Source organism: Prinia subflava, chromosome Z, assembly GCF_021018805.1.
Source record: "Prinia subflava isolate CZ2003 ecotype Zambia chromosome Z, Cam_Psub_1.2, whole genome shotgun sequence".
Lineage (NCBI taxonomy): Eukaryota > Metazoa > Chordata > Aves > Passeriformes > Cisticolidae > Prinia > Prinia subflava.
In genome coordinates, this window is record NC_086283.1 from 40,100,409 (window position 1) to 40,388,766 (window position 288,358).

The 288,358-nt window shown below is 40.6% G+C and overlaps 2 protein-coding genes and 1 long non-coding RNA gene across 6 annotated transcripts; 2 read left to right on the forward strand and 1 right to left on the reverse strand.

The window, feature by feature from the left end:
• Window positions 1-4,056: 4,056 nt before the first annotated feature.
• LOC134564058 (serine/threonine-protein kinase PAK 3-like) lies at window positions 4,057-10,286 on the reverse strand. The gene is made up of 12 exons (XM_063422657.1): window positions 10,208-10,286; window positions 9,226-9,263; window positions 8,675-8,797; window positions 7,550-7,691; window positions 7,096-7,159; window positions 6,420-6,468; window positions 5,998-6,110; window positions 5,621-5,738; window positions 5,102-5,201; window positions 4,626-4,822; window positions 4,395-4,532; window positions 4,057-4,158 (listed from the first exon to the last, which is right to left on the reverse strand). The coding sequence occupies exons 1-12, from the start codon at window positions 10,284-10,286 to the stop codon at window positions 4,057-4,059; spliced, it is 1,263 nt and encodes a 420-aa protein (XP_063278727.1).
• A 44,295-nt stretch (window positions 10,287-54,581) lies between these two features.
• Window positions 54,582-181,656, forward strand: EPB41L4A (erythrocyte membrane protein band 4.1 like 4A). Of its 4 annotated transcripts, none has more exons than XM_063421796.1 (24): window positions 54,582-55,146; window positions 55,312-55,624; window positions 104,430-104,534; window positions 111,320-111,371; window positions 112,435-112,513; window positions 116,206-116,303; window positions 118,824-118,944; window positions 123,042-123,129; window positions 125,312-125,400; window positions 125,796-125,859; window positions 135,428-135,519; window positions 136,437-136,513; window positions 138,699-138,815; window positions 151,923-152,004; window positions 156,166-156,249; window positions 158,121-158,234; window positions 160,589-160,636; window positions 163,924-164,001; window positions 168,178-168,297; window positions 173,726-173,773; window positions 174,347-174,415; window positions 175,280-175,390; window positions 176,410-176,491; window positions 177,668-181,656. In XM_063421796.1, the coding sequence occupies exons 1-24, from the start codon at window positions 54,770-54,772 to the stop codon at window positions 177,794-177,796; spliced, it is 2,637 nt and encodes an 878-aa protein (XP_063277866.1). In that variant the 5' UTR covers window positions 54,582-54,769; the 3' UTR covers window positions 177,797-181,656. The 4 variants fall into 4 exon arrangements, with proteins under 4 accessions (XP_063277866.1, XP_063277867.1, XP_063277868.1 ...); XM_063421797.1 differs by having other exon boundaries at window positions 54,583-55,146; window positions 136,437-136,514; window positions 138,703-138,815; XM_063421798.1 differs by having other exon boundaries at window positions 54,921-55,055.
• A 15,588-nt stretch (window positions 181,657-197,244) lies between these two features.
• On the forward strand, window positions 197,245-219,196 carry LOC134564215 (uncharacterized). Its single transcript, XR_010083489.1, has 6 exons — window positions 197,245-198,199; window positions 202,047-202,237; window positions 203,357-203,462; window positions 217,507-217,687; window positions 217,826-217,987; window positions 218,067-219,196. It is a non-coding gene; the product is annotated as an uncharacterized LOC134564215 (long non-coding RNA).
• Window positions 219,197-288,358: the final 69,162 nt, after the last annotated feature.

Consider the following 288,358-nt stretch of genomic DNA (forward strand, 5'->3'; position numbering starts at 1 on the left):
TTCAGTCTAATAATTGATAGAAAAATGATAGATAGCCCTGAAACAACTAACTAGGAACATTTTCCAAACAGCCCAGGTCTACCATGGAGGGATATGCAGCACTTAGTAGTGTGGACCTCAGAATATGATCCACTGGGTAGAAATCCAGGATGGAAAAAAAATGGAGCAGCACTGATGGTCAACAGCCGATTTGGGTTTGGGCTACTCAATGCCAATGCCTTGGTGGATTTGCTGATCCCAAAAGATGGAAACGTGTACCAGGAAAGAGAGAGTGTATCATCAAAGACAAGAGCTTTGAACCCAGGTAAGGATTTGTATTACCAGTTACCACTCTGGTGTCTATTGTAATAAACCCTGAAGGATCATATTCTTCACAGATTGCTCTGAACGAGAATAAGAGACTTCTTTTGATTCATTTAGTTTTGCCAGACTGTATTCCCCAGAGGCAGGCAAGCAGCATTTGCTTCTTGGTTTGTTTTTTTTTAGTGTAAGGCTGATAGAAATTACCAGCATGAAGCCTTAACAAAGACGAAGATTATTATGTCTGCTTGTGCACACAGTGTATGAAAGGATGATGCTGTAAGGCTGAGCCAAATCAGCAAGGCTGTGAATTTTTACACAACCATCAGAAGACACATAAAAACATAACAATGTCTCACAAAGATGTTTAAAAAATAAAAGTGTCTGTAATGAGTCTTAACAATTCTTCTGCTGTGTCGGGTCATATACATTGAAATTGAGGTGATCTATTGAGCTTTAGTCTGTAGCATTTCTCTTATGAAACACAGGTGTCCCAAAGGCTCACCAAAAAGTCTTATCAGCCACGTGCCAATAGCACAGTGAGCCTGAACAGACAGGTTAATTATCATTAGTCACTGAGCTGGTTAACCAATAAGGATATCTAGACTCTTTTGGTCTCTACATGTTCTCGTATGGATTTTTATCCAGAAAAAATGATCTATTTCAAAGGCCGAAAGTATATCATGTGAAATCAACAAAGGTCTGTCTGCAGAAATATTTTGCAGTGTTTTGGAGAGTCACTACTTGTTAATCTTATTATTTATGCTATTTTCCTATCAAGTTGTTTTTATGGGCTCTGTCTTTTTCACAGAATGTTGACCCACCACTGATGTGTGTGACACTTGCTCTTTATGTGTTTTTATTTCAGTCCTGTATGTTACATTGAGAAAACAAAGATCCCAGGATCCCGAATTTAGAATTATTTGCATGGAGATTTAGATTCTCATTCTCTTTGGAAGTAATGGGAACTATTACTTCCAATAGTAATAGTCTCTTCCAGTGCAGAGAAAGCTATGCAGAGTCTCTCTCTCTGTGTAGAGAATGAAGAGCAGACATTCTCTTTTTTTTTTTTTTTTTGAGCTAGCATTGACTCTTCCTTTCTCATCATTCTGAAATGGCTGTTTAACGTGTTACTTACACTTGATGACCCTGAATCAAAAGTTCTTGTGGGCAATAAAAGAACTACTTCACTTTTGACAGATTATTAAGACCAAATGAAGTAGTCATCATTGAAATTTCCACAAAAGTCTGTGAGGGTCGAGAGAACTCCATTGCATCTCTGGAGCACGTGCAGCTCGAGGCAATGACTGAGTATTCCCGCAGAGGTGATCTTCATGTCACTCTGGTTTCTCCATCAGGTACAGGAGGGAAAGACACATTTTGTTTGTGTTGCTGTAGCGTATACTGTTTACTTAATGAAAAAACGTGGTTTTCAGTGGTTAAAGAGAGCTAAATATATCACTGGACAAATTCAGTGAGGACAAAGCATCCAGGGAGCTATACAGACCCTTCTTGAACCTGAAATTACCAAGGAGTGGCCTGGGTTATTTTTGTGAAAAGAGATTTGAAAAATCATACTTCAGAAGAAGAAGGCACAGAATGTTTTCACAGAGGCAACTGGACCTACATAACCTCAGGGCTCCTGGCAGACAATGAAGTACAGATCAATAATTCTTAGCAGACTTCCTGTGATTTAGCAGTCTAATGGAAAACTCAATGTTACAAATGAGGCCAGGACTCGGATGGATTTTAAAGAAAGCCTCATCATTTATTTAAAAACAACTACCAAAGATGGGAGCCCAGGGTAAGCCCAGACTCCAGGCGACAAGCCAGAAAAAACTACAGTGTAACAACTCAATACCCTGGGTGCTCCTTTGCATATGTTGTGTCCGCTGGAGAAGGCTGGCAGAGTCCCAGTGCCCCCTTTTACCATTCGTGCTCTTCTCTGATTGGGGCGCTCAGGATCCTCTCCCTGACTGGCTGGTTATCTAGGGGTTGATTGGTTCATACCAAGAGTCATCCTGAGCCAATCATTCTGCCAGGGCGTCGAGTGATTGGTCTGTTGTTTCCACCAATCCAGGCTCGTAGGTTGAATGCTGCCTGCATCTGTTGAGGTGTTTTCCACCTTCACACTCCCAGGGTTACAGAAACATTCACTAACTTACAACCCCAAGCATATAATCTTTATAATCGTTACTTACATATTTGTAACATTCGGCTACTTATAACAAATTTAACTTACTCTTTTCAGAAACATCAGAAAAATTTTGATACTTGTAAAAGACCTGTGGCAGCAGCCACTGCTCTGCAATGCCCTGCAGATCTCCAGCCTAAAGGACACACAAAACGAGCCCTTTTGAGCAGACCAAAGGCACGCTCCCACAGATCTTTGCCCAGGCTCATGCTCCCTCTAGGATTCCTCGCAGACTTTTGGACAGCCACATCCCAACCATGAAAATGAGATGCAGTTGTTAACTTCCCTTGCAAAGTCCCAAGTTCAACCCAGAAGCCAGCTCAAAAGTGGAAAAGATGGCTGGGAGAGGGGGAAAAGTGCATGCAGCTCCTCTGGAATTTAACTCTGTTCACCCTAGAATAATGATCCTTGCTAAGCTAGGCTTAGCTTGCTTTCCTGGTGACTCGGCACAGACACGGCCTCTGCCGGTGCACAGCACAGCGTCTTTGAGGAGCTTTACGCCGGGCTCCTCACACTTGGCATGCTGAGGGTGGCATTTGAAAATGGATGTCATTGCTGACACGCCCAGCTCAACCTTGACATTCCCTTGCTGAAAATCAACAGTAGTTACACAGGAGAGTTGCCTCCATTTGAAAGCATCTCTTTTCCCCCATTTCCCCGGCAGCTGACATCAGCTAACCAACCGTAGGGCTTAGTGAAGGACGAATGACACCTTAGCATGGAGAGCCGAGTGTAGGGCCTCAGAGCCCCTTGAGCAGAGTGCTTTGGTGCCCCAAAGGCTGAAGAGGGAAGCCTTAGGAAGACGTGCCATTTCAGCCCCCTTTTACCCTTCCATGCCAAGTGCTGGCCAGGACAGGGGTACAAGCAGGGCCTGGTTCCTCCTCCTGCCCCGCCATGAGGTGCAGCTGGCACTGGGGGAAGCCGGGCCACAGACGGATAACGTCTCTGCAGGGCAGGTGGCCTGGGGTGGGGCAGCCGCCAGCGGGAGCGTGGGGCGGGGCAGGGCGGCGCTCCTCTCTGTGGAGAGAGAGCCTTGGGCCGCTGGGAAGGAGCACAAAGCCGTGAAGGGCACAGCCCGTCCAGAGCGCACAGCTTCAAAGGCATTGTGCAGCTTAGGCAGAGCGTGGCAAGGAAGGGAACCTTCCCCGCCTCTGCAGCTTTGAGAGGTTTTATTGCCAGTCCTGCTGAGACCAAGGGCTGAAACAGAGCGTCTTCCGGCTACTTCATCATCTGCGTCGTCGTCAATCCGTCCTGCGGCTGGCCTGTTCAGGCTGACAGCTCGGAGCGCATGCTTGGTCCAGTTCTGCTGAGTCACAGCTTCTTCCTACGTCTTCTTCCCTACCTCAGCTATACTCTACTCTTAGCTAAATAACGATACAACAAGGAAATTTCCTACTCTCTACAGTCCTAACTAAAAACACCTAAGCTACGAAAATCTCAAAACACTACATTTCCTATCTATGGCACAGCTCCTCATCAAGTGTGGGGGATGGCTGACTCTCTGCCTACAGACGATACATCCCCCGTTTCACTCTCCGGAGCTGTGGGGCACAAGGTCTTCCTCAGGCACAAGCCTCTCCTCTGCAGTCTTCCTGCACTTGCTTGGCTGAGATGATCAGAGCAGCCAGGCTGGAGGCAGGCTCGCCTGAGGTCACAAACGGATGCTGCCCAGAGGAAAAAGGAAAAAGAAAGGAGCCGTTACTTTCCCAGATCACATCCTCACGGCCAAATTCCTCGGCCTCCAGAAAGATGCACAAGGAGGACCGAGAGCACCAGCTGCCCCTCCGCCTTCCTGGCCCGCACCTGTCTCACCCAGGCCCATGTGGCCCACAGTTCTCTTCATCCCTTCCTGCAGGTGTCCTCAGCTCACAGGGCTTTTGGCCGCTTTGCTTTTTCTTACCTGCAGGAGTTCCTGGGCAGACCAGCGCCCGTCCTCGTCTGCCTGCAGGCAGCAGCGGAGGAAGTCGCGCAGCAGAGCCGAGTGGTGCCTGGGGTTTTGCAGTTTTGGGGGCCCGTTCCTTTCTATCAGTTCAAAAACCTACAAAAAATGCAAGAGGACACTCGACCTGCTGCTTTCCTAGCCTCAACAGCTCTCTCCGCGAGCACCCTCTCTTCTGAAGCTGCACCTTACCCTGAGACGGGGTTCCCTCTCATAAGGAGCTTCCCCTTCCACCATTTCCAGCCCCATGATCCCCAGGGACCAGATGTCCACTTTGGGGCCGTACGCTTCTCCTCTCACCACTTCCGGTGCCATCCAGCTGGGAGTGCCGACCCTGGAGCTGCACTTGCTGCGCTCAGGGCTGAGCTGAGCGCAGAGGCCAAAGTCAGCTGAGGAGAAAAACAGACCCTGTCAAAGACACCTACCACCGGCAAACCAGGCAAAAGCATCGCCCGCTCCAAGCCTGCCAAGGCCATTGTGAATCCGCCTGCGAAAGCAGCAGTGCTCTGCTTTCAGTGGCTGTAGCCAGGGAAAGAAGGCACTGGCCACTTCAGAAACGCCCTCACCATTCACACGCTGGCCAAGCAGCACTTCTGGGCAACTGGCACTCACCCAAAACATTCCCACAGCACATGCTGGGAACGCCGCGCCTGCCCGGGGATACCCACCCAGTTTCACAGAGCTGTCCATGCCCACGAGCACGTTGCCGCTTTTGACGTCTCTGTGGATGACTTGGCGGGAATGAAGGAAATGCAGTCCTTGCAGGCACTGAGCGAGAAAGGAGGGAGAGAAGGGTAAAAGTCCAGGACCCCATTTCATCCCACAAGAGAGGAAAGGGCTGACAGCCCGAGACTGACAGCGTTCTCTGGGACTTCTGAGCGCAGCACCATGGTGCTGTCGAGAGCAAGAGCCTGCTGGAAACAAGTGAAGCCAAGGGGGTGAGCGAGCGCGAGCGTCAGAGCACAGGGGGTATGTAAGAGTGCGAGAGCAGAGCCTAAGAAGTGCGGGGACAACGACAGGCAGTTCACTTCCCATGCTCGCTCTCCTTCTGCTGTCGTGACAGCAGCACCAAACCAAAGCCAGGAGCAAGAAATCTCTGCTCTTCTTACCCCCCAGTTGACAAGGACCACCCTGTGCAGACCAAGCACAGCATCCTGTGCAGGGCAAGGACAAGCAGGATCCCTCACCTCCCGACAGACAGCGCCTATCTGTCCTTCCTCCAGGTACACTGCCGTGAGAACGTCAAACAAGGTGCCGCCGTCCATGAACTCCATTGCCAGCCAGACCTCCGCATCCACCAGGTAGCTGAAAGAAGAAGACCACGGCATGGAGAGGGAGGAATGGGCACAGCTCACTCACCTGAGGGTCTGACCCAGGTTTTTGCAACTGCTCTCCAAGCAACGTATGCCAGAAGAGATTATTGCACGCCAAGTGCAACCTCCTCCCATGCACTGGCCACACGTGAAGCAATCAGAAACAGCTCCGTTTTCTGCCGCTGACCAAAGGGGTTTGTCTTTTCTGCCTTGCACTATCTACAGGAACACTGACACCAGAATACCCCAACCTGTCTAAGTAGGTCACGATGTTGGGATTCCTGTTGTCCCTCATGACCAGGATTTCATTGACAGCCACCTCCTCGGACATCTCCTCTTGCAGGCTCATTTTCTTGATGGCCACCTGAAAGGACATTGAAGACCGTTCACTGGACAAGTCGCTCCTTGCACAAGATCACAAGGAAGACGGAGCGGGTGCTTGTGCAGTGACGCAGCCCAGCTGTGCCAACTGCCCCGTCACTAGGCAGCAGAGCTTAGCAGAAGCACCGAAGCCCGTCCCAAATGCATTCTGCACGCTGAGCCTAGTCTGGGCTTCAGAGCAACAGCCTCTGCTGCAGAGATGGAGAGGCCTCCCAAAGCTCCAGCCACGGCTCACAGCAGCGGGAAAAGCGCTCCAGAGCGGCAAAACCTGCCGGCGGTGGTGGCACGTTACCTCTTGTCCTGTGCTGGCATTGAGGGCTTTGTAAACAGCTCCAAAGCTCCTAGAAAGAAACAGCAGCAGGAAAAGCCCTTTAGTCCCTGGCAGTGCAAGCAAGCCTAGGCAGGAGAGATCTCCCCAGGCTCCCCCACAGTCTTTAGAAAATGCCTGGCTGCAGCCTCTCTGCAGCCAATAGCACGTCAGCCTGCCAGCCCTCTGCCACGCAGGGTGTCCAAGAGAACGCCAAGGTGCAACGCCAAGACCAAGGGCTGCTGCAAATCTCCAAGGCACACGCTCAGTTAGTTCCTTACCAAACCTACGTGGGGCTCTGTCTGTGTGTCTGTGTGTGTCTGCGTGCGCGTGTAGCTGTAAAAAATGGAGAAGACTACCTTTGAAAACACTCTCTTTGAGAGCTGTTTTCTGGCACCTCTTGCAAGGCAAGTGGCTCTTGTAGCCATAAAGCTGCAGGGGCAGGAGATCTTGCAGGTGCTGCTCCTTGCCGCAAGCAAGACATAGCCAGTATCAGTTGCCTTTGACGATGCCTTCTGACTGCTCTTGACTGAGCAGTCCTGAGAGGTGGCAGGAGGTAAAGGCAGAGCCTGGCCATGTTTGGAACTTGCCTGACTTTCTGCTTGATATTGCACCAGCCAAAGGCCCACCGTGTTGTACAAGGGGCAGGTGTCACACTTACCCTCGTCCGAGTTCTTCCAGCAGCGTGTATTTGCTCCTTGGTTCGCCCAGACTCACAATGCTCCCTGAAAGACAGAAGCGGTGCATGGCGCTCACCTTCAAACAGAGACGCTGCTGCCCACACCACCCAAAATGCAGCCCCACTGTCGGGAGCTTGAGAGCTCCCTGGGGCCCAGTCACTCGCTAAGTGCCGGCCTTCTGCTCATCCAAGAAAATCTCTGCTTTTGTCTTTGGCACAGAAGGCAGCCCAGGCAGAGCCGAGCCAGTGCCAGCTGCCTGCAGAGGCAGCAGGAACACCCCGAGCGCTCTCTCGCTGCCTCAAAGAACAACAGCTTCTGCGGAGAGACCTAAGTGCCTCTGAGGCACTAAACCCCACAAGGAACTTCTGGCGCTGCCTACACCGACACACGCACACAACACACGGCTTTAGCAGACCAGAAATACACCACACGTACTCAGTCTCGTCAGCCTCTGCTCCTCTCTCCTCTCGGGCTGCTGGGCTGGGCTGCTGGACGGAGCGCCGGCAGCTGGGGGAGTGCCGGCTGCTTCAGGCCGTGCTGCTGAGGCGGCACCTTGAATGGCAGAGGGGGTGTCCAGCTGCGACAAGGAAGGATTGCCCGTCAGAAGGCTGGCTGCCACAGAGGCCCCGGAGGGCACATGGCAAAAGCCAGGCCTTAGGAAGACGCTGTCTGCCACGGCCAGGCCTCCTCAGCTCCCAGGTTTTGGATGTCCCCTTTTCCCTGTGCCTTTCAGGCAATGGGAAAATCCCAAAGGCTACTTTGATACCGCAGTTCATGGCCACTTCCAGGCTACATTTAATCGCCTTTGTGGCAAAAAGGTATTGAAGTTGTTGCAAAGATCCAGCAAGAGCTGGGAGCAGGGCCCCAGAGCCTTGTTGCTTTCCTCCTCCTGGCTTCTCCTGGGCAATGAAATCGTCCTGGACTTGGTGTGCAAATGTCTGACCACAAGGCCGGAGCAGGTCCCTTTGCTGCTCTGTTTCACTGATTGCCCCTCAGTATTTCAGCCTTTGGGAGCAGCCCTTGGCAGCTGCGTTGCTACCCCTCCGAGACCCATCCGCCATTTACAAGGCCCAGCTGCGCAGGATTCTCCTCACCAAACTCTGCTCTGACCACGAGGAAGTGAAGCGCAGGCTACCTTGCGCCTGTAGCTAATGAGTCCATGGGGAGGGGGAGGTCCCCTGCGGGGGCCAGCGCCTCCCAAGTATCCTGCAAGGCTGCGAACTGCGTCTTTGGACCGCTCCGTCCGCTCACCACAGGCAGCCTGCACTGACACTGGGCACCAAGGGGCTCTCACCTCTACACCGGGAAGAATTTTCTGCTGCCTCCTGTCTGATCCCAAGAGACATTCTTGGGCCCTCTCAGCATCCCAGAAAAGTGCTGCTTAAAGCTCAAAGCTCACAAGCCCTTAGCCGGGGCTCCCTGCCTTGCCTGAAGCAGCACTACGCCATGGCAGGCACACAGCCCCCAGCATCTTCAGCCGGGAGCACCAAGGCCTGGCTCATCTGAAACTTGAAGCTTGGCCCTGCAGCCAAGACAGTGCCAACCACAGGTGCCACTTACTGCCTCTGCACGTTCAGGCCGTGGAGGGACGGCAGCTGCAGGCTGGATGGCGTCTTGCTCCTCTTCAGCCTCTTCCTCAACCAGAGAGGGAGCCAGACCAGGTGCTGACCCTGCTGTTGAGCCCTGCAGACAGACAGCAGTGAGAGAGACTGGCAACAGGCACTCCTTTAGGAGCTGCTTGCTATTGAGCTGGCTAAGGGGACTAAGGGGAAACCCTCGACTGTGATACCGGTGGCGCTCTGAGTCACAACAACCCCCATGAAGACGGCTGAATTAGGTGCTACTCCATCTTGCTGTGCATTCCATCTTCCACTCGGGCTACAATCAGCAAGACACCTTTTGGGCTGCCACCCTTGGCTTTCATCTCTTGAAAGGCTCTCCATGGGAAAATCAGAAAAGAGCCCGTGCTCCCTTTGCTACTGCCGATGCCAAGAGCCACTTGGGCTGTCTTTCGGCCTCCCAGGCACGCACTCGACTGCAACAGGCCAAGCTCACAGCTTGCTGCACAATTCTTACACACCAGCAACCTCACAGGTGGCTTTGCCACTCACCAAAGGACAGGCTTGTCTCCATCCGCATGTCAGGTGACCTGCAGCGAGCAAGGGAAAAGGAACCAGATGCCCTTAGAAAAATGCCTGTGCTGGGGAGTCCCACAGGAAGAGTCAGTTCCAAGAGACAGCATTTCCCTTTCCCAACAGCCCTCCGAGAGCAATAGTCCTTTCCCACAGCAAGCAAGAGAAAAACCATACTAGGTTTTCCATACCATACAGGACACCATACTAGGCTCTGTCCACACTTGGGCCTCTTTTGCCAGGAGAGAAATGGAAAGAGAGTTGTTCTGGAAACGCCACTTGCTCTTTAACAAGCACAGCTTCTGTTTCACCCAAAAGCGCAAGCAGCTTTTTCCTCCTCTCTTTCCTGCGTTTTATCATTATTGCCAGGAATTGCATGCACTAATTTGCTGCAGACAATAGCCCAGGAAAGCTTCCCCTTGGGGCCCTTTAGCTGTGGCAGCTCTCTGCAGAAGCAGCCCAGGAACAGCTCCTGCCGTCAGCAGCAAACTCTAACTGCTTTGGAGTTTGCGCATCATCGCCAAGGGAATCGCTATCTTGGCACACCATAAAGGGCCAAGTCAGACCGCCAAAGCTTCTCACGGCACCATTTGGAGCAAAAGATGCTTTCCCCCACCCCTGGAGAGAACCACAGGAGTTTTGGAGGTACTTCTGAGGATCTCTCCTTAGAGTCTGCAACTTGCAGGTTGAAGCAGCAAGCTGAGGAAATGACAGCCTCCACCGCCAGGCACTGTCCTGTGGAGGGAACGCCACTGCAGCAGGTTCTATTACAAATACCATCCCCCATCCAGCCAATACAGACGTATTTGCAGATGTTGTTCTTGGCAGGAGCTTTACCAAAGTGCTGGCATCTTAATGGCAATTTTGTTCCCAAATCAACTGGGTCACATGGGCATGGGCATAAGGAGCAGAGTGAAACAAGAGCCAGGTGATGTTACCCCCAGGATAAACCTTTCCTTACGTGTCAGCTGGATCACGTAGTAGGCAGAATATGCCACAGAAAAAGCAGTGCAAACCGCGGCACAGACTTGCCCGATCATTTCAGCAGTGCTGTGCGGGTTTGCACACTGAACGCCACGCGAGGGAAAAAGCGAGATTCCTCTCGCGGTGCAGGCCGTCTGCTGAGAGCTCCTTGATCACAAGGATCCTCCTGCAGCCAGCCAGCGGAAGAGCTGCTCCGCAACAACGAGGCCTTGCGCGCGCCGGGACAACGTTGCGCTGGCAGCACTGTGACGTGGCAGCGCTCCCGTGACCTCACAAATAGCAGCCACTCTGGCTTTGTTGCCAAAAGCTGTGCCCGGCAACCGAATCTTCTGTACAGCTGACGCAAAAGAAAGGCCCGGGAAGTTCTCCTCGGTCATGAAGCAGCAGAAAAAATGCTGATAGTCCATACTACAGTGCTTGAGGCTTCCCAGGGTAGCTCAGAAAGCGCAGCCATCCTGCAGGGCCCGTACCCCAGTGAGAACCCTGGGAAGGAACAAGAATGTAAAGAAAGCAAAGCAAACATGACTTCCGGTGCCCAAGGCCATGACTAAAAGCAAGTGTGCTTCTTCCCGCTGGCATCTGAGTTGGTTCTCAAGAGCCTACCTTCTTCCATGACATTTACAGGACAAAAGAAGCAAAGGAACTAAATTTCCAGGAGAACTGCAGTGTGCAGTTGCTTCTTGAGCCTGTAGCTGCATGCTGACCTTTGCTCTGGCTCACTTTGGAGCCTGACCTCCCTTTGTGGCTGGGGCGTGTTGGCTTGTCTCCTAACGCAAAGCTCCTCTCTTCCCGCTTGCTGTTTCCCTGGCAAATTCACATCAGTCAACTTCCACGAGAGCTATCCACTGATTTTCGGGCTGCCACACTTTTGCTGTGTTGGAGCTGTTACGATTGAGGCCAGGACTTGGATGGATTTTAAAAAAAAAAAGCCTCTTCGTTTATTTAAAAACAACTACCAAAGATGGGAGCCCAGGGTAAGCCCAGACTCCAGGCGACAAGCCAGAAAAAACTACAGTGTAACAACTCAATACCCTGGGTGCTCCTTTGCATATGTTGTGTCCGCTGGAGAAGGCTGGCAGAGTCCCAGTGCCCCCTTTTACCATTCGTGCTCTTCTCTGATTGGGGCGCTCAGGATCCTCTCCCTGACTGGCTGGTTATCTAGGGGTTGATTGGTTCATACCAAGAGTCATCCTGAGCCAATCATTCTGCCAGGGCGTCGAGTGATTGGTCTGTTGTTTCCACCAATCCAGGCTCGTAGGTTGAATGCTGCCTGCATCTGTTGAGGTGTTTTCCACCTTCACACTCCCAGGGTTACAGAAACATTCACTAACTTACAACCCCAAGCATATAATCTTTATAATCGTTACTTACATATTTGTAACATTCGGCTACTTATAACAAATTTAACTTACTCTTTTCAGAAACATCAGAAACATTTTGTTACTTTTAACAACTGGACATCTGATTCCTTAGGTTTCATTTCATGCATCTCCCCACTGGGGTATTTAAAAAAACAAAGTGTTTTTGTTAGGCACCTTAGTACATCTGTACTAAATGAGCTAGAATACAACAAGCTGTCTCCGTAATGCTCTGAAACAACACAATAAGACAAAAAAAATTATAAACATCTAAGAGTAAAGTCTGTTTGATCAACTGGTATTAATAAGAAAAAACCTGACAAGCTTTCACATATGAATTTAAATATCAGGGTGATCTAATTTCTCTCGTTCTAGGTAGCAATCATCAAGTACAGCTGCCTCCACTGCATTATTATTTTGCTTTCATGGTTAAATTGTTTTTCATTTGTTTCTTGCTGCTTTTCTACTTTCCTACAAAACGTTAGTAGCGAATTTATGACATTCTTTTTTTATATTTATGGTGTTACCTTTAAATATATCTATAAATTGTGACAAGTCTCCTTGGGGCTTCACTGGTCCTTATTATGTAAATATTGCTCCCTTGCTTTTTCCCTTAAATGTAAAAATCCAAGAAAATTCCCTCCTGTGCAGTAAAACCTGTTTTGCTGCAGAAATGCTTGGGGAGCTGCAGCATTTTTGTAATAATAACAGTGCAAATGCTTTTTTCACCCTGTTGGAGGACCAGTAACAATAGACATCCACTCACCAAAAACAACCCCAAACCAGTGATGAAGTCATGGTAAGACTGTGGTTTCATAATACTGCATGAGCTAGTTTGCCTTCAAAACTTTCAGTTCAGAAGTTTCTTGAACAGCTCATTGGTGGGAAAGACTGGGTGTGCCTGACATCTTCTCCTTATGCTTCTTCAATGTGCACTCATTACCTTTTTGTGCCAGAGATAGAACACTGAACAAGATGCATCTTCTTGGAGTGACCTAACAGCTTGTGCACAGAGATAGACCACCAAACAAGATGGTCCTTCTTGGTGTGACCTAACAGCTTGTGCACTCCTAAGCACTGCCGTAAAAATAATTACAGGAGATACTTCTAAAGGAGCCACTGCTGAACAGTGTATTTTCTGGGTCACCTCTGCTAGGCAGTGTGCAAGCTGACAAATATGAAAAGCAGGACCAGGCAGTGCACCGACAATCAGCGTGTTGATCTTGCACCCACACAGGGACCAGCACTGTCTTACTGGCTAAGAGAGAGAGAGACAAATCTCCAAATGGCTTCAAGAACTGGGACTTCATGTCTGTCCACACATGGGGGAAAATCCAGCAGGCACCTGGATTTTAGGAATTACTGATACGGTAAGTATGCCTGTATGCTAAGTAGCTGTGTTTGGGAGCTAACAGAGGAAATGATCACTCATCACCAGAAGGATATCCAGCTGGTTTAAAGATTAAAGAAAAAAGGAAGAGTCAGGTTGTCTTGTTCTTCATGGAAATGCAAAGCACCATTCTCGTTTCACTGACACGTACCTGTCAAAAAAAATTTCATGACTGTATTTTGCAGATACACATCACCGAAATGAATCCTTAATAGAGTTTTCTGTGATTCTTGGATTGAAATTTGAAATCAAATTAACATACAGTTAACTGGAAATTCTTTTCTGCAGAAAGCAACACAGCATGGATCTAGTTTTCTCTTGGTCCATGTGCACAGTTTTCATTAACTGAAAACCTTTTGAATTAATGATTTTTAGGGGATCTCAGCAACCTATTCTGATGTATATGTTTCCCTAATTTCTTTCTGAGAGTATCTAGTGCTGAACAATCTTTAAGAATTAAAGCCAAGTCATCTAGAGATGACACAAAATAAATCAGTTTACTAATTTACACCTGGGGATATGAATTACAACAAGACACCAGAATTAAGCTGCTCAGTAGGCAACTGAAAAATAATTCCCTTCAAGGAGAGAATGATCAAGCTCACTCATCTCGTTGAAGCTGTCTGTTAATAAGCTTGTCCTTAGGGGTCAGATCTTGCCAAAAACTGAAAGCTTCTTGTTAGACGCCGAGCCTTCAGCCCTTATTGACCTCAAATTGTAAACAGGAGGGTATTGCCAAGAACTGAGCAGACGGACAAGGCACCAGGAGCAAATACTACTCTCAGCAGTGTAGTTAATGCTGCAGGCTTATAGATAACCCCATGGCTACAGCCATCCTGCTCTTTGAATGCATTTTTGTGGAACAAAGTTAATAAGAGCATTTTGTTTGTAAATTAGCTCTCATTTCAAGAGAGAGCTTCCTGAAAATTAAAATAAAGCAAGATTTTTGTCCTCAAGGCACACTCTTGCTTCACCTTGCAGGTTTTTGTGTTTTCTCTACTTGTCTCTTCCACTTTCTACTTCTGAAGTACAGCAACCTAAATTTATAAATAAACATTTGCTGCTTACTGCCACACACTGTATTTCAGATTGCTGTTGTACACCACATAATAGCAAACAATAGTGTTTCACATTTCTAATGGTCTCTTTTATAAGGAAATTCCCAAGGAAAAGTCTAGCAAACAAGTTCAAATGATGCAAAATACTGCTTCAGTAACTTCTAGCATTCAGCATTATGACAAAATTCCATTGATTTTACATGATGAATTAATAATTATGTTACATCAAAATGTGAATATTTTCAGTGATTAAGCTATTGTATTAAATCCCACATTCTAATAGACTCTGTCTCTACTACATCTGGGGCTAAGGTGCTTAGGAATCATACTCTATAGGTAGGTATTGAAAGCCTGATAATTTACTTTAGTTGCTTCTGTGTACTTTGCATTCAAGACCCTGTTTTGACCTTTTATGTCCTGAGAACCTATTCTGACGGCACGCTTGTTTTCCAGTCCAGAAGGATACAAAATAAGGGAAGGATTGTAAACTGGAAATTGATTGGTAGCATGGCATTGCTACCCAGCCTGAACACATGAAGCAGCCACACATGTATACATCCTACAATGCTGTGCAGAATGACAGAAGAGAAGTAGAGAAGATGACAGGTCTTGTAGAGGTAGAGCTATATTACATTTATTCCTTACATGTTTTTCAGTTTATAAGGGCTTTCTTTCTTCTTTCTTTCTTTCTTTCTTTCTTTCTTTCCTTCTTTCTTTCTTTTCTTTCTTTCTTTCTTTCTTTCTTTCTTTCTTTCTTTCTTTCTTTCTTTCTTTCTTTCTTTCTTTCTTTCTTTCTTTCTTTCTTTCTTTCTTTCTTTCTTTCTTTCTTTCTTTCTTTCTTTCTTTCTTTCTTTCTTTCTTTCTTTCTTTCTTTCTTTCTTTCTTTCTCTCTCTCTCTCTCTCTTTCTTTCTTTCTTTCTTTCTTTTCTTTCTTTCTTTCTTTCTTTCTTTCTTTCTTTCTTTCTTTCTTTCTTTCTTTCTTTCTTTCTTTCTTTCTTTCTTTCTTTCTTTCTTTTCTTTCTTTCTTTCTTTTCTTTCTTTCTTTCTTTCTTTCTTTCTTTCTTTCTTTCTTTCTTTCTTTCTTTCTTTTCCTAGTAAGAGGACACATATTCATTTTGTATTCATTTCATCTAACCCCTGACTAGTTTTGAGTGCATATCGAAATTTTGCACATGTCAACAACTGGTATTTTATTAGTCTCTGTTTTCAAATTGCAAAATTTAAGGGGTTTTAGGATAACAGGAAATTGCTCCTAAAGCAAGCATCTCTATGCCTAATGCAGTTGAGTGGTAGAAGGAGGGAGGAAGACACCTCTGACAGACTCAATAAATTTATGTAATTCTACTGAAAACAAGTGTCACATTTTAAAGGAACTTTGCTTGCTGGAGTGTTTCCAGTGAGTTTGGAAGGAATTTCAGGAACAAACGGTTTGACAAAAGTCAGGGACTCATTGATTCAAAAGGTTTGGCTCAGTGAATCTGTTGCTATCCACATCTTTTAGCACCCCCTGTTTACCCTATAGATAACACGGCTCTAAAAATATGACAAGGCAGAGTGACCCTGGATTTCAGGATGCGCAGGATGGCAGTAATGCACATTTTCAATGTGCTTGATTACATCAGCAGATTCAGAAAATAATCCCATTACATCAAATTGCCTCCCCATTAAGTAATGACGACATCCACAAAGCACCGATAGTTTAACCTTCCTCAGACAGGTTATGAAATGTGGGCGTGATAATGGTCTTTAAATACATTACATAAATATTCCCAGGTCTGGCAGCCATGGGTAAGACGATAAATTGGATTCAGCAGGTGCTGTAGGAGAAAATGGATGGATATGGTAAAAACTACATGAAGGTAAAATGAGTGTTCAGTTAGAAATAAAGTTCTAGGTTGAATGAGGAAGCTCTGCAGGCATATACTGGTGTTGCAACAAGTTCATGGTTCTTACCAACTGCTCTGTGAACCTATATTTGGGATTGCTCTTCCAAGATCTCCTAGATATGTGTTATGACCACCCATTATCCACACTTCACTGTCTTTTTCTCAGGTGAGATCATCTACAGAGAAGGTTGCATGGAAACAATGGCTCTGTCCTTTTCCTAAGCATACAAGGCACAATCAGAGCTGCCATCACCATTGCATATATGTTGACTTCATTTAGAGTGCTGTGTTCCGTGGCACAACCAGAACTATCCCTTAAGACTGGGACAAATACTGATATAAAATGACGTGTTGTATCCTGCCATTGTGGAATCTGAATTTATAAAAGCCTAATATTGTAGGGGGACTATTTGATACAGTTTAGTCCTTTCGATAGTTTGTTTTGCTTGATAATACTCTGCTTGTTTTCTAGATCCCTAAGTGGCTCCTGAATGGAAAAATAACATTTGCCCACACACAGATAGAGATCACCAAGCAGAGCAAACCTTAATCCAGTCAGTCCTTCATCGATCCCTGACCTTTTTTTCTGGTTTTAATCTGTATTCTAGGACCATACCACACTGGAGAGCCTGAATGAGAATCCCAAAGGCACAGAAGACACCAGCAGCAGCAGTGACAAAGCAGAAGATAAAATTCCATCAGAGGCCATGCTGCATTTACTTCAAAGTGCTTTTAGCAGACAGATGGACCAGAAACAACAGCCAAAGAAGACTGCAAATGAGAAGTTAAACATTCCATATGAACACTTCTATTGAGCCCTCAAAAAATTGAACAAGCGCTCCCAGTTGAGAGGCTCTGAAGAAAGTCTGTACAGTGACTACATTAATCTTTTTTACAGTGCCAAACCTTACAAGCATAGCGAGGATAGACTGCTGCAAGTGTTGCTTGATATCATAAATGAAGGAAATTAACTGTAGGGTATGGCACTGCGTTGGAAATATTTGTTCTCCCCACCCATAGTTTTCTTCCAAAATCTGTGTATGCTCTAGTTGTGTGATTGCTGCTTTGATTGCTTCATATTTAATACAAATATCAAGGAAGGGAAACAATGGGTGCAAAGGGATAAGGCAGGAAAATCACACTTTTTACTTTTTAGTATTATCTTTTTTCAAAACCTTTCTTCAGAGTAGATTTGCCCCCTCAGGCATGAAATGCAATAGTACTGCCCTGAAAACCCTAATATTCTATTTTAGACAATTTTCACATTACTTACTCTTCCACCCGCTTCACTTCAGCATGCAGTAGGATTCAAAACCTGAATTACCAAGCAGTTTTGAACCAAACTGCCAAAGCTATGGGGATATATTCTCATCCATGGATTTGTTGTGAATATTTCGGTCTTTGTTGCATTTGTCATTTATTCTGATTTAATACTTGCAGTTGTTACTGCTTCCGTCATAGGTGTTTTGTTCCTTCTCCAAACAATGCCCCCTTGCCCTTCTGTTTTCCCGTAAAGGAACATCTGGGATTAGGGTTGGGGTTGGATTGGGGCATCAGTGAGCACTGATGAAGTTATTCACAATTTAGACTACAGACAGAAGCACACTAATAAAAAAGAGCCCCAAGTGAGGCATCCCAGACCATGGGATGGCATCCTCTCCAGCAGAGGGGGAACTTACCCAAGTGAAGCTCCTGAATTATGAGCCTGGTCTTTCTAGGCCCTATGTGTTAAGTGAGGACAGAGTCTCACTTCAGAGCACTTGGCTTTGTTTTCACCAGTTATGAATCACCTGATGGAGTACTGATCTACACATGTCAATTATATGAGCTTTGGCCTCCAAAGACTGTAAAATTCCCAAAATATCTAGGAAGATGAGGCAAAATTGTCTGAGAGTTAAAAAAAAAGAAAAAAAATAGCCTGAGAAGGGTGAGGATGGAATGTGGAGTGGGAAGAAAAGGCTGAGGCAGAGGTGGCTGTCGGAAAGCAACTAGTGTGAGCCACTCCCTAACATTAGCAGTTTTCCACACATACCTCTTTAAACAGAGTCAAAATGATAAATTATTTTGCTTCTAACATTTAAAAAAAAAAAAAAAAAAAGGCCATGTTGGGTGCTCAGAAAAGGTAGGGGATCTAGAACAAGGAAATGAAGATTCCCAGGGGATAGTTATCTCAATGAAGTGCTAAAGAAAACCCAGAAAAATGCTGACTGCTTTTTACTTTTCTTCCTCTTCTCTACTATTGAAATGTGTTTTGCAGACTCTCTAGAAATATTTGATTAGATTCTTCACTGTCTATTCCTTAAAATTATGCAAGTGTCTCTAAGACAGGAATTTTACATTTTGATCATAATTAATCAGTTCAAATAAAAGTTTTTCAAACGTCACACTAAATTCCACAACTTAAAGGTAAACCTATTTACTGTAACTAATTAAGTCTTCTGTGGAAAAGAGGACTTCTCTAAAGACAACCTTGAAAATTGTCTTACCAAATGTAAGATTTAAAAAAACATTCTTTGTGGAGGCTTTATGCCTATCTTGGGCTTGGCCTGCCTTTTTGCTAGTTTTAAGGACTCTTTAATATTCTTCTAGTCAACAGTTGAAGGACAATATCTCCATTATTGAATGTCTCTTGTACTGAATCGTTCCCTCTCTACTAAGAAATTTGCTTAGGAAGAGAAGTCATTAAAAAAAAATCCCTGCAAGTGGTCCAGATCAGAAAGCTTTCCCTTTGCTGTCCTTTCCATGCAAAAGCTTTCTGGTAATGTGTAACTAATGAACCAGGAACCCATGAAAATTTCTAATTGCTCCTATTACAGAATGAGAGCACTTATTTTCACTAATGTTTAATTTTCAGAAGAGACTCATCTGGCAAGGTAAGGGCCACTTTTAGTCCTGTGCAATGAAGTTTAGAGGCTGGTTCCCGCAGAGAACAACAAATTTAGCCAGTCCTCATATGGGTATATTACAGTGAGGGAAGTACTAAAAACACTCCAGCAGACCTTGAAGAAATTTTCAAGTTAGAAGGGTGGGAAACAAATAACTGTCGTTTGTTGTAAGATCAGTTCCTATGCTGTAGCCAAAGTTTCAACAGAAGACAAGCTTAAAATCTCTCTTTTGAATGTTTCCAACCCAGGTTAGCTTGTACAGGAGTAAATTATTTTTATTGTTAGTCTTTCCTTGGTGCCTGTGTGGGTTTTGTGAAAAATGTAAAAGTAAAAAAAAAAAGTTTTCTCTCAGCATTTTAAATTATATTTTCATTACAGGTATTTGTAATATAGCAAAGATTTTATTGAACAGACAGAAATTTAAAAGGCATAATAAATTCTCTGGAAGAACCAGATTTTTTCTTGAGAAAGAGACAATTTCATCCAATAAATGTATTTTTAAAAAGGCATGTTACAACAGCAACTGCAACATGTATGTGATGTGATGTTAAAATTTGTCTACTAGTAGCATAATACAATGTGTTAGCAGAGCTCAGTGTGTGATCTTAACATTTATAACGAGAACAGCAAGATTAAGTCAAGGTATTGACTTAAAAGGAATGGGAAATTGAGCTTAGAATGAAAAATAATGGCTTGGGGAAATAACTAGGGGTTGGGTGGAAAAAAATGTGAAATGTACTGAAAATGCGGGCCTTCTAGGGATCTCTTCACCAGTAACACTTGTTTCCTTCTCACAACTACAGCCAAGTAAGGTTTGCTGTGAACATCATTGACAGCAGCACTGTCTGTAATTCAGATAGTTAAAAAAATTCTGCCTATTTTATACACAGATGTGTGTGTCAGAAGCACTAAAATGAAATAACGCAACAAAAAGAGCCAGGGCGTCAAGGTAAATACATGCATCTTCACTTCCTTGCATGAAAACAGTCGAAGTATTTGTTGTTTCTGCCACCACTACTCACATTTCAAGCCAGCAAGAGAAACCTTTTAACTTGTATACAGTGTAAATAGCGTAACCAACTACCTCTCAGTTACAAAATCTGCTTTGTCAAATGCCTTAAAGGATAATCAAAACACTTTCAATGTGATTTCAATGGATACTTTCCCTTAGGAGAAACACTTACAGTAAATACACACAGAAAATGGATTTCTGAGGTAGTGCTAAGACAAGAGAGAAATCTAAGCCTAAAATACAGCAAACTCCCTAGCTTCCACACAAAACAGTATTTTTTCTCTCAAGTTGATGAGGTTTTGAAATGCTGCATTTGAACTTTCTACATTCACCCACCTTGACTTATCCAAGCAGAATTTCTGGTCAGTCACATCTTGTAACTCCAAACTTGTAAATTTAGTTTTCAAATGAAAACCCTTCTCTTTCTTACTTCTCCCTCTCCTCTTTTCTCTGAAAACAAACATAAGCATTGTCAGTAAATAGAAGGCTATTTTAAGAGAGAAAAGGGGGACCTAACAAATAAAATGCTATCTCTAGTATTTAATATTGCTTTACTTTTGTGTCATAGACTAAATGAGGACATGGTCTGTTTGTGAAAAGAGCGTATTCACAGGAAGGGGTAACACCTGACTGTTGCTTTTGTTTGTGCGCACATCACACTGTTGAGGTGGCGGCCACAATTAACTCCTTGTGTGTTAGAGCAACAGGAGGGACTGCACTGTCCCTGAGAGTCTCCTTCTGCAACATTAACCCAGCCTTTGCAGTTTTCCAAACATTACAAGTCTAAGGAAAGTTGGGATCTGACTTAGTTCAGCTCTACAAGTAATTATAGATAAAAAATTGCAGAAATAAATAAATAAATAAATCGTTACTATACAACACAGAGTACAAGCACAGCCTGAACCCTTTCTGTTTGATCAAGTATTTCCTTTCAGGAAGTCCATTTTCAAAGCTCTGAGGAGCCATTCCATTCACAACAGCATTTCAGAAAAGGGAAACTCTGGAAATGTGTATTTTGATAGGAATTAATTTGCTATCTAATATTTCTAACTGCAGACTGAAAAGGTTCCAACTCCAACCCCACTAGGTACTAATAAAGCTAATTTCTGTGAATACTCTTCTATTTAATTACACAAGTACCCATTAAAAAGATCATTTCTCCTACTGCAATTTGTGAGAACAATGGAAGCAGAAAGAATGAGAAGTTTTGCTTGCAGCAATGCACTAAATGCCTACTGGAAAAAAAAATCTGGTATGTTCCAAGTTCCACTAAGATTCCAGAGAAAAAATAAATAGATAGTATATGAAAGTGGTTATCAGGAAAATGTACCTTAACAGTTACATAATTTCAGCTATTTGACTGCCTCCAATCAAATGTAGCTAAGAATATATCTCTTTCTTTCTGATGTCATACTCTTTCCCTAAAAGAAATGAATTGGTTGCTGTTGCATGGAGCGTTTTGTTTGACTATGACAGCTAGTGTTTCAAGCAATAAACAAGTACCCCTACTCCTTTCTCCAGAGCCTTCCCTGCCAATCTTCCCTAACTCAATGTGTCATTTGCTATTCTGTATTGTTTCCCCACTTTGTTACCCTCATTGGATTGAGTTCTGTACTCCCCGCCTTGGACTCCTCCCCAGACATATCCACATTGGCTGGTTGATTTGTACCTCCCCTCCATAAATCCTACTGTCAGAGGCCTGCTTGGGGTTGTTGGGGCTTTGTTCTTGTTTTGTCAGCACCTTCAGTAAACCTTCTCAGTTCACCCCAAGACCCGTCTCATCTCTGCTTCATCTCTGCGCCCCAGAAAGTGATTGCTGAGAGCATCAGAGTCCCTGGGTGGGGAGGGGAGAGTTCCCTGGGGGAAAGGTGTCGCACCCCTTGCTGCCATGTGCCTTGGGACATCAGAAGCACACACCGCAACAAGGGGCTTTGAACAGTTTAGACAGGTAAATCTCGCTGGCTTTGTAACACAACTGACAGTTGTGTATTGGGCTCTGTGAAAGCTGGATCTCGAGTCTCTAGCAAAAATATTGCAGTCAAAAATCCTTCAAGACTCTGAGCAAAGAATTGGAAGGTTTTTAGGAAGAAGTATTCATAATACCTTGAATATTTAGTTACATTTCCTTTAAAGTTAATAGACATAGTCTCCTTTAGAGAATCTATAGGTTCCAGAGGTCATTCTGAATCACACTACAGAGGAGACTATCTGTCTCCAGGTGTACACAGCAATTGTTAATCACACACTTGCTTCAGGCACAGAATTTGTGTGTCTACAGTTAGGCAATGTAAACGTTGCCCTCATCTCTTCCTCCTTCTCATTCCCAGGATGGTGCTGAGCCATACTGAGCCCACCTTTTGTAAAGCTAGGCTGAACCTTTTGCCCATGTGTTCAGACTGGGGCACCCCAGTCCACTGATGGCTACAGAAAATTTGCAGGGATCTCCCGTCGTTGTCCAAGATAGTCCTCTGCAATTGGATTGTTTTCTTTCCTCAATCGCCCAGGCTTTAGGAAAATTTATTCAGAAAATAAAAGGCATTCTTTGCTTTAGGAAGCCATTGAAGCACAGGCTATGTGTGATGTAAACCCATTAGACCTACACTTCATGTTATTTAATTGCTTAAATCACTCTCCTTTCCTGTTTAAGTGCCTATATGGGATCAAGCACCTCCCTGAGCATTTGGCTGAATCAGAAATGATTGCCCCTGCATGGTATCTCTGCACAGAAGAGGGGGATATGATGTTAAAGTTGTGCTCAGTTACTACAAATATCTCCGTGCAATCCTGTATTGAGTGTGTGAGTCATGCCTGGATTTCCTTACACTGTGCCACCAAGTCTCATGAGGTGCTTACACTGCAGTGTACTGGCTTTCAGCCTGGCATGGTGAATCACCTTCCCTCTGGGAAATGTGTACAAAACCTTCTTGATTAGGGAAACACTTGCAGAGCCCCTAAAAAGCATCATACATTTGGAGACCTTACTTCCACACAGGATAACTTCATATCCTTAATAAACATATTAGACATTCAGGTATTTCACAGCTCTGTGACCCTCCTCTTCTTTGGAAGCTCAGAGAAAGCTCTCCATTTATAAAAAGCTAGACCATGTGTCTTGCATGATAACAATTAATTTATATAAATATTATGGGGCTGTACAGATGCATCAAGATCAAAGAACAGTCAGAAGATGCTTTGTTATGAATTTTGAGTAATTCTGTAATGCTCACTCAGAATGCACTCACGTACCTGAGAAGCGAAAACAGATGAAAGTTTGACTTGGGTGTTGTTCCACAGCAGTTGAAAAGAAAGCGATGGCAGTTTGGAAACAGAGTCAGGCAAGAAGGAGTACATTTTGTACATTTTGTGCTTTTCCATTCTCTTTATTCAAGCAGCTGTGTTACAGTACCCTGGATTTAAAGGACAAATTTTAGAGATCTTTCTGCTGCTCATGCTGATGAGTCAGATGTGGTTTGCTTTGTGACAGAATTGCTTTCTTGATCTCTCATGTCTCTCTTTCCTATCTAGAAGGCTAATTATAAAATCCAAAGCCCAGCATTTTCAGCTATTCAAGGTTCATCAGCTCTGCAGTTTGTGTTGATGAACTCGGTTCTTTGAATTCACCCCTGTAATTTTATACTAGCTGAGAGCCTAAGCCATTATCCATTTTTGGGAGCAGTCATCAAGATGTACTTACCTTTAGAGATGATCAGAGTTTAATCTTCTCAGAAAAGGTAATGGCAATTTCCTCAGCTCAGCTTGTTGCACTGTTCAAAAACCCTATAGACTCTTACCAGATGCATGACCACCACACACCATTCTTGATGATGGAAAGGACTGCCTTTACAGAAACTTTTAAAGGAAGCAGAGGGAACGAGGGGCCCAACTTTCCTCACCTTTTAGTGGCATCTGAGAAGCTGAATGCCTACAGAAATATTTTTAAACCCAGCCTATACTGTACCTCCCTGGAACAAAATATCCAGGCATGGACTTCCAACTCTAATTATGCACTGAACTAGTTGAATGTTGTCATCTTGTGTTAGCTCAAAGTCAAGGCTCAGCTTCCAAATATCTTGTGTTTGCATCGGCAGTGTGTGGAATCATATGATTAGTTTAGCTATGTGTGGGAGTAGGAGTGGAAGAGGAGGAGATTTGATTTACTGCATTGCATGTAGAAATGCACCTGATGTCCAGATCACCCTGCCCCATTTTCTGTTCCTTTCCTGAGTCACAAGTGGAGCTCATCAGCTCAGGCACTTTGTTTTCATCAGGCAGTACTGCTGTCCCTCAGTAATAACCAAATTATGAAAAAGATTAACAGCCTCCTGGGATTTAGACATTTAAAGACAACAAGGATTTTGCTTCACAGAGGCTGCCCTCAACCCTCTTTGCCTTCACCTTCAGCGAAGGGCATTTTTAGTGGAATGAAATTAATGACAAAACAGTATCTCATGTATTTAATTCTCATTGCCACCACTTGCATCTACACATTGTTTGCAAGATTCGCAGGTCCTCCAACATGTGGGAATATTATGGTTCTCTTGTAGGTTCCAAAGCAGACTCCAGACAGTAGCTAACCCCACAAAAATACATCCTCAGGACCAGAAAGCTGTAAAACAGCCCAAAGCTGTTAGATTTGAAGCAGAACTACCCAACCTGAAGGCAGTGGTCACTGTCCTCTAGTATTACCAATAATATACACAAACAACCATGGACATATCCCTACACAAATCAGTGGAAAATGTACAAAGATAAGCATAGCTAACGGCTCTCTTGAGTAGCATCAATTTTCCTTTGGTGACAATGCTTCACACTGTTTTATAGACAGCAAATGGAGACCAGAGTAGCGGAGCCCTCCTGTCCAGCAGCTGTCATGGTTTTTAACTGTTTTCAGCCCACCAGTGAAAGATCATAGAATCATAGAATCATTCTGAGTTGGAAGAGGCCCATTAAGATCATTGAATCCAGGCCCTGGTTCTATGTAGGACACCCCAAGAGCCACACTATGCTCCTGAGAGTGTTGTCCAAATGCTTCCTGAACTCTGTCTTGGTGCCATGACCACTGCCTGGGGAGTCTGTTCCAGTGGCCAACTTCCTCTGGGGGAAAACCTTTTCTGATATCCAACCTAAACCTCCCCCAGAGCTCAACTTCAGGCCATTTCCTGGAGTCCTGTCACTGGTGTCAAAGAGTGAGTAGATTGCTACCTGTCCCCACACTGCCCCTTGTGAAGATGTTGAAGCTCCAATGATGTCTCCTCTCAGTCTCCTCTTCCCCAGCTGAACAGACCAAGTGCCCTCAGCCACTCCTAGGCTTCACCTCCAGGCTCTTCACCATCCTCATGATATCTTTTGAATGGCCTCTGACAGTTTAATGTCATTTTTACATTGTCATGCCAAGAACTGCACACAATATTCCAGGTGAGGCCACCCCAGAGCAAAGCAGGACAATCCATGGCCTGGTTGGCCATGCTGGGCCTGGTGCCCCCACGACAGGGATGTGCCTCCTGGCTCCAGGGCACTGCTGGCTCATACCCACTGGCCATCAACCAGGCCTCCCAAGACCATCCCAGGGGCAGAATCCAGCACCTTCCCTCATTGAACTGCACACAGGTGGTGATTGTACAGCCCTTTAATTTGTCAAGGTCTCTCTGCAGAGCGTCTCCTCTTCTGAGGCAGTCAACAGCTCCTCCTGGCTGGATGCTGTTGTCAGACTTACTTAGTGTTCCTTCCAGGTCTGCATTCAAGTCATTTCACAGAATCACAGAATCACAGAATCACAGAATCACAGAATCACAGCATCACAGAATCACAGAATCACAGCATCACAGAATCACAGAATCACAGAATTAGTCAGTTGGAAGAGACCGTCAAGATCATCGAGTCCAACCCACGCCCTAACACCTCAACTAAACTGAAGTCCTGCTCTAAAGTCCATGGCACTGAGTGCCACATCCAGTCTTTTTTTAAACACATCCAGGGATAGTGACTCCACCACTCCCCAGGCAGGCTATTCCATTACTTTATTACTCTCTCTGTGAAAAAACTTCTTCCTAATATCGAACTTATATTTTCCTTGATGCAGCTTGAGACTGTGTCCTCTCATTCTGTCAGTTGTTGCCCGGAGAATGAGACTGACCCCTACCTGGCTACAGCCACCTTTCAGGAAGTTGTACAGAGTGATAAGGTCACCTCTGAGCCTCCTTTTCTCCAGGCTAAACACCCCCAGCTCCCTCAGCCATTCCTCATAGGATTTGTGTTCTCATCCCCTCACCACCCTCATTGCCTCCTCTGGACACGCTTAAGCATCCCAACGTCCTTCCTAAACTGAGGGGCCAGAACTGGACACGGCACTCGAGGTGTGGCCTCAACAGTGCCGTGTAGTGTACAAGGGAAGAATGACCTCCCTGCTCCTGCTGGCCACACCATTCCTGATCCAGGCCAGGAGGCCATTGGCCTTCTTGGCCACCAGGGCACTCTGCTGGCTCATGTTCAGCCAGCTCTCTACCAGTACTCCCAGGTCCTTCTCTGCCTGGGCACTGTCCAGCCACACCGTCTCCAGCCTGTAGCGTTGCAGGGGGTTTTGTGGCCAAAATGCAGGACTCGGCACTTGGACTTATTAAACTTCATCCTATTGGACTCTGCCCATCCATCCAACCATTCCAGGTCTCTCTGCAGAGCCCTCCTACCTTCCAACAGATCAACACATGCTCCCAGCTTAGTGTCATCTGCAAATTTACTAGTGAAAGAGTCAATCCCCTCATCCATATCATCAATGAAGATAAAACAGGCCCCAGCACAGATCCCTGAGGGACACCACTGGTCACTGGCCCCCAGCTGGATGCAGCACCATTCACCATCACTCTCTGGGCCCAGCCATCTAGCCAGTTCCTAACCCAGCAGAGTGCTCCTGTCCAAGCTGCCAGTTTTCCCAGGAGTATGCTGTAGGAGACAGTGTCCAAGGCCTTGCTGAAGTCCAAATAGACAACATCCACAGCCTTTCCTGCATCCTGCATTTGTGAAGATGTTGAAGAGAAGCTGCCCTAATTGGAGCCTGACAAAACCCCACTAATGACAGGTCACCAGACTGATGTTACCTGATTGTCTGTAACTCTTTCTTCCCAACCCATGAGCCAATTGCTCATTTATAACATGATGTGTTTATCCAGCTGTGGGATGGACATTTTATCCAGAAGGATCCTGGGAAAGACAGTATGGAAAGCTTTGAAATCCCAAAAGATTACATCTGCTGTCTTCCCTTGATCCACAAGGGGGGTTATCTTGTAAAAGGAAATCAGGTTTTGCGAGCAGGACTTTCGCCTCATAGAGCTATGCTGCTGTGACTGTGTTGTTCTTCAGGCGTTTTTCGATACTTCCCGGATAATCTTTTCCATGATTTTACCAATCAGTGAAATGCAACCGAAAGGCCTGTTGTTTCTGGGGTCCTTCTTGCCCTTCTTGAAAATCAGGACAATGGTCACCCACTTCCAGACAGCTGGGACTTCCCCAGTTCCTAACTGTTCAAAAATCATTGAGGGAAGCTTTGGGATGACATCAGCACCTGAGGATTCTCAGACAAATCCCATCAGGCCCCACAGATGTGTAGGGATCCTGTTGGAGCAGCAGATCCCACATAAGGGTCAGCTGGGACTTAATTATTCTTGGAGCTGTGGTCTTCCAGCTCAGGCCACTGAGACTCCCATGGTCCATCCTCCATGTTGAAGACAGAGGTAAAGAATGTGTTGAAAACCTCTGCCTGCCTTGCCTGTGTCCCTGTTTGTGAGGTGACCATCTTTCATGGGGCAATGGGATGGGGCAATGTTATTTCTACATTGTCTTTTGTCATTAATAGATTGAAAAAAACCTCTTGTTACATGAACACTAGCAAGCACTTCAGCTAACCAGAAAAATAACACAAGTGGGGCAGGATCACCTTTTGTTTGCCCTGAAGAGGGGAAGGCTGAGTCATCTTTCTATACATCTCATGTTTAATAGCTTGTTTTGCCATCTATGTGACTGCTGTTCAAAAGTTTTCTGATCTGGGGTAATGCTTGGCATACCCTCAGTACTGCTGCTGACAAACAGGGTTGCCCAGAAGCCCCTCAGTCAGATTAAAAGTGAGATTAAAAGTCAGATTAAAATGTGATTTATGGGGTTTTTTTGCCTTCAGATAATACATGAATTCCCAGCACTGCTTTTCTCTGCCGGTTTTAAATCTGAGACACTCCCGGAACAAGATGAAGCTGGCTGCAGGAGGCAGCTGGCAGACAGGATTTGTAGGACGGTCCCTGCACGGAGCAGACCAGAGTTGGAGCAGAATGAAGCAAGAATAAGAGTAAAAAGTGTGCAAGAGACCTGAATGGATGAACAAGGAACTCCTGTCATTATGCAGGAGTAAGCAAGAAATGCACAGGAGATGGAAGCAGGGTCAGGCCACTTGGAATGAACATAAAGAAGTTGTCAGAATAAGAAGTAATTGGACAAGGAAAGCCAAGGCCCATCTGGAATTAAATCTAGCCAAGGATATCAGGAACACGCCAAAATTCAACAAAGGAAATGAAGGGTCCCGTACCTCGACAGGAATAAACCAGCAACCTAACAGGAATCACCAGCACAGGCCAGGGTGATCTGCTGGCAGACAGCTCTGCAGAGAAGGACCTGGAGCTCCTGGGGGACAAACAGCTGTCCCTGAGCCAGCAGAGTGTCCTGGGGACAAGGAGGCCAATGGCATCCAGGAGTACACCTGGAAGCAAATTGCCAGCAGGTCAGGGAGCGATCCTGCCCCTCTGCCCAGCCCTGCGAGGCACCTCTGGACTGCTGTACGTACGCGAAGTCGGTAACAAGATTGAATGGTCCGGGGAACCTCTCGAAGGCTCTGACAACTGCGGCCAACTCAGCAATTTGAGGTGAACCCATCACCTCCTCAACATCTGCCTCCCACTGCTGAGTTTCGGGGTCTTCCCAAGTCAAAACTTAGAGACTTCCCGGATGCGTCCATAAGAACTGTCAGGGCTTCTAGAGGTCTCTTGCTCCAGACACTTTTCAAAGCCAATGTAAAGGCTACATCTGAATTAAATAATTTGTGGGCCGGCTGATGAATTGAAATTTGGCCTGTAAAGGAATCTAGGGCGAATTGGAGTGCTTCATTTTCTTGAAGCAGGTGTTCCAACATTTCTTTTGTCATCTGGCCCCTTCAGCTGGGTATGCTGTCCCCAACAATGCTTTCCCAAAATTGGAATCTGGCCATGATCGACATCAAAGATTGTTTCTTCCAAATTCCCCTGGATCTGGCTGATGCCCCACAGTTTGCCTTCTTTGTTCCCTCAATCAACAGAGAAGCTCCTATGAGGCAGTACCACTGGAGAGTTCTTTCTCAAGGCTTGAAGAACTCTCCCACAATTTGTCAGTGGTACATGGCCAAAATACTGGCCTCTGTGCATGCCAAAGCAGGGGAAGCTGTCATCTTCATTATATGGATGATGTGCTCGTGTGTGCCCCTGATGACAACATACTTACTCAAGTCCTCAATAACATCATTGCCACCTTGACCAGTGCAGGATTTGAGATACAGCAAGAAAAGGTACAAAAGTTACCACCTTGGCAGTACTTAGGTCTTGAGATTACCAAACAAACAATCAGGACTCAAGGGTTGGTAATCAATCATAGGCCTAAGACTTTGAGACATCTCCAGCAGCTGTATGGGTCATTGAACTGGGTCAGACTCTGGCTGGGGATCACCACGGGAGATTTAGCCCTTCTCTTCAATTTATTGAAGGTGGGAGAGGAGCTGGATTCTCCAAGGGTCTTGACTTAGGAGGCTTGACAGGCATTGGAGAAGGTGCAATCGGCACTGTCAGCCCAGCAAGCCCACTGTTACCAGCTGGATCTCCCATTTAACTTTGTCATCTTGGGAAAAATGCCATACCTACATGGGCAGATTTTTCAATGGGACAAAGGTCAAGGATATTTTCTCTTGATCATAGAGTGGGTCTTCCTTGGTCACCAACTGTCCAAAAGCATCACCAGGCCACGAGAGTTAATGGCCCAGCTGATTGCAAAGGCTAGGGCTCAGATATGCGCGCTAGCGGGGTGTGATTTTACATGCATTGACTTATCCATTAAAATGTCTACCAGAAAATTGTCCAACAAATCTTTGGAGCAGTTGGTCCGAGAGAATGAAATTTTACAATTTGCTCTAGACAGCTACCCAGGAAACATCTCAATTCATTGTTCTGGTCATCAATTGCTTGGTGCAAATTTTAATCTGACCACAAAAGAGAAGCAGAGCTGGAAACCACTCAAAGCCTTAACCATTTTCACTGACGCATCCGAAAGGTCTCACAAGTCAGTGATGACTTGGAAAGACCCTCAGACTCAGCAGTGGGAGGCTGATGTTGAGATTGTTGAGGGATCCCCTCAAGATGCTGAGTTGGCCGCAGTCGCTAAGACTTTTGAGAAGTTTCCAGGCCCGATCAGTTTGGTAACTGATTCAGCGTACGTAGCAGGGGTGGTGTCTAGGGCGGAAAATTCGGTCCTGAAGGAGGTCTCGAAACCGGTAATTTTTAGCATGCTTGTGAAACTAATACACCTGGTCTCCCACCGCAAGCATCCTTATTTCATTGTGCACGTGAGGTCACACACCAACCTTCCAGGGTTTACAGCAGAAGGCAACCGGTGAGCGGATGCCCTAGCTGCCCCTGTGCAGTTGGCTGGTCAGCCAGACATTTTCCAGCAAGCAAAGCTGAGTCACCTGCTATATCATCAGAATGTGCCTGGGCTGGTCTGCCAATTTCACCTGCGGTGGGACCAAGCCATCATGGCCACATGCCCTAACTGCCAGAAACACGCTATACTGTCCCTAGGGGCTGGTGTAAATCCTAGAGAATTGAGCAGTTGTGAGGAATGGCAGACTGACACAATCCATGTCCCACAGTTTGGGAGACTCAAATATGTACATGTGTCAGTGGATACCTTCTCTGGTGCCGTCTACGCCCCAGCTCATGCAGGGGAGAAGACCCAAGATGCAGAAAGACGTGATCCAGGTCTTCTCCATGTTGGGGGTCTCCAAAGTAATTAAAACTGACAATGGACCAGTGAACGCCACCAAGGAATTTGATGAATTCTTGCAGCACTGGGGAGTTGACCATCAAAAAAGGATTCCCCACTCCCCCACCAGTTAGGTAGTGATCGAGAGGACACATGGCACCTTGAAATCCATCCTGGAGTGCCAAGGGGGAGACAGGTGGTGCAGCTTTCCCCAAGCAAGACTGTGTAGGGCACTTTTTATCCTGAACATTTTAAATTGCTCCTTTGAAAACCTAAATCCACTGGTGTTGAGGCACTTCCATCAAGGCATGAAGAAGGAGTTCCGCAAGTGGCCACCCATCCTGGTGAGGGACTCTGAGACCTGGAAGGTTCAAGGACCCTTCAAACTGGTAACTGGGGCTGAGGATATGCCTGTGTTTCCACCCCTGCAGGACTAAAATGGACTCCTCAAAAGTGGGTCAAGCCTTACACGCCAGTGAAAGACCAAATGGCACGTGACACATCAACAAAGGACATCGCAGTAGCTTCCCTCTGCCACAGACACAAGGGAGCGAGAGCCCCCGACCCTTTTCATTCCTCTAACCCTCCTTAACCCTCCTTCCTGATGGTTTTTAAGTATTAATTGTATACTCATATCTTTTGTTTTATGTTTCATTTTAAGGCATCCACCTGAGCCCAGAAAGATAAGGGCTATTGTGTCACCCTGGTTTTGAAGACTTTTCTAAGCCTTCTGTAATGTTCTTCATATCGGAGTCAGAAACTTCACCTTATCACACTTTCTACTATAAACACTGGCAATGTTTTGCTAACTGTCTTTCATTGTTTACATATTTCTAGGTGGGAGGAGAAAGGTGATTGACAGTTAGCTTGACCAACGTGGATTGAGAGGTGGAATTCCATCCTCCAATCAACGGGCACCATGGGAAATGTATATAACTGAGTTTTGTAAATAAACTCGCCCCTTTTTCCTGCTTCGCTCACCAGCATGTCCTCGTGTGGTTCTTTCCATGTCCACTGTGACACTATTGAGCTGCTCCTCATCCCGGTTTCAGTCCAGTCCCTCAGCTAATGAATTGTGCTGCAGCCTAGGAAAAACATCTGGGCAACGCTTGCCCATGCACTAAATCAAGATAAGTTGTGCTTGTCGACAGCTTCTGGGGACAACCCTCTGTCGACCTGTCTGGTGGGAATACCCTTTAAGGCCCAAGAATTCCTCTAGAGTCTTTTTCAGCTGCAGGACAAAACCAATCAGGAACCTGTGAAATTTAAAATGATTTACCAAGGCAGCTCCACCTTTAAGTTAACCCTTCCTGTCATCAACCCTCTTATTTTATGGTCTGATTGGGTTCAATCCCTACCCAGCCTCATAAAGGAACCCCAAGAGCTTGAAATTTTAGGTTCCTCCCTTGCCTCCTTTTGTGTTCATTTTAATTTTGAATCCCATTATCGTAAGTATAGATATGATTCTGCTGTTCAGTACAAAAAGAATTTTACTGCTACCTACGGGTGTCACAAACTCACTAAAACAAGCCGGCTCTCCACAGAGGATGGATACCCCTGCAAGTTGAATAAGGGTACTTTGCTTGTCTGTGGAGACTGTGCCTGGGCAGGTATCCCCTCTCACCTTCTAGGAGGTCCCTGCACCCTGGGGTGGTTGTTACTTGCCTCGCCCAACATGACCAAAATTTCTGATTTGGCCACCAAAGAGAAAATGCGAATTTGGAGAAGGAGTGCCTCAAATTTCAATGAATATTTTGATGCTGAAATTTATCATTGGGCAAAGACAAGGAGGGTTGCTATCTCTTGTGTTTTTGCCATGGGTGGCAGCGGCCAAGGCCTTAGGAGAGTTAGGCCAATTGTTGGGTAACTAGGCAAGCCAATCTTACGTCAACTGCCTTAAGTGAACTCCTAGAAGATGAAGAAATCACCAAAAAGGCAACACTCCAAAACTGTGCCGCTATAGACTTCTTAGTGCTACCACATGGGCATGTGGATGTATGAACTTTGAAGGACTTGGTTGTTTTAACCTTTCATCCAAGAGCAAGAGCGTGCATGCAACAATCAGAGGGATGAAAGAGATGGTCAATCATGTCCAGCAAGAAGTCGAGGACTGGCTGGAAAAGATTTTTAATAACTGGGGGCTTTTGGGTTGGATGTCCTCATTTATGAAAGACATTCATTGGTCTATCGTTATTATCCTTTTAATTGTGTTTGCACTTGGGATTTTCAAAAGGATTTTGGTTAAAGGGACCTTCGCCTCCTGAGACACTGTTTCCGCAGTGGAGTCCTAGTGGGAAGGGACCCAGACAGAGACCCAACTTTAGTTTTGCACGTAGCCCTTTCCCTCAACAAAACAAAAAAGGGGGAATTCTGACGGTCCATTTTTATTATTACGGTCATGTTCTGTTTAAAAAATTATGGAATAAACATCTTGAACTGCAGCTGGGGGTCAGAGCCTCTTTTGGAATCCTTTGTCCTGTCCATGAAATATTCCTCCAAAGCCCTCTAAGGTTTGGGCTAGCCTAGGAACATTGGAGGGGCTACAGGGGGATTTATTTCACTGGCCTGGTGGTCTCCACCTGTTTTCCCCTTGAAAGTTAAGGTTTTGCCTGTAGTTATCCCTGCCCCTGTGCATTGTCAATCACCCCAGACCCATTCTCCTCTTTCCAGAACCCTTCATGCCCATTTTCCCTTGAACCAGTCCCCTGTACCCCTTCACAGTAACCACACTGTCAATCAGCAGCTTCCTACTCCTCGTGGTCCAGAAGGTTCTACCAGGTTCAGTTCCCCATTGGACTGCTCATGAGGGATCCTTCCCTGATGTTCTGGTATTGGTTATTCATTACTGGGCCACTCCACTTGTCTCCTCCCCTGTCTTTCTCTGGCTGGCTTGCTGTATGTAACCTCCCCTTGTTCCTCTCCCCCTTAAAAGGAGTCAACACACACTGCTCTTGGTCTTTTCTGTCCCTGCCCCCGCTGCAGAATAACCCCTCTGCTGCATCCAGAAGACCCCTCTCGTTCTTTTGCTTGGATCCTTGGCACTTCTTTCAACCAGTTAGACCCATTGTCCTGAGGCACCGCTACCTAGAGCCAGATTCCAAGTAGTCTGAGAGTGGCCACTCTCATCTGCAACTGACCCTGTCCTGAGCTAGCCTGTGGGTGGACAGGTCCTGGAGTGAGACAGGGCAGCTTGTCCCAGCACCATGCCGTGTCTCATGAACCTCTGAGCAGCAGCCACACTTCTGGCTGCCGGTGCCTGCGTGGTGTGCCACATGGCTCTGCACAGCGCCCAAGGCAGGCTGGGCAGGTTGCAACAGCACTGGCCTGCTACATTCCCTTGGGGAATGGTTTCTCCCCCCTCAGAGACCCCTAGAGCCTGTAACCAGGTAGTTTAACCCTTCCTCCCCTTTCTGACCCTATTGGCTGTGTCCAGTTAACCCTCCCTGGGAGAAGACCAGAAAAGACCCTCTTCTTCTGCACTCGCCCTCTTTCCCCTCTGGACACTACCTGGAATAAACATCTTGAACTGCAGCTGGGGGTCAGAGCCTCTTTTGGAATCCTTTGTCCTGTCCATGAAATATTCCTCCAAAGCCCTCTAAGGTTTGGGCTAGCCTAGGAACATTGGAGGGACTACAGGGGGATTTATTTCACTGGCCTGGTGGTCTCCACTGGTCTCTTGGCAGTCTCTTTTGTTTTCTTTTCCTTTGCAGCAGGAGGGATCAGCGGCAGCAGCAGCAGGACGAGGAGGAGGTGGCTGTTCTAGCTCTTTGCTTTGTGGCAGGGCCTGGCTGGGGCTGCCTGGGCCCCGAGGAAGGAGGCTTCAGCTGTGTCAGAGCACTCTTCAGGCAGCCTCTGGCAGCTATCTGCGTGGACAATGGCACGCTGCTGCGCCCATGCAGGTAAGGCGGCCCGCACAGGGGCTGCCCATCCCTGCGTTCGGCTGCTGCCCTGCCAGTGTCCCCACATGTGTCCTCTAGCCCAGGGCCACAGGGCTTTTCAGCTGTGGCTGAGCCTTCTGCTCCCAGCCCTCAGCAGCAGGAGGCAGGGAGTCCAGGCCAGGACAGAGCTCTGTGCCATGGCAGCTCCTCACACACGTCCCTGCCCTCCTACCTCTCCTGCAGGAGCTGCTGGTTGTCCTGCACCAGCAAGGGCCCATGATGGAAGGCATCTTCTGCAAAGCTGAGAGCACCATTTGGAGAGACAGATAATACTTGTTCAGTTTAAACTTCACACTGTAAGGCAGAGAACAGAACCCTTCTTGGTATACCTGTGGTTATATTTGAGAGAGGAGGGGAAAGAAGAGCTTATAAAAAGTCTCGGGGTAGACAAATTGACAGTGTTTGGAAAACAGTAATGAAGCATAGAGGAAAAAGAAAAGTGCATAACTTGCACAAGCTATTGGAACACATTGGTGTTTCTTATCCTCCTGAATTACTTTGTTTCTTCAATTTTTGACCTCTCAGGGTATAAGCTGATATGCTGTAAACCATGAGAGTTTAAGAAGCAAAGAGCACCTCGTTGCTTTTTGCACTGTTTTGTTTGACACCACTGAGGAAAGTAGAATTATGTGAAATGTTTGTATAAAGTTAGAGACAGCACAGTTCAAGCAACAATTTTCAGACTTTTTGAATAAATATAGTCTGTGGATAATAAGTTATGACAGTATGGAGTTAACACCAACATCAGTTAGCAAACTCATGTTTCCCATATTTTGGCAGGAGAAGCAACAGTACAGCTGAAGAAAAGGGTCTGGAGTAGGCATAAATATAAATATTTTAAAAAATAGATCTCTGTGAAACACAACAAGAGAAACAAGAATTAGTATATATGGTTACATATTTATATAATTTGAGCACAGAGAGTGTGGAAAAGATCTGTAATTTAAAAAAGACTGTGGTTTACATAGGTTATGAAAATAGGTATTAAAGCAATAAAAAGAACTCAAGCTTACCTGAATGATGAATTGTTTTTCTATCCCATATAATTTAAAAATGTTTTTATACATACTTTTGTAATAAGAGATCTTAATTTACTTTACTTTAAATACTGTCATGTATTCTTAATTGTTTCTCAATACATTTATGCACATTTGGGTCCAAATAAATCCTATTAAAATACAATCTTTTAAATATATTTTTCAGAAAATATCAAAGAACAAAATTAATATGGCATCACTAACTATGGAAAACAAGATGCTGTAAGGATAGAACAGAGAATATGTAACTATTTATTGATTTAGCAAGAGTAAAAAAGAGATTTGGGAGTGTTTTGTACTTTTTTTGCCTTGTGATGAAATCTTCAAATTCACATGAAAAATATAACTGGTATAAGAGGGATTAACTTTATTTGTTGTAGTTCTATCTTTAGGTATTATGTTGCGGGTTTCTTGTTATCTAAAAACAACATTAAAAAGTGTAAGACTTCACCTACTTTAAATTTCACAAAAGCATGAAGTAGCAACATTCTGTAGTGCATACTATAAGAAAAAATTACTTTTAATTCCAGATAAAAAATGACTGGGCATCCAATCTATCAATGTGAAAAGGACTTTACACTTTTCATTCAAACAGCTGATTAAGTTGTTAGTAAATTATTCAACAGGGCCAATTAAGGAAACAGATGTTTAAAAGACAATTATATTCAGGACATCATCTACTCTTAGCATACTACATTAGCAGTAGATTAAGTGACGCCACCCAGGGTGAGTGGCCAGCTCCGAGCCCTGGCTTGCACCACAAGCTTTCACCCCCAGCCACTGAGGGACACAGGCGGTCGATCAGAGAGGGCTGTGCCAGTTCCCCACACTGTGGGTGTGTCAGGCACCGAGGACCAGGGTAAGGAGGGAAGAGGAGTCTTTAGTGTGTGTTTCAAGGAAGTTTCAAGGGGCACAGGGACCAAAGACCCACTACAATGACTGTGCCTGGACTTTAAGTGGGGGTGGTACCAGGGGAGGACAAAATACAGCAACCAGTCAGGGATAAACCAAGGAGAAGCTTGAGGAGGGGATTATAAAACTGGGATCAATGGGTGAACACAGGAGAAGGGTACAGTCCGCACGGACCAATGGGGCACCAAATAACATCAAATTTGCTACAACAAGGGCAAGGAGTAAGCACTGATGACCAAACAGGTGGGGTAACAACCAAGGGGCTGGTTCAGGGGAAGATTGACATAGGATGTTTTGGAAAGAAGGACAGGGTTAAAAACTGGGAAAGGGAGGTGACAACTCAGAGGAAAACCATTAACTTAAGGGGAAAATAGGAGCCAACCATTGAAGAAGATAATGAAGGCAGAAAATAGGCACCACCACAATTAAGAAACATTACATACCTGCAAGTAAATGGCAGTGATGATCATAAAGTAGGTATATTTTGGAATGTAGATTGCCCTAAGAAAATATATGGAAAAAGCTTTCCCTTAACATTGTCACAAAATAGAGAAAGAATAGCCTCTGAAGAAGAAAAAAGATGGATTTAAAACCAGTAAAATTTTTATTACTTAGTGGAATAAGAACATTCTAAGCAAACCAAGAAAAGGACTAATGTAAGGGAAGCTGAAAAAAATAGGAGAATATTGTACAAATCACAAAAAGCAACAAGATAAATTATTTCAGAATTTATCTAGCATACTAAAAAGGAATACATTGGCATCATCTAGTGTAAATACTGGTAAATCATCTGTAGTATGCAGGAAGTAAGCCCAAGAAAGAAATTAAAACTGTAAAAAAGAATCAGACTGTCATCTCGACTCTTCAATCAATGCAACATTAACCTTCTGATTACTGAAGCTAGGTAGTTTTGGTTAAATTAAACTTCGTAATGAGCAGAGCCAAATCAGTAAAAATAGTGGAGTAATTCCAGGAGTCTTTAGAATGCCTTCAGCTACTGAAATAGGCAATATTTAGGTATTTGATTTATAAAATCTTTACACTAAAAGGTCTGGTCACTTTAGAGAAATTTCAAACTGCAGATGTGTAGCAGTTTCATGTTCGCTAATTTTGACCTTTCCCAGCCAATTTTGATTTCCCAGCCAATGTACCAATTTGAGTAGGAGTTTGAGTGTCTTTTCTGCTGTGAGATAGGATCAGGAGAAAGAAAAAGGAAAACAGGACCAACTTAAGGTAAACAGATTTATTAACACACACTTAAAGAGAAAAGGGAAAAGAAACAAAATGTAACCTTCAGACACTCTTCCCCCTACCACAAAGTGTCCACTTTCTCACAACATAAAGAGGCAAAACCTGTGATTTTCAGTCAGTTTCACCATTTAAAAATAATCTTTCATGAGTTCTTCAGGGAGAGGAGTCTCTCTTAGTTTACCATGAAATTTTCTCCCACTGACAACTTAGAACAGTTCTCTTGTGGGTTGTAGCTGTCACAAAAACAGCCGTTCGAGGAAAACCTGTTTCTGTGAACTCCCCTCCCATCAGCAGTTTCCCAAGTTGCTTATGTGTCGTGTGAACTCAGGCATATTGGGGTGTCACCTTTTAAAGACTAACAATGCCAAAGGATTTTTCGTCTCAGGGAACAGATGTATCTTCTCACTTCTTCACTGGTGTAGAGAGCTTCTCATCTCTCTCTGTTCAAGCATCTCATGAGACCACAAGAATCACAGATTCTAATGCAATATTACTCAGTCCATCACAAACAATTTTGCTCAAAAAATTAACAAATAAACAATCATCTCCCCAAATGCATATTTTCCCCATGACTGGAAGGATAATCTACATATAGAGTTCATTACTATAGCCTGATAAGAGAAATTCAGCTTAAAAACCAAACTCCTCAAATCTCTCCTCCTAAAAAGGTTTTTTCACTCCCCCATTCACTGACTTCATGCCGTTTCCTTTATGTTTGCTCTGTCCCTTCCTACTGAAAAGGAGGATTAGAGTTTTAAAAAGTATTTAAATTTGTGTCAGGAAAGAGTTAACATTCTTTCCCGGGATTGCAGATGGTCACGGATCTCTGCTGGGCGGCAAGGCCATGGAATTTCAGACCCCCGCCGGTGGAGAAAACTCCGCCAAGAGATCGAGATCGGACCTCAGCCTGGCCAGCAGCAGCAGGTAGTAGGGGCAGGCCTCACTGGGCTGGGGCAGTCTTTGGGTTCTGGCTACTGCTGGGCCACTTGCCCGGCTGCAGTGCCGCCTGCGATCTCAGCTGCCTCATCTCTTGAGCTGGCTGGGATCCACCCGTTTTCCTCCTCTGCCCAGGAGTCACCAGAGGGGCGGGGGAGAAGGGGCTCGGCTTTCACAGTTTAGCAGGAAGATGTTTTACAGCTGCTGGAAATCAGATGCGGCCCGGGCAGGGATATATTCTCATCCCCTCCCCTGCCTCGGGAGTCACCGGGCCAGAGGGGCCTCCCATGAGGAGCCTGGGCCCTTGCAGGCCGGGCCGCCCTGGCCTCCCCCACAAGGAGAGAGCCGGGACTGCCTTCTTAACTCTAGAGAGGCTGGAAGGAAAAGAAACCGGCTTGGACACACTCAGGATTTATATAGGTATTTCTCAAAGTCGCATCTAACTTTCTCAGTGGTCAAACAATATGTCAGTATTTAAAGATGAACTCTGATAGGTGCCTGTCTCAAAAGAATTCCAAGGTCCTGACAGGGAACTGTTTCCACTTTAACTAAAAACCAAATTGTGTCAACAGTAACAAGACGTTACTTAGAAAATATAGAATTTAAATTCTGGAATGTTGGATATAATATTTTATTCAATTTGGAAACATGGGCATTTCTAAAATGAAAAGAATGATCACCATTACATACATACATTACATACATACGTTACATTTACATATAGTCACTTTTGCCAATTTCATACATAAATAGCCCTAATGAATAGTGAACTGAAATAAAAGTTCATTATGAGATGATACAACTACATATCCTAAACTATACTTCTAAAAATAAGTTTTTGTTTCCTCAGTATAAGTCACACATTGTTATCTTTAAACAACCAGTTCTTTCAGAATCAGTGATGGGCTCTGGCCTTGTTCACTGTGCAGCTGAATTTCTTAAATTGTCAATGACTTCAGCAATATCTCTTTCCATTCAGTGTACCAGACTTCTTAGGGATGATCCACGAGTCACTGTAGCCCTTGTTATAATAATTCACTCCAATTATTATCAAGAGATGATATTATTCTGATAAAGAATCACCATCTTCTCTGGCCACCAATTTAAGCCCTAAACTCAGTAGGCCTGGGCCGGTTTGAGTGGGTATTGGCTTCTTTACAGCCAGCCTTCACAGGATGGATTCTGGCACTAGGCTGCCTTCAAGGATTGTGTCTTCTGGCTATTTCTCCTCTAGAGAGTAGTCTCTTTTGATGAAGAGCAAAACTAAAATGATTCTTCATTAAAGCAAGTTCTTCTGAGCATATGAAACCAAGAGGGACATCCTGGAAATAGCTTACATGGGGGAACTTTTCTAAGTGTTGTCCCCAGTAAGCTGGACATCCCAACTAAGCAGCAATCAAACTCTGGATAAGGTTAGTAATTTCATTATAGTTGAATAGATTTTCAATATTCTTTAATCACGTATGTCTCTGCCTATGAAGAAATATACAGGATAATCCCGCAAATGCAGTTTGAATAATCTCAAAACCCAGCAGCTGGTCAGTTTTCCTAATTTCCTCGATTGACTTAAAGGTCATGCTCTTGTATAAGGCCAAATAAATGTCAAAGTGTTAATGAGTGTTCTCCATGACTGTGGTCCAATTATTAATCTTGTATGAGTCCTGTATAACGGGCATCAGGAATACCCTGTGTTAAAGAAGCTCATGAAGTTATGTGTTAAAGGGAATGCTCAGTGGCTGGAGAACCCTGGTATGTTCAAAACCTCATTCAGACTAACATGGTATCTGATTTGTTGGCTGTCTTGTGCATATTTATAAACATACAAGCAATATTCTGCCCTGATGAGTTACGTTTACCCGTGTGGGCGTATAAAAGTGTGTAGTCTCTAACATCTATGGTTTTAAAAGCAGGGCTGAATAATGTCCTGAGGAAACTTTGTGTGGCTCACAGCTGATTAAGCTGGAGTTTGACTTAGAAACATCTTTAGACCCTTTCCAAGCTTATCTTTTGATACAATCATCCTAAGATATTTGTTGATATCAGGTGAATTATCATCAGTTCTCTGGTGAGTCAGCCTCGACTGATGTCAGGTTCTCACTCACCCTCCTCATCTGGACAGAGGCAGAAAATATGATGAAAATATAATAGGTCAGGGTAAGAACAGGGACATCTTTTAACAATTAGTGTCATGGGCAAAACAGACTTGACTCGGGGCATATTGATTTAATTATTTGCCAGTTAAAAATAGAGTAGCATGATGAGAAACAAAAACAAAACCTGAAAGCCCTGGCTCAGCTGCTCTCCTTCACTTCAACACCTCTACTTCTTTCTGTCTCCAGCAGTGCAGTGATTTGAGGAATAGGGGCTGGGGTCAGTCCATAGCAGTTCTTTCATGCTTATCCTTCCTCCTCACTTTTCTGCTGCTCCAGCATGTCCCTCCTGTGGGATACAGACCTTCATGAACTGCTCCAGTGTGGGTCCTTGCTGCAGGATGCAGATCTTCACAACTGCTCCAGCTGTTCCCTTTCCGCTGTCCAAGGATGATTTTATGATGCTTGTATCCCCAATCATCCGTTCTGTTTATGCTGGATATTGTGTTCTGTACTTTTAAGACTGGTTCCAAGAGTGAAGTGGGAAGAAAGAGAAACGCCGAGTTTGCTTCCAGAAACTGCACTCACTCCTCCATATTCTGCTCTTGGACCGTTTTGTTGCAGCACAGACAAACAGCGGGACAGAGGATCTCCTTTGCGTTTATTTGGTTTTAGTTAGCTGAGGCAGAGAAGTTCCCTGGACTGTTTTTTTGTCTTTCCTGGACTGAAAAACCCAGAAGAACACTCAGATCTAACGCCTGTGGCCCACTGGGTCCCTGGACGGCATTTTCCAGTGCCAAAGGGACTGATAAGAGACTGAATGAGCCAAGCTACAACCCACAACAAGGACTTTTTGGAGTTTTGTCATCTCTTCAAATAGTGAGAGGTTTTATTGTTTCATGTTATTAAATTTTTATGCTTGTGGATACTTTGGTTGTTAAATAAATAGTTTTTTCCACTTTTCTCCAGGGAAGTCTTTTCCCGAACCAGTTAGGGGAGGGGCCGCTTGTATTTGCTATTCTGGAAGGACCCCATTTGGAGGTTTTCTCACAGATTTGCCCAAACCAGGACATCCATGGGGTCAATCCTTTAGGAACAGGATTCTTCAGTGTAGGCTCCCCACAGGGTCACAATCCGGCCACCAAACCTGCTCCAGTGTGGGCTCTGCTCCACTGGCAACAGGCCCTCTGAAAAGGGCTTTCAGTGGGCTGCAGTTTCCTTCCTGTCTGCAACAGTCTGCAACATCTGTGTGGGTTCATCCATGGGAACAGTGCTGATCTCTGCTATCCCTGTGCCCTCCACGGGCTGCAGGGGCACAGCTGCCACACCATGGTGTCCTCCAAGGTGAGTGGAGGAATCTCAGCTCTGGCACTGCAGCACCTCCTACCCCTCCTTCTGCACTGACCTTGGGGTCTGCACGGCTGTTCCTCAGATTTTTCCCAGTCCTCTCTCACCGTTATTGTGCAGCATTTTCCATGTTGTTAAATGTGTTATTACAGAGTCACCACCATCTTGGCTGAGGGATTAGCTGTGAGTCCATGTATGGGACTGATTCCTCTTACCTCCCCAGTGGCCATTCCTGCAGCACATCTTGCCAAGACCTGGACACTTGTACCTGGTACTAATTCTGCTCAACAGCATTCTAAACTTGGTTGCTCCATGTGGAGATCCAGGGGCCTGCCACCAAGGTGTTTATGCCTCAGCCTTGGAGGGACTGAGGTAAAAAAAGAGATAGAGACCCTCAAGGATAGGGTGCAAAGAGCCTCTCTCGCATGGGCCTTTGCAGTAACATGCTAATATCTTGTGGGTTCTATTATTCCATTGGTTCGCCAAGTTGCTATCAGCCCTGTTGAGCCTCGTTTACCATTTATGTACCCTTCCTAGAATGGTCCCTTCCTTCAATCCCCATTGGCTCAGTTTTGCTGCATTGCTCCACCTCTGTTTTCCTATTGATTCTCCCATTTCTTAACCACGCCTCTGCACCACTTTCCCTTATTCCTATTGGACCTTGACCCTCACATCCACCCTTTTTGTCTTGTATTTAACCCTGTGCTCTCATCTCAAATTTGTTCTCCCCCTGGGACCTCTCTGAAACTGTATTCTGTTCCCAAATAAACAGCTCTGGGATTATCCTGCAAGAGCCCGTCCCCTCGCCTTTATCATTTGTTACTCTTAGCAGTGTGCTCCAGGCTTAGAAAGTGCCAAAAAGGTCACTCTCAAGGCTGCATTGTTGCACACCGCAACAGCTCCAAGGGCAGAAGGATCACACAGAAAGGAACAAGAAGTGGGTGAATTTTTTACATTATTTCCCAAAATGGGATCCTTGTCCTGAAATGTTGTGCTGATTCCAAGCTGAGTATGCTTTCTTTGAAAGCTTCAAACTAGTAGATGAAACAATCAATTTAGAAGACCTAAGTATTTTTCTGAAAAGGTCAAAATAGTTTCAGTCAGCTGAAACTGGCCTTTTCTGCCAATCCTTACATCTTTTACAAAAAACCCTGGATCACTATGATTAGTATACAGTCAATATTGCCTTCTGGTTTTCTTTATACCTCTTTGAAGAGAGCAATATAAGTAAAAAACTTCTACTTATTTTTGTTTGATGATACAGACAGCAACAAACAGAAATACAACATTAGTTTCTAATTGGTAAACTTAGCATTACAGTCTGTACAAACACCCATCTATAAATATGCAAGGAATGGTGCAGAACTCAGCTACACCCATCAGCTGGGTTAAGAGACTTCAAGGTATAAATACACAGCCATTCAAAATGGTATTTCAGGTATGCTGTTCTGGCAATGAATTAGGATTCTAGGAATTCAGACCCTATCAAAAAAGCAACAACATGATATAAAATACATTTACAAGCAAATTAAAAATTCATTGTGGTCATTCAGTGCTAGCAACAATGGAAATTACCATACCAGGTTCCGTGAACCTGGTATTACGAATATGGAACACTGTAAGTTTGTAAAGAAAAAAGCTTTTCTGTAGATACATTAATAGAGAAGGAATTAATCTCATTAATCTTCTCTTCACAGATGGCTGTGTACAGAGCTCTTATATCCTTGGAGCACAGCTGTATCAGTCTCTGGCAATCTGTGCTATCTGTAATATGATGGGTTTGAGAATATGCATATATTAAAATAGTACTGCATTTTACATGCTGTATAAGCTGTAACATTCCTACCTTTGTGTCCTAGAAAATAAATTCATGTCCATCAATTTGTATCCAAAAAGATACAAATCAATTTGTATATAATATTTAGTGTGCTAAAAAGGGGTGTACACTTTGACTTATTCAGGATCATCTGTGAACATTTAATGTAGGACATATTGTTCTCCAAGACAATGGGATAAAAATCCCATCTTTATTTTCAAGGTATAGAAATGTACTTGGCTTCATGAGTGATTGCTTCATTTTTTATGTTCAGGTTGGGGGGGGAAAGAACCTCCAAACACTGAAAAACCCAAACCCCACATATTATATGAGCAACCTAGAGCATGCCTTACTGTTTAACCCATTTGCTTAGGAGGAGTTACAGTGAGATAGGTTACTGGTTCCCTGCTGGAAATACCAGAAGCTCACCTTTAAGAATTGTGTTTTATTGTGCAGCAAGGTAGGAAGCCAGGCCATGAGCACAGCTTGGGTTTTTGAGGAGCACAGGGGGTCTGTGGAAGCAGATGAAGGGCAGGAACATCATGGTGCTTAGACCACATTCCTGTTGCCTTCAAGGCAAAATGTTACATCTGAGGATAAGACCTGTGCAAGCAGCATTTGCACTTCAGTTCCATCAAAGTTGTTTACATTTTCATGACCTCATCTGATACTGTCTTTCTGTTCCTGCTTGGCAGGCAGAGCTCTTACAGAAGCAATTCCTGATTTTGTCCTCTGTCTCTTTTTCATTTTATATGTTCTTTTCCTCCACTTTTCCTTTTATTTCTCTCATCTCTGATGTGCCTCTTATAGTTGCTTTTATTTTCCTAGCTTTCACGTCTGTATGGTATACTTACTTTTCAGTTCTTTTCATCCCAGCCACAAACAGATGTTCTTTCTCTCCCTCCTCCTCTTTCTCCTGCACTTTTCTTGTATATTCCCGTCTTCTCCCCTATGCTGGAAATTGAGTTTTTCCTTTTTTGTTTCAGCCAGCTGAATGTTAGCATGGTCAATAATTTGAACTTAGAAGTGGGGTGGCAGTAAATTAGACTGTTGCACAGACTGATGAGGAACAGTAAGTATAGTTGTACTGTTAAAGCTTGTGTTAGACATACACTATGAGAATATGAAAGGCAGCAGGACTTAAAAAATGCTCTAAACTTATTTATCTCATCCATTTCTTTGAAAAACACTGTGTGCTGATAATTTTTATTCTGAATGCAAGGTGAATTCTGTAAATTCCTTGCTTCATTAAGGGACTTTCTGTCCCATGCAAGTCCCATTTACATTTTTTTTAATATCTCTTAAGGAGACAATCGAAGGCTAAAAGAAGATATACACAGAAACATATCAGTCAGGTGTAACTGTGCTTAGAAACTCCCAGAAAAGGGGAAAACTTTCCAGATTGTCCTATTGTTCAGCCTGACTTAATAATTCCAGAAAATATGCTTTATCAGAGTGAGTTTCTGCCTTCTGCAGCAAGAAACATCCCCCATACTGAAGGGAATCTGATAAACATGAAATCAGTTAGGCAGTTCAGTGGCCCTGATTGACTTTGAACTGCATCAATTCCTCTGCAGGCTCAGCATTGCTCAGAATCAGAGGCTTGTTGATGCTGGAGCTTGAGGGAATCCTTCTCATCTATCTGCTACCAAAAGGAAATTTAAAAGGAAGACATAGCAGGCTACATGTGACATGCTTTAGTCTGTATCTTCTCGTATTAATTGAGTTTACAAGATATATGACAACCTAGTTACTTCCTTAATCAGTTGCGGGGAGCTATTTAAATCTCTTTGCTTTTGAAATCAATATAGATAAGTGTAGTCACTGAAAAAAAGATTTATTTCTTCCAATTTCCTTCAGCATCCTGTCACCACCCTCACATCATAGCTCACAATACATGATGTTCTTCAGACAGTAACTGCGTTTTCTGCTTTCAAGGTTCAGCTGAAGAGTGCTGCTTATCCAGAAAGGGCAGTTCCTCACACAAATTGTAATAAAAAGTCTCTAGATTTTCAGATTGTCCAAAATTTGAAGTGTTTCTGCATGGTGCAGCTGATACTATTTTAGTATACATCTCACAATAGTAGAAATTGAGATTAGCTGCATGAATGACAGGTTTAAATTAGAAACTGTATAGGATTAGCATTGAAGATCTCAATTGAGAATGTGGCTGTAATATCCAAACTTCAGAAGACAGAATAAATGAAGATCTAATACCTGTAAAAAAAAAAAACCAACCAAACAAACCTGCATTTATAAAAATTAAGGTTCACAGTAAGTTTATTAAGCATAAAAGTAGTCAGCTGTTTTCTCCACCAGAACTTCCTACTGATGGCTTGTATATATAATCATTTTTTATGTGTGGGAAATGCTTCCTATATAAAATGTTTGTTTAATTAACATCTATGTCTCTCTTAACAAGATCTTGACTGGTTTTCTCCCTGATCTGGTGTGGAATTCTGGCTGGAGGGAGTCCTCTGAGCCTGTGTTTTCCTTGCCTAGGTCATTGCTCAGGTTTATTGTGTCTCTGGGTTTATTGCCATGGCATTTGTAGAGCTGTGTCTAAATAACCTCATTGGAATAGTGTTGTTAATGGTTTCGAATGGCATGGAAATAACATGACTCTCAATATGATGATAAAATGAGAGCAATCTTTATTCTTCTAATTTCTCTATTTATAGAGTTCTTCAGTACAAAATCATATGATTGGTCTTTAGAGTCTACACCCTTTTGTGAACACCTTTCACTTCCCAAGGACTGTTTTTGGGTGCCTCCTTTATTTTTCCCAGGCTGCTTTCTCAGGCCTCTGTGAAGGTAGTATGTGAATGATTTCACACAGACACTGCTGCTGCCTAATGCCTAAATTCAGACCACTGTCAGTACCACAGAACAGTATTGAGGATCTCCAAAATTTGCATCCAGAAAGTGGCAGAGAGGAAAATAAGAGGTGGTGGTTACAAACAAACGTGGTTTCTGTTGTGTTTGAACAATGTGGGGCACAGAAGGCAGCAGACTGGTTACCTGAGTCCTGTCATCTGCCAGCCAGCATGGCCAGCTGTCTTTGGGATAAAATATCCTTCACTAAGTGTATTCAGAACAACTGCTTTCTACAGGAATATCAGAGTATACCTGGTGCCTTGGAACAGGCATGGCACCAGCTCCCTGAGATGTAGGTTTTGGCTTACCATTGTGTAAGGCTTCTCGGTGAGGGCAGAGTCGGTGACAAAGTATCTCTATAAGCAAAATAGTTGTGGTAGCAGGTGGTTTATTGTGAGGACCTTGCTTGTAGCTGCTAGGCACAGCTAAAGCAGGCCAGGAGAGCAGGAAAAGAGAGGGAGGTTCTGAATACCATACAATAAATGTCTTTCCAAGTTGAATAGTCTGTGTTGGACCAACCAATCTAATACAAGATACCAATCTCGCAAGATTTACATACAGCCAATAGAACTGTCCCATTACTTAAGGCAGGCAGAAGGGGATTGTTTAATCAAGGGAGCTGGCCCTCAGCTAGGTACACTATTGTTCACTAGCTGATGGCCCTGTACCCCACACCCTAAATCTCAAAGCTTGCTTTCATTTCTATCTCGCCTGTTGATCTCATACTCCCAGAATCTAAACCATCATATTTACAAGGCCTTTCTACTTCATCCTTCCCAACACCATTGTTCATTGTCTTACCCCAGAGATGCACATCTGAAGTTATTCTAATGGGATAAAGTGTAGTAGTTGGGAGACAATCTTTCTGTGCTCAAGCATAGATCTACTTAGTTGTGCTTTATTAAGAAAAGTCACAGTTTATCCACTAGGTAGTGTTCTTTGAAAAACTCTTCTCTGCAAGCAGTTCACCTCCCAAACATCCACAGTCCTTCACAGCCTCTGATTTTTTTTCTGCAGACTGGGGATATGTGGTACTGGTTTAAATTGCAAGATCATGACTTGAAGTCGTGAAGAGCATGCTTGGTTTTGTTTCCTATTGGTAAGTTAGTTTGTTACATTTTGACATCCAATTACCTTACTATTAAAACTTAAGTAAGTTCTGCTGAGGAAGCTAAGCATAAGCAATATAAAACAGGATCATCTGGTTCTTCTTTGTGTAGGGGTAATTTGTCAAAATCTTGACAGACAGTTTGTAAAATCATGTCAGACACAAAATTAGGTTCAAGAAACAGTAGCTAAAAGGAGATTTTTTCCTTGCTTTGATAAAAGTGTGCAGATTTTTCAGTTTCTAATTTTACCTCTATAGTTTACAATAAATATCCTGAAAGCTTTATTTTATATTTTTTGGGGTGGAGGAGCTATAGTTAATGTCATGTTTTCTTATTAAAAATCAGCAAATGAGGGATGCTTATTATTTCCTTGATTGTTAACTGTGTGTCTGCAGGGTTACAACCCTCTAGGATCTTGTTAAATGTGTGAAGAAAATCAAGAATTTGTTGTCACTCAGTCCTATGTTACTTCAGAGGACCTCAAGGTATTTATTGTTATAGAATTACTAATAAATGTAATTAGCTGTTCCAGTTTACTCTGTGGCCTTCTAAGATTTGGTTTGGTTTGGTTTGTTTGTGTGGTTCTTTTATGTTATCCTTGCACTGTATATCTGAACTTTGGCCTTTCTGTAACATTTCTTGTAATTAAGTGGTCTTAACTGGCATGTCTTACTTTCAGGACTCTAACTGTATTGTATAGAGCATTTTTTATATTTCCTGTAAAAATGCTGACAAAAATGTCAACATTTTTTCAGGAAATATAAAACTGGTGACTATCTGAATAAATTTATTTTTCCATACTTGGTTTCGCCCCGCTCCCCGTGGGTGCGCGAGCCAGGGGGGCGTGCGGGTCCCTTTCCTTCCCCACGCGGTGCCGCTGAGACATGCAGCTTGGAGTGGCTTTGCCGCCTCATTCTCCCCCCTTCCCCCCAGGGCGGTGAAGGGGGGCTGCCGGCTCTCTGCTTGGAAGAGGCAGCGGCGGGGCGGTGGTGGGCTGAGCCCTGCCGAATCCCCCCGCTCGGTTGTCCCCTCCCCGTTTCCCCCCAGCAGAGGCTTTCTCCTGCCGTGTGTGGCAGCACTGAGAGGGGCGGCAGTGACTCTGCTTTCCCGCCACCGCTGCCCCCACCCACCCCTCCCAGGCGCAGCTGCCACTTTTCATTTTCCCTCCCGCTGAATTTGTGCAGGAGCCATCAAAAGGAACGGCCAGGGCAATCTTCTCCCTCCTTTTCCCCTTCCCCTGCCCTGCACGACAGGGCAAAGAGCGGCCTTTCTTGCCTTGCCATTCCCCAACCCCTGCCATGAGCGGCGGGAACTGCTCATTCACTTCCCCCCTCCTTCCCTGTGTGCCGAGCAGCGTTGTGAATAGGGCATGAGGTGGCGTTTGCCGCTTACAGACAGCTTATTATGCTGTGGGAGGTGCTTTGCTTGAAATTTAAGGTATAGGTTTTTTACAGAGAAATGGGGGCCTCGTTTGTTTGGATTCCCCCCTCCCCCGCAGAGCTGCAGCCATGCGGGGAGCCCTGGGGCCCCTGAAGCCTCCAAAGCCCCACTGATGGCAGGGCCAAAATAGCTCCGCTCCCTTTAAGGCAAGCGGACGCTTTTCCTTTTAGAGGGACAGTTGTTTTTTTGTTTGGGTTTTTCCCTCCAACCCTCCCTCAAAAAATTTCTTCTCAAGGCATCTCCAGTGAGTAGAATTATGAAACCTGGATGTTGCATTTAGGCAGTGGAGGTTGACAAGTTTGTTAACTTAAGGAGAAGATGTGCCTGTGTTTTATCATTAGCAGGTTCAGCAGTCATGTTACCCATCACCTTTGAGGACTGAAAAGGGACATTACATAGCCTTAGTGGCTGTCACATAGACTGCAAAGATGACCATGTGGTTGGAAGGTATGGAGACACCAAAATCCTGTGTCAGCAGCGTGGTCCTGTTTTCATCGATCTTCAAGTCACTCCCTGCTTCAGACTTCAAGAAGACATCCAGTGATGCCAAGGATCAACATCTTGGCTCTATGGACCTTTCCTTTTCATTTGTTTTAATTTTTAGTAGATGTTGTTTCATTTAATTTTCCTACATAGATGTAGTTGTATTTTAGTAATATTTCACATGCCTTCTGTGTATGTTTTGTAGTTAATAAGGGCTGTTGTTTCACTTTGTGGTTTTTGCCTTTGTGGTGATTGGGATCATGTAGGGCTTTTTTGGAGTCAGATATCTTTTATTGATATTTTATTAGTTTTATCATTCATATTATTCCTTTTTCTTTCTAGGTGACATCCTACAGGTACATGGGCCAAATGAGTGAACGATGGTCCAGTACTGCAGATCCTGCAATGGGTCTCTGCCCCATCACAATCACATGCTTTTGCATTAGGGAAAAAAAAAAAAAAAAAAAAAAAAAAAAAAAAAAAAAAAAAAAAAAAAAAAAAAAAAAAAAAAAAAAGTCAGCTCAGGTTGTCCAAATAATTGGAAAAATAAACCAGTTTGCTGTTGCAGGTGTGATGCAAGGACCACCATCTTTGGTAAAAGGCAGGAAAAGCCCTTGTTATCTGAAAGGATGACTTCTAGAGTGATGAATCTTGACAAATTAGACTGCCATTTTTGAGCAGACTAATGATGTTTTGGTTTTTCTGTATTAGAATTAGTAAATAGCTAGGCTTGACGCTAGTGTATGGACAGGGTTGTGAAGGGTCAACGCCAAATGCCAGAGCATTCCCTGACCATTTAAATCAGTGCCCGATGAAAGTTCTATTTAGTGATTGTTTGATTACTAATGGGACTTCTGGTGTCGTGTTTGTCTTTTTTTCTCTTGCAAGGGCCCTGCAGGAGAGGACACAGACACAGACGCCGCCCTCAGCAAAAACTAAAAGGGGGAGATGTGGGCCTGACATTGGTCTGAATTTAGGCTTCAGGCTCTGCCAGTGTCTGTGTGAAAGGCAGGCGAACAACTTTCTCATGTTAGCCTGAGAAGTCTTAAGGAGGAATTCAAACAAACCTTGGGAAGTGAGAAACCATCCGCAGGTGGTGTTTTTTCCAACATGTTTACTGGCAAAAGAAATGTTTACAAAAGGGTGTAGACTCTAATAATCAATCATGTTCTTTGTACTGAACTACTCTATAAAAGTAGAATTTAGAAGAATAAAGCTTGCTCTCATCTTTATCATCATGGAGAGTCATGTTATTATTCCCGTGCCGTCCGAAAATCAGTAACCACTCTTGAATGTGTTGTAAGTAAAGCCTTTCATTAGTGAAATGAGAAATGTCAATTCATTCACTGTCGGAGTCTAGAACATCCCTCTGGCCACCCTGGAGGGTTTGGAGACCAGACAGGGGGGTCTGGGATCTGTACAGGGGGGTCAGTTAGACCCACACAGGTCCCAGGAGGACACTGCCTCTGATCTCTGTCCATGGGAGTGAACACTCACATGCAGGAAGAATCACAAATCCTAAGAATTTGAAATAAGTAGTGGATGGTTTATTATAGAATATAAATATAGAAATTAGGATTCTTAGCATATGGGGCTGAGGAGACAAGATGGAGGAATTGGGGAGTGGCCCCTGTCTTCCTTGTTCTTGTTCTCATCCCCCATCTTGTGCTGAGTTGGGTTTTAGAGATTGGTTTAGAGTAGAACTGACATGTTAGTATAGGTAATAGGTATTGGTAAAATTTTGTAAATAAAGAATACGTCTCGGACAGTGGTTGGGTCAAGGGGACCGTACATAAGGTGTGGGGCTCTCTGATCCACGCAGTCTGCCGCGTGTCCTGCTCTGCGGAGACATCTTGCAGAGCTGAGAAAGAACTAAGATAAGGTACCCTGCCAGGGAAGTGCCTGGCAGAGTTGAAAAAGGACTGAGATAATGAAGAATAAACAACCTTGGAAATGTGCACTGGCAGACTCAACGTGTCGTCTCTACCTCTGGTGTGTAACACTTAGGGCAAAGAGAAGACTGAAAACCTTATTACCTCTGGGAACAGCAACCCAGGGGAAACTCCCAGGGAACAGCAACCCTGGGGGAACCCTTATTACCTTGGGGAACAGCAACCCCAAGGAGAATCTCAGGGAAACAATAACCTTGAGAATTCACCATTGAAACAAACTTTTGCCTCTGAATACTGTTAAATGCTGTGTGGTAAGTATTATTTTTCCAGTGTCTACTTTGCTTCTCTTTTTGGGTGGAAGAACCACAAGTAAGTAAGAGTTTCTAATGGCACTTTGAAGCTCTGGAGAACCCCTGTGACAGGGCTGAGGACAGGTGTTTCTGGGCAGGTGGACAGTGCCAAAACAGAGCAGTGCAGTTCTGCTGAGGGAGTTGTACCTTATTTCTCCTGTAAAGGCCAGAGACCCTGCTGTACAATAACTATTGAACAGTTGTCTCAGTAATAATTTTTTCTTTAATGGAAGATGCATTCAGGGTTGTACATGTAGCCCAGAGAGTGTGTGCTGTTTCTCTGTGTCCTCATTTTAATCCTCTAGCATTAGACCTCACTGCTTTTTCTCTGCCCATTGTTTGAGCAGGGAACTGAGTCCAGGAGACTTGTTTTTACATGTAAAGGAAAATGAAGAGCTTGCTTTGTGCCTCTCTTAAACATTCATTCCCTGGAAGCCCACATGGATGCAGGAATTGCATCTCTGCATATCAATGGGTAATAGTGATAGGTAAATGATACTGGTAAAACAAGTCATCATAATTCTTACTACATGATCAACTTCCTGACACCAAGTGTTTGTGAGCAAAACAGTGTAAACATTGGGAAGAAAGCAGATATGCCACCTTGTGTCCTTTGGGCAGTCTAATTGCTGGTATGTTAGGATATGGATATAGGTCACTTCATGGATAGGAGTCCTTGTAGTGTCATTGTGATGCCTTGCTTAAACAACCTCATTAACAATACTGCATTACAGCTAAACTGGAACACTTTAATGAGGGTGTACTGGATCACAGAGGCTGCAGGGAGTTCTGCTGGCTAATTCATCAAACAGGCAATAGACGAAAATGCCTTTATGCCATGGTCCTATACTTACATGCCTGAATTAAACATTTCCATAAGTGTTTGTGTGATGAGAGCTTGTGTCAACCAGCTTCCCTCTGCAGTGCTTTTCCTGTGTTTTTTTCTTGTAGAGGGAAGTAAAAAGGAGCTGTTTCCTAGTGGTGTGGAAAACAGATCTCAGGATCTTCACAAGTTGTGAGCTGGTCTTGATACTTGAAATACTGAGGCAGGACTTATGGAGCTCCAAAGGAACACTGGGCCCCATGTTTTTGCCCCCCGTTATTTTGATTTCCCCAGATTTTCAGGGCTCATACTGGTTCATAGTGTAGATCCCATCTATTCCATCCCTTCTTTCTCTGCTCCCCTGGCTGATTTTCTCATTTGGATCATTTTCTCATATGGATCAAAATAGACTAAAACGAGGGGAGAAGAACCATCTGTTCTCTAGAAAATGGTTTGCTGTCAGAGGCGCTCCAGAACTCTTTGAAAAATGTGTTAAGAAAGCCATTAGTAAATTTCCTAAATTTCTGGTGCTTTCTGGATGGCATACTCATAGGGTCCGTATTGCCCAGGAAAAATGTTAGGAACTCGAATTTTTAAACTTTGGCCAATCTTCATAAGTCTTTCTAGGTCTTTCAAAAGGCATTATTTTTATGAACGTATATAGTGGGTTTTGTCCTGATCTTCCCAGTGCTCATGGAGTACTGTTTTTGCAGCTACAGGATAGATATGGAGATCCTAACACCCCAAAGTCCAAGTTCAAACATGCAAACGAGAGCGGTATTTCTTGGGAGCAGCAAGGTTATGTTTAGGACAGGTGTTCAAAAGCAGACTAACCCACATACCTAGTAGGGTTTGTCAACATAATGTCTTTGTGCCCCTCTCTTACGCCACATGAACAAGTTAATGACCATAAGAAAAACACTTCTGCATGTTCATAAATTCACATGTGAACTTCTTCAGTAAGACACATGGATATAGATTTACATAAATTCACAGGCACTTATGGGATCAGGGTTTAACTTGTGTGATCCCTCTTCTACCTGAGAGGGAAAAATCCTTGAGTATAGGTATGTGCAGCAGCGAAAGTGCAGAGGTGGATTGTTGTGTGCTCCAGAAACTATAGAGAGAACTGCAAAGACAGTTGAAGGTTCTCTTGTGCTCTTCTTTTTCTTTGTTGGTTGGGCTTTGGTTTCAATTTTTTAAAATTTGTTTTATAAAATTTATTTGTTTTTAATACTACAGAGCCGTTGCTTTGTAAATTAAATATACCTGTAGCAAGCTCAGTATTTAACAGCATGACGGAGAATAGACTTCCGACCTAGGGCACTTTCGAAAATTCAGTCTCTGCTGGACCCTTCACTCGTGATGTCTCCTGAAGCGCTTCTTTGACAAGTACAGAGACAAAACCCTCTCCCAGACCTGACGGAGCGGAGCCGGCGCAGCCCGCAGGGGTCACTGCTGCCTCGGAGACCGGAGCCGCAGCCGTCGGGACGGGCAGCGGTGCCTGGCGGCGACGGGGACAACCGAGGGGCGTGGGCCGGGGCCGGGATCATCGCCTCCGCCCCACGGCAGAGGGCAGCGAGCGGTCGGCCCCGGACCTGGAACGCCGATGAGGTGCCGTGCGATGATGCGGAGCGGTGCCGGTGCCAGGCAGGTGCCGTCCGCCGCTCTCCGCCCCAAAGGCGCCCCGAGGGAGCCCTGCTCGGCGGCCGGCAGGAGGCGGCCGGCGCTGCCCGGTCGCTGGGTCTCTCTTCTCTCCATCCCTCCGCCCCCGACGGGGAGGAGACGAGCGCTGCCGGTGCCCCCCCGCACGGTGGCGGGCAGCGGAGGAGGAAGCCCCGCGCCGGCCGGGCACTGTCACCGCCCCGCTCCGCCCGCAGGGTCGGCGGCCGGAGGTAAGGCGCTGGCCGGGCGGGACCACCCCTACGCACCGGCTGCGGCGGCGGAGAGCGCTGCCCCGGCCCCGCTCCTGCACACAAAGGGGAGGTGCGGAATAGTGCGTGGACGGGGCGGAGGACGAGGCAGGTGGGCGGCTCGGGCTCCCCGGGGCGGCAGGGGCGGGGAAGCCGCCGTGACAGCCGGCGCGGGCGAGGGCTGTGCCGTGAGATCCTTCCTAAAGAACCACCGGTCTTTTCCCCTCCTCTCCCGCAGAGAGAGTCCGCAGCCCCGTCCAGGCTGTTCCGCGGGATGGCGGCGGGCCGCCCCGCAGGGCTGGGCGCCGCTCTCTAGCAGCCGCCAGGCTACATCCGCGCAGCCGGGGCGTGGAGCCGGGCGCAGCCCAGACCCGGCTGCGCCTCAGCCCCTCTCCGCCGCCACCTGGGGCTCTTCTCGCCTCCCCGCCCCGTCCTCGGCCATCGCAGCAGGCATGAGCTGTTTCTGCGCCGTCCCGGAGGAATTCTACTGCGAAGTTTTGCTCCTGGATGAGTCCAAGCTGACCCTGACCACTCAGCAGCAGGGCATCAAGGTAAGTACGCCGGCGGAGTTGCGGAATGCGATGCGGGAGAGCCCGCGGGGCTGCCCGGCGGCTGCTGCCTTACGACTGCGCTGCAGTAGCCGGGAAGGGAGCGGCGGCAGAAAAAAGGGGGTTCTGGAGGCGAGGGAATAACGTCGTAACTTTGCTTACGGTAGCGCGAAGGACAGAGGGATCAGGGTGACGCGCGCCGGTGGGGCAGATGTGGCTCTGGGTGGCTTCACATGGAGGTAGTGACTTAAATCGAACAGATGTCGACCACTCCGTGGCACTCGGGACGCTCGGCGCAGAGGTATTGTTCTGTACCTGCCACAGAAAAAAAAAAAAAAAAAAAAAAAGGGCTGTGTACACGGGGTGTTGCGTGCCTGTGTTTAGTCACTCCTCGCTCCCTCTGCCTTGGGCCGTGCTCGCCTTGGGACGGGCTCTCCCGGGAAAAGGCCGGCGGCAGTGGTGCAGGGCGACGCGCAGCAGCTCCTGAGCGCAGGGGTGAAGGTCCAGCCGCGTCCCCAGCCCCATGTCCCGTCTCCCGGCCTGTGCGAACAGCTCCTGCGCCTCTGCAGCATGCCCAGCGCGGATGAACTCTTCAAAGTAGTCATCTGCTAAGCGCTAATGAGCCCTGACAGAGCATGTGAAAACTGAGATTTTTCTAAAAGCCCTTAACTTGGTCCTATTTGGTTAAGCCTGATGACAGCTGATGGCATGTCACAGACACTTGAAGATCTTGTTCGAAGGGCTGGGAACATGAATTCATTAGCAATGTAAGAACGTAGTTCTAGTGTTGGATCAGAAAAAAAAAAAATAGAAAACATGATGAAAGAAATAAATTAGTCCTTCTAAAATTTATTGTTGGAAAGGGCTGACGAATTTTACCCAAGACATCCAAAGAATAAAAATCTGTATGTCTTTATGTTTTAGCTTGAATGATTGAAGCTTGGTGAAGCAACTAGGGAAAGAAGACTCTGAAGGAGAGTAGTGGGGAGAGGGAGTTTGCATTTAACGATATATATTCAGCTTTAATCAGTGGTATTACCAGATCTACATGTATTCAGAATTGCCAAGCTTTGCTGAATCAACTGCCAGCAGATAAGCTCATAAATCCATGCTTAGCACAGAGAAGTAAGCAAATCATGGTGACACTGGAATTCAGTAGCTGTGTAGGGTCTTTGAAATGTAAGTTTAGACACTTCTGAAAAACCTTAACTTTCTGTGTGCAGATGTGGGTGTGTATATCATGAATGCATACATGCTTTTGTGCAGTAAATGTGCAGTCACAGAAGCATGTTAAAAGAGTAATCTGCAAAGATAGTCCTGTGGTTAGTCTAATGAATCAAAGGTCTGAAAGTGAAGGGTTTATGCAGTGTCTAATAAAAATTAATATCCCATGGGAAAGAAAGAGTCTAAAGATGTAACTTTTTTCCAATAATGCATGACTTATAGTGTTGGGAACTGTCTAGTTTAACATGCGAATGTGGTTTCCTGCCATTCTTAGTGTGATCTGAATGTGGTATAATGCTGAATATTTCATCCCTTCCACCTGCTCCTTCTCTGTCTTGAACCTAACCACAGAGCACTCATGGAATCGGTTGCAACAGTGTGTGAATCCGACAAGAAAACTAGTAGTTCGTTAGCGTTTTGGCATAGGCACTCACACTGCTGAGTGGGAAACCTTAGAGAAGGGAGAATCTCCCTTTTTGTAGCAGCCTGTTTTCTATGTTTTCTCTTTCCATTATTTTAAGATTGAGTTTTTACACAGTGAAGCCAAACCCCAGTGCTGTATCTCCAGTAGCCTTTGAAAACCCAAAGCAGAAAACCCAAAGGAACTGCAGAGCTCTCTCCTAGCCAGTGGTTTCCACCATGGTGAACTCCCTTTACACTTGCATGAATATTTGTGCAGCTGTGCATAAAGAGCAGCTCCTGTCCAGATGAAGGGTTGCCACTGGTTTGCCTTTTGCTGAATGAATCTTCAGCTGGACCTCTGTGCCCTGGTCCACTTCACTGCTGGAGGATGGCAGAAATGGCTTTTTCAACTCACTCCTGGCTTCTGTAATTTTAAACTGCTCAGGGGACGTTCATGTTGTTATTGTTCTACAGCTTTCCAGGGATGTTATTAATACATAGTGAAACAGAACATAAAATTTTTCATGTTCTGTCATGCTTTGTCGTTTGGCACTTGAACATTGAAATACAAATGTTTTGTTTTAAATCTTTTTAAATGTACTCATGTAAATGCAGAGACTTGTATTTTTTATTATTATTTTTTGATTTTTTGTTTCTTTTAAATTGGTGTTTCAGCTTTGGCACCTAGGTATAGTTTGTAAAAGTTCCTATGTGTTTTATTTTAAAACACTTCCTTAGAACTACAGATTCTGGATGGGATCATCCTTTTGTCATCTTCACTTTTAATTGAGTTCAGAGCTACAAAGGAAACAAGCTTTTGGTACTCTTTCACAGATCTTGAATTGTTACAGGAGCAAGGTTTTTAAATGGTTATACAAACAGCTTTGTTCCCCTCTTTGTCCCCAAGCAGATGCATGTCTGTTAGAAATAAAAACCACAGCTCAGCAGCTTTTTTGCGATCTACGTACTTGCTTGATACTAGTGGATAGAATCCGGGTTGCTTTGAAAGGTGAAAGACAGTACCCTGTAGGAGTGCAAGGCAAGTTTGTTTCTTCTGGGAATTGCATGTGAAGTAGATACTTATGTCCAGAGAGTTTTACAGATGCATTGCTTAGTTTGTATAGTGGTTATTTCTGGCTTGTTATGCTTGGCAGCAACTCTACTCATCAGAACATGACATTTTTTAATTACAATTTCATTGATGCATTCTTTATACTACAGCGGGCTTCAAATTATACTTTGTACTTCACATTGAAACAATGAGCAGAGGTGACAAGACTTTGAGTGCAATTTAGGAATACTTTTCTCTGTGGACTTCAAAGAGCTTGTTCGGGAAAGGAAAGGATTTGTTTTCTTCTGGCCTCCAAGTGGGGAAGCTGAGATGGAAAGAGGTCAAGTGGCCTTTTCAAGGTTGTACAACAAGGAAACAACTTCCCTATTAGGCTGATAGCAACTGGCCATTCTGCCATGGGCCATGCTCTCTGGAGGGTTTTGTGAGGATCTCTTCCTCATAATTCCTCAAACTAATTTTTTTGCTTCTCAGGGGTTTTTTTTTGTTTGTTTGTTTGGGGTTTTGTTTTGTTTTGTGGTTTGTTGTTGCCTCTTTTTTTTTTCTTTTTTTCTTTTTGTGTGTGTGTGTGTGTGTGTGTGTTTGTTTCATTTTTTTCACCATTATCATCACTGTGTTGCTGTTCTCCCTTTCTGTCTTTGTGGTTCAAGGTTAGAGCACTAACCAGGGGAAGCTGGTTCTCCAGCACTGAGGCTTACAGGAGGCTGATAAGAGTTCAGTAATCAGGAAACGCCATCAGATATCACATAATCTAAATTTTATATTTTCTTGTAGTACATTAACAGAGGTATTCTGGAGTGTACATGCATTGAGATAATAAAGTGATCGCAGTTGTTGGTTCCAACAATTTTGGGATGGGGGAAACTATTCACCAGGTTCTGGTACAGTTTGTCTAGTCAAGGTATATGGCCTTAGATGGGGACAGCTTTTCCTCTTAAAAGGATGTTCAAGTTTCCAGTTAGGAAATGGGTTTTTGCTAAAGATATGGTAGGAATCAGCTGCCAGATTAAAAATAATCACTTTTCCAGGACTGCTACTTTGTCTTCTCTTCACACAGACTAAACAATAACTAATGCATTTTTATGGTACAGTACAAGTTGTAGTTCATCTGTTGATGTCACAAGATATGTCAGTGGCCTTTTGACATGATACCTGACTGAGGGGTTGTGGGCATTACATATTTTGGTACTGTTAAGAACTGAGCTAATTGTCCTTGTAAACAATGGTGTGCCTTATTGCACAAACTTGTTTTTGGAGGTTAAGGAAAACCTCTGTGGGCCCTTAAAAAATAATGCCTTGAAAACCTATTTCTGATCAGCTGTTCCAGAGAGAGTGTTCATTTTGTAATGTGTATGTTACAGGAATCTAAGAACCCTTTTTTCCTGAAGAAGCTAAAAATATTATGAGGCATCTGTATTTCATGTTCGCATCTCTTTGGCTGGAATAAAGATCTCAAAAAAATATTAGCTGCCTCTGCAGTGAAGAAGCTCTCTAATTAGTCTTAAGCCATCTGGTCATTGCACTTTTGAAATACTCCCTGAAATTGCTCTCTGAGCAGACATTTTATATCCTGTTTGGACTGACATGTGTGATGGGTCAACAGTAGTATTTCATTAGAAAAGAAATGATGAACAGGAAAGATTCACAAGGTCTTCTTGGGAGAAGCATATGTTCTATAATATTATTTTATTAGGTATTACCATTTAATAGTGTTAATCTGGCCACCATACCACTTGATGATTTAATGAGAATTTAGCAAAAGGATGGTTTAAAAAAACCCCAAAACCTTGCCTCAAAAAAAAACCAAAACCAAAAACAAACCCCAAACAAACAAACAAAACAACAACAGCAATGAAAAAAACAAAAAACCAAACCCGAACCCAAAAAACCATAAAACCAAAAAAAAAAAAAAAAAAAAACCACCACCAAAAAAAAGATCAAACCTGAAATAGAGAGTGACTGATACTGGGAACAGTATTAAGTAACTGGATATGTAAACAGCAAGAGTAGGTTCATCAGAATATGGTACATATTGTTAAGATACTTGTGGGATAATTGACAAAAGGTTTCAGTATGATCTATGGAAGTAGGTAAACAAACGATTTCTTAGAAAGTTTTCTGTGGATTATTCTGGTGTTGTTCCTTTGTTGTGTGTCCCCGTTCCGCACCCCCCCCCCCCCGCCCTTTTTTTTTCTCAATTTGTTTGGTTTGGCTTTTGTTTGGGTTTTTTGTTTATTTGTTTTGGTTTTGTTTTGTTTGACTTTTTTTTTCAGTCCCCAGTGAAACGAAGCAGTTCCAGACTTCATGTCTTCAAAATATAGTGTATACAGGAAATGTGGGGTGCTCTTTTGCATCAAGCTATTTTAGCTCTAGGTACAGCAAGGAGTCAGTCTGGGAAAATGATAGAGATCTATTTTTTTTTTCCAAAAATGCTTAATGAATGCATTTGATAGCAGGAAATAGAATCCCTTGAATAGAAAGATCTTATCTTGTGTTAATTATTTTGAGAGTTAGCATTAAAAGTTAAGCTGGTAGTCACTTGCTGTGAATATAGAATGTATTTTTTATGAAAGTGATTTCTGCTGGTTTATTTTTCTACATTTGACTAGGAAAGGAGAGCATCTTCTGTGAGAATTTTTAAAAATTTTCCAGTTACACTACTTCAGAAATATGAAAAATTTTTTTAAAGGTAGATTGCAGTTGCTTTCCACCTATGGTAGTTCACCACCTACAGTAATTACTAAACTGTAATATCAAAGTTCAAGCATGTTTAGTCATATTTTCCTCTGCCCTCTTTGGTATTGATTAATAAAGACTTTCAAGGCAGATTCTTTTAGATATTTAGCATATTGATTTGAAAACAATAGTTAATAAAAAGTGAATTGACTAAAAGGATATAATCTCAGTTTCATTTCAACCTTGCAATTTGTTTTCTTTATAAAGCAACAGTTTTCTGTTATGTGTATGTATTTTCCATAGCAGCAGGAAAACTACACAGACAATATCATCAAGTTCTAAGTGTGAATAAATACTCATCTTCTCCTTTAATGTTGTAGACACCATACCTCTACATTGTCTGTAGCAAAAGCAACAACAATAAAAAAATGTTAACAAAAAGAAAGGTGCTGGTGTTTCCTAAATTTCTTTTATGGGTGTAAAATGGTCATCTGATTGTACACATTGGGGACCAGATGGTTTATGTGAAATTTTGCACTATTTCAGTCTTCGAAAAATGGATGGAAATAGTGCACAATTCTAGTTTACAGAGAATGAAAGGAACAAAAAGGCTCATGAACAATTTTATTAATTGCTCTGCAAAACTACTGTTATGAATTTGAAATAGATTACTAATTTCACCAGTATCTTTACAGATGAGGCCAGTGATTTTTGAATACCCTACGGAATACCCATAAAATGAATGAACACTGAGACACTTTGTTTTCTCTAGGTGCACTTAACTAAATTAATGAAACCAGCATGACAAGAAGAAGGAAATCCATTAACTTCTTAATGAAGTTACATCTTAGTCAGCCTGAGGTTTGAGCAATAATATTGTCAGAGGTGTCTTTTCTTCTGTTTTCATTGAGCAGTAATTTCATAATATGACCAGGGCAAAGGTAAGATATGTGAGACTGCTTTTTTATTGTACAGTTTTGGATTTATGTAACATGGATTGTACCATTTCTTGCATTAAAGTATTTAGTATAGTTAAATATCATCTCTTGATATGTTGTTAATTTTATTTCATAAAAATTCTGAACTAAAATTCAGCTGCAGAATTGCAATTCTTCCCCTCTAAAAAGAAAACTGCTCACATTATCACATAATATGAGGAGAAATCTTGAAGACACTGAATTGAAAAGGTGCTTCAGAAAGAGAACATCTTTAAAAGCTTAAATTTTATGTCACTTCATGCTGTAAAAGTATCTGTTTTCAACATGGTATTGAACACATAAGAGAAAACCAGAAATTATGTACTGGTCATGTTGTATCATTACTAATATCTGTATTTTTGATTGAAAGATGAGAGATGACTTGCCAGTCCTTTTTATTTCTTTTTTTTAGATTAGTTTTCCTAAAGAGGATTTAATTTTGCAATGATAAATCAGCTACATTACTTTCACATTTTTCACAACTGAGATATTTGCAATTGAATAATCACATTTCAGTATCTGGGTACATTTTTGCATTTTAAAAATGCATACATTTTTAAAAGATGCTCCTTTTTTGATCAAATCTTGTGCTTGCTACATACCAATTTAATTGCAGAATTTAAAATGAAGGTTGTAATTTCAGTATTGATTGAACTTTTGTTCCTGCTTCTTCCATTGCATCCTGTGTTGTGGATGGTTGAACACTGTAGGCACTGAGGTCAAAAGGACATGCTTGAGGTCAACCCATGCTATTATTCAGAAGTGGAAAACCAATAGAAACATTGCAAAATGAGAGCTCTGCTCCTTTGATTTTGCTGCAGCATGAAGAGGGGAACCTGCCTGTTTTGTCAAGTGGCAAAATTGCTTTATCTGCTCTCCTTGGCTTGTAACCACAAACATTGATTTCTTTAAAGGGAAGAGACCTTTTGTGAATCGTAATTCTAGAAGTGCCTTTCCAGAGTCAGGAAAAAAAGACTTGAGAACTTCCTTTGAATTGATACACAGATCATCTGTATTGAAAGTAACAACCAAAATTTAATATACCCGCATAGCCATTTTTGATCTTTCCAAAATCTGGGCTGAATGTACCATTAACCCATGGCACTAGGGGTGTTATGCCAAAGTTTGGTTGTTAAAAGTCTCAGAGGTCTGTAAAGACTGTTTCTTAAGAAGCCTTTCTTCCTTCTTGTCCCTCATGATTTCTTTTTAATTCTGTCTTAGTGTGAGAGAAGTGCATGCAAATGGAAAACTCTTGCTCCTATCAGGTGCTTGCATTAGTTATGCTTAGTAAGAGAAATCTTTTATATTCAGTGAAATGTAACTGCTCCTGCTTACATTTAAAATAAATAATGAAATAATTACAGTAATGGGTAGTTATTAATGTGAAGGAAAGGTGGATCTAATTTATATGGGCGATGTGCTCATTTATTTGTGAATATTTACATTTTAAACTTTGCAGGGTTACAACTGGCTGTCTATAAAGCAGAGAAGACAATCTATTTTCCTGTAGTTCTCGAAGTTTTGGGTATGTGGGTAAAATCTTTTTGTGGTTGAGAGAGCCAGTTTGATAATAAATGGCTCAGCACTTGAATACTTTTCCTGTGTTCTCAGGAAAGTAAGAACTGAATGCACTGAAGAATAAATTTTCTTGTCCATGTGGGAGACAGAATGCCTTTTAGTAATGGAAAGGAAAGATCACTTCTGTATCTCAATTCCATGAAAAGAATTCAGAGGGCAGAAAATGAGAGTTTCCCCTATATAATTAGTGGTAAAATTTGGCATGACTACTAATGTGGGCAAGCACATGATTTTTTTTTTTCCAGAACTAAAGGCATTTGATCATCTTGTAGAATTGAGCCAGAAGAAAAGTTAATCCAGACAAAACCCACTGGATCTGCTTTTTGTTTTCCACATACTATATATTTCACTGAAAGTTCTGATTTATGTCTCAAAATAAGTTATTTGTAGTGTTTTGGAAAATATTTTCTATCTACAGTAATACCCATTTGTGTATTATATTGAATATCTAGTTTATTGTTAATCTTTAAATACATTCGATATGGGCAAAATTAAAGTTCATATTTTGATTCATCAGTTTCATTCAGATTCTCAGTCTCACAGTGTAAAAGAGTTGTGACAAACTTCTTTCCTGTTTGGTGGATGAATGGTGGCTGGAAGGAATGTAATGGTGTTTTGCTCTTTTCCCCCCTTAGAATACCAGAGAAAGAATTGTCTTTAAAAGAGACTGCATTGTGAACCATAAGGGAAATTTTCTTTTTATGCTGTTTGTCAGTTCCACAGTAGACTGGTGGAACAAGCAGTTCAGAATTAAAAATACAAGGAGGAATGCATAGGAGACTAATTGAGGAGTGAGTTCAGCACTGACTTGGGACTTGAAGCAAATGACTGGATGCCCCTTGTGAAAAGAGGTAATTCTACAATGCTTGTGTGACATGTAACATGGAAGCAGATTCACCACATGTCTCTCTTGGGGGTGCCTCAAACTGTCTGCAAAACTTGCTGTTTTGAAATGAGTTTTGCCTTTTTTGTCCGGCCAGCACCAGATATAGAAGAATGCTGCACCAGGCCCTGCCTCTGCTCTGATTCTGTGTTGGTGGAGTTTGCTGTGGTGTAGAAGGTGGCTGTAATTTATAAAGGGGTGTAATCTCATCACGGGCGTCGAAGGGAAAGGAAGTTACTTGTCAGAACCAAGTGAGACTGGAAGGCCACGACTGCCAGCACCTCTTCAGTATTTGTTTCTGCTGAGGAACCATCACAACCTCATTCCCTGTGGTTCCTGTGTCTGTGGGAAGTGAGAGGGAGTGCAAGGAGCTTGTTGGAGCCTGACACTTCCACTCTGTGTCACACAGAGCCTGGACCTCCCCCATAGGGGTCCTTTCAAGTCTGCTTCAAGCTGACAGGCAATCTTTTGTCTGTATGGTTAGTTTGTTTAATATATCAGAACAAAAGAAAGTTGAGTATCAGACTCTCGTAATTCTGATTGTCATACCATGACTGTAAAGGGTGGGTGATATTTATTGGGGTGCCTCAGAGGCGGCCAGGCAACAAATAATCCTGAAAGCTGTGCCTGGATCTCCCTTAAAAGCAAATTAGGACACCTCAGGAGGGATCACAGGAGAGGGGTAGCTTAAGTTTGGTAGCAGTGATCAGGAGAAAAAGTTCCCAGACAAATGAAGGAGAGATGCAAATGGACAGAATGGTTATACTTGCAAACAAACATTTTTGTATTGCCATTTGTTTTGTGGAAGAAGGGGAGAAAGCAACAACACTTCGTAGAGAAATGTTTAGAATTCACATTTGTGTGAATGTCCTGACTTGCCCTCGAATTTTTAGGTTTAATATCCATTGGCTACTTTGGGTAGGGGAGGAGGGACTGGTCTTAAAAATATTATTTTCATAATATTTTCAGGATGGAATAAAGCCCTTAAGTTAAAAAATCAAGTATTTTTCCCCTGTTTTGAAGTGATGTCAGATTCTTCAGCCATATTCTTCCCTCTATTATTTTTTACTCTCTAGAAGTCCGAACTTTTCTTTTTGTGTACAACACATAAGTTGGCTGAACACTATAGTTCTGTTTTCAGTGTGTGCATTCTTCTTCTGGAACACAGCAAACTCTAAAGCTGTGGGAAACAAAAGCTTCTGGTATCCATCAAAAGGTATCTACCTTATTTATTTTAGGTTATTTTGAGAAGTCTTTTGTTCTTCTTAACAAATACATTTCTGTTTACAAATTATAATGCCTTTAGAATCATCTCTGATTGAACCATTTTTCTCCAAAAGTGGGAGTATTCTGAAGTTCTCTCAATGCTGCAGGTTGGGATGGATGAGATTTACTAAGAAAATGTTCTTGGCCTTGAGGTTCCTTTGTCTATGTCTTCATTGTCTCAAAGGAATTTCTGCAAAAGCCAATTCTTTTTCTTGGACAACCATTTAGTAATAATGTTTTGGGTTTTTTTCCTGTGAGAGCAGTAGAGAGTTATCAAGGTATTTTCTGGATTGGAGAATACTTGAAATTGTCTACCTGGTTTCAATTCCTATGTCGATGACGTGTTTTGGAGTGCTTTGGCACCAGCTTCAACAGGAGTGTCCTGGGGTAACTTTTTGGTGCTTGTATCCCCAGTTGTCTGTTGTGTTTCTGCTGGATATTAAGTTACGCACCTTTGAGACTGGTTCCGAGAGCGAAGCTGGGGGGAGAAGAAGCTCACAATTTGTTTTCAGAAACTGCATTTGCACCCCTGGCATCCCTGCTCCTGGACTGTGCTGTCTACAAACAGACAGCGAGAGAGAGCTCTCCTTTGCTCTTTAGTTAGTTCTTAACAAGCTGAGGCAGAGAAGTTTCCTGTTTTCACTTACTTGGAACTGTTTAAACCTGTTCTGGACTGAAGAACCCAGAAAACACCCTGATCTCACACCTGCAGCCCACTGGGGCCCAGGAGGGCATTTTCCAGTGCCAGAGGGACTGATAAGAGATTGAGCGAGCCGAGCTACAACCCACGGCAAGGACTTTCTCAATTTAGCCAACTCTCTTCAGAATGATAAGAGGTTTTATTGTTTAATATTGTTTATTGATTTTGTGCTTGTGGGCACTTTGCTTGTTGAATAAACAAGTTTTTCCACTTTTCTCTCAGGAAGGTTTTTCCCAGGCCAGCTGGGGGAGGGGCCACTTGAATTTGCTTCCTAAAGGGATCCCATTTGGAGGTTTCCTCCCAAATTTGCTGTAAACCAGGACAAGGAGCCAAGCTGAACCCAATTTTTCTGTGAGCAGGTTCAATTCATAAATGAAAATTTACTGGAAAGAAAAAGTGTTATTTTTTGAATGAAAGTGACAGATGTTATTCATGTAAAATAAACATAAAAATTTCTATCTTTTTAACAGAAGCCAAATGTTTTTCTTAATCATCCTTGGCCTTTCATCAGTATTCATATCTTGAGGCTGACTGTTTAGAGCATGAAAGCCACATTTGTTGTTTTTAGAAATGAATCTTTATGGTTTCTTTTTTCCTACTTTCCTGGAAAAGAAATCTCCTACAAAAACAGATTTCGTGAACCTTCTCCTGAAATCTTTATTTAAAGGAAAACTGCAATGCAAACCATATTTGTTTATGATGTCTGCTGCTTTGTGAACAGGTGAACCAAAGTCAGAACAGATTATCAGAAATAAAAGTAGGTTTAGTTTTGATATTATGTGTGTGTCTGTAGAGAAACTGGAGGAATCTTGGTGAAATGAAGATGTTTGGGGAGAGGAATCTATAAAATGTCAAAACCAAGATAGCCTTCAGTACTGTTGTTGTTTTGAAGCTTTCTTTGTCAGGTTTGTAGTTTTGTGAAAGCTGAAAATTTTTCCTGTGGCGTGGAGAAGCTCCATAAGTACGCAGAAGTCCTGCAGGAAAGCTTGACTCCAGCTTGATGTACTTTGTTGAAAGGAAAGTTTGATTGGGAGGAAATTAAACCACTTCCATTTCCACTGAGTTAGCTGAAAATGAATCATACCCAGTGTTTTGTTGCAGGTATATTTTCTTTTTCCTGGTGCTTGATCTGTATTTGAGATCATGACAGTTTCAATTCTCTTATTATTTATTTATTTATTAATTCAATTTATGTATTTATGCTAATTTTTGGTTTTGTTCATGAGTTTTAGAAAGATCAGGGTTGAAAATTTGCAATAGGGAAACACACAGAAATATTTCTGCTGTTGTGTGTGCTATAATATGCTTATAGAATCCTCCCTTCAAGAATATTAACCCAGAACTTTTCGTAAACAAATATTGCCTCCAAAGAAACTTCAGAATTGAAAGGGTAAGTGATTTTTCCTTCAGTATTAGTTAATCCTACCGTGTATCTTACCTTAAAGAGAATTTAAACCAGACAGATTTTTTATGTGCCTCCTGTGCTAAGGCACAAACCTTCACGTGAAAAGTTACAGAAGTAGAAGTCAGTGTTCATTATCAGAGCACTCATCTCTCTCGGAAAGTTATAAATATGTGCTCTTCCCATCTCTATGCCCAGCTTGAGGTGATTATACTGTATTCATATCTAATCCACCAGTGGATTCATGCAATTCTATTGAAAGTGGCAGAATTTCTTTGCCTACAGTGGATTAAAGTTTCTTCATCTTAATATATGTTTTTTCCTATATAATCTAACCGCATAGAGCAAATGAACTTGGTAGTATTATCTATAAGACAAAGAGCATCTACCAGGATGCTGTTTATTATCTTGTTTTTCAAGTTTGCTGTGATTCATATTCCTTTTCTTGCATAAGGGAATGTAGGATAAGAAAAATCACTTGAACTGAAGAAATTGTAGTGTAATTGAATTTTGAACATTGATTTCTGAGTGTACAGAAAATGAAATGAAAGAATGTACTTAAGCAGCAAATTGCAGGAGGTAGGAGAGTATGCATTACCTTTAAGCAGCAGGTGTTTGCTATGGAGTTCACTGTGCATACAAATGTGCTTGCATTTTGAGGTTGGCTAGGAACAGTTATAGGGGAACAGAACACCTGACTGGCCTAATACAGGCTTTTCCTATTCAGTAAAGGCTTGAAAAAAGGGGGGAAATACAATAATGTAGGGAAAATCTGGGTTTTGTTTGCACTTTAATGTCTGAAGCAGAAGGGGAGAACCAGAAGTGCGATTTAAAGGAAATTGCAATAGTGGTTGTTGGAAGTATACATAAAGGAAACCTTGCACCATTTTCAGTCTGGAAGGAGGAACTGAACATTTAATTAAACAATGTCTTTGATTCAATTAGCTTATGCTCCAGCATTCTTAATACCTATAGTTTTAGGTTATTTTTCAAGTGTACAGCTGTTTCCTCCTGCATAACATCTGGGAGGGAAGTACACTGTGGTTCCAGGAGCAGAGTGAATGGACCAGAAAATTTTAAGCATCTCTAACTCAAAGCTGCAAAGTTAGCTCATCTGACAAAGGCCTAACAGGTAATTTCATAGTGAGTATTGACCTTATCAAAATCTACCCAAAATCTATTGGACCCCTTTGATCATCCCATCACCCCTGCCAGACTGTTGAGCCCCTAAACCCCAAGACTTTCTCTGCACGCAGAAATTTCTGCATGTATTTCTGGTATTTCTGACTAACTGGAACTGCCTTCATGGGGAAAATAAAGTACAATCCACCTGCAGTCTGTTCGAGTATGCATTATGATAGTGCTCATGTAACATAGGTTACTTACTTGTGGGCAAAGGAGTATGTTGGAGAAGGTTAAAACACCTTGAAACATATTTATATATATAATTATGCTAAAAGTTAGCAAAAACAGTATTTTGGTGAAATGACAGACTTACTGAACCATGTCATAACAGATGATTGGGGTTTATTTCATTGATCTACCTTATTTAGATAGAAGGCTGGCTCTGCTTAAAAGGGCACATTATTTTAAACAAGGATTTGTTCTGGTTTTCAGCTCGTGTTTCAGAGGGGAATCATGTCCTCTAATGGCACTTGTTTAAGCCAAAATAAATCGAGTTGTTGGGAGTTTAGTCATCTCACACGTGTTCTGCTACAGGAGGAGGAAAGAATACTCTCCTGTTCTAAGTTATCTCAAATTTCATTTAAGCAGTAGTATATCAACATATATAAAGTGCAGATCAAACAGAAGAAAATCATACATAACAAAATGAAGAAATTGGAAGGATCTGACCTTGGTGAGGAAGAGCCTGTCAGTTTCAGTAGGAATTATCATGTATCATATAACCATAGGCAGGATTGCAATTGTGCACAAAAACCACAGGTGTTGGAACTTATTTTCAGAACTATTCAGCTGCTTGCATAAGAGTCTTTCAAAAGTAGTTTCTAAAGGTTTTACTGGTCACTCAGGCAACTCTGAAAACCTCTCAGGACTGAATTACCAGTTACATCGAGGTACCCTTGTGTATGAGAACTTGACCCAGGAGCTGAACCTGGGAAGCAGCATCTCAACCTTATGAGCTGGCATTTTCTTACTCAATGCTAGAAACAGGAGATAGAGAATTTTATGCAGCTGAGCCTGTGGACTTAACAGTTTTAAGGAGCAGCTGCTGCTGAGACAAATGTTTGCCCCATAGCAATTCTTCACACAGAAAGATATTAACTGCATATCAAAAAGAAGGTTTAGCTGTCATAGAGTCATTTAGGTTGTGACATTGAGCTGAAAGTTCTGTGATTCAGGTTGGTGTGTTACCTTATCTGAAATTCATTTTTCCAGAGGGACTACAGTATCTATAAATATTTTACTTGTGTAAAGTTTGTGGGCCCTGCTGATCTTACAAGTTTTGGTGGAAAGGTTTGGACATGTGATCAGTCTGGTAAGTGTTCAGTCTGGTAGCTGTCCATATGCATGAATAGCAAATATTGAGTAGTTCAGCTAATTTTAGATTGCAGTAAGAGGATTTAGTTGCATTACCTTTTATTTGCTGTTGGCTAAGAGCTTTCAGTCATTGTGGTGGTGATGGTTCAGCTTTCATATCTTGAAGGGCTCTGATTTCTCTGGGACTTTCAAATCTGCAATGCTGCAGTCTGATTCTTATAGTAGATTTCACTTTGTTTTTTTGTCAATGCAAAGTCTTGAATTTCTTTCTTACTTTCATTTGACATAAATTTTCTGTTGTCATGGCTGCAGAGAGGAACTCAAAAGCATGAACCCTGCTGACTCCTAAAACCAGTAAGCCTGCATATTTCTGTGAGGAAGCTTGGAACTGAAGCAAGTGCTATGATTTTTTTTTTTTTTTTCATTGAAGGTAAAGTCATATTTCTCAATGGCCAGGATTGCTTCTGTAGAACAGCAGGGACAGGAGGGAATTAGATGAGTAGAATATATAGGCAGTGTATAGTGAATTACATTTCATAAGGGCATGGTCACAAATATGTGGCTCATTCTTTATGGGTTCTTTTCAGTGTGATCTGCTTTTGATAACCCCAACTAAGGGAGCCTCCCAGGAGCTCAGCTGCAGTCCTTTGTTACTGTTGTAGCAGAAAGCTTTCCCTGACATCTCACCAGGGTCACGTTTGTTCTCAGCTAAGCTACTTTCATGTTTTCCCAACGTCGGTGGGTCTGTGCACAGAGTACATTTGATCCTTAACCTTTTTCACATGCTGTTTTCTATAGAATGTTAGGAGTCTTGATGCTAGGGAATGCTGGAAGCTTTGACTTTGAGCAGAGGCAGATGCCCAGGCAGTTGTCTGACAGCCAGGATGGGGGACGTTACCTGAATATGGGGCATTAAGTTGTGTGCAGACCTCTTCCACCACCATCTCTCCTACTCATAGAGAGTCCTAACTTCCTTAGGACACCTAAGGAAAATGTCAGGATTTGGGTTTGTTTAGCTGTTTAGCTCATGCTCAGTGTTTCTGAGTACTCCTAGGAGCCTTCATCTTTGTTCCTGCAGTATGTTCTCACTCACTTTGCTCTTGCCTTTCTGGAATACTCCTTGTTCTGTTATTTCCTTACTGGTAGCATTGGTTTGCTGGCCAAAGGCTTGAGATGGCATCTAAATGGGCAAAGTGCAGGTCTTGTTTCTACCAGCCCTTGGAAGAACCTGGGCTTCATATCTCTGCACTTAAAAAAGTGGGATTGAGGAAATGGGTTTTGTTTGTTTGTTTTGTTATTTTGACTTTATGTTTTAGGAGTCAGGGATTAGTAATTGTAGTTTTTACAATTCATACCACAAGGAGCCACAATATTTTAGCATTCCTAATTTGTGTCTCATCTCTAAATCATGATGAGAGTAATAAAGCAAGTGAGCACTTGGGGAGGGGAAATAAGCACTGCAGTGTGAAACATATATTTTAATTAAAACTGATCTAATCAGATATAGTTCCCTCTACCAGAAACAACTTCTCATACAGTTCTTTGTTTGAAAATCGAGAGGACCCTGACAACTGCAAATGAGTTGAAGCGAAAATCTGGGATTTTATTTAAACTAAAAGAGTTGTCTTAAACCCACAAAACAGGAGTAGAGCAAAAAAAAATGCAAACAAACCTCATCCATCAGCTCTGACAACTTTCTTGCCCCTCTCCCCTTAAAAATGCCTACAGCTGTGGACAGATTTGTCTCTGCAGAATTAATTTTGAAATTTAAGTTTGCTGGCTTATGCATCTGATATTTACAATTTCCACTATACTGTTGCGTGCAGTGTCCCTTCCCATTTTTAAATGTTTATATATTTACTTCCCAGAAGTAAACCCCATGATTTTAGAAAGGTTTTAGAAAACTCATGGTTTTTAGAAGAGCCCTCTGCTTCCATGCATCCAGCAATAGGACAAGAGGACATAGGCTCAAGCTATTCCAAAGTTGGACATCGTGAGAAATTTCTTAATGGAAATGTTGTTCAAGCATTGGAATGGGCTGTCCAGGGACATGGTGGAGCCACCATACCTGGAGGTGTTCAAGAAATGACTGCACAGGGCACTAAGTGTTATGATCTAGACAGGTCAGAATTTGGACTTGATAATCTTGGAGATCTTTTCCAACCTAAAAGATCTCTGATTCCAGGAAATCTCTTGAAGTGAACTCATTGCTATTTGCATTCTGGTCTCAAGCTTTGAAGAAGTCATTTATAATGGCTTCTTATTAGATTACCTCTGACCTTTCCTATTTGAAAAATGCTCTGTATTCTTTGTGGTCATGTTGTTGTTCTGACAATGAAGCATTAGACTGAAACTGTAAATGGTATTAACCACCTTCCTTGACAACCGTTATGCAGGTAGAAAAATCCTAGAAACAGAAAAAGTATACTGAACCAATATTTTCCACTGTTGCTGAGTTCAGTTCTATGGAAGGCATGTAGAACTTTAGGGTAGTAGTTGGTGTTTGTCTTCAGTTTGACACTCCATGGTGTCAGGAACAGCCTGTTTTGAGTTACACACCTGATGCACTTTCTGGGCTGGAGGAGTGGGATAGCAGCACTGGTATTGAAGTTGAATTTTTAACTCTGGCAACTTTTTTTAAGATCCACAAATCCTGAATGCAGTAGAAATAGGAATGACACAGCAGCTTTCTATTTATGCTTCTTCCAGCCTGGAATCGTTGGTATTTGTAAGTGTGGCTGTGGAGGCAGGTTGGATAGAGATAGGCTAAGCAGATCTTTGTAATGCTTAACAAAATTAGGAGAAAAAATGTCTTTGATTAAGAGACTGTTTTTTGAAGTCTATCCTGATTACAGCTGTGTGTTTCTCCTCTCCTGACTTGTCCTAGCCCTGTGTAAGGTAGCCTGAGGTCTACTTTAATTTACTGCAGTTGGCAGTGGTCCCTGAGGAGTTCTGTGCCACCTGGCCATGGCTAGAACAGGACTCATCCGAGCCACTCCCTTTCCCCACCCTGCCAAGGTGCTGTGGGCAGGAGGGTGTGGGAGCTAGATCTCTTGGATCAAAGCCCGCCAGGTTCCTTCCAAGTAAGGAACCCCCAATGGTGAATTTGCTGAGATTTTCCTGTTTAAACAGTCTGGAGTGCAGAGGAGTAAACCTGCTGACTTCCTTCAAATAGCCCCTCATCCCCACAGGGAGAAGTTTGAATGCTGCAGTGCAATGTCCTGTAATTTGAAAGACAGGCACAAGGACCTCTGGCTGAAATCAGTGGGTTTTATCAAGGACCTTTTCTAAAGGCCCTCTCAGAACAACTCTCCAGTTTGTCAGAGATACTAATGTCTCAGCATCTTTTGCAAAAACGTTGCTTGGATGACCAAAATAGGAATATTTCAAACAAAATTTAGTTGCCTTAGTTAATTTACAAAAGCTGAGTTTATTTTTCATCTTGCTGGAGTTTTATCATCCTGTTTCACTTAACAGATTGCATGTGTATAGTAAATGCAATAAATAATTGCAGAATACAGTGTAACATGATAAATTGAGGTCATCATTCATTCAGCCTGTTAATTTTTTTCTTTTCCCACTCCTCTGCATCAGAAATACTTTATTAGTTGCTTTTAAAACTATTCTTCTTGCCTTACTCCCTTGATATATGCCATGTTTTGGGAATTGTTATTAAAAATGTTTGTGCTGAAGAGTAGGAACTGATCCCTTGTCCACAGTAGAGATGTTGTTTCTTTAAATAAAAAGGCACATCTGTGGATTATATGCTATCACCATTACATTTCTAATGTTATTTGCCTGCTTCACGCATTTATTTAACTTTGTGATTTATAGTTGGGCTCAGTATTGACTTTCATCTTTGTTGATGGCAGATTTAATGCAACCACACTTACCTTAGGGATTGGGATGTGTATTTGTTCTGGCTTAGGGCAAATTTAGGTGGAAACTTCCAAAGGATTCCATCTAGGAGGCAGATTCAAGCAGCCTTTCCCCCTACTGGTTTGGGAAAAGATTTCCTTGGAGAAAAGTGAAAAATCCCATTTATTTAACAAGCAAAGTATTCATAAGCATATAAAATGAATAATATTAAACAATGGAACCTGTTGTTGTTCTGAAGAGATTGCAGATTCAGAAAGTCCTTTCTGTGGGGTAGCTCGGCTCGCCCAGTCTCTCATCAGTCCCTCCTGTGCTGGAAAATGCCACATCTCAGGGCCTCAGCTGTGAGCTCCTGGTGTTCCTCTGGGTTTTCAGTCCAGAGCAGGCTGGTCAGCTCCAAAAGAAAAGCCACAGTCTGAGGAGCTTCTCTGCCTCAGCTAGCTAAAAACTAAATAAAAAGCTCTAAAAGGAGAGCTCTCTCCCATTGTCCATGCTGCAGACAACAGGAGAAGTAATGCAGGGGAGCAAGTGCAGTTTCTGGAAACAAACTGTGTGCTTCTTCTTTCCTCCCTTTGCTCTCAGAACCAGGCTTAAAGGCGCGGAACTTAATATCCAGCATAAACACAACTGAGGATACAATTCAGCCTCATAAAGTCACCCCACGACAGGATGTCATTGCAAGAGTTAGCAACTAAAAAAGTGTTGCTCCAATGCATTGTACCTGTTCTAAGAGCTCTGTTTTTTATTACATGGGGAATTATTCTCTGCAACCTTCTGGGATAGGCTTATTATCCATCATAGAAGATGCACCCTAAAATATGTAATATTGTTTTGACATCATGTTGTCAGACAGTATAAAAAGTATATTTTCTTGTTTTTCCCATATTAAGTCTTAATTTTACCTTCACGTTGCAGTACCCTGTTGTCAGCAAGAGCAAATTTCACTTTAAAGTTCAGCAGATTGGTTGCAAAAAAAATTCATTATCTTTGTGGTTTACAGAACCTGAGTGGGTTTGAGATTATAGTGAACTAGAGAGTATTAAATTGTGTAACTGGAAATCTAAAACCTTGACTAAATATTAATTGTGAAAATAAATTTTCAGGATTTTCAGGATTTTTGAGTATCTGGGTATGTTCTGTGCAAATCACCTGCACAGTTTGTAACTATTTGTTTTACTGAGTATTTACTTAAAAGATTATCCTTAATTAGCATAAAAAAACCACACAGTGTAAAAATGCCTTTCAAAAATTTTTATATCCTTTATATAAAAGAGTATACAGTACATAAAAATATAAATGTAATTTATGCTGGGATCTCTCTATCTATCTGTCTACTTAAAAAAGTATTTGAAAAACCTTTATCCAGGAGATTGGTGGCTGAAAAGTGCAAGTGTGCTGAAGAACTACTGAGCTGCCATTCCCAAAAGTCTTCAAGAGGGTTTTGAACCTCTTGTGAAAGAGCAGAAGGTGCTCAGAATTCTTGTGGGTTGGTTGGCAATGGGAAGAAATTTAAAGATGTTATCTATGTGATGTACAGTATCAGTCACCTTTGCTGACTGAGATGATGTAAATGTAAAGCATTGGAATTGGGTCTTTATACACACAGCTTAGTTAAATGTCTCATTTTCCACTGATTTCAAAAGGCTAAAGGTCACCTTTTATCACTTTCTCCTCTGTTGAAAATGACCCTGACGAGGGCCTGGAAAAATGTGTATATGTGTGTAGTTTTTCAAGATGTTGAAACAATTTAAAAAACAATATAAATGTTCTAGCAGAACTGGAATTGGTGGTAAAGGTTTTAAAACATTGGTGTTCAGTGGAATCTTTTAATTTTAGAGGAGATTTTGCACACACACATACCATAATGTTTACTTCATGTATAATAATTCTTGTCAAGAGAGTAATTTAACATGTACACTATTAGTAACAACACACTATTAACACAAAACCACACAATTTAATAATGAGTTCACATTTTTAGTCTATATTTTTAAATCCTAAAAGTAGTATATTTTTTCAGATTTCCTGGTATATTTCTCTGAAAACTTAAGGCTAGCATTTTCAGGTATGGTTTCCTGGTGGCACATGGCTTTGTAGATTTCCATTGGCTCTGCATTAAACTTAAGGAGTTTGAAAATGTTCCAAGAAGTTCCACCTGAACATGAGGAGGAACTGTGCAGTAACTAAGCACTAAACAGACTGCCCAGAGAGCCTGTGGAGTCTCCCTCACTGATGCTATTCCAGAACCTGGACACAACCCTGGGATGACCCAGGGCACCTTGACCAGATGACCCCATCATGGTTCCTTCCAGCCTCACCTTTTTGTGAGTCCCTGATTTCAGCTGTGCGTTGTTAATGTTGACCTGCATTTCCAGCGCTTTCTGCCTGTAATATGGGACAGCAAGATATCAGGGAAATCAGGTCAGTGGAGCAGAGTTGGTTGTCCCAGTGACACAATAGAAGAGAGTAGAAAATCTCCCTGGAAGCAAAGAGCTCATTTCATTTTAGTTTTCTGATGGATGTTTGCAGTGCATTGTCTGAGTAAGACAGGTGTATTTTTGTGTGTTGTGTATGGTGCTGTGTTCTGAGCTGAAATGAGGCCAGACTAGGAAACCTTTGGATATGGCCTGAATATTCCCAAAGTTTCCACTACTACAGCATTTAGAACTGGGTTTATTGCTGCTGTCTGGACTGTTAAGTAGTTTGTGGGCTTGTGAAGAAAATAGTAGTATTACAGGTCTGGTTCATGACAGTATTACAGTTCTGGTTTTGTGAGGCATCACTGTGGAAATAATCTGTCTTGACATGACTGTGGGGTGCCAGTCATGGTTTCATAAAGCCAGGTAGGCTTCTCACAGTGCCACAAACGAACACAGAATTAGCTAATTTTTAGAATTGAATAAACAACAAATCTCAACAGCATGTCTGGGTCTGTTTCAGAGAATTTTGGAGATTATGTGTGGTTACCAGCATGCTAGTAACTTTCTGGCAGAGCAATTAAAATTTTTACTTTATCCCTGCTTGGGCTAACTGAGACTGCCTACTGGATCTGTTTCTAGATCACTTTTCAGAAATTACTCTGCCCTGTGTTCTGTTTGTGAAATTCTAGGACATCTTTTCACCTGTGTAACAGCAGAAAGCCTTGGAGTAAGCAGGGACAGCAGAAGGTGTGGGATTATTGCCTTGTAGGTGATAAATAATATGATAGGAATATAAAGCCAGTCCAGGCTTCACCTGCCTGTGAGTGTTCTGTAATTAGCCTTACATGCAGTACCCAAGGGGAGATAAAAATTATGTCTTAAAACCAGATATGGATAAACCTGCACAATAAATTGGTGCCTGAGATGCAATGCTCTGAGCTTTCCAGCAGCACACTTTTAATTGCCTTTTGGTTCCTATTTCATCCTTGCTCTCTTTTTATCTTTTCCTTTTTATTCTGTTTTTATGAGATGTTTTGAGTGTAGGGAGTTTTTTTTGTCCACTCTCTGTGGTTGCTTGTACAGGCTTGTTAGGCAGGCTCTTTCTCACCATGTCTTGATCAGGTGATGGTTGTGCAGAACCAACAGCTCACAACTGGAGTCTCACAAGAGGGTGAGAGTGGGTGGATGGGGTGCAGGGGACATGCTCCCTGAAGGCAGATGTTAGCACTGCCCTCCCTGCTAGGCAGGAGAAGGCAGAGCTAGAGAGGATGTTTGTTTCTTTCACACAGGGTACAGTATTTGTGGTGCAAGGAAGAAAGGAGCCGTGCTCTCTGCCCTTCTACCTCTTCCTGCTCTTTGCTCTGCCTCCATTTAATGCATTTTTGGCTGTCTCCTTGCTGACTGGGGCTCCAGGGACTTCCTTCCAGTTGCTACCTACCTTCTTTCTGTTTTGCAGCAGGGAAAAAAAAAAGGCTTACGTTAAGAAAACAGACTGTCGGCTTGAATTGTTGTTGTTGTTGCTGCTCAGCTGTGTTGAAAGTAGACCTTTACTGCTGTTGTTGCTTATCAGTACATGAAGCTTTGTTGTTGTCAGTAAATGAAGTTGTACATAATGCACGACTGCTTTCAGTACAGCTAGGTATGTTTCTGTCTCAGGCACATGGCTTTGAAGCAAGAGCTCATTTTCTCTTTCACTCGGCCAGAGAGATCCAGAAGAAGAATATTCATCTGAGTACTTTCAAAATCTGGAGCTGATAGCTGTTGACAAAGCCACCCCTACTAATGAATCCAAATAGTATTTGAACAGTTAGTTTCCATCCAGTTTTAAACAAAATCTGTTCTCTTCCTGGGAGTTCTTCCTTCTCTTCACTTCTTCTTGAAAGGAAGAACTGAAGTGCAGTTTTTAAGTACCCATTATCTATTTTTGGTGTGGATCGCATCAGTTGTGACAAGTTACATATGTGGCTTGCATATGGAAGTCAAAATGTGACAATGGAGATCTCAGAGTGCTTTATGTGACTGACACAAATTACTGTGAACAAGGAATTTTTGGTTTCAGGTACTACACAGACAAATCAATGTGAGTGGAATAGACACTAAAATTTGTCAGATAGCATAAAGTCTGAGAATATCGGCTCACAAATTGCTCCTGTTTATTTCATCTTAGTAATTCAGTAATTCTTTTCATTCTTTAAAAAGCAGCATCCATAAGAACAAAAGGTAGTGCCTTTTTTGGCAGATTATGCCAATTGAAGCAAAACCTACCCATCACTTGTGAAGGAAAAGGATTTTGTTTCTGCTAATTTCAATGCAGCTTCAAATCTGGAGCAATCATTATGTAAAACTACCCATACCTGAGCTCATTTTACTGGCTTGTAGAGTTTCATAAACTTGCTGAGGCAGATACGACAGAGCAGTCTGTCTGAAAAAGCACAGCAAGAAAGCTAAGTGCTTCAAAATTGGCATTCATCTTCTTTTAGACAAATGACATTAGAATATTACCTTTATACCTGAAATGAAATTACTGCTTTCTCAAGCTCCTGTCATGTTTGTTCTATTTTATCCTTCACTTAATGAATCCCAAAGCTTCGGGATTGCTATTGACATAGTGACTGTAATTGAATACAGAAGTAATTTCTCCAACTCTTTCACATTGTATCTGCTTGTCTGAGAGAACTTTTTATCCATCAGTGTTTGAATCCAGTACTGCTTTCTTGCTGTAAACAAAAGGACTACTGAAGTGATGTATCTTCTTGGAAATAGAGAATGGTATCTGGTATTGAAGTGACAGAGGGGGAAAAAGGGGCCCAGTGTATTTACTGAGTAATCATCCCTGCTTTGTCTGATATTATTCAATCTACCTCTAAGATAAAGCCCAACAGGTGTGATATGTTTCGTGTAAAATTTAACTTTTCTCATGAGAGAACCATGGAGGTTTCTTGTAGCAATGGGGAAGAAAGTGACACAAACCCCCTTATGCATCCGAAAATCACAGTATTATAGAAACTGCCCCCCTTTTTATACCTCTAATCTATACTGCACAGAACTAGAACTTAACAGAAGAAAGGCACCATTGGCTGCTGAGCTGCAGTGCTGCTGTCCACTCATTCCATTACCCAGTCAGCTTCCTGTTCATGTGCTGTCCATGCATTTCTCCTCATAACTGCCTCTCAGCCCCCAACCAGCTCCCAACCATCTAGCCTGCAGCCGTGCCTTCCCCACAGGGCCTTCTGGTGAATATAAGCCTTAACAGCTTTAAAAAATATAACCCCACATTCCACAGTTTCTGTAGGTTTTGCTGCTGCCTGATACAGTGGGAAAATCTGAGTGCCACCAGAGGCAATACTTTAATTTTGGGGGAGTTGAGTTTTACCAGCCTGTAGTGTCTTTCCCCCCCTCTGGACAGAAAAACAAACAAACAAAAAAGCCCCAAAAATCACCCCACAAACACCAGCAGCACCACCACCAAAAAACACTCACAAAACCCCAAAACGCCCACCAAAACACCAAACAAACAAAAAAACCCCAAACAAACAAAAACCAAAACAAAAGACCAAAACTCTTCCATCACAGGAGTCTTTGGCTCAGAATTGCACTGCCCTGAGCCACCCCCTCCAACATGATAATTTGGATCCTTAGCATGCCTGTTCCTAAACAAGGATTATGGAGGGCTTCCTGACAGTGAGCCCTTCTGCCAGCAGTGCTCTGAACTGGAAAGATGAACATGTGAGTCAAGTGTCCTGACTTTGAAATGCACATTCTTCTGATATGACTGGAGACAGCCACACATCCTTCACTGCAGCTGTGATTGGCCACTACAGTGAATGTTTAATTTTGGTGATCTCCTGTCCTGACCCAGAAATGATTCTGTCTTCCTTAGCTGGTGTTAATTTAGATATATGCAGTATTGCCTCCCCAGAAATCTGTGCTCATTTTTTAAAATGCAGTGATGACAATGTAAGGTTTAAAATTAAGTGTTACTGTATCACCTGTTAGGTTGTTTATTGTGGGTTTTTTTATTGTCACTGTTAATTTTTTTTAATGTTTACTGCAAATTAGTGTAGATATCTTTTATCCATTGTGGCTTACTCTGTCTTTTGTTCTTAAAAGCTCTCTGTCAAAGGCCTTCTTTGTGTTGACACTGGGAAACACAGACCAAATCACCTTTAATCTTTCTGATATACTGAATATTTCAACATTCTTTGATCCCTCCAAAATGACAAGATTTCTAGACTTTATCAGTTTGTTTTTTAAAAATCCCCACCTGAATGAGTTTTAATTTCTTGAAGCACAGAACCAAAGAACTACTTACATTTCTTCAATTATGTGAAAAGTATTGCCCTGTTCTTACAGGGATACCTGGGACAGAAGTTCATGGGGTTGCTTTTATTCTCTCCCTGCCTTTGCTTAATAACTGCATCACTGTGATCTGAGGTTCACTTGCTTATTACTGGTGATGCCCAAATTCCATTCAGAGCTACAGCTTGTCAGGACACAAACCTTACTTCATAAAATTGGTGTATTTTCTTGCTATAGATGATCTGGCCCTTTGCAGTTGTTTGAATGCATGTTTTCAGATGGCTTGTCTTACCAAGAGGCTAAGGTTATTTTCACCAATAACTGGCTTTTCTCATTACTTGTCACTTTAGTGATTTTTGGAATGTCTACAAATTTTTTGAGGGAGGTCTTATATTGCAGGTCATTAAAAACTCTTGCAAAGCCCTCCTTTGAACTTGGAAGACAGTTCTCTACTAAAAACTGTATTTTAGGATCTATAATTCACAACATTTATTTAATTAATAGTTCATGAGTCTTTTTATAGTATTACTTTTAGATATTATTTAGTGTACATATACTTATAACTGCCAGACATCCCCAGTAAAGTGTTGCAGTTACAGCAGGCTCCAAAATTTGAGTGTATGTGTGGGAAAAACAAAACTTTGTCATAATACACATTTATTTTACACAAAGGAAACTGTTGACTTTAATTTTTTTTCCTCCTGACTGTGGTTAATTATTTTGGGTAATGAAATTTTACAGATGATATTTCTGGTGCTGGAGCTGAAATTTTATGAAATCTACAAACAGCTTTTCACCCTCCGGCCCTCTGGAATAACATCATTTCGAAACACTATCATCAGGTTCTCAAAGGCTTATTCTGTGGTCTATTTACACAATTGCATTGTGTTTACATGGCAAGATTTTTGTAGTGGAGTCTGCACAGGTGGCCTCTGTAAGGGAAACAGAGGAGGAATGGAAAGGATGGAACAGCAATGGGCAGGTGTGAATTGAGCACAACCGCTGTTACCCATCCCTCTGCACTGTTTGGGGAGTGGAGGGGATACAGGACTGAGAAATGAAGTGAAATTGAGCCTGGGAAGAAGAAATCAAAACCATTCTGAGTTTTGCTGCTGTTTCTGACCATTCTTTGTGTAATTGTCAGCAAATTAAATCACCTTTCCCCAAGCTGAATCTCTTTTGCCCGTGACAGTAACTGATGAAGCAATTTCTCTGTCCATATCTTGACCCATGAGCTTTTAATGTTGTTCTCTGCTTTTGTCAAGCTGAGGTGGGGAAGTGAGGGAGTAACTAGTGGGCATCTGGAAGACAGCCAAGTCTACTCACAATAACAATAAAGATTTGAGACAAAATGTTAGCAGGCTAGTTTCCTTGAATTAGAACAAGAATACATTATTGTAAAGGCTTATGGTAATTCTTGCCATATTTATGATGAAGGGTATTGGATAAATTGAAATATTAAGAAAATACTAAATTTTGACTACCATGACTACCATGGCAGTAGTCATGGTAGTCATGATTACTCTCCCTCCCCAGTTGTAGCACTGAGTTGATGCATTAAATTTTATTCTACCACTTAAGGTAGTTCAAAAATATTTAGCTGTATTTTTAAAAGATACTAGTTATAAGAGCTTTTTATGCTTGTTTTAGTCATCCTTTGCTTTGTTTTGTAGCTTTTAGTGCTTTTTCAAATAGAATTCATGTTAGTTTGGCTGTAGAAGGAGTAGGTTTTTGCCACTGTCAATAATTTAATTTTTTAGGGTGTTATAAGGCATTTTAGTGTTGGGTTAAAACCAACCTACTGTTATGTTTTTTACTACTGGTGCATATTAATACTATTCTTCCTGTAATGAATTTTTTTTTTTAAATGGAGAAAGGAGGAAAAAGTGCCAATATTAATGGAAGATTTTTGTTTCTTACTGCAAGCTCCTGTCAGCAGATTTTGAAACAGCATATGAGAAAGTTATGTCCATCATAAATTTCTGATAGTTTATTTCGTATGTGACCAACATGAAAGTTCCACAATTAAATTGCATGTGTTGAGATATGTTCTGCTGAATAATTGTACAAATAACTTTGAGTGAAAAAGACTACTTTTATTATTATGGTCTGGATAGAGAGGAGCAGGAGGAAGACATGTCCAGTTCTCTCCAAGGGGTTTGAGGAACATGCAGCTGTGAACACGTTTCCTGATCCACAGAGCATGTTTTATTTTTGTATTTTCTTGAGTACCATGTATGTTGTATGTTGTGATACAGGTTGGAGATTTCTGTTCAAGTGCCCTCCTAGTGTGGGTTAACAGAAGGAGATGTGGTGTTGTGACTTTGGTTTCATACACCGTGAGACTATTTTTTCTGTTGTGCTAGGTTGAAGGCCAGAAAATTAGGGATCAAATCGGCTTTTACATAACGTTTACTTATTGCTCTAAGGATCTGGTAGTTTTTAATTGAAAAATGCATTACTGGGGTTTACAATCTCCAGTGGTGGTTGTTTTGTTTGTTTTTTTTTTTTTTCTTTTTAATTTCAAAGAAATGAAATGGCCTAGGACCAGTTCACCTGTCGTTCTCAGTAGATATGGTGAGCACTGGCTGAAGTTGAACCAGATGGTGTGTACTAATAATGAGAATTTCTTTTTCTCTGCTTGCAACAAACTTTTCTGGGATGTTTCATAACTTCGCATGCCAGAGGCTAATGGCAGGCACAGATGCATGGCCATGGCCTTTTCAAGCTGGCAGCAGGTTTGCTGCAAATCCCTCAGCCTCAGGGCAGCTGTGGTACTGCAGGATCTGGGTGTGAGGACATAAGGGACTGGTGCATTCCCAAGGTGCCACTGAGATGAGACTGTGTGGACTGGATTCCAAAGAATCTGGGAGGCCTGAATGAGACAGTAGCATTGTGTTACCACATGGATGAATAACCAGACAATGTCAATAATCCTTGTTAATGTCAGTCTTCTGTATTCTTCAGCTGTGTTGGTTTGTAACACTTGGAAATAAGTTCTTGCATTTAAAATGTGTTACTCTTGTGGAACCTGCCCATGAAAAATGGTGTAGCTAACAGGTGACCTCATCCACAGCACAACTTCTTGATTGAGACCTGATTTGGTTCTGCTGTTTTATAGAGGGATTGGACCAATGCCTAATGCAACAGCTTTAAATCAAGATTTTCTGGCATATCTCTGTGGGATCCAATTATCACAATATTCCTTTCCAAAACAGAGCCTGGGGCTGCAGTACCACAGATTTGGGCTGAAATTTTGAGTTAGTTTATTTTCTTTCCAACAGCTTTATAAAGAATGAAAATGACAGACCAGTAGGATAAGTATCTTCCCTTGTGCATTATTAACAGAAATGTATTGCATGCTAATTGATTGCACCTATTTAAACCAGTGTACAGGTGTAATCTGAAGAAGCCATCAGTTATCTAGCTGCCTATACAGTGGAAGTTATGAAATAGTATTTTGCCTTGGGAAACTGTCTTACTGAGTCATGAAATTACATAAGCTCAGAATGTTTCCTTTCATTTTTCTGTATAAAACACAAAAGAAGAAGTGTTAGAAATGTTTCCTGAAAGGTATTTAAGTATAAAGTTCTAAGGAGTATGCTGGCAGGAAAGGAACTTTCTTTTTAAATGCTAAATTGATACAGTTCTAATGGTGCCTAGCCCATGATGAGCTAGGGCTCTGCTTGTTACAAGTAAAAAACATATTGCCTTTGAAACAACCAACTTTTAATGAATTTTAAAAATTTGAATAATAATTAAATTACTTGCAACTGTTGTTTTGGAGATGACCTTTGAACTATAAGATGCTATATAGTCTGCCTGAGATTTATAGCACTTTTTTCTCCCATGCTGGAAAAAAAGGAAAAGGAAAAAGATGAAATTCAAATGTAGATCCTTGGAATTTGGTATTCAATGCCACATTTTTTCAGACACTGTCTTTCTCATTTCCATATAAAAATGAAGAATGAAGTTTAATCTTTAAGAGAAACATATCGTAGCTGCAGATTTGGCTGTGACCTGCTTGAGTTACAAAGCTCTAGTAAGAAAATTGTCTGTGTCTTTCAATTATAAGTTGTGCATAAGAAATGTTTATCTCTATCAACATAATGTTTCCAAAACATAGCAGATTTGACTGCGACATAGATGGCAGAAATTATATCCATAAGTTCAGTGCTAAGTTCTGAGATACCAGCTCTGTGTAATGACAAAGCTCTGTTTTAATTTTTGCAAGTTTTTAAGCAGTAATTACTGAAGAGTGAAAGATTGATTTCCAGTTTCTGTTGGGACTGGGCTTCTTGCCTTATATAGTTGGTAAACGCAAGCAAATTGAATTTGGTATTGCCTTTCCCAGAGGAAAGTCAAAGCACTGTCCTGTTACAATAGAGGTGATTATAGCTGGCCCTGTTTAAGCTAAAATTTTCTCTTTTCAACAGTAATAATTCATAGTAGTACATAGAGCTAAGTTGCTTGAATAAAATGATGAAAGACAAAAGTAAATGTAAGAATTGCAAAGTCACTCATCTTATGTTATGATGAATGCTAACCTATCAGATTATACTGTGACTGAAATGGCTTTAAGTGGGTCACTGAGATGCTTGTGCCATTGTTTCAAAGTGGCCTGCCAGCAGCACAGTAATTTATTGAAAATAGTCTGCTTGAACTAAGAGTCTTCTGTTAATAATTACCGAAAAGAACTCATGACGTGTGCTGCTGACCTTGAGTTCCTAACAATTCTCTTTAGAAACTCCTCAGAGGTAGCATTTCTGGAAATTTTGCTATAGGTAAACAGAACTGAGTTGTGTAATTGACTTTATGTATAACTTATCTTCTGGCATGTTTACTTTTAATGTTAAGCTGACTTGATGGTTAAAACTAGACTATCTCACTGCAGCTAAGAGTTGTAGTTAATATCTAAGGGATTTTTGTAACTTCTTTTAACTCCTGCTTTCCTTTTATATAAGTATAAGCAGTATCAAAATGAACATAAAGCATTTTTGTGGGAATAGTCATTATGAGAGCATCCACTATGAAATTAATCATATGCTGTCACAATTACATAAGAATATTTTCCCGTTGTGTATTTATACCTTCAAAAATATTTTCGAAATTAAAGTGAGTAGCATTTGACTAAACAATACTCTATTGTCTTGGAACAGTAAGTGTACCATTTATAACTATTTCAGTAAAAAAGTACTGATAATACTTGTTGACTAGAGGTCTGTACAACCTCTGTTAGGAGTTGGGAGTTTATAGACTACCTCCCATTTCCCCCCTTGTTTATATAGTTGTATCAATTATATACATTTATTTTAATAATTTCTGAAAGGTTTCTTACAACATTCTTGGAAGCCAGGGATACGGACATCGCTACCCCAAACTACTATTTCAACATATTCATGTTCAAGTTGAATTTCAGACAAATGCAGATGAACTGATGCAGCATTCATTGGCTCTCTTCTGTGGGCTGTGTTGTGTGATAGAATCATTAAAGCTGGAAGGAGCCGCCTCAGGAGGTCATGTAGTTTCTCTTCTTTCCAAGTTAGAGGAGGAACTTTCCCAGGTGAGTTTTGGGTCTCTAATGGCTGAAGCTCCATAACCTGTGGCTGTGGGCAGCCTATTTCTGCACTTAGTCCCTCTCCAGTGAGCGATTTCCTTTCCTGCATCATGTGATAGTTTCATTTTCTTACTGTGCATCTATGATGAGAGTCTGGCTCTGTTGTTTCTTGCTGTAAATACATCCTCTCTTCTCTGCTGTGTGGATAAGGTCTCTGAGATACTTGTATGTCCATGTGCTGCACACTACTAGCCACCTTTGTGGCCCTCTGCAGAACTTTATCCTGGTTCATCTTTATGTAGGACTTGGATAAACTCACATTTTTGCAGAAAGGAGGCTTAATGAACATCATATAACTCAGACAACTAGAAGAGAGTGAAGAATAAACATGAATTTTCTCACCTTGGTCTGTAAACAATATTTAAAAAGTGGTACTTCATTCCTGTCTAGATATGGTGACTATAAATGAACAAGACTTTTGATGTGTAACTTCTGATTCTAATTAGCCCAGAACTTCCCCAGAATGGTAGGAGTGTGAATACACAAGATTAACTGCAACTGATCTTAGCTGCTTTGGGTCTGGCTTCTGCAAGCAGGCAAAACCAGGCATTATAATGGCTGTACAATGACTTAGAAGGAAATATTTACCCTCTTCCTGTCCATAGTGGGAATGTATTCTGCTTACTATTTTAAATAAGCATCTGTTTAAAACTACTACTAAACTACTGAAATAAACGGACTCCAAAAATTGCCTTTTCCATAAAACAGAAATCCTAAACTTCTCAGTTTGTTTGTTAGGTCTTAAATTTGGGCCTATTTTGGTAAATGTTATGCATATAAGCCCTTCTGTGAAATACAGTTTTTCTGAATAGTATCTTGCTTGTGCTGTGAATGCAGGATTAGGACACAAGATGAGTGCTGTCAAAACAGCCATATCACTAGCTAACTTGTCAAACAGTGAAGTATTTGGAGCCTACTTATGCCACTTTTTTTTTTTTTTTACAGTGGAGTTGCACACCTGTTCTCCTTTGTGACAGATTTGAGAGCAAATACTGTATGTGGGAATGTAGTAAGGCCTACAATATTCTGCTGTTTGGTGAACCAACAATGTCTTGGACTTTCAACAGCTGTGCATCTAACTTTTTCAAACATTTTCTGTAGTTTTGTCACCTGGAACAACACAGCCAACTGCTTTGTAACAGTTGTTGGAACACCAGGTGTTTACAGATCTTGTGAAATGCCCTGTGAACCCAATTGAGGCTCTTCTACTTGTATCAGCTGAAGATCCTGAAAAGCCTGGAGTTTCTAAGACTTGTTGTACTCATAAAATTAACCAGATGGAGATTTTAAATTATTTTTGAGATTGTCAAATATGCAATGCATTTATCATCTCTAGGGAAAGAACTTAAAACTGGGCTTCATGACTAGAAATGTAATTTTTTTCCCTTTGAATTTGGAAGAAGGAGCTGCACAATGAGTGTGACATTCACTAGTGTATATTTAAAGTGTAGGCTTCTTCAGGATTTTGGTAACTAACCTGTTTAGCTACTTTGATCTTGGTATTGTGTGATGATATTAGGTTTTGGAATAAAATGCTGAAGTTTCCTTGGACATATCTCAGCTGTATTGATTTCAGTGGATTTATGCAAAAGAAGTAAGAAGAGGTAGATAAATACACAAATAAGTATTTTGGTAAGTAGCATTTAGTTTCTTATAACAGAAAGGATGCATGATCGTGCTTGCAAATATGGAGGTGAAAAATTGAAAAAAAATGGATTCTTACTGGGGAATAAGTACAGAGAAGACTTTCCTATCAGAACAGGAAGAGCTTTGATAGTACTAAAAATACTTGTGGACAAAATTAAGTCAATACAAATTTGCAAACATCTCAATTCTTGAATATTAACATACTTTTACCTTCTTACATTTAGTGCTAGGTGTAGTCTAGTTTCTGTAAAAACATGTAATGATTTTCTTCTTGCTAGTTGCTAAGCCTTCCTTCAAACCAAGATTTTGACTTGTAATGATGGACTAAAGCAGAGTGATACAGAGGACATACATATATGAAGCATTACCTCAGGCTACAGTAATGAGAAACTGCCCCTTTCCTCTCCAAAAACTATTAGCCAAATAATTTGGCCTAAGTGATAACTGCCTCCCAACCCAAGATGGAAGATCCAGAATTGTTTGGGTTATTGCAGCTCTAAATGGGTTAACAGATGGGTTCCCCTCATCTTGCAAAACAGTAAAGTTATTACTGCTTCAGCCAACAACTCTGAACTGAGCAAAATGTGTTTCTTGGCAGCCTTCATGGACCATTCTCAATCTAGCTGTGCAAGTAGGGGGTGATGGTTTCTGTTACCTCGCTTTCCAGTGCCTACATTTGATTTTCATACTGTGCTGCTTCTGTGTCAAAATGTGACATCCTCACATCCATCAACTGCCTTTCTTGAGGAAACATCAGCAGCTTATTTTATGCTATGATAATATTCAGATCCTGTGTTCAGCTTTGAGTCTGTCACAACAAGAAAGTCACTGAGGTGCTGGAGCGTGTCCAGAGAACGGAAACATCTCTGGAAGCTGGGAAAGGGTCGAACACAAGTCTGATGTGAGGGGTTGTTTAGTCTGGATAAAAGGAGGCTCTGGGAAGGCATTATTGCTCTACAGCCACCTGGAAGGAGAGCATTGGTTGCCTGTCCTATGAAAATGTGATGGGACAAGAAGAGATGGCCTCAGGTAGTGCTGGGGAGTTTTATATTGGATAATAGGGAAAATTTCCTTATGGAGGGGTTTTCAAACAGTGGAACAGGTTGCCCAGGGAAGTGCTTAAGTCATGACCCTGGAAGTATCTAAAAGTTGTGGACATGTCGCACTTAGGGACATGGTTTAGTGTTACGGATTGGGCAGTGCTGGGTCAGTGGTTGGTCTCAATGGTCTCAACGGTCTTCTCAACTCTGAGTTTTCAATGATTCTCTAATGGCATCAGTGTCACCTTTCTTCTCAGTGTTCCCAGGAGAAGTTTTTGCTCTTGGGGCAGGGAGTGACAGCTAGGTAATAGTTGAGTTTATAGAAGCTGTGAGACAACTGTAGAGGATTGAACAGTTTGACTGTAAAGAAGTGAGAACTACACTCTGGCAGGAAGTGAGGGTGCATAGGACCTGGCAAACCTTCAGCGTACTTGAGTACTTTCCATATTTTCTTAGTTAGCCTGGATAATCTTTGATCTTCATGAGTGAGAGTTTGTTGCCTGTTCTGTGGTTTTACTTTTTATTAAAATTTGTATTAGAATACAGGGAAGATACTGGGGTAGCACTCATCCATGAATGACCTCAGTCATTGACTTTGGTGGAGTGTTGCATGGCAGCAGGTCCAGGCTGGACTTGGAAGTGTCAAAGCCACTGGTGTTACTCCTCCTTAATTAACTGGATGAATGCCATGTACATCATTGGCATAGTGTTGTAGTCACCCCAGGCCCAATCTAGATGTGTCATGTATTTTAACGGGATAACTCTGTCTGGGAGATGGCCAATTTCCAGTTAAAATTTCATATGTTTTGCATAACTGGATATACCAAATGCCCTTTAGCTGTGTGCTGTGGCTGGGATAACTGATCACTACTTCAGTGCAAGTCCTGCAACCTGGGGGACTTACTCATTTTCATACTGATCGGATACCTGCCTTAAATTCCCAGCAGGTTTCTGACTGAGACATCAGCAGGCTACGGCAAATCAAAATCCATTAGATTTGTGAATTTTAACTGAGACATCTGTGCTATCCTGGTTTATTGAAACCAGATGAGCTATGCTCTGAGGAGCAGTCCTATAGGCTGGCATCCACCCTCTCTTCAACAGAGGGATGGGGATGTCAAGCACCTTTAGCAGCTGGATTTGTTACAACTGGGAAGTTGTACGAGATTGTCCTTGAGAACATTTGTTATATGGGTAGTTCAGCTAGAGCTAATAGGGCAAATAAATGAATGCATTGATCCTTAGTCGTGGCTGAGACATTGTAGTACAACATGGTGGATGAGGAGCAGAGCCTGGGAGAAATAGTGCTGGGATGAATCTTTAACATGGTGGATTACTGGACCAACACCTATTAGGAAATGAAATGTTTGGTTTAGGCTTTTATGGTGGAAAAGATTTACTGCAACTTTGCACCTTTCAGTGGAAAGAAACAATCTTGCAGCTTTAGTGTCTGTCTTCCTTTTATTAGCTACCTCAGATGACGTTTCAAATCTCACCTTGGCTGGGAAGCATCAGTATTTTGGAGGATGCCCTAAATAATAAAACAGCCTCCTCCACTTCTAAACAAATATGGTTATTTAAAAATCATTTTACATACATGTTGTAACATGTACATAGAAAAAGATACATATTCTAGTATGGTTTTGGGCATTGTCTCATGTAACAATGTTGTGGTTATTGTCAGAAGAGAAGTTTTGTGAGCAGGAGTTTGTATCACCAGGAAAAAAAAAGGATGCAAAAATTAAAACCTTACATTTTACAAGGAAGGGTGCTTAGTCACAATTAATTCTGGACAATGAGACTCACTGACTTTACTACAGAACTTCAAGAAGCACTACTTCGGTATATCTCGTTTAGCAGCCCATTGACAAAGGGATGAGTATGGGCATGGTTGAGGTCCACATGAAGAGGTAGACCCTAAAAATTTACAGAAATGGTGCCAGGGGAAGTCTAGGAGCTAGTACTTTATTAAGTTCTGATGGATAGGCTGCTGGTTTTACTCTAAGCAAACGACATTATTTTATCCTCAAGCAGTCAGAACAAAACTGAAGGGTGTGAACCTCTGTCTTTAAACTAAAGGTTTTGTGGGTTTTTGTTTGTTTGGTTGGTTGCTTGTTTGTTTTGTTTTGTTTTGTTTTTACTTTTGGATTTCAGTGTGAATAGGATTTTGTCCAAATCACCCAGTAAGTGAAATTTACTGTAAACAAAAGTAATGCTGTCAAAAGTCTTGTATTCAACACAGATCAGAGACGAGTCATTTTACTTTCAAGATTTGGGCATAACCAAGTACATTTTGAGCAAGTTAAAAATTAAAGTAGTGATCTTCTATTTGAAATACATTGAAATGTAATGGTCTAGTCTGCAGAACATGTCATGACTTGTCTGCAGTGAAAGAATTGTGTTGGGCATATGCACTATTTAAAATAACTCATTTAAAACATGATCATTTGAGGTTCATCTAGTGCTCTGTGGCAAGGTACAGTTGTAACAGAACTGGAGAGTCTCTGCTGGAGACTCCTGACAATACACCAGTGGCTTGCCTGCAAGCTCCGGATTTAAACAGCAGAGATTTTACAATCGGCCTTCCATTTCATAGTTTATTTTGCTTTCATTGTGCCAATCAGTTTTTTACTCTGATTATTGGGAGGTAGCTGGGACCTGTGTGCTGTTTGAGTCCAAAGAAAGGTGATTAAGCTCTTGAGTCCAGTAGCTCCATTGTGAGGAAATTTTAGGCTGAAGGCTTAAAATCTTATTTCTAACATTAATGCAACATTCTCTGCCTTAAAAGTCAGTAATAAATCTCACATTTATTTAAATGTAAGTTAAGTTATTTTCACATAACCAGGGAAAAATCTTACCAGATTTTTTTTTGTCTTCTGGTAATAATCAACTCTTTTTTTTTTCCCTAGTGTGAAACACGTTTGTAATTTCACGTCTATAGTCAGCAAGCTGTTTTAAAAACTACTTTCCTTCTTGCTTGAGATGTGTAACTGGACTCACAGAGTATAGCAGATAGGAAAGGATAGTATGGCTGGGGCATTTCATTAACTAACCTCTTGAGTCTGATAATGGAGATGTTGCAAAGATGCCTTTTTTCAGTGGAATCACAATACTGAGACTATGAGCATTGTTATAAATGCCAATTTAATTCCAATTAATAAAATATAATTTTATTAATTAAAGAATTACAAGACAGAAATTTAGGCAAAACCGACAATCGGAAACACAGTGCCGATGCCCGGGAGTCATAGCCTCTATCCCACTATAACCCCTTCGTTCACAAATTGGCCTGTTTTGGGGTCCTTGTTTTGTACAGTTTATTTGGCCTGTGGTAGGTAGAGGATTTCCCCACAGTTCTTTGTTTTCGAGGTGTTTTTTTCAAATTCATCTCTGTTGTCCAGCCTGCTGAATGGGGTTTCCCTGCAAAAAGATGAGTGTTAATTTCTTCCCTCCATTGTATGAATGGGAGACAAAGTTCTGAATGGAAAGGTGTCCCCCTGATTGTATCTCGGTGATGGCTGGGCGTTTCACAGTTCTGCTACAGCTGGAGGACTGCTTTCGATCTTGATTTGTCCTTTATTCTGATGTCAATGGCAAGGCATTGTCCTTTTCTGCATAGCGGCCCCTGGGTGCTGCTCATCCTGAGATTAGCTGGTTTCATGCCCGAGCTGCTTGCATTTTATTTTACAGAACATATTTACATTCTACATTCACCAAAAACCACGAATTAATGTACCATATTTATTACAGCATTAAGGGGTCAACTGCTTGCATCTCTCAACTTTTGTTAATGCACAGACATATTTGTTAGTTTTGTACTAAAGGTAAAGAAAGAAGGATCTGGTTCTGCAAAATTATGTGTGCCATGTTTCTGTATAGCTCTTCATGCTATGCTTATCACTAATCTGCCTATCAGCTGGCAGTACAGAAATTAATGCAGATTTGCACATGTATATAATTGATTTATATTCTTCTTCATGGAGGTATATTGTAGAAATGCTAACTGAGGTGAGGTTTTTAAATTTTCTTTATTTTTTCATTATATGGACTATTCCTGTTAACTTACATAGGTAAGCTGCCACCAGGTATAAAAATACAACTCTCATCTATATAAGTATATGTCATACATATCATATTATACCATATATAAGATGTTCAGCTTCTTGAATGTTCCATATCAAATAATAAAAACCTTCTGCAGGAATAGGTTTCAAGTAAGGTCTAGCACTTAATTGGTTTGTAACCTCATGTTAAAAACATCTTTCCCCAACAACCTTAGTATGTTGAACATCTCTGAAAAATAAAGAGCTTGTGGTAATTTTATTGATGAATACATGAACATGCAAATTGTGTTCTCTGGTTTGTGCAGTTTTCCCATATCATATAGAGGCACTTCAAAATATTCTACCCATTTTAGTGATCCAATGAAGAGTAAGCGGTGAGAAAGTAGTGTCCTTGCCTGAATCACTGCGATTAACATCACTATTTGAGAGGTTTAATTGCTAAAAGGGAAAAAGAATAGAGGTCACAGGGAAAGAAAGTCTCACTAAAATATGCCAGTTTCCCTTAAAACCACACAGAATATTTTGTGCATTACCTTTTCATGGGAAGATGGATGTGTTATCGTTACAGTTCCTTGCCCAAGAACTTGTTCAGAATTCCTTGCCCAAGAACTTTTTAATGAAATCTCTAAGGAAATAGTTGTAAATTCAATATGAGAAGCTTGTGGGATTTTCCTGAAGGCAAGGTGCAGGGAAGAGGATTGTTATTCTACAGGATTGTTAGGTTGTTCTCTGTAGGTTTTCTACTCCTCAACTTTCAAAGTCTGCAATGAATTATTTCAAAAAGTTTTGTTCAAATCAGTTTAACTGTTTCCAAGAGTGAAACAAGGGAAAAAATGGCTGTCAAAGAAAAAGAAAATCAGGCAACTTTTGGCTGAGAAACTCTTGGACCAAGGGCTACAATTGCTGTCAGCATGGTGACCACACCAGAGATGTGTTTTTCTCAGTTTTGGGGTTTTTTAAAGATATGCTTTAAAAAAGCCCATTTAAGATGCTGAAGTCTCTCTCTCAGGAGAGATTTCTTCATACTTTATCAGTAAAGTCCTGTTAAGGATGCTATTTCACACTGCCCCTATCAGGACCCAGTGTTTCTGATGCTTGACTTCGGGCACCAAAACTGGAAACCATTTTCTTGCATTTAAGAACTATCAAATGTACCTCTGTGTCACCTGTCCCACAATAGGAGAGTGTGGAGAAATTTCCTGTCTTGATTCACGTGGCGACAAGATCAAAGTCGGCAGAGGAGAGTGAAGAAACAGATTGGAGGTGGGTCAGAGTTGTGGAGGGAGGATTCAGTGCAATCCACAGGAACCAGAGAGGATGACAGGCTGGGGGAAGCAGCAGTGTCTGTGACAAAGGGATGTGAGCATGGAGGGTGCTGTTAATGCACTGTGGAATGAGGCAACATGTGGGAAAGGGCAAGGAACTGGGAAGTGGTTCGGGAAATCACGCAGCAACTCTGGGTTACACCATGGGTAGATCTAATTAAAGAGCACAGCACTGGGAAGACAGCCAGGCAAGAGCAGCGATGCCAGGAAGGAGACAGTGATAGTCCTGTGTGAGTTGCAGAGGGAGAGGAAACAACTGGTGGTGACACTACCACATACACAAAAGAGAATGAATGGTTTGCGGGTTCTGGCGATGCTTTAAATTTAAATTACGTATGTTGCTATTTTAACACTTGTGTTTTGTGTTTATTTATGTGCAGGGGTATCGTTCTACAAAAACAAACAAACAAACAAACAAACACAACAAAAACCAACCACTAGCTTGGATTGTATTTTATCTGAATATGCAGGTCTGGAATCTGCAGGGATTCGGGAACTGATTGGCAGCTGAATGACTCAGGAATTGATTGACAGATGAATGAGGCACTCTGGCTGTGAGTGTGGGTGTGAGGGGCCAGACAGAACTAGCAGAGAGTGACAAGAACCGGGAGCTGTGATGGATACCTCCTTTTCATTCCCCTTTGCTGCTGAAGCTCTGTGAGCGTCCTTCCTTTCCCATGTAGGGGCTTTTATGTTGGGGTTTTTGTTTTTTAGTCAAGCTTGTTAAAGTTGAATGCAGCTCAGGACCAGTAAAATGGTAATATGAGCCCATGCAGTATGTGGCACTGCTTAGCATCTCTTCAGGATAGCCAGAAATTCTAGAAGGGGAAGGAGAGAATACAGGTGTATAGAGTTCCCCATTAGCGGCCATTATGGCCTAACTTACTCTGTTGTCCTGGTGCAAACATGTTGACTGCTTCTTTTGTGTGTGTGTGTGTGTGGCATTTGTTAATGAGAATATCTGGAAAACTATTTTTAGAACAAAAATACTTGGCATTAAAAATGAAGGCATTTTTAATATGTCCATCTTCGAATTTTTTTAATATTAATTTCCAGATGTTTATCATGAGAAATGTAAATGAGGATCAAGTTCCTAGTAGAATGAAATCAGTTTTCTGGGAAGCACCATAGCAATCAAATTATCAAAGACATATATATGTACATTTTTCAGGATGTGAAAAAGTATATATGTACAAATTTCTTCTATCTGTCACACTGCAGAAGTAAGTAACTTGGTGGTGTCAGTCTAAATGAAACATTGAACTTCATCAAATGGGAAATAAAACTTTTAAATATTAAAAATGATAAAGTGTTTAGGAAAAGCTTTTTGGGATGTGAGCAGCTCTGTGGTGGGGCAGGACTCTCTCAGTTTGTGATAGAAGAGGAAAGTTCCCAAGATTTGTGTGCTTTGAAAGGCTTGTTGAATATTTTTGTTTTGTACTTCCCCCTCTCTTCCCTGAGTCATCCATGCCAGAGGTAGGGAGAAAAGGTGTCTCTGTCCTTTCAAGAAATATATCCTCTCTTTGTCTCTTCCATTAGTTTTGTGTTTGAGAAGGTTCCACTGATTTTCTTGTAACTTTTTCTCTGTAATATCTCTTGACTTATAATGAGTCAGTTCAATTAACAGAATCAGATGACAAACAAAATCATGCTAGCACCATTGCTTTTGAAGAAGGAAAATATAAGAAATTATTAGAATATTTTTAACTGAGCTTGATAGAGGTTTCTAAGGTGTGAATTGACTTGAAGATGAAGATTTAAGCCCCTATGTTGTATATGCTGTAGCCCTTACTCTTGAACATGGGGATTTAGAAAGAAAGGGTTAAAACATAAATTGAGAATTTACTTGGAAATTACCATCGTAAGTTGCTGATTTCATGACCAAAACATTGATGAGACTTCGAGAAATGGAGGCTAAAGGAGGGGAAAGAAGAATGGGAGAATGACACGGGTAAAAGTCAGAGAGCAGCAGAAATTATTCCAAGAAAAGAAGAAGCAACTTGAAGGCAAAGAGGTTAACAAGGCTGAGAGCAGGCGGTAAGCAGGGCACCGAATTTGGGCTTTGCTGAGGGAGAGAAAGCATGAGAAGGTGGTTTGTTTTATGCTCGGTCTAGTGGAGCTCTGTACAAACAAGCTTCTGCAGGTATGCTCAACTCTGACAGTACAGCTGTTCATTCTGAATGAAAAAATAGCAAAATAAAGGATTGGCAGGATACACAGACCTTTTCTCCGTCGCATTCTTATTGCTCCTAATAAAGCTTCCCAAACAATCTAACACAAAAAACCATCTAACCGTTCTGCCAGCTAATAGTTTGAGCCAACTTCTTATAATGAGAATATAACTTCATTACTTCTTTGTTCAGCTGCTGAAATAATAGTAAAATCCCTGAGCAGTTTGATAGATTGAGTGTCTAGTCTTTAATTTTTAACTTTTCACTTGCTGAAAGCCTTTTAGAGTTCAACTCTTTACTGACGCTTTCCCTTGTCAGTCTTGCACATAAAGCAGTTAAGCAAAGCAAATGACATTTGAATTTTAAGTCCCTGTGCTCTAAAACTCCTGTGCATAATCAGTTTAATATGCTCCATTGTTAAAAATGACCCTATGATATTGGCTTTCTCATTTGTGCATTAGTCTTTACATACTGTTATTTATTGTAATATAGCGCAATTTATAACCCTTTAGTTGCTTGCTAATATAACCTATTTTCTCATTTTAAATATGCACCATGTAGCCCATGGAAACAGTAGTGTGATGAATATATGATGTTAATGTATACACCTTATAGCTTATAGAAATAATAGTGTGATTAATGTATTGTACTGTAGGCCTTAGCAAATTATAAATGTTAAAATAAGTCTCTGTTACCAAGAGAACTGTATAAAGCAATTAAGTTGTTCCCCGCACCTGCTAACTGGCCTCTCTAAGTGATAACTGTGACACAATCCAAAGCACTGGAGGATAATTAGAGAAGAACTTGTTAACTACTCATTATCAGGGAAGTGTGAAACATCAGGACGAAGCCACAAGAAAGAATAAAATTTATGGACCTGATCTGCAGGATATAATGCAGATAAGTCAGAGTGGAAAACCAAGACAAAGGAAAGTTTGTACAACATTAAAAACTACCAAGAATGTTTGATTAATGCATGAAACTAACAAATATGTATCTACCTTAGTAAAGTAATAGTATATGGATAACATTGTCTTAATGTACTAGTCTGTTCACCCCAGCACTGAACATTGTCCTTTTTTATTACGTTATTAAACTTTTGGAAAATATTCTAAGAGTGAACTTTCATTTTTCACATCCATGAAAATACATTCAATACCTAATTTAAAAGAGGTATTTCAGTGGATGACTATAGAAAAAGATAGGGTGGTAGAACTGATGCTTTGGTACTTCAAGTGCCTGCCTTTGGCACAAAGGCAGAAATCAAAAAATCACAAATGGGAAGAATAGAACCAAACATACAAGGACTAGATGACTAATACAAAAAAGATTATACCTATGTATTTATTCCTCAATTTATATTTTGTTTGTACATTGACAGAACTAACATGAGAAATATTGCCATAATGAAACATAAGAAATAAAAGAAGACAAAAGAAAAAAGAAATAAGGCAAACACAAACCAAGAATGCCAAAATAAGCAGCAAAAAACCAGACTTTTGAAATTGCAAGAAGTTTATATGAGAAAGGTTTGAAGAAAGACTTCAATGACTGGGAAAAAAAAGTTGCAGAAACTATGTCATGAAAATCACCTAGAAAACAGGGAATGCTTACTTTATTCAGAAGGAATAAAGTAAGTACATCATCCTTTCTCTGCCATGATAACACTTCCACCAGTCCTCTACTATGGAGCTGCCCACCTCCCAGAGTAAAGGGCCCTCTCCTGACAAGAAGGTCGACCAGGTCACAGAGCTGTGAGTGAAGAGTGAAGAGTGAAGAGCATTTTCAGAAAGTAGAAAAACAATGGTAACCTACATATTCACTATTCCCAATGAGTGGTTGTAGTCTGTATTTTTAAATTTCATTATTATTGTCACAGTTCCTTTCTTAGGTGTAGAATTATTCAAAGTACATGAGGATGATGGAAATGTTCATTGGTATTCAGTTCTTCAGAAAAGCTCTCTTCTGTGAAAACTTGAAATGCATTATTGTTGGTAGCTTAACTCATCTGTCATATGGTGAATGTAGATGCTAATGAACTGGATAATGTTATATCAGGGGATGGATTAGTGAATAGATTTTAAAATAAAATTTATATGGCTAGAATTCCTCTAAACAGAACCAGTTGCTGCTGTTTTGTAAAATATCGTTCATTGCAGAGGAGAGATCAATTTTAAAGCACTAGGAAGTATTTAATTACGTTTGCAAAATTTAGCCATCTTCCCACTACGTATTTGCTCTAATTGCCTTTTGTTGTTCTCACTGATTCCTGCTTAGAGCATTCCTTTTAACATGTGTGCAGGTCCTAATTGCATTGCTATACCATGTAAATATAAATATATTTGCTTGCATCTCCTCCCCCAAAAAGGACCCCACTGAACGAAGTAATTCCCCATAAGCCAAATATTTTTAAGTTTTGTTTCTTTAACATTTTTTTCTTTTGTGTTTCAGAGTCAAGTAAATTAGTTTATATCTATCTGTAACAGTGCCTCGAAGTACATCCAGCCAGTAGTTATAAGGGGAGACGTTTAACTGGCTGGAGCCCATGCTCCTAGGAATGTATCCCTCTCTCAAGGAGTTTGCCCCAGAGCAGAAAAATTTGTGACAGATGTAATAATTGCAAAATTGGAAAAATATGATGCATCTTCAGATATTTATAGAATATTGTTTTATGACTGGAATGCAATGGATTGACCACTAGTGAGAGCTAAACTGGTCTACAGGTATCTTAGTGTACAGCACTTAGAACTCCATGTCACCTGTTACATTCAGGCAGGTCAGACATCATGTCAAGTTCTTGGGAACAGTGATAGGGAAGTCTGTGCCTGTGTCCATAAATCCTAGGAGTTCTCACACAAAAACTCCTGAAAATATGTTGGCATTTCTGCTGCCACTGAAATAAGGGCTGAGAGGCAGGAATGGATTAGTACATTTTGGATGGTTCATTCTAATGATGTATACAGCCTGTGGTATTTCATTTGTATTTGTTAAATTCTCAGTTTCTGAAAGTATTTACTTCTGTTATATGATTGTGCTGGGGAATGTCTTACATGTATAAAGTAACACTAATGTAAATTTATCTCTGTTTGGACATGCATCCTGGAAATGAAGGTTAAGCTGCTTTGTCTGGGTGAATATTTGTAAATGTTTAGCATTTTTAATTTAAAGAGATTTCTTGACTTGAAAATGTGGTATGAAAATTGAGGTGTGGGTGGCAGACTGCCTTGGGGAAAAGGGGTCTTTACTATTCACTGTTGAAAACCAAGAAATTTGATTTCAGAGCTTCATGCCTTGCTGCTTTTGTCAGGGGAAGGTGATGAAAAATGCCTGAGCTTGAGGTAAAGAGGAAGAATAGGCCAAAAAGAAAAGTGAAAAAATGCTATTTAGAGACACCTATTTCTGCTCTGTGTCTGCTCATTCTCACGCATGATTGTGTGCCGCCTTTGTGCATAATTTTAATCTCTCCTGAGTAACCTTTACCTAGGCAAAACACTGCAATTTGGTTTCCAAGCATGCTGCATCAGGGGGGAATCTTTGATGAGCATCTCAAAAGGCAAAGGTTATGTTCAACCTAAGTTCTAAGCCCTTTTTCTGAGCAAAGGCACATGAATTCTGCATCTTCCTTAGCTTTTCATGGGTTGTAAGAGGTAGAGTGTGTGGACTGAATTATTTTCAGGAGAAATGCATCATGATGTCCGCTTGATCTACAAGAGACAATGCATTACTCTATTTTAATAAGAGACTTCACTACCTGTAACACTTTTCCTTCAACAGAGGCACTAGCACCCTACTAGGGCAGAGACTTTGCCTTTAAATTCAGTTAATATCAGTAGTAGTTCTCATGTGGCCTCCACTGCACTGTGCAACCCAAGAGAGAAAATTAAAAAATACACAACAAGAAAAACCTCACTGGAGCTAAAAAGCAGTGAGCTGTGTGAATGATAAAAATTTCTGATGTCTAAATATAGAGTAATATGAATATGTTAAAATGCAGTACTGTAAGTACTGCTTTTAAAAGAATAATTTCAATTCGATTAAGAAAACTACAGTTAAATCAGCCTTCTCCTGAATGTTCTGGCTGTCATTTTCTTTAGCCAGTATAAACCTGCCTTTTGGGTTTATGAAGCCACAGTGCTAACATGTAAAGCAAGATGTTATGACTCATTGAAACAATTCTTTGTTCTCTCTTGAATGCATTGCTGATGGTATTTTCAAATGTACTTGTGTTTACCCCTAAGAATGCAAATCTTTTGCAAGTCTGAGCTTAATGCAAGGCAGATTATGTAATTTTTGCAATGCCATATGATGTGAATGTAATCCTGTTAACATCTTTGATAATCTTGGTTTCCAGCTTTGCTGAATCTTGCTGTAAATTTATCAGGGGAAATAAGATGGCTTCTCTTAGTTTGCAAAAGTTTGAACAAATGTAGTTGTGTTTTGGAACTGAGAAGTAGCTACTGACAGATTCACCAACAAAACTTCTTTCTTGATTCAATTTGAAGATTCACATTACTTGCATGAAACCCTGAAATCATGTGGCTAAAAATGAGAACTCCAATTGAAAATGAGTCTGCAGTTATTTCACCAAGGGTCGGTGTTTTACCTGGACAGTGCTCCCTAGTGCTGGGAAAAGACGAAGTTAAGGAAGGTGAGGTTTAAAGGGTGTGAAGGAGAGGTCCTGGCTCACATCCTGGTTGTTCCCTTGCAAAGCACTTCTTTGTGTTCAGCCAGTGTGTTCACATCTCCCTTTGTAGCATCCCCTGGCTGGATGCACTTCAAGGCACTGTTACAGATAGATGTAAACTAATTTACTTGACTCTGAAGCACAAAAGAAAAAAATGTTAAAGAAACAATACTCTTGCTGAAAGATATGAAAATGATTGGCAGAAACGGCTGTGGAGACTACAACATGCAATCTGTTTTGGCTGAGGGTAACCAAAGCACTGAGCGTCTTGCTGTTGTAGAGGTGGAGAGCCCCCAGTCATTGTAAGCTGGGCGGATTTGCTCAGCCTTTCCTCACAACCACCTGTTTCTGCAGGACTTACAATTACTGATGTGTTAACTGAGCTGCGTCAAAAGAGAATAAATTACAGGCATTTACGTTTTCTTTCTGCCTTGCAGTATAAATAAAAAGTAGTTTAAAAGCCTTTTATGTCTGAAAGGAAAGAAAGGAGGCTTTAATTTTAACCAAAGCAGGTCTGAAATATGCATGTTTCTTGGGGATAACAAACCAACTTTAGGTTTCATGGAAGGAAAGCTGTCCCAAAAACTCCTTGTGCAGTCCTCAACTGGATGAAGCAGAAGACTTCCAGCCAAGAAGGGTAGTTGCATTCTAAACTGGTGCAGAGTCATGTTGAACTCCTGTAAGGCTTAAGCTTCTGTGATTATTCCCGGGATGGTATTCTGTTACTGTAAGATGCCTGAATGGGAAATTGACAGCTTCATCTTGATGGCTCAATCAGTATTTCTCAGTGCTGTTAATAAAACAAGCTGATGCAGTGAATAATGGTACTGGTCAGATAAGGAGTGGAAAGCTCATTGAAGGCAATCAGATTGAACTTCCCACAATCACAGAAGCTGAGCAAGGGTTGGGTGGGCACCTCTTGGTGTGTCCTGTGAGGTGTGGTGCAGGCAACCTTTTTTATACCTTCTGCAAGGGTTTACTGATGTCACTGTGGTTAACTGTGTCAAAAAGCATCAACTCTGAGTGGCTGATCCTTTAGTCTAAAATGTTCTCTGAATGCTTAGTGCCCAGCTGGAAGTGTTGCCTTCAGCTGTCTGCATGGATCATTTGGAGTCAGGGCTACTTGTTTATTTTGACCTTTTCTTGTGTCTGTTTCTTAAGATGCCTGTCCAGTCCCAGGTTCCCAAGACATTGTTGTACTGTTTAAATGATGATGGAAATAGTTAACAATGCTGAAGGTAATCTGTCTTTATACGACACAGAATCATAGAACATACCAGTTGGAAGGGGCTCATCAGGATCATCAAGTCTCATATATGAATGATAACAATGTCCATTTTAGTGAGATGTCTCGTCTGCTTCTTTTGAATTTAAAAATTTAAATTAATTTAAAAATAAAACTAGTAAGGACAATTACTACTTCAGTCTGAAGTCCCTACTGTCTAGTAATCAAATCTGTATTTTTAGTATTTTTTAAGGTGTATTTTGTTTTGTTCTTTTTTCTGCAGTGCTCCTGATAGTCACTCTGCAGCTTGTCTTGCCTTGTTCTCACAACCTGAGTTCAGCTTCTTTTTGATTAAACTGATGATAAAATCACTGTATTGCTCTGCTTTATCCAACTTGATAAATTGAGATTTAGTGAATTTCTGCTTACCTTAATCATGTTTCCCCTCAGATTACCCTCTGTTTTGTGGATGATCATTAAGTGTCATTGTACACACTGAGGGAATATGTAATTGTAGTTGTTTGATGTAAACAACCAGTGATGGATTTAGACAAAGAGAACCTTTCCAGTACATCTCCTGCTTTAAGCAAATATACAGTAAATCTAGTAAATAGCATGGATATGCAATTTCCACCCTAGCAGAGATAGTTACCTTGTCATGGCTTGCTTAGTGTGTGAGTGGCCACCTGAAATTGTTGTATTGTCCCTGCTCATGGCATCAGATATTAGTCATGACCAAATGCACCTGCTGAAAAACAAATAATTCTTCACCGCTGTGATGTGGTTGATACTTCACCAGCAGAACTAAATTGAAGGATTTTTAAATCAGTATTGTTTGCCATTTTAATTTTGCAATTATCTGTTCATAGGCTAAAAAGTGAAATTGCCAAACAATATCCCACAACTTCTGCTTTCTGTTTCTTTCCTCTGTGATGATTTTACTACAGTATTTATAAATCATGAAGCAGCTAAGCAAAACCTAATTATGGGTTATGTCCGTATTTTCCTGTGGAATTTAGGACTGTAATCATCAAAAGGCTTTAATTGATTTGAGGGGGGATCATTCTGTGAAATTATTGTCCATCTTCCTCATCTGTTTGTTGTTGGCTGCCAGGTGAACCAACAAATATGAGGCATTCAGGTGGAAGTGAGCCTTTTATAGAGCATTCTCAACAGTACTGTGTTCTTTGGAATATTGTCCCCAGTGTTATTGGCAAATACTGTCGTAGACACTTAATGAAGTGTTATTCAAGCAAACAATGGGATCATTTTAATTCAGGGTGTTGGACTGCTCCCCGTTCCACTATCAAAAATATTTAACAAGAAAACAAATAAAATCTAACCTTCTTTACAAAGATTAATAACAGAGAAGCTAAGAAATTATAATTTAGGTCTTAAGGGCAGTTTTGCCTCCTGATCTCCATTGTCAGAGTTTGAGTGGCAGGTCTGTTCTAAAAGGGCGACTGGGATTTGGAAAATGCTGTGTTCACCAGAACTGTGGGGGTTTTGTGTGTTTGTTTGTTTTTCTTTTGGTATTGTGTAACTACTACCTTGTCAGCTTCCTAATATTATTTTACAAAATTATTTTTTAAACATGTAAAATATTTTCATCTGTACTGCTGAAATTTTTTGTTAAAGGCACTGGGAACTGCCTCATTTTAATTTTTTTTTAGACAAAGCTAATTGAATGCATGAATGCCATTGCACATAGCTGACAAAGGCAGAGCATCATTGTGAATAGGCTCTGTAAATTCTTTCCCACAGAAGTCAACGAAAGGGTCGGTTGTCCTGGGCTACGTATTTCGTCACTTAAATTTGGTGGAAATAGATTACTTTGGACTGCGCTACTGTGACCGAAGTCATCAAACAGTGAGTAAAAGACACAGCAGATTGGATTTGCCATGTATAAAATTTACCCCGTTGTGCTGTTTGCCTGTAAAGAATTAGATTGTCATACTTCCCACTGTTTCCTGGCTAGGGTTTCCAGTAATAATTTCTTTTGTTTGCAATAAAGTCTTGGAATAGCCATTAACATCTTAGATAGGAATGGAATCAAATGCTAGATGTTGTTGAAAACTAAATTAAGAAAGTACAAATAGTAAAAAATTATTATATGAAAGTAGGATTGATATTTTTTCCTCTTTAATACAGTGCCCAGAAGCTAGTGCCTGGTGCTCTGTGCTGCTCAGCCTCACTTGGTTTTGCAGTGCCTGGGAAGCATTGTCCCTGACTGCATCACTACCTGCTTCACTTGCTGCAACACCAGCTGGACACCTGCTTCAGGGTGTGTTGGACAATGACACTTTCACTCTGCCTGAACCATCTCTGTGTCCCTGAGCCCATGTTCTCTAGAGCCGCTTTGAGAGGGACTCACCCCACATATGAGGCTTCTTCCATTGGGACGTTACCATCCTAAACACACAAGGAGATGTTTCAGCCAGGCTGAGATGTTTCAACCAAAACAGGCAGTGTCATGGAGCAGCACTGTCTGCCCTGCCAAAGGCTTGTGAAGGACTGCTGCAGGCAGAGGTGAGGAGCAGGGGGTGCTCAGCAAGAGAAAACCGTGCTATATTCACAGCATGGTCTTCATACTACGTTAGAATTATGAAGAAAATAGTGCCTGGCCTATGGTTAAATTAAGTCAAGTCATTACAGTTTTAAAGCCAGTGTTTTGCGATCATAGCACTGCATAAGACCCTGTTTCACCTATATATAGTAATAAGTTATTGAATTGGCTAAGAATTTGCCAATTTCTTCTGCTATCCAGAAGTTGATCATGTAAAGACTGAATTTAGAACAGTATTAAGCAGAAGATTGCTGATTGCTATGGGGAGCTACAGACTGCCCCGCTCCCTGTATATTAACTTCTGTGCCGTAGTCCAGAAATATATGAATTTGGTTCCTTGACAAGATTCTAACCATTTCATTCCATGAAGATGAAAGCCAGATTCAGCTATGAACTAAAGGTAGACTGTTAAAAATGGTGGTTTTGATTTTCTGAGGAATTTGAGGCGTGAATGAAGAGCAGGTAAGTATTTTTTGCTCTCAAAAGTTTTGCTCTCCTTTTTGCTGTGGTTGCAATTAAAATAAAAATGGCTGTTCCTGGGAATATTTCCAGAAGCATACACAGGGTGTATTTAGTGGTGTATATGAAAATATGAGTATAAAAGGGGATTGCACCTCTATTGTGGAAGGGACCCATAAAAGCACATTTGAGAGCACATCTTTGTGTTCTACTTTTTCTCCCATGTGGTGCTCCCATGGTGCAAATCTGATGTTAGCTTTAGGCTTTATCCTCTGGCCAGCCCAAAGTCAGGAAGCCACTGTGATCCTAGATTTTCCCATGGATTAGGAAAGTGTTTATCCCACTTCTGTCATTTGCCTGCTGCTCTTGCAACAACATTGGCCTTGTCTTGTGGATACGGGACCTCAGCTGTGTGCAAGCCTATGGAGTGCCCCTGCCCTGCCATGTAGATGCTGCCACAGTGACTGGCCAAGTGTGTGCTGCTGCCTTTGCACCTGGGCAGTTTTGTAACAAATGATTGCAAAAAGGCCCATTCATGTTGTTTGTCTGTGTAAGGATAAAAAGTTTATGCTCCTTCATCTGAAAAGTTCATAAAGAGCCAAACAGTGTTACTGTGTGTAGTCTTATGTGCTTTATGATGTGTGGCTTTATCCTGCTAGCTTGCTTGCTACTTTTAATGAAATCTTGTAAGCTCTTAAGAATAGGCAGTGTAATGGAAAGTTTTGACACAACAAACAACACCTTGTGCCTTAGCTGTAAACATATATTTAGTTGCATGCTGACTATGGCTAAAACTCTCTGGGCTGCTGTGGGAATCAGTCCTGTAATGGCTGGCAAAAAGCCTGGATCTGAATTTTGGATTGGATATTTTTTGGATCTACCACAGCAGATTTCCTAAGGGAAGAGGAAAAAAGTTACCTTGCTAATTAGTTTTAAAACCATGGTCTTGAGATAGTCTTGGGGAGAAAAGTGTTTGGGAGTTGAGCTACCTACTAATACATTGCTTGTGGTGGGGCAAGTTTTATTATTTGTTCAGGTTCTTTTGTCACACTATATTTAACTGAATGATGAATGAAGCAGTGTAGACAAAATTATGTATTTTAAGGAACACAAACCAGTCACAAAAGAAACATTTGTCTTATTAGGGGTTTGAAAGGGCTTGTTCAGTTGTTTTCCCCATTACTCTTGCATACTTTATCACTTCCCCGTGGTCTTTTAAGTGCTGTGTTGGTGAGCTACCTCTTATGTGGGTGGTATCATAATTCTTTTAGCACTACCAGTTGGACTCTAATGAGTGAACAAGGTTTCACTGTGTATATGAATGTGTATGAATGTGTAGCATTAAAATGGTCTCTTCCTGAACAGCCAACAAACTAATTAGCCTGTGAGAAAAGCTGGATGCAGCAAACAGATTGACAGAACTGAAGTGGCACTGGCAGAGGCACAAACAGTAGGATAAAGCATAAATTGGATGACCCTGTCTCTAGGGTAGTAATTTGGCCATATTACACAAATTTTGCTGTACTGACATTCCAGGCTTCCCCAAACTCTCCACAGTAAAAGGACAATATTCAAATGGAAAAATCAAGTTCTGGAAGATTACAAGTTGCTGTCAGAATAGCATTACCTATACCTACTAAGTGCTCTGAACAAGACAGGTCTCCAAAGGAGCAACAAAATGTATCTTCTTATAATCAGTTAAAATACAAATTTTAATAATGAATTAAAAAATCCATGGTATAAAACCACCCCCCAGTGAACAGATGGGTTCAGATAATGCTGTGTGTTGTCAGTAGTGTTTCCTAATCTCTTAGTGCCTCTGTTGACAAACTGCATGGTACTTCTTTTCATGTGGTATTTGAGTAACTTTCTTTGTGGTGCAAATTCTTTAAAAGAAAGACCAATTTTCTTTGAGTGTCACCAAATCCATTACTAGGCTTCATCTAACCTTCACCCGAGCCTTTTGCATTACTGCAGAGAGTGCTGGCACCCAAATTAGTGTAAGTTGACACCAGGTACTCTCCTCCATTGGTTCTCAATGTGGATAGTCAGCTGGGTCTTCCAGGAGAGGGCATTTGTGTCTTCTGCTTCATCTCCCAGGACTTTGTGCCCCTTCTGCTATTCTTAGGTGAGACACAATCACCAGAATATGTGTAGCAGAAGCTGAGAGTGGCTTAGGAGACTGTCCAGAATCACAGAATCATTAGGGTTGGAAGGGACCTCTGGAGATCACCCAGTCCAACCCCCTGACAAAGCAGAGTGACCTGGAGCAGGTGACACAGGAACACATCCAGATGAGTTTGGGATGTCTCCAGAGGGGGAAACTCCACGCTCTTCCTGGGCAGCTGTTCCAGTGCTCTGCCACCCTCTATGGAAAAAAGTTCTTACTCATATTGAGGTGGAACTCCTTGTGTTTCAGTTTATGGCCATTGCTCCTTGTCCTGTCACTGAGCACCACTGAAAGGAGTCTGCACCATCCTCCTGGCACCCACCTTGCAGATATTTATTTGTATTAATGAGATCCCCTCACAGTCTTCTCTTCTCCAAACTAAACAAGCCCAGCTCTTACCTGTCGTTATAAAAGAAATGCTCCAGACCCCTCGTCATCTCTGTGACTCTTCAGTGGACCCTGTCTAGTAGCTCCTTGTCTCTCTTGCACTAAGGAGCCAAGAACTGGATAAAGTTATCCAGATGTGGCCTCACTAGGACTGGGCAGAGGAGCAGGATTATCTCCCTCAACTTGCTGGCCATTCTGTTCCCACTACAGTCTCTCATTCCTTTAGCATTTGGGGAAAACAGTGGCCCAGGGGTGTATTTCTCCAGAGGCTGGTGAACTGGTGGTGGGAGGGCTATCCTGCCACTCTCACTGCTGGTTCCTGCTGTGCTGCAGATCCCAGGTGCTCTCCACCCAGTCCCTTTGCTACTGCCTTTATGGCTTTGCCAGAGGTGTGTAGGATAGCCAAGCTAGTTACTGGTCTGGAAGATGCCGGTGTTTCCCTGAGGTACACAAAAGGCAGAGATAGCAATTTTAATACATGGTATGTCAGGAAAAGAGGAGCGGAATTTGATCAGGGAAAGGGTACTTCTGAAGTCCAAAGGTGTTCCCTTGAGAAATGCCAAAAGAATCATGCTATAAACAAAAAACTGTACAGCAGGCTGTGATGTAAATATTCTTATTTTTTTTACCTGATAGTGCTAATCTGAGCCATTATAATCAGATTGCATCCTGATGCCCTCCTAGGGCTCTAAGAGGAGAAATATAAATACAGAAGGACATATCATGATATTTATTCATATTGCACTATGCCCCCAGACCCTGCAATGTAGGTATGTCTTTCTCCCCTGCTAAGAGGAAGCTCTGTTTGAGCACACAACCTGAGAGCACAGCAGGTAGGAGGTAACCCATGGCAATAGAGGGAATTAATGTCATACAAGGTAGAGCATATTTTATCCTCAAGATCGTAGAAAAAAAATTAAATTGCACTTAGCTTGTGTTCCGTTGAATGGATTTTTTTTCTTTTTATGGGTTTTTATACTCATCCCCAAGCGCGAAATACTAAAATATCTAGGAGGAAAGAGAACTGGTGTGTGTGTTAAGTTAGATGTTATAGCCAGTGGAAAGAAAATGGAAACTGATAAAGTTGAGTAGAAACAAGAAATTTTAGGAGAATAATAATGGAAGAAAACAACCGACACAAAGCTGATGGTCAGGTGAATTAGTGGTAGTAAGAAAAAACTTCTATAGTGCAGCAGAGATCAGTTCATTGATATGATACTAAATATAACCTATATAACTTCAGATTCTGAAAACAAAGATAGAAGCATTAAATACATATTTCTGTGTAGGAATTGCCTGAAACTTTTTATATTTCTTATATAAATAGGGACATCCTGAACTCAGCAGATTGAGGTTCTTTGCACTGAAACATTTGCAGGAAAAATCTGACAGAGCAATTTCAGTTCTTAGTGCTGTCTTAGGTTGTGGGAAAATCTTGCTAATTTCAGATTATAAGTGAAAAATGACACATTTTCTCTTCAAAGTTGTGTTTCTTCCTGTTGCAAATGTGATCAAAAACTGACGCATGTGGCAGGATAGATACAGGTTTGTAAGAATCCAGTTAAGACAGTCTAGCATTTAGTTTGAAGTTGATAGATCTTTCTGCACCAGACACTTCATTGATTGATACTACAGCAAACATTTCAACCTAGTTAATATTTTGTTTCAAGCAGGTTCATGGAATTTGACCCAAGTTTAACCTTATGCAGATACGAAAAATTAAGATTCTAGGTTTGTGGTAAAGTTCTTGCAGGCACTTAATAGGGCTAAATATGAAATACTGCATGGAGCTTGGATGGATGCTGCTTACATACCTGACGGCTTGTATTGGGAGCCAGATTTGTAAAAGTACAAAGAACAAAAGAGCCCATTTGTTCTTTATGCTGTACTTGAAAACATATATTTCTTTAAATGTAATTTCTACCTAAAATTTAAAAGGGAGTTATTTTCTTTAATAAGACTGTACCTTTTTAATCAGTCTTAGTAAATAAAAAAATATTTAATACTATATATGTTTGTAAAGAACAATTAGTAAACTACTCCCTTTAGTAACTGGATAGTTGCATTGGTTAAGTCTATTAAAAAGTGATTTTTCCCCCATTTCTTCTGTAAATGTTAAATATTTCTTTTAGATTTGCAGCATCGGTCCCTTGCAGTTAGGTGAGGAGGTGCTGGTCCTCCAACTTTCTGCAACAGTGGTGATCTGTTTGCAAGCCTGTGCAGGGAGGGCACAGGTGGGAGAGCACTGGAGAGTGTCACAGTGGCTGCCAGGAGGTGAAAAGGGTGAAGGCAGTGTGTCGGAGCTTCCTTGGCATTCACCACTCTGGGGTTTGTTGTCAGCAACTGCTGTGCAAGTACATTGGATTAATGAGACTGTTTTTTGTTCCGTTGTCTTGGCACTTCAGTGTTTCAGCTTTGCAGCGTAACTGTACCTGACGCTGTTTGTCCATCTGTACGAGCATTTAACAAGTATCTAACACACATAACTGTGTAGCTGTGCCTAGGTGTGCTCGCAGAGCCCCAGTGTTGGGGTTCTTGGATCTCTAAATATTCTTATCTTTACTGTCTGGCTTCGGCTTGAGAAATGCCTTTGCATTACCCATGAAATTCCATTCATCTCTGGCTTGTAAATAAAATGTTAGAAATCTCCCGCTCCTCCCTCACCTCTTGCATTCTTCAGGAAAATTTTGGCAGCCTTTGAAATAATAAATAGCTGCACGGTGATTTTAAGTGTGGGTTTGTGCTATGGCCACAGTGCTGAATACTCACTGGCGAAATGAGAAGGCAAATGAGATTCTTGTCTCTTCTCCACCACACTCAAGTGTTTAATCTCACCTGTGCTGATCTCAAGACCTGTGGCACTCACAGAAAAACATGTTTTCTCATGCCAGCTGATAATTATTTTTACTAGCACACCAGCAGCACTCTCTCTTCCAGGGCTGAGAATGCAGTTCCTCCTGTCAGTTCAGTATGAGGGAAGGAGAAAGAAAAGGTTAAGTGATATGAATAACCAACTGTTCTTGTTAATTTTCAAAGTTAAGTAACTAATTTCCATAATTGTTTGTCTCGCAGTACTGGCTGGACCCTGCAAAGACCCTCGCCGAACATAAAGAATTGATAAACAGTATGTATTTAATTTGAATTTAAAGGACAATGATGAAGTAACAATGTTCCATCTACACAGTCTGCACAATATCTCTATTCTAGTCACAACAGATTTATAGTTCTTAACAAGTTCTTCGCTGTATCAAAATTTCACACGTGGATTACACAAAGTATTGTTTAACAGTGTCATTATTGTCCAAAGACTTTACTGTGCTTAGATTTTGTTTTAGGCTAATAAGTGGTGTTATTCCTAACTTGTATAATTTGTTTTTTAGCAGCTGTGATGCCTCTGTCTTGCTTAGCATAGCATAACTAACTTAGATTCTCTTCTGCTTCTTAAAATAAAAGTTGTGCCTCCTACTGATAATCAATTTTATTCTATTACTGTCAATCTTCAGATATTGCACATGCTAGATCTGTTGTATTTACTACAATTAAAGAATGGTATTTAAAGATTTTTAAAGAAGATGTAGAAGTGGAGCATGCATGAAATAAATATAACTGTAAGAATTTTGCTATGGAGTTACCTGAATAACAGAAGAGTAATGTTTTTAAAAGGTGTATTAGAAGGACTTTTCCAAATATTTCTAAATCTTATTGGCATATAAATAAAGATGCTCCATAAAGATATTTGGAAATGTGGAAGGGATTAGTATTCAGCATTAGTATATATGACAGGGAATCACATTTCATGCACAATTACATTTTTCAAAAAGCTTCAGTGGAAAAAATACTTAAACATCAAAATCAAGCAGCAAAAAAATTATCTTAGAAAAATAGCAATTTGGCAATGAAAACTAAATTGAAATATTCAAAATAAACAAAAATTCAAAGTAGACGGACAAGATGTGAATGATTAAAATATTAAAAAAGAATAATAAAAATTGTTTGTATCCCCTTATGTGTTATGAGTGTTGATGCAGGGATTTGCTGTGTGAATGTAATTTTCTTTCTGAAAATTTCAAGTTTCATAAAATGTTAAGATAGGCTTATTAGTAGCTGTTTTGTAGTCACCTAGGAACAATTCATACCAATTAGCAATCCATGATCTCTCACTTTTACACCAAATCTTTTTCCTGCAGCTGGACCACCATACACTCTGTATTTTGGCATTAAATTTTATGCAGAGGATCCATGTAAACTTAAGGAAGAAATAACAAGGTACAGTATTTAATAAAAACATAGTTTGTTGATCTTAGGCTAGCAGTACTATTCAGCCAGGTGCATATTGTTGTGGTGTGCGAAGGGTTTTGTTTTTTGGTTTTTTTTTTTCTTGAACAACTGAATGTTTTTGCTTGAACATTAGTATGTAGGAAGATAATTGTGATCAACTTCACAGTGGTTGATAATGACAACTGTTAGGAAGCCCAAGAAGAAAATAAATTCTCTAGTCTATCAAAAATCAAGGGGCCTTGATGTGCATGTTTGGGAGTGGGTTTTTTGGTTTTTTGGTTTGGTTTGGCTTTTTTTCAGTAATGCATTGCGACCACTGCATTTATGCTATGCTATAACCAAGGTTAGAGTTTACTTGGATATCAGATATAAATAATAGGGAATTATTATCTTTATTTGCCATAGCTTAAATTCCAGACCTGTTTTTCAAGGGGATTTCTTTTGGTCTTAAATATATATCTGAAGGAAATGGAAAAGTTGCATGCCTCTGATTCTTTTACCTAAGCCTGTCCTCTGCAAAGTATGAGGATGCCCGAAGTAGCACATGCACACGTACATGCTTGCACACAGACACAAACACATGGTTATCTGAACTCTCTCACAGTTTTGGAGTTTTCTGTTTATTTATTAAATGTCTCGGAAAATTAATTTTAGGTTCAAAAGGAAATTTGAGAATTTGGGTAGGTAGGCATACAAAATTAGTGTGCTGGCTTGCACTAACAAATGCCAAAATACTTTTGATATCCTAAGAATGTGACACAAGAGGATTCATTAGAATGCACGCAAGGTTTTTAATCTTCCTAAATCAAAAGTTGCAGCACAGGCAGAATTTTTTTCTTACTCCAGAGTGAGAAAATTCTTTTGTTTCCATACTGGCACAACAGGAATGGAAGTCTCCAATGTAACAAGACCCAGGCTGTCCTAGGCTGGTAAAAATAATAAACACTGTGACTTGGCAGTTAAAAGAGCATAAGCTGGCAGCTTTGGGATGCCCCTGCACTGTGGAAATTTGGTGGCATTTTCTTGTACTTTCCCAGAAGAAATCCTGCTCACAGGGAGAGACAAGTGTCCCTGGGAAAGGGAACTTTGGCCACAGAACCTGTTATGATTGCCTCCCAGGAGGCAGGGTGGAGATAGGGGCTAGATTTTCACAAGTTCTTCCTTTGCCCTGTGATAAGGCCAGCCAGTGATCTGCACTGCTGATTAGGTGTGCAAATCCAGTCAAGATATGTTGGAGTGTCATTAGGAAGCCTCTGGTCATGACTTGACAGTGTTTGGTCATGCAGAACTGGACCCTTGGGTGGTACAGAGGGACAGCCTAGGAAAGTGGTATGATGGTATTGTCAGTCTTCTGTGAAACACATTGAATAGTCAACTGCCTTCCACATCTATGAGCACCTATTCCCATAGGCTCTTAAGTCTTGGAAGGAAGGCTTTTTTTTCTTTTTTTTTTCCTCATGAAAACAGCAGTAGTAGTAGTAATAACAATAACATTGTTAATAATAATAATAATAGTAATGATAATATCACCATTTCCTTAGAATAATTTGAGTTGGAAGGGACTCTTAAAGGTCCTTCCACTTAAGAGGCATTAAAGGCCCTCTTTTCCTTTATAACAATAATAATAATGTTCTGCCTAATTGTGTAATTCCAGTGATCTGTTAACTGCTTCATACTAAGCGAAGTGTTTCTTTAGAGCATGTATTTTTTACTTTAATGGGCATGAGAGCTAACTCTGTTGTTATTAGATTCTGATTACCTACACGATTACTCTTTGCAAATAATGAAAACCTGTCAGATTTGTAATTGCTTTGCAGCAGAATCTGTCTGGCTTGTTGGCAAAAGCTAACACTGTGGTGTTTGCTGGATGTGTTTGCTAGAGAAAACTTGCAATTAGGTACTCTAATATATGCATGACAAACATGACAGCACACAAGATGAGAATGCTTTAGCTATAGGGATGGACAAAAGGCCTGGTTTAGCAAAGAGCTCAGTGGCTTCAGTGAGAATTGAGATTGCTTACCTTAAGGGAGTCACTTAAGCAACTTAACAGTCCATGATGCAGATATATTTTGAAGGTTCCTATGCTACTTTATTTTGAGACTACAGAAATACAGGTACCTGCTCCAAGGATAATATATTCCTACTCTGCTTCCAGGCTCTGCTTTATAAAGGTGGAGAAATGCTAACAAGAAGTATGGGTGCGCATGAGAAATGCATTTCATTATAGAAAGATGATACGTATGTCACAGAAGATGTAAAATCCTCTTGGTCATTATAATAATTCATACAGGGAAGATTTGTCTAGGTAGGATGGCAAACATACACTAGAAGCAGGACTGAGGTATTGCTTAGAGTGAGGAAACACTGAGTGTCCGCACTTTTTGTTGCCCAGGAAATTCCCAGGAAATTCTGCAAATGCCCATTTCCTCTAAGGTAGACAACATTATACCATTTTTTAGAGGATGCAGATTCCTACTATAACATCTGTCACAGCATGAATTCTGGGTGAAATCATTAATCAGAAAGACATGGGTATCTTTATTCAGAGGCTCATCTGATAAAGTCTAGAAAATTTGGTTGGACCTTAAGTTTTCTGAGTCAGATATCATGTAACTGCAGTTTGTAAAGTTCTCTGAAATCAGTGTAGGTAAACTCTGAACTTACAGATCATTCCATGATGTTTTCATAAATTACTTGTACTAACACAGAATAAATTATTTGCAGAGCAGCTGAATGGCTCTATGTAGATAAAACTGAACTAGTGAATAATGGAAAAGCTATATGTTTGTAGGGTTAGACCTTTTTTTTTTTCTGTAAGAAATGGCTTTCATTGTATTTTTACATTTTGTAGGAAATCAGTGGAAGAAATTAACTTAGGATGATGTGAAACACTGCATAAATCTGTTGTAATAAAACCAGACAAAAGCCAAGTAGTGTTTAAAAGATTTCTTTTAAATCATTATGGAAAGTTGCCAAACTGCAGGCCCTTTATATAATGGCTTGCTATCTTGTCTGTTCCATCTGCTTTGTGCATATTGATTCATTCTAAGTGGTCTCATCTTTATCAAGTGTAGAAGCAGGTTATGACTTTAAAAATTACATTTTCATCCCTGCTATCTCTATTCCAAGCAGGAGAGCACCCTGTGCTATGACAGATACAGTTGACTGCTGACGGCACACCCATCCATCTTTTTCATGGCTCCATCAAACCTACCTGCTGCATTGTAGTTGATACGGTGTTATGCAGAGAGGAAATATTTGAGTAAGGAAGCATCAAATACCCAGTCCTCCTTTACACTGATCCAGTGATGAGGTTAAACTTTTGCCCTTTGATAGGTTTCATGTTCAATTTTTCTGATTCCTATCCCTCTTCCTCACTTCCTGACTGCTCTATGAAAGTCAAAAGATGGAAATGACATTTTAGGGAGATAATTAATTTAATTGCACCTTCACAGTATAAGCAGATTGGAAAAGCAGGGAGTGCTCCCTTTCCTGGGTTCTTTCATTGGCTTAATCTTAGTTGTTACTTCAGGGCCAATATTGGAAGTCATTCAGAGAGGAATACAGGTATTTACTGTCACATAGTTATGGTACATGGTATGTGCACAGTAAATAGGATGATTATGTAATATTAATTGGACTTGGAATAACAACTTTGTTCTATCTCTGTGTTTTAGGTATCAGTTTTTCTTGCAAGTAAAGCAAGATGTTCTTCAGGGCCGTTTGCCTTGTCCAATCAACACTGCAGCACAGCTGGGAGCATACATCATTCAGTGTAAGTTCTCCTGGCCCAATGAGAGCTTATTTCTTTCAATCCTGCGTTGTGATTAATTTTAAGTGATGACTTGAAGAGATCATTAACACTTTATGCATTCATGTACAAACAGAAGTAGTGTGACTGATTTCACTTAAAGAGCTGTAAATAAATAACCATTCTGAATGGATAATGCAATATGGAAGTTAATGTAAAGAAGAAACTTTAAGTCAGTTTGAAGACTCTCCTAAACAGTCTTTGCTTTGCTGGGGAATATGTTAAAAAGTACTCAAGACTTTATGACTTTGGATTACATGAAGAGTATGACAAAACCTTCATCAAGAGATTTACACATTTCAAAGGCTATTGGCAGCCTCATATCACAAAATCTGGGAAATAAAATATTATCTCAAAAATTACATTATGTCTGTATGAATGCATGTTTACTTAATGGGAGGACGTGATTTGACCTGAAGTGAAGAATTTTAATTTTATTTAGTATTTATCTACATTCATCTATCTATAGAGATCTTTTCAGAAGTAGATGTTATATCCTGCTTCCTTAATAGAATTAGCAATCAATTAGAAAGGAGTTGTCTGTCTACTGGAACTGTTCTTCTCTTTCCACTACAGCGCAAGATCTACATTCAAACACAATTGGTAACCAAAAATTGTGTGAAGAGCCATCCTGGGACCTCTATCTGCAATTTCTTCTGTGTTAAATTTAGATTTGTCTAAAGTGATACATATCAAGAAAACATTCTTTGTATTATTGGTGTTAAAGTATGACTCAACAACACTTAATATAACATAAAAAATACTCCTCCTTTTATATACATTTTAGAATGACAAGGCAGAATAACTTGTGTGTGAAATGGGAATGGGCATAATACAGGATTTCATGGTGGATTATATGTGCATCTGAAAAGCTAAAATTTCAGGCAGTATTTATTTGCATAGAATTATTTTTTACTTAATTTTGCCCTCTAAGAAATATGACATCATCCTCAGAAAAATTGTTTGCAATGCACATTTCACTTCACTGGTAGACATGCCTTCCCTGAAAAAATACTGCAAGGCTGAAGCAGGAAAATATGCAATGATGGTAGCATCTTCATTTTATTATGAGAAATGATTAAAAAGAGTAAATTCATGTCCTTTAGTAATTTTGTAAGCTGGTGAGAGCTGTTGTTTTGGTATAGTGTCCTGTTCCTGTAATTTGAATCTCAAATATTTTGTTGGAAAACAATGAGAAAGTTTATGGGCGAGAGAAAAGTTAAAGCATGGCCAAGGTTACATACAGTGAGTTAAAGTTAGTCCAGGTACTAGGAGGTGTGCATTTCCATGGGCTCTATAAAAAACTTCATCCTTGTATTTAGGGTTTGCAGTTGTTCCAAATATGTAAAAACACCTGAGAAAGGTCTGTTTCAGACACTGAACACATAATTTTTATGGAGATTTTCCAGTGAGACTTCTTAACATCCCTACTGAGCAGATCACTATCTTTTTCTAGCAGTGTCATTTCAACATTTTGGAAAGAAACATCAGTAATTAGATGAGTCTTTTCCTTCTTGGCTCTTGAAGCCTCCTTCTGGCTATGTTTTTGGCTTAGTGGGCATTGGATAGAAAGCTCCTGTAAAGTCTTTCTCAGAGAAACCCAGTGTACAGACATTACCCAGGGTTATAAAAAAAATTGAAATACTAACTTTTGCAGAGCTTCTTAGATAAGCGCAATGGTAGTTAAGATCAGTAGATGTGAGTTCTGGCCATATTTGTTTTATTATTATGTTACAACATATGAACAGACATGACTAATGTGAACAAATTCAGGGTTGCTTCAAAGAAAATTACATGGGCTATTCATCATATTATTTTTTAAGAAAAGTCTTTTGAAAGTTGTTTTTATTTTAGAAGTGAATTTGATATCCTGGAAATACACTGATATTTTATTGAAAAGGAAAGCTTGTGATTCTTCACAAGAAACAGTTACCATTAGAGGACCTTCCCTCTAGGAGTCTCAGGATATTTACCTTCATTCATATTCCCAGCTTATGCTAAAGTCCCAGCAATAGCATGGATCGGTTCTGCCAGTAATATTGCAGTTTATCATGAGAGAGATACTACAAAACTAGACTTTTTTTCTACACTTGTTTGGCACATACTGCCAAATACTCAATGCCATTGAATTTAAACTTTGCTGGCTTGGTCAAAATTTTTCCCGGCCTGTAGAAACAGTAGGTTTCCTGTCAAAGGTTCTAGCTCTTTCTAAATCTTTTCAAAATTTTTCCTGGCCTGTAGAAACAGTAGGTTTCCAGTCAAAGGTTCTAGCTCTTTCTAAATCTTTTAAAATGCGTGAAGACAATTTTTTCTTGGTTTTATGTGTGTGGGTGTGATAAGTTCTCTGTTCTTTTCCTTTTTTCTTTGTCTGACTGCCAATTAAACTGGCTGTCAATTAGAAAGCAGTGGCTGGGCACTGGATTATATAACGCATTTTTTGAGAAAAAGCACAGGTGACCTTTGCTTTCTCATTGTGTCCTGTAGCTGAGCTGGGGGACTACGACCCGTACAAGCACACCGCAGGTTACGTCTCCGAGTACCGCTTTGTCCCTGACCAGAAAGAAGAGCTGGAGGAGGCCATAGAGCGGATACACAAGACTCTGATGTAAGAATTCAGTTCTGTTGAGAATTTGGCAGGTAATACCGGACTCAGGGACGCTAGGTAGGTGGGGAGGAACAATCTGTGGTGCAGAATGGAGGTTTCTACACTTAAGAAAAGGACACAGGGAATCCAGTTATACCTCTCAGAAGCAGAAAAGATGTTACATGTTGAAGCTGTTCTTTTAGGAACTGAGTAGGACAATGATTGGAAATGTGAGGTGTCTCAGACCTAGGTACGGGTGTTTCAGAGCCATCAGTTTTAATAAAACATACGCCAGAAATTCCATTGCCATATTGCCATACATTGCCATATGTAGAGCCAAAATAGACATTTACTTGCTTATCTCCAAGTTAATGTTCCTGGTAAGTGTAAAGAAGCTTGTTCTAACAAATCCAAGTTAGGTGCAATTATGATACAACAATTTATGAAGATGAGAGCAGTAAGGACTCTTTCACGAGGGTGTTCATCACAGCCTTTGTCAAAGTAATGCAACGAGAATCAGTCACCCATCTTGTAGTAGATCAAAATTTCCTGATTCTCTTGCTATAAAGAAGCCACAGTCTAGATAAAAAGGTTAAGTAATTTTTGCCTGTAGCATTGTGTGTTAATGTTATATGTGTCTTGTTTAATGAGAATAGGTATTAACTCAGGGTCACAGCTGCTCTCTGAAAAGTTTTCCAGTAATTGGAGTCTATGCCAATTGCCACATTGACCTAAGCTTTCTCTTCCAGGGAAGAGAGTCTATTGTCAGTAATTATTTCTGTGTGGCTGCATGACAGCCTTATATTAACTGATGCATTTGAGAAAACTTACTACATATAGCTCTATGAAGTAAAAAAGTTTTTTTATTCCATTCCAATGAGAGGAAACTGAGTCACAGCTAGCTACTTTGGTTCAACGTCACAGAAGTGGTTTGTGAGACATGAGACTTGAGATGAATTGCTGTGAACAAAGCAGCCTTCATTTCTCTCTCTCAAGTTTCTGTAGTCCTTAGATTCAGAAGCCAGTGGTTGTGAAGGCAAGTGATCACTGTCATAACACTTACTGATCTGGAGCTCTGGTACTGTTCTGCTGCTTGGCTGCAGTTGAGTTTCAGGGATTTATTTAGCAGCATCAGAACAAAGAGGAAAGCCAAGGCATACTCTTTGCCACTTCAGCTCAACTGTTACCACCAGCACTACCAGCGTTGATTTCCACACAGGTGACCACAGTCTCTTCAGCTAAGAAATGTAAAGCTATAATGGAGGAGGGCATCCCAAATTGTCTCATCAGCCAGAGACATTTTAGACACAGGTTTGTGGTTTGGAAGAACTGTTTTATTCTTTCTGGATCCTAGCATGGAAACACAGTGGCGGTTTCATGTCGGTGGGGGATTTTTTTGGTGTTTGTTTTTTTTCTTTGTTCTTCAGCACAGCTGTGGCACTGTTGTCCCTTCTCCTGGTTATGTCAAGAAAAACTGGTTTTCTCTCAGGTTTGGGGTTTTTACACAGCACAATAGATATTTGGAGATTCAGTAAGGATGAAATTTTTTGAGAAAGTTTCTAAAGCAAGGAAGGTGAGGGAAGACGGTGGAGGGGGTTTCTCACTCTGCAGCCTGCCTACTGTGATTGTTGTCCCATCTACACACCAGCATGACAGCTCCAAGGTCAGAGCAGTGTTGAGATGACCTGACATTGTCAGGCATGTCTGCAAGATCAAGCAGTGACTTTGGGGCTCACGCATGAAGAGAGCAAACACTTGGTGCTGGAGGAGAGACAGAATCCCTCAGTGCAGACAAGAGAGCTGGTGTTGCACTCCTGACAGTGCCTGTTTCAGACTGCGGGAGATCTGCCACTGACTAGTGCTTGGCAAGTCAGCTACTGCTGTGTTTTGAATCAACATTTCATGCTGCCAGTGGGGCACAAGCAAAGCAAAAATGCCCCTCATATTTAGCTTTAAAAGTTAGTTTTAGAGGTTGTTTAGGGCTTCAAGTGGCACTCAGGTGCCCTTTGTCCATGTAAAGGGGTGTGTGTGTCTATGTGCTAGCTGCATAGCTGTCACTTTGCCAGCCCTGTCATTCCCACTGGCAAAGACTGCTTTAGTTTTGGGATGTGTGATGCTGAGGAGAGTTTGTGTTGTTACACACAATAAAAATGAAACACCCTTTGTACTAACAGGAGTTCTTTCTGTCCCTGACAGTCCTTCATCCTTTCACGTTCTGGCTTTTCCATCTGCTTTCGGGAGGACTTCTACCTCTGGCTTCCATCTGCTTCCTTCAGAAGCTCCAGGCCACATCTTTGCTTCCTTCAATATTTTTGCAAATTTGTTTTCTAAAATATGATGTATTACTGTGAAAGTACTTATAAAAATACACTCAAATACAAACATTTATTTGACATTTGAGCCTTTTGGTCCTTTCAGAGGCAGGTGGAAATAGAGGAATAAGTGCACCAGCATTTCCCTATGCCTGGTCAGTAAGGAAAGACTAACAGCAGGGTTTAAATTGGTGTTGTATTCTAGCACTAATTCAGTAATGGAGTAATCCACTTTGCTCAGGACTAGTATTCTGCCTGCTTGTGAACTCTGTGAGACAATACAGCCCCTGTAAACATTTTGCTTACATTTTCTGAGAGCTACTCACAAGACTTCAGATGAAAAATCAAGCTGCAGAGAAAATTTTTACAGCAAAAATGTATAAAAGATGTGACATATGTGACATTACTGATGTGCTGAATATCCACTGTTCTGCATGTTCTGAATACAGATAATGAATGACACATCTACTGGGATCTGAAAAAAGAGATTTCTCTTACAAGCTTCAGGTCTGCTGCTTTTCCAGGTGTCCTTGGAGAGAAGAGCACCTGGAAAACTGGTAGTGCTGCTACACAGATAAGATGAGCTGAAGCAGTCCATCTCCCACATACAAAGAAGTAATTTTAAATGCCTTTGAATACCTTTGCATTCATGTTAGCACTGCTGTTCCACGTCTTTGACCTTGGAAGTTCTTTTTTCTTTGTCAACCATAAGACAAAGTTGGGAAAACCTGGATAGTGACTTCTTGGCTAGAGAGAATGGTGACACAAGAAGCAAGAATATGCATATTGCAGGACTTTTCCAGATTTTTGGTCAAAATGTTGAATGTAGAATGCTCTACTTCACACCTTGAATTTGAAAGGTAACACATCCAGTGAAGTAGTTCCCCAAGAAACCAACAGGATGAAGCAGGATATGCATCTTTTGAGCTGATATTTTTACAAGATGTGCTGTACTTTCCCAATAACCGTCCAGTTGCTTTCGGAGAATTACTGAAAAGAAGTGAAAATTATAACATGGCTTCAACTATTTCAAGCTTGCAAAAGAGAATCTTGTTTTATATCAGTGATAGATATTAAGGAAAGAGCAAATTAAATTCTGAAGACAAGGTTTTAAATTTATTCAGTTGTTTTGTACTTTTTGAAAATAAATCCATTGTCAGTAATGTCAAATCTGTTCCTACTAGCCAGGATTTTTCCCTCACCAGTCTTCCCAGTTGTTTCCTGCCAGTGATAGTTTTCAACTGATGGACTGATAGCTAGGAAGGCATGCAGGATCTTTGAAATGGCTAATCTTATGAGAGAGACTCCAAATCTTGTTTTCAATGTAGCAGACCTGGGTACCACCAGCTGGTGTGACTTACTACAGGCAAGATTTTATGGAGAAGTAATAATTTATCTGAAGTTATGAGCCTTGCTTTCAGGAGCTTCAGTACTGCTATGAGGAAATAGTACTCCAACCACTCATACTATTCCTGCTTTATTAATAATAATGTAATTATGGGGTAAAAAAGTCATTTTGCATATTGAAGCTGAAAAATGAAATGTGTGGAGTTTGTGACAGCAAGGAAGAAGTTAGCCACTGCATTAGGCAAACTTTATATATAATAGCATATATGTCTGTGGTAGGAGACCACTAGAGATCTAATCTTACTTGGAATAAGAAGTCCAGTGTTGAAAAGACAATGACAGCCTAAAAAACTGGTAAGAATGGCTGCTTATGTGTCTAGAAAACTGTGTTTATTAATATGATCTATTTTGATATGTTGATTGGAATTGCAAGATTTTTACAAATAATTGTGTTTACAGGGGTCTAGTTCCGGCTGAGGCAGAAGTGAACTACTTAGGTGTGGCAAAATCTCTGGAAATGTATGGAGTGGATCTCCATCCTGTTTATGTAAGTGTTAACTGTTAAAAATAATTACTGCACTAATATGTGAAACAGTACTTAGATAGTTTTGTTGCCACAGGATAGCTGAAAAGGGAACACTACTCAAGAAATGCAAAGGAACACATATTTACAGGTGGTGAGGTTTCAGTTATTCATACGTATAAAAGCCTAATGATTTTCAGATTAAATGCTGGGATTGTGTTACGCCTATAAAAACCAATCAGTTATACTCTGGATAAAAACAATTCAGATAGAATAGAAGTATTTGTGCAACTGTCAGGAGACATGAGTGAGGGTTATCACCGTTGTTTTTGACAGAAGAATTTGCACATTATTTTCATTTAAATAAGAACAAGTGAGTCCTGAAACCTTTTCAATACCATTGCAAAAATTAGGGTGGAGTAGCAGTAGCATGTCTGGCTTTTTAAAGTATTTGTTGTCGAGGTTTTACTAAAGATTCAGAGTATGTTTCCATTTTTTCCCATGTTGTATCATGCAGGATTGCAACTTGTCTGTTGTCTGTTCTGTTGTCTCAGAAAACCCCTCCATTTCTTTTGTCTGTCAGCATGTATATTGGGATTGAATCCAAGTCACCACCTGGAGGTTATGTGCTCCTGGTGGAAACATCATTCTACCTTGTTTGAATTATTCTGCCTATGGCAGGTTTTTGGGGGGTTTTTTTGGGTTTTGGGGTGGAGTGGGTGTTTTGGTTTTTTTTTTGTTTGTTTGTTTTTTGTTTTGCTTTGTTTTGTTTTTTGGAGGGTTTTTTTGTTTTTAATAAAAGAAAATCAGGAGTTTAAATGGGGAGTTGCAGTATAGATAGTTCACTGAATTAGATATCAGTACTTTGCAAAATTACTTGAAAGAAAATAAAGAATTCAAGATACTAGCTGAAGATTAAATATGTATTTCTCCTGAAAAATGTGTAGCTTGCAATATAAAGTACCTTTTAATGCACCCTATGGCTTAATTGTATTCATATCCCAGGCTTTGTTCCCCTCCCACCCATGGAAAGCTGGGGAGTTACTGGAACAAGACCTAACATGAACAAACAAAATCATGTTACATTCATACAGTCTGGAATTTTTTTTGCCTCATAACTTGCTGTTGTTGTGCAATGAAATCTCTGCCTGGGTAACCTGTGAACATCACTGTTCCTACTTAAATTACAACAGCAGCAGAAGCCCTCATTTGAGACTGAAGCTGCACACATGACAATATGCAGTTATTTTCCTCTTTTGGTCATATTAAAAATTAGGTTGCCTTTAGCTGTTAATTCATCGAGGAGCACAGGCAGAGCATGTTAGGTGTGCTTGACCTTTGTCAGCCCTGTAATCACACAGGACACTTTCTCAGTGTCTCAAGTCAGTCTCTCTCACAGCTGATAATTTTGCTGTCCGTGCTCTGCTGGTTTAGAGCTTGCAGGGCTCTTCCTCATTGCTTCAAGTAGGAAGGTGAAAGAGCTTTTCCAGCTGACTTTCTTTTAACCTCATACACTAGGGTTTGCACTCTTTAAACTGTAAGCTGCTTCTAGTTTTGGTTATTGACCCTAAATAGGGGAGGTGGGAGCCTTCTACCACTTAGCAGCAGGGCTTTCACCCTTTTCTTTCCCAGTGCAGTTTGAGATTTGTATCCTGACTTACAGAATGGTTTCCTTCAGAGGACTTGATGTATGTGGCTGTTCCCTGCATGCCATTGCTCTTTCTGAACAACAGAAAAACAAGCTTGACTCTCCCAAAGGAGCTACTTCACTTGGAGGCAGCAGCAGCTGACACTTTTTTAGGAGGGGGAAGACAGCTATGTGAAAAATCACCATTTACTTTCAGCTGAAAGGTGGGATAACTGTTGCATTCATGCCTGAATAAGGAGTTCAGTTTCTGAGTTTTGGCCATTTGCCAAATAGTAAAAATTAATTCAGTAAGAAAACAAAAAAAAGGTATTCTTGTTTTTCACCATGGCATGAAATTCCCATTCTTTCCCTCACTGCCATTCTTTCTTGCCTCTTTCCCCCTAGAACTACAAATTTTCATACAGCAGTTTTCATCAGTAGTTCAAGTACGATTTTCTCTTTTGTACAGAGAGTGAAACAGTATATTCAAGTCACCAGGATGAATTTCTCACAGGATCTTACTGACACTGTGATGCTACTTGCAACTATGTAGGAATGACATAGACTTTTATTTTCTAGGGTGAAAACAAATCTGAATACTTTTTAGGATTAACACCTGTAGGAGTTGTTGTCTACAAGAATAAAAAGCAAGTAGGAAAGTATTTCTGGTACGTATTATTTAAATGTGCAGTCTGCACTAAAACAATAACAATGTTGTATGCAAGTGTGTGATTTGTGCTATCTATTTGAAAGGTTACTCATAGCAATAGAAAAAAGTATACACAGAATTCTTAATATTTCTCTGGATTATGCAGATTTTTAATTCTTTGATAATCCAGGTGTTGAAAACAGTAGATCACCTTTACCATACTCATGGTAAATGTTGCCGAAATGTTTACATATCACTAATTGCCTGCTGACATCTGGGGCATACCTGAAAAATAAATCTGACTGTGAATTTTTTTTTGGTCTTTGTATGCAAATGTATACAACTTCATATTTTATTATGCATGAAATTAAAAGCTCATGAAGTTCTGTCTGATTTTTTTTGTCAATATTACAGGCCTAGAATTACGAAAGTTCACTTCAAGGAAACACAGTTTGAACTTCGAGTCCTGGGAAAAGATGTAAGTTTTTACTTAGGCCTGAAAAGATTGAAAAAATAATTTTAGATCTAATGAAGATAGAAATTTAGTCTGTCAAAGTCTAATTGGTTTTACTGAAATTCACTGTATGAAACAAAATGTAGGTGAAGGGAACCTCACAAAGCTGTCAGGCACAAAACTGTCTGGTTTTTTCCTGTCTGGTTTAATTATAAGTTTAGTTGGCTGAATTATTTTTTGAAAATACTTTGTATGTCTTTTTGGAACATGAAAGTTTATAGTGTTATAAAGTCTGATAGTTTATAGTTTTAAATAATATTAACCTGCTGGCAAACATACCCTTCACCATTTTTATCTATGTATCTTTGTTGATCTTTCCAATGGTTGTCAGTCACATCTGTGGTTTTTCCATGAGGACATTTGTCTTGTTCCTGTTATGGACAGCATTTCTTGTGTCTTTGCAGATGTCTTGGCAAATCTTTCCTTTGTTACTCGCAAGTGGCTTATTTATATTTGGTGTGGTAATATATGGGAATTTTATTTCTGAAGGTGTGTTTGTTGAAATAGGAGAGTTATTTAAAGGCTGGAAGAAGGTCAAGAAAACTTTTCACCATGTTTCATGCAAAGAGTGAGTGATAGTTCATGTATAAACAAGTCCGAGTTTGGCTTGGAGTGAATTGCTTGGAAGTGAAGCTGTAGCTTCTGTTTGATGACACATTTCCAAAGATTTTGTTTTAACCATGTGCATTTGCAAAGGCTTAACATGCTGAGCAGAAAACCTGGAAGGTTTTGGAAAAGTTGAGACTGTAAATACTGATGGCTGGTGAACTCTTACCATTGTGATTGTAAGGCAAACATTTTGACAGAGCTTGGTAGTTTCAAGCCTTGACAGGTATTTCTAGGAAATAGTTGAAGAGAACAGTAAGTACAGGAGTGTGTACCTTCATTAAATTTGCCTTTGTAACTAATACTAATCTCAGGTATTTCTTACAGCACTTCATATCCTAAGAAGATCAGGAAAGACCACAATGGCACAAAAAAATCTTTTTTGCTTTTTTTAACAGTCTGGGGGTACTTTGAACAAAATTATGTATTAGAATAAGCAGACAGTAACCTCAGTGTCTGGATTAAATTTGTCCTAACAATTTATGTTGTTCTACACAGAGGAGGAAAATCTCATCTGTGTATTTCTATGGATGTATGTTCCAATAATCTTAAAAAAATCTAATTCACAAGTTTATTTTATTCCTCTTGTTTTTTGGAATAAATGCTATCACTTTGTCCACCCATATGACACATGAATATATTAGAGGAGAGTAAATATGCCATAAATATGTCGTCCTCCCTCCTGGAATATCACTTTACAGCCCAAAGAATCAATACTTTCCTTGTATAGATGTGGTATACCAAGTCTGGAATGTTTTGTGTGTTTCCTGTTAGTTGTAGAGGGCTCCAGAAGAGATTCAGGAGGAGCAGAAATATTGGGAACTTTCCCATGTCTTTAAATTGAATTTTGTGGAATAAAGTGAAGGAGCTACCATGTAATGGAGCAGATTATTTCTTAGTGAACCAAGTGCTTTGTGTGAGTTATGTTTTCCATACATTGTAAAAACTCTCCATAGGGTGGATTTTGATTCATGTTTCCACACACACCAGCTACCCTTATTCACACTGACTGTCACCTTTTACTGTTCATAAAGAAGAAGCTGTTGGTGCCTTTAGTACCAGAAAAGTGTTGCTCTTCCTCTGGATTCAGTTTCTTGTGAAAAAAAGTTGTGGTAACTTTTTTACAATTAAAAAAAGCAATCTCTCTTGCTTGCTGAGATTGGTCTGAATTTTTTTCAACCACACCAGAAGAGTCTGTGTATTTCCCACTCAAGGGGTGGAAATGGATGTCCTGATCTTCTTGACAGATGACTGTCTAATGTACAAGTTCATGTCTTCAGACTACCTAAATTCCATGCTGTTGCATGTCTGTGTCAGCCAAACCTATGGTTGCTCATTTTCTTGTTTACATTGCTTTGCTTTTCATAAACTTGATGTTTACTGAGCAGAAGATGTTATTGCTTAGTGTCTTATAATAAAGTAAGTTGCTTTGGCTTTTCTATTTTGTAGTGTAACCTCTTCTACTTCTTCATATCTCTTCCATGAAAATAATTCCTGTATATTTAGCTGCCTCATATTTTTTCCTGCACATCTGTTGCTATTCTGTACAAGCATGACTATCAGCATTTTGGTTCTATCTTTCACTATTTTGCTTGTATTATACGTTTCCTCCCTAAGGCCATTGCTGTTGTCCCTTCATAAACAAAGTACTGCATTTAATATTTGGTTATCCATGGACATGTGAGACTGAAGCTCTTTTTCAGTGGTGTTAATCACTGAATCAGTATTTCATTGTCCCCTGCATGAATCCAAGCTGTGAATTCTGAGTTATAAATGAGTTAGGTCTTTCCTGGCACCTCTAAGTATCAGCATGAAATTCAGAACCCTTCCCCTGCAAGGACTACACATGTTCACATTCCCTGAACATGACAAAAAATTGCCAAGAATTTTTGAAGATTAAAGAAACTTATTTCTCAGAAAACTGAGAAATCCACCTAATGCCTATGCACAGTTTCTGGCAGCATGTCTGTTGAGCAACCTTGCTGGAAACAATCCAGTAACATAGGTGGCTGCCAAAGATCTCCCCTCTCCAGCAGCAAAAGAGAGCTTGATCACAATGGATGCTCTATGTGGAAGTGAGTAGTGGAAGGAGTGCCCAGCATACCTCCTGTGTTTCCCCATGTCAGGAGCACAGCCTGCTTCCTAGATTTCTCTCTCAGCTTGGGACATGAAAGGAAACAGAGAAAAACCCACTTTATTTGACTGTGTAGGCTGGGAACGTAAATGTAATAATAGGCATCAGTGGGAGATGTGAAGCTTTTTTGCCTGTAGGTACCAAGTAGTATTGTGCTCTTCCCTGCAGCTCGGTGGTGTTTTTTGTAGCTATGCCTTTTACTTTAGTTGCTCTGTGTCTGAACATGCATGTGAATGATTTCACTCCTTGGCAGGGTTTATGCAAATCTTCTGTTCTTACTTTTCCTGTTTCACAAAACAGAAGGAATTCAATGTGCAAAACAAATCTTTGCACATTGCTTTTGCTTTACAGAAATCTTTGCTTTTGTCGTTTTTGCTGTAAGAGAAGGGTCTTTTTGAATTCTGATTTTTTTTTTAAGAGATCTTGAAATTTGGTTACAATCTCCCAATCTGTGCAGTTAAAATGATTTACACATTTTTGTGCGTTCCTCTGCAGCATTCCATATTCAAGTGAAGAGGCTGAATTCACAAGGCAAAATTGGTAATGACTCTTCAGGAGTAATACCAACCACTGATACAACTCCGAATTACATAATCCTCCCCATTTTGTGTGGCTAAAACTTGTGTAAATACAGACTTTTTTTTTCTTTTAAATAGTCCATAAAACACTGTAAATATACTTTTTAATCTGCTTTTCATAAGTGTCATAATTCTGAAAAATAATTATATTAATAAGGTGGTTCAGCTGTACCCCTTCTTTTCCTATCAAATGCTATATACTGTCTTGAGTTACAAGTTCTAGCCAGGAACTTCTAAATTGATTTTTTGTTCCTGCAATTTCTTGGGAAGACTGAACAGGATTTGAAGATATGTTACTCTCAGTCTTAAGTCGAATTTATCATATGTGTAGTTTCCAGACAAAAACAGCAGTTTGATCTTTCTTATGGTTTAAGAATTGCAAATTACTTTTTGTTTCATTTGCATTTGCACCCACTTAACTCTGAGTGATAATAGAGGGTGGAGGTGAGTAAGCACAATGATATTAATGTGTTATATTAAACAGTTTTGGTTGCTTGGAGGTTTTCTTGTCTTAATCACTTTTTGAGCCATTGTAGAAGGACTGTAAGATAGAATCAAGCATAAACCTGCATAAAATTAAATTCACTGATACTAAGGTGATACTGTCAGCTTTCTTTTTTTCTAATTCTTCCTTAGTATTTTTGAATTGCTGTAATATAAAGTTGAGATATGTGTGTTTCCATGTTGACATGCAACTGGCAGAGCTTTATCAATTTTAATTGTCAACTTGGTATAATGTTCCTAAAGACTGACCTTCAGTAAGAGTACATTGTTTCTTACACAAGCTGTGATTTGTCTGCATATGTCAATATATAAAGACAGAATACTTTCTATTGGAATTAACAGCTGATGGTACTCAGATATATGCCTAACCTGGCAAAAAATAATGTTCTGAAGCAGTAGCTTCAGAGCCAGTGTTAATAATTTTGTTACATGTGCAGGTGTAGTGTGTGTACATGCAGTGTGTCCTGTAATGGGGCAAGATCCCTCCTTACGTAAAATTAGCACTCACTGTGATTGGGAGGAGTGTGTGTGTGTGTGTGCTGGCCAGGTTTCTACTACGGTTTTGGGGTTTTCTTCTTCATTTTCTGAGCCTGCATTGCTGGGAGCCCATAAATGTCTTGTAAATTAGGGTAGCTAAATTAGGGTAGCCTTCTCTGACTCAGAGGTTCTGGAATAATTTTTGCTCTGTGGGCAGGTTCAGTGCTCCCTGGAATGGGTGTAAATCTACTGTCAGAGGCCTCTTATCCTGGGAGTAATCCATGAACTCCAAGAACAGAGGATCTTCTGGCCCCCAGAGGGAAGAGCTCTTATTTTAAGTGTGTCTTCTCTTCCAGGTGGAGCTGAGCTTGCCCCGGCTGGGAACTGAGCTAGCTGGGCACAAAGCAGCTCTGAGCTTGAAAGCTGTGTAATCAGGCTGGCATGGCAAAACAAGCAGGAAGCTGTTTGCCAAGCACTTCTGAACTTGTGCTAGTTTCAGGGGTGTTCCGTGCTTAGGCAGAGCAATGACCCTTCTGACTTGTCTCCTTTGAAGGGTTTTGTAACATACTTTCAATCTTTCATTTGAGAGGTGTGGGTATTGGGGTGTAGCACTGTTCGGATTCCCAGCTCTCTAGCGGAGGTCTTACAGGCCCTGCCAGACCAGTCTTCTGGCTGGTCTGGGAGCCACCTTAAAACAGAAGGGCTTCAGTGTGTGAGGAACGATGCTCACTTTTAAAAGTTTCAAAGGTTTGTTAAATCTCAACAAAATACCGCAAAATGACTGAATAAGGAAAAATTACAGTGCTGGGAGCACAGGACTAAACTGCCATGTCCTCATCTACAAAATGGATGCTTTGCATTTTATACCCCTGGCCCCTCCTGGAGTCATGTCAGTCAGCCTCTTCTTTGCTGTCCATTGGTGGAGATCACCTCCTTATAACTGGACTGGAGGACAGGTGTTGCCAAGCTGTGCCTCCTAGGAACAAGCCTGCCCTCCCCCCAAATGCCCTGACTACCAAGGTTGTCCAGTGACAGTAATACGAGGGGGAGGGGAAAGAGGGCTGTGGGGAGAACATACCACAATAACTTAACTATACATCAATAAAACTTCTCTTAACACACATAATATTCATCCCCTAATTGTGAGAGCCAATTACCCATCGCATTACCCATCTATAACAATTGTCCATCTGTGTATAAGCTTGTAGTGTAGACAAGCTGTCTGTATCCACTGTGCTAGTCTGTCTCTCCTCCTGTGGGTAAAAATGCTGGTGAGATTCTAGCAGTATTAGCTGTAGCATAATATTAGCTGTTTTGGAAACTGCAGGACAAGTTTTCAAAACACCTAAAAGCAGAGGGATATGTACTGGTCATCCACACGTTTTTTCAGTGTTTGCTTTTCTCAGGGTTAGGAGGAGGCACCCTCCCACAGCTTGACGGGTGATTGTTGCTGCAAGGGTACTTTTGCAGCCTCTGGTCACATTATCCTGCCCTTCCCTTGCTCCTGCAAATCACAGATGGGATTGAAAATAACCATACAAAAATAAGTGGTTTTCTACTTGTTCGGTCAGCAAAATGGGCTTCCTGAAAGAACAGACAAACACCAAGATGGTTGAAAGGAGAGAGGTCTTCAGAGTGTGCAGACAGCCAAGACTGCTCTGGAAACAATTAATGATTTTCAATGCCTCACCTTTGCTACACTGGGCACTCTAAAAGCAGCAGGATGAGTAGCCAGAGGAGCCTTATGGGGCACCAAACAGCACTGAATGGCTTTGGAAGTGTCATTTTCTATAAATCGTTAGTAAAAATACAATAAGCAAAACACCCAGCTGACACGAAGTACCTGTAGGAGATTGCAATGCTCAAAATGCTAAAAATGTTGTCTTTTATTGGAAAGGAAAGGTCATGGTCTTAGCAGGTGAGGCCATCCTTGCTTTACCTATATAAACCAATTCATTCCCTTGGCGTAGAAATGTTAAACCAGAAAGGTATTGCTGTTTTCAATACTGCTTACTTTTTATGTAAGCATTTATGAACTGTCAGGGTAATCACTGCTCTTACAAGCCTTAAATAATCCTAAAAGGAGTATGGAGGAAGACCTAAACCTGGCTGTACTGTAAGCAGTGTCAGACTGGACTTGGTTGCAGTAAGTTACAGAATTCTTCCCAGATAAGCTGAGACATGGTGAAAGAATTATGCATTGTTTCACCTTTGATGCAGATGACTGTTTTAGGCTTTTTTACCTCTCTAGTAAAATTTAATTGTGCTATTGAGTTATTACAGGCATCAGTTTTGAGGCCACAGTTTTCCTTTGAGGCCATGGTTTTCCTTCAAATTCAAATAAATATGTCTGGGTGTGTTATCAGAAGGCTTGTTGGTCTGTCCCATGATTTTTAGGCAATTTTCAGTTTCATTTTTCAGATCTGAGCTCCATAACATTTTGGTAAATTGGATCTATAGGGTTAGTCACACCTCCCCCTCTTTTTTTTACCCTCCTTGAGTGCCATTGATTGCTGGATACTATGTGTAGATATTTCAGCATCATCAACATTTTTCTTACAAGCTTGGGTGAACTTTCTTCCACCTTACAAAATTATGCCTTCATATGATGGAAATATAATTCAAAAATAACTTGTTTTGCTGGTCAAATCTTTCTATGATCTGGCAGTATAACTATATGGTCCCTCTTATTGTCACTTACTGATTTTCATGTGTTTTAGTGCTGTTTGTTCTATGTTTGGGAAAGCTCTAAAACTGTAACTTAAAGAAGACAAAATGGACAGATAGTACTTTTTCCTCAATAGGAATCTTTCATTGAATGCCGGTATTAGCTGGAGCATATTTTGGAGACTGCAAGACAAGTGTTCAAAGCACCTAAAAGCAGAGGGATACGTAATGCTCGTCCTCACATTTTTTTCAGTAAGATATAGATAAAACACCTTATTTTAAAAATTCTCTTAAAAAAAAAAGTCAAAAAATCATACCTGACTTCTCTTTGCCCCTCCCTTCCCACATCCCAGAAACTCCTTCCTTTGAGATTATGTAATTAAATAAATTTAGGTGCAACAGAGGATTCTTTGCCTAAAAGTAGGAGTGAATAAAGAAGGAGCAAGACCCTGCATATTAAAAGTGAGTCATTTCCTAACAGAAGCTAAACTGACTCATCATATTGCATCAACTTTGCAATATTATGGTCTAGTTTGATATTATACTTTTGAAGATGAGTATAGTTGTGTGGATTTATATGAAATCATATTAGATGGAAGTCAGATACAGAAATTGTAATTTAAAACAAATAATGAAATCTGAAGCTACTTTTGTGCTATGTGCAAAATAAGCAAATGTAAAGTACCACTTTGCATGTTTTCTTTAAAAGTTTTAAAATGTAAAAATGCATTATGATTTTTCAGTGGGTAGACTCTTGTTTCTAGTCATCAGAGGAGAAGGAGCAATGTTGTTACTCTGGGAGACTCCAAAATAATTTTGGATTTTTCTCCTTGACTATTTTCAAGATTTTTCAGGAAGCCTTTACTTTTCATGAATTAAACTTATTTTTGCGGTAAGCTAAACCACTTACGAAAACCACAGAGAGATGATGATCCCTATGAAACCTAATGAACTTTGGGAATGTAATTATGAGACCAATGTACCAGAAAGTCATTTTATGATATACACAGCAATATCAGATGAATCCTAGGTTTCAGCATTCTTGGTGGTCATTGTCTTAGTGTGCTACCTGTATTCTTCTCTCTTGCCATGGAGTGAAATGTACTTTTGATGGAAGCCCAGAGAATTATTTTAATTCTTTGCCTATTCCATGGGACTCTTCCAGCCCCATTTAACTAAAATAAGGCATGGGACAAAATAAGTTCACGTGTGTGCTTTCAGTATAATTTTTGTGTGTGTGTGTCAGGGAATGAAATCTGTTGTTCTAACTGCAGGTGAAAAATTCTGTCAGTTTTACTGTTACTTTTTTCAATGTGAAGGAAAAGCTGCGTGAGGAGGTGATTTGTGGTTTTGTTAGGCTGCTTGACAGCTGTTAATAGAGATAAAACTGGGGTTTTGTTATAGGTGAAATTTCGAATTCTAGAGAACATACTGAATTAATTCACAGTTTGCAAGGTGCTTGGAGATAATAATAAACAATAACAAGTGAGGAGGGGGAGAAACTTGCCTGAGCTCTTTACTTGTGTATGTTTATAACTCCAGAAGTGTAATTAATGCAAGGGCATAGATTGTTTAAAATCAGATGCTGAGGGTGATGTAAATCACATCTTCTGTGTCACTCACACGTTGGTGAAATGGTTTTAGACTCAGTTTTGTTACAGAAGATGTCATACCGTGCTGAGCCCTCACACTGACATCACTGGGACTGCTCATTTCTTGTGCAAATCACAGCTGAAACACCAAGCACTAGAGTTCACCAAGTGAAAAATACATGGAAGGGTATTTTTGTGAACACATCTGAGTATTTAGCTTGTTGAAAACAAACAGTGTGATGTATCTGTTGCTCCTCCTTTTCTGCTGGAAGTATGTTATAGTTTAGATGTGTCCCACTTCTCTTTTCTCTGCCAGTTTTCAGAGATCAGCTTTTAAGCTTTGACTTTTCTTTTGTTGTGGCTGTTGTTGTATTCCTTCAGAGATTTTAAGGTGGATTTTAAGACTTTCAGCTTTTTCCTAGCATTTTGAATTATTCTGAAGTTAGCATTTTAAAAAAATAAAAAAGCTTTCCTTCTTCTGTTTTTTCCTTTGTTTTACCTTCATCCTTTTCTACATGTATGTTTTGAGTGTTTCCTGTGTCATTACTTCATATTAGTTTATAACAGATCTTGAGTTCCTTTCTGTCACTTATAAGATAAGAAACCCACAATTCTTGCCTTTTTTAATACTGTTAGCCAGAATATTTTTAATTGGCATCTGAGCTGCAATTAGAGAAACATCAGAAGCATAATTTTTGAAAAAAACTTGTGTGTTTTATTTAAGAAAATGGCTGATATGTATGAATAAGAATGAAGGAACAGAGGTGTTACAATAATCTCTTTTCTCTGTTTTTCAAGGAGAACCACTTTTAAATGAAGAATTCTACAGAATTATAGAACCTGCTTTTCTTCATGCTGATTTCTTTCCTTGCATGGACTGACATGTGATAGTTGGTTCTTGTGTTCACTAATGAGATTAATTTCAAAGGCAGGATACCCCATAATGATATTCATTTGTTTTGTTTTATCTTCAGTGCAATGAAACTTCCTTCTTTTTTGAAGCACGTAACAAGGTCACATGCAAACATCTCTGGAAATGCTGTGTAGAGCACCATACATTTTTCAGGTGAGTGATGCAAAAGTTAGGTTATGTTTTCCTCAGGGCCACTACACTGAGTGGGAGCCTTTTTACACCTGCAGAGTGGTGTAACAAAGGCTTGCTGCCTGGAAACACATTTGTGCTCTTGGTTATAGTATGCTTTTAAAAGCCAATACCTATTCTTACAGTGATGTGAAACAATATTTTTAAACTTGGTTAGTTTGCAGGTTTCTTTTTCTTAGCATTCTTTTCTAAACAGTACTTCAGATTGCATATAGTAGGCTTTATCAAAAATATTCACAAATGTATATAGCAGGATTTACGTTGCCATATAGATTTTGATGTATTTGACATCAGATTTTCTGCAGCAGCACTGGCTTAAGGGAGGCCTTTGGAATTTCTATTTTCTACAGTGCGCAGAATTTATTTTTTTTAAATAGAAATTAATTGAATTTCTATAACATTTTGCTCACTTACTGAGGTGTATAAAATCTTTCCAGTACTGCACATCTCAAAGCACTTGATTTTACTGTTGCAAAAAACACCAAGAGAAAAGTGCTAAGGTGTCTACTTGGGAATTGTTGGATGGAATCCTCCAGGCTGCATTTAGCAGTGCTGTAAATGAGTGAACTGGGAATCCCTCCTGCAGTCTCACTACTGTGGTAGGGTTTGCCTTCTCCCAAAATTAGCTGAAAGGCTGCTGGTGCCAGCAATTTACATTTGACTCTGAAATAAAGAGGTTTGTAGTCAAAATAGGAAGAATAAACAGGTGGCATTGGGAGACTCTCAATCCCATAACAGTCTGTCTGGAGGTAGGGATGAAGAGGAACTTGGAGAATTTGTTTTTCTAAATTTGTATTCTTTTTTCTTGACTTGGGAAGGGGATTATAATTCAGACCTATCTATGCAACTTACTGTGTTATTTTGTTTTTCAAACTACATAGGGTGCCAGAGAGTGAATCAAACTCACTGTCAAGAAAAGTCAGCAAGTTTGGATCTATAGGTTATAAACATCGGTACAGGTGAATTTTTTTGATTGTTTGAACTTCAGTTAATTTCTTCTTCATTCCTTTTCTCTTCTTTCCTTCCAGTGAAAGAAAACTCCCACCCAGAATATGATCCGGTATAGTTCTGAACACAAAGGATGAATCAGGGCCATTTTAACAGACTCTCCTTGGGAGTTCAGCAGTTTCGGCATAAATATAAGGATCTTCTCTAGATCCCCAGAACTGATTGAGGCCTGCTATAGTCTCTAGCCAAAGTGGGAGCAGCTTTGACAATTTTTAAAATTATTATCTCCTTTTAAATCCTGAAATTATTTTTATGTCCTAAAGAGGTTTTCCTGACAGTTGGGGAATACCAAAATGAGGGTGTGTCTTTTCTGACTCGAACAGGTGACAACGCTGAATGAATGTTCAAGGCTCTAAACCTTGAAAGATGCTGTAAACTTGAAAATAAGGGTGGATAAAGAATACTGTTTCCACTATCATGCAAGAAATATATGGATCATAATGAGTCAGGTTGATAATCATCAGGCAGATCTTGCCTATTTGATAATCCAGAATATGTGAGTTACCACACTCTCTGGCATGATCAGATTCTTGCTGTGGATAACAGAGTAATGGTTGTCCTGCCTTTTGTGTTTGTAGTGGATCCTGGCCTGCATTACCCCATCCAGGATAATGGGTTGCAGTTCACTGGATTCTTACCAGAGTACTGCCGATGAGTTTTTTCTGTTGGACCACTTCAGCAGATTGCAGAGGGCACTGGTGCTGGGGACAAGAAAGCTTTGTACTGGCAAGAACTTTCCAATCAATTAAAAAACAACATGCCATGAAGCAGTTAACTATGTTTGAGCTATTGCTGTTGGTGGTGCAGTTCAGTTGGTCTTCCTATTTTAATAAATGTCATGGGTGATCTGTAATCAGGCTTGCCATGTTGGGATGATGGTCATAACTGACAACTTTGGTTGTTTTCCCTTTTTGCCTTCGGTGCCCATTGTAGAACCAAAAGCAGTGATAATGTTGTGTATCTGTACACATCCTTAGCTCGGAGCAGAAACCATAATCCCTCTGTTTTTCTATGTAAGTGGGGGGACCATAATATTTTCATTTGTCTTGTGCAGGACTATCATGGTTGCCAAACTTCAAAGCTGAGCAGAAGAGTTTTCTGGCTAACTTGGGAGCATGCTTTAAACTAACTAAACAAACAAACAAACAAAAAACCACCACAGTACTGTGACGTAGAGTTGTGATTTGAGGTGGTTTTTTTGTCATTTAATTCTTTTATAATTTGAAAATATTAAAATTCTGCAATGCTGAGTATCTGCGAAGGGCTATTGGTGAAAATACTATCAGTATTTCATGGAGTCTATTCACATAATTCAGAAAATCTACTTATGTAATTCCTGTATAGTTGCTTGGTGCTTTCTAGTACAACAGCTTTTACTTCAAAATCATCATATTTCAGGTGTTCCGGAATTAATAGTGACAATTACTTCTCTTGTGTAGTACGTTTCAAGGAGCAAATACGGAGTTTTGGGGAGGAATAGGTATTTTAGATTTTTGTTATGACCACTATATTCTGCTTAGTCACACTGAGAGGAACATTAAAATGAGTATAAAAGATTTTATTTGAACTTAATAATTTACTTCAATTTTGCGGTGAAAAAAACTTACTGTAAATAAAAACCAAAACTTTTACTCAATGTGTTGCCATCTGGGGCTGTGCTAGCGAGAGTCCTTCTTACAATTTGTTTTGCAGTCTTTTAGGCTGTCATTCCACATGCCAGAGGAGCAGCCCCTGACTGACTGGAACTGAACAGTATTAAATTTTTGTAAACAATATTAAATACATTTTCCTGGGAGGAAAACTTAAAGAAAAAGTTCAGGAAGAAATAATATTACTTAAGAAAGTCGTATGTTAGAATATTCTAGGTTAGAAAAGATTGTGCTATCTTAAGCTATTCCTAAAAAACCAACTTTTTTTTTTAGTGGCTTATCTCCACTTGAAAATGCCAAATATAGGAGTGGTTGACACAATCTGTTGATGATTTTGCCAGTGAATGATTCAAAACAAAATTCAGTAGTGCTTCGCAACAGGAGAACAAGAGGTGGGATGAGAAGTTAACAGCTTTTTTTTTTTTCAGTCTAAGGATCCTCCTTGATAACTATTCCAAGTGCTTTCTCATGATTTTATTGTGTTTTGAAGTGGCAAAACATCTTTGCGAATGACCAGAGACCCTTCTGTGCAGCTTCCGCGGCCTGACCAGAGCATTGAAAGAAGTCGTAGCAAGACCTACCCCAAAAGAACACAACAGACAGGTAGGTCCTTCTATGCTGACCTAGGGGCAGATGTCTTCTCTTTTTTTGCTTCATTTTCTCATCATGAGATGACTCAGAACATCTGCAGTGTTCTTGAGTATCTCTCAAAATGGATTCTGTGTTTTGCCTTAGGTCAGTATTTGTATCTAAGCTTAATAGGATATGAAACCTCCAGCTTTCCACATAAAATAAAAAAGTTGCAGTGGATTAAAGAGGATAAAACCCCATGTGTGTAGGTCTAATGTAAAGGTTGAAAGGTTGAAAGGTTGAAAGGTTCTCACAGGCAGTGAGAACATGGTTTTTCTCAGGAGTTCTGTCTCTTGCAAGCTAATTTTATACCTGTATGTCTATATGTTAGTATCCCATTGTTTGGCCTATTTGACCCAAGGTGCCACTTTTGTGCATCCTCTTCCCATTTCAAGGAGAGTATCCCTTTATTTTGATATTAAGTGGGGCAGAAGTGAGTGCCATGCAATTTTAACATGCTTCAGATACGTGAGCTGGAAATCTGTTCTGCACCCAGAAGCTGTCATGGCAAGCTGGAGGCTTTTACAGGTGTGTCCTAGGTTACACTGTAAGCTATGCCCAAGGTATGTATTCTATCACCACCTTCATGAGCTGGTGAAACCAGGTGGGGCAGTGTTTCTCTTGCCCCCTCCCTCCGGACTATCTCCTGTTAATGGGCCATCAAGGCCTCTCCCCATGACCCATAGGTAATTCCCTATGGGAGCTATCTTTGCTGAATGGGCAATCAAGGACCCACTGCAGGACTCATAGAATGATATCAGCCCACTGTGAGATGCTGAGCCCAGGGGGAGGAGCCAAGCATTCCCATCCAGATATAATCTGGGATTTGGGATAGCACAGCAGGCCTTACCCACTGGATTCCCAGAGGACAAGAGCTACCAGAGCTTTCTACAGGGTCACTGCTTCAACAAGACCGCTTCATCTGGACTGCTATTACCACCCTAACTAACAGGGTGTCAGGTTGTTTTTTGACTCTGTCAGTGGTTTTTTGTGCTATTGTTTTTAGTTTAGTTTAGTTTAGTTTAGTTTAGTTTCGTTTAGTTTAGTTTCGTTTCGTTTCGTTTCGTTTCGTTTCGTTTCGTTTCGTTTCGTTTCGTTTCGTTTCGTTTCGTTTCGTTTCGTTTATTTTATTTTACTTTATTTTATTTTATTTTACTTTACTTTTACTTTACTTTTATTTTACTTTTACTTTACTTTTTTTCTCTCTTCTATTAAATTGTATTTCTGACTTGGAGTCTCTCACTGGTTTTGCTTTCTGTCAGAGTCCAGGGCATCTCTCTGATTGTCCTGGAGGATCTGGGACCCCGGCAGAGGGGTCTGGGACGTGAGCAGGAGTTTTGGAACCTGTACAGGGGGGTTTGGAGTCTGTACAGGGGGGTTGGAAACCTTGGCACACAGTCCAGGAGGAATTACAAGTCTCAAGACTGTGCAGTGAGTAGTAGTTAATCACAGGGTGAAAAAGTAAAATTTGGGGTTTCTTAGAATGGAGGCTGAAGAGCCAAGATGGAGGAATCAGGGCATGGACCTGTTCTTCTTCCTTCTTGTTCTTGCCCTCCATCTTCTGCAGTACTGGGTCACAAGAGATTGATTTAGAGCAGCGGTGACATGGTTAGCATAAGTGATAGGTATTGGCAATTAGTTGTAAATAGAGAATACATTGTGGACAATGGTTGGGTCAGAGGAATGGTACAAAAGGGTTGAGACCACCTGACCAGGGGGAATCGCCACGAGTTCTCTGGCGCAGCAGGAACCTTGGCGAGCACAGAAAGAACTATGAGATAAGAAAGAATAAACAACCTTGGAAAACCTGAACTGGCGACTCCTGACTCTTCTTCTGCTTCTGGTGTGAGATGTTTCAGAGGGCAAAAGACACTTTATCACCGAATCTTGAAGATTCAAGAAGAACCTAGATTCAAACCAGCACATCTTTTGGAACCCAACATGGGGAACGAGGTACTGAGAAAAGTCAGAATTGCAATTTTTTTATTGGAGAAGACACCTGTTTACTACATTGCTCATCATACTTACATGTGTCTTATACCTAGCTCTCTATATTTTTCCGCAAATGGGGCACTATCTGCCAGCCTTACTACTTCTGTGTAGACGAGGGTATGGTATTAGGATTGCTTTATTGCTCTATTATATGCTAACCTCCGAGGCGATTAACATCATTCAGAATATATACTCGATTTTGTTTTCTTGTCCTAACCTAGGATGCTATGTCTGGAGCTTCAGCAAGACCTGTGGGGAGGGGTGAAGAATGATTTTTTCCAGCCTTTTAGGCCTGACACAGCAGTTTTCAAAAATACTGATTTTTCTCTGAATGCCAAGGTCAACATAATGTTGTTGTTAGTTCTGCTTTGTATTCTCTGCATGGCCTGCACCATGCTTAGAAACAAAGCACTACATGGTGTGATGCAGTGTCTTCTTGAGAAAGGGGGAAAAAGAAGCAAAGCAACAGTGTCCATGTGCACACAAGCTGTCACAGAGGAGAAGGAAACCAAAGGCACTGTCAGCATGCCCACACAAACCATCACCAAACCGGAACCGCCTAAACCGGTAGCAGTTGCCCCCATTCAGAAGAAGAAATCAAAGAGCAAATCAGTCCGCATAGTGACTGAGGAGGATGCAGCAGGACCTTCGCACCCAGCCGAAGAGGCAGAGCCTGAGATCATCACTCGCTCTCTATCCCTGGGTGAGCTGCATGACCTGCGGAGGGAATTCACCTGCCAGACAAACGAGTCCATCCTGACCTGGCTGCTCCGCATCTGGAACGCTGCAGCCAATGACATCCTTCTGGACGGAAGTGAGGTCAGGCAACTGGGATCGCTGTCCCAGGATGTGGTCATTGACCAGGGCATTGGGAGGATCCAAGGAACTCTCAGCTTCTGGCGGCAACTGCTGACAAGTGTGAAGGACAGATACCTTTGTAAAGAAGACCTCCAGGTGCACCAAGGAAGATGGGGCACAATGGAACAAGGTATCCGATGCCTGAGGGAATTGGCTGTTCTGGACATCATTTTTTCAGAAGACAAAAGATTCCCTAAAAGCCCAGATGGTGTCCAGTGTGCATCGCAGACGAGGCTGAGATTCACATGGCTTGGACCAGAGACGTATTCCCATTACCTGACAACACTGCAACGGAGGGAAGGTGAGGACAGGGTGGGCATCTTGGTCGATAAACTAAGAATTTATGAGAATACTGTCACCACCCCTTTTCACACCCATGTCTCATCCGTAGAAACAAGGCTGGCTGAGCAAGTCTAGAGCTTGATTGAAGAAGGCCATCAGAAACTGAAGAAAGAACTTAAAAAAGAAGTTAACCATATCTTACCAGGACCTACAAGAGTCTCTGCCACTAGAAGTAGGTGTCCCCCAGCCAGGGAGAGAGGCTACACTCCACAAGGTAACCCCTGGTCTTTTCTTTGAGAGCATGGAGAAGACACGAGGAAGTGGGATGGAAAACTCACCTCCTCCTTAGCAGCCCGGGTGCATGAACTGAAAAGAGGGACACCTACCACAAGGGAGCTCATCTAGAGTCAACGCTGCTCCAGTCTCTCGTGCACAGAACTCCAGACAGTATAGGAATGATGATGTGACTTGAAGGGATGATGTGATCTTCTTGAAGGGACCTCAGGAACATATTTACAGGAAGAGAGCAACGTGCATCATTACCAGGAATAGGGGCCCCTGCCTCTAGCCAGGTAGAGGAAAGGGACAGTCTGATCTATTGGACTGTGTGGATCCCATGGCCGGCACATCTAACCCACAAAAATATATGGCTTTGGTTGACACTGGTGCACAATGTACCCTGATGCCATCAAGGTATGTAGGAACAGAATCCATTTCTATTTCTGGGGTGAGGAGGATCCCAGCAGCTGACTGTATTGGAGGCCGAAGTGAGTTTAACTGGGAATGAGTGGCAAAATGCCCCATCGCGACTGGTCCAAAGGCCCCATGCATACTCGGCATAGACTATCTCAGAAATGGATATTTCGAAGACCCAAAAGGATATTGTTGGGCTTTTGGGATAGCTGCTGTGGAGACAGAATACATCAGACCACTGAATGCCTGGCCTGGTGTCTCAGAAGACCCCTCTGCTGTGGGTCTGCTGAGAGTTGAAGAACAACAGGTACCAATCACCACAGCAACTGTACACCATCGGCAATACCACACCGACAGAGACTCTGTGATTCCTATCCATGAGATGATTCAAAAACTGGAGAGCCAAGGGGTGGTCAGTAGGGCTCATTCACCTTTCAACAGCCCTATATGGCCAGTGTGTAAGTCCAGTGGAGAATGGAGACTGACAGTGGGTTACCATGCTCTGAATGAGGTCACACCACCATTGAGCACTGCCATGCTGGACTGCTGGAGCTTCAGTACGAGCTGGAGTCCAAGGCAGCAAAGTGGTACGTGACCGTCGATATTGCCAATGCCTTCTTCTCCATTGCTTTGGCAGCAGAGTGCAGGCCCCAGTTTGCCTTCACCTAGAGGGGCGTACAGTACACCTGGAACTGACTGCCCCAGGGGTGGAAGCACAGTCCCACCATCTGCCATGGACTGATCCAGGCTGCACTGGAAAAGGGCGAGGCTCCTGAACATCTAGAGTATATCTATGACATCATTGTGTGTGGGAACACAGCAAGGGAAGCTTTCGAGAAAGAAGAGAAAATTATCCAGATTCTGCTGAAAGCTGGTTTTGCCATTAAGCAAAGTAAGGTTAAGGGACTGGCTCAAGAAATTCAGTTTCTGGGAGTCAAGTGGCAAGATGAACGTCACCAGATCCCCACAGAAGTAATCAATAAGATCCCTGCCATGTCCACCCCTACCAACAAGAAGGAAATATGAGCTTTCCTGGGTGCCATAGGCTTTTGGAGAATGCACATTCCTGAGCACAGCCACATTGTGAGCCCTCTCTACCGGGTAACCCGCAAGAAGAACGATTTCCACTGGGGCCCTGAACAGCAGCAAGCCTTTGCCCAGATCAAGCAGGAGATGTCTCCTGCAGTAGCCCTTGGCCCAGTCAGGACAGGACCAGAGGTGAAGAATGTGCTCTACTCTGCAGTTGGGAGCCATGGCCTGTCCTGGAGGCAAGAAGGTGCCTGGTGAGACTTGGGGCTGACCACTGGCATTCTGGAGTCAAAGCTACAGAGGGTCTGAAGCCAACTATACTCCAACAGAGAAGGAAATCTTGGCTGCCTATGAAGGAGTTCAAGCTGCCTCAGAAGGGACTGAAACACAGCTACTTCTGGCATCCCGACTACCAGTGCTGGGGTGGATGTTCAAGGGAAAGGTTCTTTCCACACATCATGACACTGACACAACATGGAGCAAATGGACTGCCCTCATTACACAGCGCGCCTGTATTGGAAACCCGAATCACCCTGGGATTCTGGAAATTATAACAAACTGGCCTGAAGGTGAGACTTTTGGATTATCTTCTGAAGAAGAAGAGCAAGTGACACGTGCTGAGGAAGCCACACCATATAATGAGCTACTGAAGACGGAAAGACGATATGCCCTCTTCACTGATGGTTCCTGTTGAATTGTAGGTGCTAAACGGAAATGGAAAGCTGCAGTATGGAGCCCCACACGAGGAGTTGCACAAGCTACTGAGGGACAAGGTGGATCGAATCAGGTTGCAGAGCTTAAAGCTGTCCAGCTGGCTTTGGATATTGCCAAATGAGAGAAGTGGCCAAGGCTCTATCTCTACACCAACTCCTGGATGGTAGTTAATGCCCTGTGGGGATGGCTGAATTGCTGGAAAAAGGCCAACTGGCAGCCCAGAGGGAAACCCATCTGGGCCGCTGAGATTTGGCAGGACATCGTCACCCGGGTAGAGAAACTGACCGTGAAGGTTTGACACGTGGATGCACACGTACCCAAGAGTCGGGCTACTGAAGAGCATCGCAACAACGAGCAGGTGGACAAAGCTGCCACGGTGAAAGTATCACAGATGGATCTAGACTGGCACACAAGGGAGAATTTTTCCTGGCTTGTTGGGCCCATGTTGCTTCTGGTCATCAGGGGAGAGATGCAATATACTGATGGGCTCGTGATCGAGGGGTGAACCTTACTGTGGACAACATCTCACAGGTCATCCACAACTGTGAGACCTGCACTGCAATCAAACAGGCCAAGCGGGTGAAGCCCCTGTGGTACAGTGGACTATGGTTGAAGTACAGGTATGGGGAGGCCTAGTAAATTGACTACATCACCCTTCCCCAAACCCGCCAAGGCAAGTGCTATGTGCTGACCATCGTATAAGCAACCAGTGGATGGTTGGAGACCTATCCTGTGCCTCACGCTACTGCCCGGAATACCATCTTGGGCCTAGAAAAGCAAGTCCTGTGGAGACATGGCACCCCTGAGAGAATCGAGTCAGACAACTGGACCCATTTCAAGAACGGCCTTATAAACACCTGGGCCAGAGAACATGGCATCAAATGGATATATCACATCCCTTATCATGCACCAGCTGCTGGGAAAGTTAAACGGTGCAATGGACTACTGAAGACTACCCTGAAGGCACTTGGTGGGGGGACCTTCAAGAATTGGGAAATGAACTTAGCGAAAGCCACGTGGATCTTCAACACTCAAGGCTCCATCAACCGAGCTGGTCCTGCCCAGTCTGAACCCTTGCACACAGTACATGGAGATAAAGTCCATGTGGTACACATGAAAGGTATTTTGGGAAAGACTGCTTGGATTAATCCCACCTCAGGCAAAGGCAGACCCACCCATGGGATTGTTTTTGCTCAAGGATCTGTTTACACTTGGTGGGTAGTGTGGAAAGATGAGGAAACCCATTGTGTACCACAAAGAGACCTAATTTTGAGTGAAAACTGAGTGTAAGGATTCATTCTGGATATATATATATGTATCTGTAAGAATGTATTGATTCGGGTAGGATGTAGATGGTAATAGAATAAAGGGTGGATTATGTCCTAGGTTGCAATGTAAGATGTGCTCAAAATATGTATTCTATCACCATCTTCAGGAGCTGTTGGAACTAGGTGGGGCAGTTTCCCTTGCCTCCTCCCTCCGGACTATCTTCTGTTAATGGGCCATCAATGCCTTGCCATATCACTCATTGGTAACTCCCTCTGGGAGCTCTCTCTGTTTAATGGGCAATCAAGGACCCACTGCAGGACTCATAGAATGATATCAGCCCATTGTGAGGTGCTGCGCCCAGGGGGAGGAGCCAAGCATTCCCATCCAGATATAATCTGGGATTTGGGACAGCACAGCAGGCTGGATTCCTCAGGATTCCCAGAGGACAAGAGCTACCAGAGCTTTCTACAGGGTCACTGCTTCAACAAGACCACTTCATCTGGACTGCTACCACCACTCTAACTAACAGGGTGCCATGCTGTATTCTGACTCTGTCAGTGGTTTTTTGTGCTATTGCTTTTATTTTACTTTACTTTACTCTTTACTTTACTCTTTATTTTACTTTTTCTCTCTCTCTCCTAATAAATCGTATTTCTGACTTGGAGTCTCTCATTGATTTTACTTTCAAACCAGCACAAGGTGTTAGAGGAGATAGGGTTAACCTTGGATCACAGAAGTCATTCCCTAGATAACAGATACTTCCTGAAATTTGGTAATAGAGATGTCAAGCTCCAGATCTACATATGATTACATGGCTATTACTTAGCTTCATCTATGACAGAAGGCACACATAGTTCAGTCAAATTTGTGCATGGAGTTAAGCACGTGTGTGTGTGTATGTGTTTGCCATTTCAGAAATAAACATGTCTGGGCTTTAAAATGTAAACAATATCTCTCTTTTATTGTGGTTTAATATGCCACTGTAGAATTTGAGAACCTGTTTTTAAAAAGAGAGCAGATACATACCTCTGGAAATCTCCAGTGTTTATCCTGAATGTGGTCTTATGTCTTTTGATTTAGAAACAAAATTGGTGTGCTCTGCTTTTTAGTTGTGGTGGCTCTTGGAATGTAACATAATTAAAAGTATAGCCTTAGAAAATAGAGACAATTTACAACATTTTAAAAACATTTATTTTATTTTATTTAGTGTAAAAGGAGAAGAATTGCTTTGTTTTCTGATTCTGGTATGTTTCATTGTGTGTGCAGTTTTAAATGTCTGAGAGGACAAGAAGCTGTTCACCCTTGAACCTAATGACTAAACTTTTTGTTCAGCTGGATTGTCCTGTTCTTAGGGCAGCAGTTCAAGCCAAACATTATTTCCTACCTCATTAGGCCCTGGTTATATTTCAGGAAATTTGTGTGGCTATTTGTCACCTAAAACTCAGCTCTTGTTTTGCAATAAGGTTTGCCTTAGCCCAGGCAGCAAAGGTCGGTCTGTGTTGCTGTAAGGCTGTGCATGTGTTGTGTTTGTTCATTTTGTTTTCAGTCTCTTTGGCTGGAAATGTGAAGAAAACTGAAACCTTCCTGTAGCCTCTTCTGCTGATGTCTTGTGATGCAGAATTCTCTGGGCAACACGTTTGCTATTTTGGTGGCTTTAAACACATTCTCCCACTTTAAAATAAAATGTCTGCTTTTTCACCATTTTATTTACATGTACTTGTGTTATCTCTATCATCCATCTGTTTTCCTTTTAAATTAAAGTTAATTGATTACCCATGTGTTCCAAGTCTGTAGTCATATTCCATTGGGCCAAGTGTATTAACTTAGATTATAATAATGTTAAATGAGTTTGTTTCATTTCCCACTCCAAATATGGGCTGAAGAAAGAGAGCTATGTCTTTAAAATGCCATCTTTCTCTATGAATAAGCACATTTTCTCCTTTTTTTTTCGTCAAGTTTGTCTTTGCTATTCACAGTGATAAACATTGAATCCTCTTCCTCCATTTAAACAGTCTTTCAGAAGCTGACTGAAGGCTAATGCTGCTTCTCCTTGCTGTCAGACATATGATAGTCTATTGCATAAAATAAATCTACCTCTTTTCCACTAAAGTTATTCTTAGATATAAAAAATTCCAGTAAATCAAGTCTATTTGGAATATTTTAAGCATCATTTGCTTAAATATATTATCCCAATGTTGATTTTCTTTTGTGGACTATTTTTTATTTTGGAAACTAAGCTGGTATCTAATAAGTTTTATGAGTAATGTAAAATTTTCCCTGACTAAAATGTCTGAGAAAATTAAATTCCATTTCTTCTTAAAATAAATATTCCTTTTGCATAATGACACTATGCAGATGGTCATCGTTGATGGCTAGTCTTTCGTTCTTAATTTTCTTTATTTTTGTAGTGTGGTGTATTAAGGTTAAATATGACTGGTCCAACATTTTAAACACGGTGATTTTAGTTTGCCTGTATTATATCTTAGGGTATTTTCTGTCACATACCACTTTACTTAGGATTCAGCTGCACAAAGGCTTATAATTTAATTGTTTTTGAATGAAAGTCAGGTTTCCATTTACTTCCTGAAATCCAACAACAGCTCACAAGTAGCTCATATGAAATAACTTCCTTCCACCTTCTCTGAGTTCAGCATCTTTCCTCATATGCTTCTTTCCCCTTTTATCTTTTCTTAAGACTGCAAGGTGAAATGTATTAAAGGCTTCATTTTTGCAGCCACTGCAATTAGCCGTTTTGATTTTGTTTAATCTCTCAGTTAGAACAAGCGCATGACTGCAGCATATAAAATTAGCATTGCCTCCATCAGATAAGTGTCTGTGAAGTGCTAAAACCTCTAACCTCTGACATCTAATTAAACCCCTTTCCCTTGTTTCTTTTTGTGTATATATTCTGGTGTTATAAACATAGTATGTGCTTTTTATATTTATTTTTTTTTGTGTCACCTGAAGGTAGAGGTTAGTTATTGCTATCAGAGCTGAGCAACAGTGTTTCTTTGTCTCATTGGTCCACTAAAGTACATCAAAGTCCTTAGGACTGCAGACACTTGGTGAACTCTGTGTTAAGAGCTGGAGCAGGTGCTGGCCAAGACAGTGATAGAAAACATTGTTTCTCTTTTCAGTAAAAAATATTTGTGGTTTAATGCGAGATTGAAGAAGATGATACCATCAACAGAGAAAAACTATTTTTTGTGTATGAAAGCCACTGCCATTGATTGCTTCCCCTGATAGGATAAACAATGCAGGCCTTTTGGCTTTAGCATGGCAGATTATTTTCCTAGAATATAGATTACAATGGTTTAAAATGCAGTAACCTTCATTTTGTCACTTGTTTGATATATTTTATATCTCAGTTGTTCTAGGGCTAGTGGAAAATCATACCAGAAAACTGTATTGGCTGTGATTTTATATTAGATTTAGACGATGTTTTTATATTAGTCCATGGGTGGGGTTTTTTTCTGTATATTGAAGGTGGTATTCAAGTTGGCGTTCATTTAGATTTTTTTTTGTTTAGTTCTGTGAAGCCTTGTGAGGAAGATAAGTGTAACTGGTTTAATTTGCTTATTTTTCCCCTTTCAGTTAGCTGAGAGAGAATTACAGTTGCATTTTGCCCTGCTTGCAAATAATAAACTCAAGCATGGAACAGGATCTCTCACTGTTCTGTCTTACTGTCTAAGGGCCAGACCGATAATGTTCGCAACGTAGAGTGAAAGTGTTCATTAGTCTTTTGGCTGACTGCTGAACATTAAAAGCTCCTTAGGAACATCCTCTCAGGACAAATATGGATGTGACCGGACCTCTTGCTGTGAGTCTGAGTTTATGCAGTGGTGGAAAACACATTGCTTAGGGTTCGTTGTTGTTTGGCAGCTGAGGACGTGGTTTGTCCCTGCCTTTGCATGCGGGGTAGTTGTATAAACCAGAGTAAAATAAGTGCTGCCAGTCTGATTTAGAAGTCAGGTGTAGAGCTGGGTGTGGGTATTACAACTACAGTACTCTCTGTATTGTGATAATCCCTAAGCAGTCACATTTTACCACGGACACCAGTTGCTACCCTACCAGTAGCCATGATAGGTAGAACTGTTGGTCTGGCTCAGTCAAAGTCTTTTCCCAGTGAACTGTAAGATTGGGTTTGAAAGTTAGATTTTTGAGAAAATGGATTTTGGCGTGATTTTAGCTGTTTCCTAATTTATATACTTTGAGCTTTGCATTTTAAAGCTTACTTAAAATCCAGTGTTTGGTGAAAGGATGGATGTGACTGCTTCTGCATTTCAGTCATGGGGTATGAGATAAACAGATTCTTGAGGCTACAGGCTTAGAAACTAGTAAGAAAAACCGCCATTATCATGGAGTAAACTGTGCTGGTGTAGACAGCACAGTATTGTAGGCTTTTGTAGGCTCATAGTAGCCCAGGGTACAAAGCATATGTACTCTTACTGCATATTTTCCATTTGGTCTCATTGTCTGCTGCTGTCATGGTTTGGTTTTAACACAAACACTGCTTACAGATAACGTCAGTTAAGTGGCCTTACCTGATAAGAAACAGACATGCCAAGCTAACTGCCTTGCCGGGCTGATATGGTTTTGGCCACTTGAGTTTTTAAAAATGTAATATTTGGCTTGAATTGAATGGACAAATCAGCATCAAGATGGCTGTAAAAGGGAATTAAGTGTGTGCATTCACCTCACTGGAAAAGTTCAGTGCAGTGCATTTAATCCTGAGAGTACCTTATCCAGACAAATGTAAACAACCAGGAAAACTGTCCACAAATGAGATATTCAATATTTCTGCCTGTCTGAGGTATTTTTGAGAGGTCTGTTGCCTCAGCAAGCAAGAAACAGTGATATATCTAAGTTTTTGCACTGGAGATAGTGTTTGGACAGTGTTTTTGGAGTCTGCTCTTTTATATTAGGTAATTATGTCATGCAGAGGTATAAGCTGGTAGAACTTACTAGTAGTACTGTAGTCAGTAAAAGATATATCAGATGGAACATACCTGGAGACAATAATTACAGTTTCTGTAAGTGCAGACAGAAAGCTCCTGATTAACCCACCATGGCCTGATGCCCAAAGGTGACTGGGTGCCTGCAGAATGGTAAGGATATTACCAAACATAGCAAAGGACGTGTCTATTACTTTTCTATCATATGACCCTTAGCTGTTTTTCTGGCAGTTGTTTCACTATGATGTTTTGGAGCACAAGTCTTTATTACTCCCATTAAGTGACAAGGGCTTTCCGTGACTTAATTGAAAACTGCCTTACAGAGGAATATGTAAAGCACTGAGATCAATTCCTTAATTTGAAAAAGTCATATATTTGCTGATTTTTGTGGAAGACTGGCAAATCTAACTTGTAAGAGAACCAACTGATGAGCAGACAGAATGCCTTAGAAAATCTCAAGTATTTGTTTTGAGGTAGGGTGCAGAGACTTTGTATGTCAAAAGGGTGGTATGGGAAGTTGCGTGAGATTGTGAAGAAATCCTTTCTCTGAGGCTGAGGAGAAAACTTACAATGCCAATCTTTGCACATCTTAATTTAAGACATCATATTTTTGGTTTAGCCAGTCAAAATGGCTTTGTACCACTATATTAACAACACTGTGATGCTGTTGCTTGTGTCCAGAGGACATCGTATTATAATGTTCAATCTCTTTAATTATCTTCAATGAACATGCTCAGAATCCTGTCCAGAGGATGTCTACATCAATAATGATATTGTTTTGTTGTTCTACTTGACATTCATTTCTATAGACAGTAACAGTTTTGTAAAAATGTCTGAAATTGCTAATTTGGTGGAAACGCAATGTGTGAACTGAAGGAAAATGACAAATTAATATTAGTAGCAAAACAAGGAAACTGAAATCATAGCATCAGCAGGAACCAAACTGTATTCTCCTCACACCTTTATTCTCATTTTTGACTGAGCAAGGAATTTCCTTCTGCTGACAGTGGCAGAGGATCCCTTTGAGAGCCACAACTTCAGATTTCTCTGTTTTATGTCAAAGAGTATTGAATATGCTTGATGTTAAACGTTATTGTGCCCTGGTACAACTAGAAATAAGGATAAGACACAAAGGTGTGATCCTTACACACCCTTAACAAGAAAAGCATGCACTAGATATCTTGTATGTTGTTTTATCTCTCATGCTGCCCTGTAGGTGATTATGCTGAATAGGTGCACAAACATTTATGTTACAAGACTCATCTGTTTTGGGCTTTTTTTTCCCCAGGTTCTAAGGACATGAGCCAGATTACAATAAATGGGGAAAATGAAGGAACTACCAAAATTATTGCACCTTCTCCAGTGAAAAGGTATGTAGACCCGCAGTGTCCTTACAACTTTTAAGAAGTTGTACACCACATTGGATAGAGGAACACATTTAGTAATCATTAGTGTCAGTTTTTCCTGCCCTTGAGTTCAGGACCATCTGATCATCTGCTGACAAAGGTAAGAGAGTGTTGCCAAATAATTCATTCTATAAAACCCTGATCTTCCAATCAATGTGGAACAGGGATCTGAGGCAACACAGGGCTTGAAAACCCATAAATCAGCACAATTTAATGTGCTTAAGAAAAGCAGACAGTCTCAGGTTTAAATAGGAAAAAAACAGGTAATGACCCAAAGGGTACTTGTCAGGACAGCTCTGTGAAGTCCTATTTGTCTCTCCCCTGGGAGATGTGGGCTGGCTGTCAGAGCTCTCAGGGCATGGGCCTTGTCTCTAAACAGGGAAAGATTGGGGTGTGTGGACAGGGAGGAGCACGGGCTCTCTCCCAGCAGGTTTGTTAATCTTGTAACGATTGCCCATTACACTGTTTAAATTGTAATAAAAATCAGGAATGTTTGTTCCTGCTCTGTAGGAGCAGTGAATTACCAGGGCTCCTCTGGACTTGTGTGTTCTGCTGTGTCTAATTTATCAGTGCTGAAGTGCACATCTCTGGTTATTAAGCATATTTGAAAGGAAGAGGTAAGGCTCAGATTCACCCCTAATTTTAGGTGGAATTTATGTGCCTGAATCAGAAAAAGAGTGATCTGACAAAAGAATTAAAGTGCTGTCGAAAACACAGCACTTCTGTTTAGTTGCCTGGATATCTGTCTCTGCATGTTTTGCAATCTGGACAGCTGGGTTTCTTTCTTGACTTAGTAACCCTTGACAGGGCTCACCTATGCATTGAAACTGTGAGCTTCACAAACTACGTGTCTGGAGTGACCTCTGGAAAAGGATCTAAAATACTTGGTGAATTGTGTTCTCTATTGCCCAACATTTAGAAGAGCTGATCTCCAAAAGAAAAGCTGAGTTAAATTGCTTTCTCATTATGAGGAAAATTGAATCCACTATTCTAGTCCTTAGAAAATAGTGCTAATCATGTGTTAAAAGAAAGTTTATGATTTTGTCACTTGGTCATGCTGAAGCTAAACCATTAAGTAGAATACAATACAGAGGTAAAAAAATACATGATGGGAAAGCACAAAGAGGATGGATCCAGGCTTCTTCCAGTGGTGCCCAGTGACAGGACCAGGCAGGCACACACTGAAGCAAAAGAAGTTCTCTCTGAACATCAGGAAATAATTTTTCCCTGTGCAGACACTGGTGAAGATTGTCCAGAAATGCGGTGGAGTCTCCATCCTTGGAGATAATGCCACAGCTGTCTGGGAATAGTTCTGAACAACTGAATCTGGGTCACCTGCTAGAGCGGGCAGCTGCACCAGATGACATCCAGAGGACCCTGACTGCTTCACCGTGTGTTGTTGTGTGGTTTGTTAGGAGAAAGAAAGATATAAAGGAGATCATCATTTTGGGAGGCATGAGAGTTCTTCACTACATAATTTTTAGTAATGAGCTGTTAAAAAGAAATGGATAGGCAGGTTTTAGAGGAAGAACCAGAATAAGTGGCTCTCAATATGACAGCTTCAAGGTTTCTGAGTTTAGTTTCTTACATTGACAGTTTAAAAGCAGTTCATGGGCAGATTCTTACTGAGTCATGTTTTAGACAGTGTTGGTCACTTCCAGGAAAAAAAAAGTGTTGGAAGTTGTTTTTCTATTTAGGATTTGATGTTTTTCTCTGTGTCTCTGTCTGCACATGAAAAATGCCTTTTGTGTCTACCAGGCTTCTTGTATGTGAGGCAGCACTTACAGTTTGGAAGTTTGCTCCATCCTATATAATTCTTGCATGAATTGTCAGTGATACTTGCAGAGCATCTTTCAGTAGTGTTCACAAGCTGAGTTTTCCCATTTAACATTTCATTCATTGTTGAGATCTATAGTTAATTGCTTCTGTGTAAAGTGGTATAAACTCAAATCATAAAAATCCCCCAATGAAATCTCACAGGAAATCCAGATCCTAACCCTTTCAGATACTTTGAATGAACTCAGTACCTTTTGCAACTGAATTCCTGGAGATACTGTTGGTATTTGAAGAGCTACTGCGCTCTAGCTTTCTGTCTGTAAAGTGTGTATCTGTTCCAAATGAATAATGACTTGGGAATTTATTGCAGTAAATTCACCTCCCACATATTTTTTCTTTCTCTTTTTAAGATTTGAAAATGGTATTCACAGTTGTTTAAGTTCAGCCTTGGTATTGTTCAGTAGTTCATGCTGTGCAAATCAATTCCTTTTTGCAATATGGGACAGAAATGTATTTATCTGAGTTACTTGCTCAGTCTGTAGTAAGCACGTATTTTTAAGCCTGGGAATAGATTGCATGCACCTCTGAGTCAATAATTAATGGGTGCAGTATTAAGAAAACTATTTACCTGATAAGGCGTAATTTAATTTCTTTTCCTTCTGACTTACTGTAGCTTTGCATTTTGTTCACTCTGTGAGAATTAAATGATTAACTCAATGACCTGTAGTAACCAAAGGCTGAGGTTAAAAGTGGATTAGTGAGTTAAGGAGCCACGATTCCTTCATAAAGCTGTCTGTCACCTCCTGCCTTGGGGAAAGAACTCCCTGCTTATATCCTTCTCTCTGTAAGCAACCGTAAAGCTTTTATTTTTTCTGCTTGAGTTGCACTTTACAAATATATGATGTATTAATGATAGTACAGGGTTGCTGTCAGTAATACTACTTGATGACCTTAGTGAAAATCGATGTGGCTCCCTCATTCTGTCTCAGGTGAACTGCTTGTCCATGCAGGAAAAGACCTCTAGAAATGGTGCTGCAGGAAAAGCAGCCATGGGCAATGATAGGGGTGTGCTTCAGCTAAAAGCCATTTCCCAGCATTTAAGGTAGCAATAAACTGGAAGCTTTAATGGGTCAGAAGACGTAAAACATGACACTGTAAGAATGATAAGAATAAAGGAAGAATTGTAGCATACTGCTTTTTCCCTCCATCCCCATAGGTATGGTGGGAGACTGGGTTACAAAGGCTGATACATCTCTCAAGCCAGGTGACTGTCCTGGTAGTTGCAGCACTCAGTGAAGTCAGCTCTTTCTGTCTTTCCGGCAAAAATAAAACCTAAGGCTTTATACTGAGGAGGGTATGAGAAGGATATCCTACTCTGTGAACCTATGAACCTGTTATCTGTTATGCCTTAAATAGTTTTCATCACCCCTGCCTTTGTTGCACCCATTTTAAATGAGGTACTGTACACCTGGAAAAATGCTAGAGAAATATGATAAGGATAATCTGAGATATGTGGTGACTCCTGTACTGGGTGACATTAAGTAGTCTGTGGTTCTTTCACTTGGAAAAGAGATTAAACAGTTAAAAATATGTAAAAAAATATTAAGGGATAGAGTTTTCAAATAGGGAGCCATTGTTCGTAACTCTTTGTTTTTCGTTATTTCTTTCTATAATCACAGAACGGTCAGGAACAAGGGATGGAAGTTTTTAACCAAGTGGAAGTTTTGAAATAACATTAAATAATTGTTTAAGTCATAGTCAGATACTGGAACATACTCCTACCAGGCACTATTTAAGAGAAGAATTAAAAAATGTTTGCAAGGTATTTAGGTAAATCCATGGAAGAGAGTTTTGTTAAGAGCTTTGTAAAATAAAAATGAGGTAAAACCTCTGATTCAATAATCTCTTAACTGCATAGTATGGAAGATTATGAGATCATATGATATGTCTGCCCTACTGTTAGACCTCTTGCTTAAGTATCTGGTTTTGTTTATTTGGAAACAGGACTGCCTGTTTTTCTGACTCAGTGCTGCCACAATTATGAGCTTGCAGAGATGATCCTTTCCCCCTTTCCCTTTTCCCCTTTCCCCTCCCCGCTCCCCTTCCCTTCCCTGAACTTCCCTTTCCTTCTCCTCAGGATTGCTCCTTTTAGGAGAGATTTTTCAACATAGCAGCTTTTTGCCCTCTTTTGCATAACAAATAAATAACTATATGCCAGTCTGAGTCTCTCTAATGAGTGTATGCCTTTAAAATTAATTTTTAAATGGTCAGTATAAAACAAACTGTGATCTGTGTAATTTTTTTTTTAAATAAATATATACATATGTATGTATCTGTACTCTTATTTAGCTTTAAAAAGATGAAAAATGAAAACAGTCCACAAACACAAAGAAGTAAAACAAGCACTCCATGGGAGGAAAATGGCCCACAGAGGTAAGGCAATACTTGCTGTCTTAGGTATTAGAGTGGCAGAAAGACTCCTAAAGTGTGACTGGTCAGTAGATTCTGTTGTCAAAAAACGTAAAGAGAGGTACACGAGGACAAAAAAAATAATGTTAGATTTCTGATTGATATGAAGTGCTGTGGAGTTATGATGGACAACACAGAAAACAACAGCTGTGTAGCAGTCAGAAAAACAATTAGCAATTATTAGTAAAGCAAGAGAACAGTTTTATACCGTTATATAAATTGGTTGATTACATATGTGCTTCATGAATTTTGGAGGCAGATCTGATGTCCTTGTCTCAGGAAGAGCAATAGGCTTTGAGAGGGGGCAGCAAAGGTGATAAAAAATGTGAAAGGCTCTGCAGTAAATCTGTACAAGGAGCAAGAGCAGAGGCAGATAGGAATCTTCCTTCAGACTGCAAAAGAGGCGGTTTCAGGGGATGACATCTTGAAAATCACAAGTCATACTGTGAAAAGAGAAAGCAATCAGGGCTTTATTTTTACAGCAAAATAACTAAGGGTCTTCAGGTGAACCTATTGAAGGTGGTTTAAAAGTGCTAATAGAGGCAGTCAGTAGGGACTCACCATGAGTGGGAGACCCGTGGTGCTCCTCTACAAGGAGGTGAGTTCCTCGGGGAAGCTGGGTGAGTCATGGAACAAAAATCCTGAAGGGCTTCTGAAGACAGGGGTGCAGCAGCTGGCTCCCTGAGTCCCCTGGACTGGGAATGGTGTGGGACTCAGGGAGCACTGGGGAGCTGTCTTCAGGGTTTTGCTTCCTGTAGTTGGTTGTTTACAGCTGATGCTGGAAACAGGTTATTGAACCAGACTGCATGTAAAGTGTAATCCAGAATGGTCCCGCTTTTCTATGACAGTTCAGATCGATACCTGATGTGTCATTTGGGACACCCTGATGGTTTACCCCTTGTACTCCTGTAAACAGCAGTAGTTTCTGGAGTAAGAGCAAAGCAGCACGCAAATATTCTCTTGCTAGGACAGACCTTTCTTTGGTTATTTTTAGAAAAGTGGTGTCACCTTGTCACTTTATGTCGCCAGTGTTTGAATTGCTCTCAGGACAGCAGGAGGTTTGATATTGCAGGAGCCAAGCAACGGTAGAATTGAGGTTTGGAAGCCTATTAATTCTAAAGCACTATGCAGGTTTAAACACACAGGTAGGCTGGATGTTGCACAGAGGCTTTCACAGCTTTTAATAATAATTCTTATTGAGATGAGCTGTGGGAACTTTTCACCTGTGCAGAGCAGTGCTGTCATCAGCTGTCTGCAGAATCAGATGAAGAGGAATGTATTTAATTTGAAGGTCAGAGGCTTTTAGGAAAGCAGAAAGAAAGCTGGAGCTTGGAACACCTCCACACCATTGGCAGAGGTTTGGATGGATGAACAGAAGAGAAATGGAGATGGAATTGTTTCATGTTCCCAAGCATCAGCTCTGTGATGAAGATGTATGTCATGACAGAACATGGGAAGTTTTCATAGCTACATCCACAGAAAACATGACAAATGTCTAGCTCTGGGTTGGATACGCCATACTAAAGCACTGAAATTTATTATGGTAAAAGAATATTAATAAACTAAAATCTATATTTTGTAAGGTTGGAGTTGTTAACTTGGCTATGCTAAGAGGTCTCTCTCCTACATATCAAGGTTCAGTGTGAAAAATTTATTGCTAGAAAGCAGTACTATCTGCATTTACATAGAACATGCACAGAAAATCTTGTATAGTCAAATATTACTTGTGTGTATGCATGAATCTTTTCATTTTTGTAAGCTGAATCTCAGTCAGCTGGCCTAACTGTCCTGGAAATTTTAAAGCTAACTCTTTGCTCTTCCTTTTTTAACCTTAGTGGACTGTATAATTCTGCCAGTGACCGCAATAAATCACCAAAGTTCCCTTACTCTTGCCGAAGAAACCCATCTGGTGGCAGTGAGAATGAGTCTGGGCAGCCTGTTCGGAGGAGGTAAGAGTCTCAGGATTAATTACTGCCAGCTTCTCTGTGTAGAAATTTGAGATTCTGCATGCTCAGTTCAGCTTGTGGAAACACAGCCGGGTCCTGGGAAAAGGGGAATTCCTGGGTATTCCAGGGGCCAGTTGTTAGTCAAAAAAAAACACCTGAGCAAGAATACCACAGCTGTTTTTGAAAAGGAAGCTTTGTTCAGGTTGTTCGCTTGTGTGCAGTTGTGGGAAAATGATGTTAAAAATGTGAAGTTTCATTATTGGCACGTACAAGATTCCTTTAGTTACTGGAGCTCTTTTTGCCTGGTGAATGAAAGCACTGTTGGATTTGGTTGCTTGACAGTGAGCTTCCAAAGCAGTGTTATAGGTACATTTCTTTACTTCAACTGCCCCAAGGGTTACACAAATGAGCCATAAAGCTGTCTTCAGCAGTCCCATATGTGAACTTTGCATTAGAGAGGATGCCAGCAAAAATTCAATTGTGTGACACCTTCAGTTGGTGCAAGCTGAATTGAATGACTTAGTGGAGTAAAATAGCATGGGTGGAGATTGTGTGCTGTGTGTCTTTGAGCATGTCCAAAAAGCACTATGAGGACAGTTTTGAAAAAAATAGAGTATTGAGAGATTGTGTGTTACCTGTGTGTTATCTGTCCTGCTGAAAAGCTGCTTTCATCACTGAGGCACCCTGCCTGGTGCTGTGATCTGTTATGGAGTATAAACAAACACAGATGCTATGCAATATTCATTGCAGTCTTCCAGAACTGCCTTAGGAGCCAGCACATGAGCGTTACATCTCTTTCTGACAGCTTGAAATGAGTACCTATTTGGCCTTCAGAGCCAGAGCTTGGTTCTCTGACAATGCAGATACATTGATGAGGAACTTAATGTGGAGCTTTCATCCTTGTCAGGTTTCTGAACTTTTTCAGACCTTTTATCTGCCATTAGCTGTCTCGGACAAGAGAGAAGAAACTCACCCATAGTGCATGCTTAGTGACCCCAAATAAATCTGTATAATTCTTGGGCAATGGAATTATGTTTATTTGTTCTGTTGGATAGAGTCCTTGTACGTGTTAATAGCAGTGTGTTTCCTGAATGGGTTTTTCATGTTTTAACCTTAGCTAAGCCCCAGGCAGCCCTTCACTCACTCCTACACCAGCAGGATCAGGGAGAGATCAGAAATGTGAGAGGTAGAAACCTTTTCAGTTGAGAAACAGTTTAATAGGGAAAGCAAAAGCTGTGCACACAAGCAAATCAAACCAAGGAATGAATTCACTGCTTCCCATGGTGGTGGGGGGTGAGCAGGTGTTCAGCCATTTCCAGCAGAGCAGTGCCCCATCACACTAATGGTGACTTGGGAGGACAAACACCATCAGTGCAAACATCTCCCCCCTTCCTCTTCCCCCCACTTTATACACTGAGCCTGATGTCACAACGTCTGGAATATCCCTTTGGTCAGTCTGGGTCTCCTGTCCTGACTGTGTCCCCTCCCAGCATCCCATGTACCCCCAGTCTCCTCCCAATTGTGGCCTTGGCTCTGTGCAATCCCTGCTCAGCAATAACAAAAGTGTGTCTATATTATCAACCCTATGTTCAGCACAGCCCCATCCCTGCCACTGTGAAGGAAACTAACTACTGCAGACAAAACCAGCACAGGTTTTCTGATATATTGGTAGCTTAGCTGTCAGAAGGACTTGTTTGGCTTTGTAAAAACAGAAGAGTAGAGATGTGCAATGCAAAACTCTCTCATATCAAGAAAAGAAAAGTGTTTGTGCACTGTGCAGCAGGAAATTGGTTTTATCATCTGGGATTTGCATTGGGCTGATCTAGTCATTGGACAGACAGTCATGCCAATAGCAAGTTTTCTCTTGGGCTACCACATGAACAGAATGTTTTTAAAAGTCTTATCTCATATGTGAGGCTGTGGAGACCAACAATAGTAGGTAGATTTTTAACTTAATTATGCCTTCCTGAGTCTTGGTTTTATTCATGCACTTTCCTTTTCCAACTATTAATAACAATAGCTGTGCTGTTTATGTACTCTTTATTGGAGTTAAGAGGAAACCACCAGGCTCTGCTATGTTGGAAACAGCAAGAAACTCTAAAGGCCAGCACACGTAATTTTGCAAATCAGGGGTTCGCAATAGAGCTTGAATGTAATCATGCTTTCACAACTTATTGTAAAGATGTCCCGAAAGGTTTAAGACAAACACATGCCCTATTTTCTCTACCTGACATCATACTGGGAAAAAAATCCATCAAAAAATTAAAACATAGTGAGGTGTTTTTTTAATGGGTAGTTCTGTGTATTTGTATTAAGTAACTCTATGAAATTTCATTAAAACTTCCTTAATGTCACAGGAGAAATCAAAACAGTGGAGAAGATTCAGATTTAAAGCAAAGGAGAAGGTAAATATATTATCTATAGCATCTATGAAATGAAACTGGTCATATTTTGGTTCACTGCATCTCCTTCTCTCCTTCCTTCTCCCTCATCCTCCTAAATGCATAAAAGGTTTGTTGTGTTATGACCTTTTAATTTTTATTTATCTTTTGCTAAAATGCTCTGTGGCACAGCCTCATCAGAGCAGAGTCTTGCTGCACATTGTTCCTGCCCCATGTTAGAAGCAACTTGTGACATTTCCTAAGGGCTTATCTGCAACTTGAAAGTCACTTCCAGAAGTTTCAGCTTTTGGATTGTAAATCTGCAGATTTGTTTTTACTTCTCCAGCCTCCCTATGCACTTTTAATTGATCTGTTTTGCAAGCAAGTGTTCTATCATCTGAGATGAATTGTCCTGCCAGAGGTAAGGACAAAGACATATGTAATTCCTGATGGTCCTCTTGCTGCCATGCACAATTTTTGGTTTTTTCTTAAGCTTCTGCTCCATGCCCCCATCTCCCATTTCAGACTTGACTAGTTGTCACTTTTCAAATAAAATGCAGTTGTGAATTTGGGTGTGCCCTTCAACAACTTCAGCTTTTTGCCATTTCTGCTTGTCGCGACTCTGTTTAGTGCTTCTCCTTGCTCTTGAGATCCTGCTCGCACTGCTGGAATAAGGAGACAATGGAGTGCATTTCAATGTCAGAGGCTCCTGGAACTTGGGAAGGAGAGAAGACACTCCCAGGCTCTGAATCACTGCAGCACGGGAAAGGAGCTCTGGCAGAGATACAAACATCTTGGGACAATCACAGGAAGCCAGAGAAAGTGCTCACATACTTTGTACTTATTATGAGATTACAGAATAATTTTTGGAAGGATGTTAGCATTGCAGGGTACCAGTGGTAGTCCTGTAATAGATGTCCAGAACATAAAACTGAGAAGATTTAGTTAAGCGTCTCATGTGGAAAGCCTTTGTACTCAGAACGAACCTCTTCCCACATGTTTGTTATTATATATTGCAAAAGACCTCCACTTTCTCACGATTTGGCTAGTCTTCTCTCATTTTAGTCAGGAAAAGACTGTGCTAGAATGTGAGCTGCCCTTCGGCCTCCAAGCCTTCTCCTAGGCAGTATTTGTTGTGACTTGTAAAACTGACTATGATTTCTTTCCTGTTCCTTATGCCAGAATATATAGGTATTCCACCTGCAAAATATCAAATATATTCCATGACAAGGAAAACAGGGGAATAAAGGACAAACGGCACATTAAAATTGTCAGAGATCAGAATGATCTCATGAGTTCCTGCATGTGATTTAGGAAACTATCTTTTTCCCACCCATATTTGGTATTTTATTCAGTTCAGTAAAAGATTATATTTAATGTTCAGTGAAAGATAATATTCTGACAACAAGCGTGAACAGCTGCCACTCAGCTGACAGCTCAGGAGCCCTTCTGTGTCCCCACAAGTGCTTTCCTGACGGGGAACACAAGGTAATTCCACGTGCAGTATCCAAAAGGTGAATCAGATTTCCATTCCTGAAAAGTTAGAGAGAGGCTTATTTTTCTGAAAATTCAGAAAAGCTGAATGTTTTATCTTGTACTTTGCCTGCCACAATGTGATTTTTGGCTGTTTTGGTACCTTATGAGACAAATTACTTAAATCACAGTAAGAAACTTCTTGTCCTACTGAAAGATGTAGAAGAAAAGACTCATGCTAATGATCTGGAAGTGTGAAAGAACAATGTTGCTCAAAATGCTTACTTATGTTGATGCTAGTTATTAAACATCTGATAAGACTGGGATGGAGAAAGGTATATTTATGGCGGTGTAAGGTCTGCTGCAGTTCTAGAGCATTTATTGCTCTTAACTCTTCCATTGTGCTTGAGTGACTCTCTTTGAAACCATCTTTTAATCTTCCTTAATCCTTTGGGGTACAATTTTCTATAATAACACATTTTTTATCCCCTCCTTGAACTTCACCCAGAAAAGTGTGTTTTTAGCTGGCAACATGGCTTTAAATTGTGAACATGAAGTTTGGGGATGGGGATGTCACCAAAACTCAAAAGTTTTTTCCCACCAAAACTGTGGGAAAAACAAAAACTCTCCAACAGCATTTTCAGTGTTAGAGAATCAAGGCATTACTTTATCCTGGCCAGGATGTTCTGACTAGGATGTGCAACAGAAATAATTTCATCCACACATAGTCTGGGTGTGTAGAGGAAATAATCACATGACACATACATTTCACCAGAGTTTTCACTAGCTTTATACAGTCAAAACCCATAGAGATTAATTGGTTCAATGTTCATTGGTTCCAAGTTAAGCAGTTCTTAGTATTTAGTTTTCTACTGGATATGAATTTGTTCACCTCTGATGCTAATTTGGTTCTCATTCTTATCTCTCCTTTCCCAGACCAGGTATCTCTGACCATGCCAGGGTTGATGTTTAGAGTTAATGGTTGTTAGTGGTCATTGATGGTCATTATCTTTTGTGTATCTTCTGTGCTACTCCTAGTCTGTTGAGGTATTAAATTCATCATGCCTTGCCTAGTGGAACAATGCCCTGAAAAAAACTTCAGTTCCCTTCCTGGGGGGCAAAGGGAAACAAATGTAGCTAAAGCTATGAAATTTAAAAAGCAAAAATCTTGAATATCTTTTCAAACAAGGAGAGGCTTCTTATCTGGGGGAAATTTCAGTTTGCCAAATTTATTCCCTTCAGGCAAGCTGGGTTGAATTGATTTTCCTAGACTTTAGCTGTCATATTATTGTAAGACATGTTTGTTTGAATGGGAGCTATTTAAGCTAACGATTTCCTAATTTAGGAGAGAGGGGAGAATGGATTCTATGGACCAAGGCATTTAAAGGCTCAACAATTTCTTGAAGGCAACCATAATTCACTGGTATTATGAAGAATTTCATGACACAAAACTTTCATGTGCAAGAAGGAAAGAGCCATGCAGATTAGAGATGAAACATTTCACACCTCCAAGAAACACATTGATGTGGCATATACACACAAAAAGAATGCTGAATGATAATACAAATTAAAAAAAAAAAAGTGAAATTATTCAAAATGAGAATAACACTCACCTGGTACTACCCTCTGGTTGCACTACTTTTGAAGCAGTTCTTCCCAATCAATTAATGAGAAAAAGGATAATATGACTTGCAGGTGTAGACAAGAACTCCAGAGTCTTTTAATTCTGATTTTCTGAGTAATATCTTTGCACTGTTGTCCTTTCCTCATTTGGCACTGCAATAATTTTAGTGTTAGTACATATATTTGTCCTGAGATGTTGCTTTTCTCTTCGCCAGGTCGCGTTCCCGCTGTAACACCAGCAGTGGCAGTGAATCCGAAAATTCCAACAGAGAGCATCGGAAGAAGAGAAACAGGTGACAATACATTAAACATTTTAGACAGGGAGACATTAAACACAGACAAATGGAGAAAGATTTTTCTCAGAGAAACCTAGTAAGAAGGGATTTAATACATTTTATGTGTATAGAGTCCTCCTAAGGCAGTTAAGACCCTTTTGTGAATAAGAAGAGTGATAATTGCCAGAATACATAATTATAGTTGTATGCAATGAATGCCTGCCCTCCTTTTGCTTGGGAAGAGCTCGGTAATGAACCACAAGATCAGGTACAGGGCACATTTACAAAAGACTTGCAATATAAATGCAAATAAAGTGGATAACAACTTGATAATTATATTCTCAGCATATACTTTTACCTCACAAACTCAAGTGCAGATTTTTTCATGCAGAAAATAAGCTGTTGAGAAGTAAAAATATTTTAGTGGATGTGAATCTCAATGTTGCTTTTAAATTAATGTTTTTAAATGTGTGAAGATTTTGTTTTTGAAATGTCAGGTGTGGGCCCAAACCCAAAGTGTGTACAGTATCAAGTTTTAATAGGACAGCAATAGGTCATATCAAGTGCTGCTAACAAGCCCTATGTTATATAGTCTATTTTTCTTGTTGCTAGTATGAAAAAGATGGCATGCCTACCAATTTTCTGTAAATTCCTTTCAAATTGTATATTTTATGTTGCACTGGAGATAACAACATCCTAGAGGTATTTCTGAAAATATACTTTTTAAAAGCACATAGAATTTCCTCATATTGCATAAACACAGTGCAAGAGAAATATAACTAGACAAAAGAGGAGCTCTTTAAAGGCAAAGTTTCTAAGTTACTGTCTGCATGAGCTGCCATAATTTTTTCATATCTATATTCAGTGATAAATGATTTCCAGATCCCTGGAAGCTCTTAGAAATAATTGCATGCTAGATAGTGCTGCAGGAGTATGCAGTATAATTACATTCTCAGCATGACTTGCAGTAGTTAAAGAAATGTTAAAAATTCATTGTGACACTCACATGGGATGGCATAAAGCACATCTGAGACATAAGATTTCTTTGAAACTTACCTAAACTAGAGCACAGTTTTGTAAGGTACTTGGCTAACAATAACCTAGTGTGCATGGAAGTTTTGTTTTCCAGCAGAAGTTTAAATGACATGCTGAGCCTAGTTTCATTGATCAGCAGTAAATGGTATTTTGTACCCCTCTCTTCCAGAACACTCTTGCCAGGTTTTTTTCCTCCTGTGAAACTCCTTGTGCAAGGAGCTCCACAAGCAAGTGAAAGAAATTAGAGGCTGACCACAAGAATGTTTTTAAGAACTCCTGACAATATAAAGACTGAATTGTAAGAAGTATTAAGTACTGCTTATCATTTTGTGAAAAATGAAAGGGCCTTTACCAACCCTTCCTCACCTCATGGAAAAAAAAAATTTTAAAAAATCAATTTTTGGGGTTGTTTCTAAGTTTTTCACATTTTCAGGAACGTAAGATACAGCGAAAATGTTAAATTTTCAGCATCTCTTGTTCTTAGGTGATCACTTAAAATCCAACCAGATAAAAAACCATTATCAATGTATTAAATAAGTGTTAAATAAGCTGGAAGTCTAAGACTTGTTCCTTGTGAGCAGGTGCAGGAAAGCAACCAGTCATAATGAATTTCTGCATTTCGTTAGCAGCCACAGCAGGAACATAATAAGCTGAAAGGTCAGAGGCCCTGAGTAGCTTTCTTGTTTTTAGAGATGAGCCAGCCCTAGCGGGGTTAAATAGAACATTGTGATGAGGCTTACTGTTACTCAAGTTTCTGCTGTTGCATAGACTAATACAATTCATTTTCCAGTACAATAATCAGGTCCCTGACACAAGCAGAAACAAAACTGTTTTATTTTATTGTAATAAAATGAGTGAGTATTCACATTAACTATAGAAATCTGCTTCTGGTCATATTAGAGTAGAATATATTGTTAGAATAGAATATATGACAAGAGATCACTGTGAACTATTTTCCAGAAGAAAAATTATCAGAGAAAACCAGAAATGTAGATGAGAGTGTCTGAAGGTAGAACACTAGAAAAATCTTAGGGAAAATCTTATTACCTGATCTCAGTCTCTGAGGTTTCATTCCATTCTATGAATGTTTTCTCCTAAGCACATGTTCATATGAAAGTGAAGAAGAACCTGAGATGAGCATATTTCAATCACAGAATAAATGCATTTTCATTTTCAATCCTGTGGTCAAAATTTATTATGTAGATAAAAATATATTAAAGGAGTAGACAATGTGTACTGAAGTATAGTTTCCTTCCTGACTACACTTAGAAGGTGCCTCTGATTAGAATCAGAGAGGTGACTCTGATGGGTGAGGCTGGCAGGGAGCTCTGGGTGCCACCTGGTCCAACCACTGCTCCAGCAAGGCCACCAAGAGCCAGGTGTCCAGACCATTCCCATGCAGCTTTCAGTATCTCCAGGGATGAAGATGCCACCACCTGTGCCAGTGCTCAGTGAAAAGAATGAAAGGAAATCTGTAATGGGCTTTCAGTACAAGGGCAACAGTTTTTATTCAAAAGTACCTTTAAATAGAAATTTAAATGTGAGCATACTACCTTTCTTTGCAGCTGCAAAGTGTATGTTTTGTTTCTTCACGTCTCCATGTAGTAGAGTTCTGCTGTGGTGCAACAGTACTTCAGGTGTGCTGACACTGCTTGTTTTGATAGTTGCAATGCTAACTTTATATATTTAGATTTTCGATATTTTTGTGCAACTGCCTGGCATATGTGGGAGGCAGTTGGTGGTGTCTGTACCATATGGGATGATTGTTGTTTGTGCAAATTGGATTATATGGGATGAAAATCACAAGACATTACTTGTTGCTGTGTGAGTCCTTCTACTAAAACCTCAGATAGAAGTTAATACCTGTCAGCAGACTGATGATTTAAAAATATTTGCTTAGAAATCAAAACCTGAGGTTGCAGTCTTCTCCAGAAGCTTTATACCATTTGGTAGAGTTGTGGCTGTTTACAGTAGTTGGGGATTGAGTTCAAAATTCATTATGCATGTGTGAGAATATCTGATTAAAGGAAAAGCAGAAGCCTGTGTAGCTGGTTTAGCCTGATACAATTCAAAACTCAAAGAGAAAAGTACCTCTGAAGTGAAGAGCACCAACAACATACTTTGCATTGCCTACATCTCCAGTGTAATCCCTTTATCTCTGCTGCCTTCTTCGTTTGTTTTACCTGTCAGTCTTCCCCTCTGGTTTCTCCAGTATGCCTGTCATACCATCCGATCAGACAATCCACGCTTGCGTGATATTTTCCAGGGATGTTTTGAAATCCCTGCTGAATTTTAAATTCACTGCTGTAATGAAGCACATTCATTTGATCCAGCACCTTACCACTTCCTCGCAGCAGTCATATGTGCAACCTTGAAACTGTGGGAAGCATCTGTGGAACTTGAGTCAAACACTGCCTGGCTGCCTGGAGGGCTGTGGCATTGTGGAATTACTGCAGCCTGCTAACAAATGTGCTGAGTTCACAGGGTTTTTATATTTGTCTCAATCCACAGTGCATTCCATTAATGAATTCATAGATTTTAAAGAAACCAAATTTAAAAAAATAAGAAACAAAAGGCATAGCATATCATTTAGATTCACACAAGCCATGACAGGGACCAAAGCCTCAGGGATAGTGCAGATTGAGTGCCATGGAGATCTGCATGCATCCTGAGCTTTGATGCGGGTTAGGATGAAAGGATGATGGTTCTGAGTGGGGACTTGCCAAAGGGATTTTTCCCTGGATCCTAGGAAGGTGCATGCTGCAGTAAAATACTTGTGAAAGTTGTAATAATAGAACCTTGCATCATGATGTGGATCTCCTGTTTGGTGCAGATGAGGTAGAGTGGATATGTAAACAGGGAAAATATTCCAAATATTTGGCTTGGGCTGGGAAGAAGAATTCAAGTTGTGGGTCTGTCCTTAAAGGCATGGATTGTTACATTTGTAGCTCATATTGTTTCTAAGTAACACATCAGCGAGTTTCCTTTTATATAGTTCTTACACGTTAATGTAGTTTGGGAGCATTAGTTAAAATTTAGCAAGATGAAAGTTTAATTACAGCATTGCAGGAGCTGGATTTTTGTGTGTGTGGGAAAAATACCCCATTGCTTCTCAGAGCATCCTGCCCTCAGACTAAACCCTTGGTCCCTCTTTCGCAGATCACGGCAGGAGAATGACATGGTTGACTCGGCTCCTCAGTGGGAAGCTGTGCTGCGGCGGCAGAAGGGGAAAACCCAGGCAGATCCAAGCTACCGGCGATCCAGGCACAGATCTCGATCGTATGTAACGCTTGCACCCTTTGATGTGTAAATTAAGGCTGTTCAATCCTGTTAAAGTGCAGGAGGAGTATCTCTAGGGTAGTGGTGGCCCTCAGTGATGAGGAGCACAGCTGTTCACATGGTATAGTCCCAAGTGAGCAGATTTGTCTTTGTGGTCAAATTGCCTTTGTTTGGTGATTTCAGTTCTAGGGCATAATAAGGCAGAGAGGGCTTTGTAACAAAGCTGCTGAGAAGCTCTGGCCATCACCTGGGAAGAAGTCCTGGATAGTTCTGGGGCTCATTGAATATTAGTTCTATAATTAATAAATAGAGAGATTCCTCTTTTCTGGGCAGCAAGTCTGTGGAAGCATTGAGATTTTACTTGATAGCTCCAAACATTTTTATGAAATACATGCACACCTGTTTATTCATATAATATCTGCAGTGGTGTTCCAGATGAAAGCAGCTCCTCATGTTTCCATATCAAACCATCCCTGACAAGAAGGAGTCAGTGGTATATTGCATCCCAATGTCAGGATTTCCATGATAGAGCTGTATTGCCAAGGCACTGCTGCTCCTGCTTACACCCTGTTCTGACATGGTGAAGTTATTAGCTTTTGAAATTAATTTTCTCAAGCTAATGAAAATATTGGTTCCCTTTAATTTACATTTTTCTTCTAAAATGGCCTAATTTTGGGCGTAGCCACAGTTTCATATCACTAAAACCACAGTCTGTATTGAAGTTTCCAGCATTAAAATCCACTTGAGTTCTGTTTTCAGTGGCCCATGTTGCTAGAACTTGTTACTGTCCCAGTTTTATAATGCAGAGTTTTATTTCTGTATGAGGAATAGAATTTACCTTTAAAGATCCAAATAATGGATTTTCTACTTTAACAGGCTTTGTACAGTCTTGTTAACTTTCAGCTGCACAAAAGTCACGTGTTATTAGGTGTCATTTTACAAGGATAAAAAATCAGGAATATTAAAGCGCACTTGCATGGAATCCAGAAAATGCAGTTGATCAAATTTGATTTCCATTTGTTTTATTATATAGAGAAAGTGCTGTAAAGTAGGAAATGTACTCAGTTAATAATGGTTAGATTAAATTTGTAGCCAACTTTTCTTTTTTACCCCCAGGCCAGATAAAACTCATTGTTAGACAACATAGGTTCCCTCTTGTGGTTGACTTAACTTATGAAATGGCTTTGATTTTTCAGCACAGTGACATTCTGAGTTAAACAACTTTTAGTTAAAAAAAATAAATGTTAATCTAACTTAAAAAGCAAAGGTCCTAGAGGAAGCAAAGAAAAGAGGAAGTCCTAAAGATTTTGGAAGGTTTCTCATTTCCTTTTGCTATTCCTTTAGTTGTTCATGGGTTTCTCTTTTTTATCACACTCTCCAGTTAAAAACAAACAAACAAACAAAAAACACCAAAAAAAACCCACAACCCCACAAAACCAAACAAACCCACAATGAAATAAGCGCAAACTAATTTTTGAAAAAAAAAATAGTAAAAGACATTTAACTGTTAACATGTAGTACATTATAAGAGAATGTATTTAATTTATTTTGGCTCAGCTGCTTGTTTACTTGACTGGATACAGGTCAGAAAAAAGGACCACAGGTTATGGTTATTTTGGTTTTAAATGTTGTCAAATGGCCATTTCAACTTGCCCATTTAACAATTGACAGAAAACTGTAAATTTAGTAGAGCAGATAATTCTTTCACAGTAAGTCCATTATTGCATTCGTAACTAGAGCTTCCCTTTGGATATGTGAAGTAGTGGCTGAAATGTTGGTTACTGTGCCTGGCACAGTGCATTTCATTTGTTTGATAATGAGTAATATTAATCATTCGTGGTGGCATGGTGGTGTCTCCTTCATCTTGGGAATAAAAGTGTTTGACAGGAATTTGACCTTTCTTTCTGCTCAAGGAATCAGTAAATGCAGAGAGGTCCCAATTCTAGTTCCACAGGGTTTATTTTCAAGAGTTCATGTAAAACATCTGTGTAGCCACAGGGCTTTTTCTAATTAAGCATAATGGCCATAAAATTTCACAGCTATTTAAATTTACCATTTGTGACTCAAACTGAAATATTAATAAGGGTGCAGATCAGACACAAACATTAATGTAGACTTTATTAATGTCTAGAGCTGTTCAAGGTTGTGCAAGCGAAATAAAAAATAAACAAAAAAACCCTCATGAGATTGATCGCTTACTGGGCATTCCCATTATGTTTCTTGTGCATTAGAGGAACTGATTAGCATGCAAATTGTAAAGAGGGTATATTGATCCGGATACTGAGATAGGATAGTCTGAGTCCTATATATCAAAACTGTGAGCTAAAAAAAAAAAAAAAAAAAAAAAAAAAAAAAAAAAAAAAAAAGAAAAATTCACAGTAAAAAGATGAAAACAAAGTAAAAGGGGGATTGTGATCTGGCTTTAAAGATTTAACATATTTGCTTTGTTGCAGGCTCTTAAGAACCATAAAAACATGGATTTCCTATGCAGTATATACAATACCTACATTTCATCTTACATTTCACCTTTCTTTTTGTAAGCTTTTTGTGATTTTGCTTTCAAAGGAAGTGGGAACAGGCCTTTGGAAAGAAAATGCCTTAATTAAGTTACTTCATCTGCATCATATTTCTTTATATTCTTTGGTGAGAAGCTAACCTGAATAAATGCTGTAAGGTTATCCCAGTATGGTAACATTTCTTAAACAGATGGAAAATAACTAACTGCAGGATGTGAAGTCTAAGAGAAGTTTGCTCTGAGGAATCATTGTATTTAGCTCTTTTTTCTTTTCTTTTTTTTTTTTTTTTAAGGGGATGCCATACTGCTGAATTGGTATTGTACAGCAAAGCCTTTGTTATTAGTGTAATTGCAGGGATGGAAAGAGAGAAAATGACAGAGACACAGAACAAAATACCTGGAGCTGGTCAGAAAGCAGGAGGCACAGTTCCTAGAAAATGAAGAAATTAAGATGTCTTCTTATTTAACCATTTTCTTTCCATGCTGCCCCACAAATTAATATTTCCTCCTGTGGGTGAGGCTTCACACGATGCTTTGTGATACTTGAGACTTAAGGCCAGGTCCTGAACTGCTGTATTTCCATGAATAAGTAAAAGCCATGAGCTGATCAAATGGGTCAGTGGTGTGCACAATACCCTGCTTTGTGCAGGTCCTGGATTAGGGAGCGACTTTGGGGCTTTGCTTCTTTGGGCAAACTAGGGTTTGTAAACACAATAAAGCCTCCTTGGAGAAGCTGGCATTTTCCAGAGAGCTTTCACATCTGCCACTGTCTGATTATTCAGCCTCAGCAGAGGATGCCTACCTTTCCAGCCCCAGGGTGAACGCAGGGTTTCCAGTTGCTATTTTGTGAGCAGGAAGCTTCTTGGGAGCAGAAAGCAGTTCAAAACTAGGGGTGCAAAAGGCTGTTAAATGCCACTGCATTTACTGCACCAGGGAGTTCAAAGCAGTATGGACAGATGTAATGAGAAGAAAATGCAAGAAGGGAGAAGGAGTATTAGAAGTATTGTATTTAGCCCCCCCCCCTTTTTTTTTTCCCCCATGAGATGCCATACTGATAAATTGGTATTGTACAGCAAAGTCTTTATTGTTAGCGTAATTGCAGGGATGGAAAGAGGAAAAGTGGCAGAGATCACACAGCAGAATACCTGGAGCTGGTCACAGAAAACAGGAGGCACAGATAGAATAAAAATCAGAGAAAACAAAATGCATTATAATAAACAGAAATGCACACGCTTTAAAAAGCTCTGAACACAGAGAACAAATGGTCTGTAATCTACTTGTGCTGTAGCTGTTGCCATCATGAGAACCTGAGGAGCTGGAAGGGACAGCAGTTTGTCAAGGATGGGAAGCAACCTGCCTGGAAAGCCTTGGAGCCTGAGGTGGTTATGAATTAATTAATTTTAGCCCTACTGGGGAAACACAAATGCTAGATTGTTTTTCACACTTTGGTCTTTCTCTGGTGTTTATAAACCAGTCAAGTAGTATTTCCTAGTACTCTTGCCCCTTTAAAATTTAAAAACTACCCCAAAGCATTACCATCCCAAAATATTCTGCCTTTACATGAGCTGTATAGTGTTTACTGCAATATAGATGTCTCTGAACTTTATTCCTAGGCTGAAGAGTGGAAATAAGCCAAACATGGTAATGGTGAAATAAGAAAACAATTAAACTGTTAATGATAGAGAGCAGTTTGGAATTATTTCTGATACGTCTCTGGGCAGGGAAGAGCTCATTTAGAGGTGCAAAAATGCAGATCTCTGTTGTCCTCCTTGATTTGCATCTAAATTTAGATTTTATCCCTCCTAAAGCATCTTTGAATATGATAGACCTTTTTGTCTGAGAGAAAAAAAGATCAGGCTGTGTGACCTGATAGTGTAAGACTCAGTATTTGAGAAACTTTGAGTGTATTTATTTGTGTGCTGTATGTGTCTAGAAGTTTCATCCCTCACATCCTTGATGGTGTGGAACAGTCTAGCTGTTGAAACTGAGCTTATATAATGACAATGAGAAGAGTTACCTGATCTCTCCATGCAACTATAGTCCATGCCACTGTCTAAAATCTGTACTTAATCTATTACTCTGAATGGGTTTGGGTGAATTCTAGGTGCAGCTTAACCAACAGCAGTGGGTTTGCACTAACCTTGCAATAGAAAAGGAAAAGTAAAAATAAAGAGGTTCCAGTTAAAAGCATCTATTCTGTGATTCAGTAGAAAACATGAGACATGCCCCTCAGGCTTGCTTTTCTACATCTCTATATCTGCAATAGGGAGATTACTATTTTGGTAAGTTCTTTGCACATGAATCAAATACTTGCTAAAATATTTAGGTGCATAAGAAGACAGAGTTGCTGGTTTGATTAGTTTGTTAGTGGGTTCTTTTTTCTACTGGACACCAAAAATAAATAAATTGAGCAGAAACCCTTTTTGGAGGTGATCAGAAAGGGAGAGGCTGCACTGTGATTGCAGTGGAGCCACAAGTCTTTACTGACGTCCACTGGAAATAGCTGGGTTTACTGTGGCCTGTCCCTCCTTTTGCCCACCAAGGGGCCACAGGATATTTCTGAGGCCCTTTTCCAAAGTGTTATTTCAAAACATGGTGTCCTTGGAGGGGTAAGTGTTGCCAGCGACTGGGCAGTGATTGGGAATTCTGCTGTTTATATTTTATTGCTGAAGGCTGGTAGAACTGGAATTGTGATTGAGAGCCTGTTGTTCAAGAAATTACTTCTCAGTTGAAATAGAGCAATGAAGTTTGATGCATTTTCTGAGATAACAAAACTTAAAATTGAGGTCACTGATGGATTACATTTATCATGATTTCTGTACAGGGTCTGTGCTGTTAAAAGTTATTGAATAGGAACATGTCAGATGATGGTTTTCACAGCTGAGCCTTTGTTGTCTTTGTTGATATTTACAGGAGAAGCCCAGATGTACAAGCTAAAGAAGAACTGTGGAAACATATTCAGTAAGTATGGCCTTTGTAGGGTCTGAGAGATGCTTGGTCTGCCTTTAATGTAGTTATTCAAATCTCCTCCACTGTGGCATTACACTGATTTAGTTTCAGTAAATTATGTATATGTTAATAAATTCCTGTGTCTAGAAGATACTGCAGGTCACTGAGTGCACTGAATAGCGATTACCAGTGTATGTAAATAAATTGTTAAAGAACAATACATAATTTTAGAGATTTATTTCTGTGTGGCTTCCAAAGTGTCGGTATCGACACTTTTAGCATGACACCCCATTACCCCTTAGGCAGATACTTAGCAATTCCAAAGCACACATAATGTTCATGATATTGTGAAGCAACAAGATCAGATTTGCAGCAAGGTGAGACGAAGGTGGAACAGGATGTGACATGCAGTTGAAGCAATCAAGGTGAAGTTACACTTATTTCAAAATAGGTGTCCTGTTTTGATGTCAAGATAGCTTCAGGGCTGATAACAGCTTGTTTTAGTAAATCTTTTTAGCACAATATAATAAAAACTTTTGCACTTCAGTTACTATTACCTTTTTTACTTTTCCTAATCCTTTATAGGAAGGAACTTGTGGATCCATCTGGCCTATCTGAGGAGCAATTGAAAGAAATTCCATACACTAAAGTAGAGTGAGTTTATGTCAGAATTTTTTTTTGTGAATATAAAAGCCCACTTTTCTTACTTTACTGTGAACTCTGTCCTATTGCAATAGGAATGGGTTTACGCATAAACTACAAGCTCATATCTATTCCAAGCACTCCCCTAGGATGGGTTGGGTGGGGATACTTAATTTGAAAATCAAATATTTTTCCTTTTCAAAATAAGAAAAGAATCATCTTAATCTCTCTTAATCTCTTCCACACACTCATGAACTTGTCTGTATGTTCTGTATGCCTCCCTATGCTAGCTATGAATCTTTTTTATATTATAAACTACAGAATCAGAAAGAAGTGAATGTAAACAAGAAAATCCATTTTTTCTTAAACTTTTTCTTTGTTTTAGATATTCTGATCATCCAAGGCACTCTTTGACCTCCGCAGTCCATCCCCTGGCTTGTCATGGGCAGCTGCCAGGGCATAGCTATTTCCTTAAGAACCACCAGTGTGATAATTGCCCATTTGGGATTCCACTTATCAGTGCAAGCAGATGAATGTGGCACAAACGGGATGCTGGGTTTTATTATAATGTGCTCCCAAACACCACTAGGCAGAAAAGGCTGATGTTATGGGCGTATAAATTAATGCACTCTTCATTAAAGTTTCATTCTCAAATATGTGCATGCCAGTTTGTGACCTGTGCTCTTGTAAAGCATTGAATTCCAAGTACAGACTTCTAAAAAGAAGCCTCTGCCGTTTAAATTCAGCCAGTGCAAGAAGCCATTTGTTATACTTTAGCAAGAAATGGGAGGACCTCTCAGGCTGCAGCTGAATTTATGTTTTGTGCCAAAGATCTGGTTTATCAACCCCCTGTTGTGAATTCTGTGTCTCTCTTAGGACTCAAGGTGACCCCATCCGCATCCGGCACTCGCACTCCCCTCGCAGCTACCGGCAGTACCGGCGCTCCCAGTGCTCTGATGGGGAGAGATCTATCCTGTCTGAAGTGAAGTAAGTGAACATGGTTATTAGCACCGAACTAGTCTAGTGCAGCCCAAAAGCTGTTTAGAGACCGGGGTGGTAAGAAGCAGCATAAATACAGCGTGCTGGTGGCACAGGGTTCAGACAACCCCCTAAACAGTGCATCTTCAGAGGTAAACATCAATGGTACAACTCCAAAACCATTCATGTCTGTTCTCAGCCACAGTGGCTTTCTTGATCCATTTGGAAGGGGGAAAAACTGAAAAGGCTGAAATAAACCTGTACTGGTCTAGGGTCTAGTGGCAGGTCATAAAATTGCTTTGGGGATGAGAATTCATGAGTTGCTTTCCAGATAATTTCATCCTTGGTAGTGTTAAGATGTTACCTGTGTTAGCTCTGTATTTTGTTTCATGAGAACTCTAGTACAACCCCCCTTGTCAATAGGTGGATCAGTCTTTCCAGGATGACTGAAGAGTACTTATGAATGGGTAAGCAACAGCCCCATTTTCAGTTGCAGCAAAGCCATAAAATTATGAAAAGTAGTTCCCACCTAGGAGGCTGATTTTAGCTGGATAGCACCCTGACGGAAGTGTAGCACACCCATAATTTCAGATGATACCTGTCTTTGCAATAAGGGTGGCTGGGCCCTGGCAGAGGTTGTCCAGAAAAGTTGTGGCTGTCCCATCCCTAGGAGTGTTCAAGGCCAGGCTGGATGGAGCTCTGAGCAACACGGGGTAGTGGAAGGTGTCCCTGCCCATGGAAGGAGGTGGAACTGGGTGATCTTTAAGGTCACTCCCAAACCAAACTATTCTGTAATTCAATGATGTTCTATCAATGTGGGCTGCTTCTGAAGACCAGGAAAAGATAGGGATGGGCTGGGCTATGCCCTGAAGGTGCCCACAAAGGATCAGCATTCAGGTGTCCAAAGTCAGGTGATAAAAGCCTTTTAGATCTATAGAGCAGTCTGGGTCACTTTCATTGTTCTTCCTCTGCACAGTTACAGTTTACTTTATTAAAGCAATATCCATTTTATGATATCATAATTCCAGTGTCAAAACTGATCTGGTCCCTCCCCTGCCTGTTACACGATCTTCAGATGGGAAAGGTCCAAGCATCCAGCTGACTCAACAGGTTAGTGATTGGACATCTTTTGCAATTTTCTTTTATACTGGAGGGACAAGTGCGACTCTAGTGCTTTATTTAAAATGGTCTTTGTTTTTCAGTGAAAAGTAAAGATGAGATTTTTTTACAGTAGCACTGTGAATTGAATTTTTGTATTTTACTTACACTTAACACTTTGTCTGTATTCCAAAATACATGTATTTCCCCTGTGAACACCTGCTTCTGCTGCCGGAGAACTCTTTCCCAATCTGATGCATCCCTAACATGTATCTGTGCTCCTCACAGAAGGAAAACTGACTTTTACAACTTCTTGAATTATGCAGACGTGGTGGTGATGCAGTTGTAATCACATCATTTATTCACCTCATTTAGAGGTAGTCAGAAGACTTTTTTCGCTTGGGCTTGAAACAGTGTTTCCCTTCGCCTTCACCTTCACCTTCCCTTTCGCCTTTGCCTTCCCCTTCCCTCCCCAAACTTCCCTTCCCAGAACTTCCTTTTTTTCTTTTATTTTTTCCTCCCTACAAACACTGAATATTTTTTTAGGCTATTGACATCTAAAAAGGACAGAACTTGCCTTTTGTTTAACTAACTTAATCATTGTCTTTCATCATATATTACACTACCATATCTCTGAGTTTTGGTAGTTTTATTGAGCTCAAAATGTGAGAAGCAAATTCTATTCAAAAGCACTTGAAGGTTTTTGTACAAACACACAAAAGGTGAACCAAAACATGGAAGGAAGAATTCCAGATACCTAACTTACCATAGCAGTAATGTGAAAATGTTCAGTGTGTACAAACACATCTCTTTTCCCTCTGTCCCAGGCTCCCTCATAACCGTGGCCATCAACTCCTTGTGTTTGCTTGCAGTGTTTTGCTAAATATCAAATAATTAGTCATGACATTTCCTGAATAGACAATAGCACAAAGAGGCAGCAGCTGGCAGGAGGCAAGAGGGGAAAAAAAGTTCTGTTTGATCAAATAAATGTAGAGACTTTAATATTCCTGATGCATGTATATATATATGTATATAAATATGTATATGATTACATATAAATATGTAATTTATATATGTATATAAATTGCCATACCCATAGCCTAAGGCTTTCATAGCAGCAGTTAGCAAAAGACAGTGTTTAAATTCTGTTGTATCTTTTCAACAACATGTTTAATTTATTCTCCTCAGAGGCAGAATGGATCTAAAGACAGCCTAATAGAGGAACCATCTCTGCTATTCAGTAATAACGTTGATGGAAAACCTGCCACTAAGATCGTAAAAACTGTCCAGGTGTCACGCTTCAAGGTGGAGACTTGACTGATGAATTGAAGATGGTGAATGGATTTTGGTCTTTGGAAAGTCAGAATTTGTACAAGGGAAAGAACTGAAGTTGATGTGGTGGTCTTTCCTTCAGGTCATCTGGCAGCGCAGCCTGCTTGCTGGGAAGACCAAGCAATAGTTTTATCACCAACACCATTCTAGTGGTGTGAATGATTGAGGACATACAACGAATGATTGCCTGATATACAACCAAAACCAAAAGTTTTTGCAAAACTGAAAGATCAGCAGTTACATTTGCAAAAAATGAACAATGACAAAAAAATTGCTGCAACAAAACAGGCTTCATGGTCTGCTCTGTAACTGAATAGCCTTGTTCCAAGAAGTGACTGTTAACTGACATGATCAGGACCAGACGCTTCAAGATAAGTAAAATTGTCGCATTTTTGGTCAATCGTGCAATACAGTGTGATATGGGGAAACTATCTTCACAATTTATATGGGGATCAACTTATGTCCTGAGACATAAGGAAAGAGCTCTTACAAGGGTTATTTTAGCCTAGCACACTAACAAATGCTTGTGTTGTTGATACAAATTCTGACTCGACCCATTTTAGCTCAAAAACAATAGACTACATAACACGCTGTAGCAGTGAGTTCCAGAGGTGATTCAGACTTACTTTGCTTTGGGCGGGTTTAAGTGTTCTAAATGTTGAATGTCCTTTTGTGTAGAGACACTATTTAAATGAACATCCCATACCACAAAAATACATTTACCAACTTGTAGTAAAGCACACTGGAAACTGGGGAATATAAATTGACACACTGTGTTAAGACTGCTTAGCAAGGTACTTCACTGCTGGTTAAATGAAACTTGTGGAGTAGTATTTAAGACAGCACTAGATTAGCAAAAGCTGTTTTAGTATCTCATATAAAACCATCTGACTTTTCTCTGAGCCATTTCTACTACGTTAAAATTACAAAGGAATTATTTCGGGTATGATAACTATAATTTTTTTCTATCGTCATGGTAGGAATATTAAGTTTTAATGATGCTGCACATGGAGTGGGTTATCTTCTAATATGTATCAGAAGTGATGCCTGGCTCTCTTCTTGTCCCATCACTTCTTACAAATATCTGAAAGTCACTTCTCTGCCTCCCTTTGTCCACAGTTAGCACATGGATGAGCCTTCAGGTGTTGCTCACTTGCTAGGGAGCTTAGCAGAGCCTTTGTGTTGTGGAAGTAATTTTTGCTAAGTGTAATCATTGAACTAAGTATTGAAGTTGTCAAATAGTGTTGTAAACAGCTGTAGCAGCTCACGTGCCTTTCTACATCTGTCCTCTCTACACTCAACCCCCACAACCTACAGAGATTTGCAATAATGCTGTGTCTTCCAGTCCAAGCAACATCAGGGAATTGCAGCCCTGTCAGAAAAGCAACACTGCTTGAGAACTGGAGTTAGCATAAGGTGTCTAAATTTCACTTTTGAAGAGACATGGGATTACTAATACACATTTTAACTGACTAAAATGGTAAGTGTTGTACAGTGTGTTTTATTTTCCACTTCATTTTTTGATTCTTCATCGTTTCATGATCTGAGGTGGTCGGGTGGATGTTACTAGCCAGGGCAGCAGCCATACAGTTTGTATATTCCTATCGCAGTATGGAGTTGGGAAGTGCTGCATCCTGCCAGGGAAGGCAGATTCCCTTAACAAATACTTTTCTTTGGTGATTTACTTGGGACAGCTCTGCTTCTACAGTCTCAGTGAACAATTCTAAGGGAAGAAAAGAGTAAGAACCCATTCATAGTAAAAATTCAGTTTTCATGGAGGTTCTCCAGAATTTTTTGCATTTACTATGGATTTAATTCTAGGACGTTGTTGGGCTTGGCTTAAAGTATTTGCTCAGTTTTGTAAGTTTGTTAAATGGTTTCATTATCATTGCTCCAATTTAAAGTGATCCGTTAGGATCTGTTTATGACTTTGTACAGTACTGTCATGAACAACAGTTTAAAAAAGTAAAAAAAAAAAAATCCAAACCCAAACCACAACAAAAAAATCCCAACCAATCCCACAGAAAAAAAAAGTCATTATGGCAAAATGGCCTAATGAAGGTATCTTTTGGAAGACAATTGAAAAATGACAAACTATACAAGAACTGGTTACAGTGTCTGCAATGAAAGCTGCTCCTTGTTCCTTTGAGAAAGGGTTCCAACTTGGAGTATTACACACTTGCCTGTAGTTTGCTGCTTTCTAAATCATTACCATTAGTTTGCTATCCTTACTGAGGCACAGGTAAGTAGTATGTATCTACTACTGCAGGAGGACTTGTGTTATTATTTGCAAATTATCTCTATATACTGTATCTATCTTGCCAGTCTTTCAATATTGATCAAGAAGGTTTATATCCAACCTTATGTTTTCCTGTATGCTTTCATCTTCCTGTGGCCTTTTGTGTGTTATTGCTGGATACCACCAGCCAAGTGTGTAGTATTTTACTTACTGCACTACATCAGAAAATAGGCTTCTGTCAAGTCTAATAGTGAAAGTTTTCTATTCTCAAGTCACTGGAGAATTGTTTCATAATCAAGACAACTTTTATGCATTTAAATGAGAAATTTATAAAGCGAGCCCTAGATTTGAGATAGTGGTCTTCTTCCTGACAAGACTATGTAGGAAGCAGGTTTTTCAGCAAGTCTGATGTTAGCCTGGGTCACTACAATCCAGTTTTGTGTCCACAAAAGACTAAAGATATAACGCCCCTATTCCGCATTTTCCAAATGTTTTGTTGTGCCAAAACAAGGCAAAACTTACAACAATGACATCACTGTCAGCTAATAGTACAGAAAAATAAATATCTTTCATATATGTGATCCCTTTCCCTTTAAGCTTCTTTCCTCAATCATTTGAGGAAAAGCACTTTTTTAAATGATCTTTTTGTTTTTGTGAGAGATACACACAAGGGATCAATCACTGAAAGCACTTACTGTGTCACAGCTATGCCTTCTAGACCCAAACCAGCTCTGCATATCTAAGTGACCAGCCTCTTACCCCTCTCAGCTACACCTTGCCCTCTCCACTGTTGCTACCCTTCCCTAGCTCTCCTGAGGCATTCACTGCCTAGAGGCAGTTGCATTTTCAGATCTGGAGTCTGGATGTCAGTCTAAAATACTTGTACATCCTGATGAGTCAGGCAAAAGACATGAGAAGCATAACAGTGTCATGAAGTTGACCTGGGGTTGAATGCCATGCAGACCTGTGCTCACTTGGATTGGATAAAGGACTGGTATTTGATGCATTCTCATCCTAATTTTCCTGAACTGATATCAGGCCAACGATTTTACCTTTGTGCCTCTGTCTTTACCTCTTCTGAGACTTCCAAAAGAACTCTCACTAATTAGCAACAATTACAACATAGTTATAAAACCTTTTGCAAATCATGTGTTTTATACAATAAAGAGAGCTTGCTAACCACAGCACAAAAGCATTGTGTGTATCCTGTACTGATTTCCTTGCTTAGTTGGCTGGTTTCTTTCATTAAGAACTAGCCTTGACCTGCTGTTTTCTACACTGGACCTCTATTCTAATCAAGCTTATGATACTGACTGATGTTTGTTGAAAAGCCATTACCATTTAAGATGCCAAATTCATTCCCGGTGAATATTGAACTGAAGAGACAGCATGTTTTCTTTTGGGAAGATTAGTTTAATTCAAAACTCCCTAGAAAGGTGTTTGAAAACAACATACATGAACATACCAATGTGATACATTTGTTCTATGTACATTAGGTATTCATGAAGAAAGTATGTTTTATTTTAAAATGAGTTTGATAGGTGGCTGTATCAATACTTGTGTCCAAGTTATTTAGAAGTCAAGTAAACCTTGAATTTTTAGGGCATTGCATGGTTGCCTGTGTGTCTTATTTACATTACACCAAGGAGTAAAGCCTTCAGAAACACAGATCCATTTGACACCACCATCTGGTAGAAACAGGTGTAGTAACAATTAAAATCCACTTGAGGATACAGCTTCTCCAGATTAAGTATTTTATCTTGTAGCAGGAAGTTGTCAGTGTAAGCTTTGCATTTCCAGTGCACATCTATACCAGTTTCTTTTCTCACCTAAAAATCACCAGAGAGCAACAGCAGACTATGTAAGCTGTCAAACGCACAGATACAGTGCCAGACACTCTCTCCGTAATGTTTGTTTTTATTCCTGTATTTGTTCTCCTGAGTACGACCTATGGTGTGTTGACCTTGGCTGGACACCAGGTGCTCACCAAGCTGCTCGATCACTTCCCTCCTTAACAGGATGGGAGAGGGAATTAGATGGAAAAAATCCTTGTGGGTCAATATAAACGAGTTTAATAAAGCAGAAGCAACGCCCCCCCACCCAAACGTGAAAAGATTTACTTTTCTACTTCCCAGGAGCACATGGTGTCCACCCAGTTCCTGCAAAATACACATAGCTTCAGTACACACAGCAGGTTGTTCCAGAATATAAATTCCTTATCCTTTCTCTATTGTATTTATTTGCTGAGCAGATTCTTTTAGTCTGATGTTTTTTCAAGGGTGCAATTCAGTTAGCCAGTCATACAAAATAAAAGGCAGTCCTAATGTCTTATATCATACTTCACATTTACCAGCATTATTATTTAAGTAATCTGTGACCTTTGCACTCCCCTCTTGCTCCTTCTACCTCATTTTTCTTTTGTTCTACACCACTATAACACCTGCATTACACATTAGAGCTTGGGGTTCTACATTTATTTTAGTTGAAAGGTAATTAATATTTTAGATACCAATCATCAAATTCTGGCACTAGCTGCTGCTCTTGAGGGGTTTTTTCAAGTTTTAAAGCTACTCCTGTTGGTCTTGTGCTTCAAGAACAAAGGCCCATGAGCAGAACTCCTGAACAGATGGTATCTTCAGGGAATGTAATGCCTAATAAAACCCCTAAACTTTCGAATACACCCCATAATTACACACTGAGTCACTAAAAATTAATTACTCTTGTCTAAATCTCCTTCTCTCGACAAATGAAAAACAACCCTACACTTAGAATTAGTAACATGCTTACATTCAGTACTGAAAAATTCGACATTGCAAGATACATGATTTAAGTATTTTTTTCTTGTGATAAATCATGTTACATCTTCCTAGAAAAATAAGCAGCAATCCCAATTATCTCAAGAGTATTTTACTCCAAGTTTTGCTGAAGTACCACATGATGTAGCAAGTTAAGGTGATAATAAACCAAGCTAGCCATTATCCATGTTGGATAAACACCTTTCCTTTTTAAACCCAGGTTTGCTGAATTTCTTCTTTTTAAAATTCTACTTTTGTTCACCCCAACCCTATCTCCAAACACTATAAGAGTCCATGGTTTAAGTCATCACATCCCAACCACTCAGCAGCTCCTAGGCTTTGTTTCATCCAAAGGGGTGCATTGGTATCCCAACAATAACACAGAGGAAGTCCAAACTCTGAAACAGAAGCAGTTGTTACTAAAGCTTGGGAAGAACATAACTTATGAGAACAGAAACACAATCTTTACTTTTTGTCTATATAAACATAACTAGACACTGCCACAATGCGCTTAAATGCAGTTTGTCTGACTAGATGGAGGCTTAATAGTCCATCTTTAATTAGTCCATCTAAGTTTCTTAGAGAGGACTGTTTGCATAGGCAGGTTCTAACAATTCTTCCCAAGAAAAAAAATAAACATGCAGTGTGAGACTGGACACAACTAGCACACAGGTCTTTCCAGTAACATCCTCTAAATTCCCAACACTAATACAAAATTAGAAAGATGAGTTTTCCCTCATGCCTTGGGCAAAAAGGTAAAATTTGCAAATCTAATTTTTAGGGAGCCTGCCTGCAAGAGAGGCCCTTTGCCCATCTAAGCAAGAATTCAGATGGTAACTACAAGCTGGTGGCAGTAATAACACTTTCTGGCTAGTGGGAATCAACAGAAATTTCTGTAGTACTAACTCATACATACGACTGTGCATTAGAAAACCCTCCGGGCCCAGTAAGCGAGTAATACATGATATAACAATTTGATGTTGGAAAACAAGCGGCAGCCCTGTTACTGGACACATTAACTAATAATGGATTACACAAACAGTTCTCTTCCCAGTGTCCAACAGGTTCATACAAAGAGTGCCCACCTTACTCTTCAGCCCTGCAAAAGTCCCCAGTGCCTGGGGAGCAGAAGGTGTGGATGGATTTCACAGGCTTGTTTCCTACCAGCTGCAATGGTAAAGAATTCAGTGCATCTGTGTTGTTCAAGCAGATTGTCACATTTTGTGGATGAAACTTTCTGACGTTACTACTTTCAAGAGCATCACGGCCAACCTGAAAAAGTTTCAACACTTCACTGAAGATTCATTATATTTTCTCCTGAAAAAAAAAACCCAACCCAAACAAAAACTACAATGATGTAGTACTGGATCATTCTTACACCAGATTTCCAGTATTGACCGGGAAGTTCCTGGCTTCAGAGACTTGCATTACTAGTCACACTCCTGGGTATATAGTTACACAAATCACAGTCTCACCAACAAAGAAAGTTTTAATAATGCATGCAACTTTTATTAATACATTGTTTGTACTAATGAATTTCGGGTGACTTGCACTACTCAGCTTTTCAATAATGTTGGCTTTTCCAAGACTTTACAGTGAAGCAGTATCTGGCATATGAGATTCCAAGCTTTCATGTTTTGCAAGTCGTTTTAACATTTCCGTCCCTGTGTTCCGAACTGCTCCACAATATCACACCTGCAAAAGCGAACATGAGAAAGCACGTCCTTGTCTTGGACACAGTGGCAGCCACGTACTGATTTAACATGCCACCCACACCACACTTTTTATTTTACATCTTCCACTTCGCTCTTGTTGATAAGAATACAGCCATTAGCCTGACCTCACTCTCACTGTTTCAGTTCTAATTTGTGCTCTGAACTCATTGTGCCAAAACTCCTTCTCAGCAGAAAGCCTCCTCCATTGTAAGAGCAGGCTACAGGACAGAGATGCACAAGGAATCACTGTTACAGCTGTGCAATCAGCACTTGATGGTTTCTTCCCACATCCCCTTCCCATGCTCAGAGGCTTTCACCACACAGGGAGATCCTGAACTTCCAGCAAAACACACTAGAAACCCGTAAGAAGCTTTCCCAGCAGTAAGCATTCTGGCAGGGATCTGACAATATCAAAGTACATTTTACACTTCCAAAAAAGCATTAAGGAAAGCCCACTAAAAGAGTGGACAACATATTATTCAATAACAAATAACAGATCCGCAAATCTACAAAGACACAATGCATTTTTTCTCCTTTAGGAAAATTTCCATCTTTTCCACACCTGGGTATTAAGCTGGAAACATCTTTTTACAATAAAAGAACTAGAGGCCACAGCTGGAAACCTGGAAAGTTAAGTACTAATTACTTGCAGACGTAAAGATCATGAGGGACAGGACAGCTAAACAATGCTAAAAGTGGCCATTATAACTTTAGCTTTTCTTCTTTTAATAACTGGCAGATTCTCCACTTTAAAAGACTTAAGATTAAAATCTATTACACAATTGCTCAACCATACTATTTCTACAGGTTGTTTGAGGTTTTTTGCCCTTGCAAAAACAGAGGAAGGTACATAACCAGCTCCCTAAACCAGTTTGAGCACGAATTCCTGTTTGCCTTTTTTGACACCACATCCACTCTGGACAGGAATGGGCAACACATAGGGCAAAACTTTAAGTATGGGAGTATGGGAACGCTTTACCTCTGCAAAATTAAATTCACAGCTTATGAAAAAGAGCAATTAATCAGTTGACAAATATTTCAAAATTCACAATTAAGTAGTATTTTATACAGAGCAAACATTTAGTAAGAAAAGCCAAGAATACTCTGCTCTTGGGACATCTTTTGGTTATGTTGGTGCATGCTCCGACCACTGACCAACCTCCACTGCTATCATCTGGGGGGAAAAAAAGAAAAAAGAAAAAAAAAAGAGAAACTTGGAAGAGCGACAGAGATATATGAACAGCACGAGGCGTCTAAAACGCGTACTACAGATAAGTGCCCCATTTCAAGGACTGGCAGCACCAGACTCCGCAGCTCCCTCTGCGGCGCGGCTACCCCGCCGCTCCCGGCCTGCCTCCCGCGGGGGGAACCATCTCTCCCGAAAGGGAGGGGGGAACGCCGTGCGCCGTCTCCTCCTCCCGCAGCGCAGCGGCCGCACACTGAGTCTGCCGCAGACGCGAGGCCACAGACTCGGCCATCCACGCAGAAGGAGTCCTGAGCAGGCGAAAGGCGCCGGGGTGCAGACCAGCATGGGCTCTCCCCCCTGTCTCAACCCCGCGATGGAGACGTCTCGGAGAGGGAGACAAGGTGTCGCATCTCGCTGTCTGCGCATGCACAGTGCCGTGCCCGTCGAGGCGTGTGCGGGCTGCGGGGGAAGTCGCTCGTGTTTCCTGTTCCTTGTGGAAAGTCCCAGTCTTTCCTGGACCTCTCGTGGGGGCTTCCCGGAGTTCCTTGTGCCCTCGCGGCGAGGAGGCTGCGGCGGGCAAGTTCCCGGGATTCCCTTTGTCTTTCCAGGGGCGGATCGCGGTGAGGTGGCCGCACGCAAACGCCCCCAATCTCGTGTGCCGCTCGCTCGTGGTTGCGACGCGTTCAGGTTGAATTTTCTGTCCCCAGGCTGAATTCCACTCGTGCTTTGTAAACATAACCAGTGCCGTCAGATAACTTACACAGTAGAAGTTGCTTAATAAAGAAAAGGGCTGCGTTTCAAGAATTGCGCAAGCTTAGACTACAGAAATAAACATGCATTAAGTGGCTCGAAAATATTTTGCTGTGGAAATGCTGTGACCTATTACCCTTTGGTGTGCTTGATTTGTGGAAACATCCACTTTGCTTTCTTGCAGAATAAGCAACGTTTCTTTTCTAAACCTGGCTCTGTGTTTTTTGCTCAGAGCGCCAAAATGGGCCACGTCCATCCCAGTAGCGTCCTGCAGTTTGCTCCGCCAGGAGCACATGGAAAGGGGAAGCAGCCTTTGTTCACAGCAGCAAGTTGTGATAGTCCTCGGTGGCAGGGCTTGAACGCTGGCAGAAGGTCAGCTCTGAATGCGCAGTTTCCACATTTTCTGACCGTGCAAGTGGTTCACACATTTGAAATCCTGTGAGAAGAGGGAACTAGAGCAGGCAGGTACGGCAGGAGGATGAACTGGCACCGTGCCTAGGGAAGGGTAGGATGAGGCTGGTGCCAGCTATAGGGAAACCTGTACAGCTCTCCTACCTGCCTTGCTCTGCTTCTTTTGGGTCCTCCGGGGAATATCAGAGCAAGCAATTACACTGTGTCCAGAAGGCAGAATTGCCAAGTCACTTCTGCTGAACAGCCTAGAGTGTGATGCTTTAGCTAAATTACAGGAGGTAATGAAAAGTCTGCCTAATGCCCAGGCGAGGAGGCATGGTTCATTGCAGCCAAGACACTTAAGAGGAATAAAGATAAATAAAAGTTAAGGGGCAAGCAGATTCCACCACTTAGAGCTTCTGGGAAAGTCTACATACCTACAGGAGTGCAGCATTATAGTTTGCTTTACAAAAATTAGTTTTTGTGTCATTATGCATGTCTAAACCAGGGTATATTAGTGCGCTGTTTATAGCACAAACTAAAATAACATCAACATTAATTTTAAGCAGATTTACCTGCAATGGGTTTGGCTTGTCATTTGAAACGTTTTCCACGAGGAAGATTGTCTTAGGCATTGCCTCAAGCCAAACTTACACATGCATAAAGGTCTGCAATTTGAGTAAAGTGATACTTATAATTTACAAGTAGTAGTCTTGGTGGGACACTGGTGAGATTGTTGCTGATAATCAAGCTATTAAATCAGTGGAGATCTGTTAGTCTGTGTTGTTCATACAATCAAGTGTTGATTTGTAGCTCAGGGACAGCTGCCTGGACAGAACTTTAAGTCAAATGTAACTAGGTTTTGATTATCTAATGTCACGGCTGCTGCTGATCTGTATCTGCAAAGGTAAATCTGGGCATAACACAGCCCCAAACTGGACGAACCTAGGAGTAAACAAGTCCCTGGGTGAGATGATAGGAGAGATTTGAACCCAAGTAGCGAACCCCAGCCAATCCTATGCAACCCTGAATGCAGACACATCACTGGCCAGAGAGCTGGGTGGTGCTTAAACCCCAACCAATCAGTTGTCTAAGCCCGGGAGTTTTGAACCTCCTATAAAAGTAGACTCTGAACAATAAGCCAGGCTGTTTGTCTTATGATCATGGGCGAGTCCTGATGTAATTGTCTCCAACCTACAGTGTACCATAATAATCTAAGTGAACAGTATAATGAAGAAAAAGCTTTTAATGTCTATGACATTTATTATTTATGCCTGGGGATGCTGGAGAACTTGAATATCTAAATGAGAAAATGTTCCATCTATAGAACACTAATTGACTGTATGAAAAATGTGGTCATTTCAGATGGCCCAGAAGCTGTTACAGAATGATCTGGGTTGGAAGGGACCTGCCAGTCCAAACTCCCTGGCATTGGCAAGGACATCTTTCATTAGATCAGATTGCACAAAGCCTCCCCACCAACCTGGCTTTGAAGACTCCCAGTAATGGGGGCACCCACAGTTTCTCTAAGCAATCTGACTCAGGGTCTCACCATTCTCAGAGCAAAGAATGTCTTCCTTATGTCCAGTCTAAGTCTCCTGTCTTCTAGTTGCAGACCATTGTTCATGGTTCAGTCACTACTGGCCCTGGTAAAAAGCCTATCTATTACCTTTCTTATAAGCACCCTTTAAGTGTTGAAAGGCTGCTTTAAGGTCTACCTGAAGCCTTCTCTTCTCCAGGCTGAACAATTCCAAGTCTTGTGAACCCATCTCTCAAGCCTGTCAAGGTCTCTCTGAAGAGAATCCCTTCCCTCAAGCCTTTCAGTTTGATGTCATCTGTAAACTCGCTGAAGCAATCATATACCATGAGAAAACAGTGATCAAAGCTTTTCAGATCATAAACACAGGTTAGGGACATTGGCCACACATCGTGTGTTTTTTTCATTACTGAACAACTTTCAAGACACTAAAAATAATCAATGGCACAATTTAACAAGGACAGGTGATGCACAGCTGGATATATTTACTGATTCATTTATTCCTGTCAGGGTTAGAATTTTGTGGAAAGTGGCAACATAATTCAAATTGGAATGACTTAATGTGACCTGTCTTCTAAGATGATCACAGTGAATCTGAATTCCTAATGTCTGAATCTGTGATCATTTTATTTGCTACAAATGTTCCCACAAAACCAGGACATGCCTAATTGAAGGCATAACTAACAATAATTCTTAGTTATCTAGTAGATAAGAACAACCTCTTGAGGGGGAAACAGATACCACATTCAGGTTTAACAGAAAGTTAAAGTGTGAGTCCTGCTTTGCCAGGTCAGGACACTTCTGTCCCAGCAGTTGACCCTGTTGTTCAGATTATTTATTGGACATTTTGCATGGTTAGCACCTATGAATTAGCTGCTCTGATACAAAGCCCTGTTGTAGCTTTGTGGCCCCTTACTGAGAATCCAAGCTACACCATTGTCCAGTAGTATGCAGTGGTTGATGTATTCCAGTTTGTCAATTTAGCCACAGGGCACAAGAGGACAACTTTGACCCTACAGTGATTAAGAAAGAAACGCTGAACCTACCTAGTGAAAGGCATGAGACACTAAGCATTTTGTCTTCGAAGTTAATGGTGAGGTACTACTTTCTCTTTTGTTTCCTAAACACATGATCAATTATTTAATCACTAGAATTATTTCAGTGTCAGTTGGAAATATTTTTTAAGCCAAACTATAAAAGGCCTAAAGAATATTAAGTTTTTGAAGGTTTTCTGAAAAGGCGTCATTTGGCTGGCTGACCATGCTGTGTGCACCACTTGTCATCCTGCCAAATGGAGAAGGCATGGGAGGGAACAGCGATAATGCCTACACTCACAAGTGTATTCCTTCTTTTCCACAATTTTCTTTTCAATCTATTAAACCAGCTTCCAAGTGTCACTGAAGACTTCCAGCAGCAAGGTATCTGTGTCTCTGAGTACTTGTGGACAGCATCTGTGTTTTCAAGCTCCACTGAGCTGCTTCAAACCCAGCATTGAAGTGAGTCTGCTATTAACAGCTACATAAGCTGAGATTTTTCCTTTCTGTTAAAATATTCTTGGGCACTTTCTGAGCATGCACAAAAGACTTTATCACTGATGTATTTTGTCATACTTGAGAATACTTCTGACACATTAGTGCTGAAAGAGCCTATTTAGGCTTTAAATGACGTTAACTTTAGTTCTAAAAAGTACTGCATATCAGAAGTTATCTCTTCATTCACTCTTACTTCTTATTTTTAAAGTAGAATTCAGCAGCTGGCAACTGACATAGTTAGAAGGAGGGCTCCCTACACCACCACTCCCCAGGAAATATAATGTCAAACTAAGTTAGTTTTTTATATATTTATCACTATGTGCAAGGGAGAGTGGATATTCAGTCTTACTCTACAAGTGCAATAAGCACAGTTCTGGCTCCTCATCCTTTTAATTAGTAATTGATTTCCTGTGAACACTAATAAGCAGTCAAAATTGGAATCTGCGATAAACATCTTGTTTTGTTCCACTCTGTCTGGGTGTGTCCTTAGTTTTCCTGAGTGAGTTTCAATACTAACTTGTAAGGCTAAAATTCCCTGTTTTGCTTTCTTCAGCAAGAAAACCAGTTCCTGCCCTTCCTGGCTTGTGGCCTCATTTCTGTTCTCAACAGCAATTAACTGCTCCATGGGTTTTGTCAGTGCTGGTATTTGTGGCAGCGTGCCATAAAACTGGTCACTGAAACGGTCAGACTCCTAAAAACAAGCAATTTGCCTTCAGGCACAATAGAATGTGCAATAGAAGATAATAAAATAAACAAAAATAGTTAAATATAGCTGGAGAAGAGTCAAGAAAGGTTAAACTAATATGTGCACTTCAGTTTGAGATGCATATTGCAGAGAAAGCTTGCAGATCTACCTATTCTTTGTTTCCTTATGTTCATAAAGATTAAGGGGCTGCTATGTGTACAATGTTTTAGTGGTGTTACAGGAAATCCTAACACAACTTAGCTCTAAAGTGATTTGTGAGCAGTGAGGCACTAGTGAGGCGTTGTTCCTATCAGGCTGTCTTGAGGCTCTTTCAAAGTCAGGTTTTCTGCATGCCCTCGCTGGACTCCCACCTAAGCTGCAGGATATGATTTCCTTAGCGTTTTATCCGCTTTATTTCTCGGCGTCTTGTTTTCCTGCAACCCACCAGAGGTCAGTGTAACGCCAAGAATGGTGAGCAATACAGCCAGGACAGTAATGCCAAGTTCCTTGGAGTTGCTGGTTTTATAGGAGCATAGCAGCGGTCTGTCAACAGCGTACCTTGTATTTTGTCAGTACCAGCTGAATTAGGGAAAGGGTATGAAGCTGTCAATTAGTCAGTGTGAAGTCACCTGTAGATGGTGAGCTTGGAGGCTGACAAGCCTCCAGAAACATGAAGCTGGCTGCATCTTTCAGAGTGTTAATGTCAATTAGCATTTTTCAGATATTCTGAAGAGCCAAAGAATGCCCTAATCTTATTAAGTTCTTGTCTCAATGGCTCATTCCCTTCCTTTTCTAGCAACACTTGTTCATTGAATAAAGCTCCTCACTGGACTACAATGACATGTCAGTTTCCTTCAAAAGTTGTAATATCAATGGGAAACACTTTGGGACTCCTAGTGTATTTTTTTTTTCTCCTTTACCTTTTATTTGTTGTTACTGACTTTGTTTGCCACTGTATTTCCCTATTCAGCTGATTTGTGCAGGCCATTTGCAAGTTCCTCTCAGCTTCTGTTTGTAGCCTCACTTGCTAAGTATGTTAAATTATAAAACCCACTAAAATACTGGCACGCTAAGAATTTTGTTAAATGTGGAAGAATTTTTTCTGTTCAGGAATTTTTTGTAGCTTCTCTGTATCACAGGTCTCTTCATCTGGTGCTGCGTTTGAAATTGGTTTGCCAGAATGAAGGGCTTTTTCTTCGTGTCCTGTGATTTTTATCACCACTAACAAGACAATAGGCTAGCTTATCCTAGACTTGAGAAATGTTTTGAGCATGTGTCTTTTTCCCTTGTGATATGAATCCAGCAATTGATTCTTTATTTTGTGGTAGTTCTAGGACTGATTATTTGGTTGAAATAAGTTTTTTCTCATGCTCAGGCAAATCAGTTAGTGAAGCAGATTTTCATGCACCTGAGCATCCCCAAGAGAGGACTCATTTACTATTGTGTGAATCTGGGCATCAGTGGTGAATAATAGACTGCTCCCTTACTTTTAGGATAACATGTTTTCATTATTATGTAAATAATTCTCACGGTTAATTGAAAAAACCACAGAAAATCATGTTATAAATGCCAAACTAGTAGTCCAATTAAAATATAATTTTGGTTTATTAAAGAGAATCGAGTTACAGAATTTCGGCAAATCCCCGCCCCAGCGGAGTTATGTTGACAATATATCCGTGAATGTCAACAGGCAAACTGGGACGCAGTACCTGGCCGACTGCCGTCCCACCAGAGTTCACAAATTGGCCTTGTTTGGAGCTTAGATTTGATATACTTTATTCTGCCTCTGGCACAAGATTTCCCCATAGTCTTTTTGTTTCCAGGGCTGGTTATTCTAATTCATAGTCATCTCCAGCTAGCTGAAAAGAGTTTCCCCCTCTGTTGCAAGGTGTCAATTTCTGGTTTCCTGTGGGTAAATAGATACTAAAGTTTATGAATGGAAGGGCGTTCTTCTCCGGGGATCCGGGGTGATGCTGCTGCTCTGATGATTCTGTCGTGCTCTGATGGCTCTGCCGCCCATAGGAGGAAGGACTGATTGCTTATCTTAATGTGTTCTTCTTTCTGATGCCAAAGAGAAGGCCAGGGTTTTCCCATAAGTCCTTTGTATCTTTTCTAAATGGAAATTCCAGGGTGGTGCCTGCCTCTGTCTCAGTGAATTCCAAGGCAGGCTGAACTAAGGTTACATTCTCATATAACATATATACAGTGGCTTTTATAATTTTTAACATACCATAACCCGTAAGAACGCGAATTAACATCCCATATTTTTCACAATCAGAATGGGAATTGCTTGGTGCAGAGATCTGCCCAGCAGCATATACCGATTCACTCTTCAATTAAGAAGCAAACTTGAAACTTGTGTAGGAATGTCGCTCTGATGACAGAGACAGGAATGCAAGAAGCACACACCGAGATCATGCAGCAACAGCCAACATTTATTGAAGGGCAGCTCCTTAGAGAGGGACTTCAAGTTTCCCATGCTTACAAATGTGATTGGTTGCCAGCTCACCTGACCAATGACATATGTGCATCCGTGATTCATAGGGATTGGCTGGGGTCCCCTTGTTTGAGCTTGAATTCGGCCAATCACTTTCATACCTGGGGACTTCTTTAACTTGTAATGACCTGGGCTGGTCGTGTTGGTGTCTGCTGAGCCAAATTGTCTGTGCAGCTATAGATCAGCTATAGCTATCACACAGGAGAATGACACAATAGTCTTGGCATAGTGCCCACAGTTCTGCTCAGCAGATACAAGCTGCTCAGCTGCTCTGTGGGGATGGTGGATGAACCTACTCCAGATTCTGATTGTGGGAATTTCATTATGTAAAACTATTTTAATTTTTGAGTTGATAGACTGATTCTTTTCAAAGCAAGATGTTTTTGTGTAGGTATTGGCACTGTCTTGTATGTACACTACACTTGTTTCAGAAAAGTTAACTCTATTTCCTGATGCATTCAAATATTCTAGAAATAGCTTTTATTTTCCAAATATTACTTAATGTAAACATACACCCCCTCATTCTTACCATCATTGTTAAGGCTTTGAACTGTTTATTTGTTGTTGAGAATCTCAGTCAAGGTGGGCATGGAGTGAAAATTACTATTTGTTTGTCTACATTACCACCATGTAGTAGTGGTAGTGCTGGTAGTTTTTTTAGGGTGGTTTGTGAAAGTAGTTTTTTCTTTCCAGTAGAAGTTTGGTCTTTTTATGGCACTTTGCACATTAGCCAGAAGTAGCATGTTCAGTTAATTTGACACTGGGCACTTTTGAATATGGCTTCTAGATTTAGTTTGAATAATTTTTTCAGTTTCTTGGAACAAGGTTCTTTTAGTCCTGTCGAAATTGGCAGGACAATAGTGAGAAATATTACTGTATTCTTGCTTTTCTTCAGGATGTGTTCTCTTTGCAGAGTCCCTTAGACAGGTCCCAGGCTCTCTCCTTTTTCCCTGTTCTTTAATTTCTAATGGAAAGGAGTGAAAGGCATCCAAGAACATTTGTTGTACAGAAAAGCGCTTGTTTATTCTTGTCCAGATAATCAGGAGCTGTCACCTAGGTACTCAAATAACCAATACATTTTCTTTGTAAATATGTTATGTAGCTGCAACTCCTCTGGCTTTTTAAGAATGGAGCCCATGGCTGTGTGGCAGAATGATGCATCCCTATTCTGGCTTTAGATTCTGTATACATTTGAGAAGTTGTAACAATTCCCATGCACTGACTCTGTTGCCAGCATTTCTCACTCTGAAAAGGGTACTGGTATTTCATTACTGTAAGTGCTGCAGTCTGTATGCAAACGACAGATCTTGAAAATGTGTCTCTGGGTCTCTGGAAAGCAGGGGAATTGGAAGGAGAGCGATATGCTGACAAATACACAAAGTTTCTGGTGAGAGGAGTGTTTTAAAATGACCACCTCTGAAAAAGTTAACAACTGACATCTTTCGTCTGGCTTTTTCTGTAATGTTCTGACATTTCTGTGTCCCTGCTAGATGTTCCTAGTCCTGATACACTTAGGGATCACCCAGTTTGGACTAATAAAGAAAAAGTGGTGACCTTTTAAATCCAGAGTATTTTGACACATATCTATGTTTGCCTGGTGACCAGTTTTTCTAGTCAGTGAACGGTGTTGTTTTACCTAATGGTGGGAGTGGACCCTACACATCCCCTAACTAGAAAAGCAGTTATGAGTATAGCACAGTTCTCTTCTGCTTAAGTGGTAGACCTGAGGCTTCCTAAAAATCATGGAACAAATCAGTAACAAATCTTGAGGGATCCTTTGAAGGGAGGCATCTAGGTGCAAGCTAGGTGAAGATGATGTGGCAATTTTTGCACCTTGTGACTTGCTTCCATAAAATCCCCAGGCAAAAGGGCATCTGGAAGGAAATTTCAGGCTGGAAAATTTGCGTTGGCTTGCTGAAAACTGACCACAGAACAGGAAATCAGTTCAATCCATGCGCTTTCTGCCTTCTTTCCTCATCCACTTCTTCCACCATAGACCTCTGTAGTATTATTTGATGACCATTGCTCTTTTGTGTAGTTCAGTGTATTTTAATATATCTTTTCTGAGTAGGATGTAAAATTCAAGGAGATTTTTCTTTTGAAACCACAGCACAGTGTGATTTAGAGAATGAAATACTCAGTTGTGAGACTGTGCTCATAGTTGAAAAATAATGCTATCTGGTGGTGCTAATATGCAGAATTAATGTTATTTTACATGAATGCTGCTCATTAACCCTCAACATAGTAGTTTCACTGGAAAATGTGTTGGCTTGACATAAGCTAAGATAATCAGAGCTTTTCTTTCATTCTGTGATTGCACAGAATCCTCTTTAATTAGTAAATTGCAGAGTAGAAGATCCTTTCAGGCTGCAATATGAAAAATGTCACTATTAATCTACAATATTTGTCCCATTTACTATGACCAATTAGAGTGATGAATTAAAAATGATAAATTATACACTATGGTATTTGTGTTGCAGTACAAACAGGTCTGCAATTTTTGTCCCATACATAGAAAAACCCCATAGCCTTATTCACCTTGAAAGTGGGATACGAGTTTTCACTTCTCCTTGAGAGCTATTGGCTTTAACTTAGTCTAGAACAGCTGCTGATCACAGGTGTCCATTCCATAGCAGAAGTTTGTGTTCAGCGTCCACTGAGGACAGACGCAGCTGCAATGGCAGGAATGCACATTGACTGCAGACCAGGCTGAGCCAGCTGAGGCACTGGATACCTCACATACCTGTTCCTCCTTGCAACATTGCCTTCTTGCTGGGGTAAATGCAATGCCAAACTATGGAAAGGACAGAGTAAAACTTTGGTAGCAGGCTTTCTATTGACCCTTATAGGTAGCACTTCCCCAGAATGCTGGGGCTTTTTTTTCTCATGCTTGTTCTGAAACACAGAACCCTCCCTTTGCAGGGTAGAGAGAGATAGACCTCAAAGCCAAGGCAACATGGGATCACCATGGTACACTCAGGATTGTGAAGCCTATATTCCTCTATGGATCCGATCCCAGAGCAGCCAAGTCCTGGTTCTGCACCACAATATACCTGTACATATGACTCAATATGGGCATGAAGGTGGAAGCCTTTCAGAGCACCCTGATATCCATTTGAAAACAGTTTTCAAACATAGATGTCACTATTTCACTGTGCTCATTGTCTGTTTATCCCTGTGTAGCGCTGGCTTTGCTTACCAATACTTGCTGTTTCACTCAGACTTCTAAATGGAAGACTGCTGCTACCTGACCAGGTTCAAACTTGTCATTTAGGTGCCTAGAATAAATGCAGATTTCCAAATTCAACATGTAATTTCCTAGTGTTTAACATCTCAACTAGTTAAAACACAGAATACATGCAGCTACTCTGGAAGTTTACCCTCAGACTGGCAACCAGATACAATTTTATCTAAAATTTCATTTATGTAGAACTAAAAACTCGTCTGTGTCGGGAAGTGACTACAGGAAAGGCTCTTGTTTCTCAACAGATCCGCTCACTAGATTCTGGAGGACAGGATAAACAAGCATTAATCAGCTTTTCCTCCTGTTAACCTTAGAGTTCACTCATCTAAAAGGAATACACTTGACTATTCTTTTTGTATATTCTTCATGAAGTTTCTTACTGAATACCAACTTTTGTCCTTTGAAAACTTTTGTCCTTTTTTGTCCTCTTCCTGCTGAATGTTCTCATGATCACATGCAAACTTGACTTTCAAATCCCATGCTAAATTTGGGCTTGTGAGAAATTACTTCATTTTAATTTGAACATACTGATATGAAGGTTCCAGAAGAATAATAAATGCAGAATGTCCAAAAGACCTGCCTAAGAGACATTGGTATATCAGTTTAAAAAAAAAATTGTTTTAATATAAAGGTGGAGAATACAAATTGGAGTGTCTTAGTTACATCTGACGCACTTCAGCTGTGAATGCTTTCACCAGCCACGGATGCCAGTTGTGCTTCTTTGTGACATGTTTGAACACAACATGTTGTCTTAGTGTACTTCTCAGGTTCCTCCTGCTGTATTCAGTCTGTCATCCTGGCAATTGTGAACTCATGGTGTCCTTTCTTCCTACCAACAGAATTTGGCACATGTGTCACTCGGAGTGGTGTGAGAGGAGCAGATGGTGTTGCTGTAACTGAGGAGGGATTCCTTGTGGAAGTACAAGTGCTGGAAGTTTTACATCATCGGGAAGCTTTTTTGTTCTTGACAATTGTTATTTTTGCTTTACTGAAATGGACCTGTCTGTCCATAAGCAGGCACCTTGCCACTGCAACAGATGGGCAGGAACATAAGTAGCCAGGAGAATAGATCTGTATATCTCTCAAATGTGTAATGGTCTGACTCTCAGAAAGCTGTCACTGTAGTTCTTCATAAGGAACTTCCTTGGCATATGGTGAGATAGTACGTTATTACTCCATTACTTAAAAACCCCCAGACAATCAAAAGTAATGTGCTGTGTTTCTAATGAAAAGGGAGCAGAATGTCTGGAGATAATAAAAGATCTTCAGGTTTCACTGTTCATGTGAAGAAGAGACTCTAAGGACAACAAGGCTTGAAACCTCTATCTATGTGTGCTAATATGTGGCAAACACTGATTGGTAATCCTGTATTCCATGAAGTGTTTACAACCCAGAAGCAGAAAATAGGTAACTGGTGCTTGAGCTATCAAGCAGCTGGAACACAGGTGTGTATGTACTAACACAGAGAATGGATATTACACTGTCTATAGAAGTATGTTTTCTTCATTTGGGTTAGTATTACAGATTTTACACTTAAAACAGGTTTTTTTTAGAAACTTTCCTCCTATAGATCTAATGAAAACTACAGACTTTTTATAAGCAAAAGCTGTCACTGAAAGAAATAACACAGACAACTCAGGTGTTCTTGTGTTTGGCAGCACATTAACCAGCTGGCAGCTGGATGTTAACAGCTGCATGTTCTATTTTTTGCCTTTGTGAGGATGTTGTCTGAAGGTTGAGAACAAAGGACACAACCCTAAGAAGCCTGCTTCTTCGTTCTGCTACCAATGGAACACTTTGTAATACTTACATTTTCAGGTAATGAGAAAATCAGTATTTTCAAAACAGAAATTGATCCAATGAGAAATGTAAAATAGGATATTTCCTCTGGACTGCTGGTTTATGGGACTGGTCAGATCTACATGGGGAACATTAGAGAACATTAAAACAGAACAATTAATAATATTCAATCATAACAAACTAGAACATTCTTTAGTGTTATAGGGGAATAGAAGGTTGGGTGTGAGTCTTGGCTTTCTACTTCCATGCACATGTAGAGGAAGGTATGACCTTCACTCAAGAAGACACCTGCAAGGTGTTGTTAAATGGGGCCATTCAGGCATGAACAGGAATGTAGCTTTAGCAGCATGTAGCACTGCAGAACCGAGCTGCACAAGGGTTTATTTGTGGGACAGACTGAACAGAGCCCTACACTGCTGCAATTGTAGTTATCCCTGGAAAGCTTGCCTTGGTCACCTCCAGGAAAACTTAGACAATAGAGTAGAGATGCCACTGCCCACTGCACACAGCCCCTAAAGTGGGTAGCAGATAATTCACTTGCCCTTAAAATGGAGGAATCAGAGTGTGTGTGTGTGAGCCCTCCAAATTGATAAGCATTGATGCTGAAGCCTAGCCAAACATGTTCTCTGGTACAGCCTAATGCTCATGCTGGAGATGCTTTTCCAAATCCTAAATTGCTCATGGAAAGGCTTTCCTATTTTTGAGTCTAATCTCCTTTTTCATTCTTTACAGATAAGCCAAGTAACATGCAGGGTCCATATTGCAATTACTTGTTAAGTCTAAGCTTTTTTCATATATTCCAGTATATACCTATTCATTTTCAGTAGTGTTTAGAAGCCCACTCAGTAGACTTAGAAAAGAATGGAGCACTACTGTCCTAGTTGTGAATAAAATTATCATTTAAAATTATTGAAATTATTAAAATTATAATTTCCAACATTAAGAAGTTGTTTTCTGAAAAAGTGATCTGTAGTGAAGAGCTAGTGAAAATGTTATCAGATTACCTGAATTCCTGCAGGGCAACAGTGCCATATGCTTAAGGCTTAAGGCTAAATGCATATAAATATGAGATCTGGTCCTAATAAACTAAGTGATTTGAAAATAGAGAGAGATACAATTAATTCTGATTTTTAAAGGTAAACTGAAAACATGTCCACATATTTTTGTGTCTTTTATATTGCTGTTAAATAGCTTTTTAAAAACCGAAAGAAAAAGAAGATTTCAGTTTGCCTGTGAGTGAAAAGCACTTAGATACAAAACAAGTTTTTTACTGAAAGAAAAACTAAATACTCAAATATGGATTTTAAAGTAGAGAATAAAGTAGCTTCTAAAGAAGCAATATAAGCTATGTGACTGCTAGAAAGATTGCATAATGCAAGCAAAAAAGCTGTTTTCTGACTATTTCCAGAAAAATGCACTTGAAAACAGATAGGGACAGGACATAATTTCATTGGTTCTTGAGCATCCTTCCTCTCTCTCTGAGTTGTTGTTGGTTTTGGTTGGTTGGTTGGTTTGGTTTGTTTATGTAGAGCAATGCATCTGAGCTATCCTTGAAGCCATAACTCAAGTAATTTTAGAGGGATAGCTGTACTTTAGGCCTAGGTTAAAAAAAAAGTCAGAGAAAGCACTGTTTCTAGTCAAGGAATATTTTTAAACTTATGTTACTCTGCCAATGGTATAACTTCACTGAACTCAAAGATTTGCACAAATGTTGTCATCTCAGAAACTATGCACTTGTTTATTATAATTACTTGAAACAAGAAAGATAAACAGTTATGTTAAATAGAGGCCATGCAAGTAAGGATTGCAGAAAACCTAATTTATTCAGCTCAAAAAGCAAGGACTAGCCACTTACAGTTCCATGTGATTAAGGTGACTCATTCTTGGCAGTAACATACTACAGCAGAATGGAAAATCTTGATTTGTAACACTAAACCAAAGCTCATATATACCATAATAAGATAAGAATGATTATATGAGGACTTAAATATATTGGTTCAAGTGAATTGAAAATTTGGACACACCTTTTTGCTCGCTCTGAAATGATTTGGGAGAAGTTCAGAAACTCTTGCTATTCTGTATCATAAACCAGACTGTATTTTTGCATCACAAAAAGATGTCCTTTCATGTGCCTTTTTATGCAATGTCATTCCATCATGGTGTGTTTTGATTTAAGTGAAGCATTGCACAACTACTCAAATGGAGCTCTTATCTAAAAAGAAGAAAGAGACACAACTCCATGAAATTAATTTTAATGGACAAGTACTTTCTTGGTCATATATCCTAACTGACGGTAGAGATGCTGAAGATGGTATGGAGGGCTTGATGTTACTACATATATATTTGGGAAGGTTCATAGTATGGGGGAGGAATGGAGTTTTTCCCATAAGTGGTGGAATCCTTAAAACAGAGTCTTCCTTCTTTTTTGTTTTTATCCCTGTTCAAACAGCTACAGCTTTGAATATTCTTTTAAAGTAGTTTGTGAAATTATTTTATTTTGTTTTGTTTTAATATAAGATTTACTGTTTCCAGAGTGGAAGAAAATAAAATTTAAAATGTGCAGAGCCAGACCTCTTCACTTCCATGCTGAAGACAGTCTCTATTTATACAGGATTTCCAAACAGTAATGATGCCAAGGCTGGCTGATTTTTTTGCTACAGTTCACTATGGTTCATGGAATTATTTTCACAAAATAGAGCTAGTGGGATTGTTCACTGGAGTTTAGTTGTTTGTGTGCTTTGCTGTACAGGTAAGACACCAAAATCAAGCCTTTGTTTAAAGGAAGATAGTCACCATGTGTTTATCTCATTAAGGTCTTCATAGAAAAGGTTACTTGCAGGAAGTGGGTTTAAGTCTGTTGTAAAAGGTGGCACATACAGGTAATGAGTATTACAAGTGTACTTGTAATTATCTGGATTTTTAATATTGGTAAGTACACCCTCGGAAATTCTTTTTTATAAAGATGTATAATTCCATAAAATACAAATGGACCATTATGTTATGAAAAAGACAATATCATTCTTGTTTGGATCTGTCATGTTTGTATGGTGCTGCAATCTTGAGGTGTTTTTCAGGTGAAACCTAAAGAGAGAGAGTGGCCCATGCTCCATTCCATGTCTCCTACATACATATTTATATGAATACAGTATTAGTAGTCTGATCCCCTATAATTTATCCAGTGATTGTGATCATGATAATGTGCAGTTCCTATTAATTTATCGCCTATGAGATTTATTCTAAGTTTTGAAACCTCTAAATACAACAAATGATTACAGGAAGAAGAGAGCATGACAAGAAAACATTTTCTTCACTTGTCTATAAATTAGTTATGTACGAGTCTTTTTTTGTCAAAAATAGCCTATGTTCATAAGCCATTATTAATATAATTTCATCCAGTATTTCTTCTAGCTTCGGATCTTTTAAGCAAAGATTTGCTTTAAAACTGCAATATTTAGTATATTTTACAACTAATATTTTAAAAGACTAAAAACATCAAATCTGTAACTTTTTTAGAAAAGATAACTTGTATAATTTATTGATGGCTTTAAATTTTCTCTAGTACAGTAATTTGAATACAAGATACACAAACAAAAATGCTGTAAGAGAGAAGAATTGCAGATGCTATACAGCATTGTCATGTTTTAGTGTTCACAAATCCTAATTTTATACATAGGATGTGTGTAGGATATAGACATCATGTATATAAGTAATTTGTATATATATGTATATATGTGTGTATATAGATATGTATATATATAATATATATGTAGTATATAAGATGACATGAAGAATTACATAAGACTTCAGCTGGTGTTTTTTAGTAATATTTAGTAGTATTCCTAATAATTTTTTCTTTCTTTCCCAGAAATTACCATTGGTACAACTGTGTATGTGATGGAAGAACAACTGACCTGAAGGCTAGCCTTTCAAATCCTAGAACTGGCTATTCAAGACTCAGCTGTGCTCTGTGTTTTCTTCATACTGTTTTCTTTTGCTGACATCTGTCAACACAGTTCTGAATTGGGATTTCATCTCACTCTTGTGACTTTGACTCATGTGAGTGAATCAGCCACTCTAAACATCAGTTGAGGAATCCTGTGTATGGACTATCAAGCACAGTCCTTCTGTGGTACAAATGTGATGTGACAAACATACATTTTATCTTAGATTCTAGCATCTTAATATCTCTGGGAGAAGGACAAAAGATAAGAACAGAAGCTGATTAAGTGTACTTAAAAATGCATTCTTTCACAAGTAATGGTCAAATGTATTCCTCAGGAAAACACTCTGAAAGATTTGAAATCAGCATTTCTCTGCAACAGATTGAAGTAGTTCCTGGTGACAATCTTTCTGAGTAAATATTATTAGCACAAGGTGACAGAAAACAGATTGCCTATGCAGGTACAGAAAGCAAAGGAGTAGGGCTGTGCACACAACCTTGTCACAGAGGAAAATGTTACTGACAAATAGAGGGCAGAAATATTTGCACATGAGCTGTATTTTCAGTAACTTAGTGGGATGAGAAGTCTCAGTACAATTGGTGGGAGATGTGGAGTGATGCTCCAGGGCAGTGAACAGAGTACTTTTTTTCCGGGAGGAGCTGCCAGTGTTCTTCACCTTGCAGATCCTCTAAAAAGCACTCTGGTAGATATGCCTTTTATTCCCAGTTTTAGCCTATTGAGACTAGGCCTGGTTTTCATAGTTAGAAATAATGCATGAAAGTTCAAATTGAAAACCAGTGACCATGGCCAGTCTTTTCAAATGTGAGCTCAGCAAACTCAGATGAAGAATTCTGTTCCTGGGATTTGATGTAGCTGATGCTTAAATGTGGACAGCTCTAAAGCTCATACTGAGCTTCAAAAATTTGTGACAAGAAGAAGGAACACCTGAAGCAGAAATACTGTCTGTAAGTGCCATTTTTATGGACAGACACAAAAGGTGAATAAGTTTCCTATGACTGCACTTAAAGATGTTTAGAACTGAGCCAGCTTAGGCCTGCAGATCATACTGCTTCATTACCATGACTCTGAGCCTGAGTTAATAAGCTGTGCTGAGCAAGCTCACATGTCTCTGCACTTCTCTCCAAAGCTCCTTGAGGTAGCAGAAAAAGATATGTATCCTTTGGGAAAAGCTGAATACTTCTTTTGTGATAATTGCAAATTCTGTCTTTTAAAGCTGCCCTGTTAATTCTATGGAAGTTTTCAAATTGATGAACCAGAGAATGGAGCTTGTGTAAGAAGAATTTATCCTGAAAAAGAAATCCAGCTCATTTATTTATGTGGTAATGCTCCTTGCTTCATTTATTTTAATCTTGTCATCCTCAAAAGTTGGAGTGTTTTTGAATACAAAGGTGCCCCCAAACCATAATTTTATTTAAACTAGTTTAATGACATCAAAGTCATTGGAAGGTACTTCACCATAATTTTTTTTCCTTCCATTTAACACTCCATTCACATGAGAATCTTGCTCTTTCTACTGCTGGTTATTCAGATAGTGATACTTTGAGGTTAACAGGAGTTTGAGTTCCTATGCAGTTTTTATGATTAAACCTAGTAAATATGGAGACACTTTAGTTGCAATCAAAAATTGTTCATATTTGAAATAAATTTGACTAGCCTCATTTCTGGTAATTAAATGTTTCATAGGCAGAGGCTTTCAGTATGTGCCACTGTTGCTAGCAGCCAGGAGTTTAAACTGAAATAATTACCATCACATCACCATTGTGGAGTCTTTTGTAGTAGACACTCAGTTATTTTGTAAAATGAATGTAATAAGCATGTATTTTCTCTTCTCTTTACTAGGGATCTTGCATGATAAGCTCAAATAAAATGTAGAGTACGTTTGAATCATACTTTGGTACTACTTCAGACCTGCTATTCATGAGTAAAGAAAAGTTGTCATGGAAACTTGAACTGCGAGATGCAAGACAAATTTTATTCAAATCCTTTATTCAATGAATATGTTGTCGTGCTGTTAATTAAGTGTGAATTACTTATGGTTTCCTTGTATTTTTCTGTTATTTGAAATAAGTTGCTAAGCATTTTCTATTAATGTAATTTCTGAGTACTTTTCACATATTTAATATATCTGACATTGAAAAGATTTATTAGCTTGAATTGAGAAAAGTTGTCACATGGTAGGTGTTGCTTTTCTGTATGCATCAGGTATGTTTCCCTTAAAAAATACTCTTTTTTTTCATAAGTTCATAGTTTTGATCTGTAATTTTTGAATGTTCACTTAACAGACCATCTACAGGGAGACATTCCTGTCTGTGCACCCATTTAATATTATAGTTGTTGAATATAAGAGACAAAAGGGATTGAATTCGTCACTTGGGCATATTATAGTAGTCTTTCTTGGAGAAATTTTTCCCAGGCTGATTGATTAATTAGGAAGCAATTTATCTAGTTTAATTTAATGTAGTCTCTAGTATTAATTTCTCTAATTTAATTTAGGAAGCAATATATGACCTTAGTGTTTCAAACAGGATCTATGCAGTGAAATACTTTTCTGTCATGAGTAGAATGCTGTACATTTGGGAATAGTCATTAAGTTAGTATTTGTTTTTTTTCCTAATCAATTTAAAAATTGTAAGCAATTTTTACAGTATATTTTGTTGATACTTTTTTTCAGGTAGGTGTAAAAATTATTCAGGTAAATGAACAAGTTATGTACGAGTGGCTGTTTTTATTAAGACTGAAGCTGAAATACAGCCAAGTATTTTTTAGAAATTGATGAATTGTGAATAATTCAGGATGCTTCGTTTTGTAGTCTGTTTTCATGATGACCATTAGTAATTTTACTACGATCATTACTATTTACTATTACCATATTACCTAATTACCATAGTAATTTGCTTAATATTATATTTAAAAATTTTAACTTTTTTTTCCTAACAGTTAGTAACTATTAAATATACTGGACTGAAAGTAATGGAAACTAAATTTTCTGTGAATTCAGTTTTAATTTAGGCTGCAGATTCTCCAAGTAACTTTCTTCGAACTTAACTGTTCACATGGCAAGCTACCTTGGTAATTTACATTTAAGAGTGGAAAAATGCGTGCGTCTGGTCCACAGGGCTCTCCAGTCTCTTCTTTGTCTGACTTTTTATCTGACTTTGTGCTCATTTGCCCCCTTATTCATGCTGCTTTTTCTTCTCCTGTATCTGCTGTTCTAATTTACATGGATTTTTAAAATACTTTTCCGCTGGGGCTGTTCCTTGATGTTGACATCGAATGCACAAAATCATTGCTGTTAGGTGTGGTGTAAATAAGTGCAGCTCTGAAGAAGTGTGGCTGACAAGTAGCTGGATGTCTCTGGTCACCAGTAGCCTGACTGCCTTTTCAGCAGTTTCAAACTCCTGGGAGATGGGTTGGTTTTACTAGTTCCCATTCCTGTATAAGCTATTCTGGAAATAGGACCAATACAAAGATTTTGCCAGTATAATGTTCACGAGTTCAGCTTAGTCAAAAGATTTTCCTAAGAGAGCTGCAACTTTATATGCAAATTTACTAATGTACACTAGCAAAAGCCTTGTGATTTTGTTGCTATTGCTTGGGTTTGCGTTTTTTTTCTAGATGAAGTATGTCTCTAACAATTTTTGACACTATGACACTGACCAGCATTTCTGGACATGCAGTTGCAGGGCTAACAGCAATGCTCTTGAAGAGCTGAACTTCAAGAGATGGAAATGGAGATGCTGATTGAGAAGCAAAAGTTAGTAACAGGGACTATCATTTCTCTCCCTGATGTGCCTTTCAGTGATACAGGCTTTAGCTGCCTAGATGAACCACTGTTCACGTTTTTCCTGCTCCAAGATTGAGACAAAAATTTGTGGCAGTGTGTTAATTTAATCAGTTAGGCTTTCTATACTTTTGTACTTGTTGGGTTCCCTGTATCCCACCCCTCGATGGTTCCTTTGTTTAACTCACATGACTCCAGCACCTGCCATGCGACACACACGGTTAGCTGTCTGTCAATTCTCCCGCCTTTGTAAACCCCTCCTATTTTTCCCCTGATTAGTCCAAGCGATGTTCTATTACACCTGTATCCCCTGGCAACCTGCCCCGGTTGGCTGGCAGTGGCTGGCCACCCCCTTTGTCCCCCCTCCAAATCCTTTGGACAAAAACCCCCCGCACCCCTCTCCCCCCGAGCAGTTTTGGGCTGAGGAGGTGTTTGCAATAAACCCTTTGTTCGTCTGAAATTGTTTCCTCCTTTCTTCACACTGCCCGTCGGATCTCCATCGCTCGCATAAGCCTCTGCCAGGCAAAGAACCCACGGGAGTCAGTACTGCTTGCGAGCTTGCAGACTGACCCCCTAACACTCTGTCGCTGTGTCTGGGCCAGCGGTGACAGAGCCCGTTGGCTCTCTGTGAGCACACCGACGCACGTGTGGCGCCCAACGTGGGGCACTGGAAAGGGGCTTTCAGCGCCTTTACGGAGCCCACGGGCAGGATTGGTGCGTCTCAGCAAGGAGCTGAGCTCACCTGAAATAATCCCTGGACGTCACATCGGCCCGGGTTTGAGCGCCCTCCGCGAGGGATCGCTCCCCGGGGAAGAGGAGGGCAGCCGTCTCCACCGCGTCCCCGAAGACGGTCCTTCTCCGGCAGTGGATCTTCTGGAGCGGCTTTGAAGCACCACGCCAGGGGTTCGTAAGTAAGCAGACCCCCCTAGTCCGCGGGGCGGGTCAGTGGGAACGGCGTTTCCCTTTCTGGCAGCCTGTGGGGGACAGCACCCCCCTGGCTGAGGTCGCGCGGCCCCCGGGATTTGGGTTTTTTGGCCCCTGTCCCGGGCTCACCCCCCCCGGCGGTTTTTCGTTCCCTCGGTTTGATTTAAGGCTTTTATTTTTGTGCGCAAGCGCGAGCTTGCACGGCGCGGCTGCCGGCAGGCGCGGGTTTTCGCCGGCCAGCCAGTTTCGGTTTCGCCGCGTGCGCTGGCTTTTTGCAGAGCGGACGGGCGCGTGAAACAGCGGTTTTAAAAAGCGCGGCGGCGGGTTTTTTTTTCGTTGCGTCTTTCGTTTGCTAGCTCCAGAAATCACGCAGGCAGAATGGGTGCTTCTCTGTCTGCTTCCCAGAAAGGAGTGTTTTACAGTTGCGTTGCGTTGTTAGAAGTTAATAAAGTTAAGTTCTCTAAGGATTGTTTAAAAAAGCTGGTCCGATGGCTTTTCATGCACTACCCGACGGCGTCCCCACCGATGGTACACAGCCCCCGGTTTTGGGAGCTGGCGGAAAAGAAACTATTACAATTAGGTAACGCTGGGGAAAAGAACACACAGAAATTAGCCTTTTTAATTTTGCAATTAAAGACGGCAGCGACGAAAAAGGGAGTGCAGAAAAGCTCTCAGGAACCCCAGCTAGCCCCGGTTTCCCTTCAACCCAATCCCAGCCCCTCTGCCCCGAGAAAGGGGATTTTGAGGAAAGCGGCAACTCAAGAGAGTTGTCAGCCCAGACTCTCTGAAAAATTCCCGGCCCCCGAGCCCCAGTAGCCTGGGACAGACTGCTGGGGACCCCTCGGAAGGCTCTGGCCAAGCTGACCGAGGACCTTTCCTTCCCCCTGCTTCCCCGAATTTCAAACCCAAGGTTCAGTTTAATTTAAACGCGTCACACTGGCCACAAAATGGCGGCAGTGACCCACCTAATGGCGCCTACTCCTCCACGTGGCCGCCACCCTTCCCCCATCCCCTGAACCCCTTTCTTCCCTCCAACCCCTTCCTTCCCTCAGCTCCTCCCTCCGCCCCTCCCATAGCCCCTCCCCAGACCCCTCCCACCTCCCCAAAGGTCCCGCCCACTCACCCTGCCCCTCGACACGCCCCTGAGGCGGGGCCGAGTCCCTCTCCCCACCCCGGAAGGACGCCATCTTGCCAGCAATTTTCCCACGCCCTCTCTTCTGGTTCCCATGGTTGGGAACCGGAAGAAATGAGCGAGGGTGAGCCGGGGGTCACTCTCTCTGCTGCGCCTGTCACCTACCGCAGAACACGTGGTGGTGACACACCAAAACCTAATTGGCATGCCTTTTCCCAAAGCATCATTCGGGATTTATGCAAGGCGCACAAGGAATATGGCAGGGAGAGTCCCTACTTCCGTGGCCTCCTCACTGCTGATCTCGCAGGTGTCCATGTTGTTCCAGCAGACCTCCGGCAGCTTTTCTCTTGCCTGATGAATGGCACAGAGTTTAAGCTCTGGGAGGCAGCATTTAAACAGGCCCTGCGAGAAGCAATGCCTCAGTTGCCCTTTCCAGCCATCGATGAAGAGGGCGATCCCCTCTCTCTTGAGTTGCTTGCTGGTGAAGGTTCCTATGTTTCCCCTGAGTCCCAGGCAGCCTTAATACCCTCAGCAGTCCTTTCAATTATAAAAAATATAGCCTGCAAGGCTTTCTTTTGTTTGCAGCCGGACACACCATTACCACCCTATACCACCATTAGGCAGGGACCTTCTGAATCATTTGTTGCCTTTGTAGAGCGGCTCACCAGAGCAGTGGAAGTTCAAGTTAAAACAGAAAGTGCACGGGAAGGTATCATAGGGGAGCTTGTTTTCGTTAATGCTAACGACCTGTGTAAACAGGCAATTTTGAGTCTTCCCCCAGATCTGCCCCGCACTCTCCAGTCAATGCTCCAGGTGTGCCAGATGAAGGTGCCCTTCCTTGCCCGGAGGAACCCACCACCACCCTCCCAGGCAACCTTTCCGCCCAAGGCTGTGCGTGCTGCAGAATCATCCCAACAGCCTCGACATCATCCGCCTCGGCGGCGACCCTCCTTCGGCAATCGCCCTGGTCGCTGCTTCTTCTGCAATGAGGAAGGACACTGGACTGCCAACTGCCCTAAGAAACCTTTACTACAGCGGACTCAAAATACATCTCCAGGAACACCGGTGCCTTCCCAGGCACAGCAAAAAAACTGAAAGGGGAGCGCGAGTCCACCCAGCGCGACGACTCCAATCGGGTGGACGGGGCAGGGAACTCCAAAGGGGGTCAATTGGATGGACATTCTACACCAGACTCAAGAACACCTGAACATGATATAGCAAAACCTATTCTCACCACCTCTTCCTTTTTTGAACCCTACAGGTTGCATCTCACCAGACCATTGTACCTGACGGATAGGGACTTCCATTTTGTGACCATAGACCCAAAGAAGTTACATCAGTGGCCAATGACCGGCGAAGGTAAGTTCATCATCGTCGGTGATTGCAAATACACTCCGCAGGAGATTGAGGTAGTCCCGGGGACACTTCACAATAACCCCAGGGCCCTCATTCTCTGGCTGCGCTGCACTCATCCGCCCACATTTTTACCTGAGGGCCAGGTCATCGCACAAGCAATTCCTTATGGTGACCCAGAACATCTTACCTTTACTGTAAATGCTGTACATCACATTTCCACCCGTAAGCCCTTGGTGCAATGTACGCTCACTGTGGGAGATGAATCAATAGATAAAGATCTGCTTTTTCACACAGAGGCAGATGTGACGATCATTCCGTCCGCGGAATGGCCGTCGCACTGGCCCCTGGAGGACGTGGACGGGCAGATCCAAGGTGTAGGAGGGTTCCAATCCGCAAAACAGTCGAAAAATGTGGTAAAAATTACGGGACCAAAAGGACAATTGGCTGCCATCCGTCCTTTTGTTTTAGATTACAAGGAACCCCTGCTTGGACGAGACCTCATGGCTCAGTGGGGGGTCACAATCGAAATTCCCGACCCCTCACAAAATTTTCAGGCAGCGGCTGCTGAGAAGCGCCCGACCCTCAAACTGAATTGGACGACAGATAAACCAGTCTGGGTTGAGCAGTGGCCGCTAACAAAAGAGAAATTACAGGCGCTTGAGGAGCTCGTGGAGGAGCAATTAGCTAAAGGTCACATCGTGGAGACCAATTCTCCATGGAACTCGCCCGTTTTTGTCATTCGAAAGAGCGACAAAAAACGATGGCGCCTCCTCCACGACCTCCGCCAAATTAACGAAGTAATTGAAGATATGGGGTCTCTCCAGCCTGGGATGCCTTCCCCAACCATGCTGCCACGAAATTGGAATCTGGCTGTAATTGACATAAAAGATTGCTTTTTCCAAATTCCTCTACACCCAGATGATGCCCAGCGTTTCGCATTCTCGGTTCCTTCCATCAACCGGGCGGCCCCGAGGAAGAGGTACCACTGGAGAGTGCTACCGCAAGGGTTGAAAGCCTCCCCGGTGATGTGTCAGCAGTACGTCTCTTCCTTGCTGTCCCCTGTGCGCGCAGCCACGGAGGGGGTTGTCATCCACCACTATATGGATGACATCCTCGTTTGCGCGCCGACCGAAGATGAACTTACGCGAGCGCTTGACCTTGTAACCAATTCGTTAGTTGCTGCAGGGTTCAAGCTGCAAAAAGATAAGATCCAAATGATGCCACCCTGGAGGTACCTGGGCCTGGAGATTGGTAAGAGGACCATTGTGCCTCAAAAATTGGAAATTCGGACAAACGTCCGTACCCTTGCGGACGCCCATCAGCTTTGCGGTGCCTTGAATTGGGTAAGGCCCTGGCTAGGTCTGACCACCGAGGATCTAGCCCCTCTTTTCAATTTATTGAAAGGGGGAGGGGAGCTCAGTTCTCCTAGGGTGCTTACCGCAGAGGCAAAAGCAGCGTTGGAGAAGGTCCAGCAGGCAATGACATCACGACAGGCACACAGATGCGATCCCAAGCTTCCCTTTCGGTTCATCATTCTGGGTAAGCTGCCACATCTACATGGGATCATTTTTCAATGGGACACGGGTGCAAAAACATCAGCACACAACACCAAGGGCCAAGGCAGAAAGGACCCTCTTCTTATTATAGAGTGGGTCTTTCTCAGCCACCATCGGCCCAAAAGAATGACACAGCCACAAGAGCTTATGGCTGAGCTCGTCCGCAAAGCAAGAACGCGGATGAAAGATTTGGCAGGGTGCGACTTCGAATGTATTCACATGCCAATTGGATTGTCAACAGGCCAAATGACCAAACCCATGTTGGAACACCTGCTTCAGGAAAATGAAGCACTTCAATTCGCTCTAGATTCCTTTACGGGCCAAATTTCAATTCATCGGCCGGCCTACAAACTATTTAATTCGGACGTAACATTTAAATTGGCTTTAAAGAGTGTCCAAAGCAGGAGACCTCTCGATGCGATGACAGTTTTTACAGACGCGTCCGGGAGTTCTCATAAGTCAGTAATGACTTGGGAGGACCCTGAAACTCGGCAGTGGGAGGCAGATATTAAAGTAGTTGAGGGTTCACCTCAAATAGCCGAGTTGGCCGCTGTCGTCAGAGCACTTGAGAGATTCTCTGGACCTCTCAATATTGTAACCGACTCCGCATACGTAGCGGGGGTGGTATCTAGAGCAGATCAGGCAATTTTACAAGAGGTGTCCAACACAGCTCTGTATGAGCAGCTCTCAAAATTGGTCAAAATTGTCTCCCACCGAGAGCAACCGTTTTATGTGATGCATACCAGGTCGCACACTGAATTGCCTGGGTTTATTGCTGAGGGTAACAGGAGGGCTGACGCTCTTGCTGCCCCTGTAGCGATAGCCTCGTTGCCTGACGTTTTTGAGCAGGCCAAGCTCAACCATCAGCTGTTCCATCAGAACGCGCCTAGCTTAGCTAGACGTTTTAACCTCACACGTCAACAAGCTAAGGCGATTGTTGGCTCGTGTCCTTCCTGCCAGTCCCACGCTGTGCCTACCCTGCATGCCGGAGTCAACCCTCGTGGGTTGGAGAGCTGTGAACTCTGGCAGACAGATGTCACCCACATTCCATCATTTGGGAGACTGAAGTACTCCGTCGATACCTTCTCTGGCGCGGTCTATGCCTCTGCGCACGCAGGTGAGAGGGCCCAACATGCTATCCAACACTTTGTTCAGGCCTTCTCATTCATGGGCATCCCCAAGGGGATCAAAACAGACAACGGCCCTGCGTACAAATCCAAGGAATTTGCTGGCTTCCTGCAGCAATGGGGAGTGGAGCACAAGACAGGCATCCCCCACTCCCCCACAGGCCAAGCAATCGTAGAGAGGACACACCAAGAGATCAAGAGGGTCCTTAAACAACAGCAACAGGTATTAAAGGTGGAACCGCCGGCAATCAGATTGGCCCGAGCCCTTTATGTCATCAATTTTCTAAATTGTTCCTTTGAAAATCCCAATCCGCCCATTACCATACACTTTGGGTGCAACAAGGAGTGGCAGTTCGATCCCAAGCCCCCGGTGCTGGTGAGATCGCCTGAGTCAGGAAAGGTGGAGGGTCCGTTTGACCTGGTGACGTGGGGGCGTGGATACGCCTGTGTCCTCACGCCTACCGGGATCAAATGGATACCTGCCAAATGGGTAAAACCATTCATTAAAAGGAAGAGGGAGCGTGACGACAGTGTCCCGCAGGTGGCTTCGGCGGCATTCCGCCGTCGAAGGCGAGTCTCCTCCAGACCCTCTCTTCCCATCCTGTGGGAATGGGACCATGACCTGTCCTTTACCTATTTCTGTGACCCAAATTAATAATTTTTGGCCCCCCAGTTTTGTTTTTCAGACCCGGACCCAAGATGCTAAGCCTCCCGACCGTGCTCTTTACATTCTGAAAGGTTGGGGTTTTATCTGGATGGGCCGGGTCCATTTTAAAAACATGTCTGTTGATTTTGTTTATTATTTTAATTGTTTGTCTTGCTTTCGGACTAATCAGGAGATCGTTAATTAAGTTAGTTTTAAGTTCCACATCTACCCCCTCTCCGGCTGCTGCTCGGCTCGCCAAGGTCACGGCTCCTGAAGACGAGCTGAAGGAGCTTGAAAAGGAGCTTGAAGAAGAAAGTGACGGCGAAAGCCTCGCAGACGATTAGTGGCCAGCTCAACCACCTCGATTCGCCAAATGTTACCTGGACTCTGAGCATCTGCCGGACCCCCTCACTTCTGTTCTTTTAGTAAAAAGAAAACGGGGAGATGTGGCAGTGTGCTAATTTAATCGGTTAGGCTTTCTATACTTTTGTACTTGTTGGGTTCCCTGTATCCCACCCCTCGATGGTTCCTTTGTTTAACTCACATGACTCCAGCACCTGCCATGCGACACACACGGTTAGCTGTCTGTCAATTCTCCCGCCTTTGTAAACCCCTCCTATTTTTCCCCTGATTAGTCCAAGCGATGTTCTATTACACCTGTATCCCCTGGCAACCTGCCCCGGTTGGCTGGCAGTGGCTGGCCACCCCCTTTGTCCCCCCTCCAAATCCTTTGGACAAAAACCCCCTGCACCCCTCTCCCCCCGAGCAGTTTTGGGCTGAGGAGGTGTTTGCAATAAACCCTTTGTTCGTCTGAAATTGTTTCCTCCTTTCTTCACACTGCCCGTCGGATCTCCATCGCTCGCATAAGCCTCTGCCAGGCAAAGAACCCACGGGAGTCAGTACTGCTTGCGAGCTTGCAGACTGACCCCATAACACTCTGTCGCTGTGTCTGGGCCAGCGGTGACAGAGCCCGTTGGCTCTCTGTGAGCACACCGACGCAAAAATTCATGTAGTTTCAGCTGATATAAACATGAATAGAACTTGCCTTCTTATGTAAAAATCTTGTCTATCCTTGATTTTGTGGCTGTGCTCTCTTAACCACGCAAGATGTGGCTTGACTTCAGAATCATAGGAGTAATTGCTTATTGATTCTCTCTAATCTTTTGGCTGGTGATCTGTGAAACTACTAGTTCAATCCTTGCCTTATAGTAAGCTTTGTCAAAATCACTGTTTGTGCTTAGACAGACTTTGAAAAAACATTGTCTGAAAGAGATCTCATTCAGACAGCATTTCAGATCCTGAAAACACTCATAGCACAAACAAAATAAATAATTTTCCTTTTTCAGAACTTGATGTTTGAGAGTCCTTGCTTAGAAGAAAAGTAGTTTATGCTTAAGAAAAGTTAGTGTAAAGCAAGTTAAAGAAAATTATCTTCTTCAGAGACTTTGCTTTACTTGTTTAGAAGACTACCAACAACATGTTTAAGTAGACCACATAAAAACTCCGTTTAGTGAGAATATAGTGCACTTTTGAGGAAGAAAGGAAGAATTAGTTCTCCACTGTTTCTTTGTAGAACCTATTTGTGCAAGAAGAGAACAACTTTATGAAATATCTTGACATAAATTTTGTTCAGATAGGAGTACTCAATAGGACACAGCTCTTATAATAAAATTACCATAGTGAGCCATATGTGCTGTTACCTGAGCAGACCAAAAGGAATATTCTATGATGTGCTACACCATTCAAACTCCTAGCAAAAATCAGTGTCCAATTTATTATTGTTTGTTCAGAGAAAAGTAGCATTTTAGAGTAACAGTACCAAAACTGTTAAATCATCATTAAACTAGTGTAAATTTCAGTGCTTGATCTAGTTTTTAACTCTAGGCTATTTTGAAAATAACCATTCTTTTATGCCTGCTGTGAGGATTGGAGGCTTGAGGGTTAGAACATACTTTTGAAATAACAAGACTTCCATGTTTCATGGGTTAAGTGCTTGTCATATTAAATTTGGACATCTACATTTATTCTGCTTATCAGATGACCTCTGCAGAGGTATTATATTTAACATTTCTTTAATATTCTTTTTAAAGGAATGATAGCATAAATTTTATTTCAACTGGGCTGTATACAAAACCAAGGTTTTGGCCTGTTTGGAACCTGCGAGCTTGTAGAGACAAATATTAAGTACTAGCAGCAGACAAATATTAAGTATTAAGTATTAGCAGTGAGTAAGATGGACATTGTGTATGAAAGATAGGCTTCATTAGCCAGAATTCATTTACTCGTGTTTATTCACTTTATACACTTCTGAGGCCACATCTGAGGTACTGTATCCCATTTTGAGACCCCACTGCAGGAAAGTTCTTACCAAAACTTGGGTGAAATCAGCAGTAGGTGCTTTGAGCACATAATGTATTCTGACTGAGGGTGACAGGTTGGTTTGGCTCAGTTTTCAAAAGACTTAATTCTTCAGCTGCAAAATGAGGGCTGTTTACAAGATGAAACCCCACTGCTCCCCAGGGTGTGAGCTTGAAGGACAAAAGACAACAGTCCCAACTTGCAGAAAAAGAGATTCTAAGTAGGTATAAGGGAAAAACCTGTTAATTGTGGGAGTGAATAAACACTGGCACAGGTGCCCTATGAAGATGTTTAATCCCAATTTCTAATTCTAGACCAGACATTGAGCAACCCAATCCAACTTGGAGGCTATTTGGAGACCTGCTTTGGGTAAGAGCTTGGACCAGACAACATGCAGGGACACCTTAAATGATTCTACTTAAATAAAGGATAAATATAAAAAAGATGAGGGGACAGACATACCAAAAAATTCCCTAATTTAGAAAGCTAATAACTTTTTATGGATTTTGTGTTATTAAAAATTACTTTTTCTTGTATTTGTTAGTGCTAAAGATAAAATGTTCTAAGTGGTACTTTGGATAAAAACTAATTCCATCAATAATAGATGTCTTTGAAGAAAAGCTTAATTTTTGAGATTTTAAGCTTTCTCCTTTTTTTCCTGTAAGTAGATAGAATATATTGTAGCAAAACTTTAGGTACATCAATGTAACATTTTATGTCTTGTCATCTGTTTATTGCATTTCAGACATCCATTGCAATTATCACAACATCTGAGTCTGGGAACATTCGTGATAAACAATTAAACTTATTAGTTAGCTAGCTCTAAAAATACACTTCATTCTCTATCTTTATCAGTCAATAACACCTGTGATGGAATCCAGTTTCATTTCACCCTTCAAGTGCAGAAACCATGAAATTACCCAGAAGAGTATGATACAAAGAAGAAAGTTTATCATGAAAAGTAAAAGCTGGAAAGTGTACAATTGTGTTCCATGCACTATCTATAGTAATTATATCCTTTGCTCTCCCCTTCTGTAAGAAAGGAAGAGGCTCTTTTGCTGACACTAAACAGGTGGCCAACCCACCCTGTGTGGAGATAAAATCGATGGAGAGGAATCAAAGTATCATTTTGATAATGACAATTGTATTTATGTTTAAACAGAGATGTTTAGTTTCAAACAGGTCAAGTAGGAGTCAATAATGGGCAATGCAGAAAGCTAAAATAACTTTCAAGCTTTTTCTGTAAAGTTCTTTTAATTATGTTTGATTTATTTTTTCTTTGAATTTGGACTCTTTGAATTTATTTACAAAACAGCCTTGTGTAGGGGTGTGTTGAAGAGAAATAGCTTTTGGTCTTTTGGATGGACTATAAAACATGCTGTCTTATTCATTTCCTCCTTGCTTTTCTTTTGTAAAAAGCTTCCAGCTGTTTCCAAGTAGTTGTTGCTGTTGGTTATAGTTAGAGAGGTGGAAAATTCAGATAATTCAAGAAAAGGTATAACTGGGGTCAAGTTATGGAATGCCACCCATCTCCTGAGAAGTGGGGAAAAAAGAGAAAGAAAATGGGAGAAAAATAAAACACCTCCCTAAAATTGTTACATGGGCAACAATGCTATTTCTTTTTTCCATCTGTTTCCAGATCTAGACTCTACAATTACTTGAGAATTAAATAATTTAGCAATTTTTTAAATAACAAATTATGTAAAGCTTAATTAACCATAATACACCCATCAGAAACATGAACAAATGTAGAACAGCAGGGACTAGATCTACCCACACAAATTCTCTTTCTTCCCAAAAGACCTAGCACAGATAATTGCCTTCCTTTTGGTCCAAGTGACTAGAAAACATTTGGGGCTTTTAAGGATATTCCAGTGAGGAAAAGAGACCAAGCAGTGAGCTAAATTAGTTTGTTCTGGTTTGTTTGTTTGCAGTATCACAGAAAAATTTTTGGTGGTTTTTTGGGGTTTTGTTGTTGTTTGTTTGGTTGTTGTTGTTGTTGTTGTTTGTTTGGGGTTTTGGTTTGGATTTGGTGGTTTGTTTTTTTCGGGGGGGGTGTGGTTTTTTGGTTGTTGTTGGGGGTTTTTTTAATCAGAAGAGTAATCTAATATTCTCTTCATAGCCTTTTCATTTAGGACCAACCCTGGTTTTGTACCTCTTTCTGTGCCCGAGCAAATCTGATTTTTTTTTTGTCCTGCTGTATCCTCTATCATCTCATTTTTTTCTAACTTAAGTGCCCAGCATCCATTCAAAAGCCAAATAAAAACCTAAAATCTCCTTTACCTGTAGCAGCAGAATTCCTTTGCCTGTTCAGTGAGGAGAGGTGTCTGAACCAGGTTCAATGAGATTTAATTAGGTGTCTAACACTACCCATTGCAGAGGTCTAGAAAATCCCAGACAGGTTTTATTGAAAGGTGAAAATGTCCTGGAGCTAGACCTTAGAGAAAAATGCCTGCCATCACACCCTTTCTTTTATTTTTCAGAGTTCCAGGTGGACCAGCACCTTTGGCAGATGCATTAACACTAACCCATGAGGAAAGAGTAATTTTTGGGCAGCTCTCACACTATTCAGATCAGAGCTTATGCTGTTAAATGTCACCGAGAAACCAACAGGCAACTTATTAAGGTCAAACAGTGTCAGTAACCACACACTCTCAGGAAGAGGTACGATTGAAAATCAAATCCATTGTTACCTTTTCAAGTATGGAAGAAGAAACCTCATTAAAATCACACTGCAGTGTAATAAAGTGAGTAAGGTGTGGAAAACAACAGAGAGGCCTAAACTCAAAATCTGTGTCCTAGGACCATGATCAGAATTAAACGGGAAGGAGCTGCCTTGACTATTGGAGCAATATGATGATCTTAACCAGCTGGAAACTAGATAAGGTATTTATGACAAGACAGAGAAGCATAAACATGCGAGAAAGCATTACTGCTAAATGGGAGTGGAATTCAACTTAATAGGTGAGTTTTTTATAGCGGGGCTGGAACAGCAAGTGTGAGTCCCAGCGCTGAAGTCATATTGTCACCCCTTTTTTCCCAGCTTTCCCCTCCTGGAGATTGTCAACTTTATGGAAAATGTCTGGTTGATGACCAGTGAAGCCACTTCAGCCACTGCTGTTTCCAGCCCATCACAGCAGCAATATAAACTTCGGTCCACGTTCAACTCCTGTTCCAGTTTGAGTTGCAATAATTACCCATTGAAGCAGCTGTACTTGGTCTTAAAATCCCTACCCACACCAGATGGAGGATGGCTGAGCAGATAGAGGAGGATGAAGCAGGGTTGCAATGGAATAACAGCTTGCAACAATGCCGAGTTTAGCTGTCAGAAAGTCATACAAATACTATCAAATATCTGGAAAGATGAAATGGAAGCCTGCCAAGACATAACCTGTCTAGAACCTGGAGAATTCAAATTATTTGTTTTTACAAACCTGCACAGGCACTACACAGGTTTTTGTGAATTTCACTAAAACTGGAAATAAATTATTTTTTCATTACCCTCACCCATGTGGAAGCCTTCTATATCATGGGAAATGTTCTTTGAGAATGCAGCATTAGTGGAGCCTGTATTAAAAATGTGCTTTAAATCAAATGGAAGAGAGAGCAAAATAGAATGAAATACAGATTGTAAAGAAAGCAGGTGTAATTTGCTGTGATGTAGTTCAAACTTGAAGTTGCTTCACCCCTGTACAAAGTTTTAGCAGAGGCCTTCAGGATTAATACAAACTGAAATGCTGATATATTTTTATTGTCTTAATAATCTTCTTTCTGCATGATGGTTAAGACCCTCAGACTACAGAGACCAAAATATTTGTACTGTGTTCATGCCTGCTGTATAGCTATCTAATTACTAATTTTACACTGCTTTGGCGACTATGAGTAAAAATTAACTAAAGCCAATGTTGTTTTGTTGATGTTGTGTTTGATTTTGCTGTTGTTTTAATTTGGTTTTGCTATTTTGGGCGGTTTTCTTAAATGCTTGCTGTTTCAAGCATCATATTTTGGTCTATATCCCAGTAATAATCCCACAGGAAATCCACATTGTAGGTTTGTGTTCAGTGTACTAGAAACAAAAGTCATGAGCATAGATGTTGGAAAGGTGTCCTTTATTATTGCACATTTCTGTGAGATAATTTAAGGGGATATATATATATTTGCCTGCAAACCAGCCCCTGCAGTATTCTAAGAGAGGTCCAGCAGCAGGAATATGGCTATCTGAGCTCTTACTCAGGCTCCCTTTTGGTTTTAGCTGGTCTAGATGTAGCAGTTTCCATCAGAAATCTTGTAAGAGATTGTCCTGTACCCCAGCTATTAGTACCCCAGATTCTTACCAGATCAAATCAAAGTTCTGGATGTGAACTGCTGTTGTTGAAGGGGGACATGCTGCCTTTTTTGCCACTATTGCTTGGTGACAGCAGAGTCATCAGTTTTTAAACTGTGACATTTGTTATCTAACATAACAATATCCATGAGTCAGAGTGTTTAGCACAACACATGCACAACAGAGTGTCCCATGGGTTCTTGGGATGACCTGCCTTATGGCTTGCCAAGTCATGGTTTTAGGCAGAGCAAGTCCTGAACTGTGCACCCAAATCTTACAACTCTCTTTCCATATATTCCACATATTTATCCTTTTATTTCTGGAGTTAGATCTGAGGAAATCAGTATACTTAGCTCACCTCTGAGCACAGCAGGGCATTGCTTAAAGTGACTGATGTCTTGCACATGAATAGTGAACAAAGGTCAGATAAACCTAATGTATGAATTCAATGCCCCTGCTGAAGCAAAGAACTCAAGGAACCCAGCCAGGCTGGATAGTAAATCTAGCACAGCATTTTCGCTGGTAGCACAGCTCTGCCTCTGCTGAGTGTGTTGTCATCAGTGCCTTTGTCCATACAATCATTATTAACATTATAAAAGCTCCATAAGGCCCCAGTCTTCAGTACTTACCAATGCCAGTACAGTCAAGAGCCTGGTCCTGGAGAGCAGTCTGGGTCTGTGGGGGTACAATACTTCTTTTGTCTAGATTCAATAGCACACTAGAACCAAGAAGATTCACATGTGCCTGTGTGAGAGGAGAAGGCTTGGACTGTCACAGCCAGCCTGATGTACTTTTTATTCCTCTTATTTGCCTGTTCTGTTTTGTTTTATAGGTGCAACTGAATTCTCAAGCAAGATTGGATTTTTATGCCTGAAATTGTTTGTTATACATTTATACTGAAGTAATACATCTACATACTCCTGTTGAAAACAGCATTGTTTTGTGTTGTACAGAAATTTGTGAAATTGGCTGTATTGGCTTTTTGGCATAGTAAAATCCATCTGTACTTGGAGCAAAGAGATAAGGCCTGGTTGAATATAGGATTATTCCTCTTTGTAAATTCTTACTCTCTTTCCATGAATTAAGAGTTGTTCTTTACACCCTTCTGTTATCTTGCCTCCATGGTCTGGATAAGTTTTTGGAATGTAAGACATTAACTTTTATTCCTCTGCCTTGCTCAGTTTAAGACTGTTTCTGCAACAGCAGGAAATTAATTTTTTTAAGAAAAGTATTCGGTTGTTATCTTCCATAAAATGAGAACAAATACAATCAATAACTTTGTTGAACCTTCTGTACTGCAATTCTGTTCACGTGTATAGTTGTAGCTGTTATTTAACAGTAGTATATGCTCACATATGTGTATAGCTGTAGCTGTCTGATTGGATATGCTTGCTTACTTGTCCTCCAGATAGCTGGTTTCAGACAGACCAAACATTGCATTGCTGTGTCCACAAATGAAGTTTTATGGTTTGCTTTGTACCAGACTTATTTCGTATCAGGATGTATACCAATAAACAGCTACTCATATATACATGTATAAAAATTGTAGAAATTAAACTGTTTAAACTCTTTCCCACATTTAGAAGGGGAGGGTACAAAGTCTCACATGATTTCTGGTAAGTCATGTTGAGCAGCAGCTAACCCTGCAGCATCCATTGTACACTTAATTCGTCTCTATAGTTGACCCTGGCCTAGATGAGAAAATGTTGATCACAGAAGAAAAAATGGGCCCACAGTCTATTTCTAAAGTACAGCCCTGCAGTGACAAAGATAGGATTTTCTGTCCATGGCTAATGTTGGTGTTTAAGTTGCTGAAGTACAGGCAGCACTATCTATAATAAAGTGATAAAAGCTGTAACACTATACACATGAATGGCTGCTGTTCAAATACCAGGGCATCCTCAGGCTAGACCACTGATATCAACAAATATTTTTATCCCCATCTGACAGATTCTGAAATCAAAGAAGGGAGCGACTATCTCACCTCATCACACTGCAAGTTATAAAGCACCCATGAGTGTTTAATATATGTTACATAATATTCTGTATAATTTAGCACATGCATTTAATATATATTAAGCATTTACTGGTATTTTCTAACTTGCTGTGTGATTCACAACGGTGTGAATCCCTCCTTCAGTTTCTGAATATATAAATAGTAAACCCATGAGTGTTTATATTTTAATACTTTGTCCTTCTGTCATTTTTTTCTATTCTGCCCTCTGGCTGTTCTTTCCCTGCACCTGGTAGCTGCCTTTTTTTAAAGGTACCGTCTTTAGCTCCATCAACCTCTCTTCTGTGGGCACTTAGGAAACAAATTTCTGAGAATTTCTGAAAATCTTATCTAAGTAGTACTTGAAATTACAGGACCTTTAGATTTGATCTATGAATTGAGTAAAACATTTTAATCTGTAAATTAATCAAAAGCCTATGGTCCTTGACAATTCTGTGTGGCTAATATTTTTTTTAGGGATTTATAAACATATAACAAAGGAGCTATTAAAACCTGCTAGCAAAATGATCTAATCATTTCTACTCATTTTAAAGTCATTCTTACTGAAATAATTATACCACAAATGTAAACAGATCACAGGATATTTAATTCTTTAGGTTTAGATTTTAGATGGGAGATATCCAAAGTAAAACATGAATACAAGAATAAATTGCTTGCATCTTTGAAAACAAAGGTTGTGGAGTCAGGCATAACACATTTATTTACCACGAGGAGAGAGAATATTTGCTTCTAACTCATTTATAAAATTCTTGCCTTCAGCAATATGGAAGTAATTTTGTGGTCAGTGAGATCGGTTGGATGTCCTTTCCTGGTTTAAGTATTAGATATTGTACATGATGCATGCAGTCCTGTGTGTAATGTACTCCATCTGTTACAAGACTGAAAGGCACATTTGGTGCACACGCCTGCCAAATGAACTGCTGTGAGCTGCCAAAAGTGTAAGATGTTAAAAGGGAGAGAAGGTTGAATTTCCTCATTGTCTAATGCCTGCAAATGTAGCAATTGGAAAATAATTTCTAGTGTGGCCTACAGTGGGAGAATACAAAATTATTTATATTGCACTGTCTTTGGTGTTTCCAGTCATTTCCCTACCTTCCTCCCTTGTCCACATTTGTCTCTCAGCAGTGTGCGAAAGTTTACTGCCACCGGGCATTACTCAGTCTCTCCCTGAGGTGCACAATCAGGCATCCTGTTTTTCCCTTGGAATCTCCTTGCTTTCTGTTTCAAAAATATCACTTCTCTGCTAGAAGTCATGGCTACCCAGCAGAGCTGGGATTTTTTAAGCCTAGGAACCAGACCAATGGGAAGATTCTGGGTGCATGATGCATCCAGTTAAACGAAGGGAAACTTGAAACATCTCCAAGTTTCCTACCCTGTTAAGGTAGCAAGTGTGCCCACAGTCACAGAAGAATGCATCTCTGTGCTTTTCCTCCATTCCTCCTGCTCTGTGCAAGGGTGGCTTGCAGCAGACAGGAGGACATGACACTCAGACAACTGCAGGCCCCTGGTGCATTGTCATGGTGTGTTCCCTCTGCTCAGCTCAGAGCCCTGTTCTTGCTGCTCCTCAGCTTTCCTCTGCAGAGAAGTTAGTCCTTGGCCGGTGGAGGAATGAAGGAGAGGACAGAAGTATTTGGGGGCATGGTTTGGCCTCAGTTTCCTCCTGTGGCCCGCAGGGCATAAAAGATGCTCCCCTTCTCATCTCACAGTAAGGACAGGGCTGTGGAAGACTTGTAGCCTTTGAATTGTGAAGTTTGGGTGCCTCCATTATGCAGGACTGACATCATAATGCTCAAATTAAACAAAGGTAGACTGACCTAAAGCTCCATGTCCCCACAGTCTGTGGAAAAGATTTCTAAATCTTGAGTGAAAACTTGCTTCTGTCCAGTGGTGGGGCCATGGACATGGTGAGTGTGTGTATGGTGCAAGGGACAGATTATTTGCAAATCTGAATATCTGATATTTAGAGTCCTTTGCTGTTTGATTCCCTGAGGACCATGTTTGTGAACAGAAGACATATGGTGATGGATAATAGATGCAAAAGGACAAAACACACTGATGTCAGCAAAACAGCAGCAAGGAGTGAGTAGGTGTACAATAAAATCTGCAACAACTAGATCATCTCTCTTTCCTGCTCTCTCCATTTCTTCCATGAATAAAAGATAAGTCTGTCAAGGCTATGGTCTAGATTGCATATTGGAGCAATTTCTGCTGAAACAATGAGACCACAAAACAGATTGTGTTGAAACTTGAAGGTTTTTACAAGTTTTAAATTCTGGTTTCCCTTTTGAGAATGTTTGCTTTCAGGACATTCTGCTTAAGTGGGTAGTTCTTGGTTGTGTTGAAAGGGTTGAGGTTTCCTTTTGCCTGTGCAAACAAAGCTGAAAGCTCTGATTTAGACAGAACTATTGTGTGTGTTAATTTAATTGAGCAAACACAATCAGCTATAATGAAAGAAAAGTATTTCTGTGCTGTACTGCAGGCGGGTGTTGCACACTTCTCGGGGATGGATTACAATGTTGACAGGATCTGCCCAAACACAGTTTGGTATTGTCTTTCTTTTTGCTGCTTCTCATGGGGATTCATGTTGGTAAAAAAACCCCAACCAACATTACAAAACCAAGAGAAAGTAATGATGCATAAAATATAATAACAGGGCAGTATTACATCTGACCCAGAACTCTTACTAGATGGTCAGTGAGGTCGCTTGTGAGTAATGGTGGCAAAGCTCAGAAAATGATATAGCTTAATAGACCAGAAATTTTTTGTGTGTAGTCCAGTACAAACTAAATTTCAGATATCAGTTCTGTCCCTGACTACTCAGTTTGCAGCATGGCTGGTAACGGGTAGTTTCACATGTTTCTTGTCTCTTGACTGCTTCTGGATGGAAGCACATCATGGGAAAAGACTGCAGCATTACAGCAGCTCCCTGCTGCTTGGAAAGCTGCACAGCAGCTGTTGAAACTCAGTATAATTTAACATCAAAAGAGCTAGAATGGCTCCAGGCGTGGCTGACCCCCCTCTAGCTCAAGTACATCTTTTTGGTATCTAGTGATGAAACCAACTTTTATACCCTAGCTAAGAAATGTGAGGCCATGGTGTTATTAGCTGCTCCTTTTAGCACAGATCTGTGCATGAGTGGGAGAAGCACAATGACACATGCAGGTGTGTCACATAAGGACCTAACAGCAAAAATGACAATACAAAAGAAGAATTTTTCCAGTTGATAAAATAAGGTGTCATTCACATAGCTTCAGACAGGGGCTGAAAGCACAATTAGTATCATAAAATCAGACAAGGTAAGGACTTGTTTAAATCCAAAATTTTAATGAAAACCCTGAAATGTAACCTCACAGGTGTAGTGTCAGAATTTGTCTAAATTTCAGGCTGTACAAGTATTTTTCAGCTAAATACAAGATATCAACTCACTGATTCCATAGTCTCAACTATTAAAATGTGTATTCAAGACTCCCAGGGGATTCAGCAGGAGCTAACTTTCTAGTTTTTAGGCTCCTGGACCCAGAGGCCAGGCTTTGCACATTGAAATAACTGCAATTGCTTCAGCAACCATGTGGTATGGGAGAGATCTTACAGGATATGCTGCCTGGGGACAAGAGTTATTAACACTGCAGTAAGCAATGGTGCAACATTCTGCAGCACATCACAAACATAAAAACCCCAGACTTTGAAATGAAGTGGATTTCACTGTAAACTGGAAGAAATTAGTTCTGTTTACCTACATAGTCAGTGACAGATGAGTCGAAAGTGAAAGAAAAGAGTAGACAACTGTACAAATGGCAAGGCTTCCTCAGTTGTGACTCACTGAAAACAGACTCCTTTGCAGCTGACTAGGATAAATAAATAGATACCTCATTTTTCTCAGTGCAGTTTATGTGCTGAGATGTAGAGGGATGTATATTTCCTGGGTTCAGAAAGCACCGAGAAGTGTGGAAAGAGGAAAACCTTGGGAAGTTAAGAATGAAATGCCCCTAATTTCTAGAAGCACTTCTAGAAATTCTGAGAGTAATAAACAATCCACAATCATGGCCATTGCAGGAGAGAAGGGTGATTTAAGTACTGAATAGCCTCAGAAGAGTTAATTCCAGAAAGAAAGAGACACGTGAAGGAAAACTAGAGGCAGAAAGTGATTGCAAACCCTTTGATTAACACCCCTTTGTAAAATCATCTCTCTGTAGAGATGGTAGCTGACCTTAAGCTGCTGGGAGCCACTGGCTGAGTGAGAAGGAGGCTCACCTGGCCAGCACTGGCTGTTCAGTGTAGTTGGCTTCCCGCAGCCCATCCCCTTTCCCCTAGGACGATGAGCTCATAGCAGATACTCTTCCATTTGGCCATGTGCCACAGGCTGAAGTGGAATTGGAATGTGATCTGCATTAGCAACAAGCTTGTGCTATACTGAGGCAGCTCTTGGTATATTGCTTCTGCTGTAATGCTTCTCAAATAATTATGATTTAATTGTGATACAGTCATTCAGGTTAACCTATGGCTGCATTATCTCATGCTTTTTTGTGGGCATATTTTACTCTGCCTGTTTGGCAACTGTCTCAGGAACAGGACGTTAAACTTCTTGTATTTGTCTGTTCACATTATATTCCTGTCTGATAGTGTAACATTACACATGGTTCTCAAAAGGTCACACCAGCCTTTTTGCCTTGTACTTTCTGTAATTCTACCTGCTTCCATTTCAAGCAGCACTGAAGCATACATACCTCCCTTGCATCTAACCACATACTTCAATGTGCCCAAAACATGCAAACATTTCCTTCCCTTGATGATAAACAACTTTTCTCTTTGTAAATGGTGGTGTACATACCACATGCAAAATGCAGACCAGAAGAACAACTGAGATGCAATGAAGAGAGAGAGAAATGCAAAATGAATTCTCTTTTTGTAGCCTAGTAAGAATCTTTGCACATTATAGAAAGCTGCTGGTTGGATTGTCCTGGGGCCAGGATGTGGGCTGTCCTGGTACTTCTGTGGCAGACACAAACACGTTCTCACACTCAGACTGCAGCAAGGATTGTAGCAGCATGTCATAAAAAAAGAGTAAATTTTAAGTGTAGCAATTTGCCATAAGTAATAATGACTGCTGTCTACCTTTGTAAGACGAAGAAGAAAGATTTATTCAAGCCTGTGGTTACAGTTGTATAGGTACTCAAATACATATACAGATGTTTGCTACCCACTAGGAAAGCAGTTATTAAGAGTGTGATTGTTGAAATTAGGCTGCAAGAGCCATTTTGTGTAGAGATTGCTGCTGCCAAATTAGTGGAGTAAATGCTGAGTGGTTCTTAAAATGCTTTTCAATTGATATTACAATTGTAATACAGGCACACATTTATAAGTGTATGTGAAATAAAATTCTGTAAGTCAACATAAAAAAATGAATAATGCAAGTGATGATTAGAGAATTTTTTTAAGCAATAACGTCTGACAATCTCAGTGGCATCAGAAAAGCCACAAATGGCAAAGTAGAAACCAATGATTTTATATTGGCTGCAGTGGTAAGTAATAGAAGGAAATCTCCTTGTCCTTCTCTGACATTAGTTTCCACCCTAGATTAAATTTTTCCCTGTTATTCTGACTATTTAAATTATTATCCTCCAGCAACGTCTCCTGACACAGCTGTAGATTTACTATGTGCAATAAGGTTCAAGGATAGGCAGTACACATCATAACAGCATCTCCTGCTTTATTTAGTTTCAGTAAAATTGTGGGTTGCAAATCAGAAAAAGTAGATGAGGAGGAGATGTACTGTCATTTGCTATGACCCACAGCTTTTAGGAAACCTTGTCAAAAATTTTTCCAGGTGCTGCATTGATTTCCTAGAACTTTTTTTTCAAATATGTTGCTCCCTTCACCCCAAATGAAGTATTTTCAGAGACATAATACTCTTTCCCCAAATTCAGCTAACACATAATAGGAGAAACAAATAAAATATGGTTTTACAATTGAAAAAACCTTAGCAGAAAAGTCCTTGGGTTTTTTTTATTTGTGTCAAGGCCTGAGGAGATGGATAGAAGTATATTACCATAAGGGTGATTTTTTTGTAACTATTTTTGGACTTTAACTAGAAAAGAGGTTTCTACCAGCCTCATTGAGTCAAATATTTTCACTTTGACAGAGAGGACAAATTTTCGGAAAGCAGGTAACATATCAACACCTTGGCCTAAGTCATTGTAATGGGCCCAGGGGTTTGCCTTGAGCTTCAGCAAAATCTAAGATTCATTTTCAGTGAATGCAATAAGACTGAGTCTTAGATCTTAGATGTGACCACCAACTGCTGAATGCATGTTTTGCTTTCTATATTTATTTTTTCTTGTTTTGTTTGGTTTATTTGTTGAGATTTTATGTTTTGAGTTTTGTTTGTTTGTTTTGGTTTATTTGGGTTTTTTGTTTGGTTTGGTGGATTTTGTGTGTGTTTGGTTGGTTGGTGGTTTTGGTTCTGTTATTTTTTTTAATTTGTTAATTTATTCCTTTAGGATTCCCCACCTCTCTCTTTGTATTCTTCCTGTTATCCTGGTTTTGGCATTTCTCAGGTTCACTGAAGAAAGGAAGGGGAATTTATAACGACAGAAAGAGTAGAAGAGGACTATCTACAATTAAACTTCACTTTTAATTGCTAATGAGCATTAGAAAAAACAGCAGTATATCTGCAGATTGCAGTGGAACTGAATTTTATCCCTTGTATTTGTTTGTCTTTAGAAGTGCACGTAAGTCCCAAGCCGTACTACAACCTAAATATACAAGACAGTAAATAAACCTAGAGCATGTCAGGAACATCCCTCAGGACTTTAAAAGCAAACTCAATCTATTCACATCAGACACATCCAATTGGAAGGAAAAAGAACATTGGCGGGAACAGGGAAAGTCTTCATAGTAGATATATATTAATAAATGTTTGAGAAGCACAGCAAAAGGTTTTTGACTTAGAGGAGCCAGATTTGAAGAGAAAATGACTCACATATGATGTATAGGAGCATGAAGGGATAGTTTGAAGTGAACTGAACAGGAAAAGATAATCCTGATTTTTCAGCTACTTTTTCTTAGATATGTTAACAGGCAGCATGAAGGAGAAGAGGAAAGGCCAACACAGAAATGGGGTTGTGTTAATTACAGGGGTCTACACCAAGCAGGGCAGCCGCATACTGTAGCTGACTTATGGAAATGTGTGAAGATGTAGAGAAGGAGGAGAAGCATGAATATAGAAGCGAGGATCAAGCAGCAAACCGTGGAAGAACAGAGTAAGGTAGGAAAATGTGCCAAAGATTGAGCAAGACAAATGGCCAGGAGGAGGCAAGAAATTCTTGCTTGGAAGAGAGAGGAAGAACAGGAAGGTGGTGGGAATGGTGCTGTGAGAAAAAGAACAAGGAACTATAACAGGCATGAGGTGAAGAGGAGGAAGATACAATAGAGAAGGCAAGAGATAGTGCAAGCCACTAGGAGGAAAGAAGGAAGAGGCAAAGTTGTGAAAATATGGAACAGTGGAGGAAAGGTGGAACAGTGGAGAAGTGATGCCCAACAAGCACCAAATCACTTGGAGACGAAGAAAATAGCAGAGAGTAACCACTGAAAACAGGAGGTGAACTGTCTGCCAGAAGGAAACCTGGGCATACAGCTCCTGAGTGAGCCAGTGAGGTGCTGAGCATCAGGTTCATGAACAATTTAGAGCAGAGCAACAGCTGGCTACTGTGCCTGTGGCTGGCCCTGCAAGTCTGACAGCTGCCAGCCAAAAAGTGGGCTATTGGCAAGACTCATCCATGCTTGTATGAACAAGGACAGAATGTGGCTTAAGGAGGAGGGCTAAACTGATCTGATTTGGATGTTCAGATGGGTTATGTGTGGGCCAGGAGTCTGGCCTGATTGACACTGTGGGGAAAATCAAGGAAGGAGAATGCAGAACCATCCTTTCAGCTGTTTCCATGTCCCTAGTTTTGGAAGTTCCTGGTTTGTGGGGTAGGCAGGTTGGTAGCAGAGCACTATTCTGCTATTTAAAATCTCTAGAAGTATCAGCATCCAGTTATGCTCCCTTTTAATCTGTTGCCAAGTCTCTATCAAGTTGAAAATGAAGATCCAAAAGTGGATATCACATTTTCTAAATACCACTAAAGTGGTGTAGCTATTAGTAGCAGTGTGATGTGAGAAACTGATTCAAAAGATTTGACTGAAGCAGTTGTTGTTTAGATGTAGCCCCAACTTTAAACTAGCCGGCAAACTTACTTACAAGCACAAGGCATCAAATCAGTGATTAATTTATCTTAATGAGATTATTTATGGAGATTTGATTAGAAAGGGTGACTGAAAAATGCAAATATTAGATTTGAAATGTCGTAACATCAACCTAATATACTTCTGAATTATTCAGTGGGACAATGCAGTATTGGCAGATGATGTTTAAATTATTAAAAACATAATTTTCCACTTCATAAGCAAAACAGTTTTTTACAGGAACCTTCCCATTTAATGTGATCAGACTGAATGCATTTGTTAAGAACTCCAAACAGCTTACTGTTGTGTGGTGTGTATTGGTAACAAACAAAAACAAGCAGAGGTATTATTCCACAATTTATCCAAGATATTCTCATTCCTGGGTTTTAATTCTTTAAAGAAAAGGAGTAAGACACTACTTATGCCATAATTTTTGTGTGATTTGTCCTTTTTTTTTCAGTTAGTTGGTGGGTATTGCCTGAACTGTATTATTTACACAGTACGACAAAAACACAAGTATACCGGATCCCGTGTCATCCTGTGCTGAAGGATATGTCATTTCACTGAAACAGGTATAGGTATAACGTTTTGTGTCTCAAAATCCACATACCTGTTTGCCTACCTCTGCTTAGTTGCCTGATTTACCACACATTTTTAATTTTTGCATGACTGTAGTATCTGGCTAGCCTACGTATGGATGATATTCAATATTTCTTTGTCATTTTGGACACAAAATAGATCAGGCTCTGTAACTATAGTGATGATCAGTGTTGGACAACATGCCAGATTGATTACAGCATGCATACATGGATATTTCATACTGCTTCTCACAGCAAAAGCCAGTTCCAGCAGGAAATGTCCCTCCTCCCCTTCCAGGCACTCATCCCAAGAGCCCTCAGAAACAGTCTAGATTTTCCATCAGGATGGGCTGAAGAAATGTCACCCACTGGGTAATTTTTTCTGATTCTGACCCTGAGTCCTAATCTGCTGATGGGTGCAAAGCACACATGTCACGACTCGTGTCGCAACGTGCCCTGTCAGGCACCTTTGGGATGCTCCACTGGCACTTCACACAGCACCTCCGTCACTGACCACTGAAGGACACCCAGCACAGCCCAGGACCTCACTGTTTTGGAATTTCGGCTTCAAACACAAGCAGAGGCAGAAAGCCTCACAGAATCTAGTAACTACTGGATGACGAAAAAAACTGAATTTCAGCACCTTCCCAGTGAGAAGTGTTTTCATGCTGTGAGATTCACCTGTAGTGCTTTTTCAGCTGCCTGCTTGGAAATGATAGATGAGAATTTAATTAAAGCACTGGCCCTGAAAATGTTTCATAATCCAAAATTTCCACTCAGGTAATTTCTCTGAGGTTTTTTTCCAGTCAGGTATGTGTTGGCCCAGAGCCTGAGATGCCAGAGATTGTCCTTTCAGCTTGAGGAAGAAGCTTCCTCAAGTTTCCTCTCTGCATTTGAGAGAGGAAGGCTGAGCAACCTCTGTGGCTTTCTGGAGGATGAGCAATGTCTGAACAATGACTCTCAGTGTCTAACATTAACAGTTAATAGCCATGAATTAATTTCAAAATTCTGATTTGTGCCCATTCACTGTGCCTTTAACAAAATCAAACCTATTGTGCCAAGTGGGATGGTGCATAAATAAATAACTCATAACAGCTGTGAAGTCAGTGCTTGCCAGAACTGTATATAGCAATACCCAGAGACTACTGGGAAGCTGTAGAGAAAAAACAGTTTTAAATAATATTTTTAAGTACAATTTTTAATCAAACTAATAGCTTACAGTGTGACTGTGTCTGTGGACTTGTCTAAGTAGAATAAATGTGAATAAATGGAATATTGACATCAAGCAAATATGTAATGGAATTGATGAGAAATATACTCTTCTTCACACTATCCATCTTCTAAACACTAAAGATTTGGGGAAGTGATTCAGACATCATCCTGCTCCTTGAAATTTAATACTAATTCATTTCCACCCTATTCCTGATTTGTAACATGAAGGATTGTGAATCATGAGGTTGTGATTTCTTGCTAAAGAAAGAGAAACTATTGGTTTCTGAGTACTGTGTGCTTAATCCTCTGAGGAAGTAAAAAGTATGCAATACTAAATACTAAATTCCCATTGCAATTACCAGTTTAGGGCCTTTTTTTTTAAATACTCATTGTTTAGCAGTTCCCATTGTGACCCTACTGACTGGACACCAAAGAACTTTGTGCTTGATCTATCTGTTTATTCTGAAAATCTGGCCTCTGTTATGGAAGCTAAGAAGTTTTGAAAGTCTGTTCATTTTTTCAGTTGTTAAACTTATCTCATAATTGAACATGGAATAATAAGAGTCACATATTTCTTTAAAAATATAGGTGAGTCCTAAGGAGGCCACCAAGGTGATCAGAGGGAGGGAGCACCTCTCCTAAGAGAAAAGGCTGAGAGAACTGGGATTGTTCAGCCTAGAGAAGAGAAGGCTTCAGCCTTCCATTACCTGAGGAGAGCTCACAAGAAGGATGGAGAGTGGGTATTGATGAGGAAATGGAGTGACACAAGGGGGAATGGCTTCAAACTGAAAGGGAGTAGGTTTAGACCAGCTGTTAGGGGGAAGCTCTTTGCTGTGCGGGGGGTGAGGCCCTGGCACAGTTTGCCCAGAGAAGTTGTGGCTGCCCCATCTCCAGAGGTGCTCAAGTCTGGGTTGGAAGGGGCCCTGAGCAAACTGGTCTTGTCGAAGGTGTTGCTGTCAATGGCAGGGGGGATTGGAACTGGAAGATATTTAAGGTCCATCTCAACCCAAACCACTATATGAATCTGTGATCACTCCACCCAGTTCCAGACCCTCATACCTGTTGTGTGAGGTACCAAACCTATTTGCTCACTGCTAGTCTTCAGGAGGAGCAGGAGCCCTCTTTCTTGTGTGGGCAGTGACCTGCTTCCAGCAGCCTTCACATTCAACAGACTCTTGACTTAATGCTTGAAATGGCACAGAGTCCACCTGCACCTCTGCTGCCATGGTGGGAGCAGAGACTCCTGAGCCTGCAGGGTCTCTGAGAAGATCCCACCACTGTCTCCCTTATCCTCCTCAGTGCTGCACAGCCTGTTTATGTCCTCACATGGGAAGCTGGTGAGAGACAATTTGATTTTAAGCAACATCGTTTGATTTATTTGCTGTTATTGAACATGGTTATAAAAAGAAGTTAATCTGACTTCCAAAAGTAATTGGTGAATCTGAGTTGTGGACTCAAACCTAATGTTCTCCATTCTTGATAATTTTAAAGAGAGTTTTTGAAACAATGAAGTTTTCTTCGTGCATCTAAACTTGATATGCAAAAAATGTAGTCACATTTGAAAATCTCTACCCCAATAAGGCAAGCAATATACACAATGCTCATGAAATGGCAAAATATTGAAACAGCCAATTTCCTTAAAAAGGAAAATAATTCTAAATTGTACAAATAATTTCAAAATAATTTACAATCCAGATTATATAGCCATTAAAATGTGGTTGTGATGTAGGAAAGTTATTGTGATATTCTGAAACCAAGGAAGAAAATCGTTTGCAAAGATGCAGGTCTCAGAGTATATTAAACGAGTGACTAAGTAGGTGTCCTAGGCTGGTACATAAAGCTACTGGAATTCTTGAAAAGGACTAATAGCAGGTGAATGAGCTCATGGCTTGTTTTTTTTTTTTTTCTCGGTAACATACAAATTATTTGAATACAAAAAAATGCTTTGATTCATTGGAATAAATTACCCATGAGTTATCATTATGGATTTCCTCCTCAGAGTGATGTGATGCAGAACAGAGCTGACTTTAGTTTCTGATTTAAAGTCCCAGTTTTAGAATAAGTGAAAGATCTGTGTCTGAATTATTATATTAGTAATATAATAATTATATTAGTAATATAATAACTATAGATTTGCTTTTCATTAGCACTACAGAACATCAGTTATGTGTAATAGTCATTCCTTAGTGACTAATTACAGGGATGATTTGTGTGATATTTGAAATGCTGATCTCACTATTCATCATTGCCATGAAATGTGGGTAACTTCGTGTACAATCTGCATGATGGTATTGAATGCTGTGTGATGTAAATATATTACAACCTGATATTTGCTGATCCTCTTCATTGCAATGTCGTTAAAATGTTTGTTTGTAAGTTATTACTGTCAGTGATTATCAATGGATATTCCTCAACTCTTTTTTTTTAGTTCATTAATTTATATGTGTAATTTGCTGGTTTATGGAGCTGAAGGAAGATAACATTTTTCCATAAAAAGCTATAATGACTGATGGAAAATTTGAGATACAGGGAGTATCAGTTGGTGGATAGTTGTAACAGCCAATGTACACATTGGAAAACCAAGTTTTCATTTTTGGAGACCCAGATCAGTGGTTTCTTTTAGAATTTAATTTTGAAAGACAAAACTTCTGTCCAGACCTCATGGTGCTAGTGCACTTTTTATCCTTTCTGGAGCCAAAAAAAAAAAAAAAAATAGTGTATCATAAAAGATTGTTGTAAATTACTTATTTTAGGAGCTGTGTATCTGTCTTGGTTTGGAAAGACAGGTATCTGTCAGGGAAAACTGGAGTTTCCCTTGGAATGGAGAATGTAAAAAACCCCCTCCCTCCAAATTATTACAATTTTGCAATTAGGAGCTTTCAGGCAAAAATATGGGAATAGGAATAACAGTTGTTTACTAGGAATATTAAAAAATATAAATGCAGTAGTATAAAAAAAAACCAAAAACAAAACAAAACAAAACAAAAACAAACAAAAAAAATACCCAAGCAAACAAACCAAAGTCCTAGAAAACCCTGGCAGAGTCAGAGATAGGACCTGACACCCTGTTGTCAGGGTGTTGGAAGCAGTCCAAATGAGTCTTCCTTGAGTAACAGGTGTTATTCTGTGGAGTAGAGATGATCCTGTAGAACAAAGGGTCCAGTGCTGGTGAGATGGGTCCGGTCTTCCTCTGAGAATTCAGTGGAAAACTGGCTGAATTGGTGTTTGGGATTGCAGGTTTTATGCTGGTGGAAAGGCTTTGGCTCCTCCCACTGAGTGGAGCATCTCACACTGGAATGAGGTGATGTTATCAGTCATGTGAGAGGCCTTAAATGCCCCATTCACAGGTGATGTCCCTCGGAGGAGAATGGGTGGAGGAAGAGATAAGAAGGCACTGCCTTATCTGGTGTTATCAGGTGTCCCATTAACAGAGGGCATCTTCCCTCTTTCCACTCCTAGAGTTACAAGAGATAAAGAACAATATCTCCCAACCAGTTTCAACAGATGAAAATAGAATACACATTGTTGGTTACACTTTTTCAACCCAAGACTGTATCCTAATCTTGGCAAGTGACCTCAAAACATGCCAGTAGACATCTGCAGGGTGTGCTGCTGTTGGATACACATGCTGTTATCAGCTTTCTCTTGGCTGGCCACAGTTTTGAATGAACAACTGGGGTATGTTGGGTGTGATTTGTGGATGCCTGCTAAACACAGCACCTCGAGACTGAGGTGGGGAGCATCCATGGGCCTTGATGGACCTCACTGGTAGTGAATTCAGCAGAGGCTTTTCTGAGTCCCATCTGCACAGATGCTGAGCTGGACAAGATGCTCCCATTAAACTGCTTCCTTCAGACCTGAGGTGTCTCCAATATTTACTCAGCACTGTGGTTAGACAGAGGTCACAAGGCTTGAATGTTTTGACTGAAGTCCTGCTAATGATTTATTTCAGAGATCTAAATCCTTTCATGGGTTTAAGTCATAGGCTTGCATCTGTAACATGAAAGTTGAGAGCAGACTCCTACATCTTTATGGGGACAAGATTCTGGATTACACTCATTGTCGGATTCATGACTTGTCAGTCTCTGATGGGAAGGGTTAAATATCAGCTTTGTGCTAACTCCCTGTTCTGTGGACTAAAATGTTGCATAGGCCTGGAGCAGATCCTCCTCCCCCCTCCTCCCCACCCATTGAAGATGAATTTCACCCTCAGGGATCAGGAACTCACTGAAAAACAGCAATGGTATTACTAACTTTCTAGTGTGAGCTAAGATCAACATCTCTTCAGTGTCACACACGTAAAGAAGGCTATTTCTAGTGAATCAGAGAATGAATTAAATGCCATGGGTATGAACAAAGTAAATAAAAATGTAAAGGAAGGCAAACATTTTATACCTTTCAAATACAGAGAAATTGGCATGGGACTTGTCATCCACATTGTACTCTGCTGTTCTATTTTTTTGTGTTAGATTATGCAGTGACATTTACTCACAAGTTTATACTGAATGAATACATGGTATTCATGAGTCGTTGATCTTAGTGTGGTATTGGGAATGAAAATTAATTCTTATCAACACCAATCTTCAAGTAAGAAAAGGCACTAGCCTAGCTAGCCGGCTTCAGTTGTCTTTGAGCAAGTATTAACAGGAAGAGTAATAATACAGAACCTAATTAAGCAAATACGAGAAAAGATGTGCAAGAATAAACATACATCATAAACACCTGCTATCTTGTAATTGCTATGCAAAACCAAACACCTAGCCAGAGGGCTGAAAATCAGACAACAACATGTCTCATTTTGTGAAAAACATGTGATAGAATGAAACAGGAGAAAAGAGAGAAAGCTCTTGTACACAAATCTAGCGCAGTCTGTGTAAGATGGGATGTTTGCAAGACCCTCAGAGCCAGTCGGAAAGACAAGGCTTCATTCAGTGGCATTTGGCATGTCTGGAGTATTCTGCCTGTGGTCACATTGTAAGCACAACCCAGCAGCTTCTCTTTATCTCTTTGGTGATCTGCAAAACCCACTCTGCAGTTCATGGCCCTGAGCTAGTGGGCTTTGGGTGGAAAGAGCCAAAGTGAAAGAAAAGGCAAAACTTTCCACACCTTGCTCAGTGGAATTGCAGTCACACAACTTGGATCCTATGGCTTTACTATGTCACGCTTGATAAGCGGTGCCAGAAAAAAACTGTGAGCAGCATTAGGATTGACTTCTCGTCCTAATCCACACCACTGCTGCACTGACTGCCAACAGGTAGGCCATGGGGAGCTTGTCAGCTCTAAGGTGCATGTTAAGATGTCCAGCAACCACCCAAGGTTTTAGACATACCTGGGCATGTGGTGTGTTTCAGAAAGTGGCCTCTGGTTGTATTTTCTGTCTGTATGAATTGGGCATTTGGTCTCGAACCTTGCCTTGGGGCACCCCTTACATATGCAGGGTACATATAGCTTTTATGCCTGCAGGTGGAAGATAAGGGCTATTGCCACAGAGCAGCACAGGTCTGCGCATATATGCACAGCTGCATTTTATAAAAATATATAAATAAATAACCACACGTATAAATATTTTCATTTGGGACTAGCATATTCTTCATTTAAAATCCTTTACCAATTGTTTCTATTCTGTAAGTAATACAATGGAATAAATCAGAATCTAATATGAAAAGCCTACATGATTTTTTTGCTTGAGATCATCTACAGATCTTTTGTGGTATGAAAAAACACTATTTTACTTTCTTTTTGGTTTTTTCCTTTTTTGTTATAGTGTTCTTAACTGACTTTACTTTGGCTCAGGATCAGTGTTTTTGGGACATGCAGAATAATGTATTTATGGAACTTACATACTAAAGATGTACAATTTGTTCTTTAAAATTTGTCTCCCCTTGTTATCTTCATTTAATAAACCCAGATAAATAAAAGAATACATGCCTGGCTGAAATGCACAATCCTTGTAGCTCTGACTGCTTGTTTCCTCATTGCAGTCCTGCTTCAACTCTCCCCTCTCTGGTTTTTATTTCAAGACTGTGAAGACACTTTCACCTGCTTTCACGTTTGGGAGAAGACTGAAGACAATTGCTAGATAAACTTGGTCACCACTCTGGAGGCCTATAAAACCAATAGTTACCCAGCCTTCTGCATGATGTTATTTGGCCAGAATAAATCATATTCCCATTAAGCCAAATATTTAATGTGGAACATTTTTGATAAGTCAGTAGGAAAAAAAACTATTTTTCTACATTTTAAATAAAACACTCAAACTACCCCTGCCTAGAATCTGGGGAATAATTTGCTTAAGGGCAAATGGCACACTTGTCCATGTAGACTAGCATGCATACCAGAGGAGGAAAATGCTGAAGCAGCAGTTAGAGGCATTGCCAGCAGTTAGAGGCATTGCCAGCCCTGGCACTATTTTTGGAGGCAGATATACGGCAACTATCAAACTTTTCCAAGAGATGTGAATCAATCTTGTTAACTATCAGAGAACACAGTCAATTGCTTTCTTATAGTTTTGATTTATCAACTTCTACTCTGAAGCTTAAAAGTCTGAACCCATAGCATGCTCAGGCTGCTTATGTGTTTTCCATGCAGTAATTATAATACATATCCTACTCACATTTGAATGTGCTTGTTCTAAAATACTGCCTTCAAAAGGTAATGCTCTGGCCGTGTCAAAATAATTTTGTCTGGACGACAACTTCAGAAATGCATAGAGCCTATCCAATGTCATCTGAAAGGTGACTTCTAAAATATAGAAGTCTAGGGAATTCAGTAAAAAAAGGTTGAGCTTTAGCCTGTGTTTGTTTACATAAGGAGTGCTTTCCTGGAATGTAGATACTTAGACGTTGTATATTAACAGTAGAGCTATAAAGGCAAAGATTTGCAGTTTACACATATAGCAAAGCCATCGTGGCCTCCCACTCACCTGCCCCTAGGGGAAACAAGCTATTATTCAGAAAAAATGTTGTTTTTCCAGTAAGGTCTTTTGTAAGCACAGCTGTGTTAGGTAGGACTTCATATTCTTCTCAGTTTCACAGTCTTCTCAAATAAATTCCTTGTAGTAAACCTACATGTAGTAAACCTACTCATGTAGTAAACCTAGATGAGTAATGGATTTTTATTTGTAGTATATGCACTTGGAGGTCATTTTCTTGTGTCAGACTTCAGTGTGTTAAGGAAATTTTGCTGTCTGAGCATCCAGGGGCCGCTCTGTCAGCCACACTGGCACCACCTGCTTGGGACCAAAGTCCCTCCTGGTGGCTGCCCCAGGGGGGTGATGGATGCCCTGCTCGGCTCGCTGCACATCCCACACAGTCAGACAACTTTCCTTACTGCCTGTATTTCAGGTTTCCTGCAGCAGAGTCTCAGACCTCTGGGTCTTTAAAATAAAGTAATCATTGTGTGACAATAGAATAACAGCTCAGGCTGGTGCCAAGGAGGAGGAAGAGGAAAAGAGACCCCCAAAAAAGAGTCCCCGTGGCTTTTTTTTTTACTCTGACAGTGCATAGGGACATCCGGGGTCTCCTTGCTGAGTCCTTGGCTCCTGTGCCTGAGATCCCTGTGCATTTGTTACACAAAAGGTTGGCAATTTATGGACACTTGCCTCGGGCTCTGCCACCCAGACCTCAATCTGCACAGTGAGCTACCTGCACTAAATATATTCCTCAACATCTGAGACATTCTTCCTCCTAGCTTCCTAGCAAATGCTCACCCCTGAGTATGACCTTTTGGCTCAAATTGCCTGCTGAAATGTTTTATTCAAACTGACTTCTCTCCTTAACCTCTTCATCTAGTCAATTACAAATTTTCTGGAAGGATCATGCCACAGATAACATATTATGAAGAGAAACTGCCTAAAATATTTTATTCATATAATGTGACTCATAATTTGCTTGATATTGCACTGGTTGCGATACAATTGCCTGCTAGAATGAATTCTTGGCTGTTTATAATAGTTTGTCTCATTGCTTCCTAGCCATGGCACTTATTTGAACTTTGCCTGAGGTCAGCACCAAGGCACGGAAATCTGGGGTGGGAGATGGAATAAAACCCTTTGATAAATCTCTGAAAAATGATAGGAGTGAGAAGTTTTTATTGAGCACATCATACACAAGGCTCGTTTTCAGGTTGTGAACCAGCCCATTTTTTTGTCTCAAGCTGAAGTTGCCCATGCAGCCTTTTAGGAGACTCTGAAACAAAACTTTGGTAAACGTAGCTTTCCTTGACAAGTTCTGGAAGCAGTTTGTGAACCTAGGAATTGTTCCAAGTGCACAGTGTGGCCTTTTAAAGGTGAGGAGGAGGACAAGGGTAGGGGAAGAGCTCTGCACTAATTTGTTCAGCAGTATAAAGGTACTGAGGACTTGGTTAATCTAGGCAAGACAGGAGCACAAACCTTTCATTGCCTTGATTCTGATTACTAGTAGTGTTTCTTCTCTCCTGAGGAAGTTGTGTTCACTCACTTGCAGACTCACAGCATAAGCCCAGCATGGCTGTGCTGGTAGAGTAGGCCCAGTCAAAATGGCACTTTGACCTCCCACTTTTTGTTCAGTAATTGAAATCCTGGATACACTTGCTGGTAGCACATGTCAGGCAACTTCCTGAGCAGCTGTGTGGAGCATGTTTTGGGTGGAGGTAGCCAAATCAGCTGTCTGCTCCTGATTCTCCTGGCCTGAATTATGAGCTCTGCAATGTTGAGCTGGTCTGCAAGGCAAAAAAACTTGTTGTGCCTGATCTGCTAAAAAAACATGTGAACAGGCTTTGCTCAGGAGAGAGGCTGAGACTGGAGGGTAGCATGGACCTGAGGACACTTGCACTTGCTGTACTTCCTGGTTGGTAACATTCTGGTACAGACAGGTATTAAAATGAAAAATGTGGAAAGGGAGTTTAAACATGTTTGGAGAATATTTGTGTAGAAACGGTTAACTTCACTTAAAAAAAAAAAAATCAGTTTTGGCAGGCTCTCTGGAGATTGTCTTGTTCAATCTCATACCCAAGCTGGATCAAGTCATGCAGGGCCTGGTCTGGCTGAGGACAAGACATCTCCTCCCAGTATGGAGTATCTATTTGGGGCACCTATGCTGGTGCTTAACCTCTCCCACAGAGAACATTTTCTCTGGAAATCTAGTTAAAATTGCTTTTGCTGCAAGCTGGGACAGTTGGCTCTTTTCTCACTGTGCATCAGAGAAGAGTCTGTCTTCATATTTCCTATAATCCTTTCTATTTTAGTGATGAATATTCTCTGTACATAGCTACTCTGGTTTAGTGTAGTTCCCAGGATGCAGGTTAGGAGGTAGGCATCTCCAACAGCACAATTGCCCATGATGGCTGTGGTTTTTCTACAGCTTTTGCAATTGAATGGATGACAAAATCAGATCTCCGTAGAATTCAACTTAGCTTGTTCTGTTACTAGCTCATACAGGCTGATCTTAATTCATCCTGACTCTGATGACATGTATTGAATATTTCTATAGGGCAAATACAGTTCCATTGCTCTGGTAGTGATGTCACCTATTTGACATGACTGAATTATTATTTTAAGCTAATATTACACTGCAGAAAATGATTGTGTCCCTTTTTGATATTTTCAGCTCCATTCTCCACACTAGTGGAGCTCAGTAAGATCTCCATATACAGGCAAGAATGGGGCAGGCCTAGGAGCTGTCTGGTTTGTTCACATGTTCTTTGCAAAACCTACAGGAAGCCAAGGCAGTCTCCCTGCAAGGCTTCTTATTACATATTATATTGTGTGGTTTCCCTAAGGAAAACATATGGCTGGAAGGAATGTCTTGGGTTGAACCACTAGAATGTGAAGAATTTGGGAATCTGTTTTTCTTACATAGCTCTGCACTCACTCTTCAAAAGAAAAGCAACAGAAAGGAAAGGCTCTTTGTCATATCCTGGGGTTATCATCTCCTTTATTCACTATTTACTGAGGGAGGTTATGACAGCCTTATGCTGTTCTAAAGGTTATTTTAGTCTGGAAGAAAGATGGAAGAAGAGGGGAGAACAGGCAGGAGAGAAAGGGAGTGGGTGGTCATACCAAGGGGAATTTACTGCTAAATTCTAGTAGAAAGAAGCAAAGAGAGCAAAGCAAAGGATGACAGTCTCGTCCCTTTTAATGGCACAGATGTTGGTAGCAGTGTAACCATCCCACAGAAACCTCCAGCAGCGAGAGTTAAATAAGTGACGCTGAGAAGAAATTTTGATCTACATGACTCACACTGCGCTTTGGTATGTGGTAGTTCCTAATGGTATTCCTGTCATGTTTCAGTGATCTCCAGTACCTGCTGCTTTCATTGGGGTTACAGGACTATATCTCAACACTGCAGTCTTTTCTAATATTCTATGAGTTTTCAGTAATTTTTCATAAGAACGGGATCACTGTAGAATATGAATATCAAAATAAAAACTTCCATGTAAATAGATTCTATTTTGTAATTTTTTTTTTAAATTTGTAAACTCATGAGATGCATCTCAGAAAGATGACATTTTCATTCTTTGATAATGTAATAGTGTACATGGAGGTCACAAAGGATTTAAGAGGAAACCACTGAAATAATTTATCTCCCAATTAAATTAGTTTTATGATTCTGAAATTGAAATTGACATTTTAACTTGGTTTACGCCATGAATTCTGCAAATCTTTGATTCTTTATCCCAGGAAACTAAAAATGTTTGACAAGAGCATGACTGACATTTACAAACAATAAATAATATGGTTTCAAAGTACAGTCTCTAAGGAAAGTACATACATGAATTAGTAGGATATTAGAATTCTTTGCCAGTGATTCTGTGTTTTGGCAAGATATTTTCTTGAATGCTGGAAACCAGCAATTACAGATGGACTGAAACAGTCAAAAGCGAATGTCTGAAGTGATTTTTTACAGTCACTCTTCTGTTTTAAATTAGTAAGATCTAAAACATCAAGGTAACAGATGTTGGTATGTGAGGGTAAACAATTCAGAGTGGAAATCTCTCTGTATGCCTTCTGCTCTGCATACATAATATTAACAACGTACAAACATATCTTGTCATTCAAAGAAAATTTTCACCTACAATGAATAGTTGGCTTAGTTAGACAAAAGTTAGTAATGTTAAAATGGTTAATAATCTTCTTGTGCCTAACTGGAGTAAATACTAAGGGCCTATGAACATGCATGATAGTCAAAATAATCATTCCTTATCTTTTTTGTTTTGCTATCCATATTCATTTTAAGAGAGGAACATGGCTTATCCTTTGGACAAAAGCTTCTCATTTTTGCATGAAAACCTAGGTTTCACAAAATGTGGACCATGATAACAGGATCAGAGGAAGTGAAAGCTGAAAGATATACACATTAAAATAAGTAGATTTACTCTTGATGTCTATTCCAAACAGGAAAACTTTCAAAGCTTCAAAGGGTATTGATTATTAGATTATTGGAAAAGATTGGTTCTATTCAACAACACAAAATATACTGCTTTTATAAATGAGCTGTCTTTCTTAATTTATCCTTAGCATTAAAAATAATCACTTTATCCCACTGCCAAATCTAATATATTTTGTGTGTAGGATCACATAAAAATATTTCATAAAAAGCTTGTACTCCCCTCAGGTAAGGTGAGTTTAGTACCTGGTAGTGGTCTTTAATAATGATTAAAAATGGTAAGCAATTAAACTTATCACAAGATGAAGATTCTCATTTGCCAGTTAGAAATTAAACAGAATGATCTTAATTTTCTCTGTTCTGGAAATTTAGAATAGATCTTGCTTTTTCTAAAGATAAAGAAAGAACCTGGAAAACACAGTACAGAAGCATACATGGATCCTTCCTTCCTTCCTTCTGCGCCTTCCTTCCACGCCTACCTCCCTCCTTTCCTTCCCTTCCTTCCTTCCCTCCTTTCCTCCTTCCCTCCCTCCCATAAATATTTTAAATATGGCAGTTTAATAGTTTATTTTGAAAAACACCAAAATCCAGCATACTTGAGAAGAATGACTGGCTCAATAATGAGGCTTAGGAGAGCTAAATTCAGACCTGAAAAGCTTGTGTAGTATCACAAGCCTTTATTTCATTTGCACTCATGGCAGCATTCGTCTGTGAGAACTGCCTAAGAGGAGTAAAGCAAAGGAGTTTTGAGGAGTCTCCGTAGCTAGTGATAGTCTGCTGTTTTCAGCCCAGTTGTTTAGCTGGTGTGTGGAATCCTCAGGACTACTGGGAGCAAGAGGGTGACACTTGTTAGTTGTTACACACTTTTTAAAAAATAAGAACAAGATGGACTGATGTGCCTGGATACAGAAAAAACAGGAGGAAGTTGTAAAATTTCTTCCATGAAGTAGCATTCATTCTTGGAGGTTTGTTTCTCTGAATACCTGTTCATACATTTTTGACATCTTCGCCATATTTTCATCTCTTCTAATAATAGAAGCACTGGAGACTAAGTCCCTCCATCTTTTTCCCTGTCCTCTCCAACTGCACATAAGTGTCTTTGAGTCATCTCAGTAGGCATCTGGCTGTATCATACATCCCATTGCCCTCTCCTCCATTCCTGTGATGATCCCTTCAGAGATATGCCCACATTTTTCATCCTGGCAGACAGCCCACTCTCCCATTCCTTGAATGGCCCATAAAATTCTAAAGGAGTCACGTAAACCCACTTCTTTTGCTGTTCGTATGTAATTCATACACTGCATTTTTCTCCTGTCTGCATATCATTCTATGATTTGGCCTGATTTCATGTTTATTTCTGTCTATCATCCTTATGCCACCTTCTATTTTTGTTATTTCTTCTTCTCCACCCTTTTTTGGGAAGAGCTGCTTCATAGTTATTTTCTGTTTTCCCTTAGTGCAATCAAACCTTTCCTTGGGAATATCCTTTTTTTCTTCTGTCCCCACAGTCTTCCACAGCCAACCTATCTAAAACAGGGTTTTCTTCTGCTGCTTTTCTCTGTGAGGTACATCTCAGTCTTGGGTTACCTACCAATTTTCCTCTCCATCACAATGATGAATCTCTAGCAAACTCTGTTATTCTCTACAGTTGCATTTAAGTCTGAGGTGTCATCATTTGTTGCCTTTGTTAGGCCAAAACTTGCACAACAATGGTTTGTGCCCTCTGCAGAGAGACATTCCTCTGCCTCTGCACCTTCTCATTTATGTCATGCTAAGCTTTCAGCCATTTCCAACTGTCTCTCTCTGTGTTTTATCACTGACAACATTTTCCATTCCACTGCCCTTAAAACAGAAAGAACAATATGTCTCAATACATCTGTTATGGTCTTTGCTTTATTAGTGTGGTGGGTTGACCCTGAGACTGGATGCCAGGCACCCATCAAAGCCACTCTGTCACTCCCCTGCACAGCTGGACAGGGGAGAGAAAATATCAGGAAAGGCTTATGAGTTAACAACAGAGAGAGATCACTCAATGATTACCATCAGAGGCAAAACAGACCTGACTTGGGGAAATTAGTTGGACTTAGTTCCAAGAAAAATCAGAGCAGGATAATAAGAAGTAAAAAGCCATTAAAAACAGCTTCCCCCCACTCTTGTCTCCCTTCTGCAGTCCACCTCCTCTCCCAGAGGCCCATGGAAAGAGGGAATGGAGGTTACAGTCAGTTCATCATACTTTGTTCCTTGTGCTGCTCATGGAGAGGAATTCATCCCCTGTGGATTCCCTCTCAAAGGAGACAGTTCTCCATTAACTTCTCCAGCATGAGTCCTTCCCATAAGCTACAGTTCTTCATGAATTCTTCCAGCACAGGGTGGAGTGCTTCAGGAACAGACTGCTCCAGCTTGGGTTCCCCACAGAGTCGAAGTCCTTCCAGAAAATCCATTCCAGTGTGGGCCCCTCACTCCACAGGCCCTCAGGTTTTGCCTGGAGCCTGTTCCAGCATGGGCTTCCCATGGCATCACAGCCTTTCTCGGCCATCTCCCTGCTCCAGTTGGGGTCCTCCATGGGCTGCAGGGGGATCTCTGCATCCCCATGGATCTCCACGGGCTGCAGGGGCACAGGGGCTTCACCACAGGATGCAGGAGAGTCTTAGCTCTGGCAGCTAGAACACCTCCTGCCCCTCCTTCTCCAGTGACCCAGGTGCCTGCAGAGCTGCTTCTCTCACACATTCTCCCCTCTCTCTTCTCAGAGCACAGTTACATCTCAGCAATAACTCTTCCTCCTTCTTACATCTGTTACCGAAGTGGCCTTACCACCATTGCTGATGGGCTCGGCCTTGGCTAGTGGTGGATTCGTCCTGGAGCCAGCTGGCACTGTCTGAGTTGGCCACGGGGGCAGCTTCTGGCAGCTTCTCACAGAAACCACCCACCCAATAACCCACCACTACCAAAACCTGCCCACCTAAACCCAATACAACTAGTCACTCTTCATAAAGTGGAGGACAAATGTCAATTATGAAACTTTCTTCTTCCCCCTGCATAACGAAAATGGCTGGATTCCTGCTATAAATGTGAAATTTGTTGGTGTTAACTGTGGAAACTCAAGCTGTATAATTTGTTGGCAGTCTCTGCAAAATTAAAAGTGTACAGGATTTTATGCGAAAGTCACTAGAATCTGCTTCAATGCTGCATTTTAAGGGAACAACAGAAGAATGGATTCAGAAAGGTCCACAGCTAGGTGGATCAATGCAACTCCACTGCTAGGAAATGTTCTTCTACTCAGGACATTACCATTAGGATTAGAAAGACTTTTCAAAAAGCAGCAGGTTTTGTCATTGTGATGGTCTCAGTGTCCCCTGTCTTTTCTTTCTGTGACATAGGATTACAAGGAAAAAAGCAAAACAAGCCTAACTTAAAGGTTACAAAGTTAGTTTTATTAACACACACTAAAAGGGAAGAAAAAAAAGGAGAAAAATTAAACCTTTAAAACACTCATCCTTCCCTTACACAAGAGATGAAACTCAGAACTCTAGGTCAATACTACATATAAAATAGTCCTTCTTTCAGTCCTTTCTTTACAGAGAGAAGTCTCTCCTAATTTGTTCTGGTAACATTCCACAAAAATAGAACAGTCTGCTTGTGGCTTTTAACTCTCCCAAAAGCAGCCCACCTGCGAACTTCTGCAGTTGTGCACCTCCCATATCACGTAGCCTTTCCCACGACTATATATGAGCTGGAGACTTATGCTTATTGGAGTATTATTTTAAAGATAAACAACTCCACAGGCGAAGTATTCTTCTCAAGGAACAGAGGTGTCCTCTCACTTATTCACTGTTGCAGAGGGCTTCTTCTCTCTCGGTTCAAACATCTCATGGGACCACAAGATCACCGTCTCTATTCAATATTCACTCACTCAGTCACAGATACATTCACTTAAATCACTTGAAACACAAATTCTCTTTCACTGACCCTGGTATCTTCATACTGTCTCTTTAAATATCTCCCACTCTGTCCTTTTCTCTCTCTTAGGGAAAGGGTTGAAGTTCTGAAAGCTTCATTTTGCCTAGAAATGGTTAAATCTGCCCAGGCCTGCGGTGGTCATGTGATCTCTGCCGGCCTGCAGCCCTGCCCGGCGGTAGGAATTCAAAGCCATGCCGGTGGGGAAGGCTGCTAAAGGGAGGCTTCCCCTCCACCCCTCGATCTTACAGCGTGGGCCCGCTCCCAGCTGCTCCCCGGGGCCCAAGGGGGAAGAGACCCCATCCTTCGCCGGGCAAGCGGAGCCGGCGGGCAGGGCCAGGGCACGGCCCAGCACTGCCGAGCTGCAGCCCTCCCCTCTCCGCCCTCCCCCGCGGGCAGCGGCTCCCGGAGGCGCGGCTGGGGCCCGGGCCCGTCCGCCCAGGGGCGGCGGGGCCTGGAACGAGCCCCTGGGCTGCCTACGGTGTTATTCTGTGGCCCGCCGGAAGGAAGGGAGAAGTGGCCGCCCTCCTCGGCTGATTAAAGCTCTGTGTGACCCAGAGGTGTATACCTACACTCAATTGGCCAATCTGGTAGTCAGTACCAAAGTCAGTCACTAATTGGTTTTCACCATCCGTGCCAAACCAATACATTCTTCAGCAATATCTAAATGTTGTCAAACTCCAACACTTGCAATTGTCAAATCAAAAGACTTAGAAAAGAATGAACAGGACAGTCGACAGTTTTCAGGAAGTTCCATTTTCTGCCCTTTACCAAAAGAATTCAGATTTTTGGGGACACTCAGAATCTGACACCCACTCATAGCACCCAGTGACAGGACGCTATTTTGTCCTCACTGAATCCAAAGAGGTTGTATACCAGGCCAGACAGAAATTGGTGATACAGAAATAATATCTGGTTTGATGAAAGCCAAAGACCCAGATTTCCACACAGCTGTGATTTGAAAGCAACTTCAAAATTATAATTCCAGGTGTCAGTTCTCATAATGCTGTTTCTGAATTTTAAACTAGATAATCCAAAATTATCACCCTTAGAAGGCAAGTAAAGTAGCTTTTTTTTTTTTTTTTTTTTTTTTTTTTTTTTTTTTTTTTGGCGTTAGAATTCAGCTGCATGATTTCCTGTCGGAGCTCAATAAGCCTTTGGACAACACTTTCAGGCAACGTGTTGTGACTCTTGGGGGTGTCTGGTGCAGGGCCAGGAGCTGGACTCAATGATCCTGATGGGTCCCTTTGAACTCAGCTATTTCTATGATTCCATAATTCTATGAACTGTTAAACTGCGTTACAACTACCATGCAACAGAATTTTCGCACTTCTTTTATTGAAAATCATGCAGTTTATGGCTTCAAACGTCTCTCTTTTCTGTTCTGTTGCAGTAAGACGTGGCTCTCTTTGTAGGAAGTGAAGAATTTGCAATTTTATGATCAAATGTGAAAAGTGTTATCACTCTCTGTTTTTGCATGTTTTCTTGTCTTGCTTAGCAGTCTGCACCTGCTGCTGCAGGGAGCTCTCTTGTGTCAACCTTGTGTTTGACTTTACAGCACAGGTTGCCCGTGCCAGCTAGGAATTCTTCAGTGGATGGCACCTTAAATCATCACTGAAGCATCTCACAAAGATTTCTGCACTGATGAGAGAGGGGGTGTACATTTACTAGTGAGTAAGCAGAATGATAAATTCTCTGAGCCACTCATGCTGCTCATGGGAAGGAGAAGCAGTCTTGAATGATGAGGTGTTGACCTTGGTGATTGGCCATTAATTTTCAGATCACATTTCTAGCAAATCATATGTTTACTCCTTCCTTCTCTTTTCTAGCATTTCCATCTCTTTTGTCCTGGGAAGAAATTTAGACATTTCCTGGATTGCTACACAAGGACTTTCATATTTATTTTCTTCTCTTCTGTGAACTTTTTACCTAGGAATACAATATTGAGAGGAATTTAGAGGAGAGAGGGCTGCTGTGGACTAAGGTGCTAACTGGCATGGGCATTGATGACAGGGCTAGGTCTTTCAGTGAGGTTTCTGGTTTGTTCATCCACAGAGTGATACAGAAATTCTCTTGGATTCATGGATGGTACAGATAGAAAAGTCATAGTTGGTCACCTTGTTCATCTATGTCAGAGCACAGGATTATTTAGCAGGACATATATTTCTAATATTTTGTCCAACCTATTTTTATAGGGTGGGTGATGAATCATGGGGCTTACCCCATCCCCAAAGGACCAGTAATCTTTGTCTAATCAAATTTCAATGCTGGGAAGCTTTTTTTCTGCTATAATTTTCAGTTTGTTTATTTTTTTTGTTACACATGCTTATCTCTTCTAAACACTTGGTCTTGTTTTTCATATTTGAGTTCTTCATCTGTATCTTTATGCCTATCAGATTTTAAACAGAGCAAGTTGTTGAAGCCTGGCAAGTTGCCTTATAAATGCAATGTTGCCCTCTGTACATGAATGTATCATTTGACCTTCAGACTTAAACATTTTGGAAAGTTCAGCCGCCTCTGAAGACAGTATGAGGCAAAAATACCCCTGCTCCCTTCCATGTTAATATAAGTATTATGGTCATTCAGTTGAAGCTCTGCATGCCCATGTTTTGAAGAAGGGCTGGGAGATTTGGCAGATATGGCGTCTGCTTACAACCAAAATGCATCTCTTGGCATCACTGAAAAATGTATTTTAGACAAATGATGAGTCCAAAAACAGAACTCGTCTCTCAGGATTGCGGTGGGAACTTGTCAGAACCTAGCTGTTGGCTTTTGAGCAAGGAAGACCCTTTATCCAGTTGTGGCTGCTGTGGGTTGAAGGGATTGTGACTGTGCCAGCTCTTTGTCCTGGGACTGGGCTGAGAATCCTGGCAGCAGAGCCTCACCTTGCTGAGGACATGGGGCACCCTTCCTGGTGCTGGCTCAAAGCTGACACCATGGAAGCAGGAGACGAAAGCAAGCATAAAAATAGAGCTGAAGAGAAAGAAAGGGAGAAAGATATGTCTAAGCTGGGAAGAAGAGGTGACAGCAGACTGGGAAAGCAGTACACATGAGGCATAGGAAGTAGTACAAGACTCCCTGTCATATGGTCCCCTGCAGAACTGGATATATGATAACAGGTAGAAAGGCATGTATTTCTGTATCCTATGAATATAAGCACCTGTATTTTCAGTCCTAGTTTTACAGACTTAGTTTTCAGTTCCAGGCTCTTTTTTTTGCCTGGCTTGACCCTTAAGTAGTTTCCATTTCTCACCTCCTGTCCCATGTTCTCCTGAACACATTTCTACCCAAAGGCAGCTCCCTGGTTTCCCCCTCTCCTAGATTCCCATCTTTCCAGCTTGCACTCCACTTCCTTTCCACAGCAACCAATAGTATATGTTAACAAATTTAGGGTTGTGTTCTTTTATTAGGTACTTTGAAGTCCAGTGAAATATGCAGAATGAGTGATTTGTACATAGGATTGGAGTCATGTCTACTGTCATTTCAGTAACTGTGAACACAGAATGAAGAATCTCTCAACAAAAAATACCGTCTAACCCTTCTCATTTCAATGACAATTTCAGTATTATGTTTAATAGTAGTTCTGGATTTTGATAAAAATCAAGATTTTATCAAACTACATAAACAAATATGCTTTTGACCTAAGGTGAGGTGAAAGAAAAATAAACATTTTTTTTCTTAAGAGAGAAAGCTAGTTTTGCTTCCAGGGATTTTCCGTCAGTAAGAGGCTGAAAGGACACCAGATATTAAGGACAGAGCTGTGAATTACAATATTGAAGTAACTTTCACTGCATTGAACATTACTAGGCTAGTCATGAAGCAATAAGAATTTGAATTTATTAATCTCCTTGCTGTCATTATCAAAGCCGCTTTTTAAGATTGTGGCTTAAGAACTGAGATCACTGAAAAATCATTTATGGTGTAATAAAGAAACCTTTTATTACTGAACTAGGGGTGTTGATGCTACTGCAGTAGAGCTGGCATGTAGGAAAATTTACTCGGTGCTTTTGGAACTCTTAATGTTTTATCATCTAACTCCTAATGTATGAAATTATTCTATTCTTTATTGCTTTCCAATACTTGTATTCTTTGATTCCTTTGCATGCAGTCATTTTAAGGAAAAAATATTGCTAACATCACCACAGAGGGTAAAGATAAACCAGTTGCTACTGGTTACCCAGTTCCCAAATCTAGACTATTGTATCTTCTTTAGTATGATCTACATTATTTTCTGAATACAAACTCGATTTGTTGTCTTGTTAATGAATAAATAGAAGACCTCTCCTTTTCAGAAAATATTGTTTTTAACCAGATGTGTTTCAGGATTTAATAGGCCAGGATTTATTTTGACCTATCACTTACTAAGCTATTTGTGACTGTGTAAACTGCAAGGTGTACATTTCAAAAAGAAGCTCTACATAGTGATCTGGTGCTAAGGAGTAATTTAATTCTATTAAAATATTGGAGAGCATTCTGTTCAAGGTCTACTCATAGTAAAATAAGATTAAGAAAATTGTTATCGACAAAGTGATAGGTTTCTTTTCAAAGTCTATTTGAAATTAATATATTTCTATATTGAATTTTCAAAACCACATTTGCCAAAAAATTGGTTATACTGCCAGATGTCTTTGTGAATTTCTTTTGCTATTGTGGCACATTTCTGTAGCTACCATTATATTAGTGTTGAAATTTTTAATAAATTTAAAAATGGGACTAATTAATTTTTTATATTTATGAGAACTAAAAAAACTTGTTCTTGCTGAAATTATGACATATAAACAACTTTCACCTCTATATAATACTTCCTTGAAGGAAACATTGCAGTTAATTATCTCTGTCACTTGCACACCACACACATTGTACTCATTCATTTACTGAAGCAATTCAGTTGTATGTGTAAAGAAATAAGAAACTTCTACTTGTAGCCAAGATTTAGAATGGCATTTTTATTTCCTTCATGCAGCCCAGCAATCTCTGTAGGAAGGAGTGCCAGTCCTTCTTGTTTTGAGTCCTTACTGTGGGAAGGGTGCTGAAAACTATATGGTGAGGAATGAAATGGACACAGTGCATGAGTGAATTACTCACTGCCAAGGGCACAAAGATTCCCTTGAAAGTCTGCAGCATCTCAAAGTAAACTGCACTTCACCTTACATAGAGTAATGACAAAAAAGCCAGCATCTAATGCTAATTACACAGGCTGAGTCACTGCAACTGCACAGTCCTACCCACTTGTTTTCCTTTGCTGTTCTTCCTGCTTGTGACTTGTTTGAAGCCCATAACAAGTACCTCTGGACAAGACTGTCTGCTCTGATTATTTCATTAACTAGTGCAATATGGTTCAGTCTTCATTTGGGAGGCTGGTAAGCACTGGGATGCTACTGGTAAACTAACTAGAGAACGTTAATTACAGAGGTGAGACTTTCCATGTAAGAAATCTGTCAAAAGAATGTGCCACTGCCAACATGACTGCATTAGACTTCAAAATGTGTGGTCTGGGTTAGGACCTTGTAAAGGAATTAACAGCTGCACTGGAAAGTATGATTTGGCTGAGGGACTGGTCAGGGATTAATAGAGACCTGCAAACTTCTCTGGTATTTGTATATGCCTTTACAACTTGTATTATCTTTCCTCTAAATCATTAGGACTGTTGAGAATGAACTTGTTTTATCACTATATCCTTCTCCTTGAACAGGAGGGAGAAACCAGCAGGAAAAGTGCTTGTTTAATTTAAGGGTTAAGCAGGAATTACATTATACCTTTCAGCTCTGGTGCTCTCTCATTCCTCTGGAAAGACAGCACAGCCTTGGTCTGGCTGCAGTGCACGTGATTAAATCTCTAAATCTGGATTTCCAGAGTTGCGTTTAACAGAGGATGACCTGGTTAGATATCACCTGTCAGAGGGGATAAGCAGGTCGGTCTAGAAGCCAAGACTGTAGAAAAAATATAGAAGGCCCTAGAAAGCCATTATAAAAGACATTCACAGAAGAGGCAAAGAGTGGTCAGGTAAGGAACTGGTCAGACTTAAGAAGCTTGAGAGCTGCTACTGACCCTTAGGTTTGGGACCAGAAAGGTGCTTGATGGATATTCTTGGTGAGAAGAACAGATGGAATAGTGAGGTGACAGTTCAGTTCCTTTGTTCATCCAGAACTTTAAAGGTCATTCTTCAGTCTGAAAATCTTGCAAAGGTTAAGATAACTGTAGTGCAGCTAGAGAAGATTGTAGGTAATCACAGTCAAAACTGCACTCCTATAAGCCCTCATTGTTGGTCTCTTTCTTGTTGTCCTCCCCCAGGGAAGATTTTGCCTCTTTACAGATACACAGGAGCCCCAGATTGTCTCAGCAGAGGAACTTGATGCCCAGTTCATACCTACTCATGCATAGCACTTGTTTAGATTTTTGAATGAGCCAGTGTACTTGAATCTCCGGAGATCCTGATCCCAGAGATACTTGGGAACTCATTTCTGCACAGATCACTACCCAAAGATCCTTAGCACAGATGCCAACACAAATGAGAGCTCCCTGTTTCTAGCCAGAGTCGTCCAGAAATTCAGTCCTGACAGAGAGATATATGGACACTTCCTGAAATGAGATACTGTATTCACTGATGAGAAAGTGATCACTGAGCTTTGGAAATTCCTATGCATGGCAAGACTGCGTAAGAACATTAATTTTGATTCTGATATTTCTAACAGCAAAGGAAGAATGGATTGGGAAGACCTTCAGTGTCATGAGTATTGTACCTCTGGAATGAGGAGGAACTGCATCCTAGTAAACTCAGGATGCTTTGTTAGTAGTGCTGTATTATTTGCCAATGCTAGTCAACTTTTGGTGATCTCAGAAAATGTGGTGTGTAACAGATTTGTTTATTTGTAATCAAGATATAGATAAACAAAACCACCTAGTCACTGACTAATAAGGAAGTAGTATTTTTTTAGTCTTCGTTATCTCAGGTTTCCTGCCATATTCTCCAGCTGCTACTTCAAAAATTTTCTTGTGTTATTACTAAATTGCATATTTTTAAAAGTCATCATGAAAAAACTGGCTGATTAAAAGCAAGTTACTCATCCAAATCATTCCGGCTTTCATGAGTATCTGTCTCTTAGCAGCTGTAAGAGTTATTTTGCTGTAGTGGCATTTTCATTAAATCTATTTTAATTTCTGTGTGTCAAGCCTCATTTCTCCAAGGATCAGTTGTCTTACAAAGGTATCCAATATTCTTTTGATTTTGCTAACCAATTCCTTTGAGGTAGGAGGTGTGGCGTGAGAACTCTACTAATAACCATCAAAATGTCCCTTTAAAATTCATATTTAATTTCTGAGTGTTCACTGCATAGATTTGCACTGTTACTGATCAAAACCCCGTCCCTTTTGTACCTGATTTGCCAGAGCAATTTCTTCTCTCCAACACATTGCTATTTGACTTGTGTTTTGCTATTTGACTTTCTTTCTTTTCCACCTATATATGATTATAAAAACCTGTCTTGGTTCTGAAAGAAAGAATATTGCAATGTTGTTTTGAAATCAGATGTTCAAAGTTCTCATGCTTTTTCTTTGGGATGAAATAGAGCTCACAGAGCTCTGTGCCATCCCTGGTGTGAATTGTGGAAGATTCAATCCATTTTGGGACTTTAGAAGATTTTGAAATGTCAGTTACAACTGATACTTCTCTTTTCTATAAGTATTCACTATCAATGGAGTGGGTGAACATTTTCTTTTAACAGCTCCAGAATAAGTTCTTAGTATCAGTAAAGGGAGTTATTTTTAGAAAATTAAACCCATATAGTCAGCCTTGTGTTTTGAGAAAAAATGCAATAATCTTTCCAGAGAAAAATAGCACAATGCTGAAAAAATGGTACTAAACTTTGACATATGTAGTGTGTTCATGATCAGTGTTATCAAGATTGGAGACAGTAGAAGTAATCACAACAAATTAAAATAATACCCTTTAGTTTGTTCTATAAATCTTTGATCAACATGCAAGAGGCTTATCTGCAAACAAATCCAGTCTTATTTTAGCATGGCACTGGGATCGGCTGTTTGAAGTGAGTGGGGGTTACATCTTCAGTAACATTGTTCACCTTCCTTTTTAACTTTTCCAAAAAATGTGTTTTTTTTCATAAACCTAAATCAATTTGAGAATCTGTGATGGACTATTTTCAGTTGAAAAATGGCACTGTGTACCTCTGATACAGTCAGTTAACTGCAATCCAGAGATAAAATAATCATCTCCAAGAAGCAGACCTAGACAGAACAAATGTCCTGATAGCACAGGGAAATTATTTTCACTCCCCAATACTTTCCTTTACACATTATTAGGAAAAGCAATTGTCATCTAGTATTCATGTGGAAACTAGAAATCCATTGTCTTGAAGAGGAGCTGTGTTTTCTCTTAAAACAACAGTGGCTACAAGTGCTCCAATTTTGAGTTTTGTAAGCAAGCAAAGAAGAAAGTAAGAAGAGAAGTCTGCTGCTACTGCAGACCTGCTTACATTTTTGGTCCCCAACATCCAGAGAGGAATAGAAGACAGCTCTTCCTCTCATCCAGAGAAGACAAAGAAACAGCTCTTCTAGATAATTTTGCCATTTTTATTCAATTAAAAAAAAACAAAACAACCAAACAAACCAAACTAAACCAAAAGAAAACAAACACAAAAAAACCCCCACAAAACCAACAACAACAAAACAAAAAAGCCAACCCAAAATTGTGTTCATTTTTTTCTGTTGGGTTTCCCTTACAATGGCAAACCTTTTCATCCGTTCTTTTCCAGTTCCAACAAACTGCGGGACACAGTGGAAGTGCTAGTATAGTGCAGCTCTTTGCACTCAGGGTGGCAGAGACCACAAACAGCCATGCAAAATGGTTTTCAGCTGTGAAAGTTGAGTCCTAGGCCACTCACACTTTGTCATGGAGATCATGATGGCTATGTATGTGCCAAGAGATTCTCTATTACTGAGAGAGTTATGAAGGAATATGTGGCTCTGGCAAGGGTGAAACACTCCATCCTTTCAACTCAGAGCAGACAAAGGCACTGATGTCAGAAGGAGCTTTTGAACATGTGGCACCAATAATTTTTCACATTATCAGTCATATGTACCCTCTGGTTCCTTAATGAAAAGAATACAAGATGAAAACAAGGCCTAGCTTCTATCCACTCTGTGGCAGACTTGTTATCACAAGATGTATTTGTCATCTCTAGAGCACTCATTGACTATGGCTGTGAGCACAGACCGTGGCAAATTACAGGCATATTCCAATAAACAACATGCAACAAATACAAAAGTGGTGGAAGAGACAAGTCAGTCAGCCATAATTTCCAGTAAAAAGAAAAAAGTTGTAGACTTTGACAAAGATCCATCAAGTATGAAATGGATGAAATCAGACCATTCTCTTCGAAGCAAAAATCACTGAGTTTTACGCTGACTAGTTATTTTGTTTTTTGTTGGTTATTTTCTACTCACTTCCTTTTGAAAGTAACAGTTGTGTATAGTAGTGTTTCCAGCTGTTTCATGGGATTTGTAATCAGAAATAGACCTTGATAAGATGTTTTAAAACTGCAATATGTTTAATCAACAATACAGAACTTAAAAGAGACAAAAGCAGAACTTCCATAGTAGCTGAACAGGTACTAGTTTATCTATTTTTGAAGCAAAAATTGCTCAGGTTTTCTCATAGAAATCAATGTTAAAGTATTTACCTTTTCCTTAAAATAACTTTTCAGGGTCATAACCAGAACACAGACAAGCACAGACGGTATGCTAAGCATAGAGGTAAATAGTGAAGCTAGTCCTGAATCAGCCCAAGAAAAACAGGAGAGAGACTGAGACAGAAGCTTTTATGCTCATTTACATTTTTAATACTTTAGAGAGATCACTGTCAATCTGTTATTACCCCGTGCAACATAATAAATACCTTGTTACTCATTAAAATGAATGAAACCCATTCAAATCAGGTATGCCACAGAATGCAACTACTTCAGTTAGACTTGGTTACATTAAATTTTTTTAGAATTTCCTAGTCTCTTCTGCAAAAACTTCTTAGACTTCTTTCAGTTGTTTTCTTATTTTCGTTGTTGCCATTGGATTTTTTTGTGTGCCTGTGCATGAAGCCAACATATGTCTGTATAAAATTTAATGATTTCTGCCCATAAAGGGAACAAGGAATCTTATATTCAAAGCTGGGGCTGCTTTCCTTCATTGAAACAAACTTACAAAGCATCAGACTAATTTAATCATATCTCAGTTGACTCTTTCTCCCTATTATATTTGAACCTGCAACTCATGGAAACTTTATAGGCAATGAGCTTCTAAAGTGAAGGAAAAGTGTATGCTTTTCTCTATTTTGGTGTTCCCAAGTGGATCCCCAAATGTAGATAACCCTATGCTCAGAAGAAAATGATACCCCATGTCTCAGAACAACAAAATAAACAAAATTCTTAATTCTTCTGTCTAAATATTGTATCCTAAACCTCTCCCATTCAAAACTTCCTGATCACCTTTTTACAGCGGTGCCGGGACCATTTTGTCTGAAATGCATTTAGCCTGTAACTTAGAGCTGTTTCTGGATTTATATGTAGAGATCAATCCACAGAGTGCCATGCCAATGGATATGCTGTGCTTACATGGGAATTGCCATTTCAGAGCCCGCTACAGGCACATGCAGGAAAAAGGATAATTTGTGTGAGGAAGCTGAAACCTCAGAGCCTTGCTACACTGTCTGAAGTGCAGTAGTGATGCTGAAGCCCCTTTGATAATCCCCAGCCCCTCCTTTGTAAGACAAAGCAATCAGACTGTGCTTGGCTCTCCACTGCTAATCTGCGTACTGGACACAGCCCTGCTCTGCCCCACAGTGAGTTGGCAAAATTTGGTTTTATCTTCCCTGTTGAGAGGTTTTATGATGACTTTCTTTTAATGTAAGTCAGAATTTGTGTACAAGAGCACAGGGGATTTAGGAGGATCTATTTGCTCTCTCTTAACTAAGCTGAGGTAGAAAGAAGTACTAAATATCTTTATCTGTCTTTAGGTGGCGTAACTTCCACCATCAGAAAACCTTGGGTTGTCTGAGTTACAGAAAAAGAGCAGCAAGAAGTATATTTAGTTATTAAGCAACAGCTCTCAAATTACTTTGGAAGCAGGAAAAAAGTGAGAACGAAAAAAAGAACAAAAGAAGATAAAATCACTATTAAAAAGCCCTTTGTTTGGAATGGTAGTATTCCAGAAAGAAAGTTTTCCTTTTTGCTGTCTTTTGTGATTTTAAACATTAGTCTTACATTGTATTTTTCTTATGGAGCAAGTTGCTGAGGTCAATGCAACACTTTTTTTCATGGGGCATTTTTTAAGGAAGTAGGTGTAGAAAGTGCATGAATGAAGTGTATACGTGAGATTTAAGAATTGTCAGCTAATACGTTTACAGCCTGAAAAAAATCATTCTGCAGAATAGGATTTTGTGGTCTCAGGAAATCCAAGTCTTCAGATTACAAGCCAAAACTGAAACAAACTTTTAATTTTCTTTTTATTTCAAGATAAAGCATCACTATCTGTGTTTAGGGAACCACTTAGAAAGTGCCAGCTAGAGGGGGTAATAGAAAACACATTTCCTTTAAGTTCTTTTGACCAAAGTAGGCTCCAAAGACATCTTAATTTCCTAGACTTCCTGTGCAAATTTTATTCACACAGGAAGTGCAATCACGTGTCAAATTACTTTTACCACTGAAAGACCTAAATAGAGCAATTTTATTTCAGATTGTCTTTCCTTATTCTTTCTGTGAGATATTTAGTGAGTCCTTCTGGGGCACAGTCAACCAGGGGGTATTTCCAATTGATGTCAATGTAATGACACCAAAAGCTACTATTTTTCTGCTTTAGGCCATTTCTTCTTTCAACAGCAAAATCACATAAATTTATTTGTCATGGACTGTGAAACATTGGGATGCCTTGTAATGAAAGTATCACAGTAACTGTGATCTGAAGTGATATGCCTTTTTTTATTTAAAAAAAATGGCCAGATTGCTGTAGTCATAAGCCCAGGCTAAAAAGCAATTACAGTATATCTCACTACAATATTATCAAAGATTGCAAAAACCCCAACTTCTAAAGATCATCCCTCAGTGAAGTGTTTCTAAAGGGTTGGTCTCTATGTTTGTGCTATCTGTTGGTTTTCAGCAAGATGCTACTTTGTTTTCCACTGTGCAGCCTGGATAACATGAGTCACAGTGGAAAAAGATTAAATTAGTTGATTTACTTCTTTATGCACTACTTGTCATGCTTTAGCTTTACTTCAAAAACATTCAACATGAATCGATAAACAATATACTACTATGTCTTTATAAGTACAATGCATGCACTTTGCATGTGTTCCAGTTGAGACATTTTCTTTTCACATTAGCAGGTACTTAAAAAATGAAGAGTATTCCATTCTCTAACTGAACCAGATGTTACTATTACTTCTTATGGCTTCATGAACAAGCATTCAGGATTTCACTCTAAAGCCTCTAATTATTCCATCTGAACTTACACTTTTATAACCTTCATTTGTAATTAAAATCTATTTCTGTCTTAATTGTTGACTTGATTTTCTTAACCAGTGATATCAATGCAAATGCCATTTTATGCACTCATAGCTGCATGGTGCTAAAGTTATGCATACATACATGACTAAGCACTCATAACCACAAATTAGAAGGAACTTGGTATGATATTTTTTCTTCTTATAACTTCAAGACAACCTTATGAAAATCTCTCTGTGAATCCTTTTCATATATTCTGATAATATATCTGCAATTGCTGGCTTCTAAGTTTCACTGAACACCATACTAATGTGGCTTTAGTGTAAACTCAGAAAAAAAACAATTCAAGGTGAGAAGAAAATTATATATTATAATTTGATTCCTATTTTGTTTGTCCCCTCAAAGATGTAGTGTGTAATTTTGAAAACAACTATTTAGATTGAAGATAAATGAGGTAATCAGACTCATCCAAAAGTTTAATCATCTCAGTTTATCCACTTCTGACAGGATCACTTTTAGGATGGCTAACACCTGAACATGGAATATGTAGCTTTGACAGTGCACTTCTGTTTCCTTGGTGACAGGGTTGATTAAAGAGGGGCTTAATGTCATGAAGTGCCTTGACAGCCTGTCAAGTGTCTCATGATAATTGTAATAATTCATGTGATGTAGAGTTGGGACAAGAGGTCTTCTGAAAGAACACAGGACTGTCAAACCTTCCTGCTGTTGGACACAACTGCACAGACAGAGATGTTCCTTCAGCTTGTCCTTTGGCCTATAGCAAAGTTTGACATGTATTTGCTCTTTTTACATTTGCAAGGATTTTTTGTGCAGAGGCAGGTGGTACAAGAACATTGCTTTCAAAATCCCCCTGATTATTATATAATAACTGCAGTACTTCAGACAGCCTGTATGTCAGGACAGGCATTTAGAAGGATAAAGGATCAGAAACTAGCAAACTTTCTGAAATAGCTTTTGTAGGACAATATATGGGCTGAGTGGGAATGGAAACCCGTATCTTTTTTGAGCCACTCTGCTTTTGGTCACATTGGCACTTAGTAGGTAAAGACATTGATCTTATTGAAGAAGAGCACTGTCCTTCAGCCTGCAAGTGCAGGTTCAGCAGCCAGCCTGCCACTCCTAACTATGATGTTACATTCTGCCAGGTGGTCATTTTTGATTGGTAAAATACTAGGTGTTATTAGAGGGTAAATGAGTTTTTCCAAAATGTAGGAGAGGGCAGGTATGAAAGTGGGAAATGTCTTAGGTGAAGTAAATAATAGCTCTGCGTCTCTAAAGAGATAAATGGAAAATATGTGCCCCACCTTGATACCTTGGTACTTGCATGGATGTAGGAATGCACCTCCACAATCAAGCAGAAGCTTCTCTATAAGGAAAAAAGTTTCAGCTTACCTTTGAACGTGTAAGGAAGTTAAACTAGAATTTTCCATAATCTTCTCATTGTAATTGGCCCAGAGCGAGCACAGGAGCACTGACTGAGCTTTAGAAATGTTTCTAAAAGCCTGTAGCTGCTTCTATTGGCAGCAAGCCAAATTATTCCTCCTTAATTGCTGTATGCTTAAGAAGGTGTACAAAGGGGCTCAATCGCTTTTTTGGACTGCCATAGCCAGTGTAAGAGTGTTCTCTGCATGAATAAGTGTTCGACTTATATTTCTTTGTCCTATAATGTTTATTATTTTTGTCATTATTAAAACCTTTTTTTTCACAAAGCACATCCAAAGAAGTTGTCCCACTATTATTAAGCTGCTCTGGGAAGTTGCAGGCCAATCCTCAAACTTGTTAAATCTTCATGTACCTTATTCCATTCCAGCCAAGTGCAAGATTTCATCACACATATGTGAGTCTGGCTCTATAATCTAGGACTTTGGACTTGTTTCCTCCTTGGTTCCTGCATTTCTTGTGATAAAGAAAATACAGGTATGATTACCGATGCACCCAGTGTCCACAGCTGTCTGAGAGGGCCATTGTCTTGAGCCACTTTCCATCTCAATGTTAATGGTTACTTCAGTAGTGGTTATCTTCAAAATGGCTGTCTTCAATCTAAACAGTTGTTTTCAAAATTACACTCTACATCTCTGAGGGAGCAGAGAAAACAGTGGTTATTAATGCTCACCACTGTTGAGTAAAACACTGCTAGCAGTAGCAGTTGATATTCCAAAGCAAAGGGCATGCACTCATTTGGGTTGCCCAGCTTTGGAAAGCAATAACAAATTATGTCTGAAGGAGGTACTTCCCTTCTTTGCTCATCTTAGCACCTAAGGACAGGGATGAATTTTTAATATGTAAGTCTTTCAGCTATTCTTCATAGATTCAGATCTGAGAGAGTATGATCTCCTCCTCACTGTGCCTCCAGGGAACTAGTTATATACAATAATGCCTGTGCTTCTGAAATGAAAATATGGCAGTGCTCTGTAGCTGGGGAACACCCATGAACCATGTGAAATAGCCCTGAGATGACAGAGGTATCAGCCTACACCTCTTGCAACAACAGACTGAATGTGCCAGAACTGAGACTGCTTATGTGGCTGGATGGCACATAGAGGAGTAATCCTGAAAGTTTTGTGGATTACAGGAGTTGTAATGTGAGTGTCCATATCGAAACTGTGTTGCTGCAACATTTTATTCTTTTGTGATGGCCTGTGCACAGCAAAGACGATGCCTCTTTACATCAGAGCATGACCTGTGACTGAGCTCTGGAAAACCTACTTTTAGAGAAAAAACTGAGAGAGCTTTGCCAGCAAAATCTTCACAAATGAAGAAGTTTCTATTTCAAGTAGTCCTGTTCTGTACAGCCAAGGGAAAAGATCTTGAAGATATATGACATGAACCACTGCCTTACTCAATCTTACAAAGGCTTCCAGGGAAACCTGAAGTAAAAAAAAAAAAACAGGTGTCTATTTCATAAATAAAACAAATATGTTAGAAAAAGCCCCCACCTATTTTGGTACATTGCTCTACATATGCAACCACTAAGAAACTTCTTCAAATATGAAAATGCGGACAGAAATTTGACCCAAGAACCAGAATAATGATGCAGATGAACAGAGCTTCCTTTAGTCACAGAAGAGTCCTCAAGAAGCCAGACTTATTTCTGGCTTCTGCTACAGTCTGACTTTGTTTCCTAACAATTCTTTCTTTTTCCTCAGACTGAAGTTGTTTATGAAAGTACTGCAATATTGAAGAAGAATACTGTTGAGAATTTACAACATTGTGTTTGGAACATGTACTTTTGAAAAGATAAGAGAAAAAGAAAAAAACAATACCAAAAATGGGTGTTAATTTCATGAGGGACCTTTGCCCTGAAGCTGTGCTGCTTCTATACCCAGAGATAAAGAAAACTGCCCAGAAGCCAAAAGTACAATTTGAAATTTTTGGTAACACCATGAAATTTTCAGATTCTCCTTCAAAAGTTTGCCCTGAATCTCCAGTAATTATAACATTTTGTAGGGGGGAACAAACAGTGTTAAAAATAGAGTAAAAATCTCAGTGGGGGGAAAAAAGGATAATTTTATCACATTTTCTTCAAGAATTCTGCAGTACTTTCATCAAGTTCTTTGTAATATCAGCCAACATTCTGACTTTGTTTTTAGATTGGACTTACAAAAGCTACACAGTATAAGGCAAAACTGAATAAGTAGTAAATGAGATGCTGTTTCCTGTTCCTTCAACATTGCTGTGGGTGGCTATGTATGCACTTTGGTTCACATTTTTCTCTTCTGTGACTAGTTCCTCACAGCAACATTTATGGAGGCAGCAAGAAGTGCAGTGCTAGTGGTGGGATATGAATTAAATAGTTTCTTGAGGTGTCTCCTAGTCCTGTTTTCCTGGATTTGTATGGTTTTTATGGTTCTGCAGCACTTTGTTTCCCTAGGATGGTGGCCAGGACTAATGAGATTTGTTCCTTGCCTTTTTTGAGGCAGACAGCAGTGAAGAAGAGAGTCCCTCTGTCCCAGCTGGTGTTGCAGATGAATCAGAGCACCACCCCAGACACCTTGTGCTAAGTCCCCTGCTACTGAATCAGTCTTGCATCTGGCAGAATTGAAGGTTTGTTTAGCTACATCACACAATACGGATAGCTGGTTGGACAGAGTCTTCTTGGCAAATTGTTCCACCCAAGTAGGTCAGCAAATCGAACTGCTGCAGTGTGTCCAGAAAAAAAGCAAGCCTTGGCTGTCTCCTGATATGGGAGCAGGCAGTCAGGAAGCCCCTTTCTATTCATTAGCTTCTATTGCTTTGCTTATCTCAGGGATGTACTTTAACTTCAAACTATTTCTCATCAAGCAGCACTGCTTGACAGAGGTTTATCTGTAACTTCTTACATGTTTTCTTTCTCAGTATAAATGCTGGGAGTTAAGTTTTATAACTATATTTTCTTGCATCAGGCATAGTCTACTTCTGCCATCAGTCACATCCATTTACTTTTCTAAAGCTTCCTCCACTATGAACTTTCACAGTTGTATCTTTTGCATTCATCTTTCATTATCCTTTTCTTTTGAATTTAAGCCTTATTAAAAGTGCTAACTACCCAATGTTATAATTAAGGTGCTGATTGCTACAAGAGAAACAAGTCAAATATGCTTTTTTTCAAATTTTTTTCTGCCATTCTGAGCCATTAAAAATACAGCTTAGGATAACAACAAGTTTAACTGATTATCACGTGGCAGCTACTTTACCTTTTTATGCTTACATATATTTACTCCTGTTAGACCTATCTCCAGGTGGGAGATAGGGAGATCTCGTTGTCCAAGAAACACACAAAGGCCAAGATGGTTCAATAACAATGAGAAGAAATGGTCATCCAGTCTATGGCTGAGGTGGAGATAGGTGCCCTTATAACGGGGAAGTCAGCTTCACCCACACTACCCTGAGGGCTGGGGCTCTGGGTAAGCAGAATGTAGAATGCCTGCTAAAGTGACATTTCCAGCCCTCTGTGTTAAAGTAGAGGGTCACTCAGTGGTTACTTTGTGGCCAGCATTTTGGTCTACAATGGGTCTGTAAGCTCTCTTCTGGTATAGCCCCTGATACCTGAAACACTTCAAATGCATAATTGAAGTTTTGTGTCTTCTCTCTTGGCCAAATTCTCCTGTCTTCCTGTGTGAATTTTGCTGGAATCAAGGGTTCACACTGGGTGTCAGTTGATTTCTGTTTTCCTTCTTCAATAGTAAAAGAAGGTGTTGTGATGCTCAGAAAAACAGAAGTTTTGTGCAGAGTAGAAACTTCAGCTTATTGTAAAATGTGGACAATAACCTTCTCATTGCAAACATGAGGAAGATTATCAAAAATCTTCCGTAGCTACTCTTCCAGGCCTACAGTAGGACTGTAAATACCTTGCTGAAGAGATTAGTAGCTAACTTCTAACCAGGCATATTTTGCTGCCAGGGAAGGCAGATGTGTGCATGTCTGGCTCTGAGCCCATTTCCTGTAGCAAGCAATTACTGGTGAGTGTTAAGTCTTTTATGCTTCTTACCTAAATAACACATGGTTATGTTTTTTCTGTTGTTTGTTTCCAGTTTATCCATGGCTGTAGAATGACTAAGAATAAGAGCACATATACCATATTGTGGTGTTTTTCTTCTACTTCTCTTGAGTGTTTGAAGCAAAGTCACATTACTGCCATCACCCCAGAGCACCTCAGGAGCATTATGAATATGAGTCAGAGTCTTTCATTCTGCTATCTGACAGGATCGAATTTTTTCAACAACTCAGCAGAAGAACACCAACTGTGCTTGTTCAGCTGGACTGCTCAGTGTGTCAGGAAGGCAGAGCCAAGGTTTCACTCTGACCTTACACAGCTGCGTCTATGGGGGATGCAAGTGAAAACCAAGATTTTGTATTCAGATTGTGCATCTATTTTCAGATCCATTAAACCAGGCTGTAATGATTCAAAGGTTTAAATGTGATTCTTTTCTTCTATTGGCAAACAGTCGTGTTGTATTTGATTAGTTAATTATGTGCATGGTCTGACTGGTGCTTAAGTGTGTGTTGTTGGTGGGACAATGACACTGCTAATAAGCAAAACATACTGATTTAACTGGAAAGACCTGAAGTGAGAGGGCTGTGACATAACCTGTCAGAGTTGTGACATGAACTGGTGAAGTGGTGGAAGTGACAGTTTTGCTGATGGGACTAAATGAGCAGTATTATACTAAATCCTTTTCATTATGAGCTTTGAAATCAGATTTTAAGTTGATGACCATAACTAAGTTCATGCAGCCTGCTAAAGCTTGAATATCCAACATTTCCAGACTTAATTTTTTTCAGTATATGTGAAGTTCTTTTGTTTTAGGTCAGCTTCAGTGTTTCTATTGTTAACAGTTTATTCATCAGCCTGACTGGACTAAATTAATTTGAGTCTAAATTAAATGGTGTCACTCTTACTATTTGAGACAAGCTAGCCTAGTGATTACTATAATGAGAAAAGAAAATAATTTTCTCCTATGTGATAATTCACTGACATTCTGTTCCACAGACACACTGTGTTAGGGAAAGATCAGTGAGGAAAATGGGCATTCAAAAAGCCAATATTCTTTTTTGGAAACTGACTTTCCAGATAAATATTTTACTGTTGGCAAGATATTTTCTGCTTGAAGGTTTCTGTTTTATAATTTAAATGCAAAAAGCCAAAGGAACAAAGCCTGGTTTCAACACATAAAACTTGAGCAAAATTTTTCATTCTCCATAGTTTCAATGGAATAAAGAATTTCGAGAAATGATGACTGAATTAAAACATTAAGATATTATTCCCTTGACAGGTGCCCTGCTCCCATCATTTAATGGATGCTTTGATTAGCCCTGCTTTTGAGGAGCTTTTTGAGCAAATTGAAGGGGAAAAGAATAAAAAAAAAAAGAAATAATATCTGTATTCATCCCAGATGTATAGTTGTTATGCACTGTAATTTGTAAACCTTTTATTTAGTGTCCACTGTATGTATATCTTTGGTTCCTATTTTCTCAGTCTGCAGAGAAAAAGATAAATAAGCCCCAGGCACTAGAGATTCTGGACAAATGTTTTCTTAAGACACAATGCTTGCTTTCAGTAGGACACTAAAGTCTGTCTGTGGGAGATACTCATTCTCTCCACAAAATGCAAAACTCTGAAGTTGTGTAAAGTTGTGTTTTGGAGAGCAGAAAAAGAGGTAAAGAACCAAAATTCTTACAGTAAGTTTGCTTGGGTGTACCTTTTAGAGCTCACTCCCGGGGAAAACCTACCATCTGTACAATCTGCCAAGAGGTTATAACCTCTCCTTGCCTATCCTAAGAAAGTCTCTCCATATTAATTTTATATTTAGATTGATAGGATTGTTTTCACCTCCAGTAGCATGAATCTCAATCAATGTTGTACAGAGCTCTCTGCACTCCAACCTGCAGCAGCAGGGGGAAGTTTAGATTTTGTCCAGGTGTTGCCTCCATCATGTTTCATTCACATTGTTAGACAACTTTGAATGTAAAATATGGTTCAGACAGTTGATAAATGAGTACTCTGGGAAGGCTTATTTGTCAAGGTGAACAATGGAGTAGAAATTGTCCCCAAAATTTTCCCTGGTGGACACCTTGCTTTCATGTTATTTTCTGGACACTCTTTGAAGGATCAAGAAAGTGCCAAGTAAGACCTTTTTTTTTTTTTTTTTTTCAGAATGAAAACTAGCCAGTCTGAAGGAATTCATAGCATCAGGGCAGCAATCAGTTAATTAATTTGTACAGTAACCCTTGTTCAGTTTATACAGTAAAGGTTCTTACTGTATATAGCCAAGGTGGTCATCTCATACTCATTGTGCTTGGCTTCTTCATAACCACTGCCATACACTCATCTTTAAAAATTGAGGAATTCACCATAGCAACAGAGATGTCTCACCAGGTTTTGCCATGATCACAGGGTTTTCTGGTTTTTGTAGTTGATGTTCCCCCTTCTCATTGGCCAGTAGGAACACAGGAGTAAATATAATGGAGCCCTGGATTCGGGTTAGCCCAGAGAAAAACAAGAATGAGAAGTGTAAGGTCTGAAGGTATAGGAGTCATGGCTCTTCTCCATTTAAAAGAGACTGATTTTCTTCATAAAGGCTATTGCAACTGCAGTACAGTTGCCCTTGATGCGCAAGCCCAGAGCAGTGCTGGAGCTTCTGACCTGAAGTTTGTTTCAGGATTAGGTGTTTGAAAATGGAACATTGTGTGAGAGTGCCACAGATACAGGAATGGGGGTAGAAAATGGGTAAGGTGGAGTCAAGAGAATGAGAAACCTTGTTAGATCTTGTCCCCAAGCTGCATTGATGAAGCTGCTCCTTGCTTAAGCCTCATGAAGGACACACCTCAATGAAGGTATCTTAATATTTAGATATCTTTCTGCATAAAGAATAGTGAGGCAGCACTTTGAAAGATACATACTGTTTTGCTTAAAATTAGAAAGTGGTGATTAGAGCCTTGGGATTAGATACTTCATCCTTTCATAAATTTCTCTGCAGTTGTTTACACTGAGGCCAGGGTGTTGAGTGGGAAGGAAAGTACACACAAACAAGGTGTAAGACACTCCATGCAGTGAGCTGGGAGCCTACATCCTGTTTTTTCAAGTGTCTAGGCATTTGGGAACTTACATCTAGACATTTCAACATTTCTGAAGGCTTTATACTCTGACAGTAGTATGGTTTGTGAGCCTATTTATTTAGATTAATTACGAATTAATTACAAAAAACCTTGACTAACTATTTATATATCTTTTTTTCTCTCGCTTTCTTCTCTACCCATCCTCCCCTTAAAAACGGTGTAGTAAAGTTGACAAAATCAACTTTGATTGTAATGGGAACCATATGTAAACTGAGGAAATAAATTAAGATAGTCGCTGTCAGATGTTTCGATAAGGCTTTTCACACTGAATGACTAGAGACAATTAAACACAATTGCTTCATTTTAATGGCTATCCTTTGTACCTCACCTAAATCTGCAGTGGCAGTGTTTGGGGACTTCTCCTTCATTATATTTGATTTGGCATGAACCCAGTAAGAGAAAAATATATTTTAAAGAATATTCTAAAGTCTGATTATGACTGGTTTGACTGACACTTATGAATACGATTCATGCAGCATGGCCTGATATTAGCATAAGAACATTAGGCAAAAACCTGTTAGAATGATAGCATACATTTTAGAGCTGCTAAGTTGAACCTCTTATGTACATACAAATACATCCACTTTATATTATCATCATCTGTAGCTACTGCTCCATTTGCCAAGGTAATTTGTTCATTTGTGCAGCTTCAAGCCATAATTTTCACAAGGTATTGTAGCTACTATGTAAGAATGACAGGAAGTGGGATCAGTTTGCCTGGAAGACACCGTTTTGCTTGGAACATGCTGTACTCAGTGTTCTCCTCTGAATAACTAGATATCAGCTCTCTTATGAAGACTTTTGTCAGGCTCTAGATGACTAACCCTTCTTCACAGCCAGGAAATGCATCAGAAGAACCCTCCACCCATTATTTCATGTTGTTTCTGAACAGATTAATATTCAAAGAACATAAATTGGGTGACTCTGAAGTCAAGTGAGGAAAGCTGGTAGTGATTCATGAAGCTGATAAAATTCAGATTTCCCCATCTGGAGAGAAATTCAGCTGACTCATGACTCAAAAACAGTTGTGTCCAAAATGTTATTTCTTAACTGAATTTATTGCTTGTGGGGAAAAAGTACACCTTAAGCTCTAGAGTCTGTGTAAGCAATCCAAACTCCCTTGCATGAGAGAAACAATTCTGCCTTCCATCTGCCTGCACTTTTCTCACTGGGATACCGAGACAATGGAGGTAAACATGACAGTAATATTCAATATGTTTACCCATTCTGTTAATGACTTGGTTGCTGACATAAAAGACCTCCCCGTTACTTCTTCATGGTTCCATTATGATCTGCTTGAGAAAAAATGGCTGTTGACAAGACTTTATTTGAAAGTACATTTTCGGTATACCAGAATGTCTCACCCTAGTCTTGTAGATGAAGATATTCCTCAGTCAGGATTCTTAGGAGTGTTTCTGATTTTGTAGCTTTTTATTCTTAATCTGTGCAGCTCCAGATGCAGTGGGTTGTAGTAACCAAGCAGAGCATGAGTCATGGTAGCAAGGCTCTGGTCTAAGGGGAAATGACATGGAGTTTTTGGCTTAAAGATGGAGGGAGGCATTTTCTGTCACTGCTCCTATAGATGTGCCTCTGTACTTCAGGTAGTAGCTGACCTGACATACACATGGTCCCTTATTGGCCCACTAATGAGAAAGAGAGCAAGTTCTATTTCCTGACTAGCTCCCTGACATTTCTTCTCTTCATGCCAGCACCAGTTCTGGCCTGCGTGAGCCCAGTTTCATGTGGCTGCTTGATGTGTATATGAGGTCGGTGCAGTACTGGGGTGATGATTCTGGCTAAGAACCATGATTCTGATGCTGCCCTAATCTAATGTTTAGTTCCTGGTAGAGTCCATCATGTCATGAAGTGCTCAATGAATCAGAATCACAGAATGGCCTGGGTTGAAAGGACCTTAAAGATCATCTGGCTCCAACCCCTCCTGCCATGGGCAGGGACAACTTCCACTAGCCCAGGTTGCTCCAAGTTCCATCTAGCCTGGCCTTGAACACTTCCAGGGATGGGGCAGCCACAGTTTCTCTGGGCAACCTATGCCAGTGCCTCACAGAAAATACATTCCTCCTAAAATCTGATTGGAACCTGCTCTTTCAGCTTAAAGCCTTTTCCCTTGTCCTGTCATGATCTTGTAAATAGTCTCTCTCCATCCTTCTTGTGAGTTCCCTTCAGGATTGGAAAGCCATAATTAAGTTGCCTCAAAGCTTTCTCTTCTCCAGGCTGAGGAATCTAAATTCTTCCAGCCTGTCCTCACAGCAGAGGTGTTCCATTCCACTGATCACCTTAGTGACCTCCTCTGGATTCACTCTAACAGCTCCATGTCCTTTCTGTGCTGGGAATATTATGTTGTAACTTAGAACAGTGAAGTCCTTCAGTCTGCGTAAACAAGTATCACAAAGAATGCATTTTTTTTTCAGTACACTCAAGTTTTCAGGGTTTTTTTTATTCTACTGCATATATGTTAATTTTGGACTGAGTTTCCCCACAGAGACTGTTTGACATGGAGTTTTGTGAACTAAACAGTTCGGAAAATGAAGAGATTATGTGTAGTAATTTTACCTGGTTACAGCAGTTAAAAGAGTGCTTTTGTGATTTTATATGTATAATGATTCTGGTTTTGCATATGTTATATCACAATCAATTATAAAACGTCATACCATAATGAGCTTTTGTCATGTAATTGTTACCTATGTAAATATTTTAGTGCAACCATTCAGAAGTGTTTGGAAATATAGCTGACCTCAGGCAGAAATAAAAGTTATTCTTATCCTTTGTGAAAAAGGACAGTAACAGGGTCTTCTGCTTTAATAAAATTGGATTGCTGCTGCTCCTGGGAAGTTCAAGCTGGGGTAAAAATGCTATGAGGAAAAGAGATAGTTCATGTTACAGCTGTCCTGTGGCTTGATGCACATTTTCGCATTCACTTCCTTCATAGTACGACTCCTGGATGGCATACAACAGGAAAGAATAAAGTGGAGATAGCTTGGGTTACATTCCCATTTACCACCCTTTTGTCACACACAGACAACTGGGACACACAGAGAAGTGATGCTTGAGAGTAGTCAGTTGCGGATAGGAAGGCAGTGCTGTGAAACAGCTTTTCTTATGGCAACATGAAGCATTGTAGCCAACAGAGACCTGTGGAGTAGTTTAGAGACCATGTCACTATTGTTCCAGTTGTTGACTGTTATTGTTATACCATGGTGGAGAATAATAATTTGTTTCTTATAACATAATAACGTCTCCTATGAAGGTAAGCTGAGAGAATTGAGACTGTTCAGCTGGAGAAGGCTCTGAGAAGAACTAAGAGTCCCTTCTAGCACACAAAGTGGGTGTGCATGAAGACTGGAGGTTTAAATTTGTTATTGGCAAGTAACTCTTTACTATAAGGATGTTCAGGCACTGGAACAGATTACCCAGACCGATCATGAACTCCCCATCTCTGGAGGTGCTCAAGCTCAGGTTGGATAAAATTCTGAGTAACCTGTTCTAGTGGAACATGTCTCTGCCCTTAAAAATGGTCTCTAAAGTCCCTTCAACCCAAGCCATTCTATGACTGCATGATTTTCCCTCTGCAGGAAAGAGCTCTCAGCCTGGACACAGCTCACCAGGCCAAAAAAAAAAAAAAAAAAAGTAGATATATGTACCACCCACTTCTTATTTGTGCAATAATTTGATAGCAGGTCTCAAAAAACCTTTTTTCAGAATAGAAGGTCAACCTCCAGAGCTATTTGCCACCACCTTTGATACTGTTAATCACTTTGCAGATAAAGTACTGCCCTTAATCTGTACAAATTATTGTACTGAAGAACTGCAGGTACCCTCACCCTTCTGGTCCTTACTTGTGGACCACCAGTGGCTTCAAATCAATGCAAACCAAATAATCTAAGAAGGAAAAATGCTTGACATGTTATTTAAAGACCCTGAGGGCAGATGCTGTCATCATTCATTATGGATGACCCAGTCATAATTCCATGTGATGGCCAAAATTCCAGCAAATATAATGGAACACTAAGTCAGTTTGACTGAACAGGAGACCCTGTTCTAATGGGGAGGCAGCAGAAGTAAGAAAGAGGACCTATGGATATTTGTGGACTAGTGCTATTGTGATCACTTGAAGCAAAGGACAGCAGGAAAGAGAAATTGTAGGGGAAAAGAGAGACTTAGTAAATGAGAGAATGAAAGGATTCAAACCCTAGGCTGGCCAGGGACTTACCTGAGGAAACATAAAGGAAAACTGAAAAAAAACCATGCTGGAGAGAAACAGGTATCTTTTGAAAATTCAGTTAAACTCAGAAGGCAGGGGAACCCTGACAAACCCTAAAAATGAAATGGAAAGTGCATCAGAGAACCATCTGTAGTTATTTTCTACTAAGAGCTGTACAGATTACATTCTAGCACACCATTAACTTTCCATTAAGCTTTTCCAGATTTTCCTACCAAGTTTTGCATACAATGGATGTTCTCTCTGCTTTAAACCACACATTCCCTAAACTTTGTTTTGTGTCCTTATGTTAAAACTTGAATGGCTTTTCTTTCAAGCTGAACAGCATCAGCAAAGTTGTTTCAACTCTGTTTCCAAAGACTACCAATAGGAATAGAAGCATTATTTATCAGTCACTAGTCTTTGACAGATGATACTTCTTTGTATGATTTGGGGGGGGGTTTATTTGCTCTTGGAAACAGCACTAGGCAGCATTGACTTGCATCCCGGGGAAAAAGCCACACCAGAGCCCAGGTGTTTATGCCTAAGTATGTTTCCCATCAGCCTAAACAATCATTTAAAATGGGTGTGTGGTAAGAGCAGGTGAGAGCCTTCAGTGAAAACTCTAGATCCTCGGGGGAATGCATTTAAGGCTGCTGACTGGTGACCATGTATTGCCAATCTTTGGTCACCCATGTGAGAGTGACAGTAGAGTACAGTGAATGACCCACAGTAACTTAATGAGTTAAGAAGCACACATAATAAAGGGGTACTACCGATTTTTGATCACATTCATGATGTGACCTTCTCCACTCTTAGCACACCAATCTGAAAAAATACAAGTTGTTTCAGAGATGCACAGCAAAACTTGAACTCATGTTTGCCCAAATACCCACAGGAGCAGTAGTTTATCTGAGCAAGCTTAGCAGTTTACCATGTGACCAAAATAATTCCAGAGCAAGGTACAACATTTTCTGAAGACCTACACTGAAAGTGAAATTGTTTTAAGAGTAAAAAGAAAATACCCCCTTGCCACCCCTCACAAACCAGCTCCTCTGTTCATAGGTGATATTTTTAATCTATGCTGACTTTTTTATTTTCACTGTTACCCTTTCCAGCATATAGAACTCTATTTTGCTTGGTAAACTGCAGTCTCCAATCTAAATGCTTACTTGCATTTAATAGAGCCTCATTGCTGTAGGTATTCTTGTTGCTGTCCACATCCTAGCTTTGTTAATCCTTATGCAGTTACTGTAAAATAGATATCCCTTTGCACTTTTGAAATTTAAAATGACTTCACAATTGTTTTCAAATGCTTGTAAAGAAAGGAATAATGGAAGATTGCTTGCCTGCCCTTTTCCAAAATTTTCTGTGACAAGACTAAGCTCAGGGCAAATTTATCAGTTGAATCTTGAAAATGGATGTCAGATGGAGAAGTTGACAGGCCATGAACTGCACAGTCTCACTTAAACTGTCCATAATTTCATATATTTTCTCAGTCTGTAGGTCATCTTGTTCTCTTTTCTCCCTAACCCAAAATGACAGGTCTGCTACACATATTTATGCTAAGTGCCTTAAAGTATTTAGACATACCCTTCCTGATTTTTAAGATGCAGCCATTTCGTAGTTTGTAAAAGCAGGTGCTGTTCATGGTTTGAGCTCTGTTTCTCTCTCTCTGCTATTAACTTTTCCATCTCTGCTACTGATTAACACTGAGGGGTTTGAATGACACCAGGGCAACATCACAGCTGCACTACCATGGAGATTGCTATCAAACTCCCCTGTCTCTCCCTCAGGGCTCTGAAAAGAAGGGAGGTACACGTGTTTATATAGTCATTAAGCCAATATTTACTTTCAGTTATTTTGCAATCTAGTCGCTTACAGACTTTACTGCAGATAACTCTCTGTGCCACCTGTTTTTCATTGTATTCTCACAACACTCTGGTGTTTCTTCCTGGTATGAAGAGGCCAGTGACTGTAACAAGAGACCTGGAGAATCTGAGAAAGTGCTGCCAGTACCCGTTGCTGCTATCCATTTTCTTTGCTTGTGATATCCCTAAGTGATCAAGAGCAGAGACTAGTGGATGCAGCTTATTCCACCACACCTGTAGTGTTTCCTAACATCCTGGGCAGTAACTGATAGACAATGCCCAGCTGTGTGCTACAAGGTTATGCTTGGCCTGGCAGGCACCCTCTGATGCAGAGAGGTCAGAACTCTGAAAAGCACCCACTTCAGCACTTCTCAAACCCGCACCTGCACTTGCACCTGCCAAAAAAATAGCAGGAAAGGCGCCGGGTGGCACAGGAGCTGTGGCTGCAGGTTTGTATTAGACAGGTGTGATGTCACAGCTCCATATGTTACCGCGCTGCCCAGCAAATGAGATGCCTTGCAGCAGTCCTCCTCCACCTGAGGTGTGCAAGCAGATGGCCTGATGGCACTTCAAGGCACTGTTGACAGCATTTGTCCTTTCCCAGTCATCAAGGCTGGAGCAAGGACAAGGTTTGATCCAGAGCACTGAGGGTCCTCTACTTCTGCATCCATTGAATTTCACAGTTTTGAGTTGCTGTCTTCAGAAGTAGTTAATCAGGAATTATTTTTTCCCCTCCTTTTAAATTTATGAACAGTTCTCTAGGAAAACATTGTCACAGCATGGACAGCTTGAATTATACATATTAAGATTATCTAACATTTAAAATTGACATATTGACTCTTCAGTCTTGTCATTTAACATTTCTGAAATGAAAATAGATGGAAGTGAAAATAGATGTGAGTGAAAATAAATGTGTTTACAAAATTTCTACAGGAAAAACTTACTTGTAAGATAGCGATGAAGTAAATTACTGAAGCAATGATTAGGACAGTGTATATAGCAAATGTGTAATAGAGGTATATGGAAAATGTGGACTTTTGTTAGTAGAGAGATAATAGAACAAAACATTTTTCAACAACATTCCTTGTTCAATAATTCTTTGTTTTCCATTTTGCATCAAGGACAATTAAAGAGATGAAAAGCACTGTGTAGCGAAGATGCCAAATCCTTAGGGTAGTTGAGGGAAGCCTTGAAAAATCTGTGGGTTTAACAGTGAAATCAACATGTTAAATGTTTTAATTTGGTGCATTGTTAAGAGCATTTCTGAGAACTCACACTAATCAGCAGGCTAACAGGATTCCAGCAGAATTTCAAATGAGGGTATATTGTTTGAAAGGACATTTTATAGATTATTATACAAAAATCTGACCATTTCATCAAGACTTATAGAAAGTACAGTCCTAAAGTAAAGATACCACAGGAGAAGTCACTCATGGATTTGTCAGTGTGTCCTTTGGTATAATATCCTGATACAGCTGCTCTTAGTGCCTACTGTATTAACAGAAATATTTTTAGCTGGAGACCAACACATACAATCATTTCCCCTCCCCATCCTCCCCTGTTCTGGACACAAATACATCACTGTTATGGAACCCAGGAAAGTGAAAAGACTTGGAGAAATATGTTCTGTTTCCCAGTTTTGGCTCAAAGCCATTTCACTACAGCATTATTGATGAGAAATGGCTTTAGAAGAAGAATATTAGAGACAATGAAGAATTAAGAGTTATGGCCATAGGACATTCCAAAAGGATGATTTCAACTTTTTCCCCCCTCAGCTCTAGATGTGAAACAACCTGGCTTTGTTGTTAAAGCATCCCTCAAAATATGCTGGACTTGGTCAAAAATAGCAGGGAGAAGAATATGTTCAGATCTGTTGGGGTATGTATCATTTTTTTCTAAAGGCCTCAAAAAATGATGTGGCAACAGGTATCTTCCAAGTTCTTGTTGAAACAAGAAAACCAGATGCACACCACATTAAAATGAGGGTGAATTCTCTCATCTATATCCAAAAAGATGTTGAATGGAAAAATGCCTTAGAAAAAGCAAACTGATACGTGCAGAGAGATTTTAAAAGCTCTGCATCCTTCTGCAGGCCACATAATTATTCTGTAGAGTGGCCAGCAATCATTTGGAAAAGTGACATTTCTCCCAATGAAGTTCATTCCTGGAAAAGACATGATAAGAAAATTCAGACTTATATTATTTTTGTAGGTCTATCTTTTAGTTTAAAAAATGGAGATCAGGGCTAAAATCTCACTGTGTGCTGCTATACGTAGTAAAAATTGTTGATAGATACATGTGTCTTGGGTCGGGGTCCATTTATACTATATACTGCTGAAAAGAATATCCTTGACATTCATCAGGACTTGAACATGAGGGCTCAGAGACAGCTTGGACTGCAGGTGATGTTCCCTGGGAGAAATTTGCTGAACTTTTGGGTTGGCCAGAATGAGAGCCCTGCAGACTAAAGGAGCAACACTGTGGCTTGTATGATGATTCTTAGGCTTGCATTTGCAAGCAAGACAACTGAGAAATGTGGGAACAAGGGAGAATAAAATGGGATTGCAATAGTGAGAAATGTGGAAGGTCAGACAAGAGGATTGCTGTGCAAGAATATCAGTCTCACAAAGTGAAACAGGAGAAGAAACATTGAGACCAAGCAATATTTCAAGAAGATGGCTGACTTTTCACTAAGACTTCTGACAATTAAAACAGGGTGTAACCTTTCAAGGAAAACCTTGAAAGTGATGCATGCCTTGTGTGTAGGGTCTGCCTAAGCAGTGCAGATCAGAAATTGATTAATCTGATCCTAAAGCACCTATCTGTGGTCATATTGATTGCTTTCTATAGCTTTTCTACAGACCAGGACTTCACTGACTGGCACAGGTATGTGCATACTGAGCTCACAAAACTGCATCAATTATGGCTAAAGACAGAGCCATGAACCTCACTCTAGCTACCTCTTGTGTGTGTAAGATGTTATAAAATAAACTTTTACAGGCATTTTGCAATCCCATTGTCATGCACACTGCAAAGAAGAAGAGGCATTATATGCCAGATCCATTGGAATTTGCTCACATTAAAATACATTTAGTTCTTTACTGTCCACCCCTGCTCTGCACTGGGGTAGCCTCACCTCAAATCCTGTGGGTAGTTTTTGGCACCACAATATGAAAAAGCATTAAGTTATCAGAGAGTGTCCAAAGGAAGCCATGAGGATGGTGAAGAGCCTTGAGGTGAAGCCATATGAGTGGCTGAGGGCCCTTGGTCTGTTTAGCCTGGAGGATACTGAGGGGAGACCTCATTACAGTCTGCATCTTCCTCATGAAGGGAAGAGGAGGGGCAGACACTGATCTCTTCTCTGTGGTGCCCAGGGATAGGACCCAAAGGAATGTCCTAGAGTTCTGCCAGGGGAAGTTAAGGCTGGATATCAGGAAAAGGCAGAGCTGCTCTAAATATCTTTCCTCCCAGAGGGTGTTTGGGCACTGGAACAGGCTCTTCAAGGTAGTGGTCACAGCACCAGCCTGACAGAGTTCAAGAAGCATTGGGACAACATTCTCAGGCATTCTGTGACCCTTGGGGTGTCCTGTGCAGGGCCAGGAGTTGGACTGAATGATCCTGATGTGTCCCTTCCAACTCAGCTTATTCTATGATTTTGTGAATAAAATGTGGATCCAGGGATCTAGACTGTCACCTGTGCTAAGTGGAGCTCATCCTTCCATCTACCATTTATTGAGTTCAAGCTTTCTCTTGCATCTTCTCTGACACATCACTTTTGCTGGGTAAAGACAAAAAGAACATGAAGACAACTATTTGCACTCACATTCCTCTGTGTATCATGAGTGTAGTTTGTACAAATTAGTGGCTTTGTTTTCTAGGGTGCTTAGCAAAAACAGCCAGATGAGAACTTTCAAGTCTCAAATTAATTTGGAAATCAATTTTGTGTTGCTAAGTATGATTTCAGGCTTTCTATTTTGAAATATTCACAGTTCCTTTTAAATGCCACCAAAAGAGAATAGTGTTACTGTTTTAATGGACATAGCTGCTTTACTGTTGTCCTTGGAGCTCTAGATCAGTGCACAAAACAGCCCAGTGCCTTCAAAATGCACAGAAAAGGGGAATAGATCTCATGGTCATGATTCACATGTTTGGCCTCAGGTGTCAGGCTGTTCTGGATTTACATCCAGCCCATTGAAATATTAGATCATCCAAGTAATGTCTGCTCATTATGTCTTACAGAAGAACTGGACTTTCATCATTTAACTGAATTGGTGTCTGACCAAGACAAGTCTTTCATGGGTGAAATGGGAACTGAGTTCTCCCAGAGCACCTAAGCTTAGCTTTTTGTGTACAAAACACTTAGATTTACTTTCTTTCGTAATTTACTACTTCTGGCATTCATGTGGGCTTGTGAAATTCAAATGTGTTAGGTTAATCTCAGCCAATCTATTTTTGTCTAGTTCTGCCCTGAGCAAATGCTGACATTAGACATAACAATAACACACAGTGCTGTGCCTCCAACATAGGGTAAACACAATCTGTGTCATTCATTTATGAGGAATAATAATGGGAAATTACCCAGTGCTAACAAAATCCGGGTCAGGACAATTTCAAGGTCCTGCAATGCTCCAAGACTACAGCAGATACTTGTGCATACAGTATTGATAAAGGCCAATAATTTAAAGCTGCATGATAATGCTCTTATTTATCTTATGGTACTTCATTGCAGTAGACCCGAGGAAAATATTTCTGTCAAAGGGCATGTAGAAAGATCAGAAACTTGCTTTTTGTTGTCAAATTTCGGAAATTGCTTAGCTTGTAGACTACATATATCTGCAGCTTTAGTACTTAAAAGGAAATAGTTCTAGATAGCAATGTTTTCCAGCTTTCTGAAGCAACAACTCTTAAGGGATGCCTTTGAGGGATCCATAAAAGACAGTTACGGATAGTAAAGTTGTAGTCAATAGTGTTCTGTCTTTAGGAGAACCACAAATTGAAGAAAGCTTGACAGTTACCAAGACCACTTGTATTTATATCCTTACCTGGCACAAAAATGATGGAAAATAACAATGCATGAATTACAGGTGTGGAGGGGGGGGGCAAACAGAAATTTGACCAGTGCATTGTGATAAATGAATTTCCAGACTAAACAAATGCACATGGACATTGTATAAAAACGTATAACAACCTGTCAGATTCAGTGATAATAGGCTGCATTATCATGACAATGAGTCCTTCAGTGCCAGGCTCAGACACTGCAGAAAACCTTATTCAGTTCTTCCTCGGGCAAAATTCCATTTGCTCAGTAGGAGTTTGTCTGGGTAAAGAGTTTGGGATTTGACAGGCAATATTTATGAGCTATACAGAAAAACTAGCTGAAATAGCAATCTTTCCAGCCCTTCTTGATAGACTAATAAGTTGTTTTTTTTTCAAGCACCAGGAGGATTTTCTATAATCCCTCCAAGTCCTTAATACCAGTTTTACAATTATGTCTTCTAATAAATGATAGAAATTTCTTTCATTTTGCCGTCTCAACCAGGGGCCTTAATGAGCTCTGCAGGGGAGTTCACACAAGTTACAACAGGAGCTGGAAGCACAATCACTGCTCTAGACACAGAACAGCTGCTTACAGGTGGTTTGTGGTGAAGAACCACTCCGAAAATCTGAGGAGACTGCATGTCCAGGGCAAGGTTATACCAGGTAGAACATTGTCCCTATTCTTTCATGTCTCCCTCAATATGCCTTGCCTGCCTTTCTGCCTCCTCAGTAAGGATAGGAAGTGGGCATAAATACTTCATCAGCTGTTGGTCGGGCTGACATGCCTGAATATGTGATCTATACTGAAACCTGTTTTATAAATGATAGACTGAGTAGGAGATCTCCTCTTGCATAGTTTTGTACTGCATACTACAAGGGACAGAAGACAGTTTCCTTCCTCATATATGCCTGCGTGCTTTCATGAGGTTGCTTTTCTTATTAAGGGGTTTAAGGATATTTTAGTCTAGAAACTTATGTACAATTTTATTCTTGTTTTTTAAAAAATCTTCCTTTATCATAAAAATCATTGTGTAATATTTTTAATAATCAACCTTGAAACTGCTGAATATTTTCTCCTTTTCTGTGGCTACTGTGATATTTCATATCTTCTGAAGACATAATTTTTTCTCAAATATTTGATTTTATTTTTTGTATATATGGACAAATTGAACCATGGTCTGATATGTGGCCTGTGGTTCAGATATTTTGTATTTAGAAGTACATAACAACAGAAGAGAATGCTTAGTGCAGTTCATTTCTGTCCTGCTTTATTCCAAAAAGTTATTGTGGTATAAAATGTCACTTTCTATTTTGAACCACTGACAATCCAGTGCAAGACTTGTTACTGACTGTGCAGCAATAGGAAGAATGGTGTAGGCAGGTATCTTTTCAAACATCTGTTTGGCATGGAGCTTGATGCTTCTTTCTGGCTTGATGAAGGGACTGGGTGATCTTACCTGACTGTTACAAACTATATCAGCTTGCTAGCAAAAGATGCTTTCTCTCCTGTAAAGCTTAGTTTTTTATAATAGGTATACAAATTCTTCTTCTGCATAATAGATATGTAATCTATTATACAATAGACATACACACAAATGTCAGTTAAAATTCCTTTTAAGCTTGCCTTGGTGAGGCCTTTATTTTATGGACAATAACAGGAGGTGTCATAACAGCAAAAACTTCCTGCTTTTTTGTTCTAATCAATGGTGCTGTGGCTAGCGCTGACAGAATTTTTACAAAGCATGGAAGAACAGGAGGTAACCAAGACTTGTGTCAAAGTTATGGCCACAAAAAAGTCCACAAGAAGTGAGGCAGCACAATATGCTGGTTCACCATTAAGTTTCCCATCACCTGGGGCTGCCTCCCAGGGCAATGCTCCCCCATCTCCAAGACAGAATACCTGTTTTCCAGATATGTACCTGGCAGCAACGTATTTTCAAGGCTTTCCTTGCACTATCTTCTCTGGTGGAAAGGAGAAGAGCAAGACTAAATATTAGTGCTGCTTGTTTTGCTGGTAATAATATTGTGAAGAATCAATACATTTATGGGCCTGCTTTTCTCCAACTCTCTGGCAACCCAGAGCATTAGTATTAGGGTGAAAAGATACAAGAAATCCTGCAACTAGGACTGCTCCATTTAGTGCATTTTCCTGTTGTTATATTACTCTTTTTTTCTTCATGCTGTTATAGCCGGATCTTTTGGGAGAAAATGAAGGGACTTTTGGCTGGACTCTGTGGCTGTTTTACGAAGGGAGTAATTTTTACAGCTCCACAATATGAGTTCATGCTTTCTATTCTGAAGGATCCTCAGGAAATTTCTTGCTTTTATCCCATTTAAACAATTAACTTTTACTGTGATATTATCTTTATCTAACATTCCTCATCTCTTAAGCATGTCTGGGAAATCAGTGTGATATAGACCAGTGACTGTACCGTATATTAATTTGGGAATGTGAGGAGTATCTGAGAGATGAAAGCACAGACCCCTGATCTCCATTAGATTCTGTACTTCTGCTTTACTCCCAGTGAACAGCTCTAGTGCAGTGCCAGTGCAATCACATGGTAGTGCAATCTAATGGCCTCTAAGCTGCAGCACTTTTGGAAAGACCTTTTCTTTTTGATCTTTTCTTTGTATCTTTCTCAACTTTGATTCTGAGGTTCTGTGATGGTTTTGACTGGTGTAGAGTTAGTTTTCTTCCCAGTGGCAGGTGTGGGGCTATGCTTTGTATTTGTGCTGAACACAGGTTTGATAATGCAGAGATGTTCTTGTTACTGCTGAGCAGGTGTTGCACAGAGCCAAGGCCTTTTCTGCTTTTCACACTGCCACGATGACGAAAGGGCTAGGGGTGCCTGGGAAGCTGGGAAAAGACACAAACAGGACAGGTTACCCCAGTTGACCAAAGGGATATTCCAGACCTTGTGACATCAGGCTCAGTATATGAAGTAGAGAGAAGAAGGAGGAAGGGGGAGATGTTTGGGGTGATGGGGTTTGTCTTCCGAAGTGCCATTAGTATGATGGGGCCCTGCTTTCCTGGGGATGGCTGAAACACTTGCCCAACCACAGGAAGTAGTGAATTCATTCCTGGTTTTGTTTTTCTTGTCTATCTGGCTTTCACTATTCCCTATTAAACTGTCTGTATCTCAACCCATGAGTTTTGTAGCTTTTGCTTTTCTGATTGATTCTCTTCACAGTCCTGCTTGTGAGGGCGCATCTCCATGTGGCTTGGCTGCTGGCTGGAATTAAACCACAACAAAACAAATTTGAGAGGGGGAAAAACCCTATATGGTTGTCATTGGAAATGTGATTCATTATTTGCTGTTGCTGCATTCTTGGACATCTGCATTAGGGCAGCACTCAACACAAGACTTTCTACCAGCATCTAAATTCCCTGAATGCTATTATCCTCCTGTAAAGCTGAATCAAAATTGTTCCTTAAGGTTGTATCCTGTCACACCTAGGATTCCCCTAGAAAATATCCAGTTCCCTTGGACCTCACAATCCAGTTGACATTAAAAAAAGATTTAGCAATAATGGACCATCTTGTTGACAATATCAATAGTAATACAGAAAAAACTGAACACCTGGGAATGATTTGGAATGAAGTCTATTGCTGCCTGGGAATTGTTTCTGCCTGGGGATTTAGGGGATAGGTGGTAGCACATTTCACAATCACTACATTTACCTGTCTCCAAGATATTTAGGGCAGCTCTGCCCCCTGTTCTGTTCTGTTACATTTACACCAAATTGAGACCATCATGGGCCTGTAACTCCATTTTCTTGAACATCAAGTACATTTTGATTGCCAAGGCTCTATCTGAACCGCTGGCTGAACTGATGTGTTCTGACTTATGTTTGCCAACTAACCAAAGCACAAAGTCCCCACTACAAATATCTTTATTAGGTGAAATTATTGATTAAAAAGCTTTGTTCAGAATGCATGACTTCTGATAAGCCTAGCTTTCTGACCTGGTCTGAGGGAGTGAAGACTGCTCTTTTCTTCAGCAAAGCAAGGGGCATTCATACCTTCACTATTTCTCACTGGTCTTGTGCTGCTGAGAGCCACATTTGTCTTATTATCAAGATAGGAGGAACCCCCAATTGCTATGGCACCACAAACTAACATTAAATATAACTGTTCCATGGAAGTTTAGACAATGATTTCTGATGTCATTTGAAGAAGGAAAGAAATAGCAGAGTGTAGATGTCAGCAACTGTGTGTCACTGTATGATGGAAGATTGGTAAAAATATACTCCAAATGGTCTCTTCTTCCCTTGCCTGTGTTTCCAGTAATAATGAAATGATCCAGAACTCCCTTACAGATTATCTCATTGTCAGCTTCTTTCACACAGTGCTGTAAAATTAGCTTCATGAGAAGAATGTAAGAGATGTTCTTATGGATGTGTGAAGTTGCTCATAAATTCTCTACTGATATTCATATTTAAAAGGGTGCAATATACAAAGTAATGAATGGTTGAAGCTGAGTAAGAAAGAGCTGGCAGTTCTGCAGTGCATGAAAAATTAGAGCCTAATGTGGTATCTCTCAGTAAGGATTCATAACTGCCATGCTGGATTCAAGGCTCTGTTGCTTAAGCTGACATTCTGCTCTGGCAGCAACCCTACTGCAATCTGTAACTCTCTGCTGAGAAATTGTTTTCCACTGAGTACTGGATCAGGCATGATGTACCATGTCAGTACTGAGATAAGAGCATGTACTGGCAATATATTTTACAGACCACTGCTCCCTTTCTTACATTCTTACATTCTTTTTATGGACTATGACAAAAAGAAAACAAAAAAACCCCACCACCACAACAACAACAAAAAAAAGAAACACAAACAACCCCCCCCCCCACCTCCACCTCACAAGAATAGTTCAAGCAAATAGTTGGTGTTGCACTCCTTGTTCTGCCTACTCACTTGGTGACAGTATGGGGCCATGTCCATTAAGCTACAGAATTAGGAATTTGACATAGACAAAAGTCAAGTATCGCTCATGGGCAATAGTCTTTGAAAGTTATATGCCCTCTTGTTACCTCCTGCTTGTTATAACAGTGAAATAAAAGTGAGGAACAAGGAGCCCAGCAGCAAAGAGCAACTCTGACAACCTCTTATTTGCAGCAAGAGTTGGTAAAACACAAGGAGATAAACTCCCAACAAAATTGTTGCATACAGAATACAAAATTATATACTTGTATCTACTGGAAGGTAAGTTCAATATTGAAAGTATGTTCATTTGATATGCTTACAAAGAAATTGTCTCTCCACAACAGAGAAGTTTTGAACAGACTGGTGTAATGTAGTTCTTACACTGAGGTATGAGAATACATCTACAAGCCTTACATTCAGGTCCTACCTAAGTCTCTAACCTAGGTCTAAGAAGATCAAAAGCATTTCCCTTTCTGTTATATTGCTCATTTTTATGACTTTCCATTGCAGTCTATCACCAGAACACAATTTTTTCAGTTAAAACCACTGTCTGAAGTTCTCAGATGGTTTCATAGTACTGGAAGTTATCAAAATGTCCCTGAAGACACCTACATGTCTTCTGACAGGGAGGAAGTCAACTTTGGGTGCTTTCTTAGGCACTTGCATATTTCAGTATAGGTGGGAAACACTTTACTTGCATACATTTCTGTGTTGGAAAGAGTCTCAGCATATTCACATATCATAGCTGGAGTATGATTTTTCCCTAATGAATTAAGGGTGCAGGGAGGGGAGCAGATAGAGTGAGTTTTTTCCCAGTGCAGCAGCTGGCATGCATTCCCTGTGGTGTAACCCACAGTGGGCCCCCAATTAGAAAGATTGAGAGTGCTATTATGAATGCCCTGTCAACCAGCCCACTCTGCCAAAAGACAGCACGAGCTGCATGCCACAGACAATCTGATCGCTCGTCTACTAGACCTAGAGGGCAGAATTCCAGTGAGAGAATTAATACTCAGCTAAGGTTTCAGGTGAAAAAAACCTGTTCCAGTAGCAATTTTGTCTGCAAGAATCACTGCAGCTTCTCTTTAGAAAAAGACACACAGGGCCTCATCTCCTCATGATTCTCTCAGGGTGTGCAGATCTGTCTGTGGAGTTTCAGGGGTAACATTTCTTGCTGCAGAGGTGAAAGATGCTGCTGCTTCCAGGGCACAGAGAGAGGTCTCCATCACACTGCCAACAGGGCTGTTTGCTTATGGTTGTCTAGCCCTTTTTGTACTTTTTTTTTATGATTGGAGTTATGAATCCAGTTGTTTCTTTTGCACAAGCAAATGAGGTGTAAAAGCTTGTCTACAAACACTGTTGTGTTGTATTTATTTCATCTACTGTGTCCCCTTAACAAAAAGGTCAGTGAAATATGGCATGTGTCCTTTCTGAAAATCAAATACACGGAAGTTTTTGTAGCAGAGGGAGAACAGACTGGAAGAGAAGAATGCTGCTTGACAAGGCTTGAATGGAGATCCCCCCTTTCCTAGGTCATTTGTTCTCTGTCTCTCCCTATACTAACATATTCAAGATTCCTTTTAAGATTTGTCTCAGCTTTAATACCAGTACCTTTCACTAATATTAGACAACACGAAGTCAGACCTGAGTACTGATGAAATTACATTCTTAGTGTACTGAGGGTGTGCTACAGAACAGCACTTCTCTGAGTTACATTTCTCCCCTCTGCATCCAGCTCCACGGCTCCTGGTACAAGAAAGACACAGATCTGTTTGAGTAACTCCAGAGAGGGGACATGGAGATTATCAGTGGGTTGTTCAACCTGGAGAAGGGAATGCACTAGAAAGACACTAATGTGCCCCTTGGAAACATTGAGTGGCATATAAGACAAAAATATTTTACCAGGATCTCTAGGGGTAGGACAAGGTGTGATGGTTTTGATCTAAAAGTGGCAGCCCTGATACTGGGGTAGCTACAACCGCTGTTTTCTTATGTTAAAGATATGTTTAAAAGTTTACCATAAAATCCAAACATGCTACAGGGTCAGCTGCAGCTAAATATTGAACAAAGCCAGTTTCCGCTTTTAACTGGACTTGCTCAGCACTTCCTCTCTTTCCCAGGATTTGTCAGGCTGTATCTGGAACCAGAATCTGACCCCAAGATTTGCTCTGTGGAAGTTTTGCAGGTCTCCACCTTAGAGCAGAAACAGATACTCTTTCTATTACTTGTTAATTACAATCCAGTGGCATCAATAGCAAGCACGGTTGTGCTACTTCAGCTGGCAAAAGCAGGACATGTTGTGTTTTTACAGTCTTCATGAGTGAGTTTACAACTGGGAATTGCTAAGCTAACAAGCTTAGCACAATAGAGGCATAGATAAGAAACTGTAAATTGTTGACTAAAGTAAGAAATCGGTCACCATAAACTACTTTAAATACTTAGTGTTTATGCTCAGGATTGTCAGTAAAAATATACAGGTGGGCCAAATCCTTGTCCCACTGAAATAAATTCTTAGTATGCTAATAAAAAAGCACCTGTGACTTTTATTGAGACAACTTGATAAACATTTATTTGATAAAGCTGTATACCAGAGAAATCAAGGCATGCAACTCTCCTTTCTTTCTTCCATGAAGTTACTTAGCCTAGCAGCTTTTTAAGCAATTCTGTCTAGATAGGGTCTGGTGAGGTGAAAGCAGCAGTAAGTGCCTCAAGAATAATAATAACAGCAAATGTACACCATCAGGCCAGAAAAGCTACACAGCCAAACAAGATGCTAGCTTGAAAATTCTTTACAAATATTACAAAACTTTGTCCACTAAGGTAAAGAACATGAAACAAAAATGATTCTGCAGAAGTTATCACTTTTTTATAAACAAAAGTGCTAAAGCAGAGTTGTTATTCATTTTGGTTTTGGTTTTTTTTGTTTTTGTTGTTGTTTTTTGGTTGTTTTTGTTTTGTTGGTTTTTTTTAAATTTTGTAAAGCTTTAAAAACATTGACTATTTTGGGGGAATTATGACAGGGAGCTAAAGAAAAATTTTTCTGTGTTGCTGTAGACCTCTGCAATGTGTTTGATTTCCCAGATTTATAATAAGAAATTTTTAGTAAGATCTTGTGTTTCCTTTTAAAATATGCAAACTATTTGTATTTTTGCATCTTTTCAACAAATGTAATGTCCTCACTAAAGACTGCAATGATTGCAATTGCTGCAACTCAACAGTGTAATCAAATGTATAATAGTGGAGGCTGTTATTACTCCTGGAGAACAGCAGTTATTACAATTCACATTTCATGTCATATGAAACAAAAATGTATTTATTAATTGATGTTAAACAAAAATACTCTCTAGCACTCCTTTATCAGTCCAATTGAGAATTATGTGCTCCTAAGATTCTGAAGCAAATGCTTCAATCCAGTTTGGATGCAGCAGTTTCAGTGCAGAGTGACATCAGGATCAGAGCACAGACAGCGTCTACCATGGGCAGCTCTCCTTCGTGTCTGGCAGCCTGATGAGATAAGTAGCTGACAGTAGACTTTGGACATCTGGACATTATTCCTGTTTAGAAAAACAATAAACTTTCTGGATCATCTCTCTGTAAAACAGACATCACTGTTCCAGTATTTGAATTGTGCCTCTTCATCTGCACTTGCTGCCAAAGAGTATCCTGAATAGTTGTTTGCCTCAGAAACAGAACTGATGCTAACCATTAAACACAAAAATCATATTCAAGCAGTGAGTTTCATCCTTTATTGAACACAGATAATAATTTTCCTGGGGGCAATACTAACACTGAAATAAAATCCTCACTTATACACAATCTCTTCTACATTGTATCAATTACTGGGATTCATCAGCAGTGTGGCCTCCTGGTAGAAAATACTAAGCTCTTACCAAGTAATGCGTCAGCTTAGGCACTTGGTGTCTCAGGAAGATATTTTGTTCTCCCAAGAGCATTTAAACAAAGGAAACTCAAGGAGTTTAAGCAGGATCCTAGCAACAGTACCCTCATATACTCTACTGCTCTCATTAAGCTTGTCTTGGGCTTAATTACTAACCAAAAAAACCCAGGGTTTTGGACAATTCAAGCATTTTCAAATAGCTAAAAGTAATTAATTTGGTTGCATGAGATACTGTTATATCATGTGGACACTTTTAAGACTTTGGAAGAGCAGTAAGTATATAAGAGGTGTTCCCAAGACCAAACAATTACAATTAGTACAGTGCCATAAATATAAACACATGGTCAAAGTCCAACCCTCACTGACACCTAGTCTGGAATGGTCCTGATGGGGCATCATTAAATGATGAGGATCTCCTGAGCAGAAAAAGTTGATATAAAGTAAATATTCACCTGTGTGCTGGACATTTTGTCCAGAACGATCCTGTGAGACAGGGTCAAAAGCTCTATTAAATCCAGAAAGTTGTCATCAACTGCCTTCCCTTTATCAGCTAGGTGGGTTACCTCATTATGAAGAGAAATAAGGTCAGATAAGCAGGACTT

Bases quoted from the DNA above. Each gene is read 5' to 3' on its own strand.
- LOC134564058 (XM_063422657.1), bottom strand. From the start codon at position 10,286: ATGATCGGGCAAGTCTGTGCCGCGGTTTGCACTGCTTTTTCTGTGGCA. The intron at 7,692-8,674 runs GTAAGTGGCACC...TCCTTGTCGCAG, and splicing joins GGCCTGAACGTGCAGAGGCA to CTGGACACCCCCTCTGCCAT. The intron at 5,202-5,620 runs GTGAGGGATCCT...TTTCTCGCTCAG, and splicing joins TAGGCGCTGTCTGTCGGGAG to TGCCTGCAAGGACTGCATTT.
- EPB41L4A (XM_063421796.1), top strand. From the start codon at position 54,770: ATGAGGTGCCGTGCGATGATGCGGAGCGGTGCCGGTGCCAGGCAGGTG. The intron at 118,945-123,041 runs GTAAGAATTCAG...TTGTGTTTACAG, and splicing joins CGGATACACAAGACTCTGAT to GGGTCTAGTTCCGGCTGAGG. The intron at 135,520-136,436 runs GTGAGTGATGCA...CAAACTACATAG, and splicing joins GAGCACCATACATTTTTCAG to GGTGCCAGAGAGTGAATCAA.